This window comes from Rhinopithecus roxellana, chromosome 12, assembly GCF_007565055.1.
Source record: "Rhinopithecus roxellana isolate Shanxi Qingling chromosome 12, ASM756505v1, whole genome shotgun sequence".
In the NCBI taxonomy this organism is placed as follows: Eukaryota; Metazoa; Chordata; class Mammalia; order Primates; family Cercopithecidae; genus Rhinopithecus; species Rhinopithecus roxellana.
The window spans coordinates 9076512-9363394 of NC_044560.1; the positions used below are offsets into that span (position 1 = coordinate 9076512).

The window sequence follows — 286883 nt, forward strand, 5'->3', positions numbered from 1 at the left end:
TTTTTGAAGGTAGAAGAAATAATTAATAATGTTGGTTTTGCTGATTAACATTAGGGAAAGAATCACTTTCTTTATTCATGTAAAACACCTTTACATGAATAAAGAATTTATAAGTAAGCTCCAATCATGAAAATATAATTATAGACACTCATGTAGTTGATAGTTTAGTACATCTGGAAAGTTTGAAGAAGAAAGACTTCCTAAGTAGTATTTATGTGATTTTTAAAATTAAAAAGAACAATAAACAGATATGATAGAAAAAGATTTTAAATACTACACCACAAGAAGCATTATTAACAAAAGGAAAACATAAAGTAAATGTGATATAGAAGGGATTGATATTTTTGGCACATAAAAGTTATTACTTTGAATGTCTTTAGAATTCTTGGGGGGAGGGGAAGAAGGTTAACGGAATTTGCAATAAACGCTAAGACCTGAGTAAATAAACCAGAAGATAATAAGATAATAAAATTTATAAACATAAAACAACACTTAGTCAATTATAAAAATAATGCAAATTAAACAAACACTAGCATACATATCGTACGTATTAACAAAACAAAAGTTGAATGGTAATTTATTTGCTAGTGATAGTGTATCAAAAATGTTGTCACCTACATTGCATATAGCATTTTATTTTATTTATTGTTTTATTTCAGTAGGTTTTTGGGGAACAGGTGGTGTTTGGTTACATGGATAAATTCTTTAGTGGTGAATTCTGAGATTTTGGTGTACCATCACCCAAGCAGTGTGCACTGTACCCAATATGCAATCTTTTATTCCTAAGTCCCCTCCTGCCCTTCCCCTCCGAGTCCCCAAAGTCCATTATATCATTCTTACGTCTTTGTGTCCCCATAGCTTAGCTCTCACTTATAAATGAGAACATATGATGTTTGTTTTTCCATTCCTGAATTCCTGAGTTACTTCACTTAGAATAATGATCTCCAACTCCATCTAGGTTGCTGCAAATGCCATTATGTCATTCTTTTTTATGGATGAGTAGTGTTCCATGGTGTGTGTGTGTATATATATATATAATATATTTATATTATATATGTATATTTACCACATTTTATCTACTCATTGATTGGCATTTGGGCTGGTCCCATATTTTGCAATTGTGAATTGTGCTGCTATATACATACGTGTGCAAGTGTCTTTTTCATATAAATACTTCTTTTCCTCTGGGTGGATACCCAGTAGTGGCATTGCTGGATCAAATAATCGATCTACTTTTAGTTCTTTAAGGAATATTCATACTGTTTTTCATAAAGGTTGGACTAGTTTACATTCCCATCAGCAGTGTAAAATTGTTCCCTTTTCACATCTATGCCAACATCTATTTTATTTTTATTTTTAAATCACAGCCATTCTTGCAGGAGTAAGGTGGTATCGCACTGTGGTTTTGATTTGCATTTCCCTGAGAATAGTGATGTTGAGCATTTGCATATCTTTTTTGAGAATTGTCTATTCATGTCCTTAACTCATTTTTTGATGGGATTATTTGTTTTTCTCTTGCTGATTTGTTTGAGTTCCTTGTGGATTCTGGATATTAGTCCTTTGTCAGATGCATAGCTTGTGAAGATTTTCTCCCACTTTGTGGGTTGTCTGTTTACTCTGCTGATTATTTTGCTGTGCGGAAGCTTCTTAGTTTAATGAAGTCCTATCTGTTTATCTTTGTTTTTGTTGTATTTGCTTTTGGGTCTTTGGTCATGAATTCTTTGCCTAAGCCAATGTCTAGAAGGGTATTTCTGATGTTATCTTCTAGAATTTTAATGATTTCATGTCTTAGATTTAAGTCTTTGATTTTTTTTTTTTTTTTTTTTTTTGAGACAGGGTCTCACTCTGTCACCCAGACTGGAGTGCAGTGGTGTGATCTTGGCTCACTGCAACCTCTGTCTCTGGGTTCAAGGAATTCTCCCACCTGAGTCTCCTGAGTAGCAGGGACCACAGGCATGCACCACCATGCCTGGCTAATTTTTGTATTTTTTGGTACAGATAGGGTTTTGCCATGTTGGCCAGACTGGTTGGTCTTGAACTCTTGACCTCAAGTGATCTGTCCACCTTGGCCTTCCAAAGTGCTGGGATTACAGGCATGAGCCACCACACCCAGCCTTTTGATCCATCTTGAGTTCACTTTTGTATAAGGGGAGAAACGAAGATCCAGTTTCATTCTTCTACTTGTGGCTTGCCAGTTACCCAGAACAATTTGTTGGATAGGGTGTCCTTTCCTTACTTCATGTTTTTGTTTGCTTTGTCTAAGATCAGTTGACTGTAAGTTGGCTTTATTTCTGTGTTCTCTATTCTGTTCCATTGGTCTGTGTACTTATTTCTGTACCAGTATCATGCTGTTTTGGTGAGTATAGTCTTATAGTATAGATTGAAGTTGGGTCATGTGATGCCTCCAGATTTGTTCTTTTTTTTTTTTTTTGAGACAGGAGTCTCGCTCTGTCGCCCAGGCTGGAGTGCAGTGGCCGGATCTCAGCTCACTGCAAGCTCCGCCTCCCGGGTTCACGCTATTCTCCTGCCTCAGCCTCCGGAGTAGCTGGGACTACAGGCGCCTGCCACCACGGCCGGCTAGCTTTTTTGTATTTTTTAGTAGAGATGGGTTTCACCGTGTTAGCCAGGATGGTCTCGATCTCCTGACCTCGTGATCCGCCCGTCTCGGCCTCCCAAAGTGCTGGGATTACAGGCTTGAGCCACCGCGCCCGGCCAGATTTGTTCTTTTTGCTTAGTCTTACTTTGGCTATGTGGGCTTTTGTTGTTGTTGTTGTTGTTTGTTTGTTTGTTTGTTTGTTTTGGATCCATATGAATTTAAGGATTGTTTTTTCTAGTTCTGTGAAACATTATGATGGTATTTTCATGGGAATTACATTGAATTTGTAGATTGCTTTTGGATGTGTGGTCATTTTCACAATATTGATTCTACCCATTCATGAGCATGGGATGTATTTCCATTTGTTTGTGTCATCTATGATACTTTCAGCAGTGTTTTGTAGTTTTGCTTGTAGAAGTCTTTCACCTCCTTGGTTAGATATATTCTTAAGCATTTTATGTGTCTGTGTATGTGCAACTGTTGTAAAAGGGATTGAGTTCTTGACTTGAGTCTCAGCTTGGTCATTATTGGTGTCTAACAGTGCTACTGATTTGTGTACATTGATTTTGTATCTTGAAACTTTACTTAATTCATTTATCAAATCTAGGAGCTTTTTGGATGAGTCTTTAGGGTTTTCAAGATGTACGATCATATCATCAGTGAACAGTGACAGTTTGACTTCCCCTTTACCAATTTGGATGCCCTTTATTTTTTCTCTTATCTGATTGCTCTGGCTAGTACTTCCAGAACTATGTTGACTAGAAGTGGTAAAAGTGGGCATCCTTGTCTTGTTCCAGTTCTCAGAAGGAATGCTTTCAACTTTTCCTTGTTCAGTATAATGTTGGCTGTGGTTTGTCATAGATGGCTTTTATTATTTTAAGATATGTCCCTTCTATGCTGATTTTTCTGAAGGTTTTAATCTTTATGATTCTTGATTTTGTCAAATGCGTTTTCTGCATCTCTTGAGATGATCGTGTGGTTTTTGTTTTTGATTCTGTTTATGTGGTGTATCACATCTATTGACTTGTGTGTATTAAAACATCCCTACATCACTGGTATGAAATCCACCTGGTCATGGTGAATCCACCTGTGCTGTTGGATTCAGTTAGCTAGTATTTTGTTGAGGATTTTTGCATCTATGTTCATCAGGGATATTAGTTGTAGTTTTTATTACTGCTGTTTTTATGTCCTTTCCTGGTTTTGTTATTAGGGTGATACTGGCTGCATAGAATGATTTAGGGAGGATTCCCTCTTTCTCCATTATTTGGAATAGTTTCAATTCCAAAAGATAGAGAAATACCAATTCTTATTTGAATATCTGATAGAATTCAGCTGTGAATCCATGTGGTCCTGGACTTTTTTTTGTTGGTATTTTATGTTATTTAAATTTCGTTTTAATTCCACAGGTTATTGGGTAACAGGTGGTGTTTGGCTATATAAGTTCCTTTTTGTTTTGAGATGGAATCTCGCTCTGTTGCCCAGACTGGAGTGCAGTGGCTCAGTCTTGGCTCACTGCAAGCTCCACCTCCCTTGTTCACGCCATTCTCCTGCCTCAGCCTCCCGAGTAGCTGGGACTACAGGCATCCACCACCATGCCTGGCTAATTTTTTGTATTTTTAGCAGAGACGGGGTTTCACCATGTTAGCCAGGATGGTCTCAATCTCCTGACCTCATGATCCACCCACCTTGGCCTCTGAAAGTGCTGGGATTACAGGTGTGAGTCACCACACCCAGCTGTGAGTAAGTTCTTTAGTGGTGATTTGTGAGATTTTGGTGTACCCATCACCCGAGTAGTATACACTGTACCCACTTTGTAGTCTTTTATCCCCCACCCCTTCTCACTCCTTTCCCCTGAGTCCCCAAAGTCCACCATGTCATTCTTATGCCTTTGCATCCTCATAGCTTAGCTCCCACTTAGGAGTAAGGACATACAATTTTTGGTTTTCCATTCCTGAGTTACTTCACTTAGAATAATAGTCTCCAATCTCATCCAGGTTGCTGTGAATGCTAATAACTCATTCCTTTTTATGGCTGAGTAGTATTCCATCGTATATATATACACCAGTTTTTTATACACTCATTGATTGATGGGCATTTGGGTTGGTTCCACATTTTTGCAATTAGGAATTGTGCAGTTATAAACATGAGTGTGCAAGTATGTTTTTTGTATAATGACTTATTTTCCTCTGGGTAGATATCCTGTAGTGGGATTGCTGGATCAAATGGTAGTTCTACTTTTAGTTCTTCAAGGAATCTCTACATTGTTTTCCATAGTGGTTGTACTAGTTTACATTTTCCACCAGCAGTGTAGAAGTGTTCCCTGTTCACCACAATAATAGATAATGCCATCATCTATTATTTTTTGATTTTTGGATTATGTCCATTCTTTCAGGAGTAAGGTGGTATCACACTGTGGTTTTGATTTGCATTTGCATTTCCCTGATCATTAGTGATGTTGAGCATTTTTTCATATGTCTGTTAGCCATTTGTATATCTTGTTTTGAGAATTGTCTATTCATGTCCTTAGCCCACTTTTTGATGGGATTGTTTGTTTTTTTCTTGCTAATTTATTTGTGTTCATTGTAGATTCTGGATATTAATCCTTTGTCAGATGTATAGATTGTGAAGATTTTCTCCCACTTTGTGGGTTATCTGTTTACTCTGCTGACTGCTCCTTTGCTGTGCAAAAGCTCTTTAGTTTAATGAAGTCCCATCTATTTATCTTTGTTTTTATTGAATTTTCTTTTGGGTACTTGGTCATGAAATCCTTGTCTAAGCTAATGTCTACAATGTTATCTTCTAGAATTTTTATAGTTTCAGGTCTTAGATGTAAGTCCTTGATCCATCTTGAGTTGATTTTTGTATAAGGTGACTGATAAAGATCCAGATTTATTCTCCTAAATGTGGCTTGCCAATTATCCCAGCATCATTCGTTGAATAGAGTGTCCTTTCCCTATTTTATGTTTTTGTTTGCTTTGTCAAAGGTCAGTTGACTGTAGGTATTTTGGTTTATTTCTGGGTTTTGAAAAAATTACCAGTTCTATCTCTCTGCTTGTTATTGGTCTGTTCAAAGTTTCTATTTCTTCCTAGTTTAATCTAGGAGGGTTGTGTATGTCCAGGAATTTTTCAGTCTCCTCTAAGTTTTCTAGTTTGTGCACACAAAGTTATTCATAGTAGCCTTGAATGATCTTTTGTATGTCGATGGTATTGGTTATAATGTCTCCCATTTTGTTTCTAATTGAGCTTATTTGGATCTTCTGTCTTCTTTTCTTGGTTAATCTTGCTAATGGCCTATCAATATTGTTCATCTTTTCAAAGAAGAAGCTTTTTGTTTTATTTATGTTTTGTATTTTTGTTTCAATTTTATTTAATTCTGTTCTGTTCTTTGTTATTTCTTTTCTTCTGCTGGGTTTGGGTTGGTTTCTTCTTGTTTCTCTATTTCCTTGAGATGTGACCTTAGGTCTAGTTTGTGCCCCTTTAAGCTTTTTGATGTAGGCATTTAATGCTATGAACTTTCCTCTTAACACTGCTTTTGCTGTATCCCAGAGGTTTTGATAAATTGTGTTACTGTCATTCAGTTCAAGGAATTTTTAAATTTTCATCTTGGTTTCATTGTTGACCCACTGATCATTCAGGAGCAGATTATTTAATTTTCATGTATTTGCATGGTTTTGAGGGTTTCTTTTGGAATTAATTTCCAATTTTATTCCACAGTGGTCTGAGAGCACTTGATACAATTTAGATTTTTTTAAATTTGTTGAGACTTGTTTTGTGGTCTGTCATACAGTCTATCTTGAAGAATGTTCCATTTGCTGATGAATATAATGTATATTCTGCAGCTGTTGGGTAGAGTGTTCTGTAAATACTGTTGGTCCATTTGTTCTAGGGTATACTTTAAGTCCATTGTGTCTTTGTTGACTTTCTGTCTTGATGACCTGTTTAGTGCTATCAATGGAGTAGTGAAGTCCCCCACTATTACTGTGTTGCTGTCTATCTCATTTTTTAGGTCTAGTAGTAAAATTGTTTTATAAATTTGGGAGCTCCAGTGTCAGGTGGATGTATATTTAGGATTGTGATATTTTCCTGTTGGATTCGTCCTTTTATCATTATATAATGTCCCTCTTTTTCCTTTAAACTATTGTTGCTTTAAAGCCTGTTTTGTCTGTTAGGTTTTGAAGGGAAGATGAGGGTTACAGAAAAATACACACACACACAGAGGGCAGCTTAACAGCAAGTGCGGGCTTTATGCCCAGCATAAGACCTATAGAGGTGGGAGACCAGCTTAACGTCAGTGCCCATCCCTGCTTACAGGCTGGGGCCATCTGTAGGCCTGGACAGGAGGGATCTGGGGAGACATGGCCTGCTGTCTGGGAAAATATTGATAACATGTTCCCAGGATGAGGCAGTTCTGGCCCTTGTTGTGGTGGAATGTGGTGTTCCTTGTACTTTCTCCCAGCAGACTGTGATAAGAGGCAGGCTGTTTCTCATGGCCTGAATCCCTGTGGAATATTTCACTTTGAGCAAGGTCTGTGAAATGGCGGGGGACTTACAAAATGGTGCAGTTTGGACTTTCTTGTCTTCTACTTTAATATAAAAGGAAAAGGGGAGTTGTTGATTATCTGGCTGTTTCCTGTTGAATTAGGGGCACTGTAACCAAGGTTTGGGTTTTGAAGTGGTGGGTGTTCGACTTTAGAGTTGTTTCCCTGGAAGCGCTGATACTGGACTTGGAGGAGAAGGGATGGTGTCAATGTGTTTCTGGATGGCTGCCTGGACAAGGGAGTTCAGCTTTTGGGAGACTGACTGGGCTCTGAAGGTGAGTATATATAGGCCAACTGTTAAGAGGAGGACGATTAAGGGCCCTAAGAAAGGGGTAACCTGCTATCCCGGTTTTGAGTGCAGCAGAGATGTTTAGTCTGAAACAAGAAACGTTCCCTTGTACTCCTCGCAGGGTGTGCGATGGGATCGTAACTGCTTCTTCAGTGCCCTGCTGCTCAAACCTCTAGGGGAGAATACAGATGGGCAGGCTGTGGGGCTCCGACCCCACGACAGTGTCTAGGGGTGAGTGTTTACAGCTGAGGCCCCAGTGGGCATGTGTTACAGTGTGCTCTTTTAGTTTAGCCATTTATGGGCAACTTGTGTTAACCAGTTCAATTAGATCCTCTACCTTGTCGCAGACGGCTTTCTGTATCCTGGATTATTGCCTTGGGGTACCACAAGAATTGGATCACACATGGGCTTGGAGAATGAATGCAAGGTTTTATTAAGTGGAAGCTCTCAGCAGATGTGGGAGCCAGAAGGGAGATGGTTTTCCCCTGGAGTCAGGTCACTTGGCACCCTGGGCTCTCCTCTAACTGCTCCTGCCAAACTCCATGTCGTTAGGCCGGTCGGTGGCCTGCCAGCATGCTATTGCCTGTTGCTTCCTGCCTCTGGACGTCCAGCCACCCGTGTGTTCCTCCGCTGATATGCGCCTCTCAACTTGCAGCTGCCTGTGTGTTCTTCCGCTGATCTGCTCCTCTTGACGTCCAGCCGCTTGTGTGTCTGCCTGCTAGCCTCTCGGGTTTTTATAGGCACAGGATGGGGGCCTGGCAGGCCAGGTTGGTCTTGGGAAATGCAACATTTGGGCAGCAAATGCCTGTCCTCACCTAGGTTTATGAGGATGGAGCCCTACCAGGGGCCATGCCCTCCTCTATCCAGCACTTCTCTTCCCCACTTCCGTATCATTTAAAGGGACCACAGTCTTCTGTTCCCAGCACCTACGTATCAGTCCTGCTAATAGGGGAATGATGTGTATAGTTAGTGTGGTGTGTGTGGAGGAGGAGGAAATAGAGATTAGGAAAGGAACCTGAATAGTTTCATTGTTAGGCAAAATGTTAATGTCTGGTGATTGAAACACCACTGTGTATATTCCTGATCAACTTGCCAGCAGGCAAAGATAAGAGTTTGTGCTACACAGAAAGAAAACAATAGGAGTGGACAGACAAAATTTGTAGGTTATGGTGGCAAACCATGAGAAGGTGGGGGTTGAATCCTGGATAAAGTTTTTGTTCCAACTTTTTGTTTTTCAAAGTTGAATAGTTGTTGAAGGGGGCCAGCCCCTCCACACCTGTGGGTATTTCTTGTCAGGTGGGAAGAGAGACAGAAAAGAAATAAGACACAGACACAAAGTATAGAGAGAGAACAGTGGGCCCAGGGGACCGGCGCTCAGCATACGGAGGACCCACACCGGCACTGGTCTCTGAGTTCCCTCAGTATTTATTGATCACTATCTCTACTATCTCGATAAAGGGGATGTGGCAAGACTATAGGGTAATGGTGGCGAGAGGGTCAGCAGAGAAACGTGTAAGCAAAGCCCTCTGTGTCATAAATAAATTTAAGGAAAGGTGCTGTGCCTTGATGTGCATGTAGGCCAGATTTACCTTTGACTTTACACAAGCATCTCAGTGCAGTAAAGAGCAGTACTGCCACCAGCATGTCTCACCTCCAGCCATAAGGCAATTTTCTCCTATCTCAGTAAATAGAATGTATGATTGGGTTTTACACCAAGATGTTACATTCCCAGGGACGAGCAGGAGACAGATGCCTTCCTCTTATCTCAATTGCAAAGAGGCCTTCCTCTTTCACTAATCCTCCTCAGCACAGACCATTTATGGATGTCAGGCTGGGGATGGTCAAGTCTTTCCCTTCCCATGAGGCCATAGCTCAGGCTGTCTCAGTGAGGAGAAACCTTGGACAATACCCAGGCTTTCTTGGGCAGAGGTCCCTGCGGCCTTCTGCAGTGCATTGTGTCCCTGGGTACTTGAGACTGGAGAATGGCGATGACTTTTCCCAAGCATACTGCCTGCAAACACATTTTTAACAAAGCACATCCTGCACAACCTTAAATCCATTAAATTTTGAGTCAACACAGCACATGTTTCTGTGAGCACAGGGTTGGGGCTAAAGTTACAGATGAACAGCATCTCAAGTCAGAGGAATTTGTCTTAGTACAAAAACCAAATGGAGTTTCTTACGTCTTCTTCTTTCTACATAGACACAGTAACAGTCTGAACTCTCTTTCTTTCCCCCACAGTTGTTAGTAAGGGTTGCCCCTATGAAGGCTTGATAGGGAATGTTGGTCAGGGAGGAGAAGAAGGCTGTTTGGTTTTGGAGAGAGAGAGAGAGAGAGAGAGAGATGGGTTTTTGTAATTAATAGCCATTGTGGTTCTGATAGTGCCGAAGGGTATAGGTTGCAGTCGAGAGAATGGATTGGCTGAGTAGGTGAGAGGTAGGCTTAGTTTGGACCGGGTTTATGTGGTTAGATTAACAGGAAGGGCTGTGAACTGCTGGATTTGTGTGGACAAAGAAATCTAACAGTTGGAAGAAACCGGGGAGTGTGACTGATTTAAGAGGTAATGTCTGAAGTTGACAAAGGGGGCCCTACTGCCAGATGCTGGGGGCGGGGACTTAGAGTATCTCACAAAGAAGACAAAAGGAGATTTGAGTGGTAGTGAAATTTTGGAAGATACCCTGCAGCCACAGCTCCTGGATTAGTGTAGGAAATTGGAGTGGATTATCCAGGGACGTGGGGAAGGAATACCAGGAAAGATCTGAAACAATGTACAAGATAAAAGATTTGAAATTGGAGGTGGGGAGTGTTATGGACCAGGGCCTTCTGGATTGGCAACTTCTGGAATTTTTGTTAAGTGCAGCTAGGTTAGTCCTGTAAGGAAGGAAGAATTTTTTTTTTTTTGTGGGGGAGGGAATTTCTGGATGTAAATTTGGTGCTCTTTTTCATTTGGAATGGTGTATCTGGTGTGGAAAGGATGTTAGCTTTCCTGATGTGGGAGTAGTTAGGATAACCTGGTGAGCACTCTTCCACTTAGGTTGGAGAGGGGAGGAGGAGAAGTCTGTGATCCAGATCCAGTCCACTGGTTGTAGGGACAAGGAGGAGTGTTTTGATGATGGATTTTTAGGCTGGGGCAGTTAAGTGTTTGCGTACTGTCTTATTAGATGTTGAGTGAGGCGTCATGCAGGCCAAGTATCCAGTATAGAAGTGGGAGGAGATACAGAGAGATTCTGGAGGATAAAAGGGCATTGTATATGAGTTTAAATGGGCTTAGGCTGAGGGGCTTTTAGGGCATGACTCATAAACCATGATGGCCAAGGAGAGAAGTGAAGTTCATGCCATCTTAACCTCTAGGGACTGTTTGGTTATTTGTTTTAAAAGGGCATTGGTCTGTTTAATTTTACCTGAAGATTGGTGGCGATAAGGTATATGGAATGCCCATTTAATGTTTAGAGTCTTCGCTAGCTGTTGGTTAACCTGTGAAACAAATGCTGGCCTGTTGTCTGACTGGATGGAAGAGGGGAGTCCAAACGGGAGAATAATGCGGGTAATACAGAGAATAGAAGTGACGGTATGTGTGTTTTCTTGGTGGTGATAGGAAAAGTTTCTATCCATCCAGAGAATGTATCTATTATTGTCAAAAGGTATTGGACTCGTTTTACGGGGGGTCATGTGGGTGAAGTTGATTTGCCAATCATTCTTGCCCTGGCAGTTGTCCTCAGGCCTGGTGTGTGGGGAAAGGAGGTGGTTTGATAGCTCCCTGAGGGGGAATTTGAGTGCAAAGGGAACATGCCTTAGTAGATTGGCAGTCATGGTGGGAAAATGCATATAAGAGTTGGCGTAGGGGGCGGTAACCAGTATGGAAATGGTTGTGTACGTGTGAAAGTACAGAAGGTTCCTGGGACTTGGGCAGGACAATTTTATTACTGAGGTAAAACCATCCTCCTTCCTGAACAGCATCAGCCTGGACGAGTGAGGTTTGTTGTTCCTAGGTATATCAGGGTGTATGTTGGGAAAAATGGGCAGTAATGATGGGGTTTTAAGGGCTGCCTGCCAGGCTGCCAAATTTGCGAAGACATTTTCCTTGGTTATGGCATTTGTAGCCTTTCAGTGTTCCTTGCAATAGATAATGGTGGCCTTTAGTGGTGGTTTAGCCACCTCCAACAGTTTGTGTATGAGTTTGCCATTTCCTATGGGGATTCCTTTTTGTAGTTAGAAACCCCTTTTCTGTTAGATTAAGGCGTGAGCATGTAGGATATGGTGTGCATATTTGGAATTGGTGTAAATTGGTTAACGCTTTCCTTTTTCCCTTTGCTACGATGGGCAACTAGCTCCGCTTGTTGAGAGGTAGTTCTACCTGTTGAGAGGTAGTATGGGGTGGGAGAGCATTGGATTCTAGGAGTTTGTTTTTGGCAATGATGACATAGCCAGCTGCTGGACATAGCTCCCTAAAAGAGCTTCTGTTAATGAACCATGTAGGTGTTCGCTGCAAAAGGGCTTGCAAAATGTGTTGGAAGCAGGAGGAGAGGGAGTCTAAGAGGTCCAGACAGGAGTGAGAGAGCTCAGGTGTTTACAGAGAGGAGGGCAGCTTTAATCTCTGGAAAGTGACTAGAGGGTTACCTATGAATAAGACGTAAACCTGCCGTAAGCAAGATAGCAGGAGGGATAGAAGGAATTGATGGCTTATGAGGTCCTGTAGGTTATGGGAAGATGCAATAGTAGTGTGTTGGTTAGAGAGTGAGTTTCTGTGCCTCTGAGGCCAGCAATGTGGTCACACCCAAGATTTTTAGGCAGAGTTGCCAGCCTTGGATGACAGAGTCCAGTTGTTTTGAGAGGTATGCAATAGTTTGTGGGGTGTTGCTGGATGTTTGGCAGAGTAGTCCAAGAGCAAGGCCTTGGTTAGAATGTACCTACAGAGTAAAGGGCTTGGTGGGGTTGGGCAGTCCCAGTGCTGGCGTCATTAAAAGGGCATTTTGCTTTGTTTTGTTTTGTTTTTAAAGAGGTAGTTGATGGGGCGAGCTGCGTTCAGGGGTTCTAGGATGGGCCTTGTGAGATACTTCTGGCTGTGAATTCATGTAGAGCAGCTTGGCCAGCAAGCTGAAGTTGGGAATTCACAGTTGGAAGTATCCCACAAGGCCCAAGAAGGAGAGGAAGCCCTTCTTTGTGTGGGGAAGGGGTTTGTCCCTAATTAGCTCCTTTTGTTGGGTTGGGATGGCCGAAGAATTAGGGGTTAGAGCAATCCCAAGGTAAGTGACCTGGGTTTAGGCTACCTGAGCCTTTGTGGGTGAGATCTGATATCTTCAACTATGGAGGAAGTTTAAAAGCTGAGTAGTGTGTTGGATGGACAGGTCAAAGGAGGGGCTACAGAGAAGGAAGTTATTGATGTATTGGAGGAGGGTGTTAGGAGCAAGGGGAAGTTCAGCTAGGTCCTTGGTGAAGGCCTGTTCGAATAGGAAGGGGCTATTCTGGAACTCCTGTGGAAGTCCATATTAGTTGAGTGGATGTGTGAGTATCAGGCTCTGACCTAGTGAAAGTAAAAAAACTTTGGGAAGCCAGATCCAAGGGAACAGTAAAAAAAAAAGGCATTCTTTGGATCCAATACAGAGAAGTGTGTGGTAGATAGGGGAATATGGGAGAGTAGAGTATGTGGGTTGGGGACCACTGGATGGATTGAAACCACCACCTGGTTATTAACTCAGAGATCCTGGACAAAGTGGTAAGACCCATCTGGTTTTCTTGTCAGCCAGGATAGGGGTGTTTTGGGGAGAGTTGACAGGCTTGAGAACTTGAGCTTGTAAAAGTTTACAGATAGTAGGTTTGAGGTCCCTGAGGCTGGCTGGGTTAAGGGGATATTGAGACTGATGAAAGGAGGAAAAGGGAGGTTCACCCACTAATTGGAGACAGGTGTTGGATGTGTTGTCCAGCAATGGGGTTGATCCTTGCCAGAGTCACCCAGAAATAGGAAGGAAGGAAAAAGAGGATGGAGAGTTTGATCAGGATCTGGAGGTCATCCCAGGGCTGGAGAAGAAGAGAGAATGAGGGAAGGGGGCTGGGAACAGGGAGTCCACTCAGGATCTGGAAGCAGGTCTGGGTCTAGTTTTTGCTGCTTGCTGCTTTCGAGATTGCAGGAGAAGACTTACCAATTTAGAAAATCCCCGTTCCAGGTTTTGGCACCCAAAATGTTAGGTTTTGAAGGGAAAGTGAGGGTTAAAGAAAGACAAAAAAAGAGAGAGAGAGAGAGCAGCTTAACAGCAAATCCAGGCTTTATGTCCAGAATATGACCTATAGAGATGGGAGACCAACTTAATGCCAGTTCCCACCACTACTTACAGGCTGGGGCAATTGATAGGCCCGGGTGGGAGGGGTGTTGCAGGGCATGGCCTGCTGCCTGGGAAAATGTTGATAACGTGTTCCCAGGATGAGACAGTTCTGGCCCTTTTCCGGCAGAATGTGGTGTTCCTTGCATTTTCTCCCAGCAGAATATAAGAGACAGGCTGTTTCTCACAGCCTGAACCTCTGTGGAATGTTTCACTTTGACCAAGGTCTGCAAAATAGTGGGCATCTTACAAAATGGTGCAGTTTGGACTAACAATCTGCTTGCTTTTGGTGTCCATTTTTATGGAATATCTTTTTCCATCCCCATACCTTAAGTTTATGTGAGTCCTTATGTGTTAGATGAGTTTCTTGAAGACAGCAGATACTTGGTTGGTGAATTCTTATCTATTCTGCCATTCTGTATCTTTTAAGTAGGGCATATAGGTCATTTAAACATTCAATGTGAGTATTGAGATGTGAGGTATTATTCAGTTTATTATGCTAGTTGTTGCCTGAACACCTTGTTTTTGTTTTGTTTTTTTATTTCATGGTGTTACTGTTTTATAGGTCCTGTGGGATTTATGCTTTAAGAAGGTGCATTTTGGTGTATTTCAAGGTTTTGTTTGAAGATTTAGAACTCCTTTTTTGTAGTTCTTGTAGTGCTGGCTTGGTAGTGGCGAATTCTCTCAGCATTTGTTTGTCTGAAAAGGACTTTATCTTTCTTTCATTTCTGAAACTTAGTTTTGCTGGATACAAGATTCTTGGTTGATAATTGTTTAATTTAAGGAGACTAAAGATACAACCCCAATCGCTTCTAGCTTATAGGGTTTCTGCTGAGAAATCTGCTGTTAATCTGATAGGTTTTCCTTTATAGGTTACCTGATACCTTTGCTTCACAACTCTTAAGATTCTTTCCTTTGTCTTGACTTTAGATAACCTGATAACTATGTGTCTAGGTGATGATCTTTTTGTGATGAACTTCCTTGGTGTTCTTTGAGCTTTTTGTATTTGGATGTCTAGATCTCTAGCAAGGCCAGATAATTTTTCCTCAATTATTTCCTAAAATATATTTTCCAAACTTTTAGATTTCTTCTTTGGGAACACCAATTATTCATTCTTATATTTGGTCATTTAACATAATTTCAAACTTATTGGAGGCTTTGTTCATTTTTTTTAAATTCTTTTTTCTTTTCTGCTTGTCAGATTGGATTAATTAGAAAGCCTTGTTTTCAAGCTCTGAAGTTATTTCTTCTACTTGTTTTCTTCTGTTGTTGAAACTTTCCAGTGTATTTTGCATTTCTGTGTCTTTTATTTCCTGAAGTTGCAATTTTTTTTTATTTATGCTCTCCATTTCTCTAGAGACTTCTTTGTCCATATCCTGTATTCTTTTTTAAATTTCTTTCTTTTTTTTTTTTTTTTGTTTGAGACACAGTTTTGCTCTTGTTGCCCAGGCTGGAGTGCAATGGCATGATCTCGACTCACTGCAACCTCTGCCTCCTGGGTTCAAATGATTTTCCTGCCTTAGCCTCTGGAGTAGCTGGGATTACAGGCATGTGCCACCATGCCTGGCTAATTTTGTATTTTTAGTGGAGATGAGGTTTCTCCATGTTGGTCAGGCTGGTCTTGGACTCCTGACCTCAGATGATCTGCCTGCTTTGGCCTCCCAAAGTACTGGGGTTACAGGCATGAACCACCGCACCTGGCCTTTTAAAAATTTATTTAAGTTGGTTTTCACCTTTCTCTGGTGCCTCCTTGAGTAGCTTAATAATTGACCTTCTGAATTATTTCTCTGGCAATCCAGAGATTTCTTCTTGGTTTGGATTCATTGCTGGTGAGCTAGTGTGATCTTATGGGGGTGTTAAAGAACCTTGCTCTGTCTTATTACCAGAATTGGTTTTTTTTTTGGTTCCTTCTCATTTGAGTAGACTGTGTCAGAGGAAAGATCTGGGGTTCAAGGGCTGCTATTCAGATTCTTTTGTTCCATGGAGTGATCCCTTGATGTGGTGCTCTCCCCCTCCCTTTAGGGATGGGGCTTCCTGACAGCCGGACTGCAGTGATCATTATTGTTCTTCTGGGTCTAGCCACCCAGCAGAACTACTGGGCTCTGGACTGATACTGGGGAATGCCTTCAAAGAGTCCTGTGATGTGATCCGTTTTCAGGTCTCTCAGCCATGGATACCAGCACCTGCTTCAGTGGAGGTAGCAGGGAAGTGAAGAGGACTCTGTGAGGGTCCTTGGTTGTAGTTTTATTTGGTGTGCTGGTTTTCTTGAATGCTGGTTGTGCTAGCAGTGAAATTGTCACATGGACAGACTCAGGACATCTAGTTGGCCAGGATGTTACAGGCAGTGGAATTAGCTGTTGTTTTCTCCTTTCTTGAGCAGGGTTGTACTGTTATGAGTTGCTGTAATGGCTTGCATTGGCTGGCCTCCAACTAGCGGCTGATGCTTTCAAGAGACTATCAGCTGTGGTAGTATGGGGAATATAAGTTTGCCCTAAGGTTGCCTAAGTAAGTATTCAGGTTTTTCAGGCAATGGGTGGGATCATAGAGCTCCCAAGAGATTATGTTTTTTGTCTTTGGCTGCCAGGGCTGGTAGAGATGGACCATCAGGTGTGAGCCGGGTTAGGCATGTCTGAGCTCAGACTCTCCTTGGATGGGGCTTGCTGCAGTGGCTGTGGGGGATAGGGATGTGGTTCTCAGGCCAATGACATTATGTTCCCAGGGCTGCTTTTGCTGTGTCATACAGGTCACCAGGGAAGTAGGGGAAAGCTGGCAATGACAGGCTTCACCCAGTTCCCATGCAGCCAGCAAGACTAGTCTTATTCCCACTGTGCTCCACCATCAGCCCTGAGTTTATATCCAGGCAGCTGGAGAACAGGGCTGAGATTTTGCCCCAGGCTACAAGCCTCCCTGATGAGAAAGCAAGCAGGACTTTTAGGCCCTGCCCCTCCCTGCCTGCGGTGGATTCTGTGGTCATATCTGCACTTTCTGTTCCCTGTCCCCACCACCCCCCGCTCCGCTGCCCGAAACAAATTCTGCTCAGGAAAGTTCACAGCCAGTCAAAATTATTACGAGATTCAACTGGAAGTTTCCTTCTTCCTGTGATCTTTCCCCAGTTACTCTAGGAGCCCTCCCCAAGGACCCATGTGAGACAAAGTCAGAAATGGCTTTCCTGGGGACCAGGAATGCCCACAGGACTCTTCCTGCTGCTTCTTCTACTTTTATATTTTGCTCTGCTCTCTAAATTCGTTTCAGCTCTAGATAAGGTTAAATCCTTCTGTAATCCCAGCACTTTGAGAGGCCAAGGCAGGAGGATTGCTCAAGTCCAGGAGTTTGAGACAACAACATAACAAGACCCCATCTCTACAAGAAATAAATTAACTGGGCATGGTGGTAAATGCCTGTAGTCCCTGATACTCAGGAGGCTGAGGGAGGAGGATCACTTGTACCCAGGAGTTTGAAGTTGCAGTAGACTGTGATTGGACACTGCACTCTGGCATGGGTGGCAGATTGAGACCCTGTCTCAAAAAAAGAAAAAAAGGATAAGTAATAATAGTGGGCAACTAAGTGGCCTAGACTGTAGAAGCTTTGGCAGCAACAACAGTCCTGTTGTTGTTGATGTTCTCAGCGTCAAGGGCTTTTGGAGTCCTCCTATTCTCATTTTCCCCACAGTGGAGACACAGCTGAGGATATACCTCTTGGCATCAGATCTGACATTGTCTACAGTCAGCTGCGGTGGTGCTGGGTTCCAGGTGTAGGTGCTTGCAGAGGCTGTGGGACTGGGTTCCTAAGCTCAATTAGGGTCTTGTGAACCTATTGTAGCACTTGAGTCTTGAGTTACAGGTTCACTGTCTGTGGATGTACAGTTTTTAGATAATTCAAGATTGGCAGGCTTTTAATCAGATCACAAAAAGAACAGACCTTAAGCATAAGCTTGGTCAGGTTTCCTAAACTTAGGTTTTTTTTTTTTTTGTGACGGAGTCTCGCTTTGTCACCCAGGCTGGAGTGCTGTGGCTGGATCTCAGCTCACTGCAAGCTCCGCCTCCCGGGTTCACGCCATTCTCCTGCCTCAGCCTCCCGAGTAGCTGGGACTACAGGCGCCACCACCTCACCCGGCTAGTTTTTTGTAGTTTTTAGTAGAGACGGGGTTTCACCGGGTTAGCCAGGATGGTCTCGATCTCCCGACCTCGTGATCCGCCCGTCTCGGCCTCCCAAAGTGCTGGGATGACAGGCTTGAGCCACCGCGCCCGGCCTAAACTTAGGTTTATAATATAACCATCTGTAATATATCTCTCATTTGACCCTGTGGGCCGTAAAACAAAATTTATAAACTAGATATTGTGGAATGCATTCTCACTACCATACTCTACTCACAAAGAACCACCATGGACTGGAATGGGTTTTGAGTCTTCTTTCTACTCTTGTATTCGGATTTTCTGCCCTTAATGATTTTGTTCAATAGACAACAACATAATTAAACAAACAAAAAAACTGTCCTTCCTACACTCTTCAGGGTGTCACTTGTTATTTAGAAAGTTTATTTTGCTTTGCTATACCCTTTGCTACAGTATAGTAAAGCAATACTATATGTCCTTTGCTATACCCAGGCGCTGTAATCTTTCACCTGGTTTCCTTAACTTTTGTGAAGGTATTTTTGTACATGGATAGCTGTTCAAGATGATGCAAAGGGATGCAATGGAGAGTCCTATTCAGCCATCTTACTTATGTGCATCTCCCCATCATTTTGTTTTTGTTTTTGCTTTGTTTTAGCACATCCTACTTTCTGACACCACAAAATGCCCCAAACTTATCTTCTGTCTTTCAAAGCCCTGGAATTAGTCATGTGTTTTCTGAGATATCATGGTTCTTTTCTTTTTGTTTTTTTTCAAAATGGCACTTAGAAACAAATATCTGGGAACTAAGAGTGCTCACCGCTAGTGGGATGTCATTGCTTCAAAGCTGGCAAACACACACACACACACACACTCACACTCATTTACTCACATGATGAATTCATACTGATACCTCAAATTCCAGTCAAAGACATCAACAATTATTCTGTAAAAAGAAAATAAATCTTGGGGCCCCCAAATCACAAAGCTAAAGGGAAAAGTTAAGACGGGAACTGCTCAGGGCAAACTTGCCTCCCATTCTATTCAAAGTCACCCCTCTGCTCACTGAGATAAATGTGTATCTGATTGCATCCTTTGGAGCAGCTAATGAGAAACTCAAAGGAATACAACAATTTGTCCCTTATCTACTTCAGACCTGGAAGCCCCCTACCAGCTTCAAAGTGTCCTGCCTTTCCGGACCAAACCAATGTTCATCTTACATGTGTTGATTGATGTCTCATGTCTCCCTAAAATGTATAAAAACAAACTGCTCTGACTACCTTGGGCACATATCGTCCGTACCTCCTGGGGCTGTGTCATGGGTGTGTGTCCTCAAACTTGACAAAATAAACTTTCTAAATTAACTGAAACCTGTCTCAGATATTCAGCATTTACATTTTGGCAACCACAAAGGGATTCTGAGTGGAGGTACCCCTGACCTTTGACAAATCTCCTATAGGTGCTTGGTACCAGCGTAAGCTAAATTTATAGCTCAAATCAATAGGACAATTTGCTGAGGTCTGGGAGCACCCCCTCCAGAGTGTCACGCATGTCTGTGTGAAGAGACCACCAAACAGGCTTTGTGTGAGCAATAAAGCTTTTTAATCACCTAGGTGCAGGCAGACTGTGTCCGAAAAGAGTCAGTAAAGGGAGATGAGGTGGGGCAGTTTTATAGGAGGGGACACCCCCTCCAGAGAGTCACGCACGTCTGAGTGAAGAGACCACCAAACAGACTTTGTGTGAGCAATAAAGCTTTTTAATCACCTGGGTGCAGGCGGGCTGAGTCTGAAAAGAGTCAGTAAAGGGAGATGGGGTGGGGCAGTTTTGTAGGAATTGGGTAGGTAGTGGAAAATTGCAGTCAAAGGGGTTGTTCTCTGGCAGGCAGCAGCAGGGGTCACAAGGTGCTCAGTGGGGGAGCTTCTGAGCCAGGAGAAGGAATTTCACAAGATAATGTCATCAGTTAAGGCACTTCTTTTGTGATTCTTCAGTTACTTCAGACCATCTGGATGTATATGTGCAGGATTGGGCTCAGAGGCCTGATATTCCTGTCTTCTATATAAGAAAAATAAAATGAAATAGTGGTAAAGTGTTGGGGCAGCAAAAATTTTGGGGGATGATATGGAGAGATAATGGGCGATATTTCTCAGGGCCACAGGACGAACCGCAGACAAAACTCCTCAGACACCAGGTTAAAGAAGGAAGGAGATTTATTTAGCTCGGAACTTCCCCAGACTTGCATCTCAAAAGCTGAGCTCCCTGAGTGAGCAATTCCTGTCCCTTTCAAGGGCTTCCAACTCTAAGGTGGTCTGCGTGAGAGGGTCGTGATCGATTGAGGAAGCAGCGGGTAAGTGACTGGGGGCTGCATGCACCAGTAATCAGATCGGAACAGAACAGGACAGAGATTTTCACAGTGCTTTTCTATACAATGTCTGGAATCTGTAGATAACATAACCGGTTAGGCCAGGGGTGGATCTTTAATACTACCAGGGCCAGGGTGTGGGGCCGGGCTGTCTGCCTGTAGATTTCACTTTCGCCTTTTAGCTTTTGCTTCTTCTTTCTTTGGAGGCAGAAATTGGGCATAAGATAATATGAGGGGTGGTCCCCTCACTTATTCCTCCCCTTTGGGAACCTCACTCATTAGTGGGAGTTCTCACTTTCATCCTCACTGCCCATGTCTTCTTGCAAGACAGATTGATAGTGATTCGTATAGTACACTTGTGCTGAAATATTTTGATGGACTAAGGTAGTAACAAAACTTTTCATTACTTGAAGGAGCAAAGGCAGCACACAGGGAAGCAACAAGCAGGTTCCTATTACTATTATAATTCTTATTATAGGAGTTTTAAATCCTTCTAGTGCTGGAAACCGTTTTCCAAACATGGACTTAGGATTAAACCCATGCCACACCTGCACAGGCACATGTGCCAGCTTTGTTATATCTTTAACTATATCTTCAACTACTTGCCCTTGGTCATCTATGTGCAGAGAGCAATTGGTCAGGTTAAACTTTCCACAGACCCCTCCTTCAGCTGCTAGCAAGTAGTCTAGGGCTAGTCTATTTTTATAAATAGTATTTCTCATCTGGGTTTCTTGCTGGGCTAAAACAGTTAGAGCTCTGCCAGTTTTATTAGTGATAATTTCTAAGACAGCTTGTGACTGTATGAGTCAGTTGAACATATAAGTGGGGGTTCGGTATCCCTACGAGCCGTCTTGTGTCCAAGTGGCAGGCCCACAGTGCTGTATGATTCTTTCAGGGGGCCACTCATCATCTTTCAAGTCGCCTATAGCTATGTTTCTCTTTTCCCAGGACGCATAGACAGGGAAGCCTAGGAGCTCACCTGTTTTTATGGGCAGTAGGAAAAAGGATGGTTTAATGGTGCCAGTAACACAACTAACTGCCCATTGGTCAGGTAACTTGGCATAGGCTCTATGCCCACATATCTGGTACAATCCAGTGGGGGCTGTCTAGTCCTGATGGGACTCCAGGTGGGTCCACATGGTTTGCAACTTTGGAAATTTACTAAATGGATTTCTTTCAGTATGTTTTGAACTCCACTAGGTGGCTGTTTTTGTAGTACTATTATACAGTTTTTGCCCAAGGCAGCTGAGTCTTCCTACAGGAAGGGTGAAGTCCTTCCTCACCCTTGCTATACAGTATTGTCTAATAATTGAGGTTTTTCAGAACCTAGAATTTGCCAGTCTTTAATCTTATTTTAAAAACGGTCATTATAGGGGGCTCAGATGGGTTATAGCACACATCAGGCTGGTCACTTCCTGGGCTACATATCTTGTATAGCATTACACAAATAAGTTCCTTTTAGAGTCCCAGTACACTTATAATAACCATAAAATAATAGGACTGTAGCAACCTTTTGTCCTGCCTCAATGACTTGATGTACATACTGGGAACAGTCCTCAGTCTGAGGAAGGTCAGTTGAAGTCCTTACTGTACAAGTCCAAATTTTAAGGAAAATGAGTCCTGTGATGAGTTTCTTCATGCTTCAGCTGTGCATGGACCAGTCAACTTCTGAGTGTGACTGAGGCAGGGCTTGTCGTCTTCTTGAGAGTCACTTTGCAAGGGTTGGCGAAGTTGCTTCCGTCCATGTACAGCTCCCAGTCTATTGATGTTCAATGATGGTCTTGGAGGTTGGGCCTGCTAGAATAAACTGAATCCAACACCTCTACACAGTTATGATCAACTGGGCTTTCTGATACTGGAAGCAAGTTGGTGGGGTTCAGGGTGTTGCAAACTTCAATGATTGTGCAGGAGTTTTCACAGAGCAAGCTTTGGTATTTAGTTAGTCTAGCATTCATTAGCCAATGATGTCCTTTGATATTTATTAAAGTCAGCACAGCATGGGGGGCCTTTATGTTTAGGTTTTGCCCAAGAGTTAGCTTATCTGCTTCTTGTGCTAGCAGAGCAGTTGCTGCCAAGGCCCTCAAACATGGGGGCCAACTCTTAGAAACCCTGTCTAGTTGTTTAGAGAGGTAGGCCACTGGCCTTGGCCAGGCCCCCACAGTCTGGGTCAAAACTCTAACCACCATTTTTTTTTTCTCTCTCTGACACATATAATGTAAAAGGTTTTGTCAGGTTAGGTAGCCCCAGGGCTGGGGCCCACATGAGTTTTTCTTTTTAACTCATGAAAAGCTCATTGCTATTGGTTATAATAGATGTAGTTTATCCAATCTACATTTTTATTAACTGTCACCTACCAAAATATTGACTCAAATCTTGCAGCTATTTGATTTCAGGTTTTAAATTGATCTGGTATTCCCCATGGGGCTTCAATTGTATCTAAGCAGATGTGAAAGTCAAAAGACCCATAAGGGGCTTCTCTCACCTTACGATGTCTTACTTTTCCTCCCTCTGGTTGATGAAATGCCAGGGAGAAAGAGGTAGCCAATTGGACTAAAGTATAAGTGCCACTCCAGTTATTCGGCAGAGTGCCCAGTAAAGGTCCACTACAATACCACCACACATCCGCTCGGGGATGAACAAGGGCTGACTGATTGATAAGCTCTTGAAAATTCTTAAGTTCACTGCATCCCTTCAGGTCTCCAAGGAACACCATGTTTCCTCCCTGTCATGAGAGACACGAAGCGAACTTAGTGTTGGGAGATGGAAGCTGGAGGGCCCTCAGGGGCTGACCCACAGGGTGCCAGACTTTGGGATATAGCAGAGAGAGCTTGGCACGACTTATCACTCCAGGCTGTAGAATCCTGGAAAAGAGCTACCATGCAGCCCATGCCTGGTCTACTGGAGGACCACCTTAGTGGAAAGGGGACAGTCTGGGCCTCTGACCTGCCATGTGCACAAGCATAACAATTGCTTTTGTTTAACATGTGGATAGAAATTTGATCCATTCCAACTAGGCATTTGCCTCTTGGTATCCTGTCTTAATTGCCAAAGTTTGTTTTAAGTCTTTGACTTCTATGATCCTCTAGTAAAATGAATGTATGATTTTAGGAAATTACAAAAACTGGTTGGGGCAGTCCATCCTTGCTCTTTAGTGGTCCACAGAATGTTGGACCAGCTACAGCATAAAAGCTCTACATCGGGGGGCAAAACTCCTGGTCATCACTGGGGTCTTTATCGAAATCTCCCTGGATTAAATGGTCCTAAATTGCTAATGCCAAGTCTGAGGAGAGTCAGGAGGGACAGAGGTACTTTTCTGAATTAGAGAGCTGTCTTGACTTGGCAAGGGTATAACAAGGCAAGCATTAAATGCAATAGTTTGAGGCAAAATTGACGTGGTTATGTTAGTAACTATATGGTCAGCAATAGAGCGAGGAAAGAAGAAAGAGTAATAGAATAGATGAAAGAGTTAAATTTTTCTTAGTTTTAATTTGGTAGGGTTTTCCCCTGGGACTGTGGTCCATGGCTCTGGAGGGGGTAGTGCTTTGACTCAGGTGTGATGAATCCATCCCTTTTTTGCTATACAAACAGCAGTCTCGTGGGGTAGCAGCACAAGGTAGGGTCCTTCCTAGGCTGGCTTGAGTTTCCTTCTTTCCACCCTTTGATGAGAAGGTGATCTTTAGGCTGGTGCTGGTTTACTGGAAATTCTAGGGGTGGTACTTCTGCTAAAAGACTTAGTTTTGAGGGAAAGGAAAGTGGAAGATAAACCAAGTGTATAATGTCTAAGAAATTGACCTGTTGTTTTAAATGTGGAGACATCAACAGTGGACTTTATAGTCTTTGATGCCTTCTTACTGAGAAATTTCCTTTAGCACCTATTTTTATTAGTTTTTAGACCAAAGAAAGTCAAACACCATTTTATATTTAATAATGCTTCTTGTATGATTTTTATACCAGAAAAGCTAAATTTTACCTTTATATTAGTGTGTTATTAATGTTAAACTTACATTTCATAAAACCTTGTAGACATATTTATCCAATTTTTAATGTCTGACCATAAGGTACGATTTCTATAGAGTCTTTTTAACCTTTTAAAGTAAGTTTTGTTAAGGAGCAGGTTAGTGCTTTAAGAAAAACCTGTTGTGCTTTGATTTTAATGTTCAGTTCACAGAAAACCTGGATGATACTCCTTTAACTTTAACCAATATGTTTACACATAGAATTTCCTTTACAATTAATGTTTTAAAACTTGCATAAACCTTTAAAACAATTTTTTAACCTTTTAATGTAAAAATTCACATTCTTGTGCCTCTTTATAATGCTTTTACCATATATTTTACTTTCCTTATACACCTTGCACATACACTGTTTCTTCAATAGTTTTATATTCAGGTGGGCTAATTACTTTTAAATTATACAACATTTCTTGCATAACTTCTTTTTTTTATAACTTTTTTTCTCTTTCACAACTTTCACAGACAATTCTTTGACATACCTTAATTTTCTGACTTATTACAAACATTTCTTTCTTTAAACAACCAGTTAATTTATTTCAGAACAAGAATTTACCATATAACTTTTTTTTACATAAATTTCCCTGCCCCCTTTTCTCTCTCTCTCTTTTTCTTTTTGAAGATGATAACCATTTTTTTCGAAAGCAAATTTCCTTTATATCTGTGGACTAGACTGTCTAGGGCCACAAGATTAGAAGTTACTATAATACATGTTACACTATTACCTTTTAGTAAAGTTTACTTTTGTTAAAAACCTTGTAAATTTGGGATTTCAATTATCCTTTGCCATTAATAAGACCTGTTTAGTCCAAATTAGAATTGATATAGGTGGCTTTTTTTCTTCCTTCCATTACCCGGGAGGAACCATCCAGAATCCTGTCCTGAAGGGAGTTCCTCCCAGGTCTGGTAGGACCTTTGTATGGTAATTAAGATTTAGATCCCCTGTTAGGAAACCTGCTGGGTTAAGAGAATTTTCTTTTTTTTTTTTTTTTTTTTTTTTTTTTTTTTTTTGAGGCGGAGTCTCGCTCTGTCGCCCGGACTGGAGTGCAGTGGCCAGATCTCAGCTCACTGCAAGCTCCGCCTCCCGGGTTTACGTCATTCTCCTGCCTCAGCCTCCCGAGTAGCTGGGACTACAGGCGCCCGCCACCTCGCCCGGCTAGTTTTTGTATTTTTGGTAGAGACGGGGTTTCACCGTGTTAGCCAGGATGGTCTCGATCTCCTGACCTCGTGATCCGCCCGTCTCGGCCTCCCAAAGTGCTGGGATTACAGGCTTGAGCCACCGCGCCCGGCCGAGAATTTTCAGTGGTTAATGTTAAATCATCTTTTTTTCCCCCCCCCTTAGGATACTTCTGAACTGGTGAGGTGTGCTCACAACGAGGTTTCCTCTGAAAGTTATTTTTCTACTTTCTTCTGTTAGTAAAGCAATTGCCACTAAGGATTGAAGGGTCAAGGATTTTTGATAGGAAGGCCTCAGTGCTTTCAGGATACGCCCTTGTTTACACCCACAACAAAGTGGTATTGGAGTGTTATAGGGTAATGGAGAATACCTTTAATTATCAATTATAGGTTTTAAATTTACCTTGGCTTTTAAAGGAATAGGGTACACTGTATTTTTCTTAACTCCTAGTATATCTCTCTCTCTTTCTTTCTCTCTTTGACTTTCTGTCTTTCTCTCTTTGACTTTCCTTTTGCCTCTGTCTCTTCCTCTCTCTGCCTCTCTCCTCTCTCTCCTTGACTCCCTCTTTGTCTCTCTACCTCTTTCTCTCTGTCTCTTCCTCTCTCTCTTTGCCTCTTTTTCTCTCCGTCTCTTTCCTCTCTCTCTCTCTCTCTGCTGGTCTTTCCCTGCCTCTGCCTGCCGCTTATACTGCTGTTCTCTCAACCACTGTAGGGTTGGGGGGGGTGGTTCTAAAACCAGCTGTAACCAAGTGTCTATGTACGAGAACTCGTCTGGGTGCCCTGGCTTACAGGTTACCTTGTGCCATACCTTTGAAACAAGGGACCTGTCCAGGCTTCCTTCTGATGGCCAACCCACCTCTAATGCTGGCCAGTCTATTTCACACAAAGTTCTAAGTTTTCCTGGTGTCATAGTAACACCATAATCTCCCTTAAATCCTTTTTTGAAATTTTTCAACATAGTCCTAGTGGGGTGGGCTTCCTTTGTGTCTGACCCATGCTTCCTCGAGACAAAACACCATGCTCACATCATACCCACACCACAAATCAAAGAATGGATAAAAAGGGCACACACACACTTTTACAGTTTACACAAAACTGTAATCAAAACCAAAATCAGAGTATCAGGAAATCCAAGCTAGGTTGAAACGAAAACCAAAGTATCAAGCAATCCAAATCAGGTCAAAAACAAAAACCAAAGTGCCGGTACAGGCATGCTGTGGGTGATCAGGCCACGCTTCCACTCAAATGGAGTGGGCAAGTTTCAAAGACCAGTCTTACCAAGTTTCAGATGTCCAGACCCCAAGTGCCAGTTCCTTCCTGGTGTTCAGCCACCACGTTGATCCTCTGTGGAGGCCTGCCACATGCTGCTCTGGCAAGGCATCCCATCAGGGCAATTGCCTAGCCGGGAGTGCTCTTTGGATCTGCGTCACTCAGACTGGTTGGAGTCCCCTGCAGGGATGCTCCACAGGGCAAGCCTAAGTTGCTTAAGGGGCTGCCTAGACCGTCTGCCAATTACCTGGCTTTCCAGTCAGGGAACCAAGAAATGTAGCAGAAAAAGCCACAGACAAAATTCCTTAGACACTGAGTTAAAGAAGGAAGGAACTTTATTCGGCCGGGAACTTTGGCAGACTTAAGTCTCAAAAGCCGAGCTCCCCAAGTGAACAATTTTGGTCCCTTTTAAGGGCTTACAACTCTAAGGGGGTCCACATGAGAGGGTAGTGATGATTGAGCAAGCTGGGAGTATGTGACTGGGGGCTGCATTCACCAGTAATCAGAATGGAACAGAAAAGGACAGGGATTTTTCACAGTGCTTTTCCATACAATGTCTAGAATCTATAGATAACATAACCGGTTATATCAGTGGTCAGTCTTTAACTACCAGGCCCAGGGTGGAGTGCCAGACTGTCTGCCTGTGGATTTCATTTCTGCCTTTTAGTTTTTACTTCTTTCTTTGGAGGCAGAAATTGAACATAAGACAATATGAGGGGTGGTCTCCTCCCTTACTTCAAGAAGAATTAGGGGCAGTGTGGGAACCTAGAGTGGGAGAGATTAAGCTGAAGGAAGATTTTGTGGTAAGGGGTGGTATTGTGGGGTTGTTAGAAGGAACAGTTGTTGTATAGAATGATTGGTGATGGCCTGGATATGGTTTTGTATCAGTTGAGAAACTAAACAGAAGACACAAGGTCCAAATAAGAGAAGGAGAAAAACAGGTATTATAGGACTAAGAATTGGGGGGACCTGGGACATCCCATTAGAGAGTGCCTAAGGGGGTTCAGTGTAATTATTTGCTTAGTTGGTGAGTTTTTGGGTTCTAACCTTGAGTTTTTTTATGTTGTCATTTACCAGGCTAGATTGATTTGGGTAAAAACAACACTCTTTATTTAAAAATATATGGAATTTTTTTTTTTTTTTTTTTTTTTAGTAAATCAAGGCCTCGGTGATTTTGGAGGAAAGAGAAATGCAAAGCCAGCAATTGTTTGTTAAAGAAGGATTAGAAATGGCTAGGAGAGAGTGAGTGAGATCGATAGTGTGGTGGAGACAGCTGGGGAGAGGTAGAGGGTGGCATAAGAATGGGAACAAGAATACGAGTAAATATAAAAGTAAAGAATAGGACTTTATCAAGGTGAAAGAACTGGAGTGTACCTTCCACTGAAGATCTTCTATCCACTTTAAGAGAGACTTAAGGGTGATGGTTTGAAGTAAAATCAGGAGATATCAGTTAAGATGATTTGGAGGAAAAGTGTAAACCAGCAGTGTAAACAAGGGCAGGGCATTTATGAGTAATTGAGAACGGTGAATAGGAGTATGACTAGACAGAAGATAGTAGGGATGACAAATTTTAGGGGTGCAGTCCAACTTGGGCTGGTGTCTGGAATGAGACTGGGGCCTAATAAAAAGGGGTGTCTATACAGGAGCTCACATGGGCTGTACCCTGTCGCATCCTGAGAACAGGCCTGAATTCTGAGAAGCGCAAGTGGTAAAAGTACTGTCCAGATTTTTTTAAGTTGGTGGCTGAGCTTGGTGAGGTGTGTTTCTAAAAGACCATTAGTCTGTTTTACCTTTCCTGAAGATTGAGGATGGTAAGGGGTATGAAGGTTCCACCGAATACCAAGAGCCTGAGAAACTGCTTGGGTGATTTGACTGACAAAGGTCGGTCTGTTATTAGACTGTATAGAGGTGGGAAGGCCAAACAGAGGAATTATGTCTGACAGAAGGGAAAAAATGACCGTGGTGGCCTTCTCAGACTTTGTGGGAAAGACCTCTACCCATCCAGTAAAAGTGTCTACCTAGACCAAGAGATATTTTAGTTTCCTGACTTGGGGCATGTGAGTAAAGTCAATTTGCCAGTCCTGGGCAGGGGCAAATCCCTGAGCTTGATGTGTAGGGAAGGGAGGGGGCCTGAACAATCCCTGAGGATTGTAGTAGAATAGCAGATGGAACACTGAGAAGTGATTTCCATGGGGATAGATTTCCATGATGGAAAGGAAATGAGAAGTTCTAAGAGACAGGCTAGTGGCTTGTAACCTACATGGAAGAGGTTATGAAATGATGACACAATAGAATGGACCTGTGAGGCTGGAAGGAGATATTTTCCTTGGTCTAAGAACCATTTGCCTTGTGTGGGAAGAGATTGATAGGTGGAAGTTTCAGTGGGGGAGTAGGTGGGAGTGACTGATGAGAATGAGAAAACCTGGCAGTGAGGGACAGAAATTGGAATGCTGGCTGCTTCTTTAGCTACCTTATCAGCATAAGTGTTGCCCTGAGTGATGGGATCTGATGCCTTTTGATGGCCCTTGCAGTGAATGACTCCATCTTCCTTTGGAAATAAAGTGGCCTTGAGAAGAATTTTTATTAAAGAGGCATTAAAGATAGAAGACCCTTGCATAGTGAGGAAACCTCTTTCAGCCCATATAACAGCATGGTGGTGTAGGCTATGGAAGGCATATTTAGAGTCAGTATAAATATTGACAGGTAGTCCTTTTGCAAGAGTGAGGGCCTGAGTTAAGGCAATGAGTTTGGCTTGCTGAGAGGTAGTGGAGGGGGGCAGAATGGTAGCCTCAATGATAGATGTGAAAGATACTATAGCATAACCTGCCTTTGCCAGTGAGTGGTGATTAGGCCTGGTGGAACTGCCATTAGTAAACCAAGTGTGATCAGGGTGAGGAACAGGAAAGAAGGAAATATGTGGAAATGGAGTGAATGTCAGGTGGATCAGAGAGATACAGTCATGGGGGTCAGGTGTGGTATTAGGAATAATGTGGGGCCAGCCTAAAACAGTAAAGTCAAGTTGTTCCGGCAGAAAGGCTACATGGTGTGGTCCTGGCTCTTGTGTAAGAATTTTGACCTCATAGCCCTGTACGTTGACTGTGTGTAATGAAAAGGGTAGGGATGAGTTAAGGAGAGCTAGTGTGGGAGCAGATTTTAGGGCTGTTTTTAAGGAACGGAAAGAGGAGTGGTGAAAGGATTTGGGATCTATAGGGTCAGCGAGGTTTGCTTTTGTGAGTTTATATAATGGTTTAGTCAGGATGGCAAAACCAGGTATCCAAAGGCAAAAATACCTAACTATGCCTAGGAAGGAAAGGGGTTGTTACTTTATAGAAGGGGTTGGGGTTTGGGAGATTAGCCAGACATGATCAGCAGGGAGAACGTGTGTGTTTTTATTAAGAATTATGCTGAGATAGGTAATGGATAAGGAAGAAATTTGGGCTTTGGAGAGGGATACGTGATATTCTTTTGAGAACAGATGTTGGAGGAGCAGGAGGGTATCCTGTTGGGAAGATTTGTATGAGAGGCTATAAAGTAGAAGATTGTCAAAATATTCAATAAGATGAGAAGCAGATGGATGGAAAGCAAGTAAATCATGAGAAAAGGCTTGACTGAAGTAATGGGGGCTGTTCCTGAAGTCTTGTGGCAGTACAGCCTAGGTGAGTTGCTGAGACTGATGGGTGTCCGGGTCAGTCCAAGTAAAAGCAAAAAGGGGCTGGGACAAGGGGTGTAGGGGAATAATGGAAAAAGCATCTTTAAGATCAAGAATGGAATAGTGAGTTGTGGAGGGAGGTATTGAGGACCAAGAGTATACCGGTTGGGCATCACGGGGTGTATAGGCAAAACAGTTTGGTTGATAAGGTGCAGATCCTGAACTAACGTGTAAGACTTGTCCAGTTTTTGGACAGGTAAAATGGGGAATTGTAACGAGAGTTTATAGGTTTTAGAAGGCCATGCTGTAACAGGCGAGTGATAACAGGTTTTAATCATTTTAAAGCCTGCTGTGGGATGGGATATTGGCTTTGAGTGGGGTAAGGGGGTGATTAGGTTTTAATGGGATAGTAATGGGTGTGTGATCAGTTGCCAGGGAGGGAGTAGAGGTGTCCCACACCTGTGGGTTAAGGTAGGCAGATATGAGAGGAAGATGCGAAGGAGGCTTTAGGTTGGGAAGAAGGGCAGCAAAGAGCTGTGGCTGTAGTCCAGGATTAGTCAGGGAAGCAGATAATTTGGTTAAAATCTCTCAGCCTAATAAGGGAACTGGGCAGGTGGGGATAACTAAAAAAGAGTGCATAAAAGGAGGTTGTCCAAGTTGGCACCGGAGTGGGGGAGTTTTAAGGGGTTTTGAAGCTTGGCTGTCATAACCCATGAGAGTTATGGAGGCAAGGGAAACAGACCCTTGAAAAGAAGATAATGTGGAGTGGGTAGCCCCCCATCAATTAAACAGGGGATGGACTTACCCTCCACCGTGAGAGTTACCCAAAGCTCGGCATCTGTGATGGTTTAGGGGGCTTCCGAGGTGATTGGGCATTGTCAGTCTTCAGCCACTAAGCTGAGCAGATCTGGGAAGGAGTCAGAGAGCCTTGGGCCAGAGCGTTAGGGGCTCCAGGAGTGGCTGCCAGGCAAGCTGGGTAGTGTGATTTCCAGTGGGTCCCTGCACAGATGGGACATGGCTTGGGAGGAATCCTGGACTGTGGGCATTCCTTGGCCCAGTGGCCAGATTTCTGGCACTTGAAGCAAGATCCTGATGGAGGAGGTCCTGTAGGAATGCTTGACCACTGTGGCTTAGGCATGTGCAGCTTAGGTATTTTGAAGTTCTTGCATGGTGGAGGTGTGGCTGGGTTTTGTCTCACAGCAGAGGCAAGTAATTGTAACTCAGAAACACGTTGCTGTCTGGCTGCCTTCTCTCTATTATTGCACACCTTGAAGGCAAGGTTGATTAATTCCTGTTGTAGGGTTTGAGGGCCAGATTCTAATTTTTGAAGCTTTATTTAATGTCTGGAGCAGATTAGGTAATAAAATACATATTGAGAATAAGACAGCCTTCTGGTACCTCCGGGTCCAAGGCTGTAAAGTGTCTAAGGGTTGTTGCTAAACAAGCCATGCACTGGGCTGGGTTTTTATAGTTGATAAAAAAAGAGCCTAAATGCTAACTGATTTAGGAGAGGTTAGATAAAGAAAAAGGAGCATTAACCTTGACTACGCCTTTAGCTCCAGCCACCTCTTTAAGAGGAAATTGTTGGGCAGGTCGGGGACGGCTAATCATGGAATGAAACTGAAAGCCAGACTGGGTGTGAGGAGTGGAGTTGATAGAAGGATTATAGGGTGGAGGAGCGGAGGCTGAGGAAGAATTGGAGCCTGATTCAGCCTGACCGGGAGTGACCTGAGGAGGAGCAGTCTAGGGAGGAGGGGAGAGGTCAGATGGGTTGGTAGAAAAGGAAGATTGAAAAGATTCAGCAACGCTTGGGGTTGGGACTGAGGGGACAGGTGGGAGGGAAAGAAGGAGGATTTGGGATAAGTTGCATTGGGAACAGAGACTAAGGGGGGACCAATGTGTAAAAGAATGCCTAGACATCAGGCATCTCAGACCATTTGCCCATTTTATGACAAGAATTATCTAGATTTGTAGGATGGAGAAATTGAAAGTGCCATTTTCTGGCTATTTGGAACCATTGTCAAGTTTGTATTGGGGTCAAGCAGTATTGCAGAAGAAAATAAGGCATATAAGGCATCTAGGTGATTTTTTGTTTTTGTTTTTGTTTTTTGTGTTTTGGTTTTTTTTTGAGATGGAGTCTTGCTCTGTCACCCAGGCTGGAGTGTGCAGTGGTGCAATCTCGGCTCACTGCAAACTCCATTTCCTGGGTTCACGCCATTCTCCTGCCTCAGCCTCCTGAATAGCTGGTCCTACAGGCACCCACCACCATGCCCAGCTAATTATTTGTATTTTTAGTAGAGACGGGGTTTCACTGTGTTAGCCAGGATGGCCTCGATCTCCTGACCTCATGACGCACCCACCTCAGCCTCCCAAAGTGCTGGGATTACAGGCATGAGCCACCGTGTCTGGCCGGCATTTAGGTTTTAGGTCAGGTGTGAGTTGAAGAGGTTTTAAGTTCCTGAGAACACAGGCTAAGGGAGAAGAAGAAGGAATGGAGGGTGGAAGGTTGCCCATAGTGAAGGAGGCAAGCCCAGAGAAAAGAGAGGGTAGAGACACAGAAAGAAGGATTGGGGGCTTACTTGCCCCCCTCGGGGAGGTGAGCTTGCCACCAAGGTGAAGGATCAAGGCAGGCATCCCTGCAGTGATCAGACACCTCTGAAATGTGGGTGAATAATCAAGCAGTCATCCCCGCAGTGATTAAACACCAAGGGAAGACTGTCTTCCCGAGTCTGTGACCGGCGCTGGAGTTTTGAGTTCATGGATAAAACGTGTCTCCTTCTGTCTCTACCAGAAAAGGAATGGAACTGAAATTAAGAGAAGGGAGAGGTTGAAGGGTGGTGCCAAAATTGAAAGGAGAAAGAGGTTGAGGGATAGTGAGAGGTTGGAGAAGAGTAAAAAGAGGCCACTTACCCGATTTAAAATTGGTGAGATGTTCCTTGGACTGGTTGGTCTGAGGACCAGAGGTCATAGGTGGATCTTTCTCAGGGAGCAAAGAGCAGGAGGATAGGGGAGTGATCTCCCAAGGGAGATCCCCCTATCGGAGTCACAGCAGCAAATGTCACGCACCTCCATGTGCAGGCTGCACCCAGGTGAAATAAACAGCTTTATTGCTCACACAAAACCTGTCTGGTGGTCTCTTCACACTGATACGCATGACACAGAGAATCCCTGATGTCCCAATATTTGGTTGAGATCCAAAGTTTATTTTGCCGTACAACTCTCCCCCTCCCCGCCCCCTTTTTTGAGTTTTACTTGCTTCCAACAAGGAAAGCAAGATTTCCTGTTTCCATGATGTTGGAAGGCAGGTAACTCCTTTATGGAATTTGAGCTCACTCCCAGCAGGGAGGATGAGTTTGAGTTTTTTCCTGCTTCTAGGATGGTAGAGGACAGTCTTCAGCCTGAGACCCATCCCTAAGTAAGTAGCTGAATTTGGATTTTGTCTTGTCTAAAGTCTAACAACCAGCTTGTCTCAATTTCTTTTTACCACTAGAGTGCTCAGCGATCATGTTGTTGGTTTTTTTTGTTGTTGTTTCTTCCCGTCTTTTGCCAATCAGATTTGACCAACTCTACCTGACTTGGTTAAATCCAAGTGAGAATTCCAAATTATGGGTAACAAAACCTCTCTAATTTGGTTAAAATTCCTTGCAACTGCAAAAGAGGAAAAAACAAACAAACAAAAAAAGAAACAAAACCATGTGCTTGGTTTCTGTGTTTACTTCCTGTCTTAAAAAAAAAGTTCTTTTACTTTTTTTCCACCCTTTATCTCCTTCCCTCTCTTGCCATCTGCAACACCAAAAATCTAGAAAAGGCTTCTAATGACTTGAACCCCTTTAAAGAATTCGGAACAAAGGTACCAATCACCCCTTTTGGGATGTTCTTCTTTCTTTGTGGAATTTTGAGAGTCATGGGCAGATTCTTCTTAGGTCTAAAGCTCTGGTTTCCTGTATTGAATGACCTGACCTCTTTGGCTTTGGGGATACCAGTGATTACCTTGTACTGTGAGAGGATTTGACCTTGGCATGTGTAATGGCAAACGGGAGCTACAAAGTAGGGGTGGCTGGGCACAGTTTACAGAAAGTGGTCTTGGCTGTTGTTTCTTATTTTCTCCTAGGAAGTTGTTGTTTAAGGACCCTAATTCTAGTTTGGAGATGCATTCTAAAGGGTCTTCTCTATTTATTTTTTCTCCCAAAATTCATCTTGATTGAGCTTGTCTGTGTGCATTTGTGTGAGGAAATGTTGTTTTCATAGGTAAATGAGAGACTGAGTTTTCTCAGCTCTGAAGAGAAAGGTCATTTTGCTCCTCCCAGCCAAAAGGTGCCCCTGGGTGACCAGGGGCCTTGTGGGAGCGTCTGGGGGTTTGACCCCTGTGATTTGCAGCAGCCTTGTGGGGAAATCCTCAACAACAATTAATTTGAAAGAATAGGGCTCATCCAGGAAATTCATATAAGGGCTGATGGCCCAGCGTTTTGAGACCTCTCTGAGGTCATAGACCTCTGGAGAGAGAAACTGAGACATGTAAGAGGGTGGAAACAACTCAGTAGTGACACACTGTGGAGTCCTGCCCACAAGCAAGCACACATTGATCCACCACCCAAAAACCCTAGGCCACAGCCCAGTTCCTCCTTTTAGGAATAAAAAAGCGGGAAATAAATGATGTAAGAATGAGGAGCAAACAAAGAGAATGACTGCTCTGTGAGTACTCTGTAAGTTTTACGGCATCTCTACTTGGGAGAGTTTATGTAAAATGGAAGTAGTGTGGTCTTTTTGCACATTTACATTAAGGAAAAAGAGCTGTAAGGTCAACCTGCAAAGTACAGAGTTCCTAAATTCTCTTTTTTCCTCTGTTTTATTTTCTGCCTGCTTTGAGTCTGCTGTTATTTTTCTATTAAGGTAAAAATCACTGTTTGGATCCAACAGGTTTTTTGTTTGCATGCTGGTGAATTTGTATTTATCTCATGGCTAAAATTCTGAAGTAAAAGCTATAGGATCTTTGTGTGTGTGTGTCTGTGTGTGTATGTGTACGTGTGTATATATTTAAAAGGCCTTATAATTTGATGTTTAATTGGCAATTCAATCCATTTTAATTTCCCTCTAGTTCACTGGACCTTTTCTCTCTGTACCTAATGATGTAAATTTTACTATTTGATTTTCACCTGATTAATTTCCTTTAATATGCAAATTTAAGACGACTTAGCTGACAACTGCCTAGGGTTGCCAATAATTGATACAGGTTATTGAAACAGGTTTTCAAGAATTTTAAAGTCTGAGAGGGGAGAAAAGAATTTTTTATGACTCTATAAGATGTACTTCTATTGGCATGCCTAATACATCTATCTATTTATGTGTTGTGTACACAATGTTTCACTACTGAAAATATATAAAAGAGCTCTAATTAATTGGCTTAAGAAAATAAAAGCTCTTGAATCAAATACTTTGTCAGGAAAAAAGAAAAGAGTAGTCAAATGCTTTTTCAGGTTTATGTAACTTAAGTAAAATCTTTAATAAATAAGATAACTTTAAAATTATTGGTAAAGCATAATAATATTAGAAATGTCTTAAGAATTTCCAGCATACATTTTTGTTTGCACTTATTAATCAAGAAATTTATACATATCCCTGCCAAATACTATAAGGCATCAGAATTTGGAATAGGGATTACAAAACTCTAAACCAAGCCCCAAAGAGAATGATCTTTGCTTGTGTAATTTCTAATAAATAAGACATTGATATTTGTTTAATGAAACTAGCTACATCTTGAATTTAGTAAGATTACCATAACTTCTAATCTTGTGGCTTTAGGCAGTCTAGTCCACAGGCAGTAAGGTTTGTTTTGAGAAAGGACCGTTATCATCTTTGTTTCAAAGCTAAAGTATAAACTAAGTTCCTCCAAAAGTTAGTTTGGCCTATGCCCACGTATGGACAAGAAGAGTTTGGAGGTTAAAAACAAGATGGAGTCAGGTCAGATCTTATTTGCTGTCTCTGTTGTAATTTTGCAATGGTGGTTCCATAACTTTAAATGATGACTATGACAGTTTTCATAAATAATCTAGGTAAATGATTAAAATAAAATAATTAGGTAAATGTAATGGCATAAATACTTGTAGACAAATGTCGCAATTTAGAATCTAAAGTTATATTAAATTAAGTAATAGATATTTCATTATTTGGGTATTTTCCAATAAAAATACATTTGTAGGAAAACATTCTTTCTAAAAAAAATTGTGTTCTTTTTAAAAAGTTGAACAATTTTTGTCTAATTCAAAGCTTATTTAAAGGTTATATATAAAACAAAGTAAAAGGAACAAGGAAATAAGAGAGGTGGAAAGAAAGTTATAAAAATAAAGAGGCTTTTTTTGGTAAAAAAAAAAAAAAAAAGCTTAGATAAATAATTTTATATGAGAAAGAATCTTGTATGGTAAATTTAGTCCTAGAATAAAATGACTGGTTATTTAAGAAACAGGGATGTTCAGGACAAACCAGAAAGCTCAGGCATATCATGAATGATCTGTGTAAGTCACAATAAGAGGATTTATTTAAAAAAGCTTTTATACAATCAAGTTATCTATAATTAAAGGTACATTATAATGGTCTTTCTAGAGATTGGGCTTGATGTAAAAAATCTTACACACTAAATTGGTTAGAACAATGAAATTTTCTTAAGGAATTGATTTACTCTTAATAAATTATAAGAGCTTTTTTTTTTTTTAACCCTGATATGATTTGGCTCTGTGTCCCCACCCAAATCTCACCTTGAATTGTAATGATCCCACATGTCATGGGAAGGAGCCAGTGGGAGGTAATTGAATCATGAAGGTGGATTTTTCCCATGCTATTCTCATGATAGTGAATAAGTCTCACAAAATCTGATGGTTTTACAAAGGGAAGTTGCCCTGCACATGCTATGCTCTCTTGCCTGGTGACATGTAAGATGTTCCTTTGCTCTTTCTTGGTCTTCTGCCATGATTGTGAGGCCTCCCCAGCCATATGGAAGAGTGAGTCCATTAAACCTCTTTCCTTTATAAATTACCCAGTCTCAGGTATGTCTTTATTGCCAGCATGAGAACAGATGAATACAAACCCAAAGTTCAACTGTTATTACATCTCACCATTTTCAGTTTTCTCTCCTCCTTTAAAGAGCATGAAGTAGTAACACTCTCCTTTAACTTATTTTCAGCTCATATAAGTTTTTTCCTCAAGTTTTATTTGTTGTGGCCTAATGCTAACAATGTTTTCTTAAAGATCTAAAGGAAATGTTGTCTTCTGACATAATATTCTGTGCAGTACAGAAGGTCTTTTCTTTTGCCTTTTGGTAACTGGCCTAACAGATTTTATGGTTTATTGAAACAATTCTTATGTCATTATTATTAAGTTTTAGTTTGCTTAGGAAAAAAAAGAAATAAAAAATTTTTTAAATTGAGATTATTACATTCATGTATCTTTCTGTATGTGCTTTTAAAGTATTTGTGACATTGAGTTACAGGGCTTTGACTCCTGGGTCTAAAAAGGACACCAAATCCTGCTAGATCTTAAACAGTGTCAGCAATTAAAGCCTCATCTTCAGGCCTGGTAGAAGATGCCAATCAAAATAAACTGCATTCTTAGACACAGGGCTCGAAATTAAAGCTATTCAATGCCTTAAGGCCCAGGGGCTATCATGGAAGAGGTGGGCATGTGAGGTTGTAAGGGCCAATTTTGAGAGATAAAGTAAGTTCCGTTTCTCTATAAGTTAATCATTAATGTCAAAGGCACACTGATGCAAGACCAGCATATGGGGCCCTGTGTCAGATTAATAAGGTTTTCTTGAAGCATTAACTGACTTTTAAGTAAAGGTTATAAAAGGCTTATGGAAGTTATATCTTATGGTCAAGATTAACACTTTATAGATTGTTCATAAAATTTTGAAAAACAAATTTAATTGGCTTTGTGCTATTTTATTTGGGCTTATAGTTTGGAAAGTTAAGTCTCCTTTCTCAAAGAATGAAGGTTTTTGCCTTTTTTTGGGAAATAACTTGAGTTATCACTTTGGTCAAATGAATGACTTATTTTACAATGACCTCTGATATCAAGTGTTTTAAACCTTTGATATTTTATAAACTTTCCAAAATCAAATTATAAATTATGTATTTTTCTGACCTAATTAATCCTTTAAGATGTTAGTTTCCCTGAAGTCCAAAGATGACATAATTTGGCTTATTTGGTATAAAAATTATACAGGAAACATTGTCAAATATGAAATAGTGTTTGCTTTTCTTTGGGTTATATTTATGTAAATATGTTATTGGTATGTGTTCCAAAATCATGGAAAACTTCTATAATTCTGATTGACTTAGTGTACATTATCAGTAGTAATTATGTTAATTAGTTATGTTGTTAATTAATTATGGTAATTTAACATAATTATGTTAAATTATCGTGTGCCACAGAGGTAACAGATTTCCTTGTCAATTGTGTCTTTGACTATGGCTGCCCTAAACTTTTTGTCATCCACAGACAATTGTCTTGTTTTGGTCCTCTTTAGAAGGTGGTATTATAATCAGTTATGAAACTCTAACAGGTGCTCTTTTTTTTTTTTTTTTTTTTTTTTTTTTTTTTTGAGGCGGAGTCTCACTCTGTCGCCCAGGCTGGAGTGCAGTGGCCGGATCTCAGCTCACTGCAAGCTCCGCCTCCTGGGTTTACGCCATTCTCCTGCCTCAGCCTCCCGAGTAGCTGGGACTACAGGCGCCCACCACCTCGCCTGGCTAGTTTTTTGTATTTTTTTTTAGTAGAGACGGGGTTTCACCGTGTTAGCCAGGATGGTCTCGATCTCCTGACCTCGTGATCCGCCCGTCTCGGCCTCCCAAAGTGCTGGGATTACAGGCTTGAGCCACCGCGCCCGGCCACAGGTGCTCTTAAATACAAGTTTCTGATAACTTTGGAGATTGTGACATTAGAATAGAAGAAAAACTTTCATGACTCATGGAGAACTGAAATATTCATGAATATGAAGCAGAACAGGAATTAACTACATGGACTGAACTAATAGAAGACTGAAGTAATCTTTTGACTTTGTGCTTAAAATGTTGCTGATCCTTTGTTTTTTAGAGTCAAGGAAAATTTTCTTTTGAGCTATTAACAGCTTTTAACAGTTTAGTATATGCCTATGGAACAAAATTTAGAACATATTTGTTTATCTCCACCTGATTCCTCCAGAATTTGGAAACTATTTGTGAGTATTCATAACTTATGGCCCTACAATATATTGCATAAGTGCAATAAGAATCTATTTTCATTTATAACAGGACACAATTGGAGAAACTGATTATTTTACCAAGGCTTTGACTGGAATGGCATGCTTTCCTTTAAGGAATCAAACTTGAGTTATGGAGTCAATACCTTGTCTGTACAGTCCCTGTATACGGTTCCTGACCTGTGCTAAGTAAAGAATGTCACTTTCTGACAGGTCCAGGAGCCCCAAGTTTATCTTGGAACCTCAAGAGGAGAGGAATTCACCCAACTCAGGTATTTGATGGTACAAATCTGTGTCTTGGCTTGGCTTTAACAAAGTTTTATCTGAGATTCCTTCTATGGAACAAAGTTCCATCAAAGCCAATTTAAAAGCCTATGTAAAAAATCATTATTCTTGCTGTACTGTGTACAAATCAGTCCAAGTATAATAAAGCAAATCAGTCCTACCACGATTTGTCTTTAGTAAAAATGAGAAACTGGAGATTGAAAAATTATGTTTCAAAAAATATCGTACACCTATTGTTAGCTTGGATCGAATTATAACTCTTCTTGGCTACAAGTCTTTCAAATAATGTTTTCCATTTTTTTCTTTCTTTATTTCCCCATTTTTCCTAATTTGGAGTCACTGAAAGCTAAGCTGTGCTTTTGTAAAGCTCTGTGAACTGAAGCTAGACAACTCAAATTTCATAAGAAAATAGCAGCAACATATTTACATACATAAGCAACTTTCATACTGCCTACTGATGTATGGACTTCAGAGTAATGTGGCCTATGTCTATTTTCCAGGATTGTTCTTTCATTTGTTGTTGTTTTTCTCCTTTCCTCTCCCTATGTTCTCTTCAGAGGACATGAGATTTCACAACCTGCTAAAAATGAACTTTCATAATAACTCTGGGCCTACTCATCTAGGAATCCATGAGTAATCAGACAAAACCTGAGACTAGAGACTCATTTTCTTCTGAAATTCTTTCTCCAAAATATTTTAAAAAAGAAAAGGGGGTAAATGTGAGAGGAAAATAGATCTTGTGGCCTTCAAATCACTAAGCTAAAGGGAAAAGTCAAGCTGGGAAATGCTCAGGGCAAACTTGCCTCCCATTCTGTTCAGTCACCCCTGCTCACTAAGATAAATGCATATCTGATTGCCTCCTTTGGAGTGGCTAAACCGAAACTCAAAAGTATGCAGCCATCTGTCTCTTAGCTACCTGTGACCTGGAAGTCCCCTCCCAGCTTTGAGTTGTCCCGCCTTTTCTTCGAGTTGTCCCACCCTTCTGGACCAAACCAGTGTTCATCTTACATATGTTGATCGATGTCTCATGTCTCCCTAAAATGTGTACAACCAAACTGTGCTCTAACCACCTTGGCCTCATGTCATCAGGACCTACTGAGGCTGTGTCATGGGTGTGTGTCCTCAATCTTGGCAAAATAAACTTTCTAAATTAACTGAGACCTGTCTCCGATATTCAGGGTTCACAATTCCAAACCTTCCCTTTTTCAATTTATAACTCTTTTATCTGACAGTAATTTTTTTATTTACAATATTTTTACCTATTTGTTCAATTGTAGTACAAATAAAGAAGTTTCAAAACTGATAACCCATACCTCTGTGAGAAAAAAATTTTACTAACTAGCAGGTAGTGTTTGTGTACATTTCTTTTTATCTTTAGCCTTATAGTATACCATCAAAGTACTATTTTCTGAAGTTATTTAGGTCAGTCTTTTAGTTTTTTTCCTGCCTCCCTGAAGTGTGATTATGAAATTTATTTTTCATATAGTTATATTTATTTGTGATTGTATTCTATTTTGGGTTTCATTCACCTCCTAGTTGATTTTAATTATGTATTACTTTGGGGGGGCACTATGTAAAACTTTCCCTTGTGAAAGATGAAAGTCATACTAAAAGGAATACTCAGAAGAGTGTTGCTTCTCACTTGTCTCTACTATTCTCTTTCCACTTTCTTCTTCTTTCCACCTAATTCCCTTCTCCTCCTGCAGATTTAGTTATCTTTTGTTAATGGCACCTCTGTGGGGTACCTCTGTTACCATTAATGCCGCAATGTTGACACATTATCAAACAAAGTTCACAGTTTACATTAGGGTTGACTCTTTGTGTTGTATATTCCATGGATTTTGTCAAATGTATATGGATGTGTTTCCACCTTTATAGTACCATACCGTACAAACTAATTTACACTATTAGTTATCTATTGCTGTGTAATAAGTTTTCAGAAACTTACAATGTAATACAAACCAAGCAGCTTAAAACCACATAGATTTGTTATCTCACAAGACTGCAAACAAGATGTTGTTTGGGCCATGTTCTTATGTAAAGATCATAACCCTCTGCTTGGTCCTCCCCCACACTCCTCCATGGCCTCAACTCCTAGAGGTCCTCTCCATAGACAGTTACAAGACAGCTACCTTCTTCAAGGCCACCAGGAGAATTTCTCAATTCAATCCACTAAGGCAGAGTCTTCTATAATGTAATATAATCAAGTGACTGACGACCCCACATCCTTTGCTATATTTCATTAGTTAGAAGCAATTCAGGGGTTCTTCCTATACTCAAGGAGGAAGGATTATTCAAAGGTGAACTCAGTGGAGGTCCCTCTAGGGTGTGTCTATCATAGTAGCTGCATTTGTTTTTGATTGGTTCTTCCTGAAATTCTTTTGCATAAATGTGTAGATACACATATATTTTCTTTTAGCCGCTTCTTTCTTATATGATGAATAGGAGACGATTGATCATTTTGTACTCTGCTATTTTCACCTAGGACTAGATGTGGGAAATCATTTCATACAAGCAGATAGAAATCTTTTTTCTTTTTTTTCAAAATATGTTTACTGTTTTCCTCCCAACTTGGAGAGGTCTTTTCTGGTGGCTGTCTCGGTGGGGTCTAAGCCCCTCTTTCATTTTTACAGTCTTCCATTGTTGGGATGTACTATAATTTTTCCAACCATTCTCCCAGGATAGACATTTAGGGTTTCTCTGCTGTTTTGCAATTACAAATATTGCTTTAGTCAGTGACCTGTACATATGTGTTTTCATAATATTGCAGTTGTATCTTCTGGACAGATTTCTAGACATGGGATTACTGGCTTAAAGGTAAGTGCATATGTAGTTTTGTTAAGTGATACCAAATTCCCCTACAGAATGGTTGAACTAGCTCACATTCTCACTAGTAATGTACGAGACTGCCTTTTCCACTATGCCTTCCCCAACAAAATGTTTTATTAGACTTTCCATTTTGCAGGCATCCCTCTTTTAATGAAAAAATAATTTTTCCAAGTCATTGCTGAAATCCTGGTGAAAAATCACTGTTCCTCCAACAAATACTTATTGAGGACCTACTCAATAATCTAGGTACTATGTGGGAATGCAACTGTGAGCAAAACAAAAACAGTCTCTTCCCTGATGGCATTTCAATCTGGCAACACAGAGAAATGTATGCCAGATGATGAAACCCCACACAGTCACAGAATGTTGTATGCTGGATTGTTCCATGATCCATTCAGTTAATCTGGGAACTGTGTCTCCCAGAATCCTCTTTCCTGTATTGTTCTAGATTAGAGTGGGCCAACAGGTAAATCTGCCCAAGACTTTTAGGGGTGGAAATAAATCAGTGACCTTTATTCTCTGCAAGTCCTTGTAGCCAGAATTCTGGATGGACTGGTGCTTGGGTCTCTGGGGTGGTTTCAATTGTTCCCATTCTCCTCTGCTTTGCGCCCAGCTTTTCTTACTCCCCACTGGTCTTGATGACCAACTACAGCTCTGGTCCACTACCTGATGTTAGGCTGCAGAACCATAGAGCTGGTAGCTGCACTGGGATAACCCCTTCTAGTAGACCTCTCCAGAAACTTCCATTTGCCATCTTAATCTGGCAGTTGGAGACAGTTTCTCAGATTTCCCTGCAGATCCAACTTGTCCATCTATCCAGTACTTTGGGACTAGCAGTGACCCTTCTTTGGTTGTCTCACTCGCTCTTTTAGACGTTTGCTACCCTAGCTCCTCTTAAAGTTGCGGGAGGTCTACTTCCCATAATAAATCTCTCATTCTTTAATGCTCATGTTTCTGCTTCCCTCACTGAACCCTGACCGATACATGCAGCAAGTGTGGTGGAGAACCAAGTGCTACAACAACATGTTGAACAGAAGGTCTTCAACTAATCTGGGGATCAGATAAAGTTCTCTGGGAAGATGACATTTTATCTGAGGTCTGCAGGGAGTTTAGGAGTTATCTGGGTATTTGCTGCATCTGGGCTCACTCAACATTTATTCCAGCCGCCTGATATCTCTTCCTGAATTCCAGAGGCTAAAAGGCTAAACACTGCATTTCCTTTTCCCTCTTTCCCCTTCTTTTAAAAGATTTTATTTTTAGAACCGCTAGGTTCAAAGAAAAATTGAGCTGAAAGTACAAAGGGTTCCCACATACCCCTTCCGCCCAAAATACACATCCTCTTGCATCATCAGCATCCTGCCCCAGTGCGGTAGCTCCCAATGCCTTCCCTCTAAAGATCTACTCAAGAGTGTGGCAGTCTTCCCAATATCCCACTCCCTCAGGGGCAGGTGTTCCTCCTGACTGCATCTAGTCAGCCATCTTGTCCCTCTATCCTAGGTTCAGTCTTTGGAACTCAATGAAAGTTCCTTTTTATTTCTAGTTTGCTGAGAGTTTTAAATCATGAATAAATGCTGGACTTTGTAAAATGTCTTTTCTGTATCTATTGCTACGATTGTGTTGTTTTTCTTCTTTAGGCTGTTGATGTGATAGAATACAATAATTGATTTTAAAATGTTGGATCAGCCTTGTATATGTGGAATAAATCCGACTTCGTTGTGGTATGTAATTCTTTTTATGTATTATTGGATTCAGTTTGCTAATGTTTTGTTGAGGATTTTTGCATTTATGTTTTTTTTTTTTTTTTTTTTTTTTGAGACGGAGTCTCGCTCTGTCGCCCGGGCTGGAGTGCAGTGGCCAGATCTCAGTTCACTGCAAGCTCCGCCTCCCGGGTTCACGCCATTCTCCTGCCTCAGCCTCCCAGGTAGCTGGGACTACAGGCGCCGCCACCTCGCCCGGCTAGTTTTTTGTAGTTTTTAGTAGAGACGGGGTTTCACCGTGTTAGCCAGGATGGTCTCGATCTCCTGACCGTGATCCACCCGTCTCGGCCTCCCAAAGTGCTGGGATTACAGGCTTGAGCCACCGCGCCCAGCCAACATTTATGTTTTTAAGATATAGTGGTGTGTAATTCTCCTTTCTTATAATGTCTTTGTCTAGTTTCGTGTTAGAATAATACTGGCCTCATAGAATGAGTTAGGGAGTATTCCTTCTGCTTCTACCTTCTGGAAGAGATTGTAGAAAATTAATACGATTTTTTCCTTAAATGTTGGTGAAATTTACCAGTGAAACCATCTGGGCCTAATAGTTTCTATTTTAGAAGGTTATTAATTATTGATTCAATTTATTTAATAGATGCTGGCCTATTCAAATGATCTATTTCTTCTTATGTGAGTTTTGGCTAATTATGTCTTTCAAAGAATTGGTCCATTTCATCTAGGTTATCAAATTTCTGAGCATGCAGTTGTTTATAATATTCCTTTTATTCCTTTAATGTCCATGGAATCAGTGGTGATGGCCCCTCATTTATTTATAATATTAGTTTTTTGTATATTCTCTCCTTTTTCTTAGTTGCCTGGCTAGAGATTTATTAATTTTGTTGATCTTTTCAAAGAATCAGCTTTTGGTGTCATTGCTTTTCTCTATTGATGTCCTATTTTCAATTTCATTTATTTCTACCCTAATTTTTGTTATTTCTTTTCTTCTACTTACTTTGGACTTAATTTGCTCTCCTTTTTTTGTTTCCTAAAGTAGAAGCTTAGATTATTGATTTTAGGTCCTTTTTTTGTTTTTTCTAATGTGTGTGTTCAATGTTATACATTTTCCTTTAAATACTGTTTTAAAGGGGTGGGGCGGCAGGGAGGGGAGACAGAGTCTCGCTCTGTCACCCAGGCTGGAGTGCAGTGGCACAATCTTGGCTCACTGCAACCTCCACCTCCTGGGTTCAAGCGATTTTCCTGCCTCAGCCTCCCGAGTAGCTGGGAACACACGTATGTGCCACCACACACAGCTAATTTTTGTATTTTTAGTAGAGATGGTGTTTCACTATGTTGGCCAGGCAGGTCTCAAACTCCTGACCTCACGTGATTCACCTGCCTTGACCTCTCAAAGTGTGGGGATTACAGACATAAGCCACCTGCACCCGACTGCATCTTACAAATGTTGATGTTATATTTTCATTTTTCATTTAGTTCAAAATATTTTTAAATTCCTCTTGAGATTTCTTTTTTGACCCACGTGTTATTTAGAAGTATGTTGTTTAATCTCCAATTATTCTGAGATTTTCTAGCTATCTTATGTTATTGATTTCTAGTTTAATTTCGTTGTGGTCTAAAAGCATATATTGTATGATTTCTCTTCTTTTACACTTGTTAGGGTATGTTTAATGGACTGGAATATGGTCTATCTTGGTGAGTGTTCCATATGAGCTTGCGAAGAATGTGTATTCTACTGTTGTTTGGGAGAAGTATTCTATAAATGTCATTTAGATCCAGCTGTTAGATGGTGCTGTTCAATTCAACTATGTCCTTACTGACTTTCTGCCTGCTGGCTCTGTTCATTGCTGAGAGGGCTGTTATGTCTCCAACTATAATAGTGGCTTTGTCTATTTCTCCTGCAGTCCATTTTTGCTTCACATGTTTTGACACTCTGTTGTGAGTGGCATACACATTAAGGACTGTTACATCTTCTTGAAGAATCGACCCCTTCATCATTATGTAAATGCCCCTCTTTATTCTGGATAATTTTCCTTACTTTGAAATCTGCTTTGCAGAAATTAACAGAGCTATTCCAGCTTTCTTTTGATTAGTATTAGCATGGTATATCTTTCTCCTTCCTTTTACTTTTAATCTATGTATGTCTTTATATGTAAAGTGAACTTCTTGTAGACAACATGCAGCTAGGTTTCTGAATGAGAGTCAGGATTTGTAAATAAGACACAATCATATGAGCCTTGAATTCAGAACTGATTTAACGGCCGAGTGAGTCAAGGCTGGAGGAAGTGGTTTTGCCAGTACGGTGTGTAGGAGGGGTGTTAGATTCTGGAGCTGCAGCTCCAGCAGCAACTTCTCGGTTTGACAAGTTGGTTTCTTGATTGTATCAGGGCCAACAGCTTCCTCTGCAGCCCAGTCATGAGGTTGAAGATATTAGTAGCCAAGTGAGGAATGCCTTTACTAGGGTACGCAAAATTGGTTCAACTAAACTAAATGTTAAAGGTGATCACATGGGCCAGGGGCAGTGACTCACGCCTGTAATCCCAACACTTTGGGAGGCCCAGGTGGGAGGATCACTTGAACTCGGGAGTTCAAGACCAGCCTGGCCAACATGGCGAAACCCCGTCTCTACTAAAAATACAAAAATTAGCTAGGCATGGTGGTATGCACCTGTAATCCCAGCTACTCGGGAGGCTGAGGTGAGAGAATCACCCAGATTGGGTGACAGAGCGAGACTCTGTTTAAACAACAACAACAACAACAAAGGTGATTACATGGCCGAGTGTGGTGGCTCATGCCTATAATCCTAGCACTTTGAGAGGCCAAGGCAGGAGGATCGCTTGAGCTCAGGAGTTCAACTCAAGCCTGGTCAACATAGCAAGACCTTTTCTCTACTAAAACATATTAGCCGGGTGTGGGAGCACATGCCTGTAGTGACAGCTACATGGGAAGCTCAGGTGGGAGGATAGCTTGAGCCTAGGAAATCATGGCTGCAGTGAACCTTGATTGCCTCACTCCAGCCTGGGTGACAGAGTGAGGCCCTGTAAAAAAAAAAAAACAAAAAGAGAAAGACCATATGACCATATGGACATTTTGGGGTCTTCATGCTACTGGAAAATAGGCTCAAAGGAGGACCACTTAGTTGGAAGTGAAGTACAAATATGGGAAGAGGGTTATGCACATCAGTCAGATAAATGAAGGGATTACTAACTGTGGAGGTTATCTGTGAACTGGCTTGCTCAACACCTATTTCATCTCCTTCTAGTGTACCTTTCTACTCTGCACAGGCTGGAAAGCCAAAAATGATGACTAAGACTTCCTTGCAGGTAAGCTTTCATCCATTTTAAGATTCTGCCTATCAGATATATTTGCTTGGTAATTGAAATCGGAATTGAGTGAGTGGGAAAAGAGGCAGGACATAAAGCATGGATTTGTGGGTATATGTTGTCATAGTGGAGGTGTGACTCTGGGGATAGAAGTGGTAACAACAGCTTCATGATTTGATGAGCAGCTCCTTGTTGTGGTAGAAGCAAGCCGTTCCCTTAACAGATCAGTTCTGGGACGTGACTCTGGGAGTCTTTTCTGGAAACTCAGTCTAGGGCCTGCTTTTCCGGCACACCCAAGGATTCCGGAGAATACTGTAACCACTAGGGCTGCACACAAGGAGGAAATGCGATGTTGGAGGAAGTGAGAAAAACCCAGCCCAATGGAGCACAAAGGGTGAAACATAGATTGGAGGTCAGCAGGGGCCGGATTGCTATAGGCCACCAGCCTTCTTGGCTTAACCTATGGCACTATAAAGCCATGCTTTTGAAGGTGGAATACTGTTAATCAGCCCTTATCTTCATCTTCAATCAGTTCACTATTTACTTACTTACTTACCTTCTTTCTTTCTTTCTTTTTCTGAGGTGGAGTCTCACTCTGTCACCCAGGCTGGAGTGCAGTGGTGCAATCTTGGCTCACTGCAACCTCTGCCTCCTGGATTCAAGCGATTTTCCTGCCTCAGCCTCCTAAGTAGCTGGGATTATAGGCAAGCACCACCATGCTCGGCTATTTTCTTGTATTTTTAGTAGAGACGGGGTTTCATCATGTTGGCCAGGCTGGTCTCAAACTCCTGATCTCAGGTGATCTGCCTACCTCGGCCTCTCAAAGTGCTGGGATTACAGGCATGAGCCACCATGCCCAGCCAGTTCAGTGTTTTCAACAGAAAGACATTACATTGCAGTGGTCAGTTTAGGCTAGATGTGAAGAGCACATCCTTTTAGCAGGTGGTTTTAAGACCCAAAGGAAACGAGTGGCTAGTGTCAGAATGACTTTTAGGAGGAGGCCAACAACCCATTTAGGAGCTACATAGAGCAAGTCTTTCTTTTCTTTTCTTTCTTTTTTTTTTTTTTGAGATGGAGTTTCAGTCTTGTTGCCCAGGCTGGCATGCAATGGCGCACCTCTGCCTCCTGGGCTCAAGTGATTCTTCTGCCTCAGCTCCCCGAGTAACTGGGATTACAGGCATGCGCCACCATGTCCAGCAAATTTTGTATTTTTAGTAGAGACGAGATTTCTCCATGTTAGTCAGGCTGGTCTCGAACTCCTGACCTCAGGTGATCCACCCACCTCGGCCTCCCAAAGTGCTTGGATTACAGGTGTAAGCCACCGCACCCAGCCTAGAGCAAGTCTTTCGTTGCAGCAGGAAACTGAACTGGATGGCCCTTCATGGACCAGGCAGCCTGGTGATTCCGGACCTCCTCCCCAGATTGGCCTCATCTCTCCATTGTGCTCACCTCTCTGTGGGATTTGACCCAGGGATACAAATGAATCCATCTCTTCATCTTTTCCAGAGAGCATACTTCATGCTGTTTTCTACTTTAAGAATTGTTGCTCCAGAATAGCCATCTCACATCCACCTCACCCTGGCCTGACTGCCCCACTCATATGATAAATCTCTCAGCACATACCAGGCGTGGTGGCTCACACCTGTAATCCCAGCACTTTGGGAGGCTGAGGCAGGAGGATCACTTGAGCTCAGGAGTTCAAGATCAGCTTGGGCAACACAGGGAGACCCCATCTGTAGAAAAAATTTTAAAAATAAGCTGGACATGATGGCACACATCTGTAGTCCCAGCTACTCAGGAGGCTGAGGTCGGAGGATTGCTTGAGCCTAGGAGGTTGAGACTGCAGTGAGCTGTGATTGCACCACTGCACTCCAGCCTGGGCAACAGAGTAAGACCCTGTCTCCAAAAAAAAAAAAAAAAAAAAAAAAAAAAAAAAAAAAAAAAAAAAAAAAACTCTAAGCACGATTATGAAAGCAAATTTCTCCGTTGTGGTTGAATTAAACAGGGCCTACAAGAATCCCTCTTTCCATATATCTTACTCCAAAGGCCTTCCCTGTGGGTAACCCACCTCCTATCCTTCCTTCAGCAATAATCCAGTCCTCTGCCTTTTTATAAAGTATTGTACATCTTTGCATATTCTTATTTGTGTATCTGATCTGTCCCCCAAGCAAGGGGCTTCTCAAAGCCTGGGTGTCTCTAAGGATAGAGGCTAACACAGTTCGGATGTTTGTCCCCACCTAGATCTCATGTAGAAATGTAATTTCTAGTATTGGAGGTGGAGCCTGGTGGGAGGTGTTTGGATCAAGGAGGCAGATCTCTCATGAATGGCTTGGGCCATCCCTTTGGTGATAGGTGAGCTCTCACTCTGAGATCTCTTGCTTGTTCCTGTTTTCGCCATGTGACGTGCCTGCTCTCTCTCCACTTTCTGCCATGACTGTAAGCTTCCTGAAGCCTCCCTAGAAGCCGAGCATATGCTGGCACCATGCTTTCTGTAAAGCCTGCAGAACCATGAGGCCGTTAAACCTCTTTTCTTTATAAACTACCCAGTCTCAGGTATTTCCTTATAGCAGTGCAGGAACAGCCTAATACAGAGGCTGTCTCTTCCTTCAGACTGAGAATCCCTGGAGAATATGAAATGGTCTTTCCCATCAGACAGGAAACTCCCTGCACCTCATACTCCTCTGTCTCTCTCCGTCACACGCCAGAAAGATGCAAGAAACTTGTCCTTCAGTTTACAACAAATGGGGAGTTCCCAGACACAGAAGATGAGCAGGGACGGCCTCTGAGAGGAAAACTCTGGTGGCTTTAGGGGGATCAAAGCAAGTCCCTACTCCTCTCCTATCCTGTGCTGAAAACTCAGAGCAGACTGGGCATGGTGGCTCATGCCTATAATCCTAGTACTTTGGGAGGCCAAAGTGGGAGGATGAATTGAGCTCAGGAGTTTGAGACCAGCCTGGGCAACACAGTGAAACTTCATCTGTATTAAAACAAACAAAACAAAACAAAAAAAACAAATTCAGAGGGGACAGGGGAGGTGGCACACTGCTGTCCTTCCTGTTCCCCTACCATGTAGCACAGGGCCTGTGAAATGAAAGGGGCTCTGTCAATGTGTGCTGGGTGATGGACTGGATGAATAAATGGTACATCTGTGTGCCTAGGGGCCCCATTCCAGACACCAGGTAGTAAGGCAGGCAGATGAGTTTTAGGCCTGGCCTTTGAGAGACTCTGAGCTGATGGACAAGTTGCTTGTCTGGCCCCAGTCAACTCGTCACTGGACAGATCTCTGAGAGATCTGTGGCCTAAAGTTTCCAGAGCCCAAGCCTTACTACTGAGAAGATCCATGGACGTGGGGAAGCACCTACTCATGCTCCCTCAGAGAGTCTGTGTTTGGTTTACATTGAAGCCAGGCATAGTGCCATGTGCCTGTAGTTCTAGCTACTCTGGAGGCTGAGGTGGGAGGATGGGAACCCGGGAGTTCAAGGCTGCAGTGAGCTATGATCACACCACTGTACTCCAGCCTGGGCAACAGAGTGAGACCACCTCCCTAAAAAAATAAAAATGAAGATGAAAATGAAGAAAACTAAAAGAATTTGATTTTCTCACAACACATAAGTGCCCTGGTTAGTGCTGGCCGCCCATTCCATCATTTTTTCAGTCGACTTTCTGAGACTATCAAACGGCAGTAAAGTCTCCTTTGGCTCTGGGATGGAGCCAGGATATTCTTTAGTCAAATGTCTCTGAGGCCAGCTGGGGTCAGTGGAAACTGTGGCGAGAGGGATGGGGAAGAGCGGGTTCTTTCTTGGCTCACATCCTGGAGTGATTTCTGTCCTGCCCAGGAGAGGCTGCCCTGGAACTGGACACTTCCTTGGCTTTAAGATGTGAAGTCAGGCAGCTGGAAGGACAGACACCTCATCTGACCGCTGTTCTATGGACCAAAGGCAGGATGAGCATGGTGGGTGCAAAGGCTGCAGTTGGAAGCTTGAAACCCTTGCCTGGAAAATGAAGAGCCAGGCTCTGATTTGGAATGAATATGCTTAAAATAAAAATAATTATGCAGAGTTGGAGGAGCTTTTAACACAGATGGAGCTCAATCATCCCAATGTATTGATGGAGAAACAGGCTCAGCAAGTTCATGGCAGAAATGGGGCTCTAATCCTCTGTAAGGCTTCGCCCGGAGCCATAGCTATCAGGGAACATGAAATCTGTCCAGTGCAACCACCTTCTCTCATCATGTCTGCCACCTGCTTAAGACTCTCCTTCAAGTAAGCAGCGTGTTCTTACTGACCACAAAGTAGCCACTGTTGGGGCGACTCTGGCAGTGACCTTGATAGCCTCTAGAATGCAAAATGCACTTGACTTATGCAAATACAAACACTACTTGGTGGCCCTTTGACTGCCAGGGAGCATTATGGACCCTTGGTTGAGTTTCACTTGGACATATGAACTTCTGATCTCAACTGACTCATTTAGTTGGAGCAGGGAATCCCAATGCCTTTAGAAATAGAAAATGAATATGACTCAGGATGAAACATCAGTGGAAACAGACCTTTCAAAATTGATTTTAAAAAAATAACTACTGGTTAGCATAGTCATAAAATTAGATAGTTCTTCCTCCTTATTTAGAAAACAGAATACAGACCGGGTGTGGTGGCTCACGCCTATAATCCCAGCACTTTGGGAGGCTGAGGCGGGCAGATGATTTGAGGTCAGAAGTTTGAGACCAGCCTAACCAACATGGTGAAACCCCATCTCTACTAAAAATACAAAAAATTAGCTGGGCATGGTGGTGCATAGCTGTAGTCCCAGCTACATGGGAAGCTGAGGTGGGTGGATCGCTTGAACCTGGGAGGCAGAGGTTGCAGCGAACTGAGATCGTGCCACTGTACTTTAGCCTGGGTGACAGAGCAAAACTCCATGTCAAAAAAGGAAAAAAAAAAAAAAGGAAAAAAAAGAAAACTGAATACAAGGTCAGGCGTGGTAACTCACACCTATAATCCCAGCACTTTGGGAGGCCAAGGTGGGAGGATTGCTTGAGGCCAGGAGTTCAAGGCCAGCCTGGCCAACATAGTAAGACCCTGTCTCTACAATAAAATAAAAAGAAAGAAAACAGAGTACAAAGGGTGGAGTCTGGGTCTCCAATCTTATTCGTCTGTTTGCAGGTCCTGCTATTCCAAGTGTGGTCGTACCTGCCCCATCGGAATCACCAGGGAGCTTGTTAAAAATGTAAAAATCTCAGGCTTTCCCCCAGACCCGGTAGATCACAATCTACATCTTAGCAAAATCCCCCAGTTGACTTGTAGACACAGGAAAATTTGAGATGTACTGCCCGAGAGCACCAAAACATGTCAAACAAAAAATGGACCTGAAACAAGGAAGAAAGTAAAGTATTTACCATGCTTGCAATGTAATGAGAATGCATGCAATAACTTCAGGACATTTACGGCAATAGGATTTCTTTTTAAATTAATAGATGGTTCTTTTTAGAACAGCTTTAGATTTACAGAAGAATTGTATAGAGTTCCCATATACCGCCCCCTTATCCCAACACATGCATAGATTTTCCTCCTATTAGCATCATGAATTAGTGTGGCGCACTTATTAAAATCAATGACTCAATATTGATATATTATTATTAAAGCCCCTAGTGTACATTAAGGTTCACCTTTGTGATGTACAGTTCTATGGGTTTTGACAAATACATAATGTCATGTATCCACCATCACTATATCCTACAGAACAGTTTCACTGCCCTGAAAATTCTCTGTGCTCTGCCTGTTTATCCCTCTGTCCTCCCAACCCCCTGGCAACCACTGATCTTTCTATTGTCTCCGTAGTTTTGCTTATTCCAGAATGTCATGTAGCTGGAGTTACACCGTATATATCCTTTTCAGATTGAATTCATTTATGCCTTTATGTTCCTCCATATCTTTTTGTGATTTGATATCTTATTTCTTTTTGATAGCTTATTTCTTACACTATTGCTAAATAGCATCCCATTGTATGGCCGTATCACAGTTTGTTTATACATTCACCTATTGAGAAACATTTTGGTTGCCTGCAGTTTGGGGAAATGATGAATAAGGCTGCTGTAAACATTTGTGTGCAGGTGTTTGAGTGAACATAAGTTTTCAGCTCTATTGGGTAAATAACTTACAATTGCTGGATCGAATGGTAACACTATATTTAGCTTTGAAAGAAACTGTCAAATTGGAGCAGGGTGTGGTGGCATGCACCTGTAGTCCCAGCTACTCAGGAGGCTGAGGCAGGAGGGATTTCTTGGGTCTAGGAGTTTGAGACTGGAGTATGCTATAATCACACTTGTGAATAGCCACTGCACACACGCACAAAATAAACTGTCAAACTGTCTTCCAAAGTGGCTGTGCCATTTTGAATTTCCACTGGCATTGAATGAGAGTCCCTGTTCCACATCCTTGGCAGCATTTTGTGGTGTTAACGTTTTGGATCTTAGTCATCCTCATAGGTAGGTCATGGTTATTTTGATTTGCAATTTCTAATGATACATGATGTTGAGTGCTTTTTCATATGCTTACCTGTCCTCTGTGTGTCTTCTTTGGTGAGGTGTCTGTTCAGATCTTTCACTCATTTTTTAATTGAATTATTCATTTTCTTATTTTTGAGTTTTAGGAGTTCACTGTATATTTTGGATACAAGTCCTTTATCATATACGTGTTTTGGAAGCATTTCTCTTAGTCTGTGACTTTTGTATTGTTCACAAAGCAGAAGTTTCATATTTTAATAAAGCCCAACTTAACATTTACTTTCCCAGCTCCACATTTAGTGGTATCATGTTGGTAACTTGGAATAGGCCATACTGGGGGCATTTACACTGAAGAAATTGGCAGACTCTACAAACCAGGGATTTCCCTCTTCCTTACAAGAGGTGATTGTTAAACCATTTTATAGCACATGACTGCCTCCTACGAACTTTCTATTGAATCATTCCTGTTGGTCTATTACTTTAGTTATAAGTTTTTTTATGTACCAGAGAAGCTTTTTGTTTTGTATACATGTGTAAGATATTGGCATTTTATTTTATTTTATTTTGATTTAATTGCTCTTGGCAAGGCATGGTAGCTCATGCCTATAATTCCAGCACTTTGGGAGGCAGAGACAGGAGGACTGCTTGAGGCCAGGAGTTCCAGAGCAGACAGAGTAACATAGCAAGACCTCAACTCTAAAAAAAAAAAAAAATTTTAGTCAGCTGTGGTGGCACGTGCCTGTAGTCCCAGCTACTTGGGAGGCTTGGGTGCAAGGATCTTTTAAGCCCAGTAGTTCGAGACAGTAGTGAGCCATTATCACACCACTGCATTCCAGCCTGAGTGACGGAGTGAGACCTTGTCTTTTTTTTGTTTTCTTTATTTTATTTTATTTTTTTTTTGAGACAGGGTCACACTCTTTCACCCAGGCTGGAGTGCAGTAGCGTGTTCATGGCTCACTGCAGCCTCTACCAGTGAGGCTCAAGTGATCCTCCCACCTTAGCCTCCCAAGTAGCTGGGACTACACGTGCACACCACCATGCCCAAGTAATTTTTGAATTTTGGGTAGAAATGGAGTCTCCCTGTGTTGCCCAGGCTAATCTCAAAATCCTGGTCTCAAGTGATCCCACCTCAGTCTCCCAAAGTACTGAAATGAAGTATTGAGATTACAGATGTGAGCCATCCCATCCAGCAAGACCCTATCTCTTGGAAAAATAGAATAATCAAAACATGTCTAAAGAAGAGAGAAGAGGGATTTTCCTTAGTATATATGAAGACTTAAAAAAAATTATAGTAATTAGGCCAGGTATGGTGGCTCACACCTGTAATTCCAGCACTTTGGGAGGCCGAGGTGGGCAGATTGCCTAAGCTCAGGAGTTTGAGACCAGTCTGGGCAACACGGTGAAACCCCATCTTTACAAAAATACAAAAAAGTAGCTGGGTATTGTGGTGTACACTTGTAGTCCCAGCTACTTGGGAGGCTGATACAGGACAATTCCTTGAACCTGGGAAGTGGAAGTTGCAGTGAGCTGAGATTGCACCATTGCACTCCAGCCTGGGCGACAGAGCGAGACTCTGTTTCAAAAACAAAAACAAAAAAAAACAGGTGTGGTGGCTCACGCCTGTAATCCCAGCACTTTGGGAGGCCAAGATGGGTGGATCGCTGAGGTAAGGAGTTCGTGACCAGCCTGGCCAACATGATGAAACCTCATCTTTTCTAAAAATGCAAAAATTAGCAGGGCATGGTGGCAGGCACCTGTAATCCCAGCTACTCCGGAGGCTAAGGCAGGAGAATCGCTTGAAACCGGGAGGTGGAGGTTGCAGTGAACCAAGATCGTGCCATTACACTCCAGCCTAGGCGACAAGAGTGAGACTCCATCTCAAAAAAAATAATAATAATAATAACAAATAAATACATAATAAAATAAAGTCAGAGGGGAAAAATTGGTCTGTTCAAGAAAAGGTGTTGGAATCATTGACTTTCCTTATGGGTAAATAAAACTAAATTTCAGCCTCATACTACACATGAAAATAAACTCCAAATGGATTAAAGGATTAAAGCCCTAAGTGTAAAACCCCCAAATTTAGAACCAATAGAAGAAAGATATTCAGAAAAATATTGTTAACCTCACAATCAGAGAGTCATGCAGGACTTTGCAAACAAGGTACTAAACATCACAGATTGATAACTTGTGTGACATGAAAGTTAAAAGTGGTTTTTTTTTTTTTGTTTTTTTTTTTTTTTGAGATGGAGTCTCACTCTGTTGCCCAAGCTGGAGTGCAATGGCACGATCTCTGCTCACCGTAACCTCCGCTTCCTGGGTTCAAGCAATTCTCCTGCCTCAGCCTCCGGAGTAGCTGGGATTACAGGCATGTGCCACCACATTCGGCTGATTTTATATTTTCAGTAGAGACGGGGTTTCTCCATGTTGGTCGGGCTGGTCTCGAACTCCCAATCTCAGCTGATCTGCCTACCTCAGCCTTCCAAAGCGCTGGGATTACAGGAGTGAGCCACCAAGCCCAGCCAAAAGTTTTTATGTTATAAAAATGCCATAAATAAAAGACAACTGGCATGCTTACAGCATATATTTGCAACATATATAGCAAACACTTGTCTTGTTCTCCAATGTCCTGCCTCCTGGAAGCTGCTGATACAGAAGCCTGAGGGAACTCACTCGCCCTACCTCCTTCTCCAACAGAGCAGAGCCAGGAAGGACCCGGATGGAAATTAGTACAAAGAGGCCCAGAATTGGCACAGATACCAACAGACCATTCGTTGAAGAAGAAATCCAAGTGGCCATAAGGTGTATGTAAAAATGCTCAGTTGCACCAACAGCCAGGGGAAGCAAGTGAAAACAATGATACACAATTTTATACTCCTCAGATAGAGAAGAACCGACAGATGTGATATTATCGAGTGCTGGCTATGGTGCCACTAGGAGTGTAAACTGGCACATCCATTGAAGAGAGTATTTGGGGAATGACTAGTAGAGCTGAAAATGTGCACGCCCCTCATCTGGCCTATGTAGTATTCTTACAAAAAACGTTTAACCTGATAATCATGAGGAAGCAATAGGCAAATCCAAATTGGTGAGTATTCTGCAAGACAAATGGTCTGGATTCAAGAGCCTCAATGTCATTTTAAAAAACAGACCAGATTAAGTCTGGGCCTGGTGGCTCACCCCTGTAATCCCAGCACTTTGGAAGGCTGAGGCAGATGGATCACTTGAACTCAGGAGTTTGAGACCAGACTGGGCAACATGGTGAAACCCCGTTTCTACAAAAAATTCAAAAAATTAGCCATGTGCCTGTGGTCCCAGCTACTGGGAGGATCGCTTAAGCCCAGGAAGCTGAGGCTGCAGTGAGCTGAGATTGCACCACTGCACTCCTGCCTGGGTGACAGAGTGAGACCTCAGCTCAAATAAATAAATAAATAAATAAATAAATAAACAAACAAACCAGATTAAAGAACTTTCTAGATTAAAGGACTCCAAAGAGCCACAATAATTAGATGCAATGTCTGATTTTTGTTTGGATTCTGGATCGGAAAAAAGTCAACATATTGGATATAAAAACCATTATTGGGACAATAGGGGAAATTTGCATATTAGATAGATTTACTGTATACTAGAAACAGTATTGTGTTCGTGTTCTTGTCCCCGCCAAGACTGATGAGCTCCCAGGGACTCAGATAGTCAGGATACTTAGCAGGTTGTCAGAGCCTTAAGAAGGTTCTGAGCCCAGGACTGAGGTAGGGGTTACTTCTGGCTGAGGGGATTAGCAGAGGCTTGTGAAGTGGCTAAAGCCGTGACCTGGATATTTCAAGACTCAAATCCACCTTCATTGGAATTCTCTGGGTAACTGCCCAGCCCCTTTGGCAGGACAGCCAGTCACAGGCCCTGATTATGCAGGACTTCCTGCCTCTGCAAAGGCAGTGGGGGGCTGAGTAGGGTTCTACCGGGCTGGGTCCAGGCAGAAGTTTTTCCTCCCCTCCTCCGAGTTTGTCCTCATCATCGGTCACTCCCACTCACAGCTTTAAGATTCTGGAGTCCAAGAATTGATTCTTCCTGGATCCATGGTCTGTGGATCCCAATGTTCCGACTGGAGACGGGGAGCCAGCGAGACCTGGGGCTCCAGGGTCTGCCCAAGGAGGTTGCTCATGGGGGCAGACCTCTAGAGCAGGATTTGAGGCCAGGCCAAAGAGGTTAGTTACTGATGGGGGCTGCATAAATTGGGGGTTGTGGAGGGACGCCAGCTGGGAGGGAGAGACTGGAGAAGGGGGTGTGTGGAGAGCCCAAGAGGAGGCCCAGGGGGAGGTGGGCAGGCACAGCCTCTGTTGAAGGAGTTTCTCTAGGGCTGCTGGGTCTTTCACCTGTCATTGTCAGGCCTGGAGAGCTGGCTCTTAAGGAAGCCAGGCCACACCTCAAGGGAAGATGGAGGTTACCGGAAGGTCATACCTAAAATTACGGGCAAAAGCAGGGAGAGCTATGAATAGGCTGAGTTAGGGCTTGTGTTTACGTTAATCTGAGGCCTTGCTTGGATTTCTTTTTAACCTAAACCACAGGCAAATATTCCCCTTTAGGGAGAGAACTCGCCAACATCTATTTAACATCCCTTAACTGTTGAGAGAATCCACTGTGTGCCAGACACTTCGGTACACACAGAAAGAAACCGAGATGGGTGAGATGCCCTTATAGGGAGATCGTCCTCCTCCCTCCCTCAGTCTCTCTGTCTCTCTCTCGCTCCCCTCTCTGAAGGCGGTTTAGCTTTGGGCTAAGTATACGTGGCCTTGGGAGTCAAACGGATCAGGACAACTCCGAGCTTTGTCATTGACCAGCTCAGTACAGGTTCGAGCCATTTCTTTTTTTCAAGCCTCAGTGTCCTAATCCACAAAGCGCATATGGTAGTAATATCTACCTCATAGGGCCACCTTAGGGATAAAATGAGAGAAGCCCCATAAAGAACTTAGTGTGGTATCTGGGCTCAATAAGGCATCAGCTATTTTTATTAGCCATTCAACAAACATTTTTTTCCTAGGACACAATCTGTGCCATTTCCTAGGACACAGAGAGTGCCAGATGCTGCCAGGGAGAGATAAATGAGACACTCTCAAGGATTCACAGTCTAGTTTGTTCATTCGTTGATTGATTTCATCAATAAATATGTATCATGCCCTACGCTGAGCACTGAAGATGTCAAAGTATTAATAAAAGATACTACCCCTGTCCACAGGTGGCTCACAGCCTGGTGGGAGAGACATTGCAACACAATATGATTGGTGCTGTGAAGAGAGAGAGCACATGGTACTGGGAGAGCTCAGAACGGGGTTTGATCCAGTTCAGGTCAGAGCGATGGATTCACAAGACATTTTGGCAAAGGTAGACCCAGCTTCCATGTTTCCCAGCTCACAGGTGCGCTCCTACACTGGGGCCTTTGTATTTGCTCTTCCCTCTGCCTGGAGCTTTCTTCCCCTAGGATGTCCCCATGACTTGCTTCTTCACCTCCTTCATGGCTTTACTGAAGTGTCACCTCCCCAGCAAGACCTTTCTCGGTCACTCTGTTTAAAGTGGCCACTCCAGGCCAGTGCGATGGCTCATGCCTGTACTTTGGAGGCCAAGGTGGGTGGATCACTTGAGGCCAGGAGTTCGAGACCAACCTGGCCAACATGGTGAAACCCTCTCTCTACTAAAAATGCAAAACTTAGCTGGGCATGATGGTGCACGGCTGTAGTCCCACCTACTCAGGAGGCTGAGGCAGGAGAATTGCTTGAACCTGGGAGGCAGAGGTTGCAGTGAGCTGAGATCGCGCCACTGCACTCCAGCCTGGGCGACAGAGCAAGACTGTCTAAATAAATAAATAAACAAAGTAACCACTCCTACCATCAACAGTCCTCGTCCCCATCCCCAAACACACACACTCAGCACTCTACCCTGTTCCCTGCTTTATTTTTCTCCATTGCATCGATCACCACCTAACAAGCTATACATTTTACTTATTTGCTTGTCTATTTCTGTCTTCTCCCTCCAGAATGCAAGCTCTGCCATGAGGGCAGGGTTCTCAGCTGTGTTGCTCTTTGCTGTATCCCCAGGGTCTAGAACAGCACCTGGCACATAATAGGCGCTTGCTAAATAGTTATCGAATGATAAGTATGTTAAGTTTACAAAGATGAGTAGGAGTTGAGTAAGAGAAGAAAGGGAGGGAATAACAGATGAAAAGGGAAGAGGGGGAGGGAGAAAGAGAGAGACAGAGAAAGAGAAAGAGAGAGATTGAAATTAGTGGGTTTAAGGAACTAAAAGCCTTCACATCTGGCTTCTTCCCAGGAATGCTTTAGGGTTGGTATAAGGCAAGGCTGGAGTAGGTGCGGGGCCATGTTCTGTGAAGGGAGACAGGTGCCTCTGACTTGGGTGGATGTGCTATGTGCTGTTACAGAGGTTAGGAAGATTGACCCAGGAGAAAAGGAGGAAGCCATGAACTCTGCTGGGGAGGTATCAGGGAAGGTGTCTCAAAAGAGGAGGCACCTCCTCTTAGGTCCAGGGAAAGAGTTTCAATGTTATTCTAGACGTGACGGACGTTCTGAAGGCCTGTTCCCATGTCCCCTGTCCTAACAGACAGAAACTAGGTTAGAAACTCTTCGGTGCTTGCACTGGTGGATTTCACTTTGCATTTGGTCCTCGTACTGCCTAATGGGACCTCTGCCCACAAAATTGCTCAAGAAACATTTGCTGGGTTGGATTGGGATTGAGACAGGTGGCGTGGCCTTGAATTGCAGATGATTCAAGCTCGTGAGCCTGGAACCTTGGGCACCATCTGTGATCTTGCCAGGCAGAGTAACAGCTTTTCCTAGGGTTTCTCCCTCAGAAAAAGAAGGGACATTACCATGTGGAAAAACAAGTAGGCTTTAACCAGTTAGAAAAAGAGAGTGGAGAGAATTTTAGGTGGAGGGAAAATAACAGAAACGAAGACAGAAAGGAAGGTTAGTTCATGGTAGATGTCTTAAGAGTGAATAGTTTAATGGATTACATTTTTCAAAGATAAAACATGTATTTGCTATGAAGTTGGTGTGTGGATTGCCTTCTTAGCCAAAGTTATGGTGAAAGTTGAAATTGAGCCTGTTATTAACCAACAGCTGTAACATATGTATAAGCTGCATGTGCATCCTAGGCTGACACCCAGATGGAACTAGCTGTGTGTATCTTTACAGGAAGCTGCCAATTTATGGCCTGGCTGAAACCCACATGGGGCTGCTTCTACTTCCAGATTTAATTGGTTCATCCATCCCATCATTCTTTTATTCCACAAATAATTATCAGCTACCAGATACGCATTAGGGGTCGGGTGTGGTGGCTCACGCCTGTAATCCCAGCATTTTGGGAGGCTGAGGCGGGCGGATCACTTGAGGTCGGGAGTTCGAGACTAGCCTGGCCAACATGGTGAACCCATCTCTATGAAAAATACAAATATTAGCCCAGCGTGGTAATCCCAGCTACTCAGGAGGCTGAGGCAGCAGAATCACTTGAACCAGGGAGGCGGAGGTTGCAGTGAGCCAAGATCACACCACTGCACTCCCTGGGCGACACAGGGAGATTCCATCTAAAATATATATATATATATATACACACACACACACACATGTATTTATATATAATTATATAAAATAAAAATTTATATATAAATATTTTTTATATATACACATACACATATATGTATATATATATTAGGCCCTCTGCTACCTGCTGATAATATCACAAAGAACAAGATGAATATGTTTCCTGCCCTCAGATACCTATATTCTAGGGGAAGGCATAAGGTACATGAGCCATAAACAAGTAAGTTAAAGAGAGTTAAAGATGATGGTCGGTGCCATGAAGGGGAAAAACAGGGTGACCTTGGGTAGGTAGTCAGGGGAGGCCTCCTGGAGAAGGTGACGTTTAAGGCGAGACCTGGAGGATAAAGAATCAAGGACTAAGTGTTCTAGGCAGGGGGAGCAGGAAATGCAACAGCTGTGGCTGGAAAAGCTCAGAGAGTTCAATAATAAGTCAATTCCAGAGCACAAAGTGTCAGACCCCACGGGCATCCTGGAGCCCATCCACTTCTCTCATACTGGTCATTGCTTTGGCAACATATCTGCACATGACTCCGACCTGCATAAAATGTTGCAGGGAGGGGACCCTACAGGGCAGGGAGCACAGAATAGTTGACAGCTATCTCCACGTTATGGAGCAACCGAAGAGCTCATGAGTTTTCTTTCTTTTTGAACCTTGACAAAATGTAATTTTAAAAACATTTTTTACAGGATAGAACCGAGGCTTTGTAACTGACAAAGCTGACTTCATGAGCTTTGACAGATCTCGTTTGCATTTTGGGTGTTTCCAGCACTTAAAGATTAAGTTCCTTTTCCTGAGAAGTCGAGCGGGGGCATATCCCACCCACTCAGTGCCCACCTCCCATGCGACATTTCTTTTCCTAAAAAGTGGCAAATAAAAAGTGCCTTCCGGGGAGAGGAAACTCACCACTCCCAAGACAGCTCATTCAATTCCCAGGACACATGAGCTGTTAGAAAAACGTTCTTGCATTGAGCCAAAATCTGACTGCTTAGTGCGTCGGTGCCTGGTGGGTGTTTATTCCGCAATCTGGAGCCACATGGGACAGTTTCTGATTCCTCCTACTCCCCACAGCCCTTCAGAGATTTGGAGACAGACTGGGTACCCCCAGCTACCTTCCAAACCCAAGTCAGCCCCAATTCCCTCTCTTCTGTCTCCTATGATCCAGACACCTCCTAAGCCTGCTCACATGCAGGGCCAGGACCAGGCACATCCCTCTGGGTGTGGGCTGCTAGGAGCCCTTGTTCTGGGCACCACACTCCTGCCATCACCGCCAAAGACAACCACTGCTTCTGTGATGTGACAGGTACTGGGTTTGGGGGTCACGCATGTGATTGCTGAACTGTGTTACCCACCCTCTCCTTGTGCATTTCAACTTTGGAGGTCTTTGGACAGGGCCTGTTCACTCTCTTCTTACTGAACTCAGGTTATCTTGCTCTTGATCAAGATCAGGACAAGATCAAGATCCAACCTCCTTAGCCTGACACCCAAGGGCCTTTATGACCTACCCAGCTCCATCTCTTTGGCCAGTCCTTCCCACCATTCCTGAATTCCTACTAAACACTTGAAGAAAGTTTCCGAGCAGTCACTTGGGGGCATGTCCCACCATCCCATTAAAAATAACCAACATTTGGCTGGGCGCAGTGGCTCATGCCTGTAATCCCAGCACTATGGGAGGCCGAGACGGGTGGATCACGAGGTCAGGAGATTGAGACCATCCTGGCTAACATGGTGAAACCCCGTCTCTACTAAAAATACACACACACACACACACACACACACACACACACACACACACACAAAATTAGCCAGGTGTGGTGGCAGGCACCTGTAGTCCCAGCTACTTGGGAGGCTGAGACAGAAGAATGGCATGAACCCAGGAGGTGGAGCTTGCAGTGAGCCAAGATGGTGCCACTGCACTCCAGCCTGGGTGTTTCAAAAAACAAAACAAAACAAAATGAAAAAAAAAAAAAAAACCCAACATTTATTGAGACCTTGCTATGTGCCTAAATACCTGCTGTGTATCAACTCAGAACATAGAGATGAGACAGGCAAAATTATTTACCCTATTATTCATGATGGTGAACTAAGGCACAGAGCAGTTAAGACACTTGCCAAAGGTCACAGAGCTAATAAGTGGTGGTTCCAGGGCACCAGCACCATGCATTCAGCCTCAGTCCATGGTGTGTAGCTTGTATGGGTTTATGAGGGCTGACCAGAGATTCCTCCAGCAGAGAGCAATTGTGAGGCAGACTGGACCTAAGACTGTAGAGAGTGGTTGAGGACTAGGGCAGAGTGAAACAGATACCCTGTATATGGGGGCAGCTACTTCTCGGCAATGGCTAGTTGTTGCCATGTAGGGGTCCAGACCAAGGATTGCTAGATCTTTTAAAGAGAAGCTGGAAATGGAAATATGGAAATGTAGAAATGCGGATTTCTATCTCTCTCTCTCTCTCTTTTTTTTTTTTTTTTTTTTTTTTTTGAGACCCACTCTCTCCGCTAGGCTGGTGTGCAGTGGCGCCGTCTCGGCTCACTGCAACCTCCGTCTCCCAGGTTCAAGCGATTCTCCTGCCTCAGCTTCCCAAGTAGCTGGGATTACAGGTACTTGCCACCACACCCGGCTAATTTTTGTACTTTTTAGTAGAGACGGGGTTTCACGACATTGGCCAGGCTGGTTTCGAACTCCTGACCTCAATTCAGGCCTGCCTTGGCCTCCCAAAGTGCTGGGATTACAGGCGTGAGCCACTGTGACTGGCCTAGAAATGTGGATTTCTGTCTAAGATCTCTTAGCATTTATACATTGGCAGCTAATTCCATTTTGTCTTTTTAAAGCACCGTGTAGACCAAGCAAAGCATTTCCTGGGGCTGTATGGAGCCCTGGCCTGAAAGTTTATAACCAAAAATCCAGTTCTACTCATCAGCAATTATTGGAACATTGAACCCACTTAACCAACTGTACCTCAGCTCTCACTTTTCCGCCTTGTTTACGAGGAAACCACGTGACTCTCTGGTTAGAGGTCTTGTGAAAATCCCAATAATTATATCCTTATTGGGTCTCAACCCTTTTTTGTAAAGAACACGGATTTGACAGACAGATAGGTCAGGTGTATGATTCTGGGTCCTCCTTTTACTAGCTGTGTGACCTTGGACGAGCTACATAACATCTACTCCTCTGTTTCCTTGCTCACACACTGGGATCATAATGCCCCAGGAGATTTTGTGAGAATTAAGGAATACCATGAATGCTGAACTTGCCTTGCACTTGTGGCATAGCAAATGTTCATTAAAGACCAAGTTCTTCCTTCATTCCTTTCTGAGCCATCAGCCTTGTAATCCCCTCCAACAGGAAATGCCAGAGTGGTACGGCATATCGGATGAGTTCTATAACATTCCAGAGACAGGTAAGCTCCCTGTGGAAGGAGGGATCATGGAAGACTTCCTGAAGGAGGAAGACTTGATGTAGACTTTCTGCCAGTGAGCCCTGGGTAATCCTGTTCCATGTGCCAGCAAACCATTTGACAAGGCCAGGGATATCTCAGCAGCTAGGGTTCTCAGGGTGAGGGAGTGTCCAGGTTTCCATGGCTACCCTTGGCAGGGCTTTAGCCCTGGGGCGAGCCTGCACGTGATAGACCCAGCAAATGACAGAGAACAAGTGTGTTTATGTGATGTTTAATTTGTTCTACAAATACTTCTTGGGGATCTATAATGGGTCAGACATTGTTCTAGGTGCTGGGATCAGAAATGGATCAGAGGAGAATTTTGCCCTCAAGAAGCTTCCATTCAATTGGAGGTGGAAGTGGCTGGGGCATTTTTAATCACTGAAGTGTGAATGGTTGGATCCATTACCAAGAAAGGGGAACTGGGAAGGACTGAGTTTTGAGGGGACAGTGAATTTAGTTCTGAGGTTCCCAAGGGTTACTGGGATAGAATATTAGACTCTATCTATCTATCTATCTATCTATCTATCTATCTATCTATCTATCTATCTATCTATCATCTACCTATCTATCTATCTACCTATCCATCTGTCTATCTATCTATTTCTGTGTAATCATATTTAACGTGTGGACTGGCCAATGGGGTTAGAATGGAGCTGGAGCCAGAGGAGACATGCATTCACTCAGCAAACTCTTACTGAGCACCTACTATGTGCCAAGTGCTGGGTTACAGAGGTAAAGCAGACACAGAGCCTACCGTCACGGAGTTCTCAGTTTACTGGAAAGACATAATCACAATAATATTTATGGTAGTTACGACTTATTGAGCACCTACAGGGTGCCAGGCACTGTCCTGGGGCCCTCTGCCTGACTTATCTCATTGAATTATCAGCGTTACTAAGCGAGGCTGGTTCTATGATTATCCTATTTTACTCAGATAAAACTGAGACCCAAAGAGGTGAAAAAGCTGGTTCAGGTGGACACAGGTGGTCACAGCTGAGACGCAGATTTGAATACACGTCTCTCCAACGTTGGATCTTGGATCTGACATTGTGCTTTCTCCTGGTTCCTGTATTCAGTCATTCCTTCATTAAGCATTGTTTGCTGAGTCAAAGCTAGGGCCAAACTGCTCTGTCTGGGATGCCCTGGATGCCTGCATAGAAATAAGAGCTAAATCCCTGAACTCAGATGAGCTCAGCCAGAGAGTGGCTGAGACAGAGAAGTGCAACTCCAAAGGTCAAGTCCCACAAACACACCTGCATTTGGGGGGCCAACAGATATGGGAGGGGGGGATTAGCCACAGGAGGTCAGCTGGCACAGTGCAGCCTTGTGAAGCCCAGAGGGAGAGAGAGTTTTGAGAAGGAGGAGATGGACTTCCAGATGAGTGTCCTGAGGGACCGAGGGGGTGACCCCCAAGCTTGGGCTATGCCAGGCTTTGGGGGTCCCTGAGAGCAAGTTATGCCAGGCTTTGGGGGTCCCTGAGAGCAAGCTCAAGGATGCAGCAGATGCCAGGCAGCGAAGTGTTCAGAGTGGGGGATGATGAAGGGCAGGCTTCTCTGTTTAGAAATTTGGCTTTTAGAGAAAAAAAGAGGTAGAATTGTCACCAGAGGCAAGGGGTTATTTTTTTTCCTTTTTGTGGCTTGGTTTTGTTTGGTTGAGAATGGCGGGGCAGGTGTGTGTTCGTAGGTGGGGAAGGACACTGGTTGAGAAGGAGAAATGAAAATACAGGACGGGGAAAGGATGCTTCCCCATGGCTCCGATCACCGCCAGACACCATCTATGTTTACTTCTGTCTTCACTATCTGTTTCCCACCAGCCACAAGGGCAGCTCTGTGAAAGCACAAGTTCTGTCTCATTCACCGTGGGATCCCAGTGCCTGGCACACAGTAGATACTTCATAAATATTTTTGGTATTGACTTGAATTCACAGGGTTCTTCTGGGAGCCCAGTTGTTAGTCCTAGGAAGAGAAGGATTCATGGGGACCTTAAGGAAGGACTTCTCTCTGATGCTACCATGACAAGAGAGAGGGAGAGAAAAAGAAGAGAACAGCAAGGAGAGGCAGGACCCAAAAATCCAAGTCTTTGGCGGGGTACAGTGGCTTATGCCTGTCATCCCAGCACTCTGGGAAGCACGGGTGAGAGGATCACTTGACCCCAGGAATTCGAGACTAGCCTGGGCAACATGGTGGGACCCTAACTCTATAAAAAATGCACAAAGAGACTGGGCGCGGTGGCTCACGCCTGTAATCCCAGCACTTTGGGAGGTCGAGGTGGGCAGATCACGAGGTCAGGAGATCGAGACCATCCTGGCTAACATGGTGAAACCCCGTCTCTACTAAAAATACAAAAAATTAGCCAGGCATGGTGGTGGGCCCCTGTAGTCCCAGCTACTCGGGAGGGTGAGGCAGGAGAATGGTGTGAACCCAGGAGGCAGAGCTTGCAGTGAGCCGAGATTGTGCCACTAGACTCCAGCCTGGGTGACAGAGTGAGACTTCATCTCACAAAAAAAAAAAAAAGAAAGAAAACAAAGAAATTAGCCAGGCATGGTGGTGCCCACTGTAGTCTCAGCTACTTGAGAGGCGGAGGCAGGAGGAAGGATGGCTTGAGCCCAGGAGGTGGAGGCTGCAGTGAGTTGTGATTGTGCCTTTGCACTCCAGCCTGGGGGACAGAGACAGACCCTGTCTCCAAAAAAAAAAAAAAAAAAAAAAAAAAAAAAAAAAAATCCAAGTCTTCTCAAAAAAGTGTGTGGGGGGTAGTGGGGTGAGGGGTGGAATTAACAGAAGTAGAAAATGGAGAATACTAGTAGCTACCTATGTCTTGTGAAAACACTCTAGAAGGTGAGCTGTCATTGGTTTATTAGCATTACTCTGCATTTGCTATGGCTCTAAGTTATACATGTATAAATTCAATTAATCCTAACAACAGCTCTTCGAGGCAGGTGAGCTTCAGTCAGTCCTGAGGCAATGTGGCCAGTGGTGAGGAAGCCAGGATTTGAACCCAGGACTTGGAGCTGATACAGAACCTGTAATGTTACCCACTGGGCCACACACTTCCCCAACTGACATTAGTTTATATACCTTTTTTTATTTTTATGTATTCATTTATTCATTAATAGAGACAGGGGTTTGCTGTGTTGCTCAGGCTAGAGTGCGGTGGTGTGATCATCGTTCACAGCAACCTTGACCTCCTGGGCTTGGGCCATCCTCCCACCTCAGCCTCCCAGGGTGAGCCGTTGTGCCTGACCCACCTGTGCCTTGTTTTACGTGGTACATTCCTCACCAGGAGCCTCTGCGGCTGGAGGGGCTCATAATTCTCATGTTTTACATGAAGAATAGAGAAATGTAGTGACTCGCCCAGGCTCACACAGATACTAAGTGGCTGAGCTGGGACTCCAGCTTGCATCTCTCTAACTGCAAGCCTGGCACTTTCCCCTTCCCTGAGGGAAGACCTGTAGGAAGTTGGCACGGAATCAGGTGCCAAAAAAGGGCTACCACCTGGACGTGGCAGGCAACGTTCTGTGGTGTTTCTACAGGCATCTCCTGAGTCACCCCAGCTCAGGAATGGGGCAGAAAAAGTTGGGGGTTGGCAAGTTAGGAACAACAGGAAGAGGACGGGGACAAAGCTTCAAGTCCGGGAGCCGGGCTGCCTGTCTTCCCTGGCCGTTCCTGGGTTGAGGCTGAGCGAGACAGGATGAAATTGCCTCTCGCGGTTTCACGCCATTCTCCTGCATACAGCCTCCCAGTAGCTGGCGACTACGGCGCCCGCCACCCGCCCGGCTAGTTGTTTGATTTTTTTAGTAGAGATGGGGTTTCACTGTGTTAGCAGTATGGTCTCGATCTCTGACCTAGTGATCCGCCCGTCTCGGCCTCCCAAAGTTATGGGATTAAGGCTTGAGCCACCGCGAACGGCCAAGACAGGATGAAATTTGAGCAGGAGCCCAGGGCTCGGGGACTTGGCAAAGACCTAGTGTGGTGGGTGGGAGGGAGGCCGTGCCCTGGAGGGGGATTCCAGGGTTCCTGTTCTTGGCGGGGAAGAGCCCTGGATCATGGGTGGCCAAACCAGACTGATCACCATCTCTCTGATAGCCACCTGGGCACTGTGACCTGCTTCAGAAACCAGCTGCTTCTGTGGCGGTAATCCCAGCACTTCGGGAGGCTGAGGTGGGTGGATCACTTGAGGTCAGGAGTTCGAAACCAGCCTGACCAACATGGCAAAACCCTGTCTCTACTAAAAATACAGAAATTAGCCAGGCGTAGTGGCATGCGCCTGTAATCCAGATACTTAGGAGGTTGAGGCAGGACAATTGTTTGAACCAGGGAGGCAGAGGCTGCAGTGAGCTAAGATAGGGCTACTGCCCTCTAGTCTGGGCGAAAGAGCGAGACTTCATCTCAAAAAAAAAAAAAAAAACCACGAAAAGAAACAACTTCTGAATACGCAGTGGAAAAAATTCCCCAGGGGTCGTGCCAAGGTGAGGGGAAGTAGACCTTCCTATGCGAGTTACCAGGAATCTTGGAGCTGGCCCATGCAGGAGTGTGGGAGGTGACAGAGAGGTCCTTAAAAGCAGGCGGGCCCAGCCTCGGCCTCTTCCGTGGGCCTGAGGACGGAGAAAAGATCTCACTGGTGAGGAATCTCATCTTTGGGGCTGCTTTGCCTGAGAGAGGCAGAGAGCAGGGCCGAGAGAGGGGTTATGAGAGGAAACACCTGTCCCACTTGGTCAGGGGAGCAGGGCCTGGAGAGGGGTGAACCCCCATCACCTCCCTCACAGACAGCAGGAGGTGTCTGTGCTGTGAGGTTCCGCACTGTGCATTCTTTCCAGCTAGGAGACATGAACTGGGAGGTCCTGGAGCTGCTGCATGTGGACTTGGGGGACCCGTCCCTTGGCGACCTGGCCATGTCCCAGCCTCCACATCTTCCTTTGGGCTGTCCTGTCTCTATTTTCTCCCCTCTCATTACTGCAACCGCTGCCCTCCTCCGAAATTCTCTCGCGGCTATGCACTTCCTCTCTGTGGTGGTTTGATTAAAATAGCTGAGCCCACATCCTCCTCCTGGGGCCCACTTTGGGCTCGATTGAGTGGAATGGCTGTCCACTCTTCAGGGCAGCCACTCCACGCCTCTGCCACCACCACCACCATGAAACTGCTTTTTTACTCTTTCCAGGGTGTTCTCAAATGCACCTGGGAGGTTGGTTTTCTCCATGTATGGGGAGGCCAACAGATCAAGAAATGATTGCCATTTAAAAGATAGCTTGTTATTTACAGCTCCCAGAAGAGGGCGTGATCCCCACCCAGGGACACACAGGAAGTGACAGGTTGGCAGGTCAGGAGGAGCCATGGGAAGCATCGCCCAGGGCCTTTGCTGTGATCTTTGGGGAAGGCTGGTAGGGCAGGAGACACAGTTTAGGACTGGCCAGTTTGAATCAGGTCAGCGGGACTCCAGGCTTCTCTAGTTGTCCAGTGTCTGGCTCTTGGATGATTTAGGGCAGGAGAAGCCTTGGCTTAGAGTGTGAGGGTGAGGGAAAGGTGACCTGGGTGTGCCAAGGGACTGGCTGTGTCAGCAGTGGGGTGTATCCATACAGGCCTCAGCATCCTCAGTTCTTGCCTCCTCAGAAGAAAGAATTCTCATGCCTGTAATCCCAGCACTTTGGGAGGCCGAGGTGGGTGGATCATGAGGTCAGGAGATCGAGACCATCCTGGCAAACATGGTGAAACCCTGTCTCTATTAAAAATACAAAAAATTAGCTGGGCATGGTGGCGGGCGCCTGTAATCCCAGCTACTTGGGAGGCTGAGGCAGGAGAATCGCTTGAACCCGGCAGGCAGAGGTTGCAGTGAGCCGAGATGGTGCCACTGTACTCCAGCCTGGGCAACAGAGTGAGACAAAAGAAAGAATTTGACTGAGGGGCATAAGGCAGAAGGAGAGACTGAGGCAAGTTTCACAGCAGAAGTGAAAGCTTATTAAAAAGCTTTAGAGCAGGGATGAAGGGAAGTAAAGTATACTTGGAAGGGGGGCCAACCAGGCGACTTGAGAGATTCAGGGGTTCTGTTTGACCTTTGACTTGGGGTTTTATACATTGGCATACTTCCGGGGTCTTGTTTTCCTTATCCACCGACCTGCTAGCCCTTGGGAGGGAGCATGCGCAGTGTGTTTACTGGCGTTGTACGTGTGCTCCCTTGAGGCGTTCTTCCCTTACCAGCCGAACATCACATACCAGTTAAACTCTGCCATTTTGCCTCTTCATGCGCATGTGTGAGCCCACTCACCCAACTCCTGAGATCTGACTGGAAGTTGCTCACCACCAGCTTCAGCTGTTCCTGTTTATTGGGAGACTGCCTTTCCCTGATGCTGGCTGTGACCAGTTATTATTTTAGAGAGACGGTTAACAACTGCCTGCCCATCACCTGATGGTTGTCTGACGTTCCTGTCCCGCTCCTGTCTGACCAGCTACCTACTGTCACAGTCGGTCTGCACGTGAAAGTCATGCTCACAGAGAAGCCATGTGAGGTGTCTAGGAATTAACTAGCCCTGGAAGGAGCGGGCTGTCTCTGGCCTCCAAGATGTCAAAGCGTCCTAAAATACAGAAAATCGAAAGCATGTTTAGTGCCTAAGGATGCTAAGAGGCAGTGGAGTAGAGTCAGTCAAGGAAGTAGATTGACATTCCTGGTCACTTAATCTGCCTGAGCCTCAATTTCCTTATCTGTAAAATCAACAACTGTTATTCGTTCAACAAGTGGCTGTTTAAAAGGACAGACACCAGGCCTGACAAGGTCATTGATGGGTTTAGAGAGATAGTGCATAGTGTTTGGCACACCAGAAATGCCCAGCAAGTGGCAGTTGGTGTCCTTGTGCTGCAGGCTCCAGGGAGCGGCAGAGAAAGATTGGTGTGGAATGATGGTGTCTAGGGCCATTTCTTTGGCTGTTTGGAGCCCTTGGAGCAGAGGCTATGGGTGGACAGAACTCTCAGGAATGTTCTTGGGATTCAGAGTTGCTGCCGGACAAGGGTTGTCATGGAGGCCAGCTGTGGACAGAACCCTCAGGAATGTTCTTGGAACTCAGAGTTGCTACTGGACAATGGCGGGAGCCCCAGGGAGTCTGAGGCATATTTGGAGGCCACGTCTTGGGAGGTGCCAGGAGTTCAGGCAGAGCTCTGGCACAAGCGACCATTCAACTCAGGGACTTGAGACAACAGAGCACTGAAGGGGAGAGCCCCAGGCCTGCCCAGCTGTGGATAAACAAGGACTTTGGATCCTGGGAGAAAGGGAATCAGGCAGCTGCCGGTAAGGAACCTCTGAGAAGCCAAATTAGAATCAGGTGCTGGCCTGAGACACATGGAATTTCCTGGACTCTAGGCTGGCAATGGCTGTTTTTACCAAAGACAGATTCTAAGGAGTGAAGCCAAGGGCTCTGGCCTGAGAGGTAGAGCACGAGAAGGAACAAGCACAGACCCCTCAAAGGATTCATGCCTCTGGGAAGGGAGGCTGTGTGGTGCAGTGAGGGGCACAGAAGGACGGGGCTCAAATCCGGCCTCCACTGCTTAATGGCTGTGTGACCTCTGGCAAGGTCCCGGAGCTTTCTGAGCCTCAGTTTTCCCAGGGGCAAAATGAAGACAGTGATACCTACCCTGCAGCACTCTCATGAGCCCCCAGGGTTGACTTATTCTTTAGGGAGACATAGTGCCTGGGTCCCAGGACAGTGTCTTAATTTGATAAATTCTTTTAAATCAAGAGGAAAGAAATGAACATAATAATAATGAACATATAATAATAAATCCAGCTTGGATTATGTTTTTCTTTATACCAACATAGTTGTCAAAAATAATCATGTGAATATAGAGATAAATATAAAGATACAGCAGAAAGATAGCTACAAAGGCAAAAGCGCTTGGGGCCCATAAGAGCCATAACCAGGCCTTGAAAGCCACTGGCACATTGTGGGTGCCCAGGCTTCACTGCTGAGCACCTACTCTGGGCCAGGCACTATTCTCAGTGTTAGAATAGAGGGGTGCATCTGCCCAGACTCTGCCTGCAAAGAACCATCAGGGTAAACATCCTTGAAAACAGGCAACTACAGCACTGTGAGCTAAAAGGAGTATGAGACATAGAATCATCGGCTTTCCTCCTGCCCTCCTGCTGTGGGCGTCAAGTGCTGTCTGTCCAGGAATTTGTTTCTTCCGTCTTGCATCTTTCATCAAAGGCCATGTCTAGGTTCTATCAAGTCCTGCTTCTCCACGTATGCCACCAAATCTCCATTTAAGAATCCTGCCCATTCTCTGGTCCCTTTTAGCCATGTTGCCAACAGGGTGAGTATGTCTGGGGTGTGTGTGGCTAAGAGTGCACTGGTAGCAGGGACAGTGTACCTGCAAATGCTTCCATTATCCCCTCTGCCTCCAGGGCCCTCAGTGGACCTATAGTTTTTTTGCCTCGTCTTTTCTGGCTGGACTCGCCTCATTTATTGCCCACCATGATGGGGAGTGGAATAGGCAGGGCCTGATGGGGAGCCGGGGTGGGATCTGAATGGGCCACAGGGGCATTGCCTGATAGACCTGTTGTGGGATGTGTTTTCTTTTCCAGAACCCTAGAGATGAAGGGCTTCCTCCCACTGGTTTGGTTCCTGGCTTGTAGTAAGTGCTGGCCCCATGACCTCCGAATGAACTTCTACCCCATGGGAGTAACAGGGTAGTGAAAAGGACACCAGCCATTGAGGTTGTAGAGACTTGGGTTTGAATCTTGGCTCTGCACTGACTTCATAGACGTCAGCAGGAACCTTCATGCCTCCGAGCCTCTGCTTCCTCGTCTGGCATGGGCTAATGCAGTCCATGCTTAAGGCATAAGGCTGTGGCAGGGTCCTAGGAGATATTGTACCTCAGCTGTGTAAAGGTTTTGGACATGGAAGTTATGTGGCTGGCAAATGTACAAGGCAGATTTTTTCCTTGTATGCAAATAAAATAAGATTTTAAAAATCCCCAAATCAATCCAAATAAAAATCAAAACTCTTATCTAAATATCCCAGCCTATGATTCCTGGGTCATTCTCAGCGCAGGCTTGTCCAGCTGGGAAGTGACTGTACAGATGGCTTTAGTCCCATCCTGCAGCCCTGTGACCGTATATACAACAACCCCCTGACAGGCTGTCCTGCTCTTTGATGTCTTGCCAGATCCCTGGAGATTCCTGGAGATCCCAGGGGGAGCTGGAGGCCTGGTGCAGCAGAGAGCCTTGGGCTCGCTGTGAAACCCTGGACAGGGCACCTTTTCCCTCCATGCCTCAGTTTCCCGTTTGTAAGATGAGGGAACTGGCTTCAGCGATTTTTAAGAGTCCTATCCTGCTTTTAGATTCTCTGCCTTATGTTCTAAAGGGTGTGAGGGGAGGGAGTGGTGGGGAAGAGGGATGTATTGCCAAGAGAGACAGGAAACTCCTGTCTGCCTGCTTCAAGCAGATACATTATGAATTATACCTTATATGTCATGGTCACTTACTTTGTGTCTGCTACCGTGCTCAAAATTTACATACTTAATCTTATTTTAACCCTCATGATAACTCCAAGATGCAGCTGCTAATTTTGGGTCGCCGTTTTCCAGATGATTAAACTGAGGCTCTGACTTCCTTCAATACCATACTTTGAATTAGTGGCAGAGCCAGGATTTGAACCCAGGTCTGCTCATTTTTCAATTCCAAACTCTGAACCAATTCTCCATACTGCTTGCACCTCCCTTCCCACTAATTGAGAGAATAAAAAAGAGACATACAGGTCCCTCGAAGCCCTGGGTGGGAGAAAAGGTAGGAGATGTTGGGCAGTGGGCCTAAAGCAGGGCTGGGCTGCCTGGGTGTCACCTGGGGACATGGGCTATCTTCCAGGTGTGCCTGCTGTGCAAGGAGGCTTGCTGGACCTAAAATCAATGATCGAGAAGGTGACAGGGAAGAATGCCCTGACAAACTATGGCTTCTACGGCTGTTACTGCGGCTGGGGCGGCCGAGGAACCCCCAAGGATGGTACCGATCGGTGAGCTGATTGCTATAACTGCCCTTTGGGCTCCAGGCTCTGCATCCATGTTTTCTTGCTCAAATACATATCAATTCTGGAAGATGAGTATTAAAGTACCATTTTACAAATAAGAAAACTGAGTCTGAAAGAAGTTAGCTGGCAATCCCAAGATCTCAGTGGCCTAAGGTGTCAGTTGGTCGACTGTGGCATAACAAGTGGTCCTCAATGTAGTAGCTTATACAGCACTGGTCATTTACTTTGCTTATGAATCTGCCATTTGGGTAGGGCTTGTGGGGTGGCTTGTCTCAGCTTCAGCTTGGACAACTGGGGCTGGACAATCTACCTTCCAGATGGCTCACTTCTATGGCTGGCAAGTGGTCAGCATCTCCTGGCCTAGGAGCGGGTCAGAGGCCTCAATTCCTGTCACTTAGGCCTCTCCAAGGATGTTCAGGATTCCTCCCAGCATGGTGACTCTTGGGTTGCAAGAGTGAGTGTCCCCAAACTGCAAGACCAAAGAGTATGCTGTTTCATCGTCAGCCTCAGAAATCCCACTGTGTCACTTACACTGTCCTCTTGGTCAAGACAGTCACAAAGGCTTTAAGAGGGAGGGGATCTAGAGTCCACCTCTTGATTGGGAAGTGCTAAAGTTCTAGAAGAACGTGTGAAATGGAAAGCATACCCAGCTGGGTTAACAATTCCGATACTGCTAGACATATATAAAGGAAAGGGATGATTAAGCAAATGAAGGACAGATGGTTGGGGCCAAGTTTCTCACTGTTGGAGTGGGATAAGCCAGGGCAGGAAGCCAGAATGATCCATGTGCAAAAGGACTAGAGTTGGAGACATCAGTATGGACTCCTGTTTAGCTTATTGTAGATGCAGATGTTTACATGTGGAAGTATGCATAGGTAGCAGTATGCATAGATATCGTGGATATATTAGTATCATACTAATATAAGATGTAAGTAATAGGAGAAAATGGTGTTTTCTCTGTTAGATCTTCTCAGTTTTTCTGTAAACCAAGAATACTTTTTATGTGCAATCTGCTACACCTAACATACAGTCATCCCTCGGACTGGTTCCAGGACCCCTGTGAATATCAAAATCTGCAGATGCTCTAGTCCCTGATATAAAATGGCACAGTATGTGCATATAACCTGTGTGATCATATACTTTTTTTTATACACATGGGCAAATAGAAACATTCTTTTGCTATCAGTGGAGAGGGTCTAAAAGAAATGACACCCCAGTAGCAACAAGCACACTTAATGCCTAGATCTAGTTTCCAATATCATTCTTCAATAGAAGCCCCCTTCCAAGTCATATATATATATATATATTATATATAATATAAATTATATATAATATAAATTTTATATATATACATATTCATATATATATATATAAATATATATAGCGCCAGGGTTCCTTGAAGAAATGGCCAATTCTAGGACCAAGGCAGGAAATATACAAGATGAACCTGGAACTTCTTTTCGTGCCAAAAAGTAAGGAAGTGCTTAAATAAACACAAACAAAACGAAAGCCCACATTGATGGTGATGTGACAAGGGGCACCTGTGTCGATTGACAGAGCCCCCCCCCCCCCCCCAGTGGCCAACACTGGAACAATTTAGCAACAAAATAACCCCAAACTCCAGTCTTATGAGAAAAAAGAATATCAGACAAATCCCAATAGTGGGCATGTTATAAAATATCTAACCAGTACCCCTCAAAACAGTCAAAAACAAGGAAAGCGTGAGGAACTGCCACAGCCAAGAGGGGCCTAAAGAGACAAGACAATGGGCCAGGCACGGTGGGCTCACGCCTGTAATCCCAGCACTTTGGGAGGCCGAGGGGGGTGGATCACCTGATCACCTGAGGTCAGAAGTTCGAGACCAGCCTGACCAACGTGGAAAAACCCCATCTCTACTAAAAATACAAAATTTTCTGGGTGTGGTGGCGCATGCCTGTAATCCCAGCTACTCAGAAGGCTGAGGCAGGAGAATTGCTTGAACCTGGGAGGGAGAGGTTGCAGTGGGGAGCTGAGATCGCGCCATTGCACTCCCACCCGGGCAATGAGAGCAAAACTCCATCTCAAAAAAAAAAAAAAAAAAAAGGAACAAAACAATGAAATGTAACACGGCATCCCCAGTGGGATCCTGGGACAGAAAAATGACATTAGGTAAAAACTAGGGAACTCTGATTACGGCTTTTTTTTTTTTTTTTTTACAATTAGTAAGATAATAATGATGTACTATTATTTAGTGAATCATTTTCATTAATAATGTATCAATATTGGTTCACTAATTCTAACAAGGGTATCATACTAATGTAAGATGTTAGTAATAGGAGGAACTAGGTGTTTCCTCTGTAAGATCTCAGTTTTTCCGTAAACCAAGAAAACCTTTTATATGCAGTGTGCTACACCTAACATACAGTCATCCTGTGGACTGGTTCCAGGATCCCCGTGGATACCAAAATCTGCAGATGCTCTAGTCCCTGATATAAAATGGCATAGTATTTGCATATAACCTATGTTATTGTATCCCCCCAAGCTTTTTTTTTTTTTTTTCTTTGAGACAGGGTCTCACTGGTTACCCAGGCTGGAGGGCAATGGTGCGATCTCAGCTCACTGCATCCTTAACCTTCTGTGCTCAGGTGATTCTCCCACCTCAGCCTCCTGAGGAGCTGGGACTACAGGCACGTGCCACCATGCCTGGCTGATTTTTTGTATATTTTTAAATAGAGACAGGGTTTCACCATGTTGTCTCAAACTCCTGGACTTTAGTAGTCTGCCTGCCTTGGCCTCCCAAACTGCTGAGATTATAGGCATGAGCCACCACACCCAGCTGTGATCATATACTTTAAATCATTTCTAGACTACTTGTCATAGCTGATACAATGTAAATACTATGGAAATTATTGTCATATTGTTTGGGAATAATGACAAGAAAAAAATATGTACATGTTTAGTACAGACACAAGAAAATAGGCCTGCTTACATTTTCCATCCATATTGGTTGATCCACAGATGCGGGACCTGTGATATGAGAAGTTTATTTCTGGCTCACATAACAGTTCAGTATGAATCACACGTTGGCTCCTCCCATCTTATAGTTCTGCCATCACCTATGGCTTCAGAATCCTCAGAATGCTGGGTCATCTCCATCCAGCCAAAAGATGTGGAGGCAGAGGGACAGTGGAGTAAAGTGTGGGAGGTTTGTCTGGGCAGGTCTGGAGATTCAGTGCATTAATTCCACCTACCTCCCCTGGCTGGGACCAAGTCATGTGGCCACACATACCTGCAAGGGAGGCTGGGAAATGTAGTCTAATAGTGAGACCAGGAGGAAAACGAGGGTCCATGACCTGCTGGCTCGAAATGAGGAACAGGAAATTAGTCACACTACAAGATCCTCTCTGCCATATCGCGTCCACCAAGGTGGCCTCTGCTAAAGTGACATGGTTGAATTTTTGCTGCTATTAGGGACAGGGGTCAGGAGGGCATCCCTCCCACTCGGGATCTAAGTCTCTTGCATGGACAGGTGCTGTTGGGTGCATGACCACTGCTATGGGCGGCTGGAGGAGAAGGGCTGCAACATTCGGACACAGTCCTACAAATACAGATTCGCGTGGGGCCTGGTCACCTGCGGTAAGGCTGGGGCTTCCCGTTCAGGCCATTGGAAGAGCACCTGACTTTAAGTTCAGCTGCCCTAGAGGACAGCCAGCCTGTATCTTGCTGAGGGAGGAGGGGTTGGGTACAAAACTGGGATGAGAGGAGCAGGATTACTGCAGCTGTATCAGTCCCCCGGGGTAGGGCTGAAACATCTTAGCATCCACCGGGTGCAAATGCTTGACATGCTTCCTTTTCCTTGATTTCCCCCAAATATACCTGTAGAGTAGGTTTTAGTCTCCTCCGTTTTAGACATCAGGAAACAGAAGCTTGAAGGCCTGCCAGTACACAGAGCAGGATTCAGGCTCAAGGCCTCTGAGTTCAAGGCTAAGTCTGGGGATGGTTCTGCTCTGTGAGAATGAGAGTTCCTCCAGAGCAGCAGCTGCCTCCATCATCAGACTGGGAGTCCCCCAGAGGAAGGAAGGTGCTTCCTCTATCAGACTTCCTCTATCAGACTGGGTGCTTCCTCTATCAGACTGGGTGCTTCCTCTATCAGACTGGGAACTCCCTGAGGGCAGGAACTGTCTCCTGGACTGAAACCTCACCCTGAGCAGCAGCTGCGCCCCTTCCATCAGATTCTCTATTCCCCTGATTTAGGAGCCATGCCTCTTTCATCAAGCTGAAAGCTCCTTGGAGCAGGAAGTCCATGGGGTCTCTGCTGAGACTGGAGCATGCTCTTCCTGCCCTCATTCTGCTCTTGGTGTCCTGTTGCAGAGCCGGGGCCCTTCTGCCACGTGCAGCTCTGTGCCTGTGACCGGAAGCTTGTCTACTGCCTCAAGAGAAACCTATGGAGCTACAACCCGCAGTACCAATATTTTCCCAACATCCTCTGCTCCTAGGCCTCCCCAGCGAGCTCCTCCCAGACCAAGACTTTTGCTCTGTTTTTCTGCAACACAGAGTTTTGACTCTGCTGGGTTCCTGAGAGAGGCTCCTAAGTTACAGACCTCAGTCTTTCTTGAAGCTTGGAGGACCCCCAGCGCCACACTGTACCCTTTAGCAAGTCCCAGGAGAGTGACTCTGGTCACAGGACTTGGTAGGGTCCCAGGGTCCCTAGGCCTCTACTTCCGAGGGCAGCCCCTCTGGTGCCAAGAGCTCTCCCCCAACTCAGGGTTGGCCACGTCTCTTTTCTTCTCTGAAGACAGCGTCCTGGCTCCAGTTGGAACACTTTCCTGAGATGCACTTACTTCTCAGCTTCTGCGATCAGATTATCACCACCGCCACCCTCCAGAGAATTTTTACACAGGAAGAGCCAAATTGACTCTCTAAATCTGGTGTATGGATATTAAATAAAATTCATTCTCAAGGCTAATAAAAACCACATAGACATTTTCCTCTGCTGTGGGGGATCGCTGGTGCCTCCTTCTCTGCCACTGGGGTAATAAACCCAAAGTTATCTACGTTATCTCAGAGACAGAAAGGAAGATTAGTAAATGCAGGGTTTTCTGGGATGAGCTTCAGGCTTTCTCTTGGGCTTATTTCCTTAAACCTTGGGGTCCTCTCCAGTGTTGGTCTCATTCTTCCTCGATGGGGTGGGGGGAAGATAACTGGTGATGATGCCAGCTTCAGCTTCCAGGCCAGAGAGGGTGGCATTGAGATCCCAGTGCTGGTTTCTTCAGCTGTGTGGTCTTGGACCTGTTACTGAACCTCTCTGACTTTCAGTCTATTTGAGAAAGAAACTGTTGTTCCTTGCAATGTAAAATGAGACTTCTAAAGCCCACCTTGATACTGATATGGGGGATGCTAAGATTCTAGGATTTCACACAGCAGGAATTTTTTTTAAACAGGTGTCAGCTATGGGGTTCATTTTTTACAAAGTAAGGACATTTAAAAAACCAACCCGTCTATCAGTTCATAAAAGAAAGGATGTTTGTTCTGATACCAAGACTGCAAGAAGAAAGGACGCGTTCCAAAACAAAGGAACGTCCTTCCAAGAAAGTACCTATGGCTTCTTTATTCCGACATACCCCAAAATAACTGCATGATAAATAGGGTCTGTATTTTAAAAGCTCTAGTGTTGAATGTTTTCAAAATAAAATTTAATTTTATGAGATTACCCTGAATGCACCAGTGCTTTAGAAAAGTTTGATTTAGACTCGGTGTCTATATTTGACAATGCCACACAGGGAGGGACTTAAATGCCGAATTTGCTCATGAAATATTTAAAATCAAAGCCATTTCCCAGATCCAATTTTGAATGGGTATGTGGGGGAAATTGAAGGCTTCACTCTAATTCCATTTTCCTTCAGTCGTGATATTCTGGATGACAGAGAAGAGAACCCAGTCCAGACCTCTCCCATCTCCCATGAGAGTCAGGTAGGAGGCAGGGCAGTGTTTTGCTGGTAAGTTCTGCAGGAGGTGGCTGTGGGCAGGCCCTTCTCATTGGCACATCCCAGCTCAGAGTCCCAGCATCCACACAGGAGCGGGATGCCACGAGGTTATGAAGGCAACACTATAGGCTGTCATGGGTTTGAGCTGGAAGGAATCGTGGAGAACCTTCATTTATCTACCAAGAAATTGAGGTACAGAAAGGTTAGGAGACCCTCCAAAAGTCACACAGCACATCAACACAGAAGTAGGATTCGACCTCAGATCCTAGCTTTAAACCCTGAACCCTGGGCTCTGGCCACTGTCCCACATTGCCTTCAATCCAGCCCACAAAAGGAGCAGTTCAGGGACTCATCCACATTAGGGGTTCATCGGGGGAGTCCCTGGATTCCAGCTGAGGACCAGCTCCATGTCTTCTCTGCTCCAACTGCCTCTTTGGATTCTGGAGGCTGTCCCCAGGTGGCCAGTCAGTCTATGGCTCTGGGCTTCATCCTCAGTGGAGGAGATCCCATTGCTGTCTTCCACCTTGGCTGCTGTGAACAGTTCTGGGGACATGAGAGCTAAGGGAGCCTCAAAACTTGGGGAAAGGCGTTCTCCTTGACTGTTGCATTTGCTGATCCCTTGGCTGGCAGGAGAACCATCAGGGAGGTCATACCCTTTTAAGAGAGCTAGTGAAACAGACCAGATCGCAGTGCCTCCCTAGCTAGATCTTTATACATCCTTAATGGACAGATTGCCCTGTACATAACAGATCCTTTTCTGTCATCTGAATTGGGCTTCAGGCACAAATGTGAGCCTCCAAACATAAGTAGAATGATCTCTATAAGCATATGTACAGAGGGATTGGGCAGCGGGAGCTCCCTTGTGGTTGTTACCAAACTGAAAAGGCCTCAAAGGTAAAGCTCACTGATCAGGATGGAAGAGAGGAGGACGGAGCTAAGGTGGGCTGATGAAGTAGGAGGTGTATGCAGTTTCTTCTTCTTCTTCCTCCTCCTCCTCCTCCTCCTCCTCCTCCTCTTTCTTCTTATTCCTCTTCCTCTTCCTCTTCCTCTTCTCCTCCTCCTTCCTCCTCCTCTTCCTCCTCCTCCTCCTCCTCCTCCTCCTCCTCTTCTTCTCCTCCTCTTCTTTCTTCTTCTTCTCTCTTCTTCTCTTCTTCTTCTTCTTCTTCTTTTCTTCTTCTTCTTCTTCTTCTTCTTCTTCTTCTTCTTCTCTTCTTCTTCTTCTTCTTCTTCTTCTCTTCTTCTTCTTCTTCTCTTTCTTCCTCTTCTTCTTCTTTTCTTCTCTCTCCTTCTCCTCCTCTCTCCTCCTCCTCTCTCCTTCTCTCTTCTTTCTTTCTTCTTTCTTTCTTTTCTTCTTTCTTCTTTTTTGAGATGGAGTTTTGCTTTTGTCACCCAGGCTAGAGTGCAATGGCGTGGTCTTGGCTCACTGCCACCTCCGCCTCCCGGGTTCAAGCGATTCTCCTGCCTCAGCCTCCTGAGTAGTTAGGATTACAGGCATGCACCACCATGCCCAGCTAATTTTGTGGTTTTGGTGGAGACAGGGTTTCACCATGTTGACCAGGCTGGTCTCGAACTCCTAACATCAGGTGATCCGCCTGCTTCGGCCTCTCAAAGTGCTGGGATTATAGGTTTGAGCCACCGAGTCTGACTGGAGTTTCTTCTTTGTGCGGGACACCATGTAGACATTATTAACTGCCCAGTGAGGCTGCTGTTTTCATTCCCATGTGAGGGGTGGGACCTGACACCCAGGGACGTGAAGTGTTTTGCTTGAGACTGCACAGGTAATAAGGAAGAGAGGTGGGAAGGAAGCAGTCTGTCAATCTCAAAGCCATGTTTTGTGGTCTTTTTTTTTTTCCAGGAAAAGGATCTCACTTTGTCACCTAAGCTGGAGTGCAGTGGCACGATCATAACTCACTACAGCCGCAAACCCCTGGGCTCAAGTGATCCTCCCACTTCAGCCTCCAGAGTTGCTAGGACTACAGGCATGCACCACTACACCTTGCTAATTTTATTTTTTTGTAGAGCTGAGGCTTTTGTTATGTTGCCCCGGCTGGTCTCGAATTCCTGGCCTCAAGCAATCCTCCCACCTCAGCCTAAAACTGTGTTTTTAGTAGAACATCACACAGGGGAAGCTTGGAGCTGGGGCCAGGTCTTGCAACAGGCACCAGGGAAAACATACTTTGTTTTGTTCAGGGTGGGTGTGGCAAGTTTGGATTGTGTAACTTTAGCTAAGCTATGTTTCCCAGAATTCCTTTCCCTGTAGAGTTCTGGGTTAGGTTCTAGTTAGTTGCTGTAGTTTAGGGCCCAAAGAGATGTTTTGTTGAGATTTGGAAGGCAGATGGGAAGTGCAGTCATATTCTCTTTGCACTTGGGAGCAGGGCATGATGTGTTTGTGGCTCAGGCCCATGGATCATGGATCTGCTGGCTCGCCTTGCTGGGGCGAGCCTGCTGGATTTCTTGGTTTAACTTCTCTGACTCTTGGTCCAGATATGTGTTTAGCTCTGTAAGTAAGGGAACCAGCTTCCCCTGCAGGGTGCATAGGCAATGAAGCTAGGCTGGAAGGTATTGAGACCCATCTGGTTCTTGTTTGTTCTTTTGGGTTCCATGCATCCTCCCAGGTTCCAATTTGTCCTTGCTGTCTCCTGCCCCTTCACACCCATCTTCCATTTCAGACTGTGTGCCTTGCTAACTTCAAGCTGTAGCACCTGGCACAGGAGAAACAGCCTCCTATGAAGGACTAAGCCAGCAGTCCCATCTGTACCAGGTCAAATCTCTACCAAAAAAATATTGTTTTATGAGAGTACTTTTGCCTTTCTGCCTGAACTCCTTAACCTCTTCAGAATTTGGTACTAGGAGAGTTTTCTGAGGAACAGAGCCAGAAGGATGGGCTCTTTGAATTGCTTCTGGGTCATCTGGAATTGGTTTTCTTATTTGATTAGAATTAAAGGCATAAACAACTGGTTTTTAGTGGTAAGGGGAACATTGATTGACCACAGCCTGAAGAGATAAAACAGCTGCTTAAATGATCACCTCTGTACACACCTGTTCAAGGGTGACCAAGTCGTTGATGGCACAGAGTGCTTTAGTGGAAACAGAAAAATTATTATGGGTTGGAGAACTTGGAAAAAGGAAGTGATGGTCTCAAGACTTTAAAATCTCACTCAAGATCCACAGACAGGGCCAGGCATGATGGATTACGTTTATAATCCTCATGCTTTGGGAGGCTGTAGTGGGAGGATTCATTGAGCCCAGGAGTTTGAGATTAGCCTGGGCAACATAGTGAGGCCCTGCCTCTACAAAATAAAATCGGCATACAGGACATGAATGCTTCTTTGCCTACCTGTATGGAAGACAGATGCCTGTTAAAGAAAGACAGTGGAGTACTGCAAACTTAATCAAGCAATGCCTCCAATCACAGCTGCTGTAGTTTTGTTGCTGCAGCCAATCAACACATCCCCTGGTACCTGTTTTATAATTTTTCCACTGCAGAATGACTTTTTCCTTATACCTATTAGTAAAACTGTCAGAAGCATTTGCTCTCAGCTTGAAGGGACAGCAATACACTTACACTTTCCAACTGCAGGACTACATTGACTCTCCAGCTCTATGCCATCATCTAGTCCAGAGGGACCTTGATTATCTTTGTATCCCACAGGACGTCAGCATTGGTGATGACATGTATGACATGTGTGTGCCTTAGGGGGTAAAATCCCACAAGAATTCAGGAGCCTGCTACTGCAGTGGCATTTTCCAGGGGGTCCTTCAGTCTGGGGCATGTTGAGATATCCCTTTCAAAAGGTAGGACAAGTCACAGCATCTGGCCCTCCCATCTATTGAGAAGGAAGCACAGTGCCTTGTGGGCACTTCAGATTTTAGAGATATAGCTAATGTTTCAGGTTAAAGTACCACTGAAGTACCATTTACCAATGGTACCAATGAAGTACCACTTCAACCCACTTACCAATCGACCTGAACAGTTGCTTGTTTTGAGTGGGGCCTAGAACAAAAAGGTCCAGGCTGCCATGCAAGTGGCTCTGCCACTTGGGTGGTATGACCCAGCAGATGCAATGGTGCTTGACATGTATATGCACATAGAGATGCTACATGGAAGCTCAGAGGGGCCTCTGTGGGTAAAGCATAGGGCAGACCTTAAGGGTTTTGGAGCAAAGCCATGCCATCAACTGCAGAGGACTACTCTCCTTTTGAGAAACAGTATCTGGCTTGCCAGCGGGTCTTGGTAGACACTGAATGCTTGACCTCAGGTTACCAAGTTATCATGAGTCCTGAGCTGCCTATCATGAACTGGGTGTTAACAGGCCCATCAAGACAAAGTTCAGCATAGATAGCAGCAATTGCAAGTCAAATGGAAATGGTCTGTGTGAAATCGGGCTTGAATAGCCTCTGAAGGCCCAGGTAAGTTGTGTGAGCATCCCTGTGGCCCCAGTGCCTGCCACAAGCCTCCTTCTTCACCTGTACCTATGAGTTCATGGCAAGTTCCCTGTGGCCAGATGCAGGAGAAGGAAAAAGACCCAGGCCTGTTTTACAGATGGCTCTCCACATATGCTACCATTCCCTGACAGTGGACAGCTGTAGCATTGCAGCCTCATCTGGGGTGCTGCTGTTTACATAGGGTGTATTAGTGTTGTTAACCTTATATCTCAATATTCAGGTCAGAGGATATCAAAAGGTATTGTCACTCAACTAGAATAGAAATGAACATTGCCTAAAGATGGATAAAAGGACTTTGTATCCTCTATCCACTTTGGGGAGAGGTCAGCTTGTTTTAGATTGTATACAGGGAAAATCGCATTATGCTTGGCAGGAAGATGATCTTGCTATTGCCTTTGTCTGGAAGAGGTGCATATAGGTGCCAAGTCAACAAGTCTCGGGGGTTTGTATTATTTCACTTAATTAAGCCGAAGTTCCATTTCCTAGAATTCCCTTACCTGAGGAGTTCCAGGTTAGCATGGGTCTCGAGATGTCTTGCATAAGATTTGGAAACTGGTATGGAGTAACTTAATTTTTACAATCTCATAGTTGGAACAGGGCATGAAATGCTGTTGCAGCCAACGCATGCTGGCCTTTATGTGCTGGCTCATGGCGTTGGTGCTGGGAAGCACTGGGAGCTGCAGCAACTCCAGGTCCTGGCACAGCATCTTCAGATCCTCTTACTTCGGAGCCAGGAGCATACTTGGTTCCATGATGAAGGGCACTGGCTTCCCTTGGAAGACACTGCGTCATCAACATGGAAGATGTGGGGGTAGCCAGAGGCTGAAGGGTGTCATTGTCTGTCCTCGTGGGGCTCTACTCATCCTTGTAGTTCCACTCTGCCTTGCCACTTGGGACATGGGACTGCAGGCCACATGAAACAGAAACAGCCCCACTCACACTGTTTTACTGGCTCCCATAATCATAGCAAGCCAAATCCCTATAATCCCTTATTTTATATATAGGTATCTCCTAGTAGTTCTGTTGCTTATGTCAAATCCTGGTTAATACAGGCTTCCCAGTGCCTGTATCAACATGCCAAGATGCTTGGACCATAGCAGGTACTATGAAAATATTTGTTGAATGAATGAGTGACTGAATAAATAAGTAAATGACTGAGACGCAGCTCCTCGGGGAACTCACATACCAGTGTGGAAACAGAGAAAACCAATGAGTCGAGCAGACAACACAGTGATTGTGGGATTTTGACATCTGCAGTGGGCAGTCTGGATGAGAGCTGGGCTCACCGGTGACCTCCCTGCCCCTAAGGTCTCCCTGGGCTGGGCTTGGCTGGGTAAGGGGATGGGCATTGCATTAGGACTGGCATGCTAGGTGGTGTCCTCAGGGGGCTGAGAGTCTTTAACTCAGTCCCCCAGTATCCCATAGGAAAGTGTCTTCCATCATGGCTTCCTGCTGAAAATGAGCTTCCAACCATTGTACATGTCCAGGTACTGCTGCACACACGAAGCCAAATTCAGGTCACACTTGCAGATCTGCTTCTGGCACTTGCTCCCGTAACCTGGACCAGCCAGGGAAGAAATCTGGAGTTCTCACTTCTGGCCAGACAGACCATCCCACCTCTACCCTGACCCAGGTGTCAAGACCTTCCTAGGATGGTGCCAGAGTCCCTTTCCTTGCTGAATTTAGAAAACCCACAACTACACAGTGTCTTCCCTGGCAAGGGTTTGATATTATCAATCAAGGGTCTGCTGACCATCTTCTCTTTCATGAACTCCAGTTGCATCACTCCCTTCCTCTAAGGCCTTCAGTGGCTCCCCATTGCCAAGTTCCTCAGCCTGACATTAAGGTTCTTCACTGTGGCTGCACTGCCTTTCCAGTTTGAATTCCCAATTATTCCCCACCTCCCAAACCTCCACTCCTCTGCTCTTGCCCTGGTTTTCCCACCTTTCTGCCCTTGCTCTTGCTGTTTCTTCCCCCTCTGGAATGTTCATCCCCTATCTCTAGCTATTAATTGCATTTTTAAAATCAGTAACAATAATAAGAGCTACCACCTGCTGATTGTCTACCAGGTGCCAGGGACTTTCCTACAGGTTATCTCATTGAATCTTTCCAACAGCCCAACAACTATATGTAATCATCCCACTTAATGAGGGAGTAACTTTCAATTTGAGGCTGAACGTGTGCCCTAGGCCATGCAATCAGAGATGGGCAGAGTGGGGATTTGAGCCTGGGTCCCTGCAAATCCCAAGGCTGGGCCCACTGGCACAGAGCCTAGGCCTCGGTGCTCTCACCACTCTCCACTCTGCTTGGCACAGGGTCTGGCACAGAGGGAGCACCCAGTAAATGTCCATGAGTTAAATCCCATGCATGCCTCTACATGATGACTGCCGTCAGTAATGCCCAGAGGGCAGGGGTCACAGCTGTGTCTTCTGGGGAACCACACCCAGGAGTCAGATTTCACAACATGAGAGGCAGAAGTCAACAGGAACTCAACACAGAAAACCTGGTCTGGGGGAAGTCTGGCCCCTAGGACTCCCACTGGGTCTCTTACTGGCCGGAGGCATTTCAAGCACCTTCTGAACTCCCTCAGAAGCACAGAATTAGACCCTCTGTAGCTGTGAGGTCCAGTCCAGTGTCTTGTACCCCAAATTATCCAAGTACCTCATACATACTAAGATGGGCTAACATTCTATTAACCACAGTTTTGGGTAACTAGAAGTATTAGAAACTAAACGCTGGGCTCGGGGCCGGGCATGGTGGTTCACGCCTGTAATCCCAGCACTTTGGGAGGCCGAGGCAGGCAGATCACAAGGTCAGGAGATCAAGAACATCCTGGCTAACACAGTGAAACCCCATCTCTACTAAAAACACAAAAAAGTAACCGGGTGTGGTGGTGGGTGCCTGTAGTCCCAGCTACTCGGGAGGCTGAGGCAGGAGAATGGAGTGGACCCAGGAGGCGGAGCCTGCAATGAGCCGAGATTGTGCCACTGCACTCTAGCCTGGGCAACAGAGCAAGACTCCATCTCAAAAAATAATAATAATAAATAAAATCAAAAGAAAAGAAAAGTAAAGAGAAACTGAACACCAGGCTCTAGTCATGACTTTGCACATGTCCTGACTTTGGGCAGCCTTCTTACCTGTCATGGGTCTTGGCTTTTCATCTTTACAGAAGAATTGACAGATCTTGTTTGAAAAACTGCAGTCCCCGTCCGCTAGTGGGTCATGAAATCAGTTTAGAGGGTTGCATCCAGTGTGTGTGCACATGTGTGTGTTAATATATCACAAGTAATAAAGTGCTGCTTCAGCACAGTATGTGTCTATGCTGGCTGTGTATGTGTGGGTTGACTGGGTCCAGATGTCAATTTTAATACATTTCGTGGTTTGCCTTCAAAAGGATCTGAGAAACCCTCATTCCCATAACCTGTCAGGGCCCTTCTGGCTCTGAAGTTGCAGGGGTCTGAGTGACTTTAGTGTCTTAGCCTTAATTAAACAAACCCCCAAAGGCTCCCCTGGGGCTCAGTGTCCCTGGACTCCCCCTCATCCTTCTCTTTTGTCTTCAAACATTAGATCAGAACTGGCCTTGAGGTTGGGTGTGGTGGCTCACACCTGTAATCCCAGCACTTTGGGAGGCTGAGGCAGGTAGATCACCTGAGGTCAAGAGTTCGAGACCAGCCTAGCCAACATGGTGAAACCCTGGTCTCTACCAAAAATACAAAAATTAGCCAGACATGGTGGTGGGTGCCTGTAGTCCCAGCTACTTGGGAGGCCGAGGCAGTAGAGTCACTTGAACCCAGGAGACGGAGGTTGCAGTGAGCCAAGATGGTGCCACTGCACTACAGCCTGGGTGACAGAGCAAGACTCTGTCTCAAAAAACAAACAAACACACACACACACACAAAATCCCAAAACAAACAAACAAAACAAACAAACAAACGGAACTGGGCTTCTGGCCTGGAATCTCCAAGGCTCTGACGGCATCAGTCCCAAGGCGTTCACTGACCGGCCAGCGCAGGAACTAACCACACAAGCACAGGTATTGGCTTCTCTGTGGGACAGACATCCAAGCCACTGGGTTTAAATCACGCAGAGCTTGTGTTGTAAGGGCCTTAAAATCAGATCAGGGCTCATCTCTTGATTCTGTGTGTTTCCTCACCGTGTGAGCTCAGACACGTGATTTCAATTATCTAAGTCTCAGTGGTCTCTGCTGTCAAGTGGGCTAATGACACTTTCCTCACTAGGTTGCTGGGAGTATTTGATGAGACAATGCACACAAAGCATCCAGTACAGGGCCCGATATACAGTAGGTGCTCAATCAATGACACTTGTCATGGAAGAGGACCACCAAACCCCAGCCCAAGAGTTTTGACTCCAACCATCGAACCTAAACCCAAGTCCTAGGGGCCAAGGCAGGTGTCTGGGGCAGAAGGTGGCCCCTCATCTCGTCTTCCCAGGCTGCCCCATGAAACACTGACTACATTGGATGTGGCCACCGGTGACGCTGGAATTGCATCAGTCCCACTTAAGGGAGCGCTGGTGAGCTGTCAAGAGGGAGTAGCAGCAATCATTGGGGAGACATCACCTGTGGGGAGATCCAAGCTGGGTCCAGGGCACACAGCCCTGCAGCCGGTCCCAAAGTGGCGCATCGTAACACTTCCAGCCTTTGCCTGGGTGATGCCCTCTGTCTGGAACGCCTGTTCTCCTACCCCACCGGCAAAATCCCTCCCTCCATGGAGGTTGCCTCATGCACTTCCCCTGCGTCCCCAGCAGAGGTCCTCCTTTCTCTTCTGGCTCCCACACTGTCCTGTTCATTCATCTGCTCAAACACCCGAGGTTAGTGCTTCAACACACATTTATTGTGCCAGGCCTGGGCTAGGCACTGAGACCACCACATCCCCCACCCTCACTCCCCAACCACCACCACCTGTTAGTCTCCCAGGGACTGACATGCAACAAGCAAGAACTCCACATTGTGATGAGAACAGGAGGCTGGTGAAAGCATTTTGAGTTGAACCAAGAGGCTGTAGTGACTCACACCTGTAATTCCAGCACTGTGGTAGGCCAAAGCGGGCAGATTGCTTGAGCCCAGGAGTTTGAGACCAGCCTGGGCAATACAGTGAGATTCCATCTCTACAAAATATTTAAAAATTATCTGGATGTGGTGGTCCACACCTGTAATCCCAACTACTCAGGAAACTGAGGTGGGAGGATTGCTTGACCCAGGAGGTTGAGGCTGCAGTGAGCTGTAATCATGCCACTGCACTCCAGCCTGGGTGACAGAGCGAGGACCTGTCTCAAAAACAAAAATGAAAGCAGCTATGTCTAAGCAGGAAGGTGGCAGTTTGCCATGAGCCCCTCAGCTCCATCTCCACCAAAGCCAGCAGAGATTGGCATGTGCTGTGTGTAAAGGGTCTGATTTACCATCACTCAGCCTCCTCCTCCCACAGGGGGAACCTCGTGACTCCTGTTCAGTGAGCACCTCTCCTCAGTGGCACGGCACAGCCTCCCCTGAGACAGAAGGAATCCAGGCCTAGGGGAGAGGAGAAAGCTCTGCCCGGCTGGGACCTGGTGGATTCTGAGGCTGTCCCAGGGACTGACAGGTAGAAGGGCTGCATCAGAATGACCAGAGCTCCGAAAGGAATCAACACAGATGGTCTAGGGCCTGGACATCTGTATCTGTCAACCAGCTCCCCAGTGATGCAACCAATGGTCAGGTGTGGGACACTGGGAAGGGGTGCAAGCCCTGGAGAGCCGTATGGGTCACTCACACATACTATTTTGTTATTTTGTGCCAAGAGATGAGCAAAGCTTACTTGATCTATTCATACATATCTGCAGGTATGCTTGATGACATCCCCAGAGACTGAGACAAGCTTTGGTCCTGGAACTAATTTTTTAGGTTTCTAAATGTGGGACTGTGCACCACTCAGGGGTAGAGGGGTAGAGGTACACCTTCCTAATGAGTAAAGAACAAAACATCACCATCATCATCCCCCTAACGTGGACATTTTATAGCTTTCTCCTTTAAAAATGTACTGAAGCTCGGCACAGTGGCTCACACCTGCAATCCCAACACTTTGAGAGGCCAAGTGAGGAGAATCACTTAAGGCCAGGAGTTCAAGACTGGCCTGGCCAACATAGTGAGACCCCATCTCTACAAAAAAAGAAATTAAAAATTAGTGAGGCTAATTTCAATTTTTAATTAGTTGTGTGCACCTGTAGTCCCAGCTATTCTGGAGGCTGAGGTGGGAGGACCGCTTGAGCCCAGGAGATCAAGGCTGCAGTGAGATATGCACTGCTCTCTAGCCTGGGCAACAGAGGAAGACCTTGCCGCATATAAAATAAAATAATAAAAATGTATTTAAAACATTTTTCATCTTTTGATAGAACATTTTCTTTGAATGTGTTATGCACCTCTTTGCCTTTTTGAACTGAAAACAACCCCTATAATTTGGTTAACCTTTTAAAAATAATTTGGGGTCATTGTGTTAATGCCCTGGCAGTGACCTATTCCTGGCCCAGCAAAGAGTTGGGGGGATAGTGAGATAAACCTTATAGAAAGAAAAGTTGGAACTCAAGGTAACTTATGCGTCAATTCCAAAATTGTCGGTTCTGAGAATCAGTGAACAACTCATTCATCAAATCAGGGCAAGTCTGATTCAGAGAACCTGACAATTCTTTAGTTACCATGTCTCTTTGAGTCATCAGTTCTAAACTGTTGATCCAGTAAATTCAGAATGTTGCATAATTGTTTTCCCATAAATCAAAGTGAACCAGCTGCTGGACGCTGAGATTACTCAGGTTTCAAATAAACTCATGGGTTGCAAGCAAGTTATTGCTACATCTTCCGTTCGGATTTACAAGAATGGTTACATGTGATTGTCTTAAGAAACTCTATCTAGAGACAGCTATACTGTCCTATTGAACATCTAGTTGAAGTTCTAAAGACCCAGTTTAAAGACTTCTCTTCTACACAGACCTTTTCACATTTTATGCTTTTCAAAGTGTTTTCAAATCCATGACCCAATTTGCACCTCACAACATCTCATCTTACAGAGTGGAAAACCGAGAGAGAGAGAGAAACGTGTCTCACCTAAGGTTGCCTCCAAGTTAGTAGTGAAGCCAGAACTTGAACCAAACTCTCAGATCCTGGCATTTGGGGCAAGTCCCGCCAGCCTGAGCTGGTTCCCTGCGGCCGTGGTACAGAGCTTCTCGTGGGACGGGAACTGTGGCTCCTCTGTGCGTCCCAGGGTTTTCCTACTGCCGGATACCACTGAGCAGGTCTCAATGTGGACAATGTCCCAAGGGCCCTTCACGATGCCCTGGCAGTGACCTATTCCTGCGACCCCTGAATTGTCACATTAACTCTACGAGGGAGGTCCTGAGAACACCCCATCCTAGGCATGAAGAGGCTCAGGCACAGAGAGATTAAGGAGCTTGCCCCAGAGCCATCGCTGGTAAGCTGTATAGAAAGCGTTGAACCCTGGATTCTCTGTCCGAGGCAATGTGTGTTGAACCAGCATGGTTCCCCGTGCTCAAAAAGCTGCCCAGGCAAGGCTTCCGTTCAAAGTGCAGCCAGCCTGGCTGCAGTCTCAGAAGGGGAGCGTTACCAGTCGGTGACAATGTGGGCTGCCCCGGTCCCCCAAGTCACAGTGACAGCCACAGATGAGGTAACTGAGGAGAGGCCACTTGCCCATGGCTTGTCAGATCATTTCATAGAGCTCTAATAAGCTGCCCTGGGTGAGGACAAGCCCAGTAGGGAAAGAAGGAAATGTCAGTGAATATTACTGCTGCTGCTAATGGTACCACTCATGACCACCACGACAATGGCAACAGCAGCTGCCCTGAGCTCCCTGGTCCCCGAGCTGCCCAGTACTCTCTTCCTGTCATTCCTTCCTTACAACACTGTGTGAAGACAGTGCTAGAATCCCCATTTTATAGGTAAAGAAACTGAGGTTCGGAGAGTTTCAGTGACTTATACCTAAGATCTCATAGCTGGGAGTCAAGAGACCCCAGAGCTGACAACCCTGGTGTGTGGGACCCTGAGCCCATACTCTTGACTACTACACTAGAGTATTTCTCCTGCCACTTTCCCATGGCACACTTTCCCCAGACAGTCAAGATGGACAGACTGTTGTGCCTCATTTTTTTTTTTTTTTTTTTTCTGTCATGTAACCTGAGCTTTTTCACTTTGGTCACTTTGGTGTTGATAGGGAATTGCAGGTCAGTGTCAGGGAGAAAGACTTTTCCTCTACTCTTTTTTTTTTTTCTTTTTTATTCTTTTTGTGATGGGGTCTCACTCAGTTGCCCAGGCTGGAGTGCAGTGGCACAATCACTGCTCACTGCAGCCTTGACCTTCCTGGTTCAAGCAATCCTCCTGCCTCAGCCTCCCAAGTAGCAGGAACTACAGGCGTGGACCACCACAACTGGCCTTTATTCTCTTATTTTCCTGCACTGGGGCCCTGTGAATGAAACTAACAAAAGACATATTAGTAGAAGAAAGGGCACTCAATTTCTCTTAATATTTAGACACATGAGAGCTCACATAAAATAAGTAAAACTCAAAGAAGTGGTTAGGCTCAGGGCTTCCATAGCCTTTTAACAAAGGAAAGTGGGTTTGGGCTTCAAGGGACAATGAATTGTGGGGAAGTCACTAGGAAAAACATGGGGAACTAATGTGAGATAAGGGTTACTATAGTGAGGTCAGTTTATGCCAACTCATCTTCAAGGATAAGAATCATACTTCTCTCCTTGGTGCCAGGCGTGGGGGACACATTTCTCGAAGGGAAATTATATTTATTTTTATGGTCACCCTCTGTTTACGACAAGCGATACTTGTTTCCCCTATTCCAGAGGGATATAAATTTCCTTCTTAAATAAATCCTTAAATAAATAAATTTAGGCCAGGTGCTGTGGCTCATGCCTGTAATCCCAGCACTTTGGGAAGCCGAGGCAGGCAGATCACCTGAGGTCAGAAGTTCGAGACCAGCCTGGCCAACATGGCGAAACCTTGTCTCTATTAAAAATACGAAAATTATCTGAGCATGGTGATGGATGCCGGGAGGCTGAGGCAGGAGAATCATTTGAACCTTGGAGGCAGAGGTTGCAATGAGCCAAGATGGTGCCACTGCACTCCAGGCTGGGCTACAGAGCAAGACTCTGTCTCAAAAAATAAAATAATAAATAAATAAATAAATAAATAAATAAATAAATAAATAAATAAATTTAGATTAAGGAAAAAAAAAAAAACCCGCTGGGCGCGGTGGCTCAAGCCTGTAATCCCAGCACTTTGGGAGGCCGAGACGGGTGGATCACAAGGTCAGGAGATCGAGACCATCTTGGCTAACATGGTGAAACCCCGTCTCTACTAAAAAATACAAAAAAAAAAAAGAAAAAAACTAGCCGAGTGAGGTGGTGGGCGCCTATAGTCCCAGCTACTTGGAAGGCTGAGGCAGGAGAATGGCATAAACCCGGGAGGTGCAGCTTGCAATGAGCCGAGATCCGGCCACAGCACTCCAGCCTGGGCGACAGAGCGAGACTCCGTCTCAAAGAAAAAAAAAAAAGAAAAAAAAGAAAAACAAACCCAAAAGCAAATATTCAACCAGACCTCAGGAAGGTGGCCTGTGGCAAGCTGAGCTCTGAGCATAGTCCTCCCCTATATTTTACTTGACAGATGAAGCATCGGAGGCTCGGGCGCAGGTGAGGAATGTGGTCTCCAGTTTGGCAGCCTAGGGAGCCATGTCTACACAGGATGGACAAACCTTGGTGTGAACAGCTGCTCCGTCACTGGGTTGGCAATGGAGACAGGTCTCTGTCTGCTCCAGGTGCTGTGAGTAGGGGAAGTGGAGGTAGTGGGGGTGATAGAGGAGTGGGGGCCTACACGCCTTTCAGCATGTAATCCCTGGCCAGGTACATAAGGATCTTGGGAAGCACTTGTTAAAAACTGTCCACCAAGGCCGGGTGCAGTGGCTCACGCATGTAATCCCAGCACTTTGGGAGGCCAAAGTGGGCAGATCACGAGGTCAGGAGATTGAGACAATCCTGGCTAACACGGTGAAACCCTGTCTCTACTAAAAATACAAAAATTAGCCAGGCGTGGTGGCAGGCGCTTGTAGTCCCAGCTACTCAGGAGGCTGAGGCAGGAGAACCCAGGAGGCAGAGCTTGCAGTGAGCTGAGATCACGCCACTGCACTCCAGCCTGGGTGACAGAGGGAGACTCTATCTCTAATAATAATAATAATAATAAAATAAAAATTAAAAAATTCGTGACCAAGAGTCAAACTCTGCAAAATATTTGATGGATTTATTCTGAGCCAAATATGAATGACTGGTGGCCCACAACAGAGCCTTCAGGAGATCCTCAGAACATGTGCCCAAGGTGGTGGGAGTACGGCTTGGTTTTATACATTTTAGGGAGACATAAGACATCAGTCAATACATGTAAGATGTGTATTGGTTCGGTCTGGAAAGGTGGGACAACTGGAAGTGGAGGTGTCAGAGGCATTAGAACAAGACCAACTCCATCTTGATCAAGGGCTGGGTAAAATGAGGCTGAGACCCACTGGGCTGCATTCCTAGACGGCTAAGGCATTCTAAATCACAGGATGAGATAGGAGATAGGCACAAGATACGGGACATAAAGACCTTGCTAATAAAACAGTTTGCAGTAAAGAAGCCAGCTAAAACCTACCAAATGCAAGGTGGCTCCAAAAGTGGCCTCTGGTTGTCCCCCAGTGCTACACTCCCACCAGCACCATGACAGTTTACAAACGCCATGGCAACATCAGGAAGTTATCCTATGTGGTCTCAAAAGGAGAGGCATAAATAATCCACTGCTTGTTTAGCATATCATAAAGAAATAACCATAAAAGTGGGCAACCAGCGGTCCTTGGGGCTGCTCTGTCTGTGGAGTAGCCATTCTTTTATTCCTTTACTTTTTTAATAAACTTACTTTCACTTTACTCTGTGGACTTACCCTGAATTCCTTCTTGCATGAGATCCAAGAACCCTCTTTTGGGGTCTGGATCTGGACCCCTTTCTTATAACAGAGGCTTCCAAGTCATAGGCAGATTCAAAGATTTTCTGATTAGCAATTGGTTGAAAAAGTTATTATCAATAAAAAGGAACATCTGGGTGATGACAAGGGGTTGTAGAGACCAAGGTTTTATCATGCAGATGAAGCCTCCAGATAGCAGGCATCGAAGTTAATAGACTGTAAATGTTTCTTATCAGGCTTAATAGAGTCTGTCTTATGAGCAATTCCAAAAGAGAGGAGGGTTTAATGAAGCATGTCTGGCTTCTCCTTCCCATCACGGCCTGAAAATAGTTTTTCAGGTTAACTTTGGAAAGCCCCTGGCTGAGAGGAGGAGGTCCACAGGATGGTCTCGATCTCCTGACCTCGTGATCCACCTGCCTCGGTCTCCCAAAGTGCTGGGATTACAGATGTGAGCCACTGCACCCGCCCCCCTGTGTCTTTTTAATAAGTCCCCCAGCACCACCCAGCAGACTTCCCTGCAGTACAGGCTCCCCTAACCCAGAGGTTACCCAAGACAATGGATGAGCCTGCTTGGTATAGATTCCTTAGGATTTATTTACCCCAAGAGGGAACAGGATCAATGTCCCTGAGGGGTTGGGTAGCTGCTGGAATTTGTGTTGGGTGAGCAAGCCTGGAGCCGGGGACTGCAACCCGCTCTCACTTTGACCAGGAGCTGAGCTGTGCCTGGGGTGCTCCCATTTCTGACCACCTTACCACCAGGGCAGGCTTGATATGTAGTAGGTGATCAATAGGGATGTATGGAGCAAATAAATGAATTATGAAAGAATGAATGAATGAATGAATCTCATACTGGCAAAGACATGGGATTTATTTAGATTAGGAGGCTAGATGCACAGGTGGGACCTCAGGCAGCAGGACTTGGAACGTCCCACGCTGCAAGTTCTCGTCCTGGACCAGCGTTCAATGACTGAAACTGGACAAGAGGCAGCGAGGAAGGAGCGATTCCCAGGGGAGCCTCGGTTCTCCACCCAACCCTCTCAGTGCTCCTGGATGGCAGAGACAGCTACTGTGCTTCCTGTTCCCTCTGAGGTTAGACTCTGCCCAGTGTGGGAGGTGGAGTGGACACTGAACAACTGTGGTGCCCATTCACCCCTCCTCTTACCTACCTTGAGGCGCTGGTACTGTTACTGCATTTGACAGCTGTAGATACTGAAACTCCAAGGGTGAGTCACTAGCTGATAAGTGGCAGGGTTGGGATTCGAACCCAGGTATCTCTGGCTCCAGGGCCATGTCCCACTCTACCTCCTAGCCATACCCAGGGACTACCAGGTGGGGGTGACGTGTGTCAAAGGCAGAAACCTACCCATTGGTGGGTACAAGCCTCAGGCCACCTGGGATGCAGGGTTCCACCTCCAGGGGGCCCAGCGCAGGACAAAGTGACAGGGACGACTTCTCCAAGGCCCTGCCTGTCTTTCCAGCTGAATCCTGCTTCCAAATGCCCATGTTCCTTCCCCACATCCTCGCCTTGCTGTGATGTGCAGGAGGGGCTGGGCTCCTGCCACCCCCTCCCCACCCTATCTCAGTGTCCCCTTGAGGAGGACTGGGGGGCATTCACACTTGGGCTTCCTGACTGAGGTCAGCCAGAGGGTCATCCTGACTTCAGGGCACCAGGGCAGCTGAATAGCCCATGTCTCCCACTGGGTGACCTGGCTTGTTCTCTAGAGCGCAGAGTCCCCTGTGTGTGTGTATGTGTATATATATATATATATATATATATTTTTTTTTTTTTTAATTCAAAATAAAGAAGAGGTTTTAAAAGCAGTTTGTAAAAGCTCAAAGCAAGGTCAGAGAAGGCAGGCTGAGGATTCCTCTCTGGTCCCTTTCAGTTTTTGGTTCCTGGCCAAACCCTGCCCACCTTGGGGCCTCTGCTGGGGGAAGCCTCCTCTGGGTCTTGGCAAGATGGGCTCCTTCTTCACCCAGAGCTCAGCTGAACTGCTTCTGCCTCCGAAAAAATATCCCTGCCCTCCCGACCAAAAGCAACCACCTCCCACCCTTGGTTACTCCCAGTCTCCCTGCCCTGTTTTAATTCTCTGCTTTGCACTTTCTGATGGTTTTCTTAATCAGCATTCAGCAATTCACTTCTCTCACCCAACAATCGGCGAGAATATGAATGCGTTGGACACAGGAAGGACCACAACATTCCCAGCGTCAAGAACAATGCTGGGGGCACAGGACGTTTCTGATGAATGGATGAATGAATGAATGAATGAATGAATGAATGAATAGGGATTGATAGGAAGGCTCCTCCTATTTCTTTCAGCTGGGCTACTTCCCAGCTGTGTGACCTTTGGGCTTGTGGTTTTGTTACAAGAAAGGGGTCTGGATCTAGACCCAAGAGAGGGTTCTGGGATCTCACGCAGGAAGGAATTCAGGGTGACCGCACAGAGGAAAGTGAAGTCAAGTTCATTAAAAAAATAAAGGAATAAAAGAATGGCTTCTCCATAGGCAAAGCAGCCCGAGGGCGGCTGGTTGCCCATTTTTATGGTTCTTTCTTGATGATATGTTAAACAAGGGGTGGCTTATTCATGCCTCCCCTTTTTAGACCATATAGGGTAACTTCCTGATGTTGCCATGGCATTTGTAAACTGTCAGGGTGCTAATGGGAGTGTAGCAGTGAGGATGGCCAGAGGTCACTCTCGTGGCCACTTTAGTTTTGGTGGGTTTGGCCGGCTTCTTTACTGCAACCTGTTTTATCAGCAAGGTCTTTGTGACTTGTATGTTGTGCTGACCTCCTATCTCATTCTGTGACTTAGAACACCTTAAGCATCTGGGAATGCAGCCCAGTAGGTTTCAGCCTTATTTTCCCCAGCTTCTGTTCAAGATGGAGTTGCTCTGGTTCACACACCTCTGACAGTTTTACTTCTTAGGCCTTGGAATTTTATTTTCAGTTTACAAAATACAGGTTCCTTGGCTCCATCCTAGACCTGCAGAATCATACTGTTTAGGTGTGGGGCCCAGAGAACCTGCATTTTAAACTTGTTCCCCTGGGTGATTTTGTCTGCCATAAAGTTTCAGACCTGCTGCTTTTGAAGCCATCCTCAAGAATTCTGGACAGAAATATGGTGATAATGAAGCATTAATCAGGCTGCACGTTGGCTCACTTCCATGTTGCTAAAAGTCACAAAAGCACTAGATACTGACCCACTTTCATCTCGTGTTACTATAGATAAGATTCCTGACACTACAATTGATTTGTATTTTCATTGTTCCTATAGATAGGATTTCTGACATTAGAATCACAAGATCAACTTGTTTAAGGATTGTTTAGGGTGTTTTTCAAACCCCAAATTCCAGCCACCAGCTTGAAGCCTCTCACAGAGGAACGAGATCGGCATGAGAATGCATGTTCTTCCTCTCCCTGTCCTGTGACATCACCCTGCACTCTTCCACCATTCAGTGATCTCCACACTTCATCCCACTCCAAAACCCTTAAAAACCCCAGCCCCAAACTCCTCAGGGAGATGGATTTAAGGTTCTCTCCCGTCTCCTTGTTTGGTGACCCTAAGTTTAAACCTCCTTCTCTGCTGCAACCTGGTGTCTCAGCATATTAACTTGCTGTGTGCACCAGGCAACAGACTTATTACAGTTCTAGCATAGGGAGCACACTACCTGGGGTGGTGAGGGTCGCACCAGGACCCCGGGCTTAACATGGCTTTTGCTCACTTTTGCCCAGCCTCCACCACTTCTCTTTGGGGTCAGGTGTGGGTGGGGGGGCACCAACTTTTGCTCTATTACTCAGACTGGAGTGCAGTGGTGCAATCTTGGCTCACTGCAACCTCTGCCTCCCTGGTTCAAGCAATTCTCCTGTCTCAGCCTCCCAAGTAGCTGGGATTATAGGCACATGCCACCACGCCCAGCTAATTTTTATATTTTTAGTAGAGATGGGGTTTCACCATGTTGGTCAGGCTGGTCTTGAACTCCTGACCTCAAGTGATCCACCTGCCTCGGCCTCCCAAAGTGGCCTCCGCCACTTCTCCATGAGTGAGTTACCGCAGGCAAGTTTAACTCATCAGAACCTGTGTTCTCATCTGTACTGTGCGGCCAGTCATACCCACCTAAGTTTTTTAAAAAATCATACCCACCTTGCTGGGTCGTGCAGAATGAAGTGGAAGTGTAAGTGAGAAAATGTATATAAGGTTCTTAGCACAGGGGAACCCAGAAATTGGCATTTTCCCATTCCCTCTCAGGAAGCCAGAAGCCACTATGGCTGAATTTCCCTCCCTTCCTTCTGCTCTGCAGTTCCTAGGCTGGTGTTTGGGGGCAGGGAGGGATGCTTACCGCAGGGCCAGGGCCGGCTGCTGCATCATCTCAAGGCTGAATCCTGAGGAAGGAACAGGTACAGTCTCAGCTTCCTCTCACCCCAGCCCAGCCCTGGATCCTGGAAGGGGCTCCAGCAGAGGCAGCTCACCAGCAGAATGCACTTTGACCTCACTTCAATGGTCTCCTGAAATTAGGGGGAGTGTTCCTGGCAGAGGGTGAAGGGCTAATTTCTGATCATCCTGAGAGAAGGGCTGGGAGGTGATAGAACGTCCCTGCCTTTCCTACCTGCCCACCTACCCCTTCTACCCTGTCCCAACCTTCTCCCTGGTAGGAGGTTCTTAGTAGGAAAGAGATGAAGATTTGGCCAAAAATTCCCTTTCAAGGGTAGGCGTTATTGGTTAATTTTACTAATCACAAATTGAGAATGAGAGAAGTAAAACTGTCAGAGGTGTGTGAACCAGAGCAACTCCATCTTGAACAGAAGCTGGGGAAAATAAGGCTGAAACCTACTGGGCTGCATTCCCAGATGCTTAAGGTGTTCTAAGTCACAGAATGAGATAGGAGGTCAGCACAACATACAAGTCACAAAGACCTTGCTGATAAAACAGGTTGCAGTAAAGAAGCCGGCCAAACCCACCAAAACTAAAGTGGCCACGAGAGTGACCTCTGGCCATCCTCACTGCTACACTCCCATTAGCACCCTGACAGTTTACAAATGCCATGGCAACATCAGGAAGTTACCCTATATGGTCTAAAAAGGGGAGGCATGAATAAGCCACCCCTTGTTTAACATATCATCAAGAAAGAACCATAAAAATGGGCAACCAGCCGCCCTCGGGCTGCTTTGCCTATGGAGAAGCCATTCTTTTATTCCTTTATTTTTTTAATGAACTTGACTTCACTTTCCTCTGTGCGGTCACCCTGAATTCCTTCCTGCGTGAGATCCCAGAATCCTCTCTTGGGTCTAGATCCAGACCCCTTTCTTGTAACAAAACCACAAGCCCAAAGGTCACACAGCTGGGAAGTAGCCCAGCTGAAAGAAATAGGAAGAGCCTTCCTATCAATCCCTATTCATTCATTCATTCATTCATTCATTCATTCATTCATCCATTCATTCATCAGAAACGTCCTGTGCCCCCAGCATTGTTCTTGACGCTGGGAATGTTGTGGTCCTTCCTGTGTCCAACGCATTCATATTCTCGCCGATTGTTGGGTGAGAGAAGTGAATTGCTGAATGCTGATTAAGAAAACCATCAGAAAGTGCAAAGCAGAGAATTAAAACAGGGCAGGGAGACTGGGAGTAACCAAGGGTGGGAGGTGGTTGCTTTTGGTCGGGAGGGCAGGGACATTTTTTCGGAGGCAGAAGCAGTTCAGCTGAGCTCTGGGTGAAGAAGGAGCCCATCTTGCCAAGACCCAGAGGAGGCTTCCCCCAGCAGAGGCCCCAAGGTGGACAGGGTTTGGCCGGGAACCAAAAACTGAAAGGGACCAGAGAGGAATCCTCAGCCTGCCTTCTCTGACCTTGCTTTGAGCTTTTACAAACTGCTTTAAAAACCTCTTCTTTATTTTGAATTAAAAAAAAAAATATATATATATATATATATATATATATATATATATACATATATACACACATACATATACACACACAGGGGACTCTGAGCTCTAGAGAACAAGCCAGGTCACCCAGTGGGAGACATGGGCTATTCAGCTGCCCTGGTGCCCTGAGGTCAGGATGACCCTCTGGCTGACCTCAGTCAGGAAGCCCAAGTGTGAATGCCCCCCAGTCCTCCTCAAGGGGACACTGAGATAGGGTGGGGAGGGGGTGGCAGGAGCCCAGCCCCTCCTGCACATCACAGCAAGGCGAGGATGTGGGGAAGGAACATGGGCATTTGGAAGCAGGATTCAGCTGGAAAGACAGGCAGGGCCTTGGAGAAGTCGTCCCTGTCACTTTGTCCTGCGCTGGGCCCCCTGGAGGTGGAACCCTGCATCCCAGGTGGCCTGAGGCTTGTACCCACCAATGGGTAGGTTTCTGCCTTTGACACACGTCACCCCCACCTGGTAGTCCCTGGGTGTGGCTAGGAGGTAGAGTGGGACATGGCCCTGGAGCCAGAGATACCTGGGTTCGAATCCCAACCCTGCCACTTATCAGCTAGTGACTCACCCTTGGAGTTTCAGTTTCTACAGCTGTCAAATGCAGTAACAGTACCAGCGCCTCAAGGTAGGTAAGAGGAGGGGTGAATGGGCACCACAGTTGTTCAGTGTCCACTCCACCTCCCACACTGGGCAGAGTCTAACCTCAGAGGGAACAGGAAGCACAGTAGCTGTCTCTGCCATCCAGGAGCACTGAGAGGGTTGGGTGGAGAACCGAGGCTCCCCTGGGAATCGCTCCTTCCTCGCTGCCTCTTGTCCAGTTTCAGTCATTGAACGCTGGTCCAGGATGAGAACTTGCAGCGTGGGACGTTCCAAGTCCTGCTGCCTGAGGTCCCACCTGTGCATCTAGCCTCCTAATCTAAATAAATCCCATGTCTTTGCCAGTATGAGGTTCATTCATTCATTCATTCATTCTTTCATAATTCATTTATTTGTTCCACACATCCCTATTGATCACCTACTACATATCAAGCCTGCCCTGGTGGTAAGGTGGTCAGAAATGGGAGCACCCCAGGCACAGCTCAGCTCCTGGTCAAAGTGAGAGCGGGTTGCAGTCCCCGGCTCCAGGCTTGCTCACCCAACACAAATTCCAGCAGCTACCCAACCCCTCAGGGACATTGATCCTGTTCCCTCTTGGGGGTAAATAAAGCCTAATGAATCTAAACCAAGCAGTCTCATCCCACTGTCTTGGGTAACCTCTGGGTTAGGGGAACCTGCCCTGCAGGGAAGTCTGCTGGGTGGTGCTGGGGGACTTATTAAAAAGACACAGGGGGCCGGGCGCGGTGGCTCACATCTGTAATCCCAGCCCTTTGGTAGGCCGAGGCAGGCGCATCATGAGGTCAGGAGATTGAGACTATCCTGGCTAACACGGTGAAACCCCATCTCTACTAAAAATACAAAAAAATTAGCCGGGCGTGGTGGCGGGCACCTGTAGTCCCAGCTACTCGGGAGGCTGAGGCAGGAGACTGGCGTGAATCCAGGAGGCAGAGCTTGCAGTGAGCCGAGACTGCACCACTGCACTCCAGCCTGGGTGACAGAGTGAGACTCCATCTCAAAAAAAAAAAAAAAAAAAAAAAAAAAGAAAAGGAAAAGAAGACACAGGAAGAGAGGAAGACACAGCGTCTCCTTGGCTGGATGCTGTCACATCCCACCCTGCAGGCTGGCATCATGGTTGCCAGCTTGGAGATGTGAGGGGAGTCACCCAGAGGGCAAAGCCAACACACAGAGCTCTGGTGGCTTGCCAGGAGCAGGAAGGAAATCAGGCCCTGATGATATCAAGCGCTGAAGAGCCAGACTTGGAACCACCTCCTCTCTGATCATCTCATCATGTAAGATCATAAATGCCCACATTGTTTCAGCCCACTGAGTCACAGTTTTTAGCTGGAAGCTTCTTAACCAATACAAACGTGATGTGGCGAAGGAATGGAGCCAGAAGAGGCTGGGGCGAAGCTGTGGCTCTGCCTTTCTCGGGTTGTGGGACCTCAGGAGGATCCTTAATTATGAAATGGGGATCATAATGGCTAAGTCGGCCCACATTAATATTAAGAGAGATGTTAATGCAAAGCCATAGGGAGCTATTGGGCCAAATTTGGTAAACAAATAAGAGTCGTCAGCTCCCGATGGAGTCTCTTGAATAAATGGACATTATGCATCCAATGTCCTTGGGAGAAGACTTGGTGCGGAAGGAGGAGGACACTTTCTCCTCCTGATTTCTCTTGGGGGTGACTTTAGATCTGGTCACTACGAACTAACAACAGTAACCATGCCATTAACATTTAAAGTTAACACCCTGTGCCAGGTGCCTGCTGTGCTAAGAATTTAATCTACACTAATCTTATTTAATTCAAACACAAACACCTTCTTATTTTCTTCTTTTTAAAAAATTTTCAATCGAGTGCAGCGGCTCAAGACTGTAATGCCAACACGTTGGGAGGCCAAGACAGGAGGATCACTTGAGCCCAGGAATTTGAGGCCAGCCTAGGCAACATAGTGAGGCTCCATCTCTACAAAAAATACACAAGTTACCCAGGCATTCGGGTGCCTGGCTACTCAGGAGGCTGGTGCAGGAGGATCACTGGAGCCATGGAGGTCGAGGCTGCCGGAAGCCACGATCGTGCAGCCTGGGCAACAGAGCAAGACCCTGTCTCAACAACAACAACAACAACAACAAATTCATATTTTTTGTAGAGATGAGGTCTATGTTGCCCAGGTTGGTCTCTTCTTATTTTCATTTATACTTTACAAGCAGAGAATGTTTACTCCTGTAAGGTACATGGTTAGTCACTGATATAAGTGGAAATTTTTTTTTTTTGGAGACGGAGTCTCGCTCTGTCGCCCAGGCTGGAGTGCAGTGGCCGGATCTCAGCTCACTGCAAGCTCCGCCTCCCGGGTTTACGCCATTCTCCTGCCTCAGCCTCCGTAGTAGCTGGGACTACAGGCGCCCGCCACCTCGCCCGGCTAGATTTTTGTATTTTTTTAGTAGAGACGGGGTTTCACCGTGTTAGCCAGGATGGTCTCGATCTCCTGACCTCGTGTTCCGCCCGTCTCGGCCTCCCAAAGTGCTGGGATTACAGGCTTGAGCCACCGCGCCCGGCCGGAATTTTTTTTTAAACCTAGACTTTATTTTATTTTATTTTATTTTATTTTATTTTATTTTATTTTATTTTATTTTATTTTATTTTATTTTTTGAGACACAGTGTCACTCTGTTGCCCAGGCTGGAGTGCAGTGTTGCGATCTTGGCTCACTGCAACCTCTGCCTCCCGGATTCAAGTGATTCTCCTGCCTCAGTCTCCCGAGTAGCTGGGATTACAGGCGCCCACCATGAAGCCTGGCTAATTTTTGTATTTTTAGTAGAGACGAGGTTTTGCCATGTTGGGCAGGCTGGTCTAGAACTCCTGACCTCAGGTGATCCGCCTGCCTCAGCCTCCCTAAGTGCTGGGATTACAGGCATGAGCCATCACGCCCGGCCTAGACTTTATACAGCAGTTTTAGGTTCATAGCAAAATTGAGAAGGTACGGAGATTTCCCTACCCTGTTCCCACACACAGGCACAGCTGCCCCCACGGGTATCCCCACACAGAGTGGTGCATAGAACTGGAATTTGAACCCGGTGCCCACAGTCCTTCATTCCTATGACACCACCTCACATGAGTCACCACATCTCGAAACTGCTCAGTCAGCTGAGGCACAGGTGGTGCCACCGGCCCAGAGTGTGGGCGAAGGCAGGTGCCTCAGCCCCCTGGCTGGAAACAGCTAACCACACACAAATGGCAGATTGGGAGTCCTCACAGGAAAAAGTTATCCCTCTTCAGTCTCTTTCCTTAGAAACAGAGCCTTAGACAAGGATTCTTGTGCAAACACTTTACTGAAGGAGTACTTTCTGGAGAAACCTGTGAGGGAACCAGGAAAACTGAATAGGCCATGGGGTCTGACCAAGCAGAGAGGTGGTTCCAGGAGAGGCCTGGCCTCAGCCCGATCCCAGGAGGAATTCGAGAGTGTTGTTCCGCCCACACAATCCTTCACAGAGGCAGGGGAGCTGGCAGTTGTACCTTCCATAGTGTCTGATTCTCCTGGCCATGAGTGACAGGTGGCCTCTTGGTGGGAGAGGTGGGGCGGAGGGCAGGCAGCTCCCTGTAGACCAGGGCAATATTTAAGAGAAGGAGGCATATTGGAGCAGTTGGCTGCCAACACCTGGCCTCACTCAGGGAGAGGGACCTTGGGCCTGGAGGGAATCTGGGTGGGGTACCCACACCATCTGCTGCAACCCCTGTGTATCCATTATGGGTTCACTCCATTCACAGGCATGAATTGAGCACCCAGTATGTGGGAAAACAGGGGAAACAGAGATGGTACAGACATGGCCTCCGTCCTTCAGGGCTCCAGTTTCGTTGGGGGAGATCAGAGAAGTTCCATTTGCCACTCTAGGCCAAGCTTGGTAAGCGGCAGAGTCATGAAGCATTGTGGGAGCTTGGAGGAGGGAGTGAGCCCTTGCAGTCAGGGAGGAGGATTCAGCCCGGGAAGACTTCCAGAAAGTAGCCCTTTGACCCCGAGGAGGTGGGGATCAGTCGTGATGAAAGTAATAGCCATTCAGTAGCCCCTTGTAATTCACCCTGAGCCAATGCCTGAAGTCAGGAGAAAGTACTCAAGGCTCTGGTGCCCGGAGCCATATGAGCTGGCGGCTTTGTCTAGCGCTTCACCCAAGAGGGATTTACGGAGCTCCTTGGTTCTGAGCGTTGCTTTGGGCACCAGGGATGCAACTGAGTTTAAGACAGGCATGGCCTGCACCTGCAGGGACTTCAGAGCTTGCCTGGGGAGAGGGTCACATGGCCGGACTGTGCGGGGTCCCCAACGTCTGTGAGAGGCTTTCCTTGAGGTTTTAAGAGAGAGAGTCACATGGACAGAAAAATCAATATTGCCCTTTAAAGTGGCTGCTCCTGGTTGTAGCTCCGAGACTATATTGGAGGGGATGAGAAAGGACCGGGGAGACAGCAGGTGAGGGACAGTGGCAGACCTCTCCCCCCACCCCGATGCTTTGGTCCAAACACCATCTCTGAGGGCTCCCTTGCTTGGGCTTCTCCCAAGATTCCCATCCACCCCAGAGGACACAGCTGCTGCCTCAACTGGGAGGATTCGGAAAGCTTCAGAAGGTTAGAAGGCATTGGTAGGAGGTTCCGGGGGAGGCTGGGACTACCTCCCCACGGAGTGTTTGAAAAGTCAGGCTGGTTCAGGTTAGATACTGAAGCGGGGATGCCGGAGCTCCATGCTGAGGAACAGGGTGGAGGGTATGGGTTTTAGCACCCAGGGGTCTGCCCCCGGCAGTGGGGCCACCAGTAGAAATGCAGTCGCTTCTTGTAGGTGTCCAGGTTACGCTTCAGGCAGAAGGCCACCTCCTTGTCACAGGCACACAGCTGCTGCTCACACCAGCTTCCCTTGTCAGCTGTGGGTGGAGGAGTGGGAGCTCTGTGTCTGTCCTTTCCCAAGACAGAGCCAGGTATGGGTCTAGCAGCCTCTGAAGGCAGTGCAGTTCCTACTCAGTCATGGAGGTACCGGTCCCAACAACCCCCATTCTAGCTGCATGACCTTGGCCACGTACCATGACCTCCCTGTGTGCCATTGCACCTTCAATTATTTATCCACCCATTCATTAAACAATTATTGAGCACCTACCGTGTCTTGGCAGGAGAGGACTTAGCAATAGGGACATGGGAGAGGGGCAGGTATTAGAGCATCACAGGGAGGAATAAACAGCTATGCAAAGTGAAAGTGAGGAACCATGCAGGGCTAGGAGATCAGAAAACAGGGTAGAAGAGCCTTTTGAGCTGAGATCGGAAGGGTCTGCTCTTCCTGGAGGAAGCTGCAGTTGGGGAGTGGGGTGGCAACAGTCTATGCAAAGACTCCATGCAGGAGGGATCACAGTTTCGTTATCTGTGCAGTGGGGATCATGGTAAGAGCTGCCTAGGGGGCTGCTATGAGAGTTAAAGCAAGAAGACAAGGCACTTAGCCTATAGTAAGTGCTCAATAAATGTTGGATATTATTGTTACTATTATGAAGCCCTCAATGAACAGCGGCTGCTGTGATGAAACCTTTCGATTCCCATCCCTGAGGCCCTGCTGCATTTCTATGCTTGTGATGCTGGAAAGGATGCAGAGGCCAGGTGCCCTGGGTTCCAGCCCAGGCTCTGTCAATTGGAGGCAGACACTTCCCCACTATAGTTTTGGTTTCCTGGTCTGTACAATGCAGATAATCAGGGTTTTGCTGATCTTCGACAGGCTGCCCGAGTGATTCCATGTGGTAATGAAGAAAGGAATAGCCAATCGGTAGCCCTGTGTAGTTTATTGTGGCAAGCATCCTGTGAGGCTCATTCTGTCTGTCTCATTTTAGTTCTTGCAATAACTTAATGGGGGTAGATTACAGATGGCGATACTGAGGTTCAGGGAGGTTAAGCAATGCGGTCACCAAGCTGGTTGGTAATGGGCCTGAATTCCAGGTGCTAAAGGGGTCAAACCTCCCATGGGCCCTCTCCATACCACCGTACCCATTCTTGCCTCTTCACAGCCCAACTGCAGCCAGTGGGCCCACGTGAAAAAACAGAGAGATCAAGTAGCTGTACTGTGAAGGCAGAGGGGACTACAACTCGCTTCCTGGGGTCTCCAGCTCCAGCCCTGAGGTCTGGGTACTCACAGCAGTGGATGTCCCCCTGGGAAAAGCTGTATCTGTAATGGTCCGTGTGGATGCGGCATCCGTGGGTCTTCAGGTGGTCATAGCAGCAGTCATGGGTCTGGCAGCACCTGCAGCAGATAGGGTGCACAGCTGCATGGGTCCCCAGCCTACTGGGGTCTCTGGCTGCTCCCCCACCGGAGAAGAACCCGTGTCCCCACCTAGGAAGAGTCAAGGCCTGCAGGGCTGCAGTCTTCCTTAAGATCGTGATGACTAACATTTTTTGAGCGATTCCTATGTGCCAGACACTTGCTTTATCTATGCATTCTCTCTTAATCCTTAAAACCACCATGGGATGGAGGTACTCATATTACCCCCTCTTCAGAGATGAAGAAACTGAGACTCGGGGAGGTCAAGACACTTGCTCAAGGTCACACAGCCTGTAAGTGGCAGATCGGGGCAGTGTCCCAGGAGTGGCTGGCTCTCACCGCTCCTCTAGCTGACTCCCAGGATGATTATGAAGATCAAATGAGATAACGGCAAAAAAGGCAGTTGGTGGCGGGGCTTTAAGACCATTGTCCATTGCAGTGGGGAGTGAACGTGGGCATTGCCACTAGAGTAGGGGATGGGAGTGCAAGGGGGTGTCTGGCCTTCAGGGACCCTGGGGAACCTTCTGGAAGGCAAGCTCCGGGAGGGCTGGGACCATATTGGCACTCAGCACTTTCTAGCACATAGTAGATGCTCAACAAAATGGATTCAACTCAACTAAATGAATAGGTGGGTGGAGAGAAAAGAAGAGTCCTGGAGTCGGGGGCAGGATAGGATTGCCATCCCTGGGAAAGGAGTTACCAGTCCGTGGCATCTTTGGGCTGGCCTCTGCCTCCTAGTCCGCAGTAACAGCCATAGGGCCAGTAGAAGAGAATGGGCATTTTCCCAGTCACTTGCTTGACCATCTTGTTCAGGTTCAGGATCCCGCCCTGGATTGGAATCACACCTGCCAAGCAGTCCAGCAACCAGGAGAGGAGAGGAGATGAATTTCAGGGCCGCGCCAGTGGGCATAGGATGGCACTCTGCTCTGCCCAGACCAAATGAGTGACCTCAAATAATGATGATAATAAAATGACATCTACTACCGCTATTAAAAATATAGTGACAGGCCAGGCACAGTGGCTCACACCTGTAATCCCAGCACTTTGGGAGACAAAGTCTCGCTCTGTTGCCCAGGCTGGAGTGCAGTGGCACGATCTCAGCTTTGAGAGGCCAAGGTGGGCAGATTGCTTGAACCCAGGAGTTTGAGACTAGCTTGGGAAACATGGTGACACCCTGTCTCTACAAAAAATACAAAAATTAACTGGGCATGGTGGTGGACGCCTGTCGTCTCAGCTACATAGGAGGCTGAGGTGGGAGGGTCACCTTAGCTCAGGGAGGTGGAGGCTGCAGTGAGCCGAGACTGCACCACTGCACTCCAGCCTGGGCAACAGAGTGACACTTTGTCTCAAGGGAAAAAATAACAATTACTGAGTGCTTACTATAGGTCTTCTTGTGTATTGATTTCTCGACTCCATCTGGCTAGATAATTACTGTTAAATAAATAAACTTTTTATTTTGGAATAATTCTAGATGTACAGAAAAGTTGCAAAGATAGAAGTTTCCTGTATACCCCTCAGTCAATTTCCTCAAACGTTATCATCTTACTTGTGATTCATTTGTTAAAACCATCATTGGTACAATGAATATTATTTTTAGTCCCCATTTTACAGATGAGCGGTTTGAGGCTCAGTAACTTGCTCAAAATCTTAGGGGCTGGTAAATGGAGCCAGAACTCATCACTTAAAACAGTCTGGTTTCATTCTCTGTCTCTGGGCATTGATTTCCCACTCCACAACAGGAAGAATAATCCCAACTCACCCTTCTTATCTCCAGTCCCTATAAAAATCTGAGTCTGTAATAGAGTGTGTAGATCTCCTGGGAGGCAGCATGATTTAGAAATCAATGCCTTTCATGGATAATTTTATTTCACTCATAATAACTGCTGGTTAGAATTGATAGTAAGGGTAATTTATTTTACTGGAAGAGAGGAATGCATTATGTTGAGTTAGGAGAAATAAAATACATTAAGTCCATGAATTCAAATGGGAGGTTGGGAGAAACAGATGACAGAAAGGAACGGAACTGTGCCTGTGTGCAACTCCAAGAGATGATTCGAGAATGCAGGCAGCACACGTCCAGACAGAGCCCAGAGTCTCAGGGAGACTGGGCTGGGCAGCCAATCTTCAAGTGAGCCTAGTTATGGAATCTGCACCCAACCTCAGGCAAATGAAGTCAATAGTGAGTGAGCCCCACATTGGGGGCCGCTGGGGTGGGAAGGGTGATTGGGAGGGACTCATGCAGTGGACAAAGAGTGAGACTACACACGGTGGCCTTGGGCTGCAACTGAAAGTGACTGGGCCATTATGTCCCCAGTGTGTCCCCTCGATGTGTGGGAGTCCATGTTGCCATGCCTGTTTGACATGGTGGCTCTAGCTGTTAAGACATATACAAGAGAAGCCTTGCTAAGCTTTGGCTGCACTGGTGAAGGATCCCGGGCCCTCTGGAATCGTACACAATCCATCAGAGATTCCTAGATTCCATGATAAGGAACCCAACTGTAAACAGAAGAGTCCACCTTGTAGATCAACCAAAGCCCCGTGTTCAGAATCTTGCCTTTCTTAGGGTACCTCTGTCCTCTTATTTATTTATTTATTTTTTGCCCTAAATATAGCCCTTTCCATCTGGGCTCAGAAATACATGAACTGAACTCACGCCTGAATGATGCAGCTCTTTCTTGCCATGTGAGAAATATATTCACCTTTGAAATACATTCAGAATGCTTTCGGGTGGTCTTACTTGTCATAATTTTAAGGTGAGGAGGACCCAGCCTGAGAAGCAGAGCTGGAGCTGTGGCTGGGGAGGTGTTGGTGAACTGGCTTCGCTTGTCAGCAGTTCTTGCCTGGGTAACTTTTCCCACCCTTGGCTGCCACTGACGGGGATGAAGCTCCTTCTCCCAAGGGATGGGCACAGCGGGTAGGAGGAGATACCACTGCCATCTTTCATGCATGTGCTGTGTGTGAAGCTTAGTATCTGTTTTCTCATTAGAGTCCTTCTAACAGCCCTACCAAGCGGGTTATGTCCATTTTACAGATGAGGATATTGAAAGGTGGGGCGATTTGGCTAAAGTCATACTGCCAAGAGATGACCAGGCCTGCATTTGGCTGCAGGTTCATCTATGTATTTGATCTCTACAGTGTCTTCCCTCTTTACGTGTGAGAGATGAATTTTTGCAGCTCGATTGCAAATTTCCTAATGGTTTTTGCTGTAATCCTGGAGACGTGTTCCTCTAGAGAATTTCAGAGTCCCAAGATAATATAAAACTATATTTTGAAATGCAAGCCTTTTCCAAATCACAATTTTGAGATGGATTAAGGACAAAAAAGGCCAATTTGCTACCAACTGCGTTTTATATTTGGTCTGCTTAAGATCAAATGGAAACTGCCCCACCCTTCACCAAAGGTCCAGGGAACCCTCTTCCCAGGTTCAAGGAAGAGCATGAACATGAAACAGCTCTAAAAGCATGGAGTGCTATGCATTCGTACAGGTTGTTCTTATTCAGTGGGAGAGGCAGGGGTGAAGTGACCTGTGTCCAAAGCGTCATCATCATGGGCCCAGCAGGCCTCAGTTCTGGATTTCTAGTTTGAACCTTCACAGCAGTCCAGAGACATGCAGTGCAGCTTGGCCACCCAGAGCTCTCTGGCTGAAGCTACCATGCTAGGAGACTGGCGGCCACTGAAGGCTCTTTGCAGAGAGGCAGAAGGATTGGGGAGTGGGGGCCAGGGTCCTGGGGATCAGAGCAGCAGCCCCCTAATCTAGGAAAGAGAGTATAGGGGTGCACTGTCCTCCCTCCTTCCCTTCCCAGCCTGAGTCCCATCCCCAACTCACCAGCCATCACCACCAGCCCACACAGCAGGGCAAGTTCCATGATCCCAGCAGACAGCAGTAGAGGCAGCTGCTGGAAGTCTCTTTTCATGCAGGCTGCCCCCTTATATCAGATGCACCCCACCCAGGCTTGCCCAGCCCTCCCTCCCAGCCCTTACCCTCATGGAGGCAACACACGCTTCTTTCACTTCCACTTTTCTGGCACTGGGGAGTTTTTAACATATTTTTTCCTATTTATTTATTTTATTTATTTATTTATATTCATATATATGTATATTTTGAGATAGAGTCTCACTCTGTCATGCAGGCTGGAGTGCAGTAGAATGATCATAGCTCACTGTAGCCTCGAGCTCCCGGGCTCAGGCAATCCTCCTGCCTCAGCTTTCCAAGTAGCTGAGACCACAGGTGTGTGCCACTACGCCTGGCAAGTTTTTTTCTTTTTCTTTTTTCTTTTTTTTTTAGACAATACTATGTTGTCCAGGCTGCTCTCGAACTCCTGGCCTCAAACAATCCTCAACCTCCCAAAGTGCTGGGATTACAGGTGTGAGCACCATGCCTTGGCTTCCCTTCCACGCCCTTTTTGATAAAAGAAACATACACTCAGTGTAGAAGATTTGGAAAACCTAAATAATAAACTTAAAATCACCTGTAAACCTATTAAGCACCATTGACATTTTGGTGTACGTCCTTCTGTGGTCCCGTTGCTGCCTGTCTCTCTTTCTGTCTCTCTCTCTCTTCATACTTTTCCCTCACCAAATTAGGAAAATGTTATACATGCAGTGCTTCATAGCCTATTTTTTCACTTGCTGATATAACTTGCACATATTTCTATGTCATTAAATATTCCTCTCTAGTAACATTGTGAAAGTTAGGTTCCTGGCCAGGCATGGTGGCTCATGCCTGTAATCCTAGCACTTTGAGAGCCGAATGCGGGTGGATCACGAGGTCAGGAGTTCAAGATCAGCCTGGCCAAGGTGGTGAAACCCGTCTCTACTAAAAAATACAAAAATTAGCCGGGCGTGGTGGCAGGCGCCTGTAATCCCAGCTACTCGGGAGGCTGAGGCAGAAACTTACTTGAACTCAAGAGGCAGAAGTTGCAGTGAGCCAAGATTGTGCCACTGCACTCCAGCCTGGGCGACAGAGAAAGACTCCGTCTCAAAAAAAAAAAAAAAAAAAAAAAAAAAAGGCAGGTTCCTATTTCATTATACTGTTATATATATTATTATAGTGCTATACTGTTTATCTAATGAAACTCCAATGATGGATATATGGGTGGCTTCTGATTTTTTTTAATAATCTAGACTGTACAGTGAAAGAAGGCCAAATTTCAGTCAGTTCATGTCCAGAATTGCTTCCACAGGATCTACTCCTAATGCGGACTCACTGAGTCAAAGCACACACACAATTTGAAGGCAGGCAATTGATGTGTGTTGACAACTTACCCTGCAGAAGGTCTGCCCCAGTTTATACGTGAGAATCTTAATGAGGCAAACGGGGTGGAGCCAGCCCAAACTGGGTGGAGGAGCTGATGGGAGGACATGCACGGCCATTGCACAGAGATGGTCAACCACCAGGGTTCCACCGAGAACCTTGTTCCCACACAGCAGAAACTGTTTTGCTTTGATGCCTGTTAGATGGCTGTCTAAGGACAGAATGCCCAGGCTGACCTCTGCTGCCAGCATAAAAGCTCATCCGAAAGAATATGCCAGCAACAGCCACTGCTAGGAGCTTCCCTCTCTCTCTCTCTCTCTTCTCTCTTCTCTTCCCTCCCTTTTAAATCTGATTATTGCCTTTGTTCCTTGACTCAGTCAACCAGCTGACCAGCTCATATGTGTGTCAACAATCTACATGCAAAATAATTCAACAGCAAGCAACGTAGATGTCTCTGGCACATTTTTTGGTGCACCCCCTCCCATGTAGGCTCAATAGTCCTTCCCTTGTGCACTTACCAGTGTGGTGTCTTACGCTATAGACAATCCTCTAGACAGGGACTCTTGGTGGGCCATGTGGCTGCCTGTCAGAACCCACGCCACCCTCCATCTGGTATGGAAGGATGAGAGCAAAAGCAGCCACAAGCCCTTTGTTGATTCCAGAAGCCTTTTCCCTAAAGGGAGAGAAGGCACGACATTGATGCTACAAAGCATCCTCAAAAGCCCCATCTTCAGAGTTATCTCGGACACCTCCAGAAGCCCCAGGGCACATCCAACAAGCAAGGTTTAGGATCAGACAGATCTGGTTCAAATCCTGGCCCCTTCTCCTACCAACTGTGGGACCCTGGGCAAATTACTTCACCTCCAGGAGCCTTGGTTTCTTCATCTGAAAAATGGGGTCAGCATCTCCCTTCCCTGATGGCTGTGAGATTTAGAGATAACGTCCATAAAGCACATAGCACCAAGTCTCACCGATCCAGGGAATGCCATTACAGTAACCACAACACACCTGGAGGTTAAGAGGACTGGGGAGATGGGATTCAAACCCAGACTGCCTAGGTTAACAGCCTGGCCTCCCTGACATCTGGCTGCTTAACTTGGAGCAAGCTGATTATTAGCTCTGTGTCTTCCTCTTGCTCCTGTGTAAGACAGGGCTGATGACAGTACCTACTTCACAGGGTTACTGTGAGGATGAAAAGATGAACAGGGTTTGGTCCACAGCTAGAGACCAATAAATGTCAGCTGCAGTGACCCCCATCATTCTCCTCCTCCTCCTTATGATCATTCTCATCATCACTGCTTAAAATAAGTGGAGTAACTAACCTTTTCTTCTGTATTCTCCGATCTGCCGTTCATCCTATCCATTGTTTTTTTCCCATCTCAGTGCATTTGGTCCCTCTATAAATTTGATCTGGGTCTTTTAAGTATTTTCCGTGCTTCTACTTAACATGCTTAATCTTTCTTTCTTTTTTTTAAATTTTAAAATTTTTTTTTGAGATGGAGTCTTGCTCTGTCACCCAGGCTGGAGTGCAATGGTGCGATCTCGGCTCACTGCAACCTCCACCTCCCAGGTTCAAGCAATCCTCCTGCCTCAGCCTCCTGAGTAGCAGAGACTATAGGCATGCACCACTATGCCTGGCTAATTTTTGTATTTTTAGTAGAGATGGGGGTTTTATTATGTTGGCCAGGCTGATCTCGAACTCCTGACCTCAGGTATCAACCCACCTTGGCCTCCCAAAGTGCTGAGATTACAGGCGTCAGCCACTGTCCCTGGCTTCTTTTATATCCTTAAACATAGAGAATCTACAGTAGTTCCCCCTTATCAGTTTCCTGGCAGTTTCTCTTTCCATGGTTTCAGTGACCTATGGTGTACAGGTCACTGAGGTTTTTTTTGTGTGTGTGTGTTTGCTTGTTTGAGATGGAGTCTCTCTCTGTCACCAGGCTGGAGTGCAGTGTAGTCTTGGCTCACTGCAACGTCCGCCTCCCAGGTTCAAGCAATTCTTCTGCCTCAGTCCCCTGAGTAGCTGGGACTACAGGCACGCGCCATCACGCCCAGCTAATTTTTGTATTTTTAGTAGAGACAGGGTCTCACCATGTTGGTCAGGAGGGTCTCGAACTCCTGACCTCATGATCTGCCCACCTTGATCTCCCAAAGTGCTGGGATTACAGGCATGAGCCACCGCGCCCAGCCATGACACTGAGATATTTTGCGAGACAGAGAGACCACATTCACGTAACTTTTATTATAGCATATTGTCATAATTGTTCTATTTTATCATTAGTTGTTGTTATTAATCTCTTACCATGCCTAATTTATAAATTAAACTTTACCATAGATTTGTATGGCTCATATATGAAAAAGCATAGTCTATATAGGGTTGGGTCCTATCCATTCTTTCAGACAGCCACTGGGGGTCTTAGAACGTACCCCCTGAAGATAAAGGAGAACAACTGTAGTTTTAACTTTCAATGTCCTCCATCTACTACTTCCATCGTTTGTGTCATTACTGGGCATTTTTCTATTGTTTGATGGTTTCTTTAGTATAGATTTCCAGAAGTGAAATTTCTGGGTCAGAAGACATAAAGATTTTTGGAGGCTGGGTGTGGTGGCTCACACCTGTAATCCCAGCACTTTAGGAGGCTGAGATGGGTGGATCTTGAGCCCAGGAGTTCAAGACCAGCCTGGGCAACATGGTGAAACCCCATTTCCACTAAAAATTTAAAAGTTAGCTGGGAGGTCGGACGTGGTGGCTCATGCCTATAATCCCAGAACTTTGGGAAACCGAGGTGGGCAGATTGTTTGAGACCAGGAATTCGAGACCAGCCTGGCCAATATGGTGAAACCTGTTTCTACGAAAGTACAAAAATTAGCCAGGCATGGTCTTGTGTGCCTGTAATCCCAGCTACTTGAGAGGCTGAGGTGGGTGGATCACTTGAGCCCAGGAGGTCAAAGCTTTAGTGAGCCGAGATCGAATCATTGCACTCCAGCCTAGGTGACAGAGTGACACCCTATCTCTAGAAGAAGAAGAAGAAGAGGAAGAGGAAGAGGAAGAGGAAGGAGGAGGAGGAGGAGGAGGAGGAGGAGGAGGAGGAGAATGGTGATGTGGGTTTGTAGCCTCAGCTACTCAGGAGGCTAAGGCGGAAGGATTGCTTGATCCCAGGAGTTTGAGGCTGTAGTGAGCCACGATCATGCCACTGCACTTCGTTCGGCCTAGGTGACAGAGCGATACCCTGTCTCAAGTAAAAGAGGCATTATATAATTTGCATTTGAATAATTAACAATGAGTATGAATATATAAAGGTTTTCATGCCTTTTTCTTTCTCTGAAAATCTATGTGAATTTGAAACCCCCTTGCTTCTGCCCATCAGCAGGTCTTAGTATCTATTGGGCCTGGTTGTTTCTTGGGACATCAGCAAGTCTGTGTGTTTTTACTTCCCTGGCAACAGTCAGAAAAACATTGATGATACTGTTAGGCCACAACCTGGCAAGCTCTCAAGGTGGAGGATGGAAGGGAGCAGGAAGGCTATCAGATGCTGGGAGGGGAAACTCTATTAAAAATAGCTACTGCCAACTGAGTTTCTACTGTGTATCAGGCCCTGAGTTCTTAGCTCGTTTGATTTTCACAGCCACGAAGAAGACACTGCTATTCCCATATTACAGGTGAGGAAGCTGGAGCTCAGAGAGGTTAGCAGGGTCACACAGCAGGTACACGGCAGAGTTTGGGTTATACCACAGCTCTGCTGGAGCCCGCCTTACTGTGTTGGGGGTACTGCCCTAAGAACTCCACATATAATACATCTAAGTAGGTACTGTCATAATCTCCATTCCACGGATGAGTCACTGTATCTTGGAGCTCTGCCATACGAATTCTCTTACCCGCCCAGCACAGACAGTCGTGGAAGCCAGAAGAGCTGGCAGAGTCTAGAAATCGGCTGCCCCCACTCTCACTGCGTACCAGAAGAAAGTGGACCCTCTTTCTCACTTCCTAAGAATACCCGCACGAGGTGACAGCATATCCTCTCAGCCCATGGCAGGAGACCTCCCCTACAAAGCCCTATTGACCAGAAGAGTCCCATTGCCTGGATTCCATCCACCAGGAAAGCCTGCCAGAGCGTATCTGAAACGAAGCTCCAAGTTCCCAAAGGTTTGCAGGATCAGAGGTAAGCAAAGGAGAAGGGCTGCCCCAGGGCAGGGAAGAGGGAGGAGGGAGAGATTAACTTTTGTGGGAGAGTGACCCACTTTTCTTCATCTGAACCAAAGGAAGTGGGTTAAACAACTGAAATCCCCCCAAACGCCTGTCAACAGCAGAATGGAGAGACCTGTGGCGGTAGAGTCATGTCAACAAACCACAGTGACACACGAGGACATGGATGAATCCCACAAGCATAGAACGAAACATAAAGCCGGACACAAAAGAGCACAGCATGTGAGAGAGACTCCATGGCCACGGCGTTCCACAACAGTCAAGCTCATGTGTGATTTCACAAGTCAGGGCAGCAGTTCCCCACAGCTATACATGCTGATTAGAGGGGGTTACTAGAGGTCTTCCTTCAGGGGGTGCTGCTGATGTTGTCTGTTTGGTGTTGGTTACATGGGTGTGTTCACATTGCAATAATTCATCCTGCTGTTCACTAAGGTTTGTGCATTTTCTTGGATGTATGTTACATTTCCATGCATTTAAATGATAACAATGAGGAAGATGATGATGGTTTAATTTCTTTTTGTAGTGCCTGTAATCCTAGCACTTTGGGAGGCTGAGGCAGGAGGATCACTTGAGGCCAGGAGTTTGAGACCACCCTTGGCAACATAGCCAGACCTTATCTCTATAAAAAATAAAAATTAGCCAGGCAGGGTGGCTTGCACCTGCAGTCCCAGCTACTCAGGAGGCTGAAGCAGGAGGATCCCTGGAGCCCAGGAGTTCGAGGCTTAGTGAGCTGTGATTGCACCACAGCACCCCAGCCTGGGTGACAGCTGAGACCCTGTCTCTTAAAAAATTAGGTTCAAACTTCAGCAGGAAGTCCTTTGGACACCCTTCCGGATTATCAGATATCCCTCCAGATTATGAACAACCAAGGTCATGTAGTAGAAAGAAAGCCCCAGCTTTGATATCAGAAAGCTCTGTCTTTGGCTTCTAGCTTAATAACTGTGTTACTTTGATCCAAGTGCTTCATCTCTCTGAGCGTCAGTTTCCCATCTGGAAAATGGCACCAGTGATGCATCTCCTTTAGGCCTGTTGTCATGATTACAGGTAGCATGATTGTCACATGGTAAGTGGCCAATCATAGGAGGAAAAAGTCTAGGGTTCAAACTCAGGCAAGGGGCAGGGCAAACTGCCCTCTTTCTGCACCTCAAGCCCAGAGTCTTGTTTCAGAATAACACAAAGCTGGTCACATGCAATGGGGGGATTCCCAGGCCAGTGGTCACGAGAAGGCACTTTTAAAATCATTTGAAATCCCCATGCCCAGCAGCTTCCAGACGGTCATTACTGGAAGGTTCTTTCCTGTGTTTAGACCCAGCCCAGCCCCCAGCTGCTTCATAAAGGTCACATCTGGTGGGAGGCCGCAGAGTCTGGGCATCCAGAAGGAGGCCTGGGGGTCAGACAGACCTGACATGGATCCTGACTCCCGCTCTGTTTTGTCATCTGTTACATGGGGCAGGGAAAACTGATAATATCCAGCTAGTTGGATTGTCATGAGGATTCCTAGACGTAGGGCATGCACGGCAGTTGGTAATGTGCTTCGTGCCGAAGAAACACTCAATAATGGTAGTGGGTGGTGGTGTTATTAGTATTAGCTCATGGGAGGCAAACAGCACAGTTCCAGGAAGCCCCACAGGAGCCCAGCACATGATTCCACTCCACAAACATTCCTGAGCACCTACCCTGTGGCAGCCCTAGCCAGACTCAGCACACTGTGCAGGGAGCAGAGATGAAGGAGCAAGACAAGGCCCTGCCCACCAGGAACTTACAGTGTCCTCAGAGTGACCAGACACTTTTCCAACTGATTGAGACCTGGGCAGTGCAGACAGTTTGTGGCCTGTCTGGTGGGTGCAGGTGCGAGGCTCACACTGATTTGCATGGAAGTGGGTTGCCCTGCCTGAGGAGTTGGAATGGAGGGCTGACTGTGGACAGCAAGATAATCGTCTAGTGGGTTTGGCCTGAGTCCTGCCGCGAGAACCCTGTAGAACCTCCTGGCACCCCTCTGGTCACCAAGAGGGGCTATGCAAGGCACAGGTGATAGAGTGTCACTGTGGTGTGGGATGGGACTGGGGGCACGCACCTTTTCTGTGCAGAGCATGGTATGGCTCTGACACTGGAAGGCAAGGCAACTTTCCTGGCACCTCAATAGTCTCCAGCTTTGAGGGAATCTAAGGTCAGCACCCTGGGGTAGGCCCAATCTCTGTGGGTGCCAAGGCTTCCATGAGTAGCTGTGAGTGGATGTCAACGCTGGGAGCAGGGGAGCAGAGTAGAGGGATACAAGCAGCTGGGGCTCCCGAGACGCTTCTGGAGATGCTCAGCTGACATGGCAAGGCATTATTTTGGGAGGGCCGGTGGGCTGACTTATGTGGGTGGGACAGAGCCATTTCTCCCTGTTAATAGGATCCCACAGGGGCTCACAGCCTCATGAGATGTGGCACAAGGGTTAGCCTGGAAGGGTCCACCATCCTCTCCACAGGAAATAATAGCACTTGGGCACACACAGAACCTTCTATCTTTCTCGCTCCTCGAAGCACATTTTATATTTTGGGCACTGTTTTTTCCAAGTGCAGATGAGGTTGGTGGGGCTCTGCAGGGTCTACTTGCTGTCTTTATGAATTTGACTAAGTACCTCACATAAGTGAAATCATACAGCATTTCTTCTTTTCTACCTGGCTTCTTTCATTTAGCACAGTGTTTGCAAAGTTCATCTGTGTTGTAGCATACGTCAGAATTTCCTTCATTTTTCAGGCTGAGTCATATCATCTGTTTTTAAAAACAGCTTTATCAGCCAGGCGTGGTGGCTCACACCTGTAATCCCAGCACTTTGGGAGGCTGAGGCAGGTGGATCACAAGGTCAAGAGATCGAGACCATCCTGGCCAACTTGGTGAAACCCCATCTCTACTAAAAATACAAAAATTAACTGGGTGTGATGGTGCACACCTGTAGTCCCAGCTATTCGGGAGGCTGAGGTAGGTCAATCTCTTGAACCTGGGAGGCTGAGGTTGCAGTGAGTTGAGATTGCGCCACTGCACTCCAGCCTGGGCAACAACAGCGAAACTCTGTCTCAAAAAAAAACCCAAACAAACAAACAAACAAAAAAACAGCTTTATTGATATATTCACTCAAGTGTATAATTCAATGTTGTTGGTTTTGTTTGTTTTTTGATTTTTGGTTTTTGGATTTTTTTTTTTTTTTTTTTTTGCAGATTCACAGTTTCACAACCATCACCACAATCTAATTTTAGAATTTTTTTCTTTTTCTTTTTTGTTGAGACAGCATCTCACTCTGTCACCCAGGCTGCCGTACAGTGGTGCAATCTCGGGTCACTGCAGCCTCAACCTCCTGGGCTCAAGCAATCCTCCCATCTCAGCTTCCCAAGTAGCTGGTACTACAGGCATGCACCACCACACCCAGCTAATTTTTGTATTTTTTGTAGAGATGGGGTTTTGCCATGTTGCCCAGGCCAGTCTTGAACTCCTGGGCTCAGGCAATTCATCTGCCTCGACCTCCCAAAGTGCTGAGATTATAGGTGTGAGCCAACACATCAGGCCTAGAACATTTTTGATATCCCAAAAAGAAGGGTCTCTAACCAAGGACTGACCAGAACCCATTCTTCTCACCTTAAGTCTAATTTTTCCCCCCAAGAGGCCCACAGTCAGGAGCCATATGGTATTGCCATGGGCAGTACCACAGCCCATGTGTCCCCCACTCCAAATCGATGTGTTCAAGTCCTAACCCCCAATACTTCAGAATGTGACTGTATTTGGAGATAGGGCCTTTGAAGAGGTGATTAAGTTAAAATGAAGTTACTAGCGTGGGCCCTAATCCAATATAACTGGGGTCCTAATGAGAAGAAGAGATCAGGACATAGACAGGCACACAGAAAAGATCACGTGAAGACACAGGGAGAAAGTGGCCATCAACAAGCTTGGAGAGAAGCCTCAGAAGGAACCAGCCCCAATGACACCTTCCTCTCAGACACCCGGCCTCCAGAACTGTGAGAAAATAAATTTTTATTGTGTAAGCCACCCAGTTTGTGGGACTTTGTTATGGCGGTGCTGGAAAACTAATACAGGTGTTAAGAGAGGCCAGAGAAAATAATGAATACACGGTAGACTTCCTGGAGGAGGTGAGCAGCCGGTAGGTCATTGCTCTCTTTCTTCTGTCTGCTCCCCTCTGGCTGGACCCCAGGTATGCACACACGATCCCTGCAGGACAGAGACCTGCTCAGAGGGACTGGCCTGGTCCTCAGGGAGCCGCCTATAGTCGGATCTTACCTGGTTCATGGGGCTGAGACACATGGCTTGCCAGCTTGCTGCCTCAGTTTCCACCTCCATAAAACAACTCCATAACACATAAAATGACATTTGATGCTTCCCTCTCCAGAGTTAACAGCTTAATGATTAGGAAATATTTGGTGAAATGGTCATTATCTAAATATTTTTGTTATAAATGTAGAAATTGTTTCTTATAAAAAAATTTTTTTTGGTAGATTCACAGTTTTGCAACCATCACCACAATCTAATTTTAGAACTTTTTTCTTTTTTTTTTTGAGACAGGATCTATTGAGATACAATTTATATAAAATAAAATACATCCATTTGAAGTTTCATGGATTTTTACAAATATATGACATTTGTCAAGCATTTGCATGATAGTGACAGAAACAGACCAGTGACAATTACGGGTCCACTTCAGTCACTGTAGGTGAGTTTTGCCCTCTCCAGAATCTTAAATAGATGGAATCACACAATTTGTAGGATTTTGTATCTGGCTTCTTTTATTTAGCCTAATGCTTTTGAGGTTCATTCGTGTTGCTGCGTGAATTTTAATGCTGAGTGGTATTTTGTTGGATGGAGGCATCGTAGTTTGTTTTTCCTTTCTTCAGTTGATGGACACTTGGTTGTTTGTAATTCTGGGCTACTATGAATATGAGGCTGTTATAAACACTTGTAAGTAAGTCTTTGTATGAACACATGCTTTTTTTTTTTCCTTTTGGGTAAATGCCAATGAGTAAAATGACTGGGTGTTGTATGGTAAGTGCATGTTTAACTTTATAAGAAATTGCCCAACTATTTTCCAAAGTGGTTGTACCATTTTACATTTCCCACCAAAAGTGTAGGTAAGTTTCCATTGCTTTACGCCCTCGCTAAATTTTGATTTGGTCAGTCTTTTTAAATTGTAAGCATTCTAACAGGTGCACAGCAGAGTCTCATGTTTTTAATTTTTATTTATCTGATGACTAATGATGCTATGTGCTAATTTGCCAATCTGTATACCTTCTTTGGTGAAGTGTCTGTTGAAATCTGTTGCTCATTTTTGTATTGGGTCGTTTATTTTCTTATTAATGAGTATTGACAGTGGTTTTCTATATCTTGAATACAAGTCCTTTATTGGATATGTGCTTTGCAAATATTTTCTTCCATTCTGCGATTTGTCTTCCCATTACCTTTTTTTTTTTTTTTTTTTTTGAGACAGAGTCTCACTCTGTCACCCAGGCTGGAGTTCACTGGTGTTATCTCGGCTCACTGCAACCTCCACCTCCACCTCCTGGGTTCAAGCAATTCTCTAGTGCCTCATATTCTCAAGTAGCTGGGACTATAGGCGCATGCCACCATGCCCAGCTAAATTTTTTGTATTTTTAGTAGAGACAGGTTTTTGCCTTGTTGGCTAGGCTGATCTCAAACTCCTGGGCTCAAGTGATCCTCCTGCCTCGGCCTCCCAAAGTGCTGAGACTGCAGACAGGAGCCACCGTGTCCAGCCTCCACTATCTTAACAGATGTCTGAAAGAGCAGGAGTTAAATTTTCTTTCTTTCTTTCTTTTTTTTTTTTGAAATGAAGTCTCCCTCTTGTCCCCCAGGCTGGAGTGCAATGGTGCGATCTCGGCTCACTGCAACCTCCACCTCTTGGGTTCAAGCGATTCTCCTGCTTCAGCTTCTCGAGTAGCTGGGATTACAGGCACCTGCCACCATACCTGGCTAATTTTTGTATTTAGTAGAGATGGGGTTTCACCATGTTGGCCAGGCTCGTCTTGAACTGCTGACCTCAGGTGATCCGCTCACCTTGGCCTCCCAAAGTGCTGAAATTACAGGCGTGAGCCACTGTGCCCGGCCAGAAGGTAAATTTTCATGAAGTCCTCTTTCCTGATTTTTTTTTCTTATGCATTGTGCTTTTGGTGTTGTATTAAGAAATCTGCCTAATCCAAGGTCACAACAATTTTCTCCCTGGTTTTATTCTAGAAATTTTATAAGCTTAGGTTTTATATCTAGGTCTATGATCCATTTTTTAAATATTCATTTTTTTAAATTGTGGCAAATACAGCATAAAATTTACCATCTTAACCATTTTTTAGTGTACTGTTTAGTGGCGTTAAGTACATTCACATTGTTGTGGAACCATCACCACCATCCATCCATAGCACTCTTTTAATCTTGCAAAACTGAAACTCCGTACACTTTAAATACTGACTCCCCACTCTCCCCTTCTCTCAGCCCCTGGCAACCACCATTCTACTTCATGTCTCTGTGAATTTGACCAAGTACCTCGTGTAAGTAAAATCATACAGTATTTGTCCTTTTCTGACCAGTTTATTTCACTTAGCACAATGTCCTCAAAATTCATCTGTATGGTAGCATACGTCAGAATTTCCTTCCTTTTTAAGGTTGAATAATATATTCCACTTTTTAAAACTAGTTTTATTGACTGGGCATGGTGGCTCACACCTGTAATCCCAGCACTTTGGAAGGCCGAGGCAGGCAGGAGGATTGCTTGAGCCCAGAAGTTAGACACCAGCCTAGGCAACATAGCAAGACCCTATCTCTACCAAAACAAAACAAAACAAAACAAAACAAAAAACAAACTTTATTGAGATATTAATATACCATACCATTCATTCATTTCAAGTGTATAATTCAATGGGCTTTTTTTGTGTGTGTGTATCCATAGTTTTGCAACCATTTACAACCATTTGCAAGTATTCTAATTTTAGAACACTTTTGATACCACCAAAAGAAACTCTACCCATCAGTAGTCATTCCCCAAACCCTGTTACCACACACTCCCTTCTCTCAGCCCCTGAAACCATCATCTACTTCCTGCTTCTGCAGCTTTGTCTACTATGGACATTTCACAGAGCAAAATCATGTGATAATGTGACTTTTGTGACTGGTTTCTTTCATTTAACATAGTGCTTTCAAGGTTTGGCCATGTTATAACATGTATCACTACTCTATTCCTTTTAATGATTGAAGAATATTTCCTTGTATAGATATACCATATTCATCAACCAAATGTCCATGGATGTTTGTTTTTTCCATTTTTTGGTTATAATCAATAATGCTGCTATGAACATTAGTGTACAGTTTTTGCGTGTGGATGCGAAAATGTTAAAAATGCAAAGTGTTAAAATAGAGACATTTCTCTTGGTATTGTATTAGTCTGTTTTCATGCTGCTGATGAAGACATTCCCAAGATGGGGTAATTTGTACAGGAAAAAAGTTTATTGGACTTACAGTTCCACATGGCTGGAGAGGTCTCATAATATGGCGGAAGGCAAGGAGGAGCAAGTCACAGACAAAGAAAGCAAGGCAGCAGACAAAGAAAGAGCTGGTGCAGGCAAACTCCCGTTTTTTTAAAGCCATCAGCTCTCATAAGACTTATTCACTATCACGAGAACAGCATGGGAAAGATCTGCCCCCATGATTCCGTCATCTCCAACTGGGTCCCTCCCACAACACGTGGGAATTAAGGGAGCTACCAGATGAGATTTGGGTGGGGACACAGAGCCAAACCATATTAGGTATATGCCTACGAGTGGAATTACTGGGTCTTAGGGTAACTCCATGTTTAATGCTTTGAAGAACTGCCAAGCTGTTTTCCACAGTGCCTTCACCATTTTACATTCCCATCAGCAATGTACGAGGGTTCCAGTTTCTCCGCCTCCTCACTAACTCTTGGTATCATCTGTCTTTTTGATCACAGCCATCCTAGTGGGTGTGAAGTGGTATCACATTATGGTTTTCGTTTGCATTTCCCTAATGACTAATGATGCTGAGCATCATTTCACATGCTTGTTGGTCATAAGGTTATCTTCTTTGGAGAAATGTCTTTAAATTTTTTTCCTATTTTAAAGATTGGGTTGTAATCTTTTTATTGCTAAGTTATAAGAGCTCTTTAGGTATGCTAGATACAAGTTCCTTATCAGACATATGGTTTTCAAATATTTTCTCTCATTCTGTTTTTTTTTTTTTTAATTTTATTGATGGTACAGTTTTCAGCATACATATTTTTCATTTTGATAAAGTTCAAATTATCTTTTTTGTGTCGCTTGCACTTTTGATGTACTAAGAAACCGTTGCTAACTCAGTGTCGCAAAGACTTAGTCCTATATTTTCTTCTAAAAGTTTATTGTTTTTTGCTTTTCTTCTTCTTTTTCTTTTTTTTTTTTTTTTTTTGAGACAGAGTCTTGCTCTGTTGCCCAGGCTGGAGTACAGTGGTACAGTCTTGGCTCACTGCAACCTCCTCCTCCCAGGTTCAGGTGATCCTCCTGCCTCAGCTTCCCGAGTAGCTGGGGTTACAGGTGCCTACCACCATGCCTGGCTAATGTTTTGTATTTTTAGTAGAAATGGGGTTTTGCCATGTTGGCCAGGCTGGTCTCGAACTCCTGACCTCTAGTGATCAGCCCACCTCAGCCTCCCAAAGAGTTGGGATTACAGGTGTGAGCTACCGCACTGAGCCTAAAAGTTTATTGTTTTTTTTTGTTTGTTTTGAGATAGAGTCTCACTCTGCTGCCCAGGCTGGAGTGCAGTGGCACCATCACAGCTCAAAGCAGCCTTGACTTTCTGGGTTCAAGCCATCCTCCCACCTCAGCCTCCTGAATAGCTGGGACTACAGGCATGTGCCAATATGCCCATGCCCAGCTCATTCTTTTTTTTTTTTTTTGGCAGAGATGAGGTCTCACTATGTTGCCCAGGCTTGTAAAAGGTTTATAGTTTACATTTAGGTCTCTGATCCATTTTGAGTTAACTTTTGTATATGGTATAAGGAAGGGTTTCAACTTCATTCTTTTGCATATGGGTATCCAGTTATCTCAACAATGTTTGTTGAAAAGACCGTTTTTCCCTGTTGAATTGTCTTAGCACCCTTGCACTATGATGAGTTTTGGTTAATTTTTGTATATGGTTAGAGGTATGAATTGAAATTCTTATTTCTTTTCTGTCTTTCTCTCCCTTCCTTCCTCCCCTGATCCCTGTTCTGTTTCCCTCTTTCCTTCTCATCCTTTCTTCTTTCTCTCCCTCCCTCTGTTTCTTTCTGCCTTTCTCCCTCTTTCTCTCTCTTTTTTCTTTCTCTTCCCCCTCCTCTCTCCCTTTCTTTCTATTTCTCTCTCTTTCTGTTGATAGTCAGTTGGCCTAGCAACATGGTTGAAAATTCTGTTATTTCTCCACGAACTTCCCTTTGCATCCTTGTCAAAAATAAATTTTCCACATGTGTAAGTCTGATTCTCAATCATCTATTCTGTTCCACTGACCTATTTGTCTTTATATCAATATCATATTATCTCAATTACAGTAACTTTTTTTAAGGCAGAGTCTCCCTCTGTCACCCAGGTTGGAATGCAAGGTACAACCATAGCTCACTGCAGCCTTGACCTCCCAGACTCAAGCAATTCTCCTGCCTCAGCCCACCGGGTAGCTGGGATTACAAGTGTGTGCCACCAAGCCATGCTAATTTATTTTGTTTTTTTTTGAAGACAGGGTTTTGCTATGTTGTCCAGGCTGGTCTTGAACTCCTGGGCTCAAGCAGTTCTCCCACCTTGGCCTCCCAAAGTGCTGGGATTACAGGTGTGAGTTGCCGCACCTGGCCCACTTTATAAGTCTTAAAATCAGGTAGTGTAAGTCCTGCAATACTATTAATCTTTTTATAGTTGATTTGGCTATTCTAGATCCCTTGAATTTCCATATGAATTTTGGGATCAGTTTGTCAATTTCTATGAGAAAAGTCTGTTAGGATTTTGATTGAGAGTGCACTGACTATAGAGCAAATAAGAATTGACGTTGTAACATTACTGGGCCTTCTGATTCATAAGCATGACATATCCCTTGATTTACTTTGGTTTTCCTTGATTTCTCTGAGCATCATTTTATAGTTTTTAATGCACGAGTATCCATTTTTTGGTCAATTTTATCCCTAAATATTTCATATTATTGGATATTATTGTAAAGGTATTTTTAAAAAGTTTCAGTGTCCAATTACTATTGCTAGTATGTAGAAGTACAATTATTACAACTACTTCATATTTTCGTCTTATATTCTGCAACCTTACTAAATTCAGTTGTTAGTTCCAGTAGCTTTTTTGTAGCTTCTACAGGATTTTTTATATGGACTATTATGTTGATGCCAATAGACACCAACTCTCTTCTTCCTTTCCAATCTGAAGGCCTTTCATTTCTTTTCTTGGCTGTTGCACTAACTGAAATCACCAGTACAATATAGAATAGAAGGGATGAGAGTGGACATTCTTCCTAATCTTCGGGAGAAAAGCATTCAGTCTTGCACCATTCAACCTGGTGTTAGCCATAGGTTTCTTGTAGATGCGTTTTATCTTTTTTTCTTTCTTTTTTTTTTTTTTTTTGAGATGTCGCCCAGGCTGGAGTGTAGTGGCACAACCTCGGCTCACTTCAACCTCTGCCTCCCGGGTTCAAACAATTTCCCTGCCTCAGTCTCCTGAGAAGCTGGGATTACAGGCCTGTGCCACCACACCCAGCTGATTTTTGTATTTTTAGTAGAGAGCAGACCATGTTGGACAGGCTGGTCTTGAACTCCCGACCTAAGGTGATCCACCAGCCTCGGCCTCTGAAAGTGCTGGGATTACAGGCATGAGCCACTGCACCCGGCCGTAGATGTCCTTTCTCAGGTTGGGGAAGTTCCATTCTGTCTCAGTTTGTGGACAGTTTTTTAAATCAGGAATGGATGCTGGATTTTGTCAAATGGCATTTGTTTTGTTTTCTTGAATTTGTTGAGATGACCATGTGGCTTTCCTTCTTTAGTCTGTTAGTATGGTATATTTACATTGACTGATTTTTAATGCAAAACCAATCTTTCATTCCTGGGATAAATCCCACTAGGTCATGGTATATTTTCTTGTTTACCAGCATTTGCCTGTTTGCCACTATTTTGTTAAGAATTTTTTTATCTATGTTGATGAGGAATCGTAGTCTTGTAGTTTTCATTTCTTGTAATGTCTTTATCTGGTTTCGGTATTAGAATATTGCTGGCTTAGTAGAATGAATTGGGAAGCACTTTCTTATCTAAATTTTCTGGAAGAATTTGTGTATAATTGGTGTTATGGGCTCAATTGTTTTCCCCTCCCCTAAATGTGTAAGTTTGAAGCTGTAACCCTGGTACCTCAGAATATGGCTGTATTTGGAGATAGTGCCTTTAAAGAGGTGATTAAGTGGAATCAAAGGGTGGGCCCTAATCCAGCATGACTCGTGTCCTTATAAGATGAGTAAATTTAGACAAACAAAGAGACATGAGGGATGTGCATGCACAGAGGAAAGGCCACTTGAGGCCACAGGACGAAGGTGGCATCTTCAAGCCACAGAGAGGGGCCTCAGAATGAAATCAGCCCTGCCAGCATCTTGATTTTGGACCTTCCAGACTCCAGAACTGGGAGAGAATAAATTTCTGTTATTGAAGTCCCTCCATTTGTGATATTTTGTCACGGCAGCCCTAGCAAACTAATACAATTGGTGTTTCTTCTTGCTTAAGTATTTGGTCAAGTTCACCAGTGAAGCCATCTGGACCTGGAGTTTGTTTGTGGGAAGGTTTTAAACTACGCATTCATTGGCTTTCATAGATACACAGCTATTTCCAGTTGAGTGACTTTGTGTCTTTTGAGGAAATTGACCATTTTATTGTAGTTGTTGAATGTATTCTTACACTCATTTTAATACCAAAAATTACAAATAAAAAAATAAAAACCACCAGCTACTCCACTGTCTCAAGATGTCCATTACTAATGCTTTTACATTACATCCTTCTAGAAAATTTTTATACCTGTGTACACCAACTCCTTTTTAAAAATGCTATTACCTTGTAGTACAGGGTGTTTTTTTTTTTTTTGTATCATAAATATTATTTGAAAACATGATTATGGATGGATGACTAATAATCTGCTTAACGAACCCCTAATTTAAGTTGCTTCTAATGGGGTGGGGGGAGCATCAAGAAAACACCCCTTCAGTGTCCCTCTTCTGTCTCTAGGAGCAACCCAAGTTGGCATTTGGTTTGCAGTCCCAGAAGTTGAATTACTGGGTCAACCAGTTTATTATTGACTCGCTATTGAGCACCCTGAGCTTGGTAGGGGGAGGGTGGAAGGAAAGGGAAGAGCCTGTCCTCTTCCTCAAGGATCAAGCCTCTCTGAAGACCAGCCCAACCAGCATGTCCAGTGGGAATTCCAGTTGAGAAAGTAGCCAGTGATGCTGCTCAGAGGCTCTCAGGGGTCCCCGGCCCCAGCCTTGGCCTCCTCGACCTGTGTCAGAGTGGCTCTAGCTATCTGCAGGTTGGAGGCTGTATCTTCAGGATTTGGACATACTGGGCCTTTATTTCTCGATTCTTCCTTCTTTGGAATGTGGTGACATCATTAAGTGGTGTTTGTGAAACTAGGGGCAAAGATAGAAGCCAAACTTTGTGCAGACAAGTGAAGGCAGACGCTAGTCTTGTTCTCCAATCACTCCCAGTCTGATGAAGCAGATGCAGCCTTGTCCCAAGGGGGAAGCCCTAGGCTTTTGGAAAAAACAAAGGCCCCTTCCTTCCAGGATCCCCAGTCTGAAGGAAGTGTCAAGATTCATAAGCCAAAATATAAAACATATACAGTTAACAACACCTGTATATGTTTTGGAATGCATCACCAAATGCAAATAAACACCCTCCCATGCAAGGACCTGTGATTGGATGCAGTGGGTTTTTTCCGGGATAACTTCCTGGAGAGGAGACAGACCTGGATCCACAGAGAGGAAGCTGGGCAGAGGAAGGGTGGGGGCTGGGCGAGGGAGATGACATGTGGACTGTGCTTTGGTATAGCCAGAAGAGGAGGCTGGCAAAGCTAAGGGCAGGAAGGGAAGCCCCAGGGGTCTCTTCTGCCCCTGTTGGCAGGTTCGAGGACACTGAGACAGATGGGGCAACTTGAAGGTGAGGGGATTATTTGCAGAGTCAACTTCCAAGAGTCCTCTTCTTCTGCCTCCCTTGCTCTCTCCTCCCAGCATCTCAATTCTCCCCAAGGCTGGAGGTCAGCCCCTACTTTGCTGTTTTTTGTAGACATGGGGTCTCACTATGTTTTCCAGGCTGGTCTCAAACTCCTGGCCTCAAGCAATCCTTCCGTGTTGGCCTCCCACAGTGCTGGGATTGCAGGTGTGAGTGACTACGCTGTGCCTAGGCCTCTACTTTGTAACAATCAGATCTTTAACTGGGCACCTACACCTGCCCCCACTCACCACATGACACCCAACTTGTATGAACATCATCCTCATTCGGTGAGGCCTTGTTACGTGCACTTACAGCTGAGAACTCAGAGACCAGGGAAGGGAGTTCTCCTACCAAGACCTCACAGCGGGGAAGTGGGGGTGCTGGCATGGGATCTTTTATCAGTGCGACTGCTCAAACCCCCAGGCTCAGCCCAGGTGACCCAGCCCTGAGAGGGGCTCCCAGAGCTCACACCCCCTTGGATTCTCTCCAGCCCCATCTTTCTCATACACACCACCCCCCCTTCAAAAAAGGCAAACGGTGCTGACAAGGCCCAGGCCCCACAGGCTCTCCATCAGATAATTGTGCCCCCTGTGAGGGCAAATTTGGCAATGTCACAACCCTGCTAAGTTGGTTTAGGTAGAATCCCCAATGTTGTCCTCCATATCTGATTGGGTTTCTCGTCCTCCATGGCCCCCAGGTGATGTCTGAACAACCCACCTGCCTTCAGCAGGAATCCTGGTGGATCGGTTTAGCTGGAGTCTCCCAACCCCGCACGACCCCTGATGTTTCTTCTGGTTAACTTTTCATCCTCAGACCCCACCCTGCTCCTTGGCTATGAATTCCCGCTTTTTCTTATTGTATCTGCCGTTGAGTCCAGTCTCTCTTCCCCACTGTGGAACCCACTGCCATGGCCCTACACCTGTCCCCATGGCCCCTTTGAACAAAGCCTGCCTTACTGTGCTTCAACAAGTGTCACTGAGTGATGTTTTATCTTTAACATCTTTCAGATGGGGAAAGAGAGGCCTTTGGGCTAATTTCCTTTCGGATGCATGGGGAAGGCCGATTCTCCTATCTGGTATGTAAACCCCCAAGTCAGGCAGGCCAGAGCACCCAGGGGTGGGGACTGTACCAACTGGCTGTGGGCAGGGCTGTGGGGGTGGGAGGAGGAGTTGGAGCCTCCTTTTTCTAGGGCATGTGTCACCTGCCTCCTGCCCAGGGGCATTGCCCCGGCACTCCCCTGCCAGTGTGCGTGGCAGCCTGAAGCTGGAGCCTGCTCCCCGCAGCCTCTGGAGCGTATCTCAGACCTTTCAAGACCTATGTTGCTGGCCCCCCAGAACCCGGAACATGGCAGATGGGGCGCAGGCCAACCCCAAAGCGTTCAAAAAGAAGGTGCTGGATAGATGCTCCTCTGGGTGGAGGGACCCACGCTTCCGAGCCTCCTGTCCTTCAAGAACCCCCAGGTAGGTGCCTGCTACCCTGAGATGGAATCCCCCAGCGGGGGCAGGGACAGGGTGAGGGACTGGTTCCTAGAATTCCTTTCTCCCGAGAGTCTGCGTGGCGGGCTGAGATGGTCACCACTTTTCCAGCACTAAATGAGGATCATTTAGTCAACCCTCACGTGGCATTCATGTGGCCCAGGGAGAGTGAAGCCACAACCCTCATGTGGCCCAGGGAGGCTGAGGCCACACATTTTGGAAGCAGTGCTGGGACCAGAATCCAGGGACCTAGGACTCCTGGCTTTGGGTTCAAGACCCAGCTGCTAAGCTGGGTCACATGACTTCCTTCCAGGACTCCCTAGTGTGTGCATGGGAGGTCCGGCCTGAGACAGTGGGCTTCCTGTCCTGGAGGCTGATGTGTAGAGGGGGTTCCTGCCAGAGTGGGGGGCAAGGAGGTGCTCGTGCCTCCTGGCTCTGCCATCTGGGGTGTGCTCCTCCAGGAGGGGCTGGGCAGGTGCTGATGACAGCACTAGGAGCAGCAACTAGGACATCCAGGGACATCATTGATGATACCTGTCATGAGGCTCAGGAAGGGAGCAGCAGGTCCAGCACTGCCAGGGGTGAAGGGGATGGACTCAAGCTCCGGGTTTTGTCCTCCCTCAGGTCTAGCCTGGGTATGAAGAAGTTCTTCGCCGTGGCCATCCTTGCCAGCAGTGGTGAGTAAAGACTCCAGGGGGCTCCTCCTTCTCTCCCCCTCCTGGCCTGTCTCCCATGACCTTGGGCACCTGAGTTATGGTTCCACTGACCAGCCTAAGTTCCTTCCTATCTCTGGGCCTTTGCTTCCTGGCTCAGCCCAGCAGGCTGCACCCAATTCTGGGGTTGTTTACCCCTCCAGCCACCTGTAAACAGGCTTTTATGAGCCCCAGGGGGCAGGGCGCAGGGCTGAGCAAGCATCATAAATGCTGGTGTTGGCTGGGCATTTGTGTACCTGAGTGTGTATTAGTGTGTGTCCATCAGACAGGAGTTAATGATTTTGTGTGCAGACAGGCGCAGGTATCTATGTGTGTGTAGGTGTGCCTGAGCACTTGATGATGTCTATGTGTACTACATGCATCTATAAAGTATGTGACACTGTAGGCACCTGAGTGCAAGCCCGTTTGTGTCTTCATGTAAGCGTGTGTTAACTGGGGTGTGTGTCTCCAGAGCATGCTTACGGATGTAGGGTGCATAGATCTGTAGAAGGGTGTGTGTGTGTGTAGGGTGGGTGTCTGTGTACTGCAGAGTGGTGGGAGGTCAAGGGCTTCTTTCTGGGGGTGGTACCCAGGGTATCATGGCTCTGGGCAGCCCCCCCATAGGATTGTTGTGTGAGGCTCTCGACACAAACCTGACCCTGCCAATCGTCCCAGCATCATTCATGTGGCAGGTGTCCCAGTTCCAGGGACCATTGGCTGGGCCTCTCGCTGGCCTTTCATGCAGCCTGTTAAACCTCACCAGAACACAGCCTGGCTTGAGGAAAAGAAATAAATGCCAAAAACCAAAATAAGGTTCCATGTGAGAGAGGGCTGGCTGCATTCAGGCAAAGTGACCCGTTATTGAGAAGATGACCGCTTGAGTTCAGCCCAAGCCACTGGTTAGGGGCAGAGCCTTCAACCCCACTGAATGCGGACTTGGATTCATTTGCTGGGACAGTCAGTGTGGATGTGACCTTGGGCCGGGCCCCTGCGTTGTGTATGTGAGTGCATCTGTAATGCAAGAGGGTGTGAGTGTGCAAGTGTGTGTGTATCAGGTGTGTGCGTGTATCTGGTATGTGTGTATCAGGTGTGTGTATGTATCCGGTATGTATCAGGTGTGTGTGTGTATCAGGTGTGTGTGTGTATCCGGTATGTGTGTATCAGGTGTGTGTGTGTATCAGGTACGTGTCTGTGTGTCTATCAGGTAGGTGTGTGTATCAGGTGTGTGTGGGTGAGTGTAGGTGAGTTTGAGGTGTCTGGGGGTGAGTGTGTGTGCAAGTGTATGTGGTGTGTAGAGGACAGTGTGAGGTGGGCAGGTGTGTGAATGTGTGTGAGATGGGTGTGTGTGTGTCTGTGTGTGTGTGTGCACCCTGTGCATGGCCGCGTAGGTTTCTTGCTCTTCTTCTCTTGCCACGTGGGAGTTGACGGTCAGGGGGTCCCGGGGACTGGAGGTGCCCCCTCCCCCAGGGTAACATTTACAAGGCCAGGGGTGGATGGGGAGGAGGCCGGGGCCTCACGGTGGTTGGGTCCCTCCTCAAGGCGCTGTGTGGGCCAGGCACACTACACACCTTCGTGATCACACTTCAACCTCCAAGGTGCCCTGCAAGGAGGGCATCATTATCCCCATCCTCTGCTCTGGGAATTGCAATCCGAGAGGTTGCTGGTATGTGCCAAGCCTCAAGCAGGGCACTGGCCTGCCTGATCTCTCATGGTTGAGATTGTTACTCCCATTTTACAAATGGGAGAACAGAGCCCCAAGGAGTTCCAGCTGGCCTTGGTTATTGGCCTAGGTCTGTCTGACTCCAGAGTCAATGCTCTTCCCACTAAGACACATTGAGGTGGCGAGTTCCCTGTCGTTAGAGATGTCGGATACTATGTCTCTGGAAGCAGGCAGGGATTCCAGACTCTGGGACTCCCCTGAGCCACCAGTTTCTGAAACTGTTGACTTTTCCCTCTCCCAGTACCTTTCCTCATTCAGGCTGGGGAGCAGGGTGGGGACATGGAGAAAGCAGCAGGAAGGGTGCTGAGCTAGGCCCCTCACGCTGACTGCAGCTGGAATGGCTGGGGTGGGGGAAGCAGGCAGAGCTGCGCTGCGCTGTGGTTAGCTTCCCAGCTCCTGAGCACACAAACCCAGGGCAGTCTGGGCTCTGCCCCTTCCAGCCTGTGGGACCTGGGCAAGCCTGCACCTTTCTGAGCCTTCGTTTCCTCACCCATAAAATGGTGATAGATTGGGTCTCCTCCTGGTGTGTGTAGGGCAGCTTCCCCCAGGTTAAGGACTGTAGGTGCCAGACTGGGCGTGTGAACCCAGTGCTGCATCCAGGAGGATGTGCAGAGGCAGCGCAGGTGATTCAGAGAGCCACTGCACGGGCACAGACCGCAAGACCGAGAGAAGCAGTGGCAAGGGGAGAATGTGTCCTGGGGTGGGCTGGCCTGGCAGGTGCCATGAAGCTGATTTCGCTGGTGCAGGGAGTGTCCTTGCACTATTTCTCCCTCTGTATGTGTGTGGGGAGAGCGTTTTCCTTCTTCCTACCCCCAGCCAGTATCAGCCTGTACTACAAAGGCTTTTCTGTTTCTTCATTAACGACCAGAGCACTGAATTGTCTCTGGATTGATCCTGAGATGCACCAGCCCCGGGATCATGGTGGGGACTCTGAGGCCCCCAGGAGGGCACAGGCAGGAGGCAGAGGCCAGGAAGGGACCCAGAATCAATCCCCTGAGCTTGCCAACAGCATGTGGCCTTTGCAAAGCCTCCTCCAGCGTACCAGGCGCTTGGGCATCCCCCTTGAGAAGTGTGTACAGCCAAGTGGCAGAGGGTGTGGGTGCAAAACCCTCACTGCCTGGGTCCAAATTCTGTCTCCACTGCTTTCTGACAATAGGACCTAGAGCAAGTTACGAAATGCACTGGGCCTCAGTCTTCTTATTGACATAGCGGGATAACAAGAGCGTGCATAGGGTTGCGGTGCACACTCAATGGGTTCATGCACGGAAGGGGCTTGGGACAGTACCTGGCATGGAGCAAGCCCCCAGCAAGGATGACCTGCATTGTTTCCTTGGGGCTGCAGGGCTTACTGCTGGGATGTGGGTGCACACCATGCATGGTACCTTGTAGATTTCTTTCCTCCTGGTCAGCTGCCCACCCTTCTTTCCCCAGCTTCCTCTCCTGCTTTCTCCTTCCTTCTCCCACCTACCCTAGGTATTGAGAGGATGGTCAGTCCAGACTCTCAGGATGAGAGAGGATGGGAGCAGCCAGCCATGGGGCAGGGGCTCAGAGCACCCCCTGGTTCTCTTGCAGTTCTGTCCACAGCCCACAGCAGCCTGCTCAACCTAAGGGCCATGGTGGAGGCCGTCACGGGGAGGAACGCCATCCTGTCCTTCGTCGGTTACGGTTGCTACTGTGGGCTGGGGGGCCGTGGCCAGCCCAAGGATGAGGTGGACTGGTAGGTACCAGACCTGGGCTCCTGTCAGGGGCCAAATGAGGACAGCTGAAGGTCAGACTGAACTTGCCTTCCATCCCTGAGATGGGGAGACCTTCTTTCCCCAAAGGATCCAGCTTCTTTGATGAGTTGGTGACCAGAGCCTGGTCTTTGACTATGTTCTTTCCAAACTGTCTTGGGCGCTTTCTGTTGTCCATCTCCAAGGTCATGGGCTTGGAAGTGTTTCAGCCCCTCCTCTCTCTAGGAAGGGACCTTTGAGTATGGTAGAGCAGTCATACAGCTGACACCCCACAAAGGCAAGGACTGTGACCCCTGCCCGCCTCAGGCTGGAGGCTCTGGAAAACAGGACCAGTGCCTTCCTCCATCTGACTGGGAGCTCCCAGCAGCCATGGCTTGTCTTCTCCTCCTATCTCCCCAACAGCAGCCAGCACTACGTTTGTATCACAGAAAGCTTAATAAATGCACAGTTGGCTAGCTGACTTCACTCCCCCAGAGGTGAGGGACAGCCACACTGCCTGTGCTTCTTGTCCCTCATCCTACTAGTCCCTGTTGACAACTCCAGACCTTTGTCCCTCCCTGGCCATGAGGCACTGCCAGGGATAGCCTCTGCCTACAGTCGACGCTCCTCCAACCTTGATGTAAACCCAGGCAGGCCCCTGACCCCTCCCACAGCTGCAGCTGGGGCTCTGGGGGAAAGCTGGGAGCCCTGTGGATAGAACAAAGACACAGGGGAGAATGTGTCCTGGGGTGGGCAGGCCTGGCAGGTGCCACAAAGCTGAAGCTGTGAGGATCGGAACCTGGGGTACCGGCCCCAGCTCTGCTTGGCTGTGTGACCTCGGACAAGTAACTGTCCCTCTCTGGGCTTCAGTTAGAACGTTTGACCTGTGAGAGACTGGAAGAGATGATCAGAGGTTTCTGCTGGTGGGAGATGGGCCAGCCCAGCCATGCCTGTCCACTCACCTCTGCCGCTCCCTAGGTGCTGCCACGCCCACGACTGCTGCTACCAGGAACTCTTTGACCAGGGCTGTCACCCCTATGTGGACCACTATGATCACACCATCGAGAACAACACTGAGATAGTCTGTAGTGAGTTCCTCCCCTGTCACCTGGGCCCCTGGAGAAGGGAGTGGCTGGTTCCACCAGGCTGTGCTGGGATGGTGGACAGTCTTGCCATATTAAATAAAGGCTGCCGGCTGGGTGCGGAGGCTCACGCCTGTAATCCCAGCATTTTGGGAGGCCGAGGCGAGTGGATCACTTGAGGTCAGGAGTTCGAGACCAGCCTGGCTAACATGATGAAAACTCGTCTCTACTGAAAACACAAAAATTAGCTGGGCGTGGTGGCGCACGCCTGTAATCACAGCTGCTGGAGAGGCTGAGACACGAGAATCACTTCGAACCTGGGAGGCAGAGGTTGCAGTGAGCCAAGATTGCATGCCACTGCACTCCCGCCTGGGCAACACAGTGAGACTCTGTCTCAAAAAAAAGAAAAAAGAAAGAAATGCAGGCTGCCTAGTGAAATTCATTTCTTAGCTACACAATAAAAATGTTTTAATATTAAATACATCCTAAATATTGCATGGGACATATTGATACTCAAAACTGAATGCTAGTATAAAATTAATTAATATTTATAGAAACTGAAATGTTTAGGACATACTTCTACTAATACATGTACTTTTTTTTTTTTTTTTTTTTTTTTTTTTTTGAGAAGGAGTCTCGCTATGTCACCAGGCTGGAGTGCAGTGGCACCATCTCGGCTCACTGCAACCTCTGCCTCCCAGGTTCAAGTGATTCTCCTGCCTCAGCCTCCCAAGTAGCTGGGACTACAGGTGCACGCCACCATGCCCAGCTAATTTTTGTACTTTTAGGAAAGACAGGGTTTCACCATGTTGGCTAGGATGGTCTTGATTTCTTGACCTCGTGATCCACCCGCCTTGGCTTCCCAAAGTACTGGGATTACAGGTGTGAGCCACCGTGTCCAGCCAAACATACTATTTACCTGAAATTTTAATTAATTAATTAATTAAGACAGGGTCTTGCTCTGTTGCCCAGGCTGGAGTACAGTGGTGCCATCGTAGCTCACTGCAGCCTTGACCTCCAGGGCTAAAATGATCCTCCTGTCTCAGTCTCCCGAGTAGCTGGGATTACGGGCAAGTGCCACCACGCACAGTTGATTTTTGTATTTTTTGTGGAGATGGGGGTCTCACTATGTTGCCCAGGCTGGTCTTGAACTCCTGGCCTCCAGCAATTCCTCCACCTCTGCCTTCCAAAGAGTCCGCTGGGATTATGGATATGAGCCACCAGCCAGCCCAGCCTGAAATTGAAATTTAACCAGGCATCCTGTGTTCTGATTTTGGTTTTGCTTTTTTTGCTAAATCTAAATCTGACCAGCCTAGCTGTGGCTCCAGAACATCTCCCTGAGGTGCTCTGAGGCTCCAGTCCTGGAATTGGCATCCCAGTTCTCCTGTCTCCCAAATTCTGAGTGATTCTGATTCAGTGGGTGTGGGTGGGGCCCAGGAACTTGGCTTTCAGCCAGCTCCCCAGATGGTTCTGAGGCTGCAGCTCTGCAGGGAGGCTCTGAGGCATGCTGGCCTGGGAGTCGGCAGGACCTGGGTTTGAACTCTGGTTCTGTCGCCATCTCCTAGTTCCATGTAGCCCTGGGCAGGTCCTTCCCCGCCTGGCCTCAGTTTCCTCACTCATGGGTCCATTGAGGGGTTTGGATCAGAGCAGACTCTTTCTCTTCTGGTTCTGTCACTCGGACCCCACCAGCAGAGGTGGCTCCATCCCAGGACGCCCAGTGTTTCTAGGGATCCAAGGTATTAGCACCTGGCCTGGTGTGTTCCCTCATTTACCATGAACTTGCTGTGGCTATTTGCCAACTGAGACATGGAGGTAAGCGCAAGTGGCATCCAAGTAGCAGTGCCCAGTTTTCCCTGCCCTGCCCCACTCTGTGCTCCTCTCTGAGGCAGGACTACCCCCTGGCCCAGCCTGTGAGCAGCCACTGGGCCCTCTTTGCCCCCATGTCTTCACCTGGTACTACCAGTTGTTGCTTATTAATAGCTCACAAGCAATGCTGGCTTTGCAAAGACACTCAAGTCTCCTGTCATCTGGGAAGGAGTCTAGTGGAGACTGGGGTGCAATTTGAGACCCCTTGGGAGCCCAGATCTCTGTGGTCCTCATGTTCTGCTGTTCAAACATGAGGTGGAGGGGCTGGCCTGAGATAGCAGATGCCCCCCTATTAAAGCAGCTGGAGGAGATTCTCCCCCCACCACCACCCACCAGGGGTAACGGACTAACTTAAAGCAGTGACTTTCATGCTGGGTTTGGGGGATCCCTGGGACCACTGGAGCCAGAGGCCTTGAGAGGTGATAGCCACACAGTTCCTGAGAGCTTCAGCTGGTACTTCAGTGCATTTTATCATTAAGCAACTTCTTCTGGAGCTGTCTGATGCACCAGCCTTCTTTATGCAGTTTCGTTTAAGAGACTAGGATTTTGTTGGTAGAAAGTATGAAAAGTTTGCAGATCGATCAAGCTAGTTGGAGGTTCTCAAAGCGTCGTCCCTGAACCAGCAACAGCAGCAGCTGCAGCACCCAGGAAATTGTTAGAAATGCCAATTATCAGGCCCCACCCAGACCTAATGAATCTGACACTTAGGGTTGAGGTCCAGCAGTCTTTGTTGGAACAAGCCCTCCAGCTGATTCTACTGTGCACCTGAGGATGATTCCTGAAATCTACTAATTATAACAACAGCACAGGGACAAACAACAGTAGCATTTGCCCTGGAGTAGGCATGTGCTGGGCTCTTAGGCATTGACTAAGCTTTTGACAAGTGTTTTTCCCACTCATTTCTTACCAATAACTCCACCTTTTTTTTTTTTTTTTTTTAAAGACAAAGTTTGGCTCTTGTTGCCCAGGCTGGAAGTGCAGTGGCACAATCTCGGCTCACTGCAACCTCGGCCTCCAGGGTTCAAGCGATTCTCCTGCCTCAGCTTCCCTCAGCTGGGATTACAGGTGTCCACCACCATGCCTGGCTAATTTTTGTATTTTTAGTAGAGATAGGGTTTCACCATGTTGGCCAGGCTGGTCTCGAACTCCTGACCTCAGGCGATCCACCTGCCTCGGCCTCCCAAAGTGCTGGGATCATAGGCATGAGCCAGTACTGCCCGGCACTAACTCCCTCTTCAGTGGGCTTTCTTTGAATCTGTGATTGAAGGGAAGAGGTCTGGGATGGCAGGAAGTAACGGGCCTGGGGGGTGTGGGAGGTGCTTTAGTTCTGTGGGTGACTTAGGTAAACCCATCCCCCTTTCTGGGGCTCAGTTTCCCCAGTTATGCAATAACTGTGTTGGGCTTCAGTGGTTCCCTAATTTTACTATGCACCAGAGTCACCTAGAGAGCTTGTTACAGCACAGACTGCTGGGCTCCAGCCCACAGCTGCTGACCTTGCAGGCGGAGGGTGGGGCCCATGAGTGGTGCTGGTCCTGCCACTCGGGGAACACATTCCAGGGACCACTGGGGTCTCCAAGCCTGTGCGCTCCCCTCCCCAGCAGTGATCCAGGGGGAGCCACTGCCCCTTTCATCCACAGCCTTTGCCGCCCCCATCCCCCATAGGTGACCTCAACAAGACAGAGTGTGACAAGCAGACATGCGTGTGTGACAAGAACGTGGTTCTGTGCCTCATGAACCACACGTACCGAGAGGAGTACCGCGGCTTCCTCAATGTCTACTGCCAGGGCCCCACGCCCAACTGCAGCATCTATGAACCACCCCCTGAGGAGGTCACCTAGAGTCACCGATCCCCGGCGCCCCCCACCCCTCCCTAGAGCCTCTGAGGTCTGAGAGAGAAGAGCGGGCGGAGGGGACCAGATGAGGAGCAGGGAGGGTAGAAGCCAGGCTGGGAGCCCAAGGGTTGCTGGCTGCCTTCTCCCTGGAGCTCTCCAGCGAGGGCTCAGCCCCCAGAGGACTCAGGAAGGCCTGGGTCCTGACTCCCCAAGCACAGCCCAGCCCCAGGCATGGGTGCATCCTGCTGCTGGTTCTGGACTGGGTGGGAGGCATGGAGCTTGTAGGAGTCTCTCCTGAGGGTGGCTGGGAAGACCCGAGAGAGAGGAGGAGGGGCCTTTGAGTGGGGCCTCTGTTGCTGGCGCCAGCTTGACTCCCTGGAGCCTTTGAGAGTCTGAGCTGCCAGCCCAGGTCCAGAGCTGGGTGCATCCTTGGGCCAAGATCACAGGAAGGCAGATTGCTGGTCACGAAACCTGGGTTCCGGGAGCCCCTCAGCTGATCCCACAGGATGGCCCGGGGTGGTGGCTACTTTGGGCTTGAGGCTCTGTAGAGCCCCACTCACAGAGCCGGCCACTCACACCCAGCCCTCACTGAGGTGGCCATGAGTCCAGTTCAGACCCTAGGGGATGTGCAGTGCTGAGTGTCCCAGCCCCGAACTCCAGCCTCAGAGCAGGCTCCTGGGCACTGTACAGAGCCACACACCCAGGTACACCTCACAGGCTAATATGGGGACACATGAAACTATGGCCTCCAAAACCTGGAAGTCTTCTCTGTGCCCCCCACCTACCCATGCATGTCACCCCAACCCTGCCCCACCACACCACATGGGTCTGAGGAGCGCCCCTACCCCCACCCTCCGGGTCCCTGATAGACACTGCCCTCCTGGCCTGCACCTGGAATATCAGCCAGAACAGTGGAGGGGGACCCACACTCTCCCTGGGGCTGTGGGCAGGCGTCACAAGTCCCATTGGTGGGGAAGAGGTTGAGGGCTGAGACCCACCTCAGTGAAGAGAGAAACGTAAGCAGGGAGAGTATCAAGGCGGGAGACTGCCTGGAAATTTCTAGAAGAGGGTCAAGGTAGGAGGCTACGTGGAAGCTTCTAGAAGGCAGTAAGGAACAGGGTGGTGAAGGAGAGGGGAGAAGATGGGAGCATGGAGAGAAGAGGTTTGTGACAGTCACCAGCAGGGAGGGGCCTCCAGGCAGCACAGAGGAACTGGGAGGCAAGACCTTATGGGGCTGGGTTCCTGTGTGGGGTGTGGAGCTGGGGCTGAAGTAGAGGGGATGGCCTTGCGGCCCCCAGCACTGCTGTTTCTCCAGGTGCACCGTAACCTCCTCCTTACCTGCCCGAGCCTCAACTCAGGGTCAGCGGCCTCCATGGAGCCAGCCCCACCTGCCCAAGGACCACTGAGGCCATCCTCCGCCTGGACTCAACAGCCGCCAGCAAGTTCACTTGGCAGTGCCCCTGGGGCACCATTGTCACTGGGGAGGGAGAGCCAGGAAGGGTAGAGAAGGAGGCAGAAGGGGCACGTATGAAAAAGAGGACAGGAAGCCTCACCAGAGGTGGTTTCCAGAGCCCCAGTCTTGGAGACAAGGACACTGCCACCCAACGCCACAGTCAGTGTGGGAGGGGCCCACGTCCCCCACCCCCCCACGCTACACTGCTGCCTCCTGCTGGCCATGGTCCTCTGGCTGGGAGGAATGTGGGTTCCCAGCTGTACCCCTCCCCCCCGCACACACACCCTCCCCTGTCCCTCGGAAAGTCTAGGCCAGGATCTGGGGATGGGATTCTGCTGCCCAGGGGTCCTGCCCGCCCTCACTCACCCCAGATGCTTCAGATGCTGCAGGTCCCAGAGAATCTCCACAGGACTTGGCTTTCCCTGCTCAAATGAATAAAGGCCTCCTACCTCAACTCCCCATGGCTGGGCCCTCCTTGGCCAGGCGTCGAGGGAGGGCACGGTGACTCTCCCTGCTTCTCCAGCTCTGGGTAAGGTGGGTTCCCATGCCCAGTAGCTGGCACGACCCATCTCCCTCCTGCCCCCAGCCTGGGGGTGAGAAGTGGTGCCCAGGCCATGGACCCTAGGCCCCATGGTCCAGCAGTGGGATGATGACCGTGGTATGATGATAATGACAGGGCTAAGCACTTTTCAGGCAGAGATCTCTGCAATACTCTCTCCACCCATTTCTGTTGAATAACTGAGGCCCAGAGAGTTCAAGTCACACAGGTCACAAGTGATAGGGCTGGGCTCTGGGCTCTCAGTCCTCTGTGTTGGACTTTTTTTTTTTTTTTTTTTTGAGACAGAGTCTCACCATATTGTCCAGGCTGGAGTGCAGTGGTGTGATCTCGGCTCACTGCAACCTCCACCTCCTGGATTCAAGCGATTCTCCTGCCTCAGCCTCCTGAGTAGCTGGGATTATAGGCGCACGCCACCACGCCCAGCTAATTTTTGTATTTTTATTAGAGACAGCGTTCCACCATGTTGGCCAGGCTGGTGTTGAACTCCTGACCTCAAGTGATCCGCCCGCCTCAGGGTCCCAAAGTGCTGGAATTACAGGGGTGAGCCACCGCTCCTGGCTGCGTCTGACTTTTAACCCCTGCACCTTGCAGCTCCTGAATGATGATTTGGGCATGTGAGGCAGTGGGAGGAGAGACCAAAGTCCTGATGCCGGCCCATCCGGTTCTCCTTCCAGCTCTGCCGCTGATATCTGTCGAGCCTTGGTGGGCCCATCTGTGAAATGGGACTACATTTCTGCAGTGAAGAGTCCCAGGCTTGTTGCCACAGCCACTGAGACAGTGGGAGGAAAGGGCTTTGTGAGCTGAGTAGGGTGGGGAGGGGAAAGCAGGCAGGAGATTATTACCGTCGAGATCATTAGTATGGAGGCTGGATATTTCTTCAGAGTGAAAGGGAGTGACAGTGGGACCATGAGGGTCCCACAGGGCAGCTGGGTCCTGGCTCCTTCCCGACTCAGGCTCCTTCCTGTATGGGCATCGGTTGCCTCCCCCGCAGCGACCAGAGCAGCTGTTTCTCATGCTCTCTAAAGCCGTGGGCTTCCCTGGGGACATCAGCTGGGGACATCAGCTGGGGACATCAGTGAGTACCCCTGTGTTATATGGGGAAGCTTTCACAGACGACCCTGCAAGAAGAGGGATTCCTCAGCTCAATATTTGAAGTTTGAAAATCCCTGGACAAGCTCACCCGCGGATTCGTTCACTCAGCGGCCCTGCATGAGAGTGCCTTGTGTGCCAGCTGCGGTGCTGGGCTTCCAGCCTCTGCCCCCTCGGGGAGTCTGCAGCCCAAGTGGGAGGCAGACGCTGAGCTCCGAACCTTGACACGCGGTGCTAAGTGGTGTGACCGGGAGCACACGGGTGAGAGAACCCAGGTCTGTGTGGCAGTCCCAAAGGTGCCAAAAGCGGATGGGTGCAGCTGGGATGGTGCGGCTGGGGTCTCCCTGGCGTGGAGAGGAGTAGCAGAGGGTCACATTTTGTGAGGAGAGGCCCCTTCTTCTACCGCCTGGAGATCTGTTCCCCTGAGGACCAATGAAGACTCCATCCGGGGACTGAGATCTTCCACGCTAAAACTTAAGGAGGGGGCTGTCCGTGCTCCTCTCTGTCCTGGGGCTGCCATCTCTGCCCAGACCTAGGTCCGCCTACCCTCTCGGGAGACCCATGCCCCTCCAGGCCCCTTTCCCGTTTCCTCGGACCTGTGGGGGCGTCGCTAACGGTTTTTCCAGAACGTGGGCGACACCTAGTGGACATTACGGGTCACAACCGGCGCTCCGCTCCACCCCTCCCACCCCTGCCGCCCCTCTGCCCTGGACCCAGAGTGGAATTCGGTTGAGGGCCTGCCCCAGGCGCACAGTGCCCAGGAGAGCACAGGAAGCCATCAGTGTGGCGTCCACCATCCTCTCATTGTTGTCATCACTGCCTCTGAAGAAGTGCTGCCCTTAAAGCAAACAGCACAGGCTGGGTGGCCCTGTCCCTCGCAGGGGGAGGGTAGATGTGGCAAGTCGCTTCACCCCTCTCAGCCTCAGTTCCCCTTCTGTAAAATGTGGTTGATAATGAAGCACACCCCATAGGGTTTGAGGATGACATGAGGTCAGGGATGAGAATGCCCCTAGCACAAGGCCTGGCATGAAGAAGGGAAATTGTCTAGAGCGGGTGACTGGTGCTCTGGGCAAAAGACCCTCAGGTCGGGGTGGCAGACAGCGGCAGGTAGAAGAAGGTGTTGCTGGTGGAAGTGGACTGCCTGTGACATTCTTCCCCAAACAGAAAACTGGCAGAAGCAAAGCTGCTACTTAGCAAGAAAATCTGGCTCCCTGCCTGTGAGTGTGAGGGGGAAAGGGAGCGGGTGGGAGGAGGAGGAGGGAGAGGATGCAGAAGGGAAGGGTCTGTGGACCCTTGCTGTCCCTAAGCCACAGCCAGGCACCGGGGCCTTGACTGACCCTGCCCCCAGCTGGGCCTAGGAGCCGACACTTCCTCAGCCCGGCCCTGACTTTGAACGCAGAGAGACAGCCGTTCCTCCAGAGGTTGGCATGGTAACACTAGCTGGTGGCTTCCCCAGTTGTGGCTTTCTAACAAGCAGCTGATGCTACCAACTGTGACAACAAGGAAAGTTCTGGAGAAAAACACCAAGGCTCCTAGCAACAGGAGACGGGGTGCAGTTTTTTTTTTTTTTTAGAGACATATTGGGCCAGGCGCAGTGGCTCACGCCTGTAATCCCAGCACTTTGGGAGGCCGAGGAGGGCGGATCACCACGTCAGGAGATCAAGACCATCCTGGCTAATACAGTGAAACCCTGTTTCTACTAAACAAAATACCAAAAAAAAAAAAAAAAATTAGCGGGTCGTTGTGGCTGGCGCCTGTAGTCCTAGCTACTTGGGAGGTTGAGGCAGGAGGATGGCGTGAACCCAGGAGGCAGAGCTTGCAGTGACCTGAGATCGTGCCACTGCACTCCAGCCTGGGTGACAGAGTGAGACTCCATCTCAAAAAAAAAAAAAAAAGATGTATTGCCCTGCCAATGTCAACCCCTCTAAAACCCATGCTCTGCCCAGGAAGGGAGTCTGGGATCTCCAGATGTCAGGGCCCAAGTAAGAAAAGCAGAGCACATCAATCACTGTGCCAAGAGTTTCGCATGTGTCCTCTCATTTAACCCTCTCAGCAGCCCTAGGAGGTGGGTGAGGAGAGAGGCCATTTCTCTTACCCTCTCCTGTCTCTGAAGAGAAAGAGGAAGTAAAAGTTGAAAAACAACAAGAATGAAGTCAGTGGCAAGACCAGCCGGTGCCACTGATGACCAGGCCTGAGGTTAAAAGATTAACCCCCTACTCTCACCACATGTGCTCTCAATCTATCACGACCCTTTCTTTTTCTTTTTCTTTTTTTTTGAGATGGAGTCTTGCTCATCGCCCAGGCTGGAGTGCAGTGGCGCGATCTCGGCTCACTGCAAGCTCCACCTCCCAGATTCATGCCATTCTCCTGTCTCAGCCTCCCGAGTAGCTGGGACTACAGGCGCCCGCCACCACGCCCGGCTAATTTTTTGTATTTTTAGCAGAGACGGGGTTTCACCGTGTTAGCCAAGGTGGTCTCGATCTCCTGACCTCGTAATCCGCCCACCTCGGCCTCCCAAAGTGCTGGGATTACAGGCGTGAGCCACCGCACCCGGCCTATCACAACCCTTTCACGTGGAACCCCTTAGAGTTGTAAACCCTTAAAAGGGCCAGGAACTCTGTCTTCGGGGAGCTCGGTTCTTGAGACATGAGTCTGCCAAAGCTTCTGGCCAAATAAAGCCAAATCCTTCCTTAACCCGGTGTCTGAGGGGTTTTGTCCGCGGCTCGTCTTGCTAAATTTCTTGGTTCCCTGACCGCGAAACAAGGTAATTGACAGATGGTTGAGGCAGCTTAGGCCTGCCCTGCAAAGTATCCCTGTGGGGGGCTCTGGCCAGCTTGGGCTACATGAATCCTGAGAGCGCTCCCCAGTAAGCATTTGCCCCAGTGGAACACCTTGTCAGAGCGGTGCACGGCAGGACCCCGCGGAGGATCAATGCAGTGGCTGAACACCGGGAAGGAACAGGCACTTGGAATCTGGACAACTGGAATACAGTAGGACCGGTCCTGGGAATTTCCCCACTCCATTTGAGTGGAAACGTGGCCTGATCACCCGCAGTGTGCCCTTATCGGCACTTTGGTCTCAGCATTGATTTTGATTTGGCTTAATTTGTTTGCAATTGGCACTTTGCTCTCAGTACTGATTTTGATTTGGCTTGACTTGTTTGCAAAAAGGAAAGCGAAAGTGAGTGCTTGAGTTTGAGAAGGGCGAGACTGGAGTGACCCCTTTACCCTTTCCTTCTTGTGGTGTGAGTGTTGTCTTGTCTCGGGAGGAAGATGGGTGGAACGCAAAGTAAGCCCACTCGACTAGGAACTATGTTGAAAAATTTCAAGGAAGGATTTAGTGGAGACTATGGAGTTAACTATGACACTGGGAAAACTTAGAACTTTGTGTGAGATAGACTGGCAGGCATTAGAAGTGGGTTGGCCATCAGAAGGAAGCCTCGACAGGTTCTTTGTTTCAGTGGTGTGGCACAAGGTAACTGGTAAAGGATACCTACACCCGTTTCCGTACATAGACACTTGGTTACAACTGGTTTTAGACCCCCCACAGTGGTGAAGAGGACAGGCAGTAGTAGTACTAGTGGCAAAGGGACAGACAGCCAAGGAAGAATCCCGCTTCACGCACCGAGGGGAATCAGCTCCTAAAGTCCTGTCCAACCCAACATCAGAGGATTCACGACAAGAAACGGCGCCAGTGGCCTCCCCCTTTTACCAAGAAGGAAGGCCTTCCACTCCTGAGCCCACTGTGCCCGAGCTTCCACAAGGCCTATATACCCCTAGGCCATCCAGAGTGGAAAAGAAAGGATGCGAGGCTCTCGGGAGAAACGCCTCCCTTGGCAGCCTGTTTGAGGCCTAGAACTGGATACAGATGCCCCTGGGAGAGCAACGGTATACTGGGGTAGGCAAGGACGGGCATATGGTGGAAAGGCGTGCCTTTGTGTACCAGCTCTTCACCTCTACCGATCTCCTCAATAGGAAAAACAATGCCCCATCCTATACTGAAAAGCCTCAAGCTATACTTGATTTGCTCCAAACTATTATCCAGACCCACAACCACACCTGGGCTGATCGCCACCAGTTGCTCATGTACCTCTTTTTTTTTTTTTTTTTTTTTTTTTTTTTTTTTTTGAGATGGAGTCTCGCTCTGTCACCCAGGCTGGAGTTCAGTGGCCGGATCTCAGCTGACTGCAAGCTCTGCCTCCCGGGTTTACGCCATTCTCCTGCCTCAGCCTCCCGAGTAGTTGGGACTACAGGCGCCGCCACCTCGCCTGGCTAGTTTTTTGTATTTTTTAGTAGAGACGGGGGTTTCACCGTGTTAGCCAGGATGGTCTTGATCTCCTGACCTCGTGATCCGCCCGTCTCGGCCTCCCAAAGTGCTGGGATTACAGGCTTGAGCCACCATGCCCGGCCGCTCATGTACCTCTTTAACACAGATGAAAGGAGGAGAGTGCTCCAAGCAGCAACTAAGTGGTTGGAAGAACGTGTTCCTGCTGATTACCAAAACCCTCAAGAATATGTGAGGATCCAACTACCAAGAGCAGACCCCCAGTGGGACCCAGATGAAAGGCAGGGTAAGCAAAGCCTGAACCGGTACAGGGAAGCCCTTCTGGAAGGGTTAAAGAAGGGAGCTCAGAAGGCCACAAATGTTAACAAAGTCTCTGAGATCACTCAAGAGAAAGGTGAGAGTCGGGCACAATTCTATGAGAGACTATGTGAGGCCTGTCGTATGTATACTCCCTTTGATCCTGATAGCCCTGAAAATCAGCGCATGATTAACACGGCTTTAGTCAAACTACAGAAGACATGAGAAGAAAACTGCAGAAACAGGCTGGGTTTGCAGGCACGAATACGTCCCAGTTATTGGAGATAGCCGAACAGGTGTTTCTCAATAGAGATGCAGTAAGCCGCAGAGAGAACCACAGGCAGCAAACGCCAAGCCTGGCAAAACACAGACCTGCTAGTGGCAGCTATTAGAGGGGTCCCCCACAAAGAGGCAAGAGAAGGGGAGGGCCCAGGAAAAAATACCCAGTCTGGCCGTCCACACTTGCAGCATAACTAGTGTGCTTTACTGTAATGAAATAGGACATTGGAAGGACAAGGGCCCCCAGTCGAAAGGGAAAGAAGGTGACTTTGAGCAGAAGGTCTCAGACAAGGATGAAAGAGCCTTGTTCAATCTGGCAGAAGGGTTACTGGACAGAGGGGGACCCGGCTCATGTGTCCCTAAAGAGCCCATGGTCAGGATGACAGTCAGGGGCAAGAACATTGAGTTTCTAATTGATACTGGTGCTGAACATTCCGTAATGACCACCCTGGTTGCCCTCTTACCAAAAAGACTATTGATATAATTGGAGCCACAGGGGTTTCGTCAAAGCAAGCTCTCTGTTTCCCCCAGACCTGTACCATGGGGGGCATGAAGTGACTCACCAGTTCCTGTACATGCCTGACTGCCCCTTGCCTTTGCTAGGAAGGGGCCTGCTTAGCAAACTGAGAGCCACTTAGCAAACTGAGAGCCACCATCTATTTTACAAAGCACGGCTCTTTACAGCTAAAGTTATGTGGAATGGGAACCATCATCGCCCTTATGGTTTCTCAGTAGGAGGAATGGAGACTCTTCTTAAATGAGCCAGGCCAAGGGATAGGACCAGCTCTGGCTAAGTGGTGGCCAAGGGTGTGGGCGGAAGACAACACGCCAGGGTTGGCAGTCAACCAGGCCCTCGTACTCATAGAAGTTAAGCCTGAGGCCCAGCCAGTTAGGCAAAAATAGTACCCGGTCCCCAGAGAAGCTCTGTATCCATCCTCAAGTGCCTGAGGGCCTTTGGAATTACAGTCCCATGTCGGTCTCCATGGAACACTCCCCTCCTGCCTGTTCCCAAGCCAGGGACCAAGGACTACAGGCCAGTACAGGACTTGCACTTGGTCAATCAAGCTACAGTGACTTTACATCCAACAGTACCTAACCCGTACACGTTGCTGGGGTTGCTGCCAGCTGAGGACAGCTGGTTCACCTGCCTGGACCTGAAGGACACTTTCTTTAGCGTCAGACCAGATCCTGAGAGCCAGAAACTATTTGCCTTTTAGTGGGAAGATCTGGGGTCAGGTGTCACCACTCAGTACCCTTGGATCTGGCTTCCCCAAGGGTTCAAGAACACCCCCAACATCTTCGGGGAGGCCCTGGCTCGAGACCTGCGAAAGTTTCCCACTAGGGACCTAGGCTGCGTGTTGCTCCAGTATGTCGATGACCTCCTGCCGGGACACCCCACAGCAGTCGAGTGCGCCAAGAGAATGGATACCCTGCTCTGGCACCTGGAGTACTATGGGTATAAGGTGTCCAAAAAGAAAGCTCAGATCTGTTGACAGCAGGTATGTTACTTGGGATTTACTCTCCGACAGGGGGAGTGCAGCCTGGGATCAGAAAGAAAGCAGGTCATTTGCAACCTGCTGGAGCCTAAGACCAGAAGGCAGGTGAGAGAATTCTTAGGAGCTGTGGGGTTCTGCAGGTTATGGATCCCAAACTTTGCAGTACTGGCCAAACCTCTGTATGAAGTCACAAAGGGAGGTAACAAAGAGCCTTTCAAATGGGAGTCCCAACAGCAACGAGCTTGTCATGAGTTACAAGAGAAGCTCATGTCAGCCTTGGTCCTGGGGCTACCTGACCTTACGAAGCCATTTACACTGTATGTGTCAGAGAGAGAAAAGATGGCGGTTGGAGTTTTAACCCAGATAGTGGGGCCCTGGCCAAGACTGGTAGCCTACTTCTCCACACAGCTAGATGGAGTTTCTAAAGGTTAGCCCCCATGTTTGAGGGCCTTGTCAGTAACTGCCCTGCTAGCACAAGCAGATAAACTAACTCTTGGGCAAAACCTGAACATAAAGGCCCCCCCATGCTGTGGTGACTTTAATGAATACCAAAGGACATCATTGGCTAAGGAATGCTAGACTAACTAGGTATCAAAGCTTGCTCTGTGAAAATCCTCACATAACCATTCAAGTTTGCAACACCTTGAACTCTGCCACCTTACTCCCGGTATCAGAGAGCCCAGTTGAACATAACTGTGTAGAGGTGTTGGACACAGTTTCTTCTAGCAGGCCTGACGTCTGAGACTATCCTTGGATATCAGTAGACTGGGAGCTGTATGTAGACAGGAGCAGCTTTGTCAACCCACAAGGAGAGAGGTGTGCGGGATATGCAGTGGTAACTCGACGCCGCTGTCATTGAAGCCAAATGGTTGTCCCGGGGTACTTCAGTCCAGAAGGCCGAACTCATTGCTTTAATTCAGGCCTTATAGCTAAGTGAAGGTAAGACTGTAAAAATATATATACTGTCTCTCAGTATGCCTTCTTAACCCTCCAAGGGCATGGGGTGTTATATAAAGAAAAAGGCCTGTTGAACTCTGGGGGAAAAGACATAAAGTATCAGCAAGAAATCCTGCAATTATTAGAGGCAGAGCAGTATGGAAGCCCGTGCTCTCTGCACTGCAGAGGACACCAGCGAGCTTCCACCTTGATTGCCTTGGGGAACTCCCGAGCTGACTCAGAGGCTCGAAAAGCAGCATCCACCCCCTACTGGGCATCAGTCACAGCCCCCCTCCTCCCTCAGGCACCTGACCTTGTACCTACTTATTCTAAAGAAGAGAAGGACTTTCTCCAGGCAGAGGGAGGGCAGGTGGTAGAAGAGGGATGGATCCGGTTATTGGATGGAAGAATAGCCGTGCCACAACTGCTAGGAGCCGCAGTCATGTTGGCTGTGTATGAGACCACCTACCTAGGCCAAGAGTCACTTGAAAAGTTGTTGAGCCGGTACTTCTACATCTCACATCTGTCAGCCCTTGCCAAAACAGTGGTGCAGCAGTGCGTCACCTCTCGGCAGCACAATGCTAGGCAAGTCCAACCATTCTGCCCAGCATACAAGCTTATGGAGCAGCCCCGTTTGAAGATCTCCAAGTAGACTTCACCGAGATGCCCAAATGTGGAAGTAACAAGTATTTGCTAGTTCTAGTGTGTGCATACTCTGGGTGGGTGGAGGCCTATCCAACATGAACTGGGAAAGCTCGTGAAGGAACCCGTGTGCTTCTCCGAGATCTCATCCCTAGGTTTGGACTGCCCTTACGAATCAGCTCGGACAACAGGCCGGCGTTTGTAGCTGACTTGGTACAGACGACAGCAAAGGTATTGGGGATCACATGGAGACTACATACCACTTACCGACGACAGAGTTCCGGAAAGGTGGAACGGATGAATTGGACTATCAAAAATAGTTTAGGGAAAGTGATAACCCATTAGAACTACTTGATCCTTGTTGGAAAACAGGACAGTATGCAACTCAAGGAATCAATGGAACTGGACTGGCAGGAAGACCTGGGTAGTGAAGATGAGAGTGAGAACTCCCACTAGTGAGTGAGGTTCTCAAAGAGGGGAATGAGGAGAGAAGCCATTTCTCTTACTGTCTCCTGTCTCTGAAGAGGAGGTGGAAGTAAAAGTTGAAAAACAACAGAAGTGAAGTCAGAGGCAAGACCAGCCGGTACCACTGATGACCAGGCCTAAGGTTAGAAGATTAACCCCCCACTCTGACCACATGTGCTCTCAATGTATCACAACTCTTTCACGTGGAACCCCTTAGAGTTGTAAGCCCTTAAAAGGGCCAGGAACTCTGTCTTCGAGGAGCCTGGTTCTTGAGACGTGAGTCTGCTGAAGCTCCCAGCCATTGAGATGAGAGTCTGCCAAAGCTCCTGGCCGAATAAAGCCAAATCCTTCCTTAACCCGGTGTCTGAGGGGTTTTGTCTGCGGCTCATCCTGCTACAGTGGGAACTATTCACAGCTTTGCTTCTGCAGGGAGGAAACTGAGGCCCAGATGAGCCAAGTAGATGACTCAAGGTCATGCAACAAACACAGGGTTTGAACTCCAACTCCAGAGCTTGAGACTCAGAGGACATCAGATCCAACTTCCTCATTTTGAGAAAGTGGGTGGGAAGTAAGACATCGGGAATCAGAAGACAGGGGTTCACATTCCAGCCCTGCTGGGCACTAGCTGGTGACCTGCAACAAGTCACCAGTCCCTCCCCGGTCCCCAGTTTTCATCAGATAAATAAGGAGGATAACAGAGAGAATGGGCAACCCTGATGGGAAAGGAAAGGACTGAATAGGGTGGTCAGCATAAGCCTCATCAAGAAGGTGCGATTCCAGTCCAGACTTGAAGGGGTGGCACTGTAAAGACTGCCCAGTGGGAGCTACCAAGGGTCTGAGCAGAGAGTGCCAGGCTCGGTCACTGCTGGCTGACTGCTGTGTGAGGAAGAGACGGAGGGGCCGAGTGTGGGTGCAGAGAGAACGACATAGAGAAGCTGCAGTGACCCAGGCACCAGTGATGGTGGCACCCACCCAAGAAGATGGCAGTGAAAGTCGTAAGAAGTGGCCAGCTTCTAGGTTTTTCCCCTCTCTTTTTTCCATGTAAACATTTGATGGAAGCATTTTATAAATACAGAATCTAGATGCATTTTGTAGGTAGTGCCAACAGATTGGGTGTGGGATGCAGAATATGAGAATTCATCACCCAGGTTATTGGGCTGCAGGGACCAATGATGAAGAGCCCTCGGCGGAGATGGGCGAGGCAGGTGGACAAGGAGCTTGCGTAGACATATGCTGCTTTTCCCCAACCCTCAACCTGGGAGGCTCTGCATGGCCCCACCAGCCCTCCTAACTCCTCCTCATCAAGTCTCAGATTGGATGTCAGACCCGCAGCACTCCTCAGGAAACCTTCCCTCACCCTCCAGGAGGTGGGCATTGCTCCCTAAGCCCACCCCAATCCCAGCACCCCCAGCTTGTTCTGCAATCCCCTGCTTACTTGTTTTCCCTTTGGTCTGAGAGCTCCATGGAGTCTGGTGCAGAGGGCCTGGCTTGGAGTAGGTCTTCAGCAACATGTGCTCATGGAATGGATGATTTCCTTTTGAGGATAGCAGGCTTTCCCAGCGAGAGTCTGCACATCCCTCTACACTCCCACCTCAGCTCTCCAAGAATCAGGGCATCGGTGCCAAACAAATGGGGCTTGCATACCATCAAGGGCCCATCATTTCTATCTTATAGGTTTAGGGGATGGAAGAGAGGAGGGAGTGAAAAAGATGGCCTGGGGTCGGGCGCAGTGGCTCCTGCCTGTAATCCCAGCACTTTGGGAGGCTGAGGTGTGTGGATCAATTGAGGTTAGGAGTTCCAGACCAGCCTGGCCAACATGACGAAACGCTGTCTCTACTAAAAATACAAAAATTAGCCAGGCGTGGTGGTGGGCGCCTGTAATCCCAGCTATTTGGGAGGCTGAGGCAGGAGAATCGCTTGAACCCGGGAGGCGGAAGTTGCAGTGAGCTGTGATCATGCCACTGCCCTCCATCCTATAAGGCAAAGCGAGACTCTGTCTCAAAACATTTTTTGAAAAAGATGGCCTGTATCTCACATGGGAACCCTGTCCCCCATGCTAAGCCTGGCCCTCGCCCCTCTTCCTCCACTGTATCGGTCAGCCAGGCACCTTCACAGCCTGGAGCTGGTCTCTGCAGTAGTCAGGATCCCCGAGGTGGGGCGGTGCCTGCTGGCTTGGGCCTGGCCACCTTGGTTCCATGCCCACCTTTCTACGGCTGCTTCCCTCATGGTCGGCTTAACAATCTCCCTGATGCTCATAAACCTCAAGCTGCCCATCTGCAGTTGCAATTTCTACCCGTGTGTGTGTGGGAGAAGAGCAGGCCAGTCACCCACATGATAGTACAAGCTGAGCCAGCCAGAGTGCAGGAGCCGGGGCCCCCAGACCCTCCACTGACCCTCCCCATCTGCTGTCCTTTTCTGTCTTCACATCTGTCTGTTTTTCAATCCAGATCTTGTGTCTGAATTCCTAAAAGCTGGTACCACTCTCAGCATTCTCCCCAGGAGTTTTAGACCTGATTTGTGTTTGTTTTCTTTAAATCTCTGAATCCCGACTGCCTGGCACTGTGCCTGGCACATAGTAAATGCTCCATAAATGTGTGTTGCCTGAACAAGCAAACGATTACAGCTGTATATTCTCCATTATTCCATGAACTTGACCTCCTTCTGCACCTTCAAAGTAAGGAACAAAGGCCATGTCCACGACATTTCCATGGCCTCCAAGTCCAGCTCAGGGCTGAGAACCCATCACTCTCAGTGAATAAGGGAATAAGGACCAATTACAACAGTTAGTTATGGCTGCCTAACAAACCATACCAAAACCCAGTGACTTAGAACAGCAGCCTTTATTTAGCTCACAATTCTGCATGCTGGCAGTTTAGCCTGGGCTCAGTTGAACAGTTGTTTTGGTCTCAGCCAGGTTCCCTCATGCATTTGTAGTCAGCTACAAGCTGAGTCTCTCTGAGCTCTCTCTCATGTGTCTGAAATCAGCTGAGACAACTGATCCAGGTGGGCTGTCATCCTCCAGCAGGCTAGCCCAGGCTTTTTTGCAGGGTGGGGGCAGCTATCCTAAGAAAGAGTAAACGTGCCCTAGACCTCCTGAGGCCTAACTCAAAACTGGTAAACCATTCCTCCCACAATATTCTGTTGACCAAACTAAGCCACAAGACCAGTTCAGATTCACAAGGTGGGGAAAACAGATTCTGCCTCTTGATAAGAAAAGCTAAGAATGACATCATAATAAGTAAGGACACAGAGAGGCAAGGAAAGTGGTGGCTTTGTTCCCAGCTAGAGCTGAGTGTGGGCCTGGCGCTCAAGTCTGCTCCGCGTCCTGGTTTGCAGTCGGGGTGAAGAGAGAGTTTGGGGTAGATCCTGGGGCCTCTCCCCTCCTGGAAACCCTGGGATGTGGGGTCGGGTGCATCTCTATCCCGTCCCTTTGTTTTACTACATCATAGCACTTACTACGGTCTAATGTGTCTCTTACTTCTATATTCATGCATTTGTAGTCCTCCCCACTCCACAGAATGCCAGCTCCTGCAGGGCAGGGATCTCGTCTTTCCCATTTCTGCTCTCCAGTCCTCCGATGCTGAGGAGTCCCCTTGGTCAGAATGCTGAATGGTGAGCTGCCCTGCAGGAGACAGTTTGTCCTCCCTCCCAGGGGAAGAACAGGGGCCTGTCGGGGATGATCTGAGAAGGCTTTCCGGAAGAGCAACACTAGAGCAGATGCTGCATGACGAGAAGGACCCTGTGGTGTCCCTAGCACCGGGGCTTATGTCTGCCACACCTGGGCCGGCTGGAGAACTGCTTGAAGTTTTTCTCATAGGTAGGCAGGCTCTCTTTGAAGCAGTGCACGGATCGCTTGTCACATTCACAGGCCTTCAGCCCGCAGTGGCAGCCGGCACCAGGACCAAGGGTGCATCCACCTGCAGAGACACAGAGGGTCACTGGGGGCTCCCAGCCCAGCCCCAGGGTTTGGTTCCAAGGCTGGGGGGAGCGAGGAGCTCACTGCAAAGGGCCAAGGGTGGAAAACAGGAAGGAAAGCCACTGAAAGGGATACATGTATGCATGTGTGTGCATGCATGTGTGTGCATATGCATTTGTGTGCAAGTGTGTGCATGTGTGCATGTGTATGCTCATGTGTGCATATGTCTGTGTATGTGTGTGTGCGTGTATGTGTGTTTAGGGCTCTCAGCCACAGCTTCCCTGCATCCCCAAGCCTTTCCCTGATCACATCTGAGCATCCCATGAGTGCTGGAATGAGGAGAAGCCTAGAAGGAAGCAGGAGGAGGGGGGTGTGGGCTGCATGGAGGGGCCCTGAGTGAGTTCACCCGGGCAGTGCACAGGCCAGGGTGATAGAGCATTTTCCCAGAGCTCATCTCCTATTTCCAGCTGCCTGCTTGACATCTCACTTGGATGTCTCAGGCATCTCCAACTTGAGGCATTCACAAGGGAACCCTTGATATCCCAGTGCTCCCTCTGCCTGTGGGCCGGTGATTCACCCACATTCTCAGGAAACCAGGAGCCGACCTCGCTGCTCCCGCTCCTTCCACATTTCACATCCGGTCTGCCAGCAGTTCCTGCTAATCTTCTCTGTGTTTAAAATAGCCCATGCTCTGCCCTGTTCTCTCCATCTCTTTGGCCACTGCCCAAATCCCTGTCATCAACAGCTCTTCCTCCTTCATGGAAGGAAATAAGCAGGGACCATCTCAAACTGTAACCTGAGTTACGTTCACTCTCTGGCTTACAGCCCCAGTGTGGTTTCCTATTCGGGAAAGACATGCTGAATCCTCCCGTGGCCTCCATGGCCAGGCACACTTGCCGGGATGCCACCCTCACCAGCCTCTTCACCCTCATCGCCCTCCCCCTCCGCTCTCCCAGCCTCCCTGCTCTGGGCACACCAGGCTGTTTCATGTCACAGGTCTTGCTCTGCCTTGTCCCTGGGCCTTTGGACTTGCTGTTCTTTTTGTCTAAAATGCTTCTCCCAAGGATCTGCAAGGGGTGGGATCCCTGCCACTGTTTGAGGCTTGCTCACATTTCACCTCCTCAGAGAGGCGCTTCCTGACTGCCTGAACTAAAGCTCTCTCTGGCCACGCCCTCCGTACCCATTTGTCTCACTCACTGTGCTTTTTACTGAACTTCTCTTAATGGTTTCCTGGCTTGTGTCTGCCTCCCCTCAAAGAAGCATAAGCTGTGTGCGGCTGGGACCTTGTCTGGCTCATCACAGTGTCCCCAGCATCCAGAACAGATGCTGCACAAAGCAGATGCTCAATAGAAACAATGAATGAAGAATAAGAGAAGAAATGAATGAAGCCTCTATGGACCTTTGGGGTTGAGTCTCTGCACTTTGGCCGAGTCACCACTAGATGGGGACGTTTTATTTACCTACTAATCAGAGCTGTAGCACTGCGTGCATGTGTGTGTATGCGTGTGCATGTGTGTGTATGCGTGTGCTTGTGTGCATGTGCATGCATGTGTGTGCAGGTATGTGTCCATCTGTGCATGTGTGTGTATGTGCGTGAGTGTGCATGTGTTGTGTGTATGTATGTGCGTATGTGTGTGTGTGTGTGTGTTTAGGGCTCTCAGGTACAGCTTCCTCTTTCCAGATAACTCCACCCTAGTCCGCTCTCAGGATTGGCAGTGAGGAGGGGAGGCCACCAGACACCCTGGTTTGTGACTTTGGGCAAGTTAGCTTCAGGTTCCTTGTCTATGAAATGATGCTAAAACCTAATCATTTCAAAAACACATGACAGTGTCCCATTCCTGGGGTGGTGGTGAGGATCGATGGTATCTACCGACGAGTGGTCTGGATGTGCCTGGCACGCAGAAGGTGCCCTACGGGTGCTTGCTGCTATTCTCAGGGTGATGCACTCCAGCTCCACGTGGAGAAAAAGCAGCGCCCTGTGGAGCCGGCTGAGCTGGCTGCAGTCAGTCTGTTTGCCACTCTCCCTCTGCAAAGTCTGCGTCCTGCAGAAGCCGTCCTCCCACGCCTCCCTGGAACTTCTCACATTGTGCCAACACCGCCAAGCTTCCTGACCCCTCTGCTCGCCCGCAGGAAATCTGCCAGGGATGTTCACTCCTCTGGCTCTCCGGTTTTGCGGCTCTCGCTGCTCCCACTGTTGTAGCGCCTGGGTGCCCTCTGCCCTCCCACTCCCCCTCCCGCCCCTGTGAAAATCCTTCCAGATGCATCAAGCCCAGCTCCCCAGGTAGCCCCCCACTCTCTCAGGGGGTGGGGGCTACCTGAGCTCAGGCCCCCCAGCCAGCCTCACTGTCCAACCAGAGGGCCTGGTCCAGTTGCTGTCGCCCCGGAAAGTTTTCTCACCTTCCTCAGCCACCTTCTTTCTCATCCCTCTCTCTTTCTGTTGATCTCACTGTCTTCTGGTCCTCTCTTCTTCTTTTCCATCTCTTGTTTCCTTCGTCTCGAGTCTCTAACCCTCCTTCCTTTCTCCCTGCCCCCTCTCCCTTTCTCGTTTGGTCTTCCTGTCCTTTCTAATGCATGCATCTGACATCCAGTTCTACTTCAGTGACCTGCCCTATCCCCAGGCCTTCCAGAATTGATCTGGAGCAGTGGTCTTTTGCGGTGGACTGTCACTTCTGTGGCATTTCTCAACCATGGACCGGGCCTTTCATGACCTGGATGATGAGACAGTCCCAGGCCAAGAAAAACCATCTTTGGAAGCTGCCTTTTAAAAACAAGCTTAACTCCAGACCTTGCATCTTTTAATGTGCTAATGGAGAAACTGAGGTATGAAGAAAGGAAAGGAGGTCTTCGGAACACCTTTCTTGCTGCATGAACTACATCTCCACAAATAAGAAGAGGCAACAAGTCTGCATTCCTGCCTGCGGCTGGCCCAGGCCCCAGTCTGAGCCCCTCGCCTCAGCCCTGGTTGTCTCTGAATTCTCTCAGGGGTGTTCTTGTTCAGTGTCAGAACTCTGAATACTCCCAATTTCTCCGCTGCAGCCCACACCTCTCCCTTGGGCTCCAGACTTCAATAAGCACGTGTCCACCTGCCTTCCCCTTACATGTCTGACACGTGTCTCAAACTCAGGGTGACTAACACCAAACTCTTGCTGCCTTCATCATCAGCTCTTCCCCCATCTTCACGAACTCAGTATTTGGTGCCACTATCTACAGCCCCACTCAGGCCAGGAGCCTGGGATGCAGCCTCTGTTCCCTTCACACCCCACACCGAACCCATCAGCAGGTCCTGCCGCCCCTGACCCTACCTGCACAGCATTCCCAGCATCTGACACTTCCCATCCCCACTGTCACCGTGCTGATCCTGGCTGTGGTTGTGCCTCCCAATGCTCTGCAATAGTCCCCTAATGGGGCCCTTCTTTCCTCCCTGACTCTTCTTTCTCTGCACCGTAGCCAGAGGGATCTTTCTGGGGCAAAAGTAGAGCATTCTCTGCTTCACATGCTCCAATGACTCCCTTGCATTGACATAGAAGGCGCGTGTCTCACCCTGTCCAACCTCATCTCCATTCTTCCCAAGGCTCCTCTGCTCCTAGCACATTGGTCCTGAGGTCTCAGACCAAATGCCACCTCCCCAGAGAGGCCTTCTTCGACCACCTAAAGCAGGCACCCTTCTGTCTCCTTGACCCCTGACCTCTGTCATTCTGCAGCCTTTGTCTGAGGTGCTTCAGAGCACCTGGCCCTGTTTGAATGTGTCTTTATTAATAAATACGCTACGGTCTCTTGTTCTTTTTGGAATGCAAGCTCCTTCCGGGCAAGGATTTTGTCCTCCTCATTGCTGATCTCCTGACCCTAACATGCAGTAAGGGCTCCTTCCTGACCACCTTACTGGCCACACTCACATGGCCTACAGGCCAGTGCCAGCAGCTGACACCTAGGAGACAGGAAGGCAGGTTCGTGGGCCAGATAGGCTGCTTCTGTGCTTTGGGGTCTCAGGCAAGTTGCTTCCCTCTCCAAGCCTGTTTCCTCAGCTTTCAAATGGTGATAAAGATATGTGCACTGCCTATTTCATGAGTGCTTTTGTTCATCTACTCATTCAACAAACAAGTATTGAGCTCCCAACATGTGTCTGGTCTGTGGCTAGGAGCTGGGGGTACAGGTGCAAGCCAGCAGACCCCACACTGCTTAGTCCAGAGGCATGGTTCTCTGTGGGCTCTATGAGAACCAGTGACCTCAAACAAGACATGCTTGCTCCCTGCTCTCACGGAACTGTCTAGCTGGGGGGAGAGTTGATGCACACAGACACAGAGAAGTAAACAAGATCATTTCAGGTAGAGATGAATGCTGGGAGAGACGGTGGGTAGCGTGTCAGTGAGTGGAGGCTGAGATGAGGAATATATTCAGCAGTAAATGAGAAAAGTCTTTGCAAAATACAAATTCCGGCAGTTACCATTTTCATCTTCCCGCTTTGGCAGAGGGAGGCAGTCAGAGGCCAGGAGATGTAGATAATGGAGGTTCAGTTGGCTGAAACCCCATCTCTGCCTCCCACACAGGGTCTTCCCTGTACCATACATGTATGTACATGTGGGCGGAGGGGGTGTCACTGCTGAGTGAGCTTAAAGTCCCCTGGAAAAATGCCAAGTACTTATGTAAGCCCACTAAGAGGAGGGATAACCACCTCCCAGGTGGCCTGAGGGCAGCTGTTCTCACCACCAGGCAAATTGGGCCCTGGGATCTGGTGACAGGCCTTTCTCTGCACTGATCTCTCAGTGACATTTAGAGTCGTGGACAGACCAAGTTGTTTTCTTCCTTTCCCTCCCCTGCTTACCTACTGCATCCCAGAGCAGCCCCTGGTTGCTAGGCAACCTGGACCAGGCCTGGGTGCAGGATTTCAGAATTCAGGGGAGGCTAGGGAGTTGGTTAACTCTTGCAGGGGCAGCTCTTTGAACGGAGGTGCAATTAGGATAGAGAAATAGTTTTTTTGGTTGTTTGTTTTTCTTTTTTGAGGTAGGGTCTCACTCTGTTGCCCAGGCTGGAGTGCAGAGGCACAACCACAGCTCACTGTGGCCTCATCTCCCGGGCTCAGGTGATCCCCCATCTCAGCCTTTTGAGTAGCTGCAACTACAGGTATGCACCACCACACCTGGCTAATTGTTTGTATGTTTAGTAGAGACAGGGGTCTCACTGTGTTACCCAGGCTGTTCTTGAACTGCTGGGCTCAAGTGATCCCCCCACCTCAGCCTCCCAAAGTGCTGGGATTATAGGTATAAGCCACCGTGCCTGGCCAGGAAAGGGGTTTTATTCCATAAGGGGTCACTGATCCTAGCCCAATGGGCACAAGTACAGAGCAGACTCTTCAAAGAAACAGTAATAAAGAAAATCCCAGTGCTGTAAGCAAAGAAGAAAAGAAAACTTGGACAAAAAGAGGAATTTCCACATCTAAAAAGAAGGGCATGAATGAAGCACCTACTGTTGGCCAGCCCCTGCAGCTGGGCTGCTTTAGCTAATCCTTCCAGCAGCCTGATGAAGTACAGGCAATTATCTCCATTTCACAGGTGAGGAGATTAATACACTAACCTATTAATACAACTATTAATACAAAGGGTGGAGCTGAAATCAGACCCAGTGCTGCCTGACTCCGAGGCCTCTTAGCAGGAACACAAAGCGCCGGGGCCTTACAGAGAAGCAAACTCCATCTGCCCTTCTTTCCTTCCCTGGGCCAGGGCAGAGCATTCTGACCAGTTTGCTGCAGCTCCTGAGACTTACACTGTGTGACGGCCTCCAATCATGCACACACACAGCACCCTCCACAGGGGAAGCTGGTGTGAGACAGGGTGCCTGGGGTTTGAATCCCAGCTCTTCTTTCCCTGGCTGTGTGACCTTGGCGATCGTGCTTAACCTCTCTGAGCCTCAGGGTCCTCCTTGATAACGGGAGATAATGTCACCTCAGAGGTTTATCATGTGAGTTCAGGTGCTGTGTGTACAGCATCTACCACAGAGGTTCATACAGTGTAGCTGCTGTTATTGTACCCACTTCATGGATGAGAAAACCAAAGCCCAGACAACTCAGGCCAGACGGTATGTTCCAGAGCACTGAAAAATTTCAAGACACATGCATCTTAATCTTGTCTGTTTCTTGGATCAAACTCGTCCTCTCTGTGGGTCTCAGTCTCTTCATTGCTACAATGAGGGACTGATCTGGACGATCTCTAAGGGCACTTTAGCTCTGGAGTTTCCACAAGACTGTGAATGCCAGAAGCGCAGGGACTGGGTCTGCTTTATTCTGTGCCCCTGGCCCCTGGCACAGCACCGGCACTGGGCGGGTACCCAGTGGATGCTCACTCAATACTGGGGCAAGCAAATCAATGGCCTGGGGCTCAGCACGTGTCAGCAGCAGACTCTGGATTAGAACCCAGATCACCTGGCTCTCAGCCCTGCTCCTGGGGGCAGGGGCTTGGCGAGGTGGGGATGGGGATGACAGGGGCTGGCCTGGTCCTCACTGGCTGGGTGAGCTGGGGAGGCAGGTGCTGACGCCCTGGTACTGATGCGGAAGCCCCTCCCACACTAGTGCCCTGAGCAGGGCTCTGGACTAAGGAGCCCTGATAAAGGCTTCAGGAGCAACTGGCTGCTTCTGCTCTGCAGGGGCAACGTGGGAAGAAAGTACAGCCCAGGCCATGTACTTTCTGGTCCAACTCCCAGCGTCTGCCGGCACCTCCCACCACCGCCCAGCAGTGCCACTGCCTGGGGTTCCAGCCTCTGCTCCTCAACCTTTGCTCCACTCTCCCTCATCTCCTGGGGTCCTGGGCTGGGAGGGTGAAGAGTGTTGAATAGAGAAGTTTCCCTGGGTACAGAGAGCCCAGGCCAGCCCTGGCAAGTGCAGTCAGTCCACAGGAGCCCAGGGTGGAGGCTTGGGCTGGGCCAGCCAGGCATCCCCACCCCTGTGGCAAAGACGGGTGGGAAGAGGCTATGGGAAACTCGGTCCCTGGCAGCCAGCTTCTCCAGTCCCCAATCCCCATCCCTCCCACCAGACCCTGATCCCTTCCCCTCTCCTGAACATGGCCTTGGAGGTGTCACAGAAAAGACACTTTGCTTTAGGCCTGAGAAGGACCACACCAGAGAGTTCCAACTCCGTCTCCTTGAGTTCACATGGGGAACAAAAAAGGAGGTTCTTTCCCTGTCAACCACGTCCTGGCGGCAGTGGGTAGTGCAGGCCAAGCAGCAGGCTGAAAGCCAAGGCAGGTCCTCCCGGTGTAGGAGTCCAAGGCCCCAGCCCACACAGCTGGTTCCAGGGAGACCTCACAGTCCTAACTCTGGGTCTTGGTGTGTGCTGAGCTGGAGTGGTGGGTAGGGGGAGCTCAGGAGACCGGGAGTCTGAGCCCTGCAACCCACTACGGGATGAAGGATGTATCTCCCGCCCTAGGGGATGAGTGGCAGAGAGGTGGTGGTTCCCTGACCTCAGGAGGAACCAGAGGAACTCCAAGGCACTCTCACAGCTGTGAATAAATAGACCTGGGAAGGAAAGCGATTCATGTAACCCCACGAGGCCAGGCAGGAAGTGAGCCACATGCTGTAAGGGGCCACTTCTTTATTCGGTGCTTTTCACCCTCCCAGCCTGGGACCCCAGGACCCACCCTGGCTATGCTGGAAAGGATGGTACTCACCAAAGGCCACTGCCCAGTGCCTCCGAATGTGCCTGCTGTGTAGACCAGGATTGCCATGCACATACCCATACCCTACCGGCAGCAGAACACACCCCGGATGCCAGGACCACACCCCATGTGCAGGGCACTTGATCCACTTGTCCACATGGCTCCTTGAACGATCTCAATAACATGTGAGTCCCCCTTCCCTTCCCACCTATTTGCTTTTGTAGCCCTGGCGGCACCTATCTTAGTGGTTGGCATACAGTCACCCTTAATAAATATTTGTCCAACTGGAAGACAGCTGAACTGTTTTGTTAACACATGACAGAAACAAGGAAACACGTTATCAACAGTAACAGTTGTCAAAGGAAGCTTCAAAATTCAGTGTAAACTCAAGTGAACAAGTATGTATTGAGCATGTACTATCTGCAGGGCTCTGGGCTCCCAGAGAGTTCAGGAGGTACACCCATGGGCGGGAGAGACCAGGGCAGGATGAGCACAGACACTCCGAGAAGCTCTGCAGCATCAGGGAAAAGCTCAGGATTGCCTCCTTCCAAGCACTTGGAAGCATTTCATTTTCTAAAACATCTCTGGGTCAAACAGGAGGTGAATGTTAAGGAAAGGCCCAGGTTAAAAGACATTTCCACCCAGAAAAGGCTACTCACACACCACTGTGCCATTGACGATGTGGAACTGGTAGCCGCTCAACACAGGCTGGCAGCTGGACTCCTTCAGCTTCTCGTAGCAACAGTCATGTGCCTGGCAGCATCTGGGGCGAGACAAGAGGGAAATGAGGGGCTGTGCCTGGAAGTGGGTCCCTCGGGAATCTGCTGGAGGACCCTATCTGGGGACTAGAAAGGGCTCCTGCCTCCTCCTCTAGGCAAGAAGGCATTGAAGGTGGGGAGGTGAATTATCAATAATAATAAAAATAGGCCAGGAGTGGTGGCTCATGCCTGTAATCCCAGCACTTTGTGAGGATGAGGCAGGAGGATCACTTCAGTCCAGGAGTTTGAGACCAGCCTGGGCAACACAGGGAGACCTCCTACGTTTTTTAAGTTTAAAAAAAAAAAAAAAAAAAAAAAAAGCCAGGCATAGTGGCACCAGCCTGTGGTCCCAGCTACTCAGGAGGCTGAGGTGGGTGGATTGCTTGAGCTCAGGTGACAGAGGCTGCAGTGAGCTGTGACTGAGCCTTTCCACCCCAGCCTGGACAACAGAGCAAGACCCTGCTTCCAAAAAATAAATAAAATACAAAATAAAAATAATAACCAGTAGCATTTCCTGAGCCCTTTCTAGTATCTGTTGCTATCTCATTATCTACTCATAGAAACCTATGAAGTACAACCATTGTCTCCCTTTTGTAGGGGAGGGACTGAGATTCAGAGAGGCCCATTTCCCAAACTTACGCAGCTGGAAAATGACAGACCCAGGACACAAATCTGGGTCCATTCACGCATTTAACACGTTTTACTGAGCACCTACTATGAGCCAGGCACTGTGATGGTCTCTGAGGAGACAACTGTCTGCAAAAGTAGAGGTAGTCCTACTCATGGTACCCAGAGTTGGCTGGGGGCTGGATGGGAGAGCACTGCAGGAGACTCAGTCCAAGTCCTCAGCCACTGCTCAAGGCATAGGAAGGCAGAAACTTAAGCTTGGATTCTAAGGCCTGAAAGGCCAAGAAAAATGTTTCAGTCTCCCTCTCTCGCCATTCCCATCTGCAAGTGAGGGTTCTGCTGTTGATCAACTTTGGCTAATGATGTTCAATTTCTAATCAGCCTTTGGACTTTGGCAGCGGACGTACAGACCATCAAGGAGAGGGGACAAACTTTGAAACAGGCAAGTTCTTGTTCAATTCTAACTCTGCCACTTAGAAGCTGCATTGCCTTCGGGAAGTGGTTTAGCAACTCACTGTCCTCACCTGTTAAATGGGCTGGTATCACTGTCTTGTGCATTCCCTGAAAGAATTAAATTAGGTTTGTGTGCCAATCGCCAGTCCCATGCTTGGCATATAATGGGCATTTTGTAAGTGTCAGTTGACCTTCCAGGGCTCTGAGGTCCTCCCATGGTTCCATGAGCCCAACCCACAAGGCCTGAGCTCCAGGAGTGATATTTAAGGCCCCACTGTGGCGACATGTTTCTCCACACTAGGTTAAATGTGGCAAGGAACATTTTGCTTTCTTATTTCTTCAAATGAAATGACACGCAAACTGTCCCGTTTCTTACCTCCCCACACATACACTCACCACATGACACCCACCTCTACTTTTTCTAGGAAATCACACTTCCCCACCCCCACCCTTTGGAGTAGGCCTGGGAAGCGGGTTTGTGCCATGCAACCTCACCCAGATGGACAACTTCTCCAAACTGGGCCACTTGGATTCCCTCTCCTAGAATATGGAATTAGGACTAGTGAGTCAGTGGTGCTGTGCCTATAGTCCTACAAGCTGGAGAGCTGGAAGCAGAGCACTTTTACTATGAGGATGAAACAGCTTCTAGAGCTCTGTGCAGGACCGATGTATAATTGCAGAGGCCAAAGCAACAGGAAAACGTGGGGCCCTTTATTAAGAATTTCAAGATGGCGGCAGCAGAGCAGTAAACCACATTTAGGCCCTTATGAGTGTTGGGCCCCGTGAAACTTCACAGATCACACACTCAAGAAGCTGGCCCTGATGCTGGGTTTCTCAAGACACATCCTCCAAATCCCGTTCAGTTCTTCCTTCCATTAGCCTGAATTGTTTTCTGTTACTTGCCATGCAAGAATTCTAACACCCTCTCTCTGGCTTCGAGCTTGAACTTTAATGCAAAACAAATGATAGGTGGTCTCAGAGCCTCTGCACCCACCTGTCAGTGTCATCCACGGGGACCCCTTTGCCCCCAAGCCCACAGTAGCAGCCATATCCGTAATATGAGAAGAAGGCACTCCGCCCCGTGATGTGTTTGACCATCCTCTGAAACTGCCAGAAGCTGCTGTGGGTGGGGGCTGCCACTGCCAATGAGGAAACAAGGAAGAAGGAAGTTGCAATGAGCACGATGCTGCCTTGATGTCCCCTCCCCTTACTAGAATGCTTAGAATTCGAAATATCACCAGATCCCCAAAGCGAAGTGGAAGGGGCATGGCTGGAATCATTAGCCCTTTTCCTGGGGAAGAAAATAAGTTCAGATTTGCTCCCGTAACACAGCTAGTTTTTTGCTAACCCGGATGAATACCCAGTTCCCATGAGGTTCGGAACAAGGCTCTCCCATCAACCATAGTCTTCCCCCTCAAAGCAGGAAACCACCGTCCTAGGCAGAACACCCTCGGGTCTGATGCAACATGAATGGGAAAAGTTCAAAGCCAGAAATGCCAGTCCCTCCAGATGTCATCAGGCCTTTACTATCTCACAGGAGAAACAAAATACTTAAGAGGCAGGAAAGGTATCCTCAATTATTATTTTTTTAAATGGCAAGTACACATGAACTCAGCTGTTTTTGCTTCTACAAGATGCTTATGAGAGTGGGCACAAATGCATACACAAAGTGGTTTGCTGCAGCATTATCTGTGATGTAAAAAAATTGGAAACCACCCACATGTCCGCTGACAGGGGGATAATAACAAAATTATGTGTCTCAAAAATAAACTATACTTGATAGCACTATCTCTAGGCAATTGGGATTGAAGAGAGAAAAAGAAACAGTCAACATTCATTTTATATACATCTCTGCTGTCTCATGTCTTTGCACAATAAGCATGGTTTTCTCTCCTTCCTTCCTTCCTTCCCTCCCTCCCTCCCTCCCTCCCTCCCTCCCTCCCTCCCTCCCTCCCTCCTTCCTTCCTTCCTTCCTTCCTTCCTTCCTTCCTTCCTTCTCTCTCTCTCTCTCTCTCTCTTTCTCTCTCTCTCTCTCTCTTTCTTTTGAGATGGAGTTTCACTGTAGTTGCCCAGGCTGGAGTATAATGGTGCGATCTCAGCTCACTGCAACCTCTGCCTCCCGGGTTCAAGCAATTCTCCTGCCTCAGCCTCCTAAGTAGCTGGGATTACAAGTGCCCGCTGCCACGCTTGGCTAATTTTTTGTATTTTTAGTAGAGACGGGGTTTCACCATCTTGGCCAGCTGGCCAGGCTGGTCTCGAACTCCTGACCTCAGGTGATCTGCCCGCCTCGGCCTCCCAAAGTGCTGGGATTACAGGCATGAGCCACCGCGCCCGGCCCAGCATGTATTCCCTTTCTATTATGATGTTTTACATGTGTGTGTGTAAAGGTTGTATAGAGGATGTATATCAAACTCTTAAGAGTGGTCACCTCTGGAGGTAGGGAAAAAACTAGGGTCTGGGGAGGATGAGGAGGAGCTTTACCTTGTTGCTATATACTCATTTATTTTACTTTTTAATTATAAGCATGTTGTAAATTTGCAAGAAAAATACAATAAAGACATGAACTTGAAGAAGAGAAACAGAAATAGAGTCTGGAGGAGTTTGCTCAGGAGCTTTCGATCTCACTATTGTGTTTAGTCTAAACGGGGGTGTGAGGGGAAGAAGGCCAGGGGTGCCCAAGCAGTCCCTGGAGCTGCACTCAGGGGTTGATCTTCAGACTGAGGGGCTGCAGAGGCGGTCATCCCTGCATACGGGTATCCTCCTGCGCTATCACCTTGAAAAGTGTAAGTTCCACTACTCATTGCGGGGAAAGGAAGTCTGTTTTTGACATCTTTGACTTAGGGACTCAAAAGTTATTGTGACTCAATTGAAAGAGACAGGAAAATGGATCTGGACAAACCTCCACTCTACCAATCCAGCAAAGGAGTCTGTGAGTCTCCAATAGACCCCAAACTGTTTCCCAGTAGGTCTTTTTTCACTTTGCAGAGGTAAGCAATAAGCAATGACTTACAGCTACCAATTATCCCATAAGTCACCATAAAAATGTCTTTCTGATAAGCATTAATCATTCTTAAATTAGCTGGATGTATGTCTGCATTTTTGTTCTGAATCCAAATGGCCTTAAATAAAGGCTACTAGCATCCAAAGGAAAAGAGACTCTTGGGAGAGAGGGGCGTAAAATAGTAGTCAAACTCCCTTTCTAGCAAATAGTTGACAACCTCTGATTCCCTAGACACTTTATAAGATCCCAACACTGGGACCAGCCCATTTCACAGCAGAAACAGAAGCAAGAGGACGTTGGAGGGAGCCCATTCCATTCCTGATTCTTTTTTTTTTTTTTTTTTTTTTTGAGATGGAGTCTCGTTCTGTCGCCCAGGCTGGAGTGCAGTGGCGTGATCTCGGCTCACTGCAAGCTCCGCCTCCTGGGTTCACGCCATTCTCATGCCTCAGCCTCCTGAGTAGCTGGGACCACAAGTGTCTGCCAGCACACCCGGCTAACTTGTTGTATTTTTAGTAGAGACGGGGTTTCACCATGTTAGCCAGGATGATCTCGATCTCCTGACCTTGTGATCTGCCCCCTCGGCCTCCCAAAGTGCTGGGATTACAGGCGTGAGCCCCCATGCCCGGCCCATTCCTGATTCTTTTCTGAGTGACTTGTGACTTCCTTCACCTGGTACCACCTGGAGAGTCCCCCCTCCCACTGACATAAAAAGGAAGACAGAAGCCTGGTGCTGTCCCAGCAAGCCCTCTACTTACAGCAGGAGAGGAGGAGGAGGAGGATGGCAATGACCTTCATTTCTGAGGAGACCAGGGGGTCTGAGGTTCTACAGCCACGCCTTCACCTGTGTGTGAGGGGTCTCCCAGTTGAACCTCTGTTCGGGACAAAACGACCAAAATGAGGCAAGGGTATTTGGGTGCAAAACCCTAATTGCAGTGCCTTGGAAAGACCTCGGCAGAGGACTCAAAGAAATCGTTTTCAAATCTCATTCCCTTTGAATATGGTATCCTTTCTGGCATTTAGACCTGAACACATAAAAATAAGAAGGGTTCCATGGTTTTAAAAGTGTAAATGTTGTTTTTTTTTTTTCCAAATTTCTTTCTTTGGCAACATCATCCCTTCATCTCTTCTTTTTCTCTTTTGAGGAGTCCGTATTTCCTCTGCTCCCGAGCTAGAAAGGCATCTATGTTGTTCATAATAGAAATCCCACACAGGAATGCCTAGCTCGGTTTGCATCTAGTCCCACAGTGCCTTCCTTCCTTGATACCCGGGCATCTTATTCATCAACTTTACCTCTCTTCATCTTGGTTTCTTCTCCTGTAGAGTGAGACTAGAAATTCCTGTCAATAATTTCAAGCCTGCGGGGGCGGAGCAAGATGGCCGAATAGGAACAGCTCCAGTCTCCAACTCCCAGCGTGAGCGACACAGAAGACCGGTGATTTCTGCATTTTCAACTGAGGTACTGGGGTCATCTCACTATGGAGTGCTGGACAATCGGTGCTGGTCAGCTGCTGCAGCCCGACCAGCGAGAGCTGAAGCAGGGCGAGGCATCGCCTCACCTGGGAAGTGCAAGGGGGAAGGGAATCCCTTTTCCTAGCCAGGGGAACTGAGACACACAACACCTGGAAAATCGGGTAACTCCCACCCCGATATTGCGCTTTAAGCAAACGGGCACACCAGGAGAATATATCCCACACCTGGCCGGGAGGGTCCCACGCCCACGGAGCCTCCCTCATTGCTAACACAGCAGTCTGTGATCTAACCGCAAGGCAGCAGCGAGGCTGGGGGAGGGGCGCCCGCCATTGCTGAGGCTTAAGTAGGTAAACAAAGCCGCTGGGAAGCTCAAACTGGGTGGAGCTCACGGCAGCTCAAGGAAACCTGCCTGTCTCTGTAGACTCCACCTCTGGGGACAGGGCACAGCTAAAAAAACAACAACAAAAAGGCAGCAGAACCTCTGCAGATGCAAACGACTCTGTCTGACAGCTTTGAAGAGAGCAGTGGATCTCCCAACACGGAGGTTGAGATCTGAGAATGGACAGACTGCCTGCTCAAGTGGGTCCCTGACCCCTGAGTAGCCTAACTGGGAGACATCCCCCACTAGGGGCAGTCTGACACCCCACACCTCACAGGGTGGAGTACATCCCTGAGAGGAAGCTTCCAAAGTAAGAATCAGACAGGTACACTCACTGTTCAGCAATATTCTATCTTCTGCAACCTCTGCTGCTGATACCCAGGCAAACAGGGTCTGGAGTGGACCTCAAGCAATCTCCAACAGACCTACAGCTGAGGGTCCTGACTGTCAGAAGGAAAACTATCAAACAGGAAGGACACCTATACCAAAACCCCATCAGTACGTCACCATCATCAAAGACCAGAGACAGATAAAACCACAAAGATGGGGAAAAAGCAGGGCAGAAAAGCTGGAAATTCAAAAAATAAGAGCGCATCTCCCCCCGCAAAGGAGCGCAGCCCATTGCCAGCAACGGATCAAAGCTGGTCAGAGAATGACTTTGACGAGATGAGAGAAGAAGGCTTCAGTCCATCAAACTTCTCAGAGCTAAAGGAGGAATTACGTACCCAGCGCAAAGAAACTAAAAATCTTGAAAAAAGAGTGGAAGAATTGACAGCTAGACTAATTAATGCAGAGAAGGTCATAAACGAAATGACAGAGATGAAAACCATGACATGAGAAATACATGACAAATGCACAAGCTTCAGTAACCGACTCGATCAACTGGAAGAAAGAGTATCAGCGATTGAGGATCAAATGAATGAAATGAAGCGAGAAGAGAAACCAAAAGAAAAAAGAAGAAAAAGAAATGAACAAAGCCTGCAAGAAGTATGGGATTATGTAAAAAGACCAAATCTACGTCTGATTGGGGTGCCTGAAAGTGAGGGGGAAAATGGAACCAAGTTGGAAAACACTCTTCAGGATATCATCCAGGAGAACTTCCCCAACCTAGTAGGGCAGGCCAACATTCAAATTCAGGAAATACAGAGAACGCCACAAAGATACTCCTCCAGAAGAGCAACTCCAAGACACATAATTGCCAGATTCACCAAAGTTGAAATGAAGGAAAAAATCTTAAGGGCAGCCAGGGAGAAAGGTCGAGTTACCCACAAAGGGAAGCCCATCAGACTAACAGCAGATCTCTCGGCAGAAACTCTACAAGCCAGAAGAGAGTGGGGGCCAATATTCAACATTCTTAAAGAAAAGAATTTTAAACCCAGAATTTCATATCCAGCCAAACTAAGTTTCATAAGTGAAGGAGAAATAAAATCCTTTACAGATAAGCAAATGCTTAGAGATTTTGTCACCAACAGGCCTGCCTTACAAGAGACCCTGAAGGAAGCCCTAAACATGGAAAGGAACAACCGGTACCAGCCATTGCAAAAACATGCCAAAATGTAAAGACCATCGAGGCTAGGAAGAAACTGCATCAACTAACGAGCAAAATAACCAGTTAATATCATAATGGCAGGATCAAGTTCACACATAACAATATTAACCTTAAATGTAAATGGACTAAATGCTCCAATTAAAAGACACAGACTGGCAAACTGGATAAAGAGTCAAGACCCATCAGTCTGCTGTATTCAGGAGACCCATCTCACATGCAGAAGCATACATAGGCTCAAAATAAAGGGATGGAGGAAGATCTACCAAGCAAATGGAGAACAAAAAAAAGCAGGGCTTGCAATCCTAGTCTCTGATAAAACAGACTTTAAACCATCAAAGATCAAAAGAGACAAAGAAGGCCATTACATAATGGTAAAGGGATCAATTCAACAGGAAGAGCTAACTATCCTAAATATATATGCACCCAATACAGGAGCACCCAGATTCATAAAGCAAGTCCTTAGAGACTTACAAAGAGACTTAGACTCCCATACAATAATAATGGGAGACTTCAACACTCCACTGTCAACATTAGACAGATCAATGAGACAGAAAGTTAACAAGGATATCCAGGAATTGAACTCATCTCTGCACCAAGCGGACCTAATAGACATCTATAGAACTCTCCACCCCAAATCAACAGAATATACATTCTTCTCAGCACCACATCGCACTTATTCCAAAATTGACCACATAATTGGAAGTAAAGCACTCCTCAGCAAATGTAAAAGAACAGAAATTATAACAAACTGTCTCTCAGACCACAGTGCAATCAAACTAGAACTCAGGACTAAGAAACTCAATCAAAACCGCTCAACTACATGGAAACTGAACAATCTGCTCCTGAATGACTACTGGGTACATAACAAAATGAAAGCAGAAATAAAGATGTTCTTTGAAACCAATGAGAACAAAGATACAACATACCAGAATCTCTGGGACACATTTAAAGCAGTGTGTAGAGGGAAATTTATAGCACTAATTGCCCACAAGAGAAAGCAGGAAATATCTAAAATTGACACTCTAACATCACAATTAAAAGAACTAGAGCGGAAAGAGCAAACACATCCAAAAGCTAGCAGAAGGCAAGAAATAACTAAGATCAGAGCAGAACTGAAGGAGATAGAGACACAAAAAACCCTCCAAAAAATCAATGAATCCAGGAGTTGGTTTTTTGAAAAGATCAACAAAATTGACAGACCGCTAGCAAGACTAATAAAGAAGAAAAGAGAGAGGAATCAAATAGACGCAATAAAAAATGATAAAGGGGATATCACCACCGACCCCACAGAAATACAAACTACCATCAGAGAATACTATAAACACCTCTACGCAAATCAACTAGAAAATCTAGAAGAAATGGATAATTTCCTGGACACTTACACTCTCCCAAGACTAAACCAGGAAGAAGTTGAATCCCTGAATAGACCAATAGCAGGCTCTGAAATTGAGGCAATAATTAATAGCCTACCAACCAAAAAAAGTCCAGGACCAGATGGATTCACAGCTGAATTCTACCAGAGGTACAAGGAGGAGCTGGTACCATTCCTTCTGAAACTATTCCAATCAATAGAAAAAGAGGGAATCCTCCCTAACTCATTTTATGAGGCCAACATCATCCTGATACCAAAGCCTGGCAGAGACACAACAAAAAAAGAGAATTTTAGACCAATATCCCTGATGAACATCGATGCAAAAATCCTCAATAAAATACTGGCAAACCGGATTCAGCAGCACATCAAAAAGCCTATCCACCATGATCAAGTGGGCTTCATCCCTGGGATGCAAGGCTGGTTCAACATTCGCAAATCAATAAATGTAATCCAGCATATAAACAGAACCAAAGACAAGAACCACATGATTATCTCAATAGATGCAGAAAAGGCTTTTGACAAAATTCAACAGCCCTTCATGCTAAAAACGCTCAATAAATTCGGTTTTGATGGAACGTACCTCAAAATAATAAGAGCTATTTATGACAAACCCACAGCTAATATCATACTGAATGGGCAAAAACTGGAAAAATTCTCTTTGAAAACTGGCACAAGACAGGGATGCCCTCTCTCACCACTCCTATTCAACATAGTGTTGGAAGTTCTGGCTAGGGCAATCAGGCAAGAGAAAGAAATGAAGGGTATTCAGTTAGGAAAAGAAGAAGTCAAATTGTCCCTGTTTGCAGATGACATGATTGTATATTTAGAAAACCCCATTGTCTCAGCCCAAAATCTCCTTAAGCTGATAAGCAACTTCAGCAAAGTCTCAGGATACAAAATTAATGTGCAAAAATCACAAGCATTCTTATACATCAGTAACAGACAAACAGAGAGCCAAATCATGAATGAACTTCCATTCACAATTGCTTCAAAGAGAATAAAATACCTAGGAATCCAACTTACAAGGGATGTGAAGGACCTCTTCAAGGAGAACTACAAACCACTGCTCAGTGAAATCAAAGAGGACACAAACAAATGGAAGAACATACCATGCTCATGGATAGGAAGAATCAATATCGTGAAAATGGCCATACTGTCCAAGGTTATTTATAGATTCAATGCCATCCCCATCAAGCTACCAATGACTTTCTTCACAGAATTGGAAAAAACTGCTTTAAAGTTCATATGGAACCAAAAAAGAGCCCGCATTGCCAAGACAATCCTAAGTCAAAAGGACAAAGCTGGAGGTGTCACGCTACCTGACTTCAAACTATACTACAAGGCTACAGTAACCAAAACAGCATGGCACTGGTACCAAAACAGAGATATAGACCAATGGAACAGAACAGAGTCCTCAGAAATAATACCACACTTCTACAGCCATCTGATCTTTGACAAACCTGAGAGAAACAAGAAATGGGGAAAGGATTCCCTATTTAATAAATGGTGCTGGGAAAATTGGCTAGCCATAAGTAGAAAGCTGAAACTGGATCCTTTCCTTACTCCTTATACGAAGGTTAATTCAAGGTAGATTAGAGACTTAAATGTTAGACCTAATACCATAAAAACCCTAGAAGAAAATCTAGGTAGTACCATTCAGGACATAGGCATGGGCAAGGACTTCATGTCTAAAACACCAAAAGCAACGGCAGCAAAAGCAAAAATTGACAAATGGGATCTAATTAAACTAAAGAGCTTCTGCACAGCAAAAGAAACTACCACCAGAGTGAACAGGCAACCTACAGAATGGGAGAAAATTTTTGCAATCTACTCATCTGACAAAGGGCTAATATCCAGAATCTACAAAGAACTCAAATATACAAGAAAAAAACAACCCCATCAAAAAGTGGGCAAAGGATATGAACAGACATTTCTCAAAAGAAGCCATTCATACAGCCAACAGACACATGAAAAAATGCTCATCATCACTGGCCATCAGAGAAATGCAAATCAAAACCACAATGAGATACCATCTCACACCAGTTAGAACGGCAATCATTAAAAAGTCAGGAAACAACAGGTGTTGGAGAGGATGTGGAGAAATAGGAACACTTTTACACTGTTGGTGGGATTGTAAACTAGTTCAACCATTATGGAAAACAGTATGGCAATTCCTCAAGGATCTAGAACTAGATGTACCATATGACCCAGCCATCCCACTACTGGGTATATACACAAAGGATTATAAATTATTCTACTACAAAGACACATGCACACGTATGTTTATTGTGGCACTATTCACAATAGCAAAGACTTGGAATCAACCCAAATGTCCATCTGTGACAGACTGGATTAAGAAAATGTGGCACATATACACCATGGAATACTATGCAGCCATAAAAAAGGATGAGTTTGCGTCCTTTGTAGGGACATGGATGCAGCTGGAAACCATCATTCTTAGCAAACTATCACAAGAACAGAAAACCAAACACCGCATGTTCTCACTCATAGGTGGGAACGGAACAATGAGATCACTTGGACTCGGGAAGGGGAACATCACACACTGGGGCCTATCATGGGGAGGGGGGAGGGGGGAGGGATTGCATTGGGAGTTATACATGATATAAATGATGAATTGATGGGTGCTGACGAGTTGATGGGTGCAGCACACCAACATGGCACAAGTATTATGTAACAAACCTGCACGTTATGCACATGTACCCTAGAACTTAAAGTATAATAAAAAATAATAATAATAATAATAATTTCAAGCCTTTATTTTAAGGGCTTCACAGGTATTACATGGTTTAACCCTTACAACTCCTTCTGAGGTTCTGTTATCATTTTGAAGATAGGTAAACTGAGACCCAGAGAGGTTGAACAAATTCCTCACGATCACATAGCCGTCTCCTTCACAGACCCATTGTGGGACCTGCTGGAATAATGAAAGTAAAACCATTTTGTACTATCAAAGGCAGTCACAGGTAGACACAGAATTCATATTCCAATTAGTATGGGTAATGATACCCATATGAGAACAGTGGAGGAGAATGTGGGTTGCAGCCCTGCCATGGAACTGCCAGGGATCAGTCTTGGTAGCCCCCATCATCAATCAGGCTACATCTGGTAATGTCAGGACTTGGAGTGTGAAACAATAGCTCGGTTGAGCCTAGAGAATTTGGCAGGTGCAGAGCCTGGGCTAGATTTACACCTGGTGGCAAAGCTTCCCGGGAAAACTTCAAAATGACCATCCTGCTGCAGATCCCTGGGAGAGTTAATCAGGGTGTCTTTGCTATCTTCCCCCTTTGGCAACATTCTGGTGGATGCTGCGAGGCCCGGCCCTGACCAGGCCTGGTCCCAGCCAACCTTCACTTCAACTGCTGTGCGGGATGTTTTTTAATTAGGTTCTGTCTCTACAGGCTTGCTTCCTTTTTCTCTTTTGAGTCTAAAAAAATAATCATGTGCAGGTTTAGCCCAGGAAAAACGGGCTTGCTCTTTTGAATGAGCAGGTGATGACACTTCAGAGAGACACAGACAGGGACCTGGGTGCATTACTGGTCATGAAATCCGATAGACTCTTATTAAGCACCAACTATGAGCTCTTCTAATGAGAACATTCTGACCCAAGGAAGGCTGCCAAGCTGGCTGGAGCGACCAAATAGGTAAACAGAGACCAAATATAGCTTACCCAAAGCCCCATATGGGCAGCAATTCTGCTTGGTTCTCCATTAGTTCCCAAATGCTTCACACAGTCCTGGTAGGCCCCCTCTTCAGGGCTAGGGTACCAGCTGCTGCTGACGCTCTCCCTCACTGGGAACCACCCTTTGCTGCAGGTACCGCATGGCCCACGGTTATGGCCCCTCCCAGGGAAGACAGAAGAAGGAGTCTCTAGCCAATCCCTGGTTGGGGTGATAGTTTAAAGGGCCATCCCTTGCCTTTTTCAGGATAGCTCTGAAAGGCGGTCCCAGCCCCAGAGCTCCCTGTGGCCTCAGCAACTGCCTGTGTGTGTCAACTTCTCCCACTTTGTCAGTTTCTGTGTGTGTGTGTGTTAGCTTGTCCCTCTGTGTCATCTTCTCCCTCTATATCAGTTTCTGTGTGTGTGTGTGTGTGTGTGCTAGCTTGTCCCTCTGAGTCAGCTTCTCCCTTTATGTTGGCCTCTGTGTGTGTGTGCGCCAACTTCTCCCTTGTGTGTCAGCTTCTCCCTGTATGTCAGCTTCTCCCTCTGTGTCAGCTTCTCCCTCTATGTCAGTTTCTCTGTGTGTGCGTGCGTGTTAGCTTGTCCCTCTGTGTCAGCTTCTCCCTCTATGTTGGCTTCTCTGTGTGTGTTAGCTTCTCCGTCTATGTCAGTTTCGTATATGCGTGTGTGTTAGCTTGTCCCTCTGTGTCAGCTTCTCCCTCTGTGTTGGCTTCTCTGTGTCAGCTTCTCCCTCTATGTCAGTTTGTGTGTGTGTGTTAGCTTGTCCCTCTGTGTCAGCTTCTCCCTGTATGCTGATTTCTCTGTGTGTGTGTGTGTTAGCTTACCCCTCTGTGTCAACTTTTCCCTTGTGTGTCAGCTTCTCCCTCTATGTCAGCTTCTCTCTGTGTATCAGCTTCTCCCTTCCTTGTATGTCACCTTCTCCCTCTGTGTCAGCTTCTCCCTTGTGTGTCAGCTTCTCTCTGTGTGTTGAGCTTCTCCCTCTTGTCAGCTTCTCCCTTGTGTGTAGGCTTCTCCCTCTGTGCCAGCTCCTCCATTGTGTGTCAGCTTCTCCCTCTGTTCCAGCTTCTCCCTTTTGTGTTAGCTTCTCCCTCTGTGTCAGCTTATCCCTTGCATGTCAGCTTCTCCTTCTCCCCATTCTTCCCTTGCTCACTTCCCGACAGCTGTATCTCCTGGAACCTCCCAGCAACATACTTTTTTGTGTCAGAGTCTGTTTCTAGGGAGCTCAGTCTGCATCCATGTGGAGTGAGGAGCACTGCTCCAGTGGTTATATAAATAAATGCCTCTGAGCTCAGAGGAAGGAGCAGTGAACTCTCTTGAGAAGGTCACAGAAATCTTCCCAGGAGAGGTGGTATTTGAGAAGGCCTAAATTCCCCTTAAGTTTATGCTCTGCTCCTGTTTACTCCTCACTACAACCCTACCAGGCGGGTTCTATCACATTCACATTTGACAGAGGAGGAGACCAAGTCTCAGAGAGCAAAGTAACCTGAAAAAATCTACACATCTACGAAGTGTGCCAGGACTTAAACTCTGGTCCCTTTCTCCAAATCCAGTGCTCTTCCTCCTTGCCAGTCTCTCTGCCTAGACCTCTCGTTTGTGTGGCATTTTGAAGGTCTGAGGGCATTTTCATGCACTGACCTTCACAGCTATGACTCAGGCATGGTTCTCTCCATTTGATGAGTCATTTGGGGCTGCCTAGAACTGTGCTGAAGCTAAAGTAAGAGCACAGGACCAGAGGGCCAGAGCTTTGATGAGAGGCAAGAATGTAGAAAGCATGGCATTGCCTCTCACGCCAGCCCCTAGGGCAGCAGCCAGTAAGTTGCAGGGTCCTTAGGAGCCACCATCTGTGTCATTTGCTGGACCCATCAATTCAGCTTTTATCAACAGTGATGAAACACTGGTTGGCTTTCCTCCCCATAGAGAAAACAAGGTGGATGGAGCCTGCAAGCTCATTAAGGACAGAGGTCATGTCTGTTTTGTTCACCTCTTTACCCCTAGTGCCTTCTTAGCACAGTGCCTGGCACGAACTAATACTACTGACGATGATGGCTAACGTATATATCACACTTATGCTATGCCTTGCAGGGGTTCTGAGCACTTTGCATATATTTACTCACTAAATCTTCACATCTCCCAGCTAGATAAGTGCCATTATTACCCTCGTTTTGCAGATAAGGAAACTAGGCATGGAGAGACGGGCAGTAAATAAATATTTGAGGCATGAATGAATGAGAGAATGAGTGATAAGAATCTTATCATACTACAAGTTACAGAAATAAAAACAATAACTGCAATCCCTCGAGTACCAACAGGAGGCTAAGCACAGGATGTGAATTAGGATTCTCCTTGAATCCTTTTGAATCCTGCCGATGAGACATATACAATTAATTCCAGTTTACCAATAAGGGTAACTGAAGCTGGCACAGGTCAGGTGATTTGACCTGCAAACTGACGGGTCGCGGACTTAACCCCAGGTGTGTCTGACTCCAAAGCTGGCACTCCTAATCCTTGAAAGCTCTCCTGCTTCCATGTCTGACCAAAACACCACCGAGAAGACAAAACCCAAAACAACCCAAGCAGTGAAGCAAGTATCACAACACTCAGACTCTTATTTTAGATGTAATTCCAACAGGCTGCTCAGCTTCATTTATCAGGCCCAGCAGCCGGACAGGAATGGAGTTAGAGCAGCTTCTCTTAATAGGAAGGTAAGAGAGGGGTGATTAAAGCGATAATCAAAGAAGCCTAGGAGCCTGGGCCAATGTGTGTTGGGGCAGCTGACTCCATCCACATCAAACTAGTGCACCTGGAACACAATTATTGACTGCGAGTTGCCAAGGAAAGGTGGCATTGTGCAAGAGACTGCAAGGGTGGAGAGCAACGAACTCAGGAGCCTATGTCAAAGAAAGGGGTTGGAGTTGTTCCGCCACTTCCTGACAGATTTAAACTACCTGAGCCTCAGCTTCCTCCACCACAGAGGTGCAGACAGTGATTCTGGCCCCCCACAGAATGCCGGCAAGATTCCACAGGCTCTTGAAGGTGAAAACACTTGGTCAACAGTAGCCAAGGTGAGTTACAGTGTTTGATGTGTTCTGCTTAACAAGACTGGAAAGTAGGCTATACATTTTTGGATATTTTCCAACAAAACGGGGAAAATAATAAAAAACTGCGGTACAGTCATGCACCATATAATGACATTTTGGTCCAATGACAGGCCACACATACGACGGTGGTCCCATAAGATTATAAGGTAGCTGCCCTATATGGGCATACACTTTTTTATATTTTATGCCATATTTTAAATCGTACCTTTTCTATGTTTAGATCTGTTTGGATACACAAATATGTACTATTGTGTTATAACTGCCATTGTGTTACAGTATTTAGAACAGTAACATGCTGTACAGGTTTGTGGCCTAGAAGCAACAGGCTATACCATATAACCTAGGTGTGGTAGGCTAGACCATCTAGGTTTGGGTAAGCACATTCCAAGATGTTTGCACAATGACAAAATTGCCTAGCAATGAAGTTCTCAGCAAGTATCCCCATTGTTAAGTGACCCATGACTGTACTTCAAGGGTTAAGTTTCATCATCCAGAAACTTCCTTCTTGCAGATCCCCTCGGGAAGCTGATCACAGGAGCCATGACTAACTGCCAGCCTCTTGGCCTTGCTACTAGAATATCCACCTGGTTCACCTTCTGCTTAAAGGTTACCCATGATCTCAATCCACACGTCTAATGAGACCAAGGACAGACAGAGCAGGACACTGGCTATCGACTCTGAAATCTAGAAGTCACTAATTCAAAATGGGGCCAACCACTCTGTGAGGACAAGCTGCTAAGAAACTGGGGCTCCCACCTTCAGCCAGCCCCTGGGGAGGTCATTTGAACTCCAAGCCAAATATGGTTGGGGAGGATACCAATTAGCAGCTTGCTGGATCACTCAGTGGAAACGCTAGCCTTGGAATCAGCACCAACATCATCATTGCTGAGTACCTATCACAAAGGAAGCACTGTGTGGGCAAAGCAGGGGATTCTGAGACAGGCAAGTTCCTGCCTTCAAGGAGCTCATAACCTACTGAAGGAGATGTACACTGTAAGTGAAGATGATGTGATGAGAGTTAGCCCTCACTAAGCCCTTGGCACGTGTGTTTTCTCATTTTAGCCGCACAACAATCCTGTGCTTATTATCTCCATTCTGGAGATGTGGAAACTGGCTTCCAGCGAAGGTGGATCATTTACCTAACATCTTCAGCTGGCAAGTGGTGGAGCCAGGATTCAGACTCAAGCTTTGACATCAGAGGCCATCCCTGCGGTCCCTACAATCAGTGCAATGGACAGTACAGATAAGGGCTATGGGGGAACATGGAGGTGAGGAGCTTGAGGGTGGGACTCTGGGGTCCAGGGTGGGCTTTGGAAACAGCTGGATGTGGGTTGTAAAAGTGCTCTGCTGCTCATTCACCAGGGGGAACGCTGAGGCTCCATTGTTTTCTAAACCAAAGGAGGGCTATGATGCCTCCATGAAGGAGCACTGTGAAGATGAAAGGAGCCGACTCAGGGAGGGTGCACAGCGCCATCTTGGGCATGTTCCACTGGACCAGAGAGAGCACATGAGCTTTTGTGGGAAGGCTGTGGTCAGGAAAGGGCTTCACAGAAGAGATGGCTTTTAAGATGGGCCTTGGAGGATCAGTCAGTTTGGCTTAACTTCAAGGAAGGGAGCAGGGTGGGGTAGACATGAGCAAAGACACTGGAGATGAAAAAGCTGGGGCCCATCTGGGGAGCAAGCTGGCTGCAGCCCAGGGAGAGAGCTGGAGAGTAGATCGGGACATGGCTGGAAAGGAAGGTGAGTCTACATTTCAGCTGGCAGGGCAATGACCTCTGCCCATGTTTACTGAGATCCACTCTGGATATGTGCCAGACACCAGGCATTATGGGGTCCATCCTTTGAAGATATCCTCTTTATAGAAGGTCGGGGACAAAGGCAGCAGAGGCACAGCAATGGACTGGCGCCTTCCTTTCCTCCTCTCCTGCCTCCCCGTGGGGCTGTGCATTACACAACACTAGAGAGCAAAAGGCACGTACTGCTGACATTAACTGCACGTACTGCTGACATTAAACAGACCGCCATTTCACTGTGCACTGGCAAAGGCACGCGCACGCACACACGCACACACACACAAGGTGAGAAGCCAATTTGATTCTCCAAAGGATTGCATAATTCTTAGGTAATTTTAAAATAGCTGATGAAGAATCCACTTTAATCTTTTTTGGGTGGGCGCTGAAGGGCTGAAGAGCATCGCTAAGACACTTTTGACAGAATCATTAACAAGAAATAAGCCGCCAGCACTCAGTTGCAAAACCAGCAGCTCCTAAAACCACCATCTTTTACACATTCTGAGGGCCACAGAAGCTTCCTGGATGACCAGAGTGTGTGAGGGGGCAACCCAAACGAGAGGCCCGGCCTAGCCCAGGCCCTCCCCAGCAACTCCCACGGGTCACAGCCTTCCCTTCTGAGATGAGCAGAAACACCACCACTGAAACGATCTTCTTTCACGGCCCCCAAAGAACTGCCTTGTCTGTGCTAATCACTTGGCACCTAATCGTGTCCAGCCTGTGCCTGCTATTCTACCCTGGGCTCAAATTGTATTGAAAATAATCTGATTTGTAACTCTTCATCAGCGTCAAAAGCATTCTCTCAACCAGATTGTGAACGTCTTGAAAGACGGTTAGAATTGTGCTCCTGTCGCAATCCTGTGTCCACATGTCCAGGACAGACCAGATAGCAAATATTTTGCCACATGCTAGATAATGAATCTATCGTTCTTTTTTTCTTTGTTTTTGGAGAGATAGGGCCTCACCATGTTGCCCATGGCTGGTCTCAAACTCCTGGCTTCAAGTGATCCTCCCACCTCGGTCTATCAAAGCGCTGGGATTACAGACGTGAGCCACCATGCTTGGCCTGAATCTATGGTTCGTGCATGTCTACTAACATTATCTTCTAATGATACTGTCAATAAATTATTCATCTGCATATCCCATGAGTCTAGAACAGAGCTTGGCAGACAATAGTCCAGTTAAGACTTCTTTGGAAGAAATCTTAATTCCACCTTGGAAGAAAGACTTCATCCATGAGGTTGGGACCTGAAGGGTGAACAGGAATTAGGCAGATGAGGGAGGGTCGGGAGGAATCTTCTAGGGTCAGAGGGAGTGTGAGGGTGTGTATGTGTGTGGCTGTGTGGTCAGAAATGGGCTTCCAAGCACCCACAGGGGAGCAATTCACCTTGGAGAGAATCAGAAGACATTAGAACTGGAGGAAGGGAGAAAAACAAGGAAGCGTAGGCAGGCAAGTTTGCAGGCCTGATGGCAGAAGGCTGAGGAAGTTTCCATCTGATGGCTTCTATTTTTTCTCTTAAGAGGGCAGTAAAGGTATCTTCTTAGAGGGAGGAGGGAGGGAGGGAGGTGGGAGAGGGAAAGGTGGGAGGTTTCGGGAGCAAAACGATGTTTTGAAATAGCTATTGAGAAGAAAGCAGAGGCTGGGTGAGGTGGCTCATGTCTGTAATCCCAGCACTTTGGGAGGCTGAGGCGGGAGGATCACTTGAGCCCAAGACTTCGAGACCAACCTTAGCCGCATGACAGAACCCTATTCTACAAAAAATAATAAAAATTAGCCAGGCATGGTGATGCACGCCTGTAGTCCCAGCTACAAGGCAGGCTGAGCTGGGGAGGTCCAGGCTGCAGTGAGCTGTGATTGCACCACTGCACTCCAGCCTGGGTGATGGGGCAAGACCCTGTCTCCCCTTCAAAAAACAAAAAAAGGAAGAAAGAAGAAAGGAGGGAGAGAGAACCCAGTGGTCGGTCGGGGATGGAAGTACAGGGCTGAGGGTCTAATTGAGGTTAGAGACCTCGTGTTTGTTACACCAAGGTGTGTGGCTGGCCAAGACTTCTTCAGTACCCGTGTGTAGGCGGACTGATTTGGCTTGGGGTTTCATCAGATGGAAGGAGAGCAGGACTCGGGCAGGGAGGATCCTTTTAAGAATGCCGAGGGATGGGCCAGGATAGGGAAGAAGCAGGTTGATAGCGAGGGGGAAAGCAGAGACAGCAATGGACAGGAAGCCCAAAGATGGTGAAAAACAGATACAGCAGAAGTGACTCAAGTGGCTGGAAGTGGAAGAGATTGTGGCTGGGGACATCAAAGGAGGTGCAGATGCTGTTGATAAGGTTCCCAGTGTGGCCCGGAGTGGGAGGCTGATGTGAAAATGAGGAGGTCAGGGATCTGGCGCTGAAAGGGCTGTACTGAGGATGGGGACCCTGCTCCCCGCAACTCAGATACCCTAAAAGCATCCACTCAGTCTGGGGTTCCGAGAATCCATCAGTCCCACAGCCTCATTTTAAAACCAGGGACACTGAGAGGGTCAGGACCTGACCCAAGGTGAGAAACGGGGTTTGAGACTAGTGGTGCTGCTCCCCGCGCCTCCACGCCCCGGCTAGGGCTCTCCTTCTCCCAGACACTCTCCCCAGCGAGAAACAGAGGCAGGTGATGCTAGGAAGAGGAGGAGAGAAGGAGGCCGCAGGTCCCCGTCTCCTCCAGACCAGGCAATACGGCTGGTAATCCACCGACCTGGAGCTCATGGCCTCCGCCCTCCGGGCCCAGCGGCCCCCACCGACCCCCACCGACCCCACCCGACCGGACCGACCCGACTCGACCTCACCCGACCCAGGCCGGTTCCGGTCACGGCGGAAGCACGTGGCCCCCCACCCCGCGTCGTTGCCCGGGAGACCAGGGCTGTTTACCAGCGGGACCGAGCCGGGCGCAGGCGGCGGATGGAGCGGAACGGCTAGGTGAGCGCGGCTGCCAGACCCCGAGGTCTGCCCTTGGCCTCCGCCGGGCCTGGAAGGGGCTGGGGGAAGCCAGTCCCCGAGCCCCTAGCACGTCACCCTTGAGGGCCTCCCCAGCCCCAGCCCCAGGGACGCGAACCCGGGGAGACAGGCGAGGGACCTGGAGAAAAGTCTGGTCCCGAGGCAAAGCAAGCCTGGTCAGAGCTCACCTTTACCAAAGGGACCTATGCAACCGCTGGGCCATGCCCTCCAGGCTGGGATGTAGCGATGGGGACACAGACCCAGGGAGAGAAAAGGACGTCCCAGTCTCTGGCAGGGCAGAGACCGGAACCAGATGGACCCTCCCCCAGTCCTGTGCTCTTTCACTGAAGTCAATTCTCACTTTCTAAATGCTCTTTCTCGCCCCTCCCCCAGATCCCTCCTCCACCCCTTAAGCCTGTTGCCTTCTAGGACGCTGGAACTTGGACATAATTGAGTTATCCCCACCACTTCCCTGCCCTTCTGTCTCTGGAATCATCCCTAATTCTGTTTCCAAACATTTGATCACTTGGTGGCTTGTGGTTCAGTGTGGCACTCTGCATAGGACAGTGTATTCTAATCACTAGTTTGGGGCAGAACTGGGAATGGTACCAGAGTTTTTTCATTCTCAGGCCAACCACCATCTCCTGTTGGTTCTTCAGAGCATTTTTATCCTGAAAGCCTAGTGGGGGTGTGGGTTGGGGGTGGGGAGTGGCAACGGATAGGATTAACTGATACAGTTTTAAAAGACCAATTCAAATGTATGTATCTTGGTATATACCAGCAGATGGTATGTAGGTGGTTATATTTTACTGCATATACTGTAGGCTTAGATTTGGGTTGTGAGTGAAATAGGGTGGTCTGACCCTGTGGTGGGTGGTGGGCACCCTTAGAAAGCAGGAGCCCTGCTTTAGCTTCCCCCATCCACATTTCCTTCTTTCCAGTTGATTTGGTGATGAATCTTAAGGAATGGGCACCTGCCCTTCTGGCAACTTCTTGGAAACAGTTGGCAGTGTTTGCTTCCTGACTCCTAGCAGGACTCTGGGGCGCAGCTATTGTGTTTAAGTAAACAGGCCACTCGCCTATTCAGCTTGGCAGCTTGGTAGATGCCTACGCCTAGATCTTGTCAAATCAGTTTGTGGTTGAGCAGCTGCCAGGCCTAGAGGTGGTGAAATGAACTGAGCAGGGATAATGATGGCTGCTGCTAGGAGCCTTCCTGGACTGAGGGCGGCGGGCAGAGTTCGGGACCCGAGGTGTGAATATAAAGGCACAGTTGGCCCAGATCCCCAAACACCTGTTTCCCCCACTGCCCCATCCCTATGTGATGGATGCTGGGGAGAGCTGGTGTTCCCTCCGTGTAACAGATGGTCCCTGTGCTCGGGAGGAGGCAGTGGGTTATGAAAGCAGGTTGGATATAATGGTTTTACCTGAAGGAGGTGTTAGTCTCTAAATAACCATGAGTGGGCTCCTAGGAATTAGTCATAATTGAGGTTTTTCTCTGAGATAGCTCACAGTCATGTTATCTTATGACCAGGGTGTCTTGAATATGACACCCCCTGAACATGGATAATTATATAGAACCAAAAGGTATAGAAAGTGCATGCACATACTCAAGTTCTACTGTTAAAAATAATCCCACAGAGAGCCTGTGAGAACACATGACTCTCCTCATCAAAGTTGTTAAGGAAGAGGTTTCTAAGTTACCAAACTCACTGACAGCTAAACCTTCCTGAGGCATGTGTGGGTGTTGGAAGCCAAGCCTGTGATAATTCTGTAGAAGCTGTGGCAAATTAATAGCCATTCCACAAGTGGGGAGGGTGGGCCGAGAGGGGCGTGGGTTTGCCTGTGGAGCTTATCTTTGGCAGAACAGTTGGACAGTTATGACCTTCTCCTGCCATCTTGAGTGAAAGTGCAGAGCTGCTAATTGCCAGAGAAAGACTTGAGAATGAGACTAAAGGGGGAAAAACACATTCTTCACAGTTGATCAGAAAATAGATGAAATTAACAAGGAGATGGGCAATCTTTTTTGATGCCAAAACTTTGCTAAGGAGAAGGCTCCTGAGCTACTAGCAGCCAGACTGGGTGTGAAAGACGAGGGAGAAGTGGAAAATGGGGAGTGGAGGGAGACTCAGGCTGTGAGTAGAATGCAGCCGACATAGAGGCCTTTAAAAGAGGGTAGCTTTGTCCCAGATTTTGAATTGAGCAGGACATCAGGAAGATGCAGGGATACTGTGTTTTGTTTGGTCCTGGTTTGAGTGGAGAGGAAGCAGATACTCCCTAAAATTAGGCAGCAGTGGTTACATGCACGGAATGGTAAGGTTAGAATACATACCTTGAGAGGATCAGATTATGTTGAAGATTTTGTGATGAAAGGAATGAATTTGCAGAAAGTACTCATTCTACGGGAAGTGAATTTGAGGTAAGTAAAATGTGGAATTAGAAGAGAAGTGATCAACTCAGGATTTTTTTTCACATGTTTTTGAGGCAACTGCATAGGTGGTAGCTCATTGCAATCCACCTCCCTGCATTTCTGTGCAGTGGACAGGGCAGGCATGAGTTTCAGGACTCACCCAGCTGGTTGACTAGGAGTAGAATCACCGAGGACACAAGGGGAAAAGTTCTAGAGCAAAACAAGGAAGGCTTTTGAACTTAGCACACAGAAAGCACTAAACAGACAACCCAAAGCAAACAACAACAAAAACCCTTAACGTTTAATTAAGTTTCTACCATGCAGTAAGCCTGGTGCTTCCCGCCTTGCCTACATTATTTCATGTTATTATCCTCATGTTACAGACAAAAAGACGGATGTTCTGAGGTATTTAAGTAATACCTCTAAGATCATTTAGCTAATTTGATAGATGAGGAAAGTTTTGTGCCAGAAAGGTAGAGTGATTGCCCCTTGATCAGGTAGCTAGCCAGTGACAGAGAAGCTGAAATTGAACCCACACCTTGTGATACCCGGTCCTCTGTCCTTTGCTCCCAAATACGCTGTTTCTTGGGGATCATGAATCACTGGAAAGTCACCAGAAGGTCTTTAGAAGGCTAGGAGAGGCCAGGTTCACTTGTGAGCAGAAAAGTCAGGAGTCACAGTGGTGGTCAGGACTCAGAGGGAGGCAGGGAACCCAACAAGATGTCTGCAATGTTTAGGGAAAGATGGAACTGGAGATTGGGAGGAGGAGGTGCTGGTAGTAGTGTTAGTGAAGTGGCCACCAAGATGGCAATGAAAGAGGAGGTGTCGTGGTTTAGCAATTCCGGGTCTGCACAGAGAAATGTTCACGCCTCCCACCATGCTTCAGTTCATTGCTTCTGGCAGATTTAACCAGCACTCACGTAGACTCTTGGTGGGAGATCCAGATACAGAGGCCCCAGGGTGCTTATCAGGTAGCTGGGAAGACAGAAGTCTGAACAGCTCGGGAGGCTGAGGCACAAGAATTGCTTGAACCTGGGAGGCGGAGATTGCAATGAGCTGAGATTGTGCCACTGCATTGCAGCCTGAGTGATGGAGTGAGACTCTGTCTCAAAAAAAAAAGAAAGAAAGAAAGAAGAAAGAAAAGAAGAGAGAGAGAGAGAGAGAGAGAGAGAGAGAGAAGAAGAAGAGAAAGAAAGAAAGAAAGAAAGAAAGAAAGAAAGAAAGAAAGAAAGAAAGAAAGAAAGAAAGAAAGAAAGAAAGGAAGAAAGGAAGGAAGGGAAAGAAAGAAATGTGAGCAGCTAGCAGACATACAGAATGTGATGTGCTGGGCTCAGGAAGCAGCTTGTATGGGTACAGAGGACACAGGACCGGGTGTCACAAGACCTGGGTCCTATCTCCTGCTCTGCCACCAGCTGGCTGTGTGACCATCAGGAAATCACTCTACCTTTCTGGCTCGCACATCCAGTAGAATTAGCATATGCCCAGAGTTGCTATAGGACAGGGACCAACAAATGATGGCCCACAGCCCAAATCCGGCCTGTCACCTATTTTGTGTGGCTCATGAACTTAGAATAGCTTTCACATTTTAAAATCATTGAAGAAGAATCAAAAGAGCATATTTTGTGACACATGAAAATTATCTGAAATTCAAATTTCAGAGTCCAAAAATGAAGTTTTATTGAAACACAGCAGGTTTTCTGGTTTTTACCAGAAACTTCCCCCCTCCTAAAAGAGTAAGAATTAGTCCCCCCACCTTAATCACACTCAGGTGCAATACTTTTTATTTTCTTGATAGCAGTTGTTACTCTTTGAAAATGCCTATTTACTTGTGGGTTTTAACCCCTGTCTTTCCTCACTATAATGATTTACATTGCAAGGACTTCGTTTCGCTGATGTCTCCCAAGTGCCTAAAATAAATGAATGCATGCCTGAATGAATAAATTGCAGCTGGTGCCCCTTTCTAGATGCCAGAAATTTGTGCTTATTCTGGGCACTCAGGGAGGGAATGGCTTGGATCTAGGAGTCCCAGGAAGTTTAACCCACGGTCTCCTGTTTTTTTCCTACTTCCTTAGGGGTCTGGAGAAGCAATGGCCACAGAAGCCCCTGTGAATATAGCACCACCTGAGTGTAGCACTGTTGTCAGCACAGCAGTTGACGACCTCATTTGGCAGCCAAACTCACTAAATATGCACATGATAAGGCCCAAGTCCGCCAAGGGACGGACAAGACCGAGTCTGCAAAAATCCCAGGGCGCGGAGGTGTGCGCTCATCATATACCATCTCCGCCTCCAGCCATTCCCTATGAGTCGCCAAACAGCCAAAAACCAGGAGCCTGTGCACCCAAATCTCCAAACCAGGGAGCTTCTGATGAGATCCCTGAGCTGCTGCAGCAAGTTCCCATTGGAGCTTCCTCTTCTCTCAATAAGTATCCAGTCCTTCCTTCTATCAACAGAAAGAACCCGGAGGAGGAGGCTGTGGAAAGCGTCGCCAAAAAGGCCAGCTCACTGCAACTGAGCAGTATCCAGGCTCTTTACCAAGAGGAGACCTGCAGCATGAAGACAAGTGAACAAGATTCCAGAGCTCAAGCTTTTGCCATGGAGAGGAAATTCATCATCCGAACCAAGAAACAGGGCTCTTCCAGGGCTGGAAACCTGGAGGAACCATCGGATCAAGAACCAAGGTTGCTGCTTGCTGTCAGATCACCAACAGGCCAAAGGTTTGTACGCCATTTCCGGCCAACTGATGATTTGCAAACCATTGTTGCTGTGGCCGAACAGAAAAACAAAACCTCCTACCGACACTGCAGCATTGAAACAATGGAGGTGCCCAGGAGGCGATTTTCTGACCTCACCAAATCTCTACAAGAGTGCCGAATCCCCCACAAGTCTGTGCTGGGCATCTCACTGGAAGATGGGGAAGGGTAGCCCTGAGTCTACAGCCACCCAGCTGAGGTCCTGGGTCTCTGAGCAAAGGAGCATGCTTGGGTGTCGTGGCCTCCCAGGCAGCCTGTTTCAAGTGCCATGTGGACCTGGTGCAACTGGGAAGCGTGGGACTCTCGTTTCCACTGCGTGTCCTCTGAAGCAGTGAAATCTGTGCCTGCGCCAAGTGCGCTGAGAAGGCTCCCTTCCAGCTGTTCCATTCTCTCCGCCATCAGCATAACTGGCAAGTTACCAAGGCTGTTCCTGAAACAGTGGTGATCACGACTTCTCCTTTCCAGAGTTTTGGGTCCTTCTAAACTAATGGTCCTTTTGGAACACCAGCTTGCCTTTACAGTGAACTCTGATTCTCTTGAAGCCAATGCTTTCCTTTCTGTATTTGATGCAGGATTAAACATTTCCCAGAGTGGATTCTAGTCTGGTAAATAACCAGGGTGTAGGAACTATCTAACTGGCATTTGTGTTTCTTGCAAGTATTTTAAAGAAACAGGCTGTTGACCCCGTCTTTGGAAGTAGCCCTTGGCCATGCATGGCTAGTTTCTTAGGGATTTATTATTTGTATGAGGTGGCATCGAAGGGAAGAATGGGTTTTCTTCCCCCAAAACATCAGCTTTTCTAAAATAGTTCTAGAGCTTGAAAGTAAGTTGCTTCCGTGAGCATGGATTACCCAGTAGCTACTTTTTAATAGAGACTGACTAGGTTTACAACTTCTGGTAGCTACTTTGTGGGCTGAATTCTTCCAAAACAGAAAAAGCCAGTGCAATCTGATTTCTTTTGCTTTTGTCAGTAATGGAATCTTTTGTTTTTAAAATGTACAAACCTCTAAGTCTAAACGGGTTTGTACTGATGACTTCCTTGGCTTATCTGGGGTTGGAGCAGTTGTTTTCTTCCCCAGTTTCAGTGTGTTGCCCACTTCAAACATGGAGTGTCCTTTGGAGCTGTGACAGAGGTGCCTGTTCTGACTTAGAACCTCTGGAGGAGGAGGGGTGTGCCTTGGTCTGGTGTTACTTTGCTGTGCCTGTACTGAAAGACCATGTGCCCCAAACATCTGGTTGGCCGGCATGAAGTACATCAGCCTGTCTTAGCCTGAGCTGCTTTGAAGACCATGGGGTCTTGTATTTCCAACTTTGAAGTGATGATGTGGACGATTTGCCAATGTTCTCTTCTATTGCAAGTTCAGCCAGACTCCATGACTCATCTGATCCCTTTTATAGGCCAAATCATCCTTCAGAGTAGGGAACACTCAGACGTTCTGGGCATGTTGTTCCCCCAGAGCTTGGTCATCACAAAGCCCTGAGTTCTGGTGTGTGCCCCCGCCTCCTGGGTATACAGAGAGAAGGCAGGAATCAGGAGTTCCAGAAGCATATAAATGTGGCTACCCCAGCAACAAGCGCATCCTGTGCTCAGATAAGGTGCATGGTTGGGAGTGTTTTTGTTGCGTACTGAGGCTTAGCAGTGGAGATGGGCGCCACTGCCATTTGCTCAGAAGAAGGCTGGCCTTGTCCTAACTGTATCCCACACCACCCAGATCACTCTAGAATAGGTTATTTCTGAATGTTTTACAGAATTTCTTAATACCATCCTGGTTTGGTCAGCCATTCCTTTGATTGGAAAGGTCAGCTGGGGCCAGTGGTGCCTCAGGCAGGCCCACACAACTGGCCACCTCTTCCCGTTAATGACCACAGCAGAGGGAACTTGAGCCCAGAACCTAAAAGTACAGGAATTTCACTTCCCACCAGGACTCGGGCATGTAACTCTACGTCTGATCTAGGAGGCTGGGGGAAGAGCCTCCCATAAAATCACACCTACTCTGTGGTAAGAATAAAATGCCACCCACCTGGGACTTGGTAATTTCTCCAGACAGGAAAGCTTTAGAAAACTTGAGTGAAATGGAGCAAGCTTAAAGGAGTTAGAATCTTCTACGCTTAGGATTTGCTGCTGCTGCTGGTGAGCTTAGAATTTGGGGGTTGGGAAAAAGTGGAAGGTATAAGCATAGAAATATTTTAGGATATGTGAATAAAGCTAGACTCAAACCATCATAATAAACTTTTTTTCTTTTGGACAAAAGATGATGTTACTAACAATAAAAACCAACTTGTGTGAAACTGAGTCAGTGGAGAAGTGCATCTCGTATTTTAACCTAAGACTTCACCTCCCACACACTGACTGGACAGAGGGGTGTGTTAGCCTGATCTTCAGTTTTCTCATTGGGAAAGCACTTGTTCCACTGTTAGAACCATGTCCTCCTCCCTGGACACTTCCGATGCCCACTGCAGAAGCTCCGGGGCTCCTGTTCTCAGCTTCTGTCACAGCACTTAGCTTGTCTGGATAAGAGTCACCTGAATTTTTCCTAAACATCATTCCAAGTACTCTGATTTTGAGGGTTGGCAAGAACAAACTAAATCAGCATTCAGAGTTCCTGATGGCTCCTCATGTGGCACTGCAGCTGAGGCCCCCTGTCCTCAGTGGGCTCAACTGGCCTAGCACACTCCCCTTGGTGGCTTTGGGTGGGTCAGCCTTGCCCCATTTGGGGTCACAGACCTCAGTTATTCATTTAACCAATGGTCATTGAGGGCTTACCCGGTGCCACACTTCAAGACAAGCATGGGTGTCCTGGCAAGAAAGTGTTGGCAAGAAAATACGAACCCACCATTGAACTCTCAACTCAAACCTTACTGAAGTCAGTGGCTATAGCTTTATGTGCAAAGGACCCCAGAGTGAGGATCCCACATTGTTGCTACTGGGTCTTCTCCCCACCTTCTGGAGATGCTAAGAAAACCCTTCCCCACCTTTCCTAGTGATGGAGTAGGAACTTTGCATAGGACAAACCTTCACGATAGGTTACTCCCGTATATTCCCGATAAAGTCCAATAGGTAAATTAGTCTTGGCAGCAGAAGGAACAGCAGGAGAAGTAAGTGATTCATCATCTAGAATTCAGAAAATTTGCACGAACAGATGGCAGGTGGTTATAACACAACAGTTCTTGCCCTGAGAGTATCTGGGGACCCAGCCAACAGCCGTCAAGCCAGGGCAGTCCTGTGGAAGAGATGGCTTGTGAACATGACTGTGGACCCAGAGTCACCCCAGAGCTCCCATATAAAATGCTTCACAGGCAGAGAAACTGAGAGCAGCCTTGGGGCATTCATTCCAATTAATAACCTTAAAGACTAAAGCCAGATCCACCCGCGTTACAAAAGCATGCATTCGAGGAACTAAACTTTGCTTTTGTTCATGCTCTTATCTGCCATTTTAAATGGGGTTCTAATGTCAAATAAAGCCACTCTGCCTCTTGGGACAAAGATGTTTATCTTCACATAGTTTTTAAAATAAAGTCCTCATAATAAGTTCGGATGAAAGAGCCTTTTACATGGTAAGAGGATCTACTTTTCTACCTTTTAAATGGAATAATGAAGACAGCTATATTATTTTGCTTTAGCATTAGTTTAGAAGTCATTCTGAGAATTAAGCAGGAATATCTGTTTTCTTCGTCCATTAAGGCAGCACCCCATAATGAAGTTGAAAGTTCACGAGCCTATTGACTCTCATCCAGAAACCAGAACCAACCAAACCCCACCATGTAACAGAGAAGACCCGAGGTCACTTCGGAGGAGTTAGCAATCAAAGGAGAACAGACTTTTGGTGACTCAGTTACCAACACACAAGACAGCAACTCATAAAACTAAAATTGGGTGTTTTATTTTTTGTCTACACGGGTGGCGTGCCACTTTCCTTTCCTGATTAGGGAAGCTTCTCCCAGCCCTTTCTGACGTTCATCTGTGTGCCTTTACATTCAAACAGTTTAGGAAGCAGCAGCCCTCCTAACAGTCGACGCGGAAGCACAAATCTCTGGAGGTATTTTTGGACACACTTAAATCCTATCCCAAGAGGCTGAACGACTGTGGTGACAAATGCCCACGGGTAAAACTGAGCAAGCCTCATTCAGACTGTCCTGCTCAGAGATGCCCTCTGGCTGCCGTGTTGAGGGTCTGGGGTGGAAGATGGAAGACCAAGCGCTGGAGATATGAAGGTGACCCAGCGAGAGGTGATGGTGGCTCGGGCCAGGGTGGTAGCCAGAGATGTCATGAGAGATGGACAGATTCTGGACATATAATCCATTTTCTTAAGGAAAAAAAAAAAAAAGGAGAATAGTTTGACAAGTTGGAATTTACCCAAGTGGACTTAGCTTGACCAATATCGCCAACATGGATTGTTTCTGCAAAAACAAACAAGCAAAGAAACACCACTGCAGCAAAGCACATGGCAGGCAGGGGAAGACACTGACCAGCAGGAACATTCACATCAAGGAAATGCATGAGTGTTTTTGGACAAAGTGTACAGAGAAAATCAAAGCTATTCATTGTTTTAATTAAGAGATAAAACTAAGATCACTGTTTCACTTAATGTTTAGATATAAGTTAAAAGTATCATCTAACTCTGGGGTAGGATATGATTGCTGACCAAGGTTACTTAATAAGAAATCCCTTGTTCTAGTTAAATACATTGTTTATCTCTGTCTCCTGTCCTTCATCCCTCCCTTTTTTGCCACCCTTCCCTCCGTTTATTCCAATCCAGCCGCTGACTGGCGATGCATTTCTTCTTGGGAGGGCAAACAAAGCCATCATTCTGGGGCTTAAATAATAAAGCTCCTAGGTTCATAGTTTTCATGCCCACCTCGTGTTTATATGAGGGGATCTGTGCAGTGGGGCCTTGGTCCTTGGTCCCTTTTGTGACTGGCTAAGAGCTGCGTCTCTCTGACATTTGTTCTCTTTGATGGGAGAGGTAGATGTCCTGGGTCTACTCTGGCTGGTGAGCACCTCCAGCAGACAGCCTGAGTCTGCTCTAGCTTTAGCCACTGTTAACAAGAATCGCCAGCCACCTGCAGATCAACCCTGGGAGAATGGTGGGGGCTCCCACCCTGCCAGCTGGGACGTATTGTCTGGAAACTGCTGCCCCCCCACCCCACCACCTGCATACAATACTGGGATCCTGACGATACCAGCCTAGACCAGACATAAGCATACTAGGTCCTGAAAACTCTGGATCTGGACTCTTGGCCACTCCGTAGAGGATTTCCCCACCCCAGGCCTGGACCTCAGTTCGCAGTTTTCCTTCCTTTTTTTTTTTTTTTTTTTTGAGACGGAGTCTCGCTCTGTCGCCCAGGCTGGAGTGCAGTGGCCGGATCTCAGCTCACTGCAAGCTCCGCCTCCTGGGTTTACGCCATTCTCCTGCCTCAGCCTCCCGAGTAGCTGGGACTACAGGCGCCCGCCACGTCGCCCGGCTAGTTTTTTGTATTTTTTAGTAGAGACGGGGTTTCACCGTGTTCTTTCCTTTTTTTTTTTTTCCTTTTTTTTTTTTTTTGAGACTGACTCTCACTCTGTCACCCAGGCTGGAGGGCAGTGGCGGGATCTCGGCTCACTGCAACCTCGGCCTCCTGGGTTCAAGTGATTCTCCCACCTCAGCCTCCTGAGTAGCTGGGACTACATCCGCGCACCACCATGCCCAGCTAATTTTTTTGTATTTTAGTACAGATGGGGTCTCACCATATTGTTCAGGGTGGTCTCAAACTCCTGAGCTCAGGCAATCGGCCCACCTCAGCCTCCCAAAGTGCTAGGATTACAGGCTTGAGCCACTGTGCCCAGCGCTCTTTTCCTTTTTAATGGAGTTCCCAGCAGGCCATCATCTGATTCAAATCATCTGTAACAAATTTATTCAATAAATATATATTAAGCACCTAGATGGCACATATCAGGCTCATCAGTGAACAGAACAGGCCAAAACTCCCTCCTCCCATATACTAATGGGAGGAGACAGAAAGTGAATATACATAATTCACATAGAATGGAAGAAGAGGATACATGCCACGGAAAAGAGAAAGTAAGGCGCGGTGGCTCATGCCAGTAATCCCAGCACTTTGGGAGGCCAAAGCGGTCAGATCACGAAGTCAGGAGTTCAAGACCAGCCTGACCAACATGGTGAAACCCCGTCTCTACTAAAAATACAAAAATTAGCCGGGCGTGGTGGGGGGCACTTGTAATCCCAACTACTTAGGTGGCTGAGGCAAGAGAATCTCTTGAATCCGGGAGGTGGAGGTTGCAGTGAGCCGAGATCATACCACTGCACTCTAGCCTTGGTGACAAAGCAATACTCTGTCTCAAAGAAAAAAAAAAAAAAAAGAAAGTAGAGCAGGCTGTGGGGATCTGGAGGGCATGGGCAGGGCAGGGGATTGGCAGAGGATGAGATCTGACACAGATGGTCAAAGAACACCCAGGTGAAGAATCAGAAGGAAACAAGGTTGTTGGCCTGTAGATAGGTGGGAGAAGAGTGCTCCTGGATGAGGGGGCACAAAGGTCCTCAGGAGAGAGCATGTCTAGCCTGTTAGAGGAAGGACCAGCAGTGGGTGTGGCTGGAGCCAGGTGGGTAGAGCAGTCAGAGATGGGGGCAGGAGACACGCAGTGTCACTCTGGGTCAGATGCAGAGCCACTGCAGGCAGCTGAGCAGAGGAGTGGTGCCTGATGGATGTCTTCAAATCCGCTCTTGGCTGCCAAGTTGAGATTAGGCAAAAGCAGAAGACAGAAGACCAAGTAGAAGCTATTAGCATAATCTAAGTGACAGATGATGACCAGAGTGGTCCCTACAGGTGTCATGAGAAGTGGTCAGCTTCTGGGTATAGCATCTATTTATTTTTTAAAAAGTAATAATTTTATTGTAAAAGTAGCATTGAAGTAAATGCTAACTCATAATGTATATCATCATTATACATTATTTTTCCAGACACAAAAGGCTCATTCTTACAGAAGCCATTATATTCTTCCCCAAAAATAAAAACACATGCTTTTTTTGAAAAATGGAAAGCTTGGGAGATATAGAGAAGATTAAAGAGGAAAATAAAAATCATCCATAATCCTTTTGGTCAGAGATAACTGTTGTTAATATTTTGCGTATTTTTTTTCATTCTTAATGACTAAATTTATGTTGCACATTACTTTCTTGCCAGTAGGCACACATGCATATTTTTAACATTTATAATCTTAGCAAACACAGTTAAATATTCTTTCTCCAAATATCTACAGCCTTCATAATTATTTTAAGACTGAGTAATACTTCAACATGTTGATGTACCATAATTTATTAAACTATTTTCCCTTTATGGAAGGAACATCTATATGGCTCCAATTTTTTTTATGCTGAAATCTTCATTTAGGTAGCTTCTGCATCTTTTGAATTCTTTCTTTAGGACAAATGTCCAGGAATAGGATTGGTAGGTCAAATTATATGAAAAATTTTTATGGATTTTGCTTTGCTTTTCAGCACATTATATAGCAAAGCACGTAACAACTTCATTGTAGCATCTTCAGTTTTGTTGTTACTGCTTTTTAAAATTTTCCCTAATTTTATTGATTGAAAATGGAAACTAAACTTCAAAAACTTTCCATGCTGCTGATTACTGTTAAGTATTAATATTTCCCATGCCTCTCAACACACTTTTAATAGTAAAGTGAAAACACGGAGGCACAGTTACTTTGTTGTCATAATCCAGACACTCTAGTCCAATTAATGCCAAGGAAAGTAGGACTGCTGGGGGCTGAGAGAGAAATGTCTTTGTTCTTACTCTTCATATTTACATGAAGCATTACACCTCTCAAAATATGTACGATCTTGAACATGATCTTGAAAACGCATGCAAGATTTTAATGAATCAAATCTTATTTAAATACATATCTTTTCACTGAGTCAACAAACGGAACATGTACATGCAACAGACATGGGACATGACCATGACCATGAACCAGACTGGTCTCTGCTCTCAAGGAACTTCCAATCTAGTGGGAAGAGCCATGTGAATTTAAAATGGGCATATATGGTAAGAATGATACTAGCTTTTTATCTCACTTGTCCATAGTCAAGTGAGATATTGACTAGCACAACAGTGGCGGGAAATAGTCCTCTTCATCTACAGTAAACGGTCTCTGGAAAGATGTCTGATTGCTTGACTTCACAGCAGCCTGGTCAGAGCCTTTAGCATCCAGTCTGAGGACTAGTGCTACCAAGCCATGGGTTTCTAATGTCTTTTAATTTGGACTTAAAAAAAAAAAAAGAGGGTGGAGGAGGTGTGAGAGGCAGGTGGAGGCAAAGGCCAGTCTGGGAGCACAGGAAATCAGTTCCCTCTGCAGAGAGCGTTTGTCCCCATTGCTGTTGAGGAGACATTCCTGGGCCTTACTGAAAATGTGCTTGCACTTGGTCTTGTCTGTTCAGGCTACACTACCCTGCTCAGATCATTCCCCACCAGGCCTGCTAGCCAAGGCATCTGGCATCAACCTGTCTAGAGTCCTCAGTCCCGTCCTCCAGGAAGTCCAAGGTGTGAGTCACAGACACCTGCCCAAGAGAGAAATTGACATGTACATTCACAGTCCACGGAAGAGGTTGTCCCTTCACATTCAGGCAGAGGAGATGGAAGACGGTAAACGGGGGCGTGGCTGGCAGACAAAGGCCAGGAGGCAAGCATTAGGGGAAATGCAGAAAGTCACCAGCAAATCCCAGACAGCACTCTTTCTACAGATTGGGATGGGCAACCCCCACTCAGTGTAGCCAGAAACGCCTCCCAGATGGCTTTTGAATTCTAAGATTGTCCAATAGGCAAAAATAGAATAATGGATTTTTAAAAGGGGGCTTCCACATCCCAAAGCCTCTGGAACTTTTCAAAAAGATCTGCCCCAGATCGACTGAATTACTGTCTCTGGAGCTGGATTCTGGGAACCACTCTTTTAGAAACTCCCCAGGGAATGCTAAGGCTCAGCTGGGCTAAGAACTTCTGGGCTGGATGAGGTCCCTTCCAACACCTATGGTCTGATGACTCTCCAGGGCTGTCTTGTTCTCATATCTTTGCTCAGGCTTCCTCTCCCCTGACCCCAGCACCACTTGTCAGGAGGCCACCTTTCCGTGTCAGCTTCAGCCCTGATTTCCCTGAAGCCTTGGCCAGAAGAGACCTCTCCCTCCCTTGAGTTTTTCCAGCTCATTATCTCCCTCAAGACTTTTTATAAAACACTCTGATGTGGCGTAGAAAGAACAGGGGATTCGGATTCAAATGTTCCATGCTTTTCGTCTGGGTGGGTCATTGCTTCTCCCAGCCTCCATCTTCCCACCCACAAATGGAAACAAGTGCTCTGAGAGGGGTGGTTGTGAAGAATCGGATGAAATAACGTGCATGGAGAATGCTTTGACACCTGTATGAATAGGTAAAAATGCTCATTTTTATTTTAGCAACTACCCATCTTCTATCTCTTTATTTGCTCCACAGACACTTGCTGAGTGCCTGCTTTGTGCCAAGCACTGGGGATACAAAAAGAAAGATGTGCCCACTGCCTTCCAGGAGCTCCCAGCCCAGTGCAGGGAGGCAGAGAGGTACACAGAAAGCTATCATATCTATCACGAGATTAGCACAATTGTCAATTTTCTTTACCGATGCACTCCCAGTGCCTAAAACAGTGCCTGGCACAGGGTAGTTGCTCAGTGAGTGTGGAATGATGAATCAATTCAAGGGTGTTATGGAGTCACAGACTGAGGATGGGGGAGGCCTCTGGAAAGTTACATGGGAGCTGAGAGTCAAAGGGCTGAGTAGGAAAGAACCGGTGCACATCTGGCCTCTTCCACAAGGCTTTAAGGCCCTGCAAGATCAGCTTGTGGCTAATTCATTGCTGTGCCTCTTGGTGCCTAGCAGTGGGCACTGTACTTAATAGGTGTCAACCTCTCAGAAATGAAACTGTTCAAGATCCTGATTTAAAAAACAAAAAGCAACTCAGCATCATAGGCACAAAACTTACTTAGGTCATTTGAGTCACCCAAGCCCTTCAGCCAGTTCACAGTGACGTGTCTCACATTGATGCCATCCCCAAAGAGCCTGGCATGATTTCCAAAGTTCCTTGCAGTGCTCTATGTAGAGCTGGCAAACACAGATTAATTCAGCCCATCTGCTTTGGTCCTCATCCACATATTTCAGAGCAGGTTTCTCATTACCTTAATCAAGATAATATATTCTTTGCAGCAAGGGACCATGAAGACAGGTAGGTTCCTGTTTTCTAAATAGTTCACATTTTCACAAGAACGAAAGCCCAGCCTATAAGTGAGACAGTGTCACATAAGCAATCAGATACTCGAATGGCCCCTGCTGGAGTCCCTTTCAGGGACCACACTTCTGAAGGAAAACACTGTAGCCTGAGTTCCAAGTCTAGATCTGAGGCAGAGCTGTAATTCTGAGGACACTGGGTGAATACGTTTTGGGAACTATTTATTTTGGGAATAAATTTCGAAATAACGTGCATGGAGAATGCTTTGACACCTGTAAAAGCAGGTGCAAATGCTCATTTTTATTATAGCAACTACCCACCTTCTATTGTCATTTCTCTCTTTGTTTGCTCCACAGACACTTGCTGAGCGCCTGCTCAGTGCTGAGCACTGGGGATACGAAAAGAGAGATGTGCCCTCTGCCCTCCAGGAGCTCCCAGCCTTGAGCACACCCCTGGTGCATTGGTTTGGGGCCTTTGGAATGCAACGGAAAGGTACATTATCTAAGAGGAAGAGGAATCTCCAGATTCCTAGATGTATCTTCTCTAAGCCAATGCTGCTGACTTAACCTCAACTACTGGAGGACAACCTGAGCCACAAAAAGTCATTTAAGTTTCAAGGGCAAAAAGAGCTCTTTCTGTAGCATGATGGGTGGTGAAGTGCGTGCTGCCCAGGCCCAGATGACTATGAGCTCTTGTCCTTGGGTATATCCAAGAAGAGAAATGGAGCCCTGTAACCAGGATGGCTTATACATTCCCTGTGTGGAGACAGAGACTGGGCGACCTCTCAGGACCCTTTCAGTTCTATAACTCCACAGCCCACTAGGGTTGGGGTCTTCATGGCCTGTAACTGGAGATTTTGCTAAAAGCCAGTACTATGCAAAGTTGTGAGTGCAAACAGTCTTCTTTATGCAAAATGCTCAGATCTGAGATTCAACAATTGCTATCCAGCCCTCTGACCCAGCCAGTAGCCAGCCTGCAGGGGACTATGTTTCTGAAGCATTTACACTGGGGGCCAGGTGAACAAGGAGACTCACAGCCTCCCTGAGCTCCAGAAGCTCTGGCATTTAGAGAACATCTTCCCTTATTTGATGCTTAACCTGTGCCTAAACTGACACACTTTATGTCAGGATAGGGTGGTTGGGCAAGTGGGTGTGTGTAGAGGTTGCTGTACAAGTCAAATGACATTTTCTCTGCCTGAAGGAGATCACAGAATTAGGAAATGTTGAGTTCAAAATTCCTACAGAACAATCTGCCTGCTGCACCAGCGTGTCATTTCCCCATTCTCCTTCCCCTTCTCCAACTACTGTTCAGTCTGTACCCCATTAACCTGACTTGGCTTTTCTTCATTTTTTTATGATTACCTGAAATTACCTTATTTGTTGACTTTTTTATTTATCAGCTATTTCCCCAACCCCAATATAAGGTTCATGAGAGCAGGGGCCTTGCCTGTCTGTGCTCCGGGCACCCAGTGCCTGGCTGGTAAGCACATATTGAATAAATAAATGAACGTCCCATGAACTCAAGAGCAACCCCCTCATGCATTGGTTTGGGGCCTTTGGAAAATGGCAACCTAAAGGTACATTATCTAAGAGGAAGAGGAATCTCCAGATTCTTAGATGTATCTTCTCTAAGCCAGTGCTGCTGACTTAACCTCAACTACTGGAGGACAACCTGAGCCAAAAAAGTCATTTAGGTTTCAAGGGCAAAAAGAGCTCTTTCTGTAGCATGATAGATGGTGAAGGGCAAGCTCCACAGGCCCAGATCACCAGGGCTCAGTTCCAAGTCTCCCAACTACCCATCAACCCACCTTAGGCAGTTAGTTAGCCTCTCTGTGCCTTAGTTCCCAGTATTGAAAACATGGGTTGTTAGTGTACTTACCTCCCAGGGTTGTGGGAATTAAACGCGTGGATACACATGAAGCTCTCAGCATCCAACATGGCACCTGGAGAGCATCATTGTCACCATCCTTGCCAATCACTTTGTAAGGTAGGGACTTGCCTCCATTTTAAAAACAGTGAGGTCAAGAACATGGGTGGACATGCTTGCAGTGTGCTCAAATGTAACCTTAAAGTAAGAGGAGTAGCCCTGAGCAGGGCGTCAAATGACTGGTGGGCTACCAAGGGCTCCCTGTCCACTGCCAACATAGCCCTGCTATGGCCCTGCCTCATTGGTCAGCTTTCACCCTCTCCCCACGTGCTTCTTCTTGGTCCCTCTCTCGCAGCCAGGCCATTTGGTCACTCTACAGCGCTACCTGGCATACCTCCTAGAGAGCTTACTACCTTTCACTGCCCCCCAAGGAAATGCACCACAATGCCCCCAACTTCTGCTGGCCCAGACATAAGTTCAAATCTGTGGCACCCCTTGCCATGAAGGGTCTGGTCAGTATGTAGAGCTTTCCTCAGGCAGTAGAAAGAAGAGGGAGATGGCCTATGTTTTGCCCAAGGCCTCACTCTCTCTTTGCTAAAGCTGCACTGTCCAGACAGTGGAAGTGCCCAGACAACTTCCTACGTGGCCACCTGGGGTGCCGTTTCTTCGGTGGAACCTGGGGTGAATTTCTAGCTAAAACAAGGAAGGGATGAGGAGAATGGAATGAACTTGTTTTTGGTGTCTACTAAGAACTTCACAGACTCTCATTTGATCTTCAAATCAAATGAGATCAAACGTCTTACCTCCATTCTACAGAGGAGGAAATGGGACTCAGAGAGGAAGAGCAATTTGGCCAAGGTGGCACAGCCATTGAGCAGAGGGCTGGGATTCAGATGCAGGGTCTGTAATGGTGAAGCCCTGCTCCATGACTGCGGCAGGACAGAGGAGGCAAAGGGGTGAGGAGGGGCATTTAGAATCTGGGGGGCAAGAGGGAGGGCACCAGGATCAGTCAGCCCATCTGTGCAAGAAAAATCGGCGGGTGGTTCTGAAATACTTTGACCCCCCCAACCCAAGATGACAGCCCCTGCTACAGAGTTCAGAGGACATTTCAAGTCCAGTCCCTAGTGCTTTGGCATTTTGTTACTACAAAAATGAGGAGGTGATTAAATGGTGTTTACCATCCTTTAATCATCAATGACACAAGTTTCATGCCTAGGACAATTTCTGGTGTAAATGTTCACACTGTGCCTTTGAAGGAGGCTGAAAGAGACCACATATGGCAAGTCCCAAAGAGTGTTATCCAAGGCCAGGCTACATTGTTCTGCAATACCCAAGCCCCATGCAGAAAGTGGCAGTGGGGTCGGCAAGGGCGGCCGCCTCTCGAATAGCAGGAAACACATTGGGCGAGCAGAAGGTTCCTTCACAAAAGAGTGTGTGAAGGCAGAGATGGGAAGTAACCATAGCAGACACTCCCCAGGGCCCCTTTCAGAGCTTGGGTGCAACTGAGTCTGAGGAGGTAACAGAAGATGGAGAAGAGAAACTCCCCAACCCCCACCTCCTGCCCATCAGACTGGTTTTTATTTCTTAGGCTACAGACAAAAAAGAAATTCCTTTACCTAATTCAAGCACTGTGTCTTACCCATCAAGTCAGACTTTTAGAAAATTGCTGAAAACCCTGGCATTGCATACAAAGGGCACTTCATTCAACAAACACCTAATGTCTGTTATACATCACGTTCTAGGCGAGGCCTCGGGGACTGAGACCTGCCCTGGAAGAGGTCATTGTCTACAAGGGAGGCACAAGAGTTTTACCTGGTGTGTGAGGGTGCCCTATCAGGTAGCCGCAGGAAGGTCCTTGCTGGAAGAAGTCAGCAAAGGCCACACAAACGGGCCACCCTGCCTCTGATTCCTGATCGGTGAAACACGAGCTTGCCAGGCAGACAAGGTAGTAGGGAAGGGCTTTCCAGGCAGGGGAAAGGGCATGTCCTGAGCTTGGAATGAGAAAGGGCCTGTCTCCCAACACGTGGCAAGTTCAGAGTGGCTAGTGCCAATGCTTCCAGAGAGATAGTTAGGGAAGGGGATCGCAAAGGGCCCTGAAGACCACACCAGGATGTATGGATTTGACCTGTAGGCAAAGGAGAGCCAGTGGTGATTTTAACCCAGGGCTGTATCAGGGCCCAAATCAGAAGCTCATCTTAGAGGGCACTCTGTGGTGGCTGTATGCAGGCAAGCCGAGGGTGAGACCAACTGGAGGCATGGAGGTCCGTTTGGAGGCCTATGCTGAGGCTGGTGCAGTGTAAGCAGGGTCTTGCTGCAAGGCACCAGGCAATGAACAAGGCTCTTGATAAAGGACAGCCTGGAGCCTTTTTATCTGTGACCACACTGCTGTCTTCACATAACCCAGACCACCAACATACCCTGGAGGGTTGCTGTCAGTGCCTGACCAGCACCCATGGACATGCAGTCTGGGCTCCTTCCAACACTTCCTCCAACACTGTCATTGTCACTGTCACTTTCACAGCCTGGCCTGTGACAGGTACACCCAAGAGCAGATGAGACCTTCTGTAGTGCCCAAGGCCACCAGTTCTCCTTGACTTCTGCCTCTATTTCCCCTTTCACACAAAGGGACACTGTCCTCCCTCAATAATGATATTTTTAAATAACATAAGGCAGCAAATACCCCCAAACGTTTGCTGTGTGTCAGGCACTGAAGCATAAGCTTTTTGTGGATTCTCTTTTGTTGTGATTGTTTGTTTTGTTTTGTTTTGTTTTGTTTTGTTTTGTTTTGTTTTGTTTGAGACAGGGTCTCACTATGTTGACCAGTCTGGCCTTGAACTCCTGGGCTCAAGGGGTCCTCCCACCTTAGCCTCCCAGGTAGCTGGGATTACAGGCATGCACTACTGTGCCTAGCTTTTTATGTTTTTTTAATGAATTCTGGTTTTCTTTTGCTTTAAACATACGTAGGCAGGCTTAAGTTTATCTCATCCTCACAGTGGAACCTAAGAATTGCTGTTTATAGTGTTTAACAAGTAAGAACAACACATGCTGTTCAGTAAAGGGTAGGTGAAGCTGTACACATATTACATTTTTTAAAGAACATTTTTTTTTTTTTTTTTTTTTTGAGATAAGGTCTTGCTCTGCTACCCAGGCTGGAGTGCAGTGGCAAGACCAGAGCTCACTGCAGCCTCAAACTCCCAGGCCCAAGTAATCCTCCTGCCTCTCAACCTCCAAAGTAGCTGGGACTACAGGTGTGCACCACTGTACCTGGTGGATTCTCTCTCTCTCTCTCTTTTTTTCTCTTTTTTCTTTCTTTCTTTCTTTCTTTTTTTTTTTTTTTTTGAGACGGAGTCTTGTTCTGCTGCCCAGGCTGGAGTGCAGTGGTGTGATTTCAGCTCACTGCAACCTCTGCCCCTGGGTTCAAGCAATTCTCCTGCCTCAGCCTCCTGAGTAGCTGGGATTACAAGCATAGGACACCATGCCTGGCTAATTTTTTTTTTTTTTTTGTATTTTTAATAGAGATGGAGCTTCACCATGTAGGCCAGGCTGGTCTCGGAACTCCTGATCTCAGGTGATCTGCCCGCCTTAGCCTCCCAAAGTGCTAAGATTCCAGGCTTGAGCCACTGCGCCCAGTCTGGATTCTCTCTTTTAACCACACAACAATCCTAATGGTGGCTCTAGAAGAGTAAGCAATACCTACAAGGATAGAAGGGTCCTTGAAAGGAAGGGAGAGCCACTGAAAATCATCCGAACCCTGAAATCACAAACCAGCTGCTTCTTGACAACGGAGTACACCATGTAGAGAAGCCTCTTCCTTCTCACCACCCTCCTCCCTCCGCATCCCACCAGAAATCTGGGGCTTTTCTTCTTTAAGTCCTCTGGTGAATGCTCTTTGTCTATTAGAAATGTCTGCTGAATATTTACCACATTAAAAAAAAAATCTTCATTAATTGATGAGGTGGGTTTTCTTTGAGGATGTTCATTTCTCCCCAACCTGGGAAATGGCTCTGACATTTAATGAGGTGGTCTGTGGCTTTCATGGCATGCTCATTAGTTACACAATTCCTGGCTTAAAAGACATTAAACTCCTACAGCTGCACAATGAATTCCTTTGCCCCTAACATTTACCCCTCTATAATGAGGCTCTAGAGAGTACCCTGAAAGCCGTTTCATGCCAAGTATCGGGTTGGTGCAAAAGTAATCTCAGTTTTTACCATTGAAAAGTGATGGCAAAAACCGCGATTACTTTTGGGCCAACCTACTATTTACTGCATGGAACGCTATTTGGGGAGTTGAGGGCAGTGTGAGCTGCAGCTGGTCCAATTGGTTAGAAATGCGTCAAAGCAGGATTCTACTGTGATTCACTTAGGATGATAACTCAGCTGGCAGTGTGAAGCAAGACCAGAAGGGTTCTAGACAATTGCTTCTGCAAACTTTCTCATGTACCATTTTAAGAAATGCTATATTTCTTAAAATGACTAGCTGTCAGCAGGTGCTTTTCATGGATGGAGGTTTACACTGCTAAGTTAAGGATGACAGTTATTTGCTCTTTTATGAAAAGGCCAGCAAACCGGCCTGGGCAACATAGTGGGACTCTGTCTCTACAAATAATAATAATAATAAAAATTAGCTGAGTATGATAGCACACACCTGTAGTCCCAGCTACTCAAGAGGCTGAGGCGGGAGGATCGCTTGAGCTTGGGAGCTCAAGGCTGCAGTGAACCATGATTGCCTCACTGCGTTCCAGCCTGACTGACAGGGTGAGACCCTGAATCCAAAAGAAAAGAAAAGGCTAGCAGAAAATTTAGCCATCGTTAGGGCCATATGTCAAAGAGATGTCCCATGCAGTGCCTGAGAAGGTGAGGATCTAGGGGTTCGGTCAGTACTCACCCATAATCCAGAGGCCAAAGTGCCAAAGTATGCCAGCAGGGAATGCAGCCTCAGGAGAAAGACGCACTGGAGTGAGGTCAGAGAGCAGACAGCAGAGCCTCTGAAGCCCTTCAAAATGGCAACCCTCGCTTCCCTAGGGAGTCACAGATATTTAGAAGATGCAGTTTCTCCTCTGGTCTTTTTGCAGCAGAATCAGGAACCACCCAGGAAAATGCCTGTCAGGGTTCTGTGGCTTGGGCCTTCCAGGGAAGGTGGTGTCCAGTAGGCCACATGCCGATACCAAGCAATGTGGTGGCCCAACTTCCCTTGAGTTATTACTAAATCCAAGTATTTCCTAGAATAAGGTTAACAGCTAGATGCCAGAAATATGTTTTCTCTAATACAGCTGTCCTGTCTGAGCAGGGTTCTCTCAGAAGACCACCTAATCACACTATTGCATGGGGAAAAGACTCCTGGCCTCCATACTAGGAGATCTTACTCCAGCCTTGACTGCCATGTACAAGATTTAGCCTTTCTTGGCCAGGTGTGGCTCACGCCTGTTATCCCAGCACTTTGGGAGGCCGAGGTGGGAGGATTGCTCTAGGTCAGGAGTTCAAGACCAGCCTGGGCAACGTAGAAAGACCTCATCTCTATTTTTTTTTAAAAAAAGCTTTAGCCTTTTTGAACCTTATCCAACATGCAAAGATGTTAACACCTGCCCTGCCTGCTTTCCAAAACTGTTCTGAGGAACAGAGAGAGAAGAAACACGGAAATGCTTTGTAAACTCAAAGGTTCCGTGCCCACGCCAAGTTAGGAGGTTAAATGTCACAGTGGCTCATATGGACCTGAGCCTCTAGACCAAGATCTGAACCCCAAAGTCTCCTGTTTCTGCTGACCAAATCCCTTCCAGAATAGTCCTTAAAGCCTGGACATTGACCTTAATTTCAGGTTCCCTAGACACTCATGTAAAACGTCAAATCTTTACAAGTACTCTAGATGCCGACAGTTGTGTATTCTTAAAAAATAAACAAGAAAGAATAAAATACTTCCATGCCAAAAAATATCCAGTGTCTACCAAAACGTGGACATACAACTCCTGCACACTATCTGGAACCCAGACCCGGTCCATAAAGCAAGAACTGGCCTCGTCTGTCACGATCCTCAGCCAGAAGGTCAAAGTTAGAAAGGCCTCTGAGCCACTTTCTTTTGGAGGAAGGTGGATGCCAAGACCAGCTGTCTTAGAAACCAAGGTGAGGTGCACGGTGACCAGGTGGCCATCCTCCCAAATATAGAAAACAAAACAACTCATTCCCTAAATTCCACTTCCAGAAGGATTCGCATTTTGCACTTGTGAAATGATCTCCTGGCTGAGAGCTGACCTACATTGCCGTCCCTGCCCACACTGGTAATTGTTTACCACAGGGTGCCTGTTCTTTGGCCACTGTCCTTACTCTGGTATTCAGCCTGTTAATTGGTTTCCAGTGGTTCTGCTGCACCAACTGTACTGAATCCCTCCCTGGGATCTGTCCACTGCTTCCTTGGGCATGCTTAAGGGGACAGATACCCCCAAAGGCATCACAGTGACCCCAAAGAGGCATTCCACCCTCAAAAGCCATCTTCGAAGAAGAGGGTCACTTAAAACTGTCCTTGAAAAATGTTTGTGACCACATAAAAACGGAGAAAGGGGTACAAGGGGAATAAGAGGGGAAAGCAGGCAGGTGAACCTGATGGAGATGTGTTCTCTCTTCTTTCTTTCTTAAGGCCAAAGAATGAGCAAAGTGGAAAAGAATCGTGGGGTCAGAGAGAGGAGTTGACTTGAACGTTCCACTGAAGGAGAGGCAGGAGAGCTCTAGTCTCTTGGCTGAGAAGCCTAAGAGTCTATATAGTACAAGCCAAAGAGTCTACGTACAGGAGTCTATAGGGACACGGATCAAAGAGCCCTTAGCGGGTCACAATTGAGAGCCCTTCCCTGTGACCAGGTCCGATCTTTTCATTCTCCAGATGAGGAGATTGGATCAGAGAGGGAGTGACTTAGCCTCCACTCTGAGTGGAAGTGTCTAGACTAGCTCCTCAGACTTCCTGACTCCCAAGCCTTTCTGCTCATTGGACAAATGCCATTTATACCTTCCCCTCTAGAGCTCCACATAAGCACAACTTTCTCATTTGTTTTTGTTTTTGTTTGTTTTTTGAGGCAGGGTCTCTGTCACTCAGCTGGGGTGCAGTGGTGTGATAATGGCTCATTGCAGCTTCAACCTCCTTGGTTCAAGGGATCCTCTCGCCTCAGCCTCCTGAGTAGCTGGGACTACAGGTGCACACCACCACGCCTGGCTAATTTTTTGTTTGTTTGTTTTTGTTTTTTTTAGTAGAAACAGGTCTCCCTATGTTGTCCAGGCTGGTCTCGAACTCCTAAGCTCAAGTGATCCTCCCACCTTGATCTCCCAAAGTGCTGGGATTACAGGTGTGAGTTACCACACCTGGCCTGTCCATTTTATTTGCAGCTGTCTCCTGAGTGCCTTGCAAAGTGCTGACACATGAAAAGAATTCAATAAACAGCTTTTGGGAAAAGGAATGTCCTACTTAGCTACCCTTTCCCCTTAAGGCATAGAGGATTTGAGGTATCTTCAGGCTGTATGAGGGCTCTGACCTGTATTACATGGGGGTTCCCTTAGGCTTAGTCATCTGTGGAGGGTTGCTGTTATGACAGTCTGGGGCTCATCACAGGCTGGATTCTGTCAATGTGGGAGTTGCAGGGATGGGAAGGCATATGAAATTGTGAATTGTTCAAAAGTCTTTTAGTGAAAGGAATTCAGTGAGGAAAAGAGAAGAGTCAATGCAGAACAACTAACAGGCTAACAGTCTCAAGATGAAGGCCGGGAGAGGAGGGAAAGGGGCTTCAGCATGTGTGGTTGGGGAGGAACAGGCTCAGTTCAGGACAGAGTCACACGCTGAGGGCCCTGCCAGTGTTAAGGGTGAAAGGCTTGTCTGAGAGTTCTTCTGATAAATGATCACAGAGTTTTCGGGATACATTAGCTTTTAGGCTATGCTGGGGATATCACTGGGAGGCATTTGGAGCCAGGTCTCTGGTTAGAAGCGCACCCCAGTTATGATGGTGTTTCTGTGGGAAAATATGGTCTGCATCTTGAAGATATTCTTTACAACTCCTTTTCCAGGATGTGTTGGCCTGGAAAGCTGAATTGTCTATGAGTCTACATCTCAACAGGCTCCCGGGCACTGCAACAAAGCCCAGTTGTAACCAAGTGCGTTGGAGGAGAAGCATTTTGGAGGGCAGGACGGTGACCCTGGAGAGGAGATACAACCAGGTGGAGCAGGACCCGGAGAGGGGCCAGCTCTCTGTGTAGGGGCAGCTTGGGGCAAACCAGGCCATGTGATGCTGCACTGTGACTCAGCCAGTGCCCTGGGCACCTGAGGATTTGTCAAGTCTTGGCCAGTTCAGTACATTCCAGTCCACAAAAGTCCCTGAGTCAGATTCCCTGGGCTAGAAGAGCAAAGGGCATTCAAAGTTTCCATTACTCAAATCAGCTTTTTAAAAAATAAAATCAAAGGAGTGAGTTTAAAGGTTAGCTGCGCACCCTTCGTACTCACGTGTACAGGTTGAAACCCTGCCAGCAATCTTCGGTTTAAGACAAGATGGGCTTGGTCCTTCCTGCTGGGATGATAGTCTAGGAGTCAAGGGAAGGCCCAGGCTCTGAAGGAAGAGAATGCAGCCGAGAGATCCTTTTGCTGTTTTAGGACAGCCATGAGAAACTGGACTACGATTTATCCCAAAGCATAGCCATATGTTTCAAGTCAACATTTAGGATTTTCTTTTGAAGGAATGAAGTTAAGCATTGGTTTTAACCTTTCCCTCCACCCCTGAAACTGACACTGAATAATGCAGCAAGCATTTCCCCCTCCACAATCGTGGGCAACAGTCTACTCCGTGGATATGCCTTTTAGCTGTAGATTGGCTGAAAAGTCCAAATACTGCCCAGTTCCTCATGGCAGTCCTGTTTCATCCGGGTCACGGTAATCTCCAGAGAGCAGAAAACAAGGGTGTTGGCCCCATCCCTTGTCTGGGATCTCAGGATCAGAAACCCAGAGTTTCAGGAGTTTCTAAGAAGCAGGAGAAGGAGGTACAACTGAGATCAGAGGCTCAAATTTTTCCTTAACAGGGAAAAGGGGATAGGAAAGGTTGGGGCCAACATTCCGTAAACTCTCATTCGGTTTTCTATCTTCAGGGCGCGAGTGACCCTCTGTGGCCTCTCCTGCTCCCTAACCCACTGTAATTTACATGATCTTATCCTGTGTGAGTTTCAGGGGCGGTTGGAGTGTAAGGGGCAGGGCAGACAACTGAATTTTCTCTAGCCCTGCACCCATCACCGCGAGTCCAGCCAAGGCATTCTATAGAACAGTAAATAACTGACAACTCTTTAGACATCAGCCCCCAGCATATGTTCACCTCCACCTCAGCAGAGCTCTGAAATGCCACTCAACCAAAATTAGCTTTTTCACCTTCTGGTTTCCTCACCGTGGCATGGTGCCAAGACTGCTGAACTGTGTCTCAAATGATGAGGTTCTGTAGCGTCAAAGCTGCCACTGGCTGGCTATGTGACATTCAGGAAATCCATTTCCTTCTCTGGATTTGCTTTGGCCTCAAGCTCCTTTGGTATCAAACGAGGACGTTTGATTCTCAGTCCATTTCAAGGTTTCTCCACTAATTATAAATAAATAAATAAATAAATAAATAAACAAACAAACAAACAAACAAACAAATTAAGCAAGCAAGTGAGTTTTTTCTTTCTTCCACTAGATGGCGCTGTGTCTCCAATTGCAGCCGGCCGGGCCCAGAGCGCTCCCGAGGGCATTTGTTCCGGGGTTCCACTTGGCCGAGCATAGCCGAGGCGCTGGAGGCGGCTGCTCTCCCAGGACCCGGCCAAGAGGGTGCAATCCGGCTCTGCAGGTTGAATCAGGGCAAAACAGGAAATGGCCAGGAGCTTAAACTGCAAAAAGCAATTTGGTTTTAAAAGGGCAAAGCTTAGGATTGGACAGGTCAGGCAGGTTCCTGAAGGCAGATTCCTGAGCTCTGAACCCCATACGGGCACCCCGTTTTCCCCAAGACAGGCCACCAGAGGATTCTGACGCAGGCTCTGTGCTGGGTCTTCATCTGCAGCTCACCTTTCTAGAACGTCAGCCTCTAAACATTCTAGAATGTAGAACCAAATGCTTGAAGCATTAGAAGGGACTTCATGGCCAGTGCCCTCCGCTGCAGATTCTGGCCAAGGCATCCCAGAGAGGTGGCGTCCAGGTCACTGTGACCATCACCTTTCCTCATCTCTGTTCAAGTGGAAGATGGCAAGCCTGATGTCTCTTTCCTTTTAGCTATCACCTTGATAATCTTTTCTTTTTTTTTTTTTTAGAGAAGGTCAGATAGTTCAAGTCAACAAATGTTCAAGAATAACAGTGTTTTAAAATGTAATCAGTAACACATTTTTTGAATACTTAAAATCATAAAGTATCAGGTAAAAATACTTTCGTCTTCTTGAGTAAAAGGTATCTAAAGCTATGTGAAATGTTTGGAATAGATGGGCAAATGCCAGAGTATAAGGAACAAATAGAAAGATGGTTTGGTTTGTGGCATTTCTGTGATTATGGATAATCATTTTCTTCTTAAATCTAGAATGTTTGGCCGGGCCTGGTGGCTCATGCCAGTAATCCCAGCACTTTGGGAGGCCGAGGCAGGTGGATCACTTGAGGTAGGGAGTTCAAGACCAGTCTGACCAACATGGAGAAACCTCGTCTCTACTAAAAATACAAAAAAAAAAAAAACATTAGTCGGGCGTGGTGGCGGGCGCTTGTAATCCCAGCTACTCAGGAGACTGAGGCAGGATAATTGCTTGAACCTGGGAGGCAGAGGTTGCTATGAGCCGAGATAGCGCCATTGCACTCCAGCCTGGGCAACAAGAGCAGAACTCCAACTCAAAAAAAAAAAAAAAAATTTAGAATGTTCTTAGCTTTGCTCTGATTTTTGAAAAATATCAGTAGCAAATCCCTAATGATTAGAATCTACTAACTTCTAAAAGCCTCCTGTATTTCTCTAAATTTTCCCCCTTTCAACTTCTCTGCCCAAAGGTCAGCATTTCCCTGCAATGTGACTATTTTGTAGTTATTTTAAAGATTCTCTCTCTGAACCTCACCACTGATGCTTTTCCCATTGATTTGTTAAAATGTCATATTTTGGTTACAACAGAATAATAATTTGTTCTTCTTTCATTAAAATGGGGGCAATACAATACCAAAACATTTATAAAAATTTCTTGTATAATCTCACCACTATAAAATAACTTCCTTCACTATGTATAGTTCTGTCTGGAGGCTGGCCACATATATAGGTATTTTTATATCGTTGTAATCATAGAGTATATGTTATTTTACAGAATACTTCTTTTTAAAGACTTGCCAAATTTTTATCCAGTATTTGCCAATGCCGAAGTGTCAATACCTAATTCAAAGATCCTTCAGAAGGATGTTCAGTTAAAAGCCAAAATGATACTGGGGAATTTCATTACCTAACGTGACCTACTTAGTTCTCAGACACAGTAATACCTGTGGGTTCTGATCAGAATAGAAGAGGCATCCACATACGTGATTCGGCTACCCTTGGCTCGATCCTCCAGTACCATTTTGGCTTTTAAGTGAATGTTCTTCTGAAGGATCTTTGGATTATGTATTGACACTTTGGCACTGGAAACAGAGATTGGATAAAAATTTCTCCCTCTGCACTCTTCCGGGTGTCTCTGTTTAGCACTTTAGAAGTTCTCTGTCCCGTCGTTTCTCGTTCACCTGTCTGTGTGTGGTGGAGCTGGGGTAGCATCTCCTATCTTTCTCTCCTGGCCCACTGCTAAGCACAGCACTGTTACCCCATGAGAGACTCATAGGAGTGCATCTTGTTTTGTCAGAAACGATGGGCTACAGCCTATGGCAGAAATCAGGCTCCTTGAAAGAAGGTAAGAAAGAAGGAATCATCCCCCAATTCTCAATGTTAAGGAAGAAGGAGAAATATCTCTCAAGTACTAAGACTTCGTCTTCCAACTCCTACCTGGCAAGAAGCTATGGCACCAACCACCACAATCACACAGGTTTATGCACACCATTAACTGCCCCTGTCCTTCCACAAACTCAGGGATAATGTTCACTGGTCTATGAAAATCTAGAGAATCCGGCCGGGCGCGGTGGCTCAAGCCTGTAATCCCAGCACTTTGGGAGGCCGAGACGGGCGGATCACGAGGTCAGGAGATCGAGACCATCCTGGCTAATACGGTGAAACCCCGTCTCTACTAAAAAATACAAAAACTAGCCGGGCGACGAGGCGGGCGCCTGTAGTCCCAGCTACTCGGGAGGCTGAGACAGGAGAATGGCGTGAACCCGGGAGGCGGAGCTTGCAGTGAGCTGAGAGCCGGCCACTGCACTCCAGCCTGGGCGGCAGAGCAGGACTCCGTCTCAAAAAAAAAAAAAAAGAAAATCTAGAGAATCCAAAACAGCTCCTTTTTCCAGGGTAGTGCTACCTGCTCACCCACCCACACATCACACAGCCTCTAGGTGCTGAGCCTTCCTGAGAAGCAGCAGGAGTGATGTCAATTAACTCACGGCAGGAAAGAGACAGGAGAAGTCACTTCAAGATCAGATATATTTTTTGCTACACAAAGAGGTTCAGAAATCACTTTACAACACACTATTTGTGTTTTAAGTACCTACAGAACAAGTCAAGATCAGTGCTACTGTTTAATGAAAACAAATACTAAATAAACGACTATTGTTTCTTTCAATTTTGCTCAGAGAAACCTTGCAGATACCAGTAACGAGACATGGCGGGGTGGTAATTAAAATGCAGACTTTGCTTTCATGCCATTACCGGGTTAGCATGGGCACAACTTGCTTAAAATCCTTCCCGATGATGGCATTTACTTGATACTTCTCTGCAAGGTTATATTAAAACATTCCATGCAACCCTGGATTCCAGGACAAAAGAGGTACATTTTAATGAAGCTTTATCACATAGTCATCTATTTATACCCTGCCTTGAGTCAGAAGGGACTTAGGTAGCCAATAACAACAACAATAATAATAGAAACAGTTGCCATATGTGAGGAACTATTACATGTCAGACACTGCATATGAGGTGGTTTATTTACATTGCCTGTAATTTTACAGAAATCCCCCCAGGAGAGATGGCATTAGAGACGCAGCAGATGCAGAGGTTAAGAACTCAGGCCCTAAAGTCTATTTGACTTTGATCCTGACCCCACTACCTACTAGCTATGAGACATCAGCAAGTTACCTAACCTCTCTGGGTCTCAGTGCATTATCTGTACAATATAATACAGATATTAGTAACCACCTCGTAAGATTGAGGATTAAATGAGATCAGCCATGTACAGTGTTGAGGACAGTGTCTGGCACATAGGGAGGGCTCAATTAACATTAGTACAGTGGCAGAGACTTTTGATGGTCACCTGTACCCCATGTGCTCTTCTAAACTTCCAATCTAGGAATTAGGCAAAGCCATGTGGCTAGTTTTAGTCAATGAAATGTGAGTGGAGGTGACATGTGTCATTTCTGGACACAACATCTAACAGCCAGTGCGTGGCCTTTTTAGTGCTCTCTTCCCTGCCTCAGTGACCCTAGAAGCTGCCTGTTGGTGGCAACGCCAGATAGAAGATAACTGAATCCCAGGGTCACCAGATGGGGCAGGGCCCCGGTGATGCACATCAGATTTTGCTTGAGCGAAAAATCAATTTTTGCTGTATTAAGCTCCTGATGTTTCCAAACTTATTTTTTCTGCAGCATAGTATACCCTAGCTCTGGCTAGCACAGATACTGGATAAAAATTGCCCTTTCTGCACTCCTCTGTGTGTCCTCTGGGTGTCTCTGTTTAGCCCTTTAGAAGTTCTCTCTCCCGTAGTTTCTTGTTCACCTGTCTGTATGTAGTGGAGCTGAGATAGCATCTCCTATCTTTCTCTCCTGGCCCACTGCTATAATGTTCTAATTTTTTTTTTTTTTTTTTTTTTTTTTTTTTTTTTTTTTGAGGCAAGGTCTGGCTCTGTCACACAGGCTGTAGTGCAGTGGCATGATCACAGCTCACTGCAGCCTCAAACTCCTGGGCTCAAGTAATCCCCTCCCACCTCAGCCTCCTGAGTAGGTGGGACTGCAGGTGTGTGCCACCATGCCTGGCCAATATTTTTATTATTTTATTTTATCTGTGGAGATGCAGTCCTGCTGTGTTGCCCAGGCTGGTCTCAAACTCCTGGGCTCAAGCAATCCTCTCTCCTCAGCCTCCCAAAGTTCTCAGATCACAGGCGTGAGCCACTGTGCCCAGTCTATGTGATTCTTATTACCTTCTTTTTACACTTAAAGAAGCAAAGGTTTAACTAGCCAAAAGGAGCACCTCCATTCAAACTCAGCTATGGGCCAGGTGCAGTCCCAGCGCTTTTGGAGGCTAAGGTGGGAAGATCACTTGAGGCCAGGAGTTCAAGACAAGCCTGGACAACACAGTGAGACTCCATCTCTACAAAAAAAAAAAAAAACAAATTAGCTGGGCATGGTGGTACATGCCTGCAGTCCCAGCGACTTGGGAGGGAGACGTGGGAGGATAACTTGAGCCCAGGAGTTTGAGGTTGTAATGAGATGTGATCACACCACTGCACTCCAGCCTGGGCAACAAAGCAAGATGCCATTTCTAAAACAGAAAACAAAAAACAAATCCAGCTATTTATTTCACTCCAAAAGTAACATCATCACATTCATGCTTGCCTTTTCTTGAATCCCTGCAAACTCTTGGGTGCTATGGGAAAAAATTAATCCTCAGTTAAGGACTGGTTAAAAAAATATATCAGTGATGGTAACTGTTGGAGAATATGAGTATTTGACTCCTCTGAATCTGGATTGTGACCATCTTGACAAACAACATCAGAGAAATGGGAGGGAGTGAAGCTCAGAATTCTTGTATGACCTTGAGGGGAGCATACCCCGAATCCTAAATTGAAAGTGATCATAGATGGGCTAGTATGCTACAGACACCAGGTGGCATGGAAACCCCAGGAAGCAGCAGTGGGAAGTGGGTGAGGGAAAGGTCTCACAGAAGAGGGCTAGGATAGTCTGGCTGTTATAATACAAGGGACCAAGGAAAGCGTCAGATGCACCAATCAGTCAGGGAATTCAGGAAGCATGAGAGTCGCAGCCCACTTTCTCTGGTTGCCAATATTCTTCTGTCTACCCTGTCTCCAGTCTAATCTGTAAGAATTCAGGGTTCCCCCACTTTTCATAGAGGTCTTCAGCAGGAATCATGTGATCTATTAAACCAAAAAGCTCCTCTAGAACATCTTTCATCCTAAACAAGGCATGGGAATGACCTTCTCAAATACTAGGCTAACTCACTGTTTTGCCTCAGTTCCCTCTTGGTGAGGTAGTGGACTACACACCATTTTTACGGTCCCTGCCAATCCTAATCAATTGTCTATGCTTCTATGAATAAGGGATGGCGGCACCGTGTCTTCATGGAGGCTCTGCTTTCACAGCTTAAAGACTTCATAGGTGGAAAATGCAGTGCTTGTTCTATGCTTCATTTGTTTTTGAGACCAAGTCTTGCTCTGTCGCTCAGGCTGGAGTGCAGTGGCGTGATGTCTGCTCACTGTAACCTCTGCCTCCTGGGCTCAAGCGATCCTCCCACCTCAGCCTCCCAAGTAGCTGGGACTACAGGTACATGCCACCACGTCTGGCTAATTTTTGTATTTTTCATAGAGACAGGGTTTTGCCATATTGTCCAGGCTGGTCTCGAACTCTTGGGCCCAAGCAATCATCCTGCCTCGGCCTCCCAAAGTGCTGGGATTACAGGGGTGAGCCACCACACTCAGCCTTTCTTTCATCCATAAAATCATTACAATTCCTGCTGCCTATCACAGAGGGAGGGTATGAAAATGAGCTCAGGTGCTATCGAACACCTTAAAACCCTCCTGAGAAATGTTACATAAGTGCTAAACCTTAATATCCAATAGCTGCCACTCACTGCCAATTTCTAATTCAAAAGTTCCACCACCATTACCTCCCTGAAACCACAAGATTTTGTCTTTGCTTTTGTTGCATAACACTTTAACCTAAATTGAAGTAATTTATGTTTATAGTAAAAAATTAGAAAATATGGGAAAAATAAAAAATACAAGAAAAATCGCTTACAGTCTGACAACTTTGGTATAATTATCAGATTAGTACACTTCCTCACAGTCTTTTTATCTGTATGTCTTTATGGATTTAAGTCAAGATCAGGTTCAACACACAATTTTATGTCTTTAACATTGTATCATAAACAGTTGCCATTAAAAACTGCTCATAGACCGGGTGCGGCAGTTCATGCCTATAACCCCAACACTCTGGGAGGCTAAGGCGGGTGGATCCTCTTAGGTCAGGAGTTCGAGATCAGCCTGTCCAACATGGTGAAATCCCGTCTCTACTAAAAATACAAAAATTAGCTGGGTGTGGTGGCAGGCTCCTGTAATCCCAGCTACTTGGGAGGCTGAGGCAGGAGAATTGCTTGAACCCAGGAGGCTGAGGCAGGAGAATCGCTTGAACCCAGGAGGCAGAGGTTGCAGTGAGCCGAGATTGTGCCACTGCACTCCAGCCTGGGTGACAAGAGCGAGACTCTGTCTCAAAAAAGAGAGAAAGAAAAAAAACCCACTCATACATGCAATTTGTAATGGCTATATAAAACTCTTTTGGTGTGCTCTGATCTCCTTAACCAGTCCTGTTGCTGGACATTTTGGGTGTTTCCAAAGTTTTCCTAGTAGGAGTAATGCTGAGAAGAATTTCTTTAGCTTTTTTAGTGTTTCTAATTATTTCCTTAGGCTATACTTTGATGTGCAACTAGGTTGTACTAAAATAGTCTCCAGCAAATACTCAATTCTGCCAAAAAGGTAAAGAGAATCCAGTCATTGTAGTCAATATTACTAATGGCCCAATTCAAGTAGCAGAGCTTTTTCAGGGAGGGCCTATGAATAGCAAAGCGACAGCTTTTGGTAGAAAAACTACAAAGAAACGGTAACCCTTAAGGTTGCTCTTAAACTAGGGTTAAGATACTGTTCTATGCTGCCTCTTAACCAGAGAGCTATTTAATCAAGACGAGCATTCTTTGAAAAAGTATAATATTTCTATTCAAGGGGAATAATCTGGCCACCCACACCTTCCTTGTAATTTGACAGGCTCTCTAAAAGCACAGATTGCCTACAGACACTGGCTGACAGACAAAAAGAGCTTTGAAAGTCTAACCTTTCTGCGTCCTCCATCTGAAAGCAGAGCTCTGGGAAGCTCAGCTCTCTCCTCAACAGTTGCCAAGGATACCCTGAGTCGCCACAGAATTCAGACCCAATTAGTCCAAGTGCCCCCATTTAGTCGGTTAAACATTGTGTTTGGTTAAAATGTGGCTTGGTTGGTTAAAAATGTTGGTTAAACATTTCGTCTTTTTATTTTGACAGATTAATTCATATTTTTCAAACATAAAACAGACAAAAGACATAAAACGATACAGGTTTCATTCTGTGTATGCATTCAGCTACAGGTAACTACTTATCACCCAAGAATCTATCTTTAAAAGAGACCATCCCATCAATAGGCATCACAATGGTGATACTGACAACAACAATCATTAGGGCAGCAAACCATTTGTTGCACTAGACACGCCATGAAAACTGCGGAGTGATCGATCAATCATACAATTTTGGATGCGCAGCCAGGATTAAAGCAAGTGAAACTGTAATGATCTCACCTAAAAACTTGGGCTTATTAACAGGTGGCCCCATGGGCCAGGCAGTCTGCCGGGGGCTTTATATACATTTTCATCAAGTCTCACAACTGCCCTGCTAGGGAGGCATCATTAGTCTCATTTTACAGAGGAGGGAACTGAGGTTCACAGAGGTTAAGAGACAGATTGTGGCCGGGCGCAGTGGCTCACGCCTGTAATCCCAGCACTTTGGGAGGCTGAGGTGGGTGGATCACCTGAGGTCAGGAGTTCTAGACCAGCCTGGCCAACATGGTAAAACCCCGTTTCTACTAAAAATACAAAAATTAGCCGGGCATGGTGGCAGGTGCCTATAATCCCAGCTACTCGGTGGGCCGAGGCAGGGGAATCGCTTGAACCAGGGAGTCGGAGGTTGCAGTGAGCCAAGATCATACCATCGCACTCCAGCTTGGGGGACAAGAGCGAGATTTCATCTCAAAAAAAAAAAGAGACAGATTGCACACTGGGCAGAGCTGGGGTTTGAACACAGGACCAAGACCTGGGTTCTTCCACTGCCTTCTCTACTTCCTCAACAAAATTGGTAGGCTGATAAAAATTCTTGCCCAATAGCTGGAAGACAGCATGGATTGTGAAGAGATCTAAAGGGAAACAAATAAATGGTCTGGGAACAGGGTACATGGGCGGCAGAAGTGAAGAGCCAGCTCTCAGCCCTTCAGCTGATTCCTCCTAAATCAAGGGTCACAGCCCTGCTACCACTGATGGCAGAAGACAAGTGCTTGTGGCATTTATACTCAAGGATGGCTCTTTAGAGCCCCTCTTCAACTCTTAAAAATAAAAAAACAGAACCATTATTCTGTCTCCAAGGAAGAGAGGCCAATTTTACCTTTTCCCTAGAGGAATTTCCTAACCCTTCTCCACACAGAAAAAGCCCCAGAGCCTTTTAAACATTGGAATCATCCTTGGGCAAATCCTGCAAGAGGAGGTTAAAAACAAACAAACAAACAAAGCATTTTCACTAGAAAATGTAAGAAGTGAGCCTTTTTTGAAGGTCAGAAGTAGAAGTGATGGGGAATCAGTGAAGGAACCAGGGCCATGACAGGTGGTGAAGACAAGTAGGAGAGACAGTCACACTTCTACTTATGAAAAGTGACTCCAAAGAAAGCCACTTTATGCTGTGGGCCTGGTGGGTGATACTGAGATAGCACCATTTAAACCAGCGAGAGCCACCTACGGCTTGCAGACTAGGTTTTTTTTTTTTTTTTTTTTGGTTTTTTTTTCTCCAACATGTACAGATTTATTTAGTGCTGTTAACTCTTCTTCTGGGCTTCTAAGCACTGAAGAATGGATCCTAGGAAAACTGGACCGGAAATCAGGAGTCTGCCAGCTACAGCTGGGGCTTATCCTCACCTTTACATACAAAAGAAGGAAGGGCTATGGACTAGCTGAAGTCTCTTCCAAGTTTAACTCAATGTAATTTTCACTTTATTTTGGCAAATACGTATTGAAGACACACACCGTGTCAGGCATGATCTTCGCTTGAAGATGTAAAGATTTAGTCCCTGCCCTTGAGAACTCAGTCTAGTAGGGGAGAAGTGTGTATCAGGAAATACCCCAAGTCATCGATGTGATGAGTGCAACAAGGCTGTTTGAGGGGAGAAGCGGGGCTGGGAAGGCCCCTGAACTGGGGGCTTAGGAAGGCTCATGAAATAAATGATGAATAAACGATGTCTAAGCTGGGTTACTAAGGGTCAAGAGGCATTCACGGGGGAGTGGGGGTGTCTGGTAAAGGGCTCCTTGCTGCTTTCTAACCTGGAGAAATCCAGAGATGAGTTTCTGTAAGCTCTCTAGGTGCAAAGAAGCCAGGCCTTTGGTTGGCTCATGGAGGAATGTGGTGCCCAGCCTAGGAACAGAATCCAAGGTTACTCTACTCTGAGTGTCCCTAAACTCACTAGGCCAAGGGCATCCTCTAGGGCAGGGCTGTCCCAACATCCTTCCTCACAGCTTTAGGGTTCAGAGGTACGAGGTGGGGTGGACGCAGGAGGGGAGGGCTAAGTGAGCAGGCCTTCAGTCCCAGCCTTCCGCCTTTCCAGGTGTCATCTACAGAAGAGGATGTCGTTGCTGGAACATTTTTGGAAATCAGTGCTCTCGAGCCTGAAGTGATTATCAATTCACAATGATCTCCTCACAGAGACTTGAGTATGAAAAGCATCACCAAAAAGATTCTCTCTGGTTTTCTCCTCTTGTTTCTGATGGCAGCTTCTTAGTTTCCTTGGCTGATTCCCAATTCGCCCTCTTCTAAGAGACCATTAAATGCTGGGATTCCTCAGGGCTCTGACCTGCATGTGAGCTTCTTCTCAGGCTACCCTCTCCCCCAGGGGTATCTTATGGAGTTCCAGATTTACAGTTCACCTGTTTGGCAAGGATGCCCACCTCTCCAGCTCCTCTAGGTCCCAGATCCACCCACACCAATGCCCTCCATGACATCACCCCTTGATGCCTCAAACTAAATACAGCCAAGACTTGAGCTCATAACTGCCCCATCTGCAGCCCCAGTTCTACTCTCTCTCCACCACTGTGACGCTCCTCAAATAATCCTACCATAACCCAGTTGCTCAACCCAAATCTTTAGGAATCACTCTTAACTACTCCCTCTTCCTCACTCCCAACATCCAATTAACCACCAGCTCTTGGTCATTCTATCCTCTAATGCTCTCTCAGATCTGCCTGCCTCTCACCATCCCCACTGTCAGCACTCTGGTTCAGGCCACTTTCACTTGGACAACTATAAAAATCTCCATGATCCCTAACCTCCCATCTGGACTCCCCCTAATCTGTTCTCCACACAGCTGCTGGGATATTTCAAGAACACAAATCTGATCCTAAGAGTCCCCTCCTGAAAACCTTTTAATGGCTTCCCATTCCTTTATAGCCCAAAATCCTTCAAGTGGCTTAAAGGGCTACAAATGACTGAGCAGCTCTCCAGCCCCAACACATGAAATCCTCCAGCATGTGGGACTTTGCCCAGTTCCTACCACAATACCTGCGCCCTGCTTCCCTGCCTCCCTTCCCTATGCAGGCCCCTGTGCTACTCCTGCTGGCAGGGACTCTGCTCCGCACCCCCACCCTGTGCCCAGCCATCTCTTACTTGACCTTCACTTCTCAGCTTACACTACATTCCTCAGGGAAGTCCGCTGTGCCCGTATAGGTCAGGCCTCCAGTGCTCGTGATTTATGCTCTGCGGCACTGTGCACGCTCTTATTTATCTACAACCCTTTGTTTGTTGTCTGTCTTTCAAAGAGTCGTGTTCTTCACTGCTCTCTAACCCGTGCTCAGCATGGTGCCTAGCACACGATAGGTGCTCAGTTTGTATTCTTTAAAGTATTTATTTAAGCCACTTCTGTAGCTCTTCCTAGCACCAGTAAGCAAACGCTGCCCTCAGATCCCCACCTCTCTCCCTTCCCATTCTCCTCTTTCCCTCAGTCCGTGGTCTGGTTCCTGTTACCGGGGCCTCATGTCCTACTTGCAGGCCTGATTCCAACATAACCTTCACACACTGTGTGAAGATGAAACCTAGAAAGCAACTTCGTTTTCTACTGAGTAATGCCTACGATGTCAGAATACACCCACTATTGTTACTTCTGTAGAAATTATAATCCAAACTCTAGGAATCTGTGTCTAGAGTCCAGCATCCAGATTGGCACCAAAAAGGGAAGAAACATTATTTAAAATATTTATCTGGTTTCCATTGTCACTGTTGCTTTTTCAGAGAGATAAACATATATACTATGGGGATGTTTTGGTTAAATAGTTTGGCTTAGTCGGGATTTATGGCAATTATCTCAAAAGCTCAGTTGCTCAGGAGGCGGGGACAGGTGGGCAGAGCAATCCCTCAGAAGTGTAAGATGTACAAGCAATCAAGCACAGGAAAAAGAAAAACCTTGCTTTCCAAAGTCCAAAAGCTTTCCTCTGGCTGCAGTGCAGCCTCTTGCTGGCGCAGGCAACATGACAGAGAGCCAAGCATGAATGACAGTCTGATTTGTTCGGCAAAGCCAGTTTCGAAGCAATTAAAAAGAGAATGTCATCTCCTGTAGAAGCTGCAAACAAAAGGCCAGGGATGCGTTTTCCTTTTTTAATTGATCTGGGCTGTCAACTACTTCATTAGCAACCTGATTAGGTTCTAATCAGCCCTCTAATTAAGTGCTTTCAAATCAGAACCTGAGAAGGGTGTGAACTTAGAAGGGGGGATGGGGCAGGTTGGACAGGACCACTTGCAAGAAATTCCAATGGGTTTCTTAACCTGAGGCAGGATTCAAACTTTATTCTTATAAGTAGATTTCCATACAGTGGAGGGAGGCCCGTGAACATTTTGTTTCGGAAACAAATGGTTCAACTCCTTACTTAGAAAGTCTAGGCAGTAAAGCACAAAGAACTACTTGCTTAAGAAGAACATGGAAAAATAATTGGAAAGTATTTCACAAACAGGAACAAAGGGAGAAAGCAAAATTAATGCTTTTGGCTGACAGTCTGTCTTCTAGAATGACTTTCTTTGGCCTTAGGAAATCCTTGGACTTTAGGTAACCAAGAAATGTCGTGGAAAGACCTCTCAAATCTAAAATTCAGGGAAACCCAGCACCACTCCTTACAACGCCACAAAGAGGCAAGTGCAGATCCTAACTCGCACTTCGCTTCAAAGGTGCTTCACTTTTGAGATGTCGGTTCTGAGGTGGTGGTGGTTGTTTGACAGCCATATATTATTAATACTTTCAGCCGCCAATACTAGGAGCTCCTAGTTCTGATGACCCACACGAGTCTAATATACAAGTAAGCTTGGGAATTTTTTTCTTCAAAACCACAGGTACCAAATTTCAAATGCTAAGTTTTTTTTTTTAATCAAGTGCAGAAGAAAGGAAACACCTTCCTTTATTTTCTAAACTCTCTTCTTCAAAATAATGTATCCTTCTTTTTCTGTCTTTGCAGTCATCAAAAAAGGGCATTTTATTACTGCCATAAATAAATTCTCTGACTGCCATAAATAAATACCTGAGACTGGGTAATGTATAAAGAAAAGAGGTTCAATTGGCTCACGATTCTTCAGGCTGTACAGGAAGCACGGCAGCATCTGCTTGACTTCTGGGGAGGCCTCAGGACACTTACAATCATGGGGGAAGGTGAAAGGAAAGCAGGCATGTCACATGGTCGGAACAGGAGGAAGAGAGAGAAGGGGGAGGTAATATATACTTTTAAACAATCAGATTTCATGAGAACTCACTATCACAACAGCACCAAGGGGAGATGGTGTTAAGCCATGAGAACTGGCCCCTTCCCCCAACAATGATCCAATGGCCTCCCACCAGGTCCCACCTCCAACATTGGAGATTACAGTTCAACAGGAGATTTGGGTGGGGACACTGATCCAAACCATATCAGGCATTAAAAAAAAAATCGTTTGATGTGGCTCTTCATGTAAGCAAGAATTTTTCACACAGATGTGATGAAAGGATACCACAAGCTGGCCAATACAAGGCCTAATCTTAGCACCCAAATATTATAACCCAGACCCCATCTCTGGAATTTTCTAAGTTCACAAGGTAGATTGAAAGTAAGTGCAATCCATTTGACCATAACGGGCTGAACCATAGATAATATGAAAATCAACAGAACTGAAGCTCTCTGAAAGTTTTCTGAATTGGGAAAGTGTGTGGCTGGTGTGTGTGTGGTAGTGGGGGATGGTTGTGAATTAAGGGATGAGGAGGTATGAATTTACCATGAAACTTCCATTGGTTTGTGTTATAAGCAAATCCAGGTTACTCTGGAACATCTTGTTTAGTTATGACCTTGTAGCATCGTCCCTCCATGTCTCAAGGGTGATGATGGAAACTAAAGCTGATTACAGATAAAGTTCTGGCATCCTATGACCACGGGCTCCTCCAGCGAGGTGGGATGTTAAGAACACAGGCTTTGGAATCAGACCGTCCTGAGTGTGGCATAGGATGGGTTTTTATCTGTTCTGAGCTGCTATTTCCTTATCTGTAAAATGGGCATAATATTCTATCCTTACAGAGGTTTTATGAATATTGAAGGGAAGACATTTTAAGGTGCTGATCCCACAGTAATGACTATGACAGGCCAGGCTCCTTCTCCTCCTTCTCTCCTCACCTTTTCCTGCCCTATCTTTTCCTCTCGCAGACCTCTCTCCTCCTCTTCTCCTTCTCTTAGAACCACATTTTAAAACTTTAACCTGTAAAGCCAGAAACTATTTTTTCACTGATTAAGTTTGCAGATCAATTGAATACAAAACACAGGGCATCAGTAGACGTTCTTGCATATCATTTTCACAGGTTTTAGACTTTCCTAAAAGTCTTGTAATGGATCTGTAAACAAATAGATTTAGGGTGTTTATGAAAACAGTCTAAAAATGAAGCCCTGAGCATAATGGCTCCCTTTCCTCATCATACCAGGACTTGTCCAGAGTCTCTTTACCCTGTTTCTTGTTCACAGAACTTCAAAGAGCAGTTACCCACCTCTCTGCCTCCTCTTGCCTTATCTGCATTATCAGCCTTGACAATAGCATCAACTATAAGACAAGCAGGTGCCCTTACTCAAGGAAATAAGTTGCAAACAAAACGGTTAACACAGTTCAAAAGCTTTGACATGCTGACTTCAGGAGCAGCCCAAATGGGAAATGCTCTGGTTATTCATGCAAATGACAGGTCTGCCCACCCTCCTTAAAAACTGCTTTGCTTATGGCTTGGTAGGGTGGCTCACACCTGTAATCCCAGCCTGGGATTACTTTGGGAGGCCGAGGTGGGCAGATTATTGGAGGTCAGGAGTTCGAGATCAGCCTGGCCAACAAGGTGAAACCCTGTCTCTACCAAAAAATACAAAAATTAGCCAGGCATGATGGCAGGCACTTGTAATCCCAGCTACTCCAGAGGCCAAGGCGTGAGAATCGCTTGAACCCGGGAGGCGGAGATTGCAGTGAGCCGAGATCATGCCACTGCCCTCCAGCTTGGCTGACAGAGCGAGACCCTGTCTCAAAACAAAACAAAGAAACAAAAAAAGCTACATCACTTTTAAAAATATACAAATAAACCCAGTCCACTGCAAGGGCTCTCAACTGGACTTGAGAGCTTGCAGGCCACTGACCTGCTGTGTGGAGACTAGAAAGGCAGAACACGAAGGATAAAGGCAGAGGGAGCCGGAGAGCAACTGAAATTCAAGAAAAATATATTTAGAGGGCGGGCGGGGGGGGGGGGGGGGAGGAGGAGGAGCCACAAAGCCAACAGAGGACGAATGTTGAGAAAAGTAGGTGAATGATGAGGGTGTCATTTCAAGGAATCCAAGGAAACAGGGGATACAGAGAAGGGGTGTTCAGCAGGGTCTGCTACTACTGATACCTAACATTACCACCTGTTTCTGTGCGCCAGGCTCTAGTTAAGTGCATGACCTAAGTTATCTCTGTCGCCATAGCTGGTAAGAGAGATATTATTCTTATGCTCATATTACAAATAACGAAGCTGAGATTCTGAGAAGATGAGCTAATCTGCAAGATCACACCACTGTAAGTAGTGGAGTCTAAGATTCTAATCTGGGCGACATGGTTCTAGAACAATTCTCTACCATCTCCTGTTAGCAGGATGCAGACTTCAGCACCCAAAACTGAGACATCGGGATATGGAGATGTCCACCAGGGCTGGACTCCCTGAGAAACAGATCCTGAGATGGAGATCTGTATACAGGAAAGTTTACTGGGCAAGTGCGCTCCAGATCACACTTGTGGGAGTGCGACGGCCACAGGAGTGGGCAGAAGGAGAAACAGAGCTGTGATGCAGTCACAACTAAAGCCTCAGTCGATCCCACTGAAAGCCTGGAGCTGGGGTGGCCCTGCAGAGTTGTGCAGCTCTGAGGCAAGGGGATCTGCCAAGGGGAGAGAGCTGCCAGCTCCCAATTCTCCCAGCCAGGAGGGGTGCATGCCTCAGTCTAGGGGAGGTAGGGAGTGGAACCTGCAGAGCTCCCCACAGAATTGACTACGGTGTTCCACATCTATAAGGAAGGGGTCATTTACTGGCACAGCGTTTGACAGGGGCTTAGTCAAGTGCCTGGGTTTGCCTCCCAGCTCAGTCATTTCCTGGATGGAGAATTTTAGTAATTTGCTTAACTTCTCTGCATCTCCATGCCTTCATCTAAAATAAAGATAATGCCCATTTGATGGAATTTTTGAAGAAAATCTTATATACAAAGTCCATGCTACTAAGTAAAATCTTCCTCCCCAGTTTTGTAGAAAACAATACTCCACAGAGAAGGAACAGGGTGAAGGATGGCAAGGCTAAAAGGGAGCTGCTAGATATTCAGAAGGGACAGGTTCATAATAGGCCATTTAGGGAGACACCAGGTTTTGCCTGGACAACTTCAACCTTTTGAAGTGTGTGTCATGAAAACCAACTACTTTTTCTCTGTTGGGTGCTTCCCGTACTGTCAGGCAGAACAGGGGTGGAGGAATAGGGAGGTGGGATGAAATGGGGTGGGGGGGGATGACTGTGGCAATTCCTATAGTCGCTCTATCTTGACATTCCAAAACACGGAAAAGCTGATGTGACAAACTCGGTCAGAAAGAGACAGAAAATGCCACACAGGAAGAGCGGTGGCCTTGGTGATGTCAGATGCCATGATGCTCCCTCTTGTTGGAATGGCACCAGGCAGAAAGCCAAAGGTTTCTTAACAAAACAAAACAGAACCGAACAGCTCAGCAGGCTATGGACCACGATTTGTTGGAGAATGTGAGCAACTACAAATGGCCAAGGCACTCCTAATATGTGTAACATATTATTATTCTCACCACCTAGCCCAAATGTGTACTGATCTCAACCCATGTCCTCCAGAAGATGATATCAGTTTGGGGGACGGTGGGGCTGGGTGGAAAGGGAAGATTTAAGGTAGCATATGCCACAGTGAGGAGGGGGGAGGGGAAAGAGCACACTGCCATTTAATGAGCAGCCTGCATGTTGCTGGGTACTCAGCATTAGCTAATTTCATCTTCCAAACAACTCTATAAGTGGGTATTGGCATTACCCCATTTCTCAGATTAGTAAACTCAGGTGCAGGCTGGGCTCAGTGGCTCATGCCTGTAATCCCAGCATTTTGGGAGGCTGAGGCAAGTGGATCACCTGAGGTCAGGAGTTTGAGATCAGCCTGACCAACAAAGAGAAACCCAGTCTCTACTAAAAATGAAAAAAAAAAAAAAAGTAGCCAGGCATGGTGGCACACACCTGTAGTCCCACCTACTCAGGAGGCTGACGCAGGAGAATCACTTGAACCCGGTAGGCAGAGGTTGCAGTGAGCTGAGATTCCACCACTATACTCCAGCCTGGGCAACAGAGTGAGACTCTGTCTCAAAAAAAAAAAAAAAAAGAAAGAAAGAAAGAAAGAAAAAGAAAAGAAAAGAAAACTGAGGTGCAAAAAGTTAAGTCTTTTCCAAGTTTACTGTGCTAAGTAATTTAATGGAATAATTGGGATGAGAACTTGTCTCATCCCAATTATTAAGAGAGCACATCATGGCATCTGACATCACCAAGGCCACCGCTCTTCCTGTATGGCATTTTCTGTCTCTTTCTGACCGGGTTTGTCACATCAGCTTTTCCGTGTTTTGGAATGTCAAGATAGAGCGACTATAGGAATTGCCACAGTCATCCCCCCCACCCCATTTCATCCCATCTCCCTGTTCCCCCATCCCTGTTCTGCCTGACAGTACGGGAGGCTTGCCCTCTTCCCACCACTCCAGGGTCTGTAAACGGCCTGTGTCTACAGCAGCCAGTACTCTCCTCCAGCCAATGACCTCTTCAGGCCTGGGACAGCCTCAGATTCTTAGACCCCCACTCCCCACAGCAGGCCCAGCCAGTGGCACTTCAGGCAGGAAGGTGGCTGCACGCACTGCCATGCCTAATGTCAAAACTGCAGCAGGCTCTTAACTGACTACTGCAAAGATCCCCTCCTGCCCCACTCTAAGCACCTGGACCACAGATACCTCCCCAAGGGTGTCAGGGTTTCTCAGGCTGCCGAGGACCTCAGCAACTCAATTAGCTCAATGACCATGAACTTGTAATGGAAAACTCAGGCAAACACACCAGTGCTCTTAGGCAGGCTCCATCATCAAGCCTACTGAAGTCTGACACATTTCTCCTGTGTTTCCTCGAGAAAGACCTCAATTCTGACTGTGTCTTTGACAACTTATGTCTAACCTTGTGTACACTGTGTGACCCCATTGAGCTTCAGTCCCACGTAGAAAATGGGTAGGACTATTAACTTTCAAAAGACAAACTCACAGCCCAGTTCCATCACTTACTAGTTGTACAACAACTCCCTGCAGGCTGGTTGCATGGCAGAGTTTCCTTTAGCAGGAAATGGGGGCCCATTTATTTAGGTGGTAGACAGAGCATTAAGTAACATGGAATAGCAAGTGAGAACGTTGTTCTTTCCCCAGTTCTCTCTCAGTGGTTCAAGTTAAGGCAAGAAGAATGCCTGTTTGGTTCTAGTGCACTGTTTATTTGTTTACTTATTGATACGGAGTCCCACTCTGTCACCCAGGCTAGAGTGCAGTGGTGCGATCTTGGCTCGCTGCAACCTCTGCCTCCTGGATTCAAGCATTTCTCTGGCCTTGGCCTCCCAAATAGCTGGGATTACAGGTGCCTGCCACCATGCTCGGCTAATTTTGGTATTTTTGGTAGAGACAGGGTTTCACCATGTTGGCCAGGCTGGTCTCGAACTCTTGACCTCAAATGATCCACTCATCTTGGCCTCCCAAAGTGCTGGGATTACAGGAATGAGCCACGGTGCCTGGCCCGGTTCTAGCGCACTTTAAAAGCGAATGCTTGCTAATCTTCCTTAAAGAGATCAGGCCTCAGCTCCAGAGTATTATCTAGTTGGAACTTGACAACACTGCTTTGTTTTAATTGTATTTCTTTTCCTGGTCATCTCCTATTTGTGGTAGTTGATGCTGGCTTTCTATTTACAGTAGTAATAACAACTTGTCTTTTAAAAAAATACATTTGTTTAAATAGTGTGAGTCCATTTTAAAGGAAATTATTGAGAAAAATAATGGTTTAGGTGGCACACAGAAATGGCAAAACTTGTGAAGATAGAACACAAATGGCCGAATTTTTGTGAACACTGTTAAAAAGACTAGAGACTGCATGCCAAATGCCTCATGTACACCGACCATAGAGTGGGTACTCAATAGGTATTAGCTCTTGTATTGTAATTTTTAAAATTATTAGCCTTGGAATTTAATGGCACAGCGCACTGCCAAAGTACCCAAGAGCTCCCATTTCCATTTCATGGTGCTCTGGCACTAACATGGCATCTTTTCTAATAAAAGAAGAGTGTGGCCAGGCATGGTGGCTCACACCTATAATCCCAGCACTTTGGGAGGCCAAGGCGGGCGGATCATTTGAGATCAGGAGTTCGAGACCAGCATGGCCAACATGGTGAAACCCCGCCTCTACTAAAAATACAAAAATTAGCTAGGCGTGATGGAGGGCTCCTATAATCTCAGCTATTCGGGAGACTGAGGCAGGAGAAGTGCTTGAACCCGGGAGGCGGAGGTTGCAGTGAGCCGAGACCGCACCACTGCACTCCAGCCTGGGTGACAGAGCAAGCCTCTGTCTCAAAAGAAAAAAAAAAAAAGAAAACAGTGGAAGAAAAGGAAATCAATTTCAAAAGACGAACTCACAGCCCAGTTCCATCACTTACTAGTTGTACAAACTTGGGTAAGTCAAGTAACCTGGCCAAGTTCAAACTCTCCATAACAGCCACCTTTATTAAACACTTACTACACGCCAAGTTACCTTGTTAAGGAACTTACATCAACCATCCTGTATAAATCTCATAACAACCCTATAGAGGGTGCATTATTATCTTCATTGTACAGATTAGGAACTAAAACTCAGTGAAGTCACTTGAGGGACTGCATGTCACACCACTGGGGAATGGCAGCATCAGTATTCAAACCCAGTTCTTTCTGACTCCATACCTACCTCCCAGAGGTTGATATGAGGATTAAAAGTTAGTAGAGAGGATGCACCTTCTGCATAATAAGCATTTGATAAATGGTTCTGCCTTAATACACTTAGAATATTACTGGCAGAGGCAATGAACGAATGTTAGTTTCTCAAACTGAGTTCAAAAGATGCATGGAGGAAAGAAGGAGGAACCAGCTGCTGTTTAGGAAGAGTTAAGTCAGTGAACATCCGGCTCTCAGCATCTGCAGCAGGACTAGAGCTTGCATTCCCCTGGCAATTTGCCTTGCAGCAAGACAGCTAATGAGGTTGAGCAGAGTGGGTGTACACAGCACATCTGCTGCTGCCAACCACATTGCACTTTAAATGCTCAAGACTGACAAAGAGGGCATTGTGGGGAAGAATTACCCACTTCCAGCCCAGCACAGGGACCGACTTGCAAATTACAGGCTGCAGCACAGGCTGCACAGTGCTGAGAAGCCAGAAGAGGTTGAGAGGCACTGATGAGGCTGGCAGAAAGCTGCAGTTAGAGCCATGAGTCCCCAAAGAGCAACAACAAAACAAACACAGTGCGACTAGGGAGAGTTGGGAATGGCGCAAATCACTCTCTGTCTACATGTTACAAGAGCACCCTCAGAAGTAGAGAACTGCCCTGATTTAAATGAAAAATAAGGTTCAGACTGCTGGTCCCACACTTCAGGTGCTTGTACTGTGCAATCAGTTACATCATTATTATGAGATTACATGCTTAAGTTTTTTTTTAAGTCATCATAAAAAGAATGCCTTAAAATTTCCATATACTGGTAATAATTTTTCAGTTTTCTCGAAAATTAAGCTGTGAAAGGGAGAAAGAACAGGGTTCATTGGAGAAGGTACCCAGATCGCGTGGACAGGACATTGAAGGATTGCTGACAGAATGCGCGGTGTTCCTCTCTGCTTTGCTAGGGAGAAAAGATAATCGTATCTACAGGGAAATGGGAGAAGAGAGAGAACTGGGTGACTGGAGGCTCTGTGTTGGAGAGACAAAAAAAAAAAAAAAAAAAGACAGTTCCATAGAAGCATTCATGGAATGATTCCATTAATTTTGAAGAGCATGAGCTGATAGATGTTGATTGTACTGGCTTGTGTGTGTATTACGCAAATGAACCCAAAGAGGACAGACAATGCTTCAGGGTCACCACCTGTCATATGCCAGTACCTTGCATTTCAGAAAGGGTTAAGAATGGCTGACTTAGTCCTTAGAGTACCTGAGTGGGAGTCAATAGGCTTGAACACCATTCTTTCAGATCTGACTCATTGTGGGCAACATTAATTTCCTACTTATAGAAACCACTCTCCGACACACGATAGATCCTATTTATTCAATTTACCACCTACAATATCTGTCAGATGTTACTGAGGTCCAGAGGCTCTGCAAATACTAGGCTTCCCCCACTGACTTGGAAAAGCTATGCTTTTTCAATTATGCTCTTAAAATGGCAGCATTCAGTGTTTCTCTCAATCACATTAAATTAATAGTCGACAGGTCATGAATTGTTAAAAAGACTTAAAAGTGCTGAAGGGGGAAGAACACTGTATCAAAGTAGGTCAGTCCACCCAATGACAATCTTACCACAAGACAGTCCCATACCAGCCAATCCCCTCTCTCAGCCAAGGCCACAACAATTCATCAGCCTGGTTCAAAAGCATGTATTCAATGCCTTCTTAGCTCTATGGGGTTTTCAGAATCTCAATGACCCAGCCAGCTCTCAAGAGATTACACCAGAAGACAGAAAATGATTTCCAAGCTGCATTTCCTTCACATATAAGACTATGTAGTGGGAGAAAGGTAAATAAACATTACACAAATTCCTTTCTTTACCTTCACTTTCCTCCAGCTCCTCCAGCTTAAATTGTAAGAGTAAGGACTATAGTTTTTCTTGTCTAGCCAACACTTACTTTAAAATTCAACACAGCTATATTGCACTTTGTACCAAGGTACCTCTTGATGCTTTTACAGAATGAGAGGGTTTTTTTTTTTCTTTCTTTCTTTTTTTCTTTCTTTCTTTCTTTTTTTGACAAGTCCACATTTAAAGGATGCAAGATAAATTGCGGACAATATTTACACATCTGCCAAGGGTCATCTGTCTCTTTAACAAGATGGTTACAGTATTCTACTATTTTTCCCTTTCTTTTCATCCCTTATTGTTGTTGTGATGTTATTTGTGCAATAAACAAAAACTAGGAGAAAAGCCTAAAAAGCAGCTGGTCTTTTCTTAACCCATTTTTTAAGTAATAAATTCAAAAAGAGCCAAATCACCATAAGCCAGACAGACAGAACACCCTGCCAAGGTGGCGGCCTTCCTCTCCCCAGCACACTGCTACGATAGATAGTAAGATGTAAGGATGAGGGTCTTCCTACCACATGGCAAAATGGGACTGGACAATGAGATCGGTGGCCAGCCTCCTACACACCTCAAACACATCCCAGTTCTGTCTTCCCTTCTGACTACTCTCCAGAGAGACAATCAGTAGACTGATGGGAACTTTGGTGAGCAGAGCACTGGAAGAGGGGCTCTGGCCGTTGTAAAGAACTGAATGAGAGTACAACCGTCCCAGGCCACTGCAGAAGCATAAGAATGACAGACAATTCTCAGCAGTGGTCTCTCTCTGCTCCAGTCTATTTTTTACATGACCACACTGACCTTCCTTCTTGTAACGGACATTTGTTGGTTTGGGACCCGGCCTTCAAGTACTGTTTGCAACCACAAGCCTGTCTTCACTTAGAAATTCACTCCTCCCCTGCTTTCATTCAATGTGGTTTGGTTGGGGCCGACCCCTCTCTAAGTTGGGAAAGGGGGACTGTAAATTTAAACGAGGCTTAAGGCACTTGGCACAATACATTCTTCCAGTAACAAATACTGATCCTGAGGTGTGCATATATACCAAGCCAGGCGGTCCCAGCCATCTAGACTTCATTCAAGGATAGTTATTGGAATCACTGGGAAAGCTAATGACTTATTTTGCCCTAGACCTCAGTCTTGGAAGACGTGGGCCTGGAGCTCGTGCACCATCCCATCACCATGAGAGGAAAGCCTGCTTGAGAAAGGAGCCTACACATAGGACGCAAAGCAGAGAGACACAGGAAGAAGCCAGTTCTATCACTTGCGCTGCTGGATCAAGCCATGCCTAAAGATGTATCTATGCCTGGGCTTTCCAGTTAAGCCTATTTGGATGGCTTTCTCTCGTGAGTAACACCGAGTCCTAACAGAGATATTTCCAGTGCCACTGATTTCCAGATATTACCACTTATGCTCAAAAACTATCAATGGTTTCCTACTGCCTATAGGATAAAGTTGAAATTCCTTAGCCTGGCACCGAGACCATCCATAAGATGGCCTCAACTGACTTCTCCACCTTTATTTTGAATTGCTACCTTAAATGTAACCCTTCTTCTGTCAAGCTGTACGCTCTGTCTCCTGAATATTCACCTTTGAAAAAAAGTTTAGTTTTTCTAAGAAATATTGTCTCACCCACCGCAGGCCCTAGTGATCTCGTCTCTGAATTTCCATCACACCCACTGTCTTGAGCTTTTCCCTGACACTCGTCATAAGCTACCTAACTGCTCTCATTCTTTAACCGTTATTTAATGGGCATTAGAGGTACTGAGGAGACGTGATATCTGCCTCAAGAAACTTGCAGACTAATAGGCAAATCAAAGACCAAATATTTATGCAAAGAGTATTATATAATTAAGATAAACAGTAAGAAAAATAAAAGGCCAAGTTTTCATCAGAAGCCATAGTAGGTATAAACTAAAAATAAGATCATAAGCCCCTCAGCCGACTGAACAGACCCCCCTCTTGGCCCCTTGGACCCCAGAGAAACCTTAAAAACTGCATTCTCAGCCATGGCCCAGTGGAAGGTCAGACATGCCTCATTATACCTCCTTCCTTTTGTAGTTTAAACACAACAAGGCACCAGCACTAATATGAAAATAGAGATCATATGACTGACAGAATGGACCATTTGTAGCAATAAGATACTAAATTATAAACAGGACCTAAGGCCACACCAGGCAAGGGTTAAGTCACATATCCTACACTTAAAGGATACACTCTGTTCTAGCTGCCACAAGATTTTCCTTTTCCTCCAGAAGCTAAACAAGTGCAGGCCTGGAGATAAGCAGTACTGAAACAATGGCAGCTCATCCACTGCCAGATGCTGACCTACAGACCCCCTGCTCCACAAGTCATAACTACAGCTTTGATTGGACAGGAAACTGATTTCAGTAACTTTCTGCTTAAGAAAACCACTGACCATGCACTGGCTCTGGCCGGTTTACAGAGGCTACACACTTGAGTGCCTTTGTATCCTGAAAAGACCTTTTGACATATAGGGCCTAACTGTAATATATTTAAATGTTAAGTCTTCACCCCAAAGTGAACATGGGTTGTATGTAACATGCATGTTTATTCAGTATGCAGGTGTTAGGACCACCTTTGTGAATATTCATAGTTCCTCTTGTAACCTGTTGAACACGTATACTTGGCCAACCCACTAAGCTTATGCTCCTGTCTTACCCCTTTCTCCCTCAAAGTGCCTGCCTTTCGGGCTCTGTCAGAGGCTATGCTTCCCAGCCTGTCAGGATGGCCACTGTACAGGCTGTAACCCTTTATAGGAAATAAAATCTCCTTTTGAAATTTATAAAGTGCGTAATTTTAAAGTTAACATAAGGAAACTTAATCTAAATTATAGGGGGCAGGAAGGCCACCCTGAAAAAGTAATCATCGATGCACAAAGAAACGGCCAGTGTGGACCAGGCGTGGTGGTTCACGCCTGTAATCCCAGCACTTTGGGAGGCCGAGGCGGGCGGATCACAAGGTCAGGAGATTGAGACCATCCTGGCCAACACGGTGAAAACCTGCCTCTACTAAAAATACAAAAAAATTAGCTGGGCATGGTGGCGGGCGCCTGCAGTCCCAGCTACTTGGGAGGCTGAGGTGGGAGAATGGCGTGAACCCAGGAGGTGGAGCTTGCAATGAGCGGAGATCGTATCACTGCACTCCAGCCTGGGCGACACAGCGAGACTCCGTCTCAAACAAAAACAAAAATCCTGATTACTTTGCCAAGAGAGAACAGTGGAAGAAACTGCGAAGGGAAAGCTGGGAATGAGAGGTTAAGCAGCTGCAGGAGGAAACGCCACCTGGTGGTTCTTTAACTGAAGCTTTGCCCCCTGCCCGAAAGGAAGGTGATTTGCCCCCACTGTGGTGGCATATTGTGACCAGACCCCGGGAGACCCTTCTCACATAGGGAGAGAGAGACCCCTCATCTTTCATACTTGCAAGTGAAATACGTTACACAATATGCACTTGCCCTAATAAAAAATCAATGAAATGAAAAAAAAAAAAAAAACAAAAAGAAACAGCCAGTGTGGCTGGAAGGGGAGTGATGGCAGCTGGGGACAGAGAAGCCAGTAGAGGCAAAGTATATTGACTGTCAGAGGGCTTGGGAATAACTGAACTTTAATCCTATCAGCAAAGGCACTGGGGGATTTTCAGCAGGAAAGTGGCCTGATCTTTTTGTACCTAAAAAGATCACTCTTGTTGCCATGTGGAAAATGGATTACAGGAGAGTTGAGACAGACAGCTGTTACTGTTGTAAATAAAAAAATTTTTAAAGAATTTCTAAGCCCCCAACCAATTGAATGGACCCCTCCTCCCAGCAGAGAGCATTCCTAAGTTAACCTGAAAAACTAGGTCAGGCCATTATGGGAAGTAGGGGGTCAGACACGCCTCATTATACCATCCTCCCTTTGGAATTCGGGCCGAGGCTGACCGGCATTTAACATTAAAACAAACCTTAAGCCTGACCAAAAAAAAGCCAGGCGCAGTGGCTCACGCCTGTAATCCTAGTGCTTTGAGAGGCTGAGGCAGGTGGATCACTTGATGTCAGGAGTTCGAGACCAGCCTGGCCAACATGGTGAAACCCCACCTCTACTAAAAATATAAAAAGTAGCCAGGCATGGTGGTGCATGCCTATAGTCCCAGCTACTCAGGAGGCTGAAGCAGGAGAATCCCTTGAACCTGGGAGTCGGAGGTTGCAGTGAGCTGAGATCGTGCCAGTGCTCTCCAGCCTGGGTGATGGAGCGAGACTCAGTCTCAAAAAAAAAAAAAAAAGACTGACAAAACAGATTCTTCATAGCAATAAGATACCAACATGACAGATAGGGGGCCCTAAAAGAAATCAAAGTATTTTACCCCAAACTGTATTTCTTTGACCTTTTTTTTTTTTTTTTTTTTTGAGACAGAATCTTGCTCTGTTGCCCAGGCTGGAGTATACTGGCTCAATCTTGGCTCATTACGACCTTTGCCGCCTGGGTTCAAGAGATTCTCCTGCCTCAGCCTCCTGAGTAGCTGGGATTACAGGCACCCACCACAACCACGCCCGGCTAATTTTTGCATTTTTAGTAGAGACTGGGTATCGCCATGTTGGCCAGGCTGGTCTTGAACTCCTGACTTCAGGTGATCCACCCACCTCAGCCTCCCAAAGTGCTGGGATTACAGGCGTGAGCAAGTGTGCCCCATCTTCTTTGACATATTTTGAAACGGCACTTGCAAAGTTTGTCTCTACAACCCATAGATTTCCCCTTCCCTTTCCAGATCTTTTTCTTGATCCATGAGGAAATTAACTAAGAGTCTGGCACCTTTTTAAGTCTGATAAGAAGCATTTACAATCTATTCTCTCTGACGCCTGCTACCCAGAGGCTTCACCTGCATAATAAAAACCTTTGTCTGTCTTAACCCCAAACACTCCATTTATTGGTTCCAGGTCTTTAGATAAACTCTTTTCAGCCAACTTCCAATCAGGAAATCTTTGAATCCACCTATGACCTGGAAGCTCCCCACCCCACCCTGCTCAAGACGTCCTGCCTTTCCAGATTGAACCAGTGTACATCTTACATGTACTGACTAACATCTCATATCTCCCTAAAATGTATAAAACCAAGCTGTAGCCTGACCACCTGTTCTCAGGACCTCCCGAGGCTGTGTCCCAGGCATGTCCTTAACGTTGGCAAAGCAAAATTCTAAATTGATTGAGACCTGTCTCAGGTACTTTTTGGTGTATGCAGTGGTACAGGAGACAGATGATGGTAGCTTAAACTTTGGTGATATGAGTGGAGATGGAGAGAATTGGGTGATTTCAGTTATATTTTGAAGGCACAAACTATATGACTTAGTGATTTACTGGATAAACAGGCAGGGGAGATACGTGAGATATGAGATCACAGGATGATGCCTGGGTCCCTGGTTTCAACCACTCCATGAAGATGGGCAACACTGGAGGTACAGCAGGCTTGGAGAGATTTGTTTCAGATAAGTTTAGTGTTAAATAGTTGTAGAATAGGTGCATTTATTAAAGACAGTTGTAGATATGGGTTTGAAGTTTAAAAGTCTAGACTCTAAGTATGAATTTGGAAGTCTCTGGCATGTAGAGGGTATTTGAAGCCACAGGGGTGGATGAGTTTACTCAAGAGTGTAGAGCTAAAAGATGGCCTGAGAGAACTCCACACCTGAGAGAACTCCAGTTTTCAGAAGGTTTACTTGCTGGGATAGAGGCAACATGGATAAGAGGAAGATATTCCTAGCTTTCCAGATGGACTGAAACTTCCTGAGAAGAGTAACCCTGTCTCATCTCATATTTCTTTGAAAAGACAGTACTTGGAACTTAACAGATCTTAAGAAACATCTGTGAACTACACTGAATAGTGGACAGAGCATCAGACTGAGAATCAGAAGTGTATTCTAAAATTTTATGATTCTGGATTAAGAGAAAAAACTTTAGTCCACATTCATAATTTAACTGGATGTGACAGGCTCTCATTAATTAAACTGGTATTTAATGGAATCTATAGGCACAAACACTGTATAAGGCTGGGAACAGAAAATAAAAAGGGGTGCAGGGAAGGAAAGAAAAGTACTTCCCATCTTATTTAGTTATTTAATTCTCACCACGTGTCTATGAGTAACAATCCTGCAGAAGACAGGTTTTACAGATACGTGATTGCTAAAGAAACTGGGGTTCACAAAGTTTCGGTTACACAGCCAATAAACAGAGGGACCAGAACTCAAACTCAAGTCTGTCTGTCTTCCAAACCTGTGCTTTTCCATCTACTGCACATTGTCCTCCAGCCCCTGCTCAACAACTCACAATCTTAGAATGAAAGTTAACTAACAATACAAACTGGTCTACAAATAAATGTCAAGAGCCATGTACCATGAATGTTACAGTTTCAAGGGGTGAACAATATGATACAGATGGTTAGGAAGATCTGGACCTTGAAGTAAGGAAAAGAGAATATAAGAATCGTGGGACAGGGCAGCAAATCTCGAAGCCACACCACCAACATGAAAAGCAAAGGTAAGCCTCAGAAATTCTCCTTATATGTATGTGCCTCACTCAGGTCCTTTGAGAATATATTCCCAGAGTTAGGTGGCATGTCAGTGATGATGGATATTGGAAAGGAGCAGTTATAAAACTTAAAATCTCTTTCACGACAACTAAGGGTCTGAAAAAGCATGTAACTTTAGCTCTAAATACAGTGTTCACTGGAAGACATGACGCCAATCCCAAGTCAACTAATGGCTGTAATAAAATAAGGGAGGTTGTCTGTGAAACCTTCATTTTGTCTTAATGTAACTCTATTTGCATCAGATCCCCTACTACCTTATTTCCTGTTAATACCATGAGACCCTTGAGAGGCAGGACCATTAACATAGTCATTTTCTCATCTCTCAAAGGTTTGGCACAGTGCTTTTGATCCATGTTAGTTATTGCATAAATGTGTTTTAAAATATTAGAAAATAAATATTATACATTTATCCACAAAAGGAACGGTGAGCTTGTGAATGAAAACAGGAGGCAATGAGGATGCCAAGGCTTTCCCCCACTACAACTGGGGTTCTATCAACCAAAAGGGGAAGAAGGGAAACGGAGGTCAAATGTTCCATGTTCCATTTTCAGTATCAACAATTTCCAACCTCCCAAATTAATTAGGAAACTGAAAAACATTCTGAAGCTGCCAGAGAACTACACTTAGAGCAGCTACAAATTACTAACTCATTTTAATTCCTCTGAAGGAGTATTAAAGATGTACTCTACAGCAAGGACAAAATCAGACACCTGTCCGTACTGGGCCAATCCTATTCTCAACTCTTCCACTGATTTACTGGATCTATTTGCAACAGATCTGGCCAGGGAGAGTGGGGTGACCAGAGCCCCAGGAAACAGCAAAGTTCGACCTCTTTCTTTACAAAAACTAACATATAAGGCTCAGCCTTTCATAAGAGGTCACATTTATATCATGCTTAAAAGCGTGCCAATGGCTTTCACTTTCATTATCTCATTTGATTTCCCCGCAATAATCTTATGAATAAGAAGCACTTAAAACCGTGCCCATTAAGAGTGCAATCAAAGGCCGGGCAGGAACCGGTCATCCCATTTCACAGATGAGAAATACAGGTTCAGAGAAATAAAAGTAAACGATCGAAGCTCTCTCCAGGCTTCCAGAGGGGACAGGGCTCAGTTTGCCCGTCTGTGAAATGTGAGCGTGGGTTGAGATGATTATCTCTGAGGTCTTGTGCATTCCATGACGTCCAAGAAGCTCTACACGACCACTGCGGGCCCCAGGGCGGCAGCCGTTCCCGTACCCCGGGCCCTTTCGGGGTCCGACTTTCCCAGGCTGCTCTTGGTCCCTCCGCTCCCACCCTCCTCGCTACCCCTGCCCTCTGCCCTGCCCCGCGGGGGACGCTCTCGGCGGCCGTCTCCCCTCGCCCACCTCGACGGCCATGTTTGGGCGTGGAGAGAGGCCAGCCCCACCCTCGTTCTACGGGGCTCGCCGGCTACTTTAGGTGGGCGCGGACCTGGCCTACAGCACTGACTACGTCACTGCGCCTGCGCAAGAGTCTTTGCCACTCTTGTCCGGGTGGGAACCCAAGCCATGGACTTCCGTTCCGGAATGAAACTCTAGGGCCGCCCTTCAGGGCGCTGCGCCTTTGTTTCTAGATCTCAGTTCCGAGGCTCCCCAGGGCCGGCCTTTCTCTCTAACCCTCAGGAGGAAGGGCAAGCTCCATAAGAGAAATTTAGATTGCCATTCCCAACTGCTAGTCAGGAAGCAGACTTAGCAAAATGGCAACACCTGGAAAGGCAAATTGAGTCAAAGTACCTGGGTTCAAATCCTGACTCCACCACACACTGTGTAGGTGACCTTGTCCTTTATTATTGTTTCCTTAGCTATTAATGTGAGGTTTAAATGTATAAATAGTTGTAAATCAACTGTACCAGAACAGTGCCTGGCATACAGTAAGCATTGTATAAATGTAAAGTATTATCCCAAATTTTTTACTTGGCAAGCATTTTATCAATACTCTTGAAATAGGCTTTTTGATATTGTTAACATACGATTACAAGATTTGCCCTCTCCTCTCCCCTTAATTGCCAAGAAGTGTTCTCTCCTTTACCTGAGATTTTACCATTCCTCTCAATCTGCCCACCCCAAGGGATTTTTCCAAAGGGGGTGTCTGTCTTAGGTTGTACTTGTATATAAAAGAAACCCTATAATTTTGATGTGTTAAGAAACTGAGATGTAGTTGTCGCTGTTGTCGCTCAACATTTGACTACTGGGTGCTCTCTCAATATTTCCCTACTTAGTACAAATATTTCAATTAACAAAAAAGCCTTTCTTTCATTCCTGAATCTGTGGTCTTACTTTCCATAAAACCTGTAGTAGATTGCAAAAACAAAACACTTTCATTCCTGTATGCATTTCCCTTTGCAACATGTGTTTGCTGTATTTCTCATCAAGAGATGAAGTCTATTGCTCTACCTCCTTGAGTCTGGGCTGGCTTTGTAACATGCCTTGACAAATAGAATACAACAGAAGTCCCACTGTGGAATTTCTGAACCTAGACTTCAGAGGTTTTGTGACTTCCACCTTCTTTCTTTCTTATTAATAGGGTTACCAACCATCCTGATCTGCCCAAGACTCAGGAGTTTCCCAGGATATGGAACTTTCGCTGCTACAACCAGGATAGTCCCACACAAAGCAGCATGGCTGGTCACCCTATTTGCTGCCCTGAGACTGCCACCATCCTCCAGGATGATAGATCCCAAGGAGAGAGTGACCCAGTCAACATCAAGCCCCATCAGCATATTACTTATCCAGCCCAATCCAGTCACCAGATAATAGCAAATGCATGAGTTAATTCAGGTGAGACCATCAGAATGATCTAGCTGAACTTATCTCAAATTGCTGTCCTCTGTTGCAGTTTTTCTGTACGTAAAAAAATAAAATTGCTGTCCTATATAACTGTAAACAAGCAAAATGGTTGTTTTTATAAGCTGCCTAGTTTTGGAGTTGTTATGTAGCAGTGGATAACTGTTACAATACTGCAACCCTTTAACTACAGGGAATGATGCTTAAAACCGAAGGAATAGACTCCAATTTTAAGACAATAAAGCACAGCCCTCCCTCACCACTTGTTCATTTCGTAGACTCAGAGAATATTGATTGAGTGCTTACTGTATACTAGGAATCGTATCATAAGCTTAGCACTGCTGAACAAGACAGGTAAGTACCCTGCCCTCAAAAATCTTGTCCAGTTTGGGATACAGATGTTAAATGAATAATTATAAGTTATGGGGTGCTTTAAAAATAAGTGGGGCTAAATAGAAGTGAAGGAGTGTAAAAAAAAGCAAGTCTTTTTTTAAAAAAGAAGTGGCATTTAAACTCAGTTCTGAAGTAGGAGTTATCCAGGTGAAAATTGGGCTGAAGTGTGTTCCAGGCAGAGAAAGCAGCATATGGGAAAGCTGTGGACTAGGAAGGCTCTTGATGAGGAGGGACAAAGTAGCTGAAGTTCAGGAGCTGGGGAAAAAGGCAGAAAGTGAAACTAGAGATGCAGGCAGAAAGTGAAACTAGAGATGCAGGCAGAAGCCCAATCCTGCAGAACCTTATAGGCACCGTGAGGTTAAAATGCACCTATCTGGTATCCAGCTTTTCAAAATATGTCCTGCTCCGTCTGCTTTTTCTTAAAGACATCTTATGAGGCAACTGTGCTATATGGAAAGATTGATAAACTAGAAGACAGAATGCTGTATTTGTTCCTTTTGTGCTCTGTAACAGAATACCACAGACTGGGGAACTTATAATAAATAAAGGTGTTGGCTCACAGTTCTGGAGACTGGGAAGTCCAGTGTTAAAATGCTGATGTCTGGCAAGGGCCTTCTTGCTGCATCAAAACATGGTGAAAGAGCAAGGAGAGGGCAAGAGACAGCAAGAGGGGGCAAACCCACTCCCTCAATAACAAACCTACTCCCATGATAACAACATTAGTCCATCCATGAGGGTGGATCCCTCATGACCTAAACCACGTCTTAGAAATTCCACCTCCCAATACTTTCAAAATGGCAATTAAATTTCAACGTGAATTTTGAAGAAGACAAACATTTAAACCATAGCAAATCCCTAAATCCATTTCAGCAAATAATTAAATTTCACCAACCTAGGTTTTCTTATCTATAAAAGGAAATAATAATCCCTATACACTACAATATATATTTCAGGCATGGGATGAGTACAAAGTGAGTCAGTATGGGAAGGAGCACTATAAAATGACAAGTGTTCTATAAATATAAGGACTATGATACTGAGGTGGTGATATGCCTACACCCCTGGTCACATATTGTGTTTGGATCCATCTATCCCAGTAAGAATCATAGATGATTTCATCATTCCTTTTGCTGTGCCCATGGATTCTCCCCATCCCAGATAAAAAAATTTTGCCCACTTTCTTACTGAACAGCAGATAATTAACACTGTAACTTCTGTGTTGCACTTTTTAAAGCGTTGTTTAGCATTAAGTGTTTCATCATCTGATTCTGCATTCATTCAACAAATTTTTGTGCATCTACAACTGCGTCAGGCACAATCCTAGATACTGAGGATGTGATCACAGACAAGACAAAGTCCTTGCTCTGTAATGGAAGAGACAGATACAAAAAACTTCTGTAAATGTAATGTCAGGCAGTGACAAATGTTATGAGGAAACAAAAAGCTCAACAGGAAAACAGGGAGTGATGGAGTGAAATATTGTTCATTTCAAACAATGGTGTTACAAATGAACTAATTACCAAGGAAGAAAAATTGTAATCAGTGTCCAACGTTTAAGAAAAGCCAAGAAACTGTTATTTCAGCACCTCTCTCATTAGTTCAACTCTTTCATACACCAAAGATATTGGTCATTTATTGTGATGTGGGGTGTTACTCTGGTAGGGTGCAAGGAGACAAGATAAAAATTATCAACTTTTCTTCAAAGGGATCACTGTATAGTTGGGAACATCACAAAAATGCACAATGCTACAGAACATTAATTTTGCTTAGTGCCATGTGCAAGACAGATACCTGTATTCTTCCCTTGCCAGTCTCTCCCACCATTCCTGATCACCCTTGGCTCTCTATGTGCTCACCCCTAGGAACTCCTGATTTTTTTCACTTTCTCTCTTAAAAGTTCATGTCCTTCCTGTTTCAGGACTTTTGCTCATTTTGCTCCCTCAGCCTGAAATACTCCTCATCTCTTCCTTTACCAACTTAATTTAGTTTTCACTGAGATGCCATTTCTTTAGGGAACCCTGCCATAGGCTGCTCAGGCTAAGTCAGTGTAACAGTTAACTATAAACAATAATGCTGTGTAACAAATAGCACAAAAAAATCTCAGCAACTAACAACTTAAGCATTAATGAACTCCCAAATGTGCGGATTAGCTAGAGGTCAGCTGGCCTGGATTGGGATTGGCTGGGCAGCTCTGCTAAGCTTGGCTAGCCTCTCTCACTCATCTTCAGGGATGAGGGGTCAGCCAATTGGGGCTCCTAGGCTCCGCTTAGCTAAGGCAGTTCAGCTGGGATGGGTCTGTTCCACAGGTCTCTCATCATCCTCATGGGACTAGCAGGCCAACCAAGGCATGTTTTCAAGGTGATGGCAGAGGAGCAAGAGGGCAAATGGGAACACACTAAGACCTGTCAAGGCCCATGCTTAGAATTAGCTCACTGTAACCTCCACTTCATCTTACTGGCCAAAGCCAGTAACATGGCCAAGCCCAAAGTCAAGGGGTTGTGGAAATATACTTTGATGTTATGGAAGAAACTTCAAAGTCACATGACAAGTTTGAGAATGCAAAAAGAGGTAAATAATAGAGCAGAAGATGCATTTTACCATAATCAAATTCCCCTTCCCACCATCTCCAAGCACCCTAAACTTCTTCACGGGGCTTGCCACACATAAAATCATGTAACAGGATATGAATTTATTTGTTTAATGTTTTATTTTCTCACTAGATAATAAACTCCACAAGGGTAGAGAATAAGTTAGGATTGTTTATTTCTAACATGGCATCTAACACAGCACTTGGCACATAATAGGTGCTCAGTTTATATTCATTGATTGAATGAATGAATGGTAGAAACATTAATGGGAGGCATTCACAAGAAGGAGAAATAATTTCTGCATGAGTTGAGCAAGGCAGGCTTCTTGGAGGAAGGGGCTATGAGTTAAGGATTAAGTACATTTCTCTTCGGCTCACTTTACTCTCTCTGACTGGTTTCAAAGCAGAGACTGGAGTTTACATCTCTTTATTCCAAACAGCAGGAGGCTTGCTACTTCCCCCACCCTCCCTTTTGTGGGTGGTGGGAGGCCTTTGGGAGGGTCCAGATGGTGGCTGAGGATGCCCTGGACTGAAGCCACAAAATCTCTGGATTCTCCATTCATGCCCTCTCCGGTTGCCACTTCACCTTCAGCATCCCAGTCCTGCAATCCTTTCTCCACATGGCAAGCAAATTGATTTTGTGAAAAACTTGGTATCAAAAGTGGCTTCCCGTTTTCCCTAGGATTGTGTTTGAAGTCCAGGCAGGCGTCAGAAGCGTTCAAACCAGAGCAACTCCGTCTTAAATAGGAGCTGGGTAAAATGAGGCTAAGACCCACTGGGCTGCATGCCCAGATGGTTAGGTATTCTAAGTCACACGATAAATTAGGAGGTCAGCACAAGATACAGGTCATAAAGACCTTTCTGATAAAACAGGTTGCAGCAAAGAAGCTGACCAAAACCCACCAAAACCAAGATGGCCACTTGAGTGGCTTCTGATATTCCTCACTGTTGCACTCCCATCAGCACCATGACAATTTACAAATGCCATGGCAACATCAGGAAGTTACCCTATATGGTCTAAAAAGAGGAGGCAGGGAGGGGAACATCATATACCGGAGCCTGTTAGTGGGTGGGGGAGGTGGGTAGGGGAGGGATAGCATTAGGAGAAATACCTAGTGTAGATGATGGGTTGATGGGTACAGCAAACCAGCATTGCACAGGTATACCTATGTAACAAACCTGCATGTTCTACACATGTATCCCAGAACTTCAAGTATAATAGAAAAAATAAAATAGAATAAAAATTAAAAAGGGGAGGCATGAATAATCCACCGCTTGTTTAGCACATCATCGAGAAATAACCATAAAAATAGGCAACCAGCTCTGTCTGTGGAGTAGCCATTCTGTATTCCTTTACTTTCTTAATAAACTTGCTTTCACTTTACTCTGTGGACTCACCCTGAATTCTTTCTTGTGCAGGATCCAAGAACCCTCTCTTGGGGTCTGAATCAGGCTCCCTTTCCTGTAACACAAGTATGGCCTACAGCAGCCTCAGCAGCCTCAGGCATGGCACCTCCACCTCCCTCTTAGACCTCATCTCCTTTTCTGTGCCCTGCCTTTCACCATCTAAGCACCAGCAATCCTGTACTACCTACAATTTCTAGAAAACACCAAGCCATTTCGTGCCTGGGCCTTTGTTCACACAGCCTCCTCTGCTTAGAACACCCTGCTCCACTCTCCCCACCCTCACCACTGGCTTCCAAGGCCGTACTCATTCATTATATCCTCTAGAAAGTTTTGCCTGACATCTGTAGAAAATTGGTCTTCTCCCTCCTTCATTTCCACCTCTCAGACTTCTATTATAGTGCATGAAGTACTGTTTGAGAGTGTTCATTTCTATGATGAAGTGGTTAAGATGAGGAATTTCAAATGTCAGCTGTGCCACTTGCTTGTGTTAGATGACAGCCCTTTCTTCACAACATATTGGTTAAATAGATTAAAAGCACTTGGAACATTGCTGGCACAGGGCGAGTGGTCATTAAGTGTCAGCTATTGTTTTCTTTTTTCTTCTTCCTTCATTGCCAATGTGTTTCCTTTCTTGCCTAGGCTGCTAGGAACCTCTGAGAAAATAATAGGGATAGTCAACATATCTATAATCTCCTCCCTGGTCAGGGAGTGCTTTTTGTCCAGAAAGGGCACATTAAATCAATAATTTTACAACTAAGCAGTGAACTATAATGTTGATGGCCACTGTGAATAAAGAGTATAGGTGCTACGAAAACATATAGCTTGGGAAAATTAAACTGTGGGAGGGGTGGTGTGGTAGGCAGAGTAACAGCCCCCAGAGACATCCCTGTACGAATGCCAGAACCTGTGCATAAATCATCTTAACATGGCAAAAGGGACTTGGCAGATGTGATTAAGTTAAGGATCCTGGGATAGGGAGATGACTCTGGATTACCACGGTGGGTCCTTATGTAACCACAGGGGTCCTTGTACATGAAAGAGGGAGGCAGGGGCATCCGTGTCAGAGTGAGAGGACATGAGAAAGATTTGACTGGCCACTGTGGCTTTGAAGATGGAAGAAGGGACCATGAGCTCAGGAATGCAGCAGCCTCTAGAAGCTGAAAAAGGCAGAGATGGCTTCTTCCCTAGAGCCTGCAGGGGAAGCACAGCTTTGCTGATGGACACCCTGATTGTAGCCTTGGTGAGACCCACTTTACACTTGTGAGCTCCAGAACTGATAATAAATAGAAGATAATAAATGTGCATTGTTTTCAGACAACGAGTTTGAGGTTATTTGTTACAGAAATTGTAGGAAACTAACACAGATGGTCAGCTCAATGCATTTTTGGGAGAAAGAGAAGAAGAGAGAGAGGAAGGGAAGAGGGGAGGGAAGAGTTTAAACCTAGGGAGATTGAACCAGTAGAAGGAGATGGTCTCTAGGGTCTGCTACAAGCTAATAGCTTCAGATGCTGTTTGTGGGAAGGAAAGCCTCATGTCAGTCAATATTTACTCAAGGGGAGTCTTGGCCTCTGTGCTGTTCCTCACGCTGCTTTATTATGAGCCACCTTTAGCCTTCATTTTAAAACACTCAAAATCAAACACACTGCTGGCCCCAGGGCTCCTGCAAACATATGGAGTTGAGATCCCCATGGACACAGGAGAAACATTTTAAATGTAGATTAATACTTTAATATGAGCCCAGCTCCAGCACAGTAATCCTTTGTGCCACGTAGCAGACCCCAGGGGAAGCTGTGATTGGTTTGGTGGGATCACCCAGTCATCTCTGTACACAGAGTCTGCACGACTGTGCCCTGCACTGCCTGACGGTTAAAACAGGATGGAGCTGAGCCAAACTTTGTTTCTCAGCCTCTGCCCTAGATTCTTCTGGGTGCCTCCCTGGCCAGGCCCATGGAAGAGGGGATAAAGGCAAAGTCCAAGTTCAGAGCTGACAGTCATGTGCCGCAGTGTCCTGGGATATTCACATACCCTAGCGAGGCTTGTTTGATCTGGTTTTTAAAGTTTCTCTCCAGAAAAACCAATATGATCCTCGAATTCTCTCTCTTTCTGCAACAGCAGAAGTTGCTGTCTGGATGGAAAGGCTTCATTCCTTTTTTTAAAAAAATGTTTTATTTTTATTTTAAGTTCCAGGGTACATGTGCAGGATGTGCAGGTTTGTTACCTAGGAAAACATGTGCCATGGTGGTTTGCTGCACCTAGCAACTCATCACCTAGGTATTAAGCCTGCATTAGCTATTTTTCATAATGCTCCCCCTCCTCCCACTGCAGCCTCCAAGAGGCCCCAGTGTGTGTTGTTCCCCTCCCTGTGTCCATGTGTTCGCATTGTTCAGCTCCCACTTAGAAGTGAGAACATGTGATGTTTGGTTTTCTGTTCCTGCGTTAGTTTGCTGAAGATAACGGCTTCCAGCTCCATCCATGCCCCTGCAAAGGACATGATGTTGTTCCTTCTTATGGCTGCATAGTATTCCATGGAGCATATGTACCACATTTTCTTTATCCAGACTATCATCGATGGGCATTTGGGTTCTTTGTCTTTGCTGTTGTGAATGGTGCTGCAATAAACATACACGCGCATGTTTATTTGTAATAGAATGATTTACATTTTCAGGGGTATATACCCAGTAGTGGGATTGCTGGGTCAAATGGTATTTCTGATTCTAGATCTTTGAGGAATTGCCACACTGTCTTCCACATGGTTGAACTAATTTACATTCCTACAAACAGTGTAAAAACGTTCCTATCTGTCAGAGTTCTAATATCCAGAATCTACAAGGAACTTAAACAAATTTACAAGAAAAAAACAACCCCATTAAAAAGCGGGCAACAGACATAAATGGACACTTCCCAAAAGAAGCCATTCATGCGGCCAAGAAACATACGAAAAAAGCTCAACATCACTGATCATTAGAGAAATGCAAATCAAAACTACTATAAGATACCATCTCATGCCAGTCAAAATGGTGATTATGAAAAACTCGTTCCTTATTTTTGACCATACTGCCTCTTCCAGGAATGCTCCACCCACATGGGGTATTCAGATGGTGATTCCTGTCTCTCCTTTGAGTATCAGCTTTCAGATCTCCTTAGAGAGGCCACCTCCATCTCTCTAGCTAAAGTCAACTCAGTGCAGTCCCTCTATTGTACACCAGGTTTGTCCTTCCAGGACTTGTCATTGTTAGAATGCTGTGGTGTATACAGATTTGTTTGTTTGTGGAGCTCTTGCTCCTGCTTCACCCGTTCCCACTAGAATGTAAGCCTCTTGAAAGCAGGGACCTCTTCGCTCTTGAATGTTGCTGTATCTTCAGGCCCTCAACATGTTTTGTTCCTGCCCAATAATCACATTCCCATTTCTCAACCACCGTGTTAAGGGCTGAATCGTGCCCATCCCCTCCCAAATTCATATCTTGAAGTCCCAACCTCCAGTACCTCATCATGTAGCTGTATCTGGAGATATGGTCTTTAAGGAGGTGATTCAATTAAAATGAGGTCATTAGGATGGGTCCTAATCCGATATGACAAGTATCCTTAAAAGAAGAGGAAATTTGGACATAGGCAAGTACAGAGGGAAGACAGTTTGATGACATAGAAAAAAACACGGCCATCTACAAGCCAAGAGAGAGGCCTGAAATAGATCCTTCTCTCACAGTCCTCGGGAGGAACTCACTCTGCTAACAGCTTGACCTTGGACTTCTAGCCTCCAAGAACCATGAGAAAATCCATTTCTGTGGTTTGAACTACCCAATCTGTGGGACTTTGTTACAGCAGCTCTAGCAAACTCATATACAATCACCACAAAGTGGACCAGGAACTTGCAAGAAAATACTCAATGGAATGTCCATTACCTTATCCATGAACACACTAGCAAGAAATAAGATGCCACTCTCAATCTGCATAATTTGAGGTGAGTTTAATCAAAAGACTACCTGGAAAGATGTGGGCAGGGTGTGGGGCAACATAGGGAGGGTGCAGCACTGTGAGCGAGCAACAGTGGGGAACCAGTACCACCCTGGGCTGCCAGGGAGAGGGAAGAGGACAGTTAGCAGGAAGCCGAAGAGAGAGAACATTTTGTGGAGAGAGCGTTGCCTGGATAAAAGCTGTGATCTTTGGAGATTAGCCAGCTTGCAGTGATGCTGCGGGGAGGGGGGCAGGGAAATAAATACCCATACCTGACTCTCTTCCCTCCCACGCCAGGCAAGGCTCACAAATGGCAGAACTCACTGACGTGGTCCACATGGTCCAGTCTTCTGTGGCAGGAGCAGGGTGAAGAGGGGTGGACAGTGGGTCTGGAGGGCTATGTGGAAGATTTCAGCATAACACCTTCTTTCCCCAACTATTGTCAAAGCACTGTCTCTTTCACTTGCTAACTCCTACAGAGAAATGAAGCAAATGCACTTTCATCTTCACCTCCCGCAGGCTAGGAATGCCATTTCTAAACAATTCTCTCAGTATTGAATTCCACTGCAGATGGCCAAATGAGTCTATTTATTGAGTTTTACCAAAGCTTTATTGACACCATGTTGGAGAAGGATAGCACAATCTCAGTCCTGCCTCACCCGGGCTAGAGAGATTGGCTTCCCTAATTATTCTCAGGCAAAAATAATCTACAAGTTTGATGTAAATAAGATGCGTCAGAAGCTCCATTTATCAATGCCCAGGAAGACTCAGAAATAGAAAGAGTGGGTGGCTAACATTTGCTGAACACCTATTAAGTGTCAGACAGTTAACTAGTTTAATCCTGGCAAGAATTATGAAGTCAGCCCAGGCTTAATGGGTGTGGGGTTGTAGCCCCAGCTACTTGTGAAGCTGAGGTGGAAGGATTCCTTGAGCCCAGAAGTTTGAGACCAGTCTGGGCAACACTGCGGGACCCCTGCCTCAAAAAAATAATTATGAAGTGATATTATTATGCCAGCTTCACAGATGAGGACTCAGGCACAGCCAGCAAGTTAGCAGAGCTGGGATTGGTGCTCTGGGGCACCCCACTCTGGTGTCTTCCTCCTTCCCCATCCCAGATGCCTTTCAAGGAAATGAAATGACTCAAAAAAAAAAAAAAAAAAAAACGCTAACAAATAAGGTTAATAATAATAATAATAATAATAATAATGCCAGATACTATTGAGTATTTACCATCTGCCTAGGTACTCCGATTTACATAAGTTATCCCGTTAAAGCCTCAAAACCACCCTAAAGAGATTTATGCTATTTTATCTCCATTTTAAAGATGAGGATCTTGAGTCTTAGAGGAGTTCAAAGACTTGTCCCAGGGAAGGCCTAGGCTCTCAATTCAAACCCCAGATAACCTGGCTTTAGAGCCCAACTTCTTCATAATAATTGGAACTACAAAGAATAGAATTACAATGAACAAGAATATAAGACATGGGTGAAGAAGGGAGAACCCATGTGAGCAGAAAACCCAACAAGCACAGCAAAGGGAGGTGAGAATATGGCAAAGAGTGCTCAGGAAACCTTCCAGAAACCTGCTCTCTTGGTGTTTGGGAAGAATACAGGAGACTAACTTGGGTTTCTCAACCCCAGCACTACTGACATTTTGGGCTAATTTTTTTCTTTTCTTTTTTTTCTTCTTCTTCTTCTTTTTTTTTTTTTTTCTTTCACGGAGTCTTGCTCTGTTGCCCAGGCTGGTGTGCAATGGCATGATCTCAGCTCACTGCGACCTCCGCCTCCCGGGTTCAAGTAATTCTCCTGCCTCAGTCTCCCGAGTAGCTGGGATTACAGACATGTAACACCACACCCAGCTCATTTTTGTATTTGGAGTAGAGATGGGGTTTCACCATGTTGGCCAGGCTGGTCTCGAACTCCTGACCTTAGGTGATCTGGCCGCCTCAGCTTCCCAAAGTGCTGGAATTACAGGTCGGGTTAATTTTTATTGGGATAATAAAATAATTATTGGGGGGATAATTTTTATTGGATAATTTTTATAGGGGATAACTTTTATTGGGCAGGGGTGGGATGGTCCTGCACACTGCAGGGTGTGAAGAGCATCCCTGGCCTCTCCTTTCTTACATATCAGTAGCATCTCACCTGCCCGTTTGTGACAATCAAAGATGTCTCTAGGCTCTCTTTTGGTTGAGAACCATCACTGTAGCTCACGATGAGGGTGAAGGGTAGGAGGGAAGCTCAAGGTAGAAGCTCTTCATCTTGCAGAGCCAGAAGTAAAACCTCCAGATGGAAGGGCTGACCTCCAGGAAGAAGGCAGAACCCAGGACCAGGAAAGCCACCAAGAAGATTTCGTCGTTTGATGAAAGGACCATGGACTTCAGCACTGGATGGGCAAGACTCAAATCTAAATATGTCACTTATTGCTCTGCAGTGGAGTGGGGGGTGGCAAATTGCTTCACCTTGCAGAGTTCTGGTTTCCCAGGCTTTCAAAAGGACATAAAAATATCTACCACACAGGGTTGTTGTGGGCATCAGCTGATGTATCAGTGTTCTCTCAGATGATTGGTTGTCATTTCTCCTCCTCCCTCGTTTCTAAGACCAGCAAAGCCAAGTTCTGCAGCGGGGCTGTGTGACTGCTCTCCATCTTCCTGCATACATTTCACTCAGATGAAGTCCTTTCTCGCCCTCTAAACAGCTGGCCGAGAATGAGTCACCACCACAGGAGAGCCGTATCCTAGAGAATGAAAGGGTAGGGGCATTGCAGGCAGAAAAAAGCCATCTTGTAGAAGGGCACGGAGATATAACAGAGTATGGAATATGTGGGAATGGTAAGTTGTCTGGAGCTCTAAAGCATGCAGAATGTCTTAATCCCAAAAACTGAGGCTGAAAGATACATGGTAATCAGAGTTTGAAAGTTCTCACTGTTGTCTGGAGAACTCCTACTCATTTTCCAAGATTCATCACAAAGAAGGAAAAATAGAGGTAGTTATAGGTGGATGCAAAACATTCAGAGTAGGGTGATCCCAGGAGCTGGGGCCAACAGGATGTTTGGGGGACCAGCTTTTGAAAGGTCAAGCCCTTGCTGGGTTTCCCTGGACATTCCTATCCCATTGTCATCCCTAGCAAACGTCATCTTCTTTGTGATAGCTATTCCAGCTCCCCCAGGTAATCTACTTAATCTCTCCTGCTCACTTTTCTGTGCTCTGTTGCACTGTAAAAGGTTGTTCCCATGACTGACTCCTCTGCAAGGCAGTATGCCCCATGGTGGATGCGGGGGTCGTATATATTAGTCATCTGTGTATTCTACTCACCTAGAACAGAGCCTAGATGATAGGTATTGCCAGCGACCTACCCAATATCCACCCTTCCCATCTTCCTTTCCAATAGAGTCCCAGGTGGGCAACATGCTTATTTAAAGATATTTGTGTCCCAGACTCCCTTGAAGCTCAGATGCCATAGGACCCAGTTTGGGCCAGTGAGATGCAAGTTGGACTCTATAGGGTGCGCTTCTAGCAAAGCTGTTGTTTTCCTGATAAAAGGTCAACCCCAGGGGGCTCTTTGCCTTTGGCCCTCATTTCCAACCACCTTTACCCCATTTTCCCACCTAGAACCTTAGACTCCAAACATAGAGGTGGAACAGTCATCTTGAGACCACAAGGATGCAAGACACACTGGGGATAGCTGGGCAGGTGTCTGGAGGAATCCTGAGTCCTCAGGATCTCCTTGAGCAGCTGCAGCACTCTAGGACTTCCTTCATCTGGATGGTTGTTAGATGCAAAAAACAATTCCCAGGTTGTTAATCCACTGGATGGGTTTCTGCTTTGTGTAGCTAAATGCTACAACTTGGCACATAACAAATGCTTAGGGAATTTTGATGACCCAGTTGAATGGCGAGCTCTCCCTCTGTGCAGCTTAGGCCACTCAGCCTCCAGTGGCCCAATAAAGAGCCATAAGGGATCTGCAACTTTGATGGACTCCTTCTTGGGTTAAAAATTTTCAGGTATTCTCTCTGTTTCTCCCCCCCAAGACAGAGTTCCACTCTTGTTGCCCAGGCTGGAGTGCAATGATGCGGTGTTGGCTCACTGCAACCTCCACCTCCTGCATTCAAGTGATTCTCCTGCCTCAGCCTCCCAAGTAGCTGGGACTACAGGCACATGCCGCCACACCTGGCTAATATTTGTATTTTTGGTGGAGATGGGGTTTCATCATGTTGGCCAGGGTGGTCTTGAACTGCTGACCTCAGGTGATCTACCCACCTCAGCCTCCCAAAGTGCTGGGATTACAAGCATGAGCCACTGCATCCAGTATCTCTCTATCCTCAATATAGCAAGGACTCCAGGGCTTTCTCCTTCTGGGAACCCTTCTTTCTTAGAAGAGGCTAATTTTGGAGACCATTTCTAACTAGTTGATATACATTTTGGGGAAATCTGTGAAACTGTGGCGTGGGTAGAAGCATTGACTTTGGAATTGGTTGGACCATTTGCCTTTTCTTTCTTTCAACAAATACATATTGATGGGCTGGAGGTGTGTGGGCAAAAACAGTCCTCCTTAAGGAACTTACAGTCTAGTGGAAGAGAAGAGCTGCACTGATGAGTGACTGATTATAAAGGGAGATAACTAACACATACAGAATGCCAGAGTGTACAAAAGGACTCTTCTGGTGTTCAGAGAAGGCTTCCTGGAGGAAGTGGCACTTAGACTGACATCAGCAAGTGACCTGGATTCAAATCTCCATCTGTCACTTACTAGTTGATATACTCCGGGCAATCATTTAACCTCTCTAGGCTTCTATTTCCACAATCGAAATGTCGAATTTCCTATATTTCCCTCTTGTATTTGTGAAGCTTAAATGAGACAGTGTTCATGGTGCCTGGCCCACAGGAAGCACTTCTTAGACTGTCGGTCACTCTTACGTTTTTTGTTTCAGACCAAGTTCCTGGCTTCTCCGGCCTGGAGTTGGTGTCCTCAACACCAGTGTTCAGGGTGGCTCAGACATTGTTGATCTCTGCCAGTTCAAACCTGTGTAGACGGGCTCAGAAGATCATATGCTGGGGAGGATGAGAACAAAGGCTTCGGGTAACAGTAAAAGATCATTAAGTCCCCAGAGCCGACCCCAGGAAAGTCTCCGTCTCCTCTGCCTTGGCCCCTTCCTTGGGCTCCCTCAATTACCCCAAGACTTCACTGGAGTCAACCTAGTCAAAGGGATGGCTAGAGTAGGGAGACAGTGGGGATCACCCCTGGGATATCCCAGGGAGATCCAAAGATACTGGGCTCTGAGGGGACTGCATAGAGCAAAATGAGCTCCTTGAACTCAGGATGTCTCTTCCCCAGTTCTCCCACCAGGGGGGCTGCAGGGCAGGCCCAGGCTCGAGGGAAATCCACTTCCCTTCTTTGACCCCCAATTCCCTCATCAATAGGTAATTGGACTAAATTAGTGGTTCTTAAACCTTGCTGCACATTAGAATCATCTGGGGGAAGTTAATCCCCCGCAAATACCTAGCTGCTAAATCGCAACCTCTGGAGTGCAACCTGAGCATCAGTACTGTGACTCCCTAGATGGTTCCATGTGCAACCAGTGTTGAGAACTGGTGGCTCTGAATGTCTTTCCAGCTGTGAGAATAGATCTGCTTCCTAGCTGTGTGAACTCAGAGAAATGACTTTAAAACTCCATCCCGCCACTCCCTCATCAGCAAAGGAAGAGTAAAAATGATATGTCCCTCGTCAAGATATCATGAGGATTAAAAGGATGGATTTCTATAGAGTGCTGATAAGAGAGACTGGGCACCATGGAAGGGCTCCAGCAGGGCAGTCGGAGGTTGCTGTTGCTGCCCTTGTTATAGCTTTTATTGTGATCATGGAGAAGAAGGAGGAAAGAGAAGAGATGAAGGTTGGGGGGAGAAAGAAGAAGAAACTCTGTGTTTGGCCCTGAACTCTGTCCCTCTCCCCACCGTGCCCATGACCTTCACCTCAGTTACAGCAGTAGAAGTAGGACAAATGCTACTCTCACATACTGAAGAACCCAGGGGCAGGTATACACTAGCTTTTGGGAGTGCCCCGTTAGTAGGAGAGTGAGTAAACCCACTCTACTTAGTGGGGCCTTAGTGTCGCACTGCCCAGCATCTTTGGGGAGCTACTGGAAGGAGTCTTAGACATTACCTAGTTCTAACTTCTTCTCATTTAAGCAATGAAGACTGAGTCATAGCGAGGTTAAGTAATTCACTCAAGGACACACAGCTTTGCACCAAGCCAGGTCTCAAGTCTACGTTTTTAAACAACAACAACAAAAAAAACCTTCAGTCTCAAAGTCATTAAAAAAAATAATAACACTCTGCAGCCTCCCCTCAAAGGACAAAATCCGTCAGCATTAATCAGTCTTTTTTACTTTGGCAGGGATGCCTTATCTCTTCCTTCTAAGCAGACACAGTGCCTGCAGCCGAAAGAGCAATTGTGATAATTAATAATAATATTTTGCACTTGGAATTTTCCCCTGGCAGCAGCTGCTCTAAAAGGATCTCTTCATTCAGCCACACATATCAGCCAAACGACCAGTCCACAGGAGCTCCTGGAGCTTCTGCTGCTGGCTCCACGGCCCTGCCTGGGGTCCTGGGAGGAACCCAGCCGCATGGGAAATGCTTCCAGCACTCAAAGAGCTTGTTTGGGGGCTGTGCAAAAGTAAACCAGACTAGAGGATATCACTGAGAAAGGCATCTGGCCTCTGCAACATCACTTTCCTCAGCACAGTAATAAAAGCCAGATATTATAGGAGCTTCCGTTTGATTTATCATCCCGTTTCCTTCCTCTGGAACCATGCCTGAAGTTCATTGGCCAAGAGTAACTAACATCCATTCGGGAATAATGCCTGAAGGCATCTACTCCAGAAGGGGGGTTAAATGAGTTAAAGCATGTACAGCACTTAGAACAAGGCCATGCATGTAGTGAGCACCCCATAAATGCTAGCCTTTGTTGTTGTTAACTGCATGCCTTGGTGTCTGCATCAGCAAGGATCCCACTCAGAAACAGATGGAGTGCCCAAAAGGTTTACTGGGAAGACAGCATAATAAAGAGACTATTTTTGAGGTGCGGGCAGGGTTAATGGAAGACATAAGAGATAGTGAATAGCTTTCTGGTAATAGCAGAAAACTGTCACCATTAAAGGACAAGACCTTAAGGCACAAGGGGAAGGACTAGCTTCTGGTGAGAGCTGGAGCCACAGAAGAGGGAACTCCACAGGGGCTGTGGCCACTGCAAGACCCACCGTAGCCAGGCAGGTAGGAGTGGGAAGGATAAAGGCCCCAATCTCTCTTTCTTCCTTCCTTCCAATCTCCTCTTGGTACCTCCTACTGGAAGCCAAAGCCAAGCACAGATGATAGATGGGGTTTGCAGTGGCTGGCCTCTGGGGACCCAGAGCAAATCAGAGGACAGCAGATGATGAATCTAGCACGGGGTAGTAAAGGTAGGGAGGGGCAAACAGTGATTAACCAAAGTTAAGCACAACCAATAATTCAACATGGCGGTGATGCTTTGGTGTGACGATACTTTCATGCCATTGGCCCTGGAATGTTGTAGTTGCATTATTACATGTCCTCCACACTCAGTTCTTTCTTAAACATTTAAGATTTTTCTGGAGAAGGTAGTATACCTGTTCCTTGTTCTAGAGTTCTGGCTGTGGCCTTGGGCCAAATGCTTTAAGCTTTGTAAAAGTAGACCCTAGGAAATAGGCGTGAAACTGTGGGAACAGGTTCACCCACATATAAGCAGCCAAGGAGAGCACCCTGATAGCAAGGCAGGTTCACACCTTCACTACCTGGAACTCCTCTCACAACTCTAATCTCTCCTCTCCAGGAAGGGAGCCTCTGTGCTGGGCATACTTCCCACTTGCTCAGCAACATAGAGGTTTCTTTCCCTTGGGCTCTGGAGTTGGACAACCTATGTCTGGTTATCAGCTGTCCGCACTCAGAGGCTCTGTGCATTTTGGCGAGTCACTCAGCCTCATCTGAAAATGGGGATAATAATTGTCCTAACCTCACAGGGGCGTTGTGAAAACTCCATGACAACATGTGCGTAAAGCACTCAGCATAATGTCTGGCACATAAGCAGGTGCTCCATAATTATTGGCTCTCATTACACCCCACTGACAGTTCCTTGAGGTCAGAGTTCATGACTTTTCAACTCTGGACCTCAGTATGAAGGACAGTGCTTGACACATACCTAGTAATAATTGTTGTACAAAATAGGACAATCATTCCTATTTTCCCAGTGAGGAACCTGAGGCTCATGGAAGTTGTTTGCGTTGCTCAAGGCCACAGAGTTATTAGAACCAGAGCTAAGATTTAAACCCATGTGGGTCTGATTCCAAAGCTGCATCGTCTATAGTGGTTGTTTCTCAAATTCCAGCAGGCATCAGAGTCACCTGGGGGGCTTGTGAAAACATCATCCATGTTTCTTATTCAGCAGATCTGGAGTCCCAAGTGTCTGTATTTCTAACAGGTCTCCAGGTGACATGGATGGAGCTGGTCTGGGGACCACACTTTGAGAACTCCTGGTCTATACTCTCAGCCTCCCAGTCATTGTCCATCTCCTCTGTGAACCCTCCTCAGACTTCTTCAGTCTCCCACCAAACATCTGCACCATCCAGTTCCAGCCCGAGCCCATAACCCTATCTCACCTTCCAGGCAGGGTCCTAAAGGTTGTCTGAGCTTTCCCACAGGACTGGCAGCTCCTAGTGGTCAAGAGCCCTGCAGAGCATTGCCCTCCACCCCATTAGAGACCACCTGTCATCTTTCCTTCCCTTCTCCACCCTCCCCCTGGGACAATCTTGCTGTAGCCACTTCCATGCCTATTTGTATTCACACAAACATATACACACATGCAGCTTTTCCCTTTTTTTAAAACAAAAATAAATTTATGCTATATAATTTCTCTATCACTTCCTTCCTTATTTCCTTCCTTCCCTCCTTATTTCTTCCTTTCTTTCCTTCCTTCCTTCCTTCCTTCCTTCCTTCCTGTTTCACCCTTCTGGAAGAAAATTTCTTCCTCAATTTTCTTTTTTTTTGTTTTTGAGCTGGAGTCTCACTCTGTTGCCAGGCTGGAGTGTAGTGGTGTGATCTTGGCTCACTGCAGCCTCCGCCTCCTCGGTTCAAGCAATTCTCCCGCCTCAGCCTCCTGAGTAGCTGAGACTACAGGCCCGCACCACCATGCCTGGCTAATTTTTGTGTTTTTTGTATAGACGAGGTTTCACCATGTTGGTCAGGCTGGTCTCGAACTCCTGGCCTCAAGTGATCCACCCGCCTCAGGCTTCCAAAGTGCTGGAATTACAGGCGTGAACCACCATGCCCAGCCTCTTCCCCACTCTTGACGAGTCCTCCAGGAGCAGAGCTATCACGACTCTGCTGACTGTCTCCCCCCCCCACATGCCCTCCCCTCTGAGTGATCTATCTCATTGGTGAGTCTGGGCTAAGGAATTGAGTGGCAGTAGCCCAGCCCCTTCCTTCCCACTGTCTCTTGGGTATGAGCTGCCCACGGGGAGCCAGGTTCTGCTTGGCTCTTCCAGTCCCTGCCACGGCCCAATGCTGCCTACACCCGGGTGGGCGAGTCTGCCTATTCTGAGTACAACATAAGGCAACCCACTTCCCCACAGAACACCATCTCTCCCAGAGCAGCTTTATCTTTAGTGAAGGTGATGTTTGGGGCTCCATCTGCCTTTCTCTGGTGCTTATTTCTCAGTTGGTTCAGAATGTGGGTGGGGAAAGAGGGTTATTGTTTGTCAGCACTTACGATCTACCACATACCTAAAGACCCGGCTCATTTTAAGCCACTGATTCTGTTGGGATGCTTTTGGTGGCACATAACAGACGGTCCAACTAAAAGTAGCTTGGACAATAAGGGGGCCGTTCTCTCACATGGTAAAAATTCTGTGGGCAGATTTCTCCACCCACCTCCTGATCTTGGACTCATTTCCTTCCTCAACTCCTGGCCCAGCTCTGGGTCAACTTTCCTGTCACTGTGCCCACTGTAACGGGAAAAGGGGGACAGGAGAAGGTGCACCACCCGGGCCCAATGTCTGCTGTGCGACTTCTATCTGTGGGTCCTTGGCCAAGTGATCAAATGCTCTGACCCTCAATTCCAACCTCTGTGACATGAAAATAACAAGATCTTCCTGCTAAGAGTGTGGTAGAGATGAAATTAAATCATCAAGGGTGCCTAGCACAGTCCTTGACACATAGCAGGACTCAGTATCCGGTAGTTCATGCCCCATTTCCCCTCCTATGACCTTCTCAGTGAAGAAGGAAAACTTAAATTGTCCACTTTAGTGCTTAAAAATGTTTTGATTTATGCCTTAGCTGTGTGTCTGTGTTGCTCTGTGTAAGTGGGAAGCCACCCTCATGTACCTGTGCTTTCAACCAGGTCCCAGCCAGTAGGGAATGAGCTTCTCCCATTAGCCACTCCCTGACCTACTTCCCTTTGAGACAAGAGGTATTCTTGGGGCTAAAAGTGCAGCTCCTAAGACACAAAACAGCTTTTCTCCCTTGAGATCATCTGCCGATACAAACACAACAGGTACCCAACAGACACCCTGTATGAGTCCGCTAGGGCTGCTGTAACAAAATACCACAAACTGAGTGGTTTAAACAACAGGCATTTGTTGTCTCACAGTTCTGGAGGTGGAAGTCCAAGATCAGGGTGTTGGCAGGGCCATGCTCCCTCCGTAGGCACCGGGGAAGGATCCGTTCCACGCCGCTCCCCCTGGAACACGTGGTAGCTCCTTAGCACATGGCAGCATCATGCCGATGTGCACATGGCATTATTCCTGAGCATGCATCCTTGTGTCTAAATCTCTCCTTTTCATAAGGAGACCCGCCATATTGGATTAGGGGCCCACCCTACTCCAGCATGACCTCATTTTAACTAAATACATCTGCAGTGATCCTATTTCCAAACAAGGTCATATTCTGTGGTGCTGAGGGTTAGGACTTGGACATAGGAATTTGGGGACACATTCCAACCCGTAACATACCCCATGCTTAGTCATAGTATCTCTCAAACACATCCCCCTCTTCCCTCTCTCTGTTCTTGCTCATGGGTTCCCTTGACCCGAGATGTCCTTTCCCTTCCATCTCTGTCAACATTCTACCCATCCTTTAAGACTTACTCAAACACCACCTCCTCCATGCAGTCTTCCTTCATCCATCTGCTCAGAAACAGTCTCTCCCTTCTTCGTCTTCTCTGACATTCTCTTCATGCCCTCATTATAGTGCTGTTCTGAAGTCAGCCCCACAAATGTCCAGGGGCAGAGCCCAGATCAGCTGCCTTGCAGCTGTGTGGTCTGGGACCTCCTTACTCAAGTGTGGCTCATGGCCAGCAGCATCCACACTGCCTGATTAGAAATGCAGAATCTCAGGCCCCACCACAGCCCCACTGAAGCTGAACAATCTAGAGTTTATCAAGGTCTTCAGGTATTTCGTAGGCACGCTCCAATGTGAGAGGCACTGGTCTAGCCCAAGTTACTTATTTGAGCCTCAGTCTTCTGACCTGTACAGTGGGGATAGTGATAGTACCTGCCTCATAGAATTGTTAGAGGAATAATTGAGAAAATGTGTGTACAGTGCTTAACACAGCGCCTGCAGCAGTGTAAGTAACTACTAAATAATGGCAGTTATTGTTAGTATTAATACACATTCTTAAAGAGCAAAGATCAAGATTAAATAAAGGAACGCAAATAAAGCTTTCAGAATAACCTTGCTAAGCCCTCAACAGGGGAGAGCTGTTGTTCATCTTAATGACTGTCTCCTGTTTTTCCTACCCACCCCACCTCAGGCTGGCGCCTTGCTAAAGTGTTTATTGAGAGGAAGGCAGTGGCCGAGTTAACAGGCTCAGATGGAGAGGGAGCCCTGGGCCTCATCAGTGCTAATTGCATTCTCTGATCAACACCAAGGCCCTCCTCCCAGGCAGCCACCCCTTGCCCCAGTTCCACTCCCAGCCAAGAGCCCTGGACACGCATACACAGGAGTTTCCTGTCTTCATTCACCTCCCGCAGTGCCCACAGCAGAAAGAGAGAGAGAGAGAGAACATGCTGGAACTGTCACTGAGGGTGTAGAGAGGTTGTGGGATGTGATTTTGGAACATGAGACACTGAATTTCTGCCGGGAAGGGAAGGGACCGGCATGTCAGGGCCACCCACTCTGTGCTGACATCCTCTTGGACCTTCACAAGTTCCTTGTCTCATTTTCTCCTCACTACAAAGTCCCTAAGAAGCCATTATTTGTCTTCTCATTTTGTAGATGAGGAAACTGAGGTACATAGAGATTGAAGAGCTTATGTGAGCTCACCAGGCTGGTCAGTGACAGAGTTGGGATTCCAATCTATGTCTCTCTGATCCTAAGCCCACTACCCTGAGACAGATAGGGAGAAAGGGGAAATGGGAAGACCTTCGAAACCCCTACTGCCCAGTTCTGTTCAGAGCAGAATAAAGACTAGCATGGAGAAGAAGGCTGCCACACAGGTGAGGACCACAGAGGAGCCTTCTGGAGCAATCTAGAAGGAGGGTGTGTTTGAGCTGGGAGGAATCTCTTTTTTTTTTTTTTTTTTTTTTTTTGAGATGGAGTCTTGCTTTGTCACATAGGCTGGAGTGCAGTGGTGTAATCTCGGCTCATTGCAACCTCCACCTCCCAAGTTCAAGCAATTCTCCTGCCTCAGCCTCCCAAATAGCTGGGACTACAGGTATGCACCACTGTGCCCCACTAATTTTTGTATTTTTCAGTAGAGATGGGGTTTCACCATGTTGGCCAGACTGTGTCTCAAACTCCTGACCTCAGGTGATCCGCTCACCTCAGCCTCCCAAAGTGCTGGGGTTACAGTCATGAGCCACCGCATGTGTCCTCAAGCTGGGAGGAATCTTGGTGAGCATCCCATTCCGCCTTCCCGTGGCCACTGCTCCCACAGACAGACAAACGGAGGCCTGGGGGTTTCAGTGGGCCTTGTATTAGCAATGTAAGAAAATGCACATTTACTGAGTCCTGCACTAGGTGCTGTCTTATCCCCTCCTTTGGAGGCTGCATGAGCTCACCAGCCCATGACAATCCCTATCAGCTGCCATTCCAAATCTTTTTGGGAATTAGGTGGGGAACACATGTTTCAAAAACTCTTATCACTCCCATTTTACAGACGAAGAAACGAGACTCAGAGCGGTGAGGTGACTTTCCCAGGGCCTCAGAGCCCGTGAACAGCAGGGCCAGTATCAAAACCCAGCCCTGCCTGATCGTGAAGCCTGAGGTTACTGCCACTGCCCCACTTAAGAGAAGGAATCTCAGAGAAAGAACCCAGATGGAGGCTGCCCTCTTCTGCCCCCTGTAACCACTTGTCCTAGGGGGTGGGGAACAACAGTTCCTTTTCCCAAAGCACAGCAGGCACAACCCTACAATATTAGGAGGTGGACAGAAGTCCAGTCTAGAGGTCTCTGTTCGGTGGGAGCCTCTGACACCTACTCACCATTGCCAGAGGTGGAATATTCCAGACATCTTCAACTCTGACCCCAGGGACCTCTGATTCAGCCAGGCCTTGTTTTCCACTGTTCCTGTCCGCTCTCTCCAGCCACATTTGTCTCCCCGATACTCATCTCTGTAAGCACCCTATTTATAAATGCATTCCTTTGATTGCCACATCTTTTTTCTTCCTATACTTTTATTTACTTAATATTTTTCGTTAAAGTGACTAACTCTTATAATCTGACCTCTTCCTGAAAAATAGCCACAAAATTGCAGCCGTAGTATGCTCATCATTCATGCTGAAATCCATAGAAATAAACATGCAACTATTAGAATAAAATTTGTTTATTCTTGTATCAAGTAAAAGTATCTGAAGTTGCACCAGAAATAAGAGTACCGAATTCCAGAAAACTGTGGCCTATAGAAACTGAACTAATCTCCAAAACGACTTTTGCATGGCAGTGTTATCCTTACCCTCAATTTGACCAAAAGGAAATTGAACATCATGATGACTTGCCACCCAAGGTCACATAGCCAGTGAGTCGGGGAACCCAGATTCCCTGATTACTGGTGCCCCACTCTCCCTACTGATCTGAAAAATACAGTTACCTCTGCTTCTCCCTCACCAACTCTTCCCTGAGTCTCTGGCAGTGGCTTCTGGGCCACTCTGCCAAGGCTGCCATCCAAAGAGCTATCCAGTTGCCTTCCCTTTGCTTGAAGCTCCTGTTTTCTTGCAACCTTTGGTGCTGTCATTTTCAGTCTGTGAACCCTCCCCCTGCAGCCTTTGAGGCAACCGGGAAGGGACAATCAAGATTCTGCAAGGGAGGAAGCTATACAATGCCTCCAAGTTGTCTAAAAGGGGGACATTCTAACCCCCCTCCCCAAAGGACAGCTTGAAGAGAGGTCTTCCCTGAGTCTAAGCTTCTTCATACTATGAAGGCCAGCAAAGACATGCGAGATTTCTGCAGCCAAGATCAATGTTACAGATCGTAGATTGCATAGACAGAAATCCACAAATAAGAAATTCATTGGGAAGATGAGGGGAAGCTTTCAGATTAAAGGAAAACTGAAACAAACACACAAGCCAGATCTTAGAAAGAAGAAGAAACTGAAAATCCAGGTAGCAGGAGCGAAAGGGCATCTGCCAGGGCCCTGTGGGTGAATTTTGTTCACACAGTCACTATCTCTGTGTGACTCCCTTTATTTAAACTCCAGAGCAGTCTTGGATTCTGAGTCCACCTCTTTGGTGGGCATTGGAAAGGATACCTTGATTGACAGCCCCACCAATCCCATTCATGGCAGAGAAGGGAGTGCTCATATCAGGAGCATCAGGGCTGTCTTATCATAATGAGGAGTGATGGGTACTGACATCCAAGGTAACCACCACATCACCTTTAGAAGACGCCAAGGGGTCCATTATTTTCACAGTCAAGGCAATTCTAGGTCCTTATCAGAGCTGTGAAATGACGTAGGTTTCAGTGCGGATATTCTCAGATAACCAGCTAGACTAAAGGAGGGTGAGAAGAAGTTCTCCTGAGGATGTCTTGGCCTACAAGTGGTTCTGCCTCCAGATAACTGTCAAGTCCCTTGGTGGTGACCAGAGGTCTAGGGAGAATTTGGCAGGTTCCTACCCATTCATTCTCGAAGGCTCTGTGATGCCTGCTTCCAAAGATGGGCACACAATCTTTCCCATCCCACATGCCCTTTTGCAAATGTGGCTTTGCTACTCCTCCTACCAAGAGATGAAATCTATTCTCCCCACCTTCTTGAATCTGGACCAGCTCTAAGAGTTACTTTGACAAATAAAATATAGTGGATGTGATGCTGTGTGACTTACCCATTTAAATCTTAAGTGGTCTTTTAGCTTTTGGTTTTGCATTTGGTACCTTGCACTTAGGAAATCTACCTGTTATGGACTGAATTATTACTGCCTTCCCACCCTCCGCCAACCCCCAAAATTCATATGTTGAAGACCTAATTCCCAATGTGACATTATTTGGAGATAGAACGCAGATGAAGGCCGCCCTCTTCTGCCCCCTGTAACCACAGCACAGCTTGTCCCAGGGGGTGGGGGACAAGAGTCAAGGTTAAATGAGGTCATAAGGGTAGGGCCCTAATCCAATAGGACTGGTGTCTTTACAAAGAGAGGAAGAGACACCAGGAGTATGTGTTCGCAGTGGAAGGACCATGTGAGGACAGTGAGAACGTGGCCATCTGAAAGCTAGAAAGAGAGGCTTCATCAGAAACAAACTCTGCCAGCACCTGGATCTTGGACTTCCAGTCCTGCCAGTGGTGAGAAAATAAATTTGTGTTTTAAGCCACCCAGATTGTGATATCCTGTTATGGTAGCCCAAGCAGGCTAACACACCTCCAATTTTTAATGGGTGGAATCCCTCAAGGATTAATCCTGGCCCCTTTCCTCATCCCACACTTTAGTACTGATATATCCACCCCAGAACTTAAACACCACCTATATGTTGGCAACTGTAAAATATAGCTTAAATGTGGCCACTTCTTTCCAGCCCTGTTGCCATCACTTTAATTCAAGCCAACTTTATCTCTTGCCTAGTGTATCAGTCAGCTAATGCTATGATAATGCTGCATAACAAATACCTCCCCCCAACACACAAATCCCATTGACCTGCCACAACAAACATTTATTATTCTTGCTAATAGATTTGTGGGTCATTTGGGAAAGTTCTCTGGGCTACAGGTCGGATTCTGATCTTCTCTGCAGGTCTCCTCATTCTCTGTGAACCAGCAGCTACCCAAGGCATGTCTTTCTCATGGCAGGTGGCAGATGCATAAAAGAGTGAGCCAAACTATGCAAATACTTTTAAACCCTCTTCTGCATTCCATCCACTAACATTCTAACATTTAACTAATGTTAAAGCAAGTCACATGGCTAAGCCTAAAGACTAGGGAGCAGAAAAGTATATTCCTCCCATGGAAAGGAAGCCATGACAAGGGGGAGGAAAGGAGGAAGAAACAAAGACAAATAATACAGTCTACTACACCTGGGCTGCTATAATAGCCTCCATTATGGGCATCCCTCTCCAAACCACCAGAAGAGCCATCTTTTAAGAGAAAAATTTGATTAAAACCTCTTGGTGGCTATCCATCACTCACGGAAAAAATTCCAGATTCTTACTACTGCCTGCAAGGTTCTGCAAGGCCTGGCCCCTGCCTTCTGCTGACACCATTCACTCCCTACTCACTCTACCCCAGTCACACTGGTCCTCTTTTAATTCCTTGAACTTGCCTATCTTAGGAAAGTTCCTCTCCCTAGAAGTCCATCTCCATCTTTCCTCTCTGATATGTTTTGGCTGTGTCCCCATCCTAGTGTTATCTTGAATTGTAGTTCCCGTAATCCCCATGTGTTGTGGGAGGAGGACCCAGTGGGAAGTAATTGAATCATGGGGGCAGGTTTTTCCTGGGCTGTTCCCATGATAGTGAATAAGTCTCACAAGATCTCGTGATTTCATAAAGGGCAGCTCCCCTGCACACTCTCCCTCTTGCATTAAACCTGTTTTTCTTTATAAATTACCCAGTCTCAAGTATGTCCTTATAGCAGTGTGAGAATGAACTAATACACTCTCCCTTCCTGCAAAACTTCTAGTGCTTCGAGTTTCTACTGAGTTGTCATTTCTTCAGGGAGGACTTGCTTGCCCCTCTCCCAACCTGATACCTTGTGTCTTCCTCTTATACATTCTCCTCACTTCCTGTTGGGGCTGAATTGTGTCCCCTCCAAATTCATATGTTGAAATCCTAACCCTCAGTACCTCAGAGTGTGACTGTATTTGGAGAGAGGGCTCTTAAAGAGATGATTAAGTTAAAACAAGGTCATTAGGGTAGGCCCTAATCCAATATGGCTGGTGTCTCTAAAAGAAGAGGAGATTGGGACACATACACACACAGAGGGAAGACCATGTGAAGACAAAAGGAGGAGGGAGCCATTTACAAGCCAAGGAGAAAGGTCTCAGAAGAAACCAATCCTGCTGACACCTTGATCTTGGACTTCCAGCCTCCAGGACTGTGAGAAAATAAATTTATTTTGTTTCAGCCACCCCATCTATGGTATTCCATTATGGCAGCCCAAGTAAACTTTTATACTGCTGATACACTTCTTCAGTGCATGATTCACAAAGGTAATCACATGTTTATCATGTAATTTCTTTTACGTGCCTGTCTCTCCCACTAGATGGTGCAACCATACAGAGACCTCATCTGATTTACCTAGCCTGGTGCTTGGCACATAGTAGGTGCTCAAAAAGTTACTTGAATGAATGAATGAACAAACGAGGTTCATCTTAGTTGACAAAGCATCGGGAGAGGCTGGAGATGGACTTGGTACGGATCCACCCTGCAACTTCCCTTGAGGCATCCACCCTTTCCTCATTCCTCACAACCCTTGCAAAGCAAAGCTGTTCAACTGTGAGATTTGCAATTTGATTTACTCCCGAGTGACATCACAGCTATCACCATGGCAACACCCTGCGATGCCTGTCTGCCAGACAAAGTCTCTCCCGTCAGCAAAGGGCAGGTGGACACCCAGGATGGAAAGGAGCCATTTGAGAGGCACAAGCGTCAGCCTTCTCTGCCCTGCAGCCAGGGGCTGATGGAGCTGGTGTTGGTATACCAGGGGTGGGTGCCCCTGTGGGGTGGCAGCCTCAACATCCTTCCTTGCCATGGAAGAACTCTTTATCTCTAAGACAGGCTGGCTGCAGCCAAAAGCAAAATTATGCCAGTGGGGGCCAAGGATAACACAGGCAACTCTGGCTGGCTTATCTGTGTATTCCTCCCTTCGGCCCTCAAAACACTTGAGCAGTAGACAAAGCTATTGTTCTCCTGTCTGACTATCTCTCTGTTTCCCTTCCTGATTTCTTACTTTCCCTCCTGCTGTCTTTCTGTCCTCTATTTCTCTTACCCTGCCTCACCACCATCTTCTCTCTGTTTTTGTCAACAGTAATCACAAACCTGATGTGTGTCAGACCTTGTCTTGGACAGACGTGGAGTATTAACCAGTGTCTAGGATGGGTCTCTCTCTTATGCAAAAAGGAGTAAAGCCCCACCCTTGCCTTTTGGGAGGAGGTCTTAGGTTGCAGCTTGTGGGTGAGGGGCATTGAAGAGGAAAGATATGTTGCTGGTATGATGAGTAAAACCTCAGAACACATTTCTTATAGCAACAGAATTATAAACAAGAGTTGGTCGTAGTTAAAATACAACAAGTAACCCTGCAAGTATTTAGGGGTCAAATAAGATTTTATGGATCAGTCTGGAAATCCAACCAGCATCTTACTTAGGTGAAAGGATTCTGATTCTAAACTTTTGACACTATCTTACATGCACTGAGAGCTGTATCTAGTGGTCTCCCATTTCCTCTCTCTGTACCTCTCAGGGACACTCAGACTTCCTTCATCCCCAAAACCAAAGGGACCAGAAACTTAAAAGATGTCACAGTTTTATCTACTACTGACCCTGCGGGCAGGGCTGCCTGGTAGTGAAAAAATATGGTACGTAACAGAGTTGAGACAGGCTTGTGTCGGACAGACGCAGACTCCCACCCTGCGCTGCACTGCCTGGCTGCCTGATCTCCCTCAACGAGCCTCAGTTTTTCACCTGTAAAGTGGGGATAATGCATCCACATCTCAGGATCATTGCAAAGAGCGAGGACATCGCATATAAAAAAACTGGCCCACAGAAGGCATGGAGTAAATGCCAGCTGTTACAGCAGCTTCTGTAGGAAGGCAGAGCCTTCCTAGCAGCCACCCCACTGGCAAACGTGTCAACAGGAAGAGTGAGAAGTGAGCAATGCCTCCTGAGCTGATGCCTACAGAGGAGCTGTGACAATCTGCCTCTAGAACAATCTCAGGAAGCTGCCTGGCACAGGGGAAATCCAACCATGACGACTTTGCCCAGACTCTGCAAGATGCTTTCTAATTGTTGGTATTCACGAGGGACAAGCAACAGCTGAGCTCATTCCCTTCCTATCAGTTTGCAACATCTGCCCCAGCCCTTACTGACAGTAGAGAAAAATAAGAACTTTCTGAGCACACCTTTAGGCCACCAATCTTCAGTGACTTACTGGGCCCTTCTAGAAATCAGATTTTCTAACTGGTCCCTGCATTGGCCCCAGTTGCTTTGGAGTGTGAGCACTGTCTCTTTGGGGAGACTGTGGGCTCCTTGAGGGCTCTGCCTTTTTGTTCTGTGTAGCCTCAGCACATAGTAGGGGAAGGTAAACAGTAGGTATTAATAAATAATGGATGGATGGATGGATGGATGGATGGATGGATGGATGGATGGATGGATAAATGGGTGGATGAATGGGTGGGTGGGTGGGTGGATGGAAGGATGAATGGATGGATGGATAGATCAATGGGTGGGTGGGTGGGTGTATGTATGTGTAGGTGGATGGATGAATAAATGGATAGATGAATGGGTGGGTGGGTGGGTGGATGGATGGGTGGATGGATGGACAGATAAATAGATGAATGAGTGGGTGGGTGAGTGAATGGATTGGCGAGTGGGTGTGTGGGTGGATGGATGGATGGATGGATGGATAGATCAATGGGTGGGTGGGTGTATGGGTGTGTGTATGTATGTATGTATGTATGGATGGATGGATGGATGGATGGATGGATGCATGGATGGGTGAATGGATGGATGGATGGGTGGATTGGATGGATAGGTGGATGAGTGCATGGGTGGGTGGGTGGATGGATGGATAGATAGATGGATGGATGGATGGGTAGATGAGTGAAGTACAATGACTGAAGTAAAAATTGCCTCCTTTCCATAGGGAAATCCAAAAGCATGGGAAGACAGTGGGCTGAGGGAGCAGGTGCTGGAACTCTGGGAAAAGCTGTGAGGCCCACAAAAGTGGTTGGGCCCCTATTGGCCTGGAGACCCAGGACAAGTCATTTCTTGTACCCATACAAGACATATTTTATAGAGGTGGGGATGGTGGGCTTGGGTCCCAGTGCAGCCTTTTGCACTGTAGATGAGGGCTTGAGCCTCCATTTCCTCTCCATGGCAGGGGCATAATTATGACAACTCCCTTGTGAGGTTCTTGTAAAGTTTTTAATGAGATAATGCTAGCTAAGCAGTTCACAGAGTCTGACATTTATGCATACTCATGATATAGTCAGAATATATTCATGTTATTTATAACATACAAACATTTATAACGTATAAACTATTAATATCATTGTCCAAGGCAGAGGAATCTCTAGAGGGGGCAGCTACAGAGAGAGGGAGAAGTTTGCCTTTATTTAGTTACATTGTTTTCTGATATTTTCCCTCCCCGGGTACAACAAACCCTGTAGGAGGCCCAGTGATATCCCCTGCCTTAGCTCAGGAAGAGGCAGCTGCCATGGTTTAAAGAACATGGGTTTTTAGGGTAGATAGACCCCACATCTGCCACATACTTTGCTGCATGAGTTATTTCTCTTCTCTGAGCCTCAGTTTCCTCATTACAAAAATGTAAATAACAATATCTTCTTTACATGATAATTGTTACTAGGGTGAGATGAATTTACGTATTTTTAAGAACCTGGGCCAGGCGCAGTGGCTCACGCCTGTAATCCCAGCACTTTGGGAGGCCAAGGCGGGTGAATCATGAGGTCAGGAGATCAAGACCATCCTGGCTAACATGGTGAAACACCGTCTCTACTAAAAGTACAAAAAAATTACCCGGGTGTGATGGCAGGCGCCTGTAGTCTCAGCTACTCGGGAGGCTAAGGCAGGAGAATGGTGTGAACCCGGGAGGCGGAGGTTGCAGTGAGCCAAGATTGCGCCACTGCACTCCAACCTGGACAACAGAGCGAGACTCAGTCTCAAAAAAAAAAAAAAAAAAAAAAAAAAACTTGGTCTGGGTAGATATTCCCATCAATTCTCTCCCTCCTCTAAAGAGGCAGGGTGGATATAAATCGGGATTTGGTTGAAGTACAGAAGAGAGATGGTCAACCAGGGGCGGAGCCATCAGGAAAACCTCTGCTCCCAGTCAGCTCTGAAAGGATGAGGCAGAGCATTCCGGGCAGAGAGCAGCACCTGGAAATAAACCCAATGTTCCAGAAGCTGAGGGGAGGAGGGGAAGAGGGGTAGAGGGAAGGAGAGGCAGGCGGGGAAGTTGCAACCTCAATGACAGAGCTCTGCCTTTCAGGCAGAGGGAAGGAAGACACAGAACGGCTTGTAATCGTGGAGGACATGATCAGAGCTGGAGTTTTGAATGGGAAACTGCTGACCACGTGCGAGGCGGCTAACAGATGGAAAAGAACAGAGGCCATGCGTCCAGTGTGGAGGAGATGAGGGGGCCTGAGCCAAGGCAGTGGCAGTGAGGAAGGCAGACTGGGGAACGGACTTTTAAAAATGGATTTGAAAATATCCATTGAGCACTTCCCCCCACCTCTGACCACTCCATATCCACTCCGATCCCTCCCTCCAAAGCTTCACTCTGCAGCCAAGTGATCATTTCAAAGCAGATCTCATCACATCTCCCCTGCTTACCAGCTCTCTGAAGGCTTCTGAATTCCTTTGAGATAAAAGTCCACATTCCTTAACACGGTCTGAAGGCCCCACGGGGTCTGGTCATCGGCCTGTCCCATGCTGTTCCTTGCTCTTGCTGCTCCAGCCCATGTGTTCCCCTAGCACAGGGCCTTTGCACATGCTGTTCCCTCTCCTGGGAGGCTTTTCCTTCTCCTTCTCCTCCTCCTCCTCTGGTTAACACTCACTCATTGAGATCTCAATTCAAGTAGATGTCCTGACCTCCCTGATTAGCTCAAATTCCCCTAGGGCAGGCAAGCACCCTGTAGCTCTCTTGATGTCATCTGTCATCCCAGTTGTTGTTGTTGTTGTACTAACTGATGGCTCCCTCCTTCACTAAAATGTAAGCTCCATGAGGGTCAGCACTGTGTGTTTCTTATCTCATTGTATCCCCAGGGCTTGGCATATAGATGTGCTCAATAAACATGGGTTGAATGCTTGAGTGAAAGCATGAGCACGCACTGCATGCCAGGCACTGTGCTAGGCATGGTGGGAGGCATTTACAGGCAGGGACTCGTTCAGGAGCAGAGGACCAGCCCCTAGGAGAGAGCTGTCCTTCTGACCCCCTGTTCCCATTTCCCACTGGCTCCTCTCCAGTGTTCACAGGGCCAGAGCATCTCATAGGGCCAGCATCCCCTTGGCAACGTTGCCACCAGTCAGGCATGATTTGATGCTTATCTGGACCATGCTGACTGGGCCCAGCCTTGGAAGAGCTAAGGCGGATGCCATGGCAACGACCTAGCTCCTCAGAGGCCCTGGCTTGCTCCTAGGGATATCAAATCAGACTTCTCCATTCTCCGGGGACTGCACCCAGCATCCAAGTTCACAGCGATAAACATCTGAGGGAGAAAAATCACCTTCAAGCTTACTGGGAATACATCATTGCAATCAATTTCCTCTGAAAGCCCAGGGGAACCACAGATCAATTAGCCCAGCCCATAAGTCTGTTGTCCACATGTCCATAGTGACTGTCACCATGGGGACCTGAGGCTCCTCGGTGGAGAGAGAGAAGTCACATCTTAGAGCAGGTAGTGGAAAACTCCATGCAGCAAGAGGCAGTATTACAGTACTGAGGAGAGAGGCAGGCATCCCGGGCTCGAATCTTAGCTCTGCCTCCTACTTCCTTTCACCTCTCTGTATCCAGTGTCCTCATTTACAAAATGAGGATCATCATGAAGACTTATCTTCAGAGGCTCTTGTAAGGACCAGATCTGCTAATAAGTGTAAATTTCCTGGGGCACCGAGAGTGTACAACAAATCACAGCTGCCTTCATTAGTATCACTATTGAGAATCCACAAACAGGGCCCTATAGAGAGGTGTTGCTAGTTCTCCTGTGTAGATGCTTGAATTGGATCAGCCATCTTTGGAAAGTGACGTGCCAATGTCCTGCTTCTTTTGGTAGGGCTGAGACGAAGGGTTACCTATTTGGATGTTGAAAAGTATGGCTTTCCTGGCCTGAGAGAGGATGGTTTATCTGAAATGAACTAAATTTCTCAAGTCTTGTGCAATGCAGATGGAGGAAGATTTCTATGTCAACTCTGCGTGGGGTGAGGGAAGAGGCAGTTTGGCCTGTGCCAGGCCCTGTGCTGAGCCGTTGACCTACCTGATCTCTTCCGTCTTCATGACAGCCCCACGAGGCAGGTATCACCATCCCTACTTTATAGAGGAGGATATCGAGTTCCAGTAACTTGCCCATTGTCCCTTAGGTAATGAGTTCATATATTCTCATAAATACATCTGAGAAGACACAGGGGTAGCTGCTAGCCCACATGCCATGAAAATCACCATGGGCCATCTTTGGCCAGGAAGCCACCAGTCCCAGTCTCTCCCTGGACTCTTCCCCACCCCAAATACAAATTCTTTTTGATAAGGAGGAGGATTGCATGATTGCATTTGCTTGGACGATGGTCCTGGCTGGACCCTGGGCTCTTCTCTTCCCCACCCCAAATACAAATGCTTTTTGATAAGGAGGAGGATTGCATGATTGCATTTGCTTGGATGATGGTCCTGGCTGGACCCTGGGCTCTTCTGCCAGCATGTACTGGTTTCCTCCAATGCCATAGCCGGGACTAAGGACCCAGAGCAGACAGGTGCTCCCCTGGAGTATGTCTGTGAGTTAAATAGGTGAACGGACATCCCTCAGCTCCTAAGCACTATCCGCTCCTTTTTCTCTTTGAAAAAGACTTGGCACAGGCCAGAAGCCACTTTCATTTATGCTTTTTGTCCATGTTACACAGGCCATGGAATGTCTCTGCAAAAGGAAGGAGCAAAGAAACCCTTGTGAGAGATGATTTTATTCACGCGTTCTCTCCAGAAACCCTTGTGAGAGATGATTTTATTCACGCGTTCTCTCCAGAAACCCTTGTGAGAGATGATTTTATTCACGCGTTCTCTCCAGAAACCCTTGTGAGAGATGATTTTATTCACGCGTTCTCTCCAGAAACCCTTGTGAGAGATGATTTTATTCACGCGTTCTCTCCAGAAACCCTTGTGAGAGATGATTTTATTCACGCGTTCTCTCCAGAAACCCTTGTGAGAGATGATTTTATTCACGCGTTCTCTCCAGAAACCCTTGTGAGAGATGATTCTGTTCATGTGTTTTATTTGCTTCTTTTCTTTTTTTTTTTTTTTTGAGATGGAGTTTCACTCTGTCACCCAGGCTGGAGTGCAGTGGCGTGATCTCAGCTCGCTGCAACCTCCGCCTCCCAGGTTCAAGCAATTCTCTGCCTCATGCGTTTTCTCCAGAACTAAGTCATATTGTTACAGTAAGGCCTTCTGTCTCTATCAGAGCCAACTTTAGAAGCGTGTGCTGATCTTGACTTCCCGTGTGAGGATGCAAGACTGGCAGGAACACAGACGCACTTACTAAATCGAAACTCGACTTTGATTTACTACTGAGAGCAAAGGGCCATAATGAAGGTGTCTTAGTCCATTTTGTGTTGCTATAAAGGAATATCTGAGACTGGGTAACTTAAAAAGAAAAAAGGTTTATTTGACTCATGATTCCGATGGTTGGAAACTTCACGATTGGGCATCTGCCTCTGGTGGGGGCCTCGGGCTGCTTCCACTTATGGCAGAAGGTGAAGAAGTGCTGGTGTGTGCAGAGATCACATCTCAAAAGAGGAAGCATGAGAGAGATGGGGGAGGTCAACAACCAGCTCTCTTGGGAACTTATAGAACAAGAACTCACTCACCCCAGAGGGAAGGCATTAATCTATTCATGAGGGACCCACCCCCATGACCCAAACACCTCCCATTAGGCCCCCCCTCCAACACTGGGGATCAAATTTCAACATGAGATTTGAAGGGGACAAATACCCAAACCACAGCAGAAGCTGAGCAACCGTTAGCAAGTGTCAGTAACATGAATGCACAAAACCCACAGGCCTGGGGCTGCCGCCAGCTGGGTAGGACCTCAGATGCCTATAAAATCCCTTCCTTTGAGTATTTCTGGAGGTCAGAGAGTGGGGAAGGGGTGGTCCTGCATATACCCTCAAACAAGTCCATGTTAGCTGGACAGCACCATGCCATTGTGGTTGTCTGTGCAGGGCTGGGTCTAGTTCTTGTGGATGCTCAAACTGCTGTCTAGGATAGGATGCTATAGTTTAGCATTCTCCAAGATGAAGCCTCAAGATGTCAAAGTGGCCTCTCTTCCCATTCTATCCTCCCCATGTGGGAGCCATACTGGGGTCCATGCAGGTTGGGAAGAATTTTTTCATGCAATGACTATTTATTGAGCATCCACTATGTACCAGGCACTGGGATAAAATGGTCAGGGAGGACCTCTCTGAGGAGGTGATATTTAGTCATTCATGCACAAAGTAATGGGCATAACACCCCAGTCAGAAAGCACAGAGTAGGGGGAGGACCTGAGGGTTGGGCTTGAGGCACTGAGAAGAGGTTGAGTGGCTGGAACACAGGTTAGGGACAGGGAAGTAGGAAGTAAAGTTTATGAGGGAGTCTGGGCCCGGTCATTCAAGACCGTGGTGAGGAGTCAGTTTTATTTTGAGTGTGATGTCATCCCCAAAGTATTTTAAGCAGAGCAGGGATGTCATTTAATTTATAGCTACCAAGCAACGAGTGCACAGTGGGGTGAGGCATGAAGGGCTGCTGAGAGCAGGGAGGAACCACCATGGGGGCCAGGAAGGGGGCTGGGGCTCGGTCCTGCAGGGAGGCAGGGTGGATGATGAGGGATGTTCGGACCCAAGAGATATTCCGTAAGGAGAATCAACCATGCTTGCTTATGGATTATCCATGGATAACTTTTTTTTTAAATTATAATAATATGTGCTCATCATATCAATGCCTTTCTCAGTAGAGCCCAGACCTGGCCCATGTGTCTATGTCAGGACAAGGCACTCCACAGATTTCTCTCTCTCTGGCCCTCGGCATTGGCACCCAAAGCTTCCTCTACACAGTCTTCCTTCCCCAGGCGGAAGTTGTGACTACCTCTATGGCCTGTACTGGCTTCAGTTCAGTCAGGAGCACCACGCCCCCGACAAATGAGCACGTACAAATGGGTACCTGCTATAGACAGCAGGAAACCAAGCGTTGCAGACATTTCTAGGCAATGCCTAGAAGAAATCAAGGCCCAGAGAGCTCAAGAGACTTACTCCACATTCCACAGCTACCATGTAGTGAGTTTTAAAACCACAAATGTAGTTTTTTTGTCACCGGTTCATATATAGTAATTCCAAGAAGCATTGCCTAAGAGATATTCTTGGAGAATCTGTTTCAATAGCTAGGAATTCACTTATGCAATAAACCCATCAAGTTTCTATTATCTATTATGGGCATGAGTTATCTATTAGCTGCTAGATATCTGGCACCCAGCCAACCCCTGGAGTTATAAAGATAAATCAGATAAGGCCTCCTACCCTTGCAAAGCTCGGAGTTTGGTGGATGAGTGGGTACAGGGTGAGTGGGGAGAGGAGGAGTAAGAATGCCTCCAAACCAAAGGGCTACAATACAACCAGACAAGTGCTGTGACAAAGTCATGCTTAATATGCTACAGGAAAGCAAATTAATTGTGCATAGGCCCATCAAACGTTTCTGTAATAGGTACTTCTAATGGCTTGAAAAGAGTTGTTCTCAAGCTCTTTATAAACATTTTCCTCACCAGTGTACTTAACCTATTAATTTGGACCACCCACCACAGCAGGTTCTGTGAGGCTGAGGAAAATGTCAATCATGTTGCATACAAATGGTCCCTGATAGCAAATTGCTCATGTGACTATTTTATGTATTTGAGGCTGTGTTTGTTTCTGGGTGGCCTCACCTAGTATAACTTCCTTGGAAGAAGAGATCATGTCTGTGGCTTCCTTTTACGTTCTGCCTTCTGACTTCAATAATGACTCAAGTGCCTACCACGTGGTAGATTGTAGGTGCCAGGCAGAGAACAATGAACAAGACGGGCATGGTCCCTGCTATCATGGAACCTGCATTTGATGCTCACAGAGGATCCTGTTGCTGGGTATTAATTTCCATGTATAGCTTTATGACTCCTGAATTTCATCTCCAGCTCAGTGTCATCTGAACTCCAAACTAATACATTCAACTACAGTCTGTACCTGCATACATGATTTGCTATAAACTCATTGCATCCTAAACAAATTTCTACATTCCCACCAATGCCACCACCCAACTGGTCCTCCTCCTGCCTTGCCTATTTCTACAAATGGCACCACCACCCGTGTCATTACACAAACCCATAACTGGGGAGGCACGCTTGATTCTTTCCTTTCCCTTTCACCCACACCCAATCCATCCACTGCTCTCCATTCCCTACCCCACCCTCGCCACCATCACCATCTTTTATCTATTACCACAGTAGCATCTCCATGGACCTTCTCCCAGCTTCCCCTACTCTAACCCATTCTCCACCCAGTGGCCAGGATGAGCTCATAAAATGCAACAAAAGCACATTTGCCCTCTTTATATATCCCCCGAGTGACTGTCAATGGTTCTCAGAGTAATATTTCAACTCTTACAGTGACCCATCTGTCCCTCCGACAGATGGGTCACTCTCACTTTGCTCTGACCCGTTTCATCCCCTTTCTCTTCCTTGGGTTTACAGAGCCCCTTCCTACCCTTTGCAATTACTGCTCCCACTGTCTCTGAATGCTCCTCCCCTGCCCCACCCTTTGAACAGCTGGGAGCTGGGTTCCTCCTCATCTTGCATTTTTCAGCTTTGCTGGCCACTTTTCAGAGAAGCACCCCCTGACTTCCCAATACAACATAGTAATCTCAGTCCCCCACCCTAGTGACTCTGTAGCAAATGACTCAAGTTATTCCCTTTGCAGCACTTATCAAGACTTTAATGGCCTCATTGCTGTGGAGTGTAGGATCCAGATGGTGAAGACAATGTCTATCAGGTTGACCAATCATGGCCAGTGTCTACACAGAGGAGATGCTCAAATACTGGTTGAATTAAAACAAAACAAACAACACTCAAACCTGTTTCTCAGGGCTGTTTTGAGGATGGCATGAATCAGCATGTGTAAAAACACAGTCCCAGGTACCTGGTAGGTCCTCAATGTACTCAATGTCCCAGGGGGCCTGAAGATTTCAGGCACTAGAAATGCACTATCCTTTTCTCCTTGGGGAGGTGGGGGGAACATGAGAGACCAGAAGGCAGGAAACATATGGAAGTGCTCCTCACCACACTTGAAAGAATCTATTCACCTTTGTTTTCCTCCTTTTTTAAAATTGGTTTTTGCCATGTGTCTATTTTTAAAGAGCTGGAAGAGCATAGTACAAGATTGATAGCTTCAGAGATTCAGCCCTTTTTTGTCCCCCTAGCAGCCCTCCCTTGCCTTGATCAGCCACCTGTTCTGAGATGCCTGCATCTGTCCAGCCTCTGGTTCTCCCTGCCATCAGTGAGCTGCCTGGGGCCCCTGGCCAGGCCAGGCTGTGTTCTTGCCCCCAGGACAGCTTTGAAGCCAGGAGCTGTCACTGCTTGTTTGTTTGTACCAAGGCACTATGAATGGCAACAGATCATGAATAAGAAACAGGCACCTGATGACAGAGCAGTCATCTCCAGCCAGCACCGACCCCTGCCAGCAGCCATCTGTACACTCCAGGCAGCCTGCCTCCAGGAGAGATAGCAGGGTGCAGGGTAAAGGGTGCTGAAGTTGGAGGCAGAACCCACGTCAGCTCAGTAAGCAGAGATCAAGCCCCTCTGCGTGCCAGGAACTATGTCTGGGTTCCAGCCCTGGCTTTGCCACTAAGCCAGGAGACAGGTAATTTCCTTAACTTTTCGGATCTTCAGTATTCTCACCTATTAAGTGGGTATAATAATAATTCCAAATGGGTACCTTTTATTCTTGATAAAGGTCTTTTCCATCAGTGATTTCATTTCATTTCGCTTACTTTAAATATTTTCAAATATTCTCGCTTACCTACAAATATTTTCTGAGTGCCTACCTTGTGCAGGCACCAAGCGAGGCATAGCAGAGGAAGTAACCAAAAGAGCTAAGGTATTGGCCTTCACTGAGCTTGCATTGTAGTAGAGGAGAAGGACATTCATCCAGTTGTTCCATAACAAAACTGCTAAATTGTGGTTGTGATAAGTGCTACACAATCTACAGAGGAACTGGTACTCAGGGCATGAGAACTGGAGATTGGGGGATTTGACCTTGAAGATCTCCTGGGGAAGTGATGCTTGAGCTGACACCTGAAGAACTAATGGCTTTAATTGAAGGGAGAAGGGAAGAATGTTCTGGGTAAAAGGAACAACTTAGACAAATCCCAGAGGTGAAGAGGAATTGTGTCTTCATCCAAGAGCAATGGGAAGACATTGACCACTTTAATCAGGGTGTCTTCAGATGGAATTTGATGCTTTGCAAGGTCCATTCTGGCTGCTGCATAGAGAGCATTTGCGGGGTGTCTGAGGGGAAGCAGGACACAAGAGGCTGCTGCAGTTGTCCCAGAGGGAAATGAGGGCAGAGCCGGAGAAAGCATCCCAGTGGCCAGGGCTGCCATTCACCAGGGGAGACAGGAACTCCCATCCCCATCCTAAAGATAAGAGAATCAAGCCTCAGAAAGGACAAATGGTCCCCACAAATAGCCAGTGATGAAACAAGGACTCATGTTTGACCCCCAGGGATCCAGGGATGAGTGTCATTATTTAGGTGAGTGCCGGGTGGCTCTCAGTAAAGACTGGTCCCTGAAGCCAGGGAGGACCTCTTTCCCAAGGCTCTTGCCACCAAAAGTGATGAGGGCAGGCTCCAGCCTGACTCCTCCCTTCTCAACAAATGCTGAGCCTTCAGCCAAAGCCCAAAGGGGCCGGCAGTGGCCAGAAGGAGACCAAACTCGAGGACCAGCTACAGACAGGACCTGAAAGGTGCATTGTGTGAGCTTTGGTAGCACAGAAACCTGGGCACAAACCCTGCCTCTGCCACCTTCTGGCTCTGTGCCCTGTGAGCTGGCCTGTGGCTGCCTGGCATCCAACCCAAGCTATATAGCATTACACCAAGGGCATAAGCCTTTGTAACCTAGGCTGGATACACTGAGGTTGCTAGGACCCCTTTGATGGATTCTCAGCTGTCCTGTCTCTCCAAGGCTGTCCTCTGGTGGGACAGACTCAACATCAGGGCTAGAAGGCGGTATATCCTCCCTGTACTGGAGCATTAAGGCATAGGCACTGGCATGGTCAGTGAGGAGGATTATTTTCTCAGTGCTTTGTTTTAACATAACACCACGAGGTGATAATAAAATGAAAACTGACTTTTAGTTGAATTATTTTTAAATTCCCTACAGAAAATGCAAGTCTTATTGCCTGGACCCAGAGCAGATGGCTCCCACCAACCAGCCCCCTGGCATGCCACGATCTCTCTCCCACCTTCTTCCCACCTATGTCAGGTGTCAAGGCTTCCCCACCCCCTGCCACTGCCACCTTCTCTGGGGAGGAGAGGAGTAGCTTGCCGTGACTCTTCGGGGGTACTGAGGTAATAGGGTCATATGTTCTTTCATTTGCTGATTCAACAAATAATTATGAAGCCCCTCTATGTGTCAAGACCAGCAATAGAGATCGTGAATACAAGTGTACATGAGACATGATACCGCCTCTGAGGTCTCATTCACTTCTTCATCCAATAGTATATTAATTGAGCACTTTCTGTGTGCAGGGCCCTGTCCTGGGCATGGGACTCTGTGGCCCCCTAAGTCAGGTAATCTAACAGGATGGTCCTGCTTCCTGGAGGAGATGCTTCAGCTCTCCTTTGCAGGACAGGTAAAAGAGAGCCAGATGGGGAAGGGGCAGGGTATCTGCTAGAGGGAGGGATTGACATGGGTAAAATCCCAGAGGTATGAGACTCCAAGTCCAGGGAACCACAAGTAGTTCTATGTGGCTGGAGTGAAGAGTCCATAGGAGCAGGGCCAGACATCAAGACAGATCAAAAAGGGCCTTGAATGTTATGCTAAAAAGTGGAACTTTTTATGGAAGGTCATGGGAGAGTCAATGAAGGGCTTCGGGCGGGGGGAGCGTTGAGAAAAGGGATTAACAGATATTACAAAGACCTGGCTACAGTGTGGGGAATGGACTGAAATTTGTGAGACTAGAGACAGGGAGACCAGGTAAGAAGCTGTTAGTAGGCTTGAACTGATGCCAGGGGAATGGAGAGGAGAACCTACCCAAAAGACGTCAGGAAGGTGAAATCTATAAGAGGTGGTTGATATGGTTTGGCTGTGTACCCACCAAAATTTCATTTCGAATTCCCACATGTTGTGGGAGGCACCCAGTGGGAGGTAATTGAATCATGGGGGCAGGTCTTTCCCATGTTGTTCTCATGGATAGTAAGTCTCTTGAGATCTGATGGTTCCTGTAAGGGAGAGTTTTCCTGCACACACTCTTTTATGCTTGCTGCCATTCATGTAAGACATGACTTGCTCCTCCTTGCCTTCCTTCATGATCGTGAGGCTTTCCTAGCCACGTGGAAGTATAAGCCCAATTAAACCTCTTTCTTTTGTAAATTTCCCAGTATTGGGTATGTCTTTATCAACAGCATGAAAGCAGATTAATACCCCTAGCTATAGCCAGAAAATGCTGCATACCAAACCACTCCAAACTCAGTGACTTAAAGAAGAAATAATTGATGGTTACATATCTCCAGATAAGCTAAGAATTGGTTGATCTTGGCTGGGCTCTGCTGGATAGCTCTGCTGGGCTGTGCAGGACTTGCTTATGAATCTACAGTTGGCTGATTTCAGTTGGGCTTGATTGGGGTGATTTAGTCCTGCTCTGTGTATGTCTTATTCTCCTCCTGGAACCAGTGGGCCAATTTTGGCATGTTTTTCTTATGGCAACAGGGGCAGAGTCCCAAGAGAACAAACCCAATCAGGCAAGCCCTTTATCAGCCTTTGATTATGTAATTCCCACCAATATTAAATTGGCTACGTCATGTGGCTGAACCCAAGGTGAAGGGATGAGAGCAACATTCCACCTTTTTAGAGGAAAAACTGCCAAATCACATAGCAAAGGGCATGGACACAGGGAGGGGTGAAGAGCTAGGGCAATTCATGCAATTTCCTGGACCAGGTAAGAGATTGGAACAGGAAAGTAAAGAGAAAGGGAGTTCATGAGGGTTTGTTTGTTTGCCAAGAATGTGATATCAGCCCAACTGTCCCCAAAACTTGAGCTTGGTCCCTTTCATACCCCAGAGCCATACTTGGCTGGGTCCAGCCCCTTCAGGAATTAAGCCTGAGGCAGGGGTCCTCTCAGATGCAATGCCTATGAAGCCTGGCTACCCTACTTAGGCTGTTCTAGGGAAAGGGCCACCCCTAGGCCCCTGTCCCCCATCTAGACTCTCCCTAGTCTCTCTGACAGCCCTGCTCTGGCCCCCCAGCCTGCATCACTGAAGGACTAGCTTTCCTTTCTTATCCAGACTGTGTTGATTACACATTCCAGAGATTTGTTTCCCTCCATGTGGGCAGAAACAGCCGCACAATTACTTTCAATCCTGTAAACAGAGGGCTGGGTGGGAAAAGAGGTGTGTGCCTGCAGGCAGGAGGAATCTACTGCTTCTGTCCTCTGAATTCCCTCTTCACCTCTGCACCCACCTCTCTTCTCTTGCTGCTGTTCCAGAAACTATGAGGAAGCAAGGAACAGTTCTTCTGCGAAGACTTCAGAGGGGGTGCAGCCCCACTGGCACCTTGATTCCAAACTTCTAGCCCCCAGAAATATGAGAGAATAAATGCCTGTTGTTTTGATCCACCCAGTTTGTGGTCATTTGTCCTGGGAGCCCCAGGAAACTATACAATGGGGTAAGAAAATCTTGAACCCTTCAAGAAGAGGCAGCTCGCAGCTTTCTCCACTCACACCTTTCACATCTCAGGTCCTCTGTCTTCTGCCACCTCTCATGTCCTCTTCATGCCTTGTATCCACTCAACCAGGCTGATGTTGTTCTCCCAGAGTGTTTTGGCCCCAAAATGTAAACTCCAGGCTTGGGACGGATGAGTCAAAAGGATAACCAGTGGATACAGACTTCTGGTCCCATATTCATTGGGAGACAGGGATCTTGAACTTCGTGGGGGACTGAGAATTGGACTTTGGGAGCCTGGGGGTGTTTGGGGGTGGAGGGGGTTAGAATTCTAAGTGGCTATGTCCCCAAGCCCCTGTACCCTATCTTCAAGGAACCAGGACTCT

General features: G+C 46.5%; 5 protein-coding genes across 26 annotated transcripts; 3 read left to right on the forward strand and 2 right to left on the reverse strand.

The window, feature by feature from the left end:
• The first annotated feature begins 7278 nt into the window (after positions 1 to 7278).
• Positions 7279 to 80909, forward strand: PLA2G5 (phospholipase A2 group V). 11 transcript variants are annotated; one of them, XM_030913389.1, is made up of 7 exons: positions 42592 to 42638; positions 47622 to 47682; positions 51519 to 51634; positions 73783 to 73832; positions 75064 to 75208; positions 78732 to 78838; positions 79574 to 80909. In XM_030913389.1, the coding sequence occupies exons 4-7, from the start codon at positions 73793 to 73795 to the stop codon at positions 79696 to 79698; spliced, it is 417 nt and encodes a 138-aa protein (XP_030769249.1). In that variant the 5' UTR covers positions 42592 to 42638; positions 47622 to 47682; positions 51519 to 51634; positions 73783 to 73792; the 3' UTR covers positions 79699 to 80909. The 11 variants fall into 11 exon arrangements, with proteins under 11 accessions (XP_030769250.1, XP_030769247.1, XP_030769243.1 ...); XM_030913385.1 differs by lacking the exon at positions 42592 to 42638 and adding an exon at positions 44293 to 44368; XM_030913386.1 differs by lacking the exon at positions 42592 to 42638 and adding an exon at positions 44319 to 44368 and having other exon boundaries at positions 51522 to 51634.
• Positions 7315 to 144393, forward strand: PLA2G2F (phospholipase A2 group IIF). 11 transcript variants are annotated; one of them, XM_030913372.1, is made up of 9 exons: positions 44335 to 44368; positions 47622 to 47682; positions 118543 to 118818; positions 133110 to 133177; positions 133386 to 133562; positions 134202 to 134254; positions 137562 to 137706; positions 138680 to 138789; positions 142312 to 144393. In XM_030913372.1, exons 4-9 carry the CDS (start codon positions 133152 to 133154, stop codon positions 142485 to 142487), a joined length of 687 nt encoding a protein of 228 aa, XP_030769232.1. In that variant the 5' UTR covers positions 44335 to 44368; positions 47622 to 47682; positions 118543 to 118818; positions 133110 to 133151; the 3' UTR covers positions 142488 to 144393. The 11 variants fall into 11 exon arrangements, with proteins under 11 accessions (XP_030769237.1, XP_030769235.1, XP_030769239.1 ...); XM_030913375.1 differs by lacking the exons at positions 44335 to 44368; positions 47622 to 47682; positions 118543 to 118818 and adding exons at positions 7326 to 7409; positions 95303 to 95458; XM_030913379.1 differs by lacking the exons at positions 44335 to 44368; positions 47622 to 47682; positions 118543 to 118818 and adding exons at positions 7326 to 7409; positions 95303 to 95458 and having other exon boundaries at positions 133437 to 133562.
• Positions 106444 to 113332, reverse strand: PLA2G2D (phospholipase A2 group IID). Its single transcript, XM_010366742.2, has 4 exons — positions 113231 to 113332; positions 110105 to 110249; positions 109280 to 109386; positions 106444 to 108034 (listed from the first exon to the last, which is right to left on the reverse strand). Exons 1-4 carry the CDS (start codon positions 113316 to 113318, stop codon positions 107889 to 107891), a joined length of 486 nt encoding a protein of 161 aa, XP_010365044.1. The 5' UTR covers positions 113319 to 113332; the 3' UTR covers positions 106444 to 107888.
• Positions 144394 to 157007: 12614 nt separating the features above from the next.
• On the reverse strand, positions 157008 to 171171 carry PLA2G2C (phospholipase A2 group IIC). 2 transcript variants are annotated; one of them, XM_030941754.1, is made up of 5 exons: positions 171132 to 171171; positions 168366 to 168508; positions 166197 to 166290; positions 157760 to 157898; positions 157008 to 157044 (listed from the first exon to the last, which is right to left on the reverse strand). In XM_030941754.1, the coding sequence occupies exons 1-5, from the start codon at positions 171169 to 171171 to the stop codon at positions 157008 to 157010; spliced, it is 453 nt and encodes a 150-aa protein (XP_030797614.1). The 2 variants fall into 2 exon arrangements, with proteins under 2 accessions (XP_030797614.1, XP_030797615.1); XM_030941755.1 differs by lacking the exon at positions 157008 to 157044 and adding an exon at positions 166315 to 166335 and having other exon boundaries at positions 157732 to 157898; positions 166197 to 166279; positions 168370 to 168508.
• Positions 171172 to 186612: 15441 nt separating this feature from the next.
• UBXN10 (UBX domain protein 10) lies at positions 186613 to 196697 on the forward strand. The gene is made up of 2 exons (XM_030912831.1): positions 186613 to 186677; positions 191175 to 196697. The coding sequence occupies exon 2, from the start codon at positions 191190 to 191192 to the stop codon at positions 192024 to 192026; it is 837 nt and encodes a 278-aa protein (XP_030768691.1). The 5' UTR covers positions 186613 to 186677; positions 191175 to 191189; the 3' UTR covers positions 192027 to 196697.
• Positions 196698 to 286883: the final 90186 nt, after the last annotated feature.

Bases quoted from the DNA above. Each gene is read 5' to 3' on its own strand.
- PLA2G2F (XM_030913377.1), top strand. From the start codon at position 133,152: ATGGGGAAGGCCGATTCTCCTATCTG. The intron at 133,178-133,385 runs GTATGTAAACCC...TGCTCCCCGCAG, and splicing joins AAGGCCGATTCTCCTATCTG to CCTCTGGAGCGTATCTCAGA. The intron at 137,707-138,679 runs GTAGGTACCAGA...GCCGCTCCCTAG, and splicing joins CCCAAGGATGAGGTGGACTG to GTGCTGCCACGCCCACGACT.
- PLA2G2D (XM_010366742.2), bottom strand. From the start codon at position 113,318: ATGAAAAGAGACTTCCAGCAGCTGCCTCTACTGCTGTCTGCTGGGATC. The intron at 109,387-110,104 runs GTAACTCCTTTC...TATCTGCTGCAG, and splicing joins CCCAAAGATGCCACGGACTG to GTGCTGCCAGACCCATGACT. The intron at 108,035-109,279 runs GTGAGTACCCAG...CTCCACCCACAG, and splicing joins CCAGGGGGACATCCACTGCT to CTGACAAGGGAAGCTGGTGT.
- PLA2G2C (XM_030941754.1), bottom strand. From the start codon at position 171,171: ATGAAGGTCATTGCCATCCTCCTCCTCCTCCTCTCCTGCT. The intron at 168,509-171,131 runs GTAAGTAGAGGG...TGGCAGTGGCAG, and splicing joins CCTCCTCCTCCTCTCCTGCT to CCCCCACCCACAGCAGCTTC. The intron at 157,045-157,759 runs GTGTGGCAGACA...ACTCTTTCTTAG, and splicing joins CAGTTCTCCAGCCGGCCCAG to GATAGCTGCCCCCACCCTGC.
- UBXN10 (XM_030912831.1), top strand. From the start codon at position 191,190: ATGGCCACAGAAGCCCCTGTGAATATAGCACCACCTGAGTGTAGCACT.
- PLA2G5 (XM_030913383.1), top strand. The intron at 73,833-75,063 runs GTAAGTGCTGGC...GCTATCTTCCAG, and splicing joins GGTTTGGTTCCTGGCTTGTA to GTGTGCCTGCTGTGCAAGGA. The intron at 75,209-78,731 runs GTGAGCTGATTG...TTGCATGGACAG, and splicing joins CCCAAGGATGGTACCGATCG to GTGCTGTTGGGTGCATGACC.